The sequence below is a fragment of the Cinclus cinclus genome, chromosome 6 (genome assembly GCF_963662255.1).
Source record: "Cinclus cinclus chromosome 6, bCinCin1.1, whole genome shotgun sequence".
NCBI lineage: Eukaryota > Metazoa > Chordata > Aves > Passeriformes > Cinclidae > Cinclus > Cinclus cinclus.
The window spans coordinates 36,322,650-36,611,007 of record NC_085051.1 but is presented as its reverse complement, the minus strand read 5'-3'; the positions used below and the strand labels follow the sequence as shown (position 1 = coordinate 36,611,007).

Below are 288,358 nucleotides of genomic sequence, written 5' to 3'. Positions count from 1 at the left end.
ACCATAACTAAATTTTGGTGCTTCCGCCTCCCCAAAAACTCCATTCATGCCACACAGCCTGATGAGAAGCCTTATTTGAAAGCGTGGAAAAAGAAGTCAAGTAGGTGTTTTTTATCTCCAGGCCTTCTATCAAATGCCATCATATTATCCTGTGTTCTCACCGCATTCAGATTTTTTGTCCAGTTCATCCATAAGATAAGTGAAACTTTAAAAAACACAGGGCAGGTCAACACTTTTTTCTTTCATTTATATATTTACATTTATTTGTAGCCTCTGTCAGTGGTCCCAAACAAAATAACTTGCAGAAGCACCTGTGTGTCCTGGAAAGGCAGGATCAAAAGACAGCTCAAGTTTTTTTTACTGGTCTTAGAGGAGGATTCTTACTCTTTCCCTTACTAAGTGGTCAGTCCCTTCTTATTTAGAAGGAATGGAAACTAAACGTGCTCTCTTACTCCTAATTATTTTCTGATGAACAAATCCATGCTAATGATACAGCACAAGGAGGATTGAGCTTTTTCTCAGAGCTCTTTCAGGCAAGCCTAGTACAGCCCAATGTAGCCTTTCTTCTTTGGTCGTGACTGTGCTCTGCTGTGTCATGCAGCAATGAACACTGAACAAAAATATTCCCATGCCTGTGTCTTATCTCCTGCTGTCCAAATTGCATCCAGTGCATTTTAAAGCTGTGCTAGGTCCTCAAAGACATGCTTCTCCATAGCTGGTGTGGTGGGGCTTTTTCTGTGTTATTACAGCATTATTTTTCCATTCATTGAAGGCAGCACATTTTGTTCCTGTGTAGCAGTCCCAGGTGGGCAACCATGTTCATCTGTGGCTCCGGTAACAGTTTCTAAAACTTCAAGCATACATAAGAATCATAAAAAATACTTTGGTCTTAGTGTTTTAACAAAAATAATTAAAACTTAAAAGGATGTATATATGTGTCAAAAACTTGAATGCAGGCTAGCCTGTCTGAAAATGCATCTTTGTCCAGGCATAGGAATCTATAACAGAGTCCTGTTCTTATTTATAACTGTTTATTATTCTGCAGTTTCAATTAATCCTGTGAAGATGATTGTCCACATTTTTTCATTCCTTTTTTCCTTAATTAAAGCATCAAGCATACTCACACGTGGTCTTCAAAATTTAAGCACGTATCAAATCCTACTCTTTCTATTTCAAATTTCTGTAGGGTAAAATCCAACTAAATCTTCCTAGTATTTTTATATGGTCTACCACAAACCTTAAAACAGGAAGCTTTATTCCCTTCAAAGATAGATCTCCATCCACATTACTTGCATTTCTATTGTTGATATCCATACTATAGTAACTACTGAAAATAACTACCAATGTTACATGCAGCACCGGACAAGGGTCCTTACGTTTCACACTTCAGAATTCTTTGCTTGGGGACTTTAATTTTGACAAAACTGGAAATCAGTTGGTCAGAAAACACCTTCTTAGTCCACTGCTGGACTTTTATTTCAATTTTCTTTTTCAAAGATAGGGTAGCCCACCAACCGGCCATAAATAGTATTAAATTTGGAATGTGTTAGTTTCTTTTTTTCTTCTTTGGCTGTAAGTATTCTCACCACCTCAGAGTGTATTCTCATTATCAGAAAGTGGTCTATACTGTTTTTTGTATCCAAATAAAGTTGAATAGCCCATTTTTTGAAATTTCTCAGAAAGGATGCCTAACATTCTTGACTGTTCACTCCCAGTGTATCATACTATCTCATTTTCATATTAATGAGTGGACAACATAGAAAACATCTTTGTGACTTTTGAGACTCAAACAAAATTAGGTATTGGCAATATATTGGATGGAGAGCTTCTGGACTCTCTGAAGGAAACAGATAGTGCAATTTTCTCATTGTCAATATATGTTTTAGGTATTACAGAATTAAGCCACTATTTTCTTCATTACATGTTTGGGGCAGTATATATTTGGCTATAGAGTATCTATAATTTGGGTATATATAGATGCCTACTTGAAGAAAATTATACTTTCTCTTAGTTCAAAATTCATTTAAGAGGCTTTATTTTACCTTTTTTATTTTTGCCCCAATATGGGGCAAAATGCATTTTACTAGTACCTCGATAGGACAGGTTGGTGAAAATTATTACTTGTTGATTACTTGTTATGGTCTATTTCTTCTCCATACATATGATAGAAGGAAAAGCAACAGCAATTCCTTCAGCAAACTATTTTTTTTTAAATGTAATGTTCTTTATTCCAGCAAAAAACCTCCTACAGATTTTCAAGAGTATTTAATTTAATGTATGTTTGGCCTTTTTAGTACGGAACAAGAAGAAATATCAGAGTGTCCAAACAAGTAGGTATTATAACAACAGCAACATCTGCACAATGTCAGAGTTTATTTATAGTTGCTACATATAATAATCACTATTTATTTCTTCCTTTGGCTGAACTAAATCAACATTTTTTTCTTAAAGTAATTAAACCATATGGAGATGAAAACTATCATACAGGTAGAAGTAAAATTTAAATATTTTGGTCATATAGCAGTAATTCTTCTAAGATTCAAATGCAGTCACTTATTCATTAAAATGTTACAGTTTGTGTTGAATAATGTTACTAGCAGTCCGTGCTATTTTCTGTGCTGTCAATTCAATAATAACTTGTCTGTATGCCAATCAAGCACAGTGACTAGTTTTATCTAGACTATACTCTAATCTGTTACTCTTTCTTAGGCTGAACTTTTGATTCTAATCAGTTTTAGTCAACCGCTTTCAACTTATAAATAAATACAGAGGGTGAAAATCTGCATAATAAAGAAGATATTATATGCAAAGAAGTCTTGAATTAATAAAATGACTAAAGCTGATATATCAAACACCTGAAGAAGAAAAAAAAAGGTTAAGATTTTTCTTGAACTCATTGTACACCTTACACTTTTTATGGTATGCATTAATAATACTTCAAAGTTTGCATATTGGAAGATAAGAAGAATGTTTTGGTTTAAATAGTAACAGTATTCTTAGCTTTCACAATATTCTTACGAATCCTTGCTACTCCACTAACACTGCTCTTTTACATTTGCTGTTTAGGTGAAGAAGAGTCTGTGACTGGGAGTAATGCAAAATAATTTTACTTTTGAGACACTCTAAACTCTTCAAACCATTGTTATAACAGATGATGCTTGACAGTGCCAATCATTCTGTCTTCCTTTTACTTATAAGTCCTGATATCAGTTGGAGGCTGTGTACATGCATTCTTACAGTGCTGTTTGGTTTGTGGATCACACATGTCTGGAGTTAAGTCATTTAAGGTATAGACTTTAAAATATGTGCTGTCTTCACTGTTAGAGAGATCTTTAAAACCTGAAAGAATATCCCTTAATACAGCTATCAAGGAAAACAAGCATTTGGGGGAAAACAAGAAAAGAAAAATAAAACATACTTTATACATGTTATGTACATGCTAACTTGAATATACTTTTATAAGTACCAAACAATATTTCAAGTAGGAACTTTATTTTGATATTGTTCATTTTATCATACACACATTATTCCATAATTTAAAAAAATAGCATCGTTTTGCAAGCAGATGCCTGGTGATTTGTTATTAGGTCCAGTTAAGATGCTGCAAGGTGATAAATTACTATTAACCTTTCAAAAGAATTCTGGGGTTGAATCCTCACTATCATACCTAGGCACTAGAATTTGACTTTCCTGTTACCTTGGAATGTTAGGCCACTGGTTTTCATGTACAAGTGTTCAGAAGTCTAGTCAACCCAAAATGGAGACCATTGTCTGAGGTACAGTCCTTGTTTGGAGAGTAAAACTGAGGATTTCCTTAGGCTTCATGCTGTGAGAAGAGGAACTGGGGAGCCTAAGATGAGCCATTTCCCACCACCAAGTTCTGAAGTTAATGCGTGTTTGAATCTCTATTTCTTTGTTCAGAATGACTGTAAATGTTCTCTTGTGGAGAAATTGCTCAATCTAAAGATGATTGTAGTTACACAGTCATTCAAGTGAATTAATGCAGGGAAACAAAGAAGACTCACTTAATCACTACTGGACACAAGCCGTGTGCAGTGGCTGACTAACCACTGGCTGCTCTGGTGTCCTAGCCTGGCTACCAGCAACAGTATCTGCTTTGGATAGCAGCAGTGTACGCCTTCCTAACAGCTAATTATTTCTGCAGAGTGACAGGATGATGTTGATTAAAAATATATATTAATATATATGGTATATTATACCTATAAATATATCTTGCCTGATTTATTTGGTCTGAGCTAATCTATAAATTGTCTGGCTTCTGAAGGAAAATGGCAAAATTGTCTTGCATGTAGAGGGATAGATTTCAAGTTAAATCAGGGGTTAGAACAAAAAAATCCAAATGAATAACAAACTCCCAAGAGCTCAAACAAAGCAAATTTTAATACAAGAATATCAGAAGGTATGTGTATGTCTTGAGCAGAGAACCTGAGACCTGGATAGATGGGAAAAAAAGATTGGGTAATGCTTTTCCTCTGAAAACACAAGAATAAGAAGAGCATTTTAGTACAGCATAGTGGTTAGATCTTCAATAAGCCTGATTGAGTTGTGAATTTGAATAATGGAGATGTCTGTTTCAAGCAAGGAAGCAAAAGCAAACATACTCCTCTTCCATCAATTGTCTCCATTGTCAGTTTAATTTCAAGGAAGAAATTAAAGAAATTCTGCATTTTCAGAGAAAAATCAACAAGCAAACAAAAAAATCAAACCCAAAGTGCAAAATGAAACAAAAGCAAAGCCAAAAACAACTCCACACAAAACTAAGCATCATCAAAAAAAGGAAAGAATGAAAGGAGCATTTGCAAAATATATACTTATATAGCATTGAACCGTTCATATGACTTTCATGAAAGTTAAGGAGCAATGCTAATCAATTTGATTTTAATATGACATTCGGGGTTTTTCACCTTTTCCCTACACCCCCCAAAAAAGTTCATAGGGGAGTACTAGAAGAAAGTCTGGAAGATACTTCTTTTTTTCCCATGAGGACATATTCAGCACTGCTTATCAGTAAGTCAACAAGTTTTTACTGAAGTGTATTCATGTTTGCTTTTGTCTTTATAAGGTGTTTGAACATTCAGTCTTGAAAGTATGATAGTGGAAATGAGTGGCCTGATGTTGTCAAAAATTACTATTAAAGTGAATTGAGAGTAATTTTTAATAGTGTTTCATTGGATTCAATGGGCCAGTATTATCAGAAGTGACTCTCACTGGAGAGAGAATTGGAGATTCATTTTTTTTATGTGAAGTCACTGAAGTCAAAGCTAACAGGCTACAGAAAGTTAACCTCACCCAGTGCAATTGCATACAATGTAGCCTCATCTTGTGGTGAAAAAACACTTTATTAAGTGCAAGATTGGTGGACCACTTTCACACAATATATTAAAAAAACCCACGAGGGTAATGTCAGAGAGGATGGTGAGGTAACTGGTGCAGCTAGGCTTTTAGGATAATTGCACAGTACCACTTAACGGCACAGATCGCGTACTACTAAAGCATGATTTCAACAGAGAAATCTTAGGCAAAATAACCCATATCCTATAGTCTTTGAACAGTGACTCAGGCTCTTGCTTTTGCAAGATAGTCATGAGAATCAGGCTAAAGGACTCTGATGTCTCATCCAGAAGGTGGCAATTGTAAAAAGACACCTCTCTCTCTGAAAACAAAAGAAATGAGAACAAAACTATCTTTGCTTTAGTGAATATTTAGAGGGTTTGCAACATTTGATTAATGGAGAATACATTTAACTGCTTATCAGGAAAAGCAATCTCTAACATTTTTTCAACTTAAACTTAATCGCTATTAACTTCTAAAGCATTCAGAGGAACTTATGTAAAACCAGCAGATGCACAACTAGATCCTGTTATGTTTTGTATGAGTCCAAAGTGAGAGACATCCTTTACCATTCCATGGATTTTGACATTCCACAAACACCACTGTATAATCACATTACAGTAGAAAACTGAGTAATGGAAAAATATTATACAAAAGCATGAATTAGATATGTGAAGGTAAGTATATATTTCAAAGTGATTACATATTGTATAAATGATGTGCAGTTTTAGGTTTTGGGGTTTTTTCCTCCACAATTCTAAAATATTCTCTGTGGTCTAGATCTATTTCCCATCAATTAAATATAATATAAACCCTTATACTATAAATACAGAAATTCCAAGTTTCACTAAATGCTTAAGTCTTTATATTCATTAATCTCTTTGTAGCTCAAAATAATTGTGTAATTGTGGAACCCCTGGAGTGAGAGCAATACTTAATGTCCCATCAACACTGGGAGAAAGGACATAAGCCAAGTTCAATGTGTATAGGGTAACAAAAGATAAACGAAGTATGTGCAATATAGGACTTAAAAAGTCTAAATCAGATTGTAGATTAAGTCTCACTTCTATCCTCCCAAACTCCAGGTGGGCAGTGATGAGAATGAAGCAGAAAAATGCTAAATATTCTGTCTCCTTCAAGTTTAATAGGTGATTTTGTTCATTCTGCCGTAGCTGCTGGAAGCAAATCAGATATTTCAGTACTGAAGACATTTTTGTAAGTTGAAAGTCACACCAGCATATAGCATGCTTTTCAGGTCCACTTGGAAGTGTTGGCTCCTGTCCAACTACACTGGTACAATACTCTGCTACACTGCTCACACTGATGCCAGCTCTCTTTTAATGCCAGCTCTCTGCAAAGGTTGTGAAGAATTTTTGTCTGCTCTTGCTTGGCCTTGTGATGCAGATTCATAGAAACAGGTAGTTGCAAAGAAATATGATTATTTTTACTTTTTTTATCTTAAACATTCCCTTAGATTGTTTTCATTATAAAATTTAAAATGTTTTCAAGCACCTAAAGAAACCCCTAACCTATATTGTATATCAAGAGATATTCATAAAAAAACTGTCTTAATGAAGTAACACGGAATTACTGAAATGTGTGGTAATCAAAAACGATTTTGAGAAAGCATCACAGTCAGCCCTGGGCAGGTCACTGAAAACTGGCTTACTGGTTTTGGCCAAGGCAAGTTCTGTGCCTTAGCATCCATGCTTGCCTTCTTCCTTGGAGAACATAAAGGGAGGACAAGTCACAGTCCCAACAGTTTCTGAAGGATTAATATTACTGAAAAAAGAATGAAAAATATGTTTTGACAGTTTTGTACCTTTTGAAAAAATAATTGAAGGTAGAAAGTTAGATGCCAGGATTAGTCAAATCAATGTGACTTGAAACGGCAGAGACTATAAACCCTAAAAAGAAAACTCTTTTATGGTAACTTTATCACAGCGTTCATCGTAGAAGGGCATATGTATAATTATGTATGCATGGTAGAACCCCTGTAAAGTAATAACTTTTAATGAATAGCCCTGTTAAAATAATACATTTCTGGGCACCAAACCAAATATGTACAGGAATACAGTGCAAACCTTCTGAATGATAAAGCAGGAAACTGAAAAAAGAAAATAAAGAAAACTAACAAAAAGAACATTTAGTAGGAAATTGGACTGATATGTCTGCTTAAATTAATAGCTGTACATTTTTTCATGAAATTAAAATAAATTTGATAAAAGAGACTTTTGAAATTACTATATGCTGTACAAATATTATTTATTAAAAATAAAAGATTTTTCCCTAAGAAGGTTGATTCTAATTTAATCTCTTTTGCTGATTTCAGAGGAATTATACCAGGAATGCACCTGTTCCTTTTAGAGTATTTGTTTCATGGTAGTTATATGTTTTGCTTTATTAGGACAGCACTGGATCCTGTTTGATAGAAAACCAGTCTCTGACCAACAAACCTTATTCTACATAAAAAGGTTTACCTCATGGAGTGCTTAGATCCAGGTTCTTAGTTTTATGGACCAAATTCTTTTCAAAAATAAAAAGTGATACTAACAAAGTTTTAGATCTTCAGAGACACTTGATTTTCTGAACTTCAGTGAGTGCCAAGGTCATCGAATCTCAGTAGGCAGCCAGCATTTTGATGCTTCGGATATATGCTGTCATTCTCATATGACTTTCAACCTTTCCCCCCAAATTTGGGAGCCAAAGCTGGTGACTGTATACAGTCTGAGAATGATGGGAGCAGAGCACATGAATGTTTGTTTAGTTTTGCATAAGAAATTGACTCATGTGGAGGATCTGAACTTTGAAGGACCATGTCAAACATTCATTTTTGCTTCCCTGAACAACAGGTTACCCATGTACAAGATCCTCAGGAATGTGATTAGCTTATTTAGACTTTCATTAAGATTCTATCTTCCAGGTCTCCTGTTCTGAGATCAGATCAATTTGTTGCTGAAATTCATTCTCATTTTAATAGGGAAGGAGGAAATGCCTCTAGAAGAGGGGCAACTAACCCACTTAGTGAGCAACTGTCTTCTAAATGACAAAAAAATCTTAAAACTGAAAATTTCTCAAAAAACATGGGAAAACAAATTTGGAAAATGGACAGCAAGGTGCAAGAAAGAAAAAGTAGTATCAAATACTACAGAATATGAAAAAATCATAGAGAATTCATTTTATAAATTATATTTTGGAGGTTAAGTATTTCTTGACTTGATAAGACTGCAGTACTGAATGAATTATATTTATTTCATTAATTTATTATACTTTTCACACAGTTATTTAAAAAAATAATGCTGGGAGATTATTGAAAACCTTCCCAGAAAGTTCTAAGAGATTATTCAAGAAGAGTTAAAGCTACTGTTATGAGAGAGTGATGTTCCATATCAAGTACATTTATTTATTTTACATCTCTTTATGCTTCAATCCAAACCCAGGACTACCTCAGCCTCCCTGTGATGGCTGTGAGACAACCTTCTGCCACGGTGACTTGCTCTGAAGTTGCTTGAATTAGGAGGCTGTGCTTTGGATCTGCATTTCTATGGATGAAATACAGCAGATTAAGTGATTCTGAGCTGCTAACCTCAGCCTCTATCCTATCTGTTTTAGAGCTCTTGTGATTCATTGCCATTCTCCTGAATTCACAGAGAAAGGACAGACGGTTTTAATTACGATCACCAAAAAAAAAAAAAAAAAAATCTATCAGGCATATGGAGATAACAGCCCAGAATTTTTACGAGACCTTGGAGAAGTCAGCTTGCCAGAATTTGAAACCCTGGAAGTTCACTTATTTTAGCTTCAGAGAAAATTTCCTGAGCTTTGATTTTGTTTTTCCAGGAGAATCTGATAATAAAATTACTAATATATGACCTTTGCTTAGAAATGAATGAGAGAGAAGTACAAACAACACTACTTGAGAAACAGTACATATTTATAAGAAGTAATTACAATTTTTTTCCAACTGTATTTTAAAGCCCGTCCTCATGAGACTTGTTTGAAGTTGTATTGTTTTAGGTTGAAGTCACTGAAATTCTATTGTAGCAGAAAGGATTGGGTCATGGATAACAACTTTATAATGGCTATAAAGGATTTCCACAGTAACATATTATTAAATTGCTGAAAGGTTTTTTAAAAGCTTAATATTAGGCACAAGGTGGGTTGGTGAGAGGGCAAATGTTTCCTCGTGTCCTGTTGCGTGATTGAGACTTTTTTAAAAATTGTGTTTGATGAAAATATTGTTATTTTTCTCCAAATGGAAATGTTAATAATCAAAACATCACTATTCCCAAAAGAAGCATAGGATTATTAATATTTTGCTGCTGAATGTCTTAGTCCTTGATGTCCACTGGAACCAGCACCTCATGACAAGATTTCATAAATACAATTAATTTGAAAAACATTAAAATAACTCAGTTTATAGCTACAATTATCTTTTAAGAATAAACTTTATGAAGAACACCAGATAGGCAAAAATGTTAACACTTCGGTCTCCTGATTTAAACCTTCCTAAAACTTTATTTTTCTTTTGATCGATAGGTGCTACTTTAAAGGTATTTGAACAATATACTTTAATTATTTATAATTCTAAAAACATAATGAAGGCAGAAGCAGCCTGTACTAAAGTGATACCAGAAGCAGAGAGTTCAGTACATAAAACTTCTTTCATTCATTAATTTTCATCTAGAGTAAATATGAGGTGTAGTTCACAAAAGGCATAACACTGAAAAAGTGTGAAACAGTTTAAAGACATCATTACTCTCCCAGGCAACATGCATCATCTCCCTACCTGTTGCCTTTTATGAATGAATGCTGGTGCTTGTTGGGAGTTTATTGGGGCTCCATTTGGCTTCAGGGAGAGCTGGCTTAGGTTCTGACATAACTGATTTCCCGCCATCATCTTGCATGAACTTTTCTTTTAAGGACCAGAGTGCAGGGGTTTTTTTTCTGTGCAGAGAGAAGTAACCTAGCAGCAGTGAGTTATGAGCAATCATTGACCATTTGGAGTAATAACCAGTTTATTAAGGAAGCCATTTACAAAGGTACTGCAATTACAGCTAACTTCTAAATAAATATACACAGGCTGATTTCTTAGTGCCTCCAAATTATTTTCCAACCTTTTTTTTTCCCCAACTTTTTCTATTTCTTTTACAGACCTGCAGGATAAATCCTCAGCAAACATAACAGCATGTGGCTTTTACCCAAGTCCATTTTCCCTCACTCTAAAGAGCTTCAAGAAGAAAAAAAGGAAATAAATTACCAAAGAATGAAAATAGCTACAGTAATACCGCTTCTTGGATAAAAATCTAGGAAACCCAGATTTAAGAATTCTGCCAAATGCAGAAGATATAATTCAGGGCCAAAGTCTTTCATTTACAATAGCTGGTATCTTAGAATACTGGCTCAGCTTGTTGAAAACAGGGAATGCTGGCCACCTTCTTCCCAACAGCTGAAGTAGCACTGTGAAGCTGCAGAGGCAAATTTCAGGTGAAACACATGATTGCATAGCCCTTTTAACACCCATGTAGGGCTTGGGAATCAGCCAATCAGATGGGTTTGCAGTTTGATTTTGCTTCTCACATAGAAAGCTGTTATCCTGTTCATAAAGCTTGAGTTGGATTGTACTCACCTTATACAACTCTCTCTGTAACTCTGTAAATTCAAAACTTGTCATTACATTTTTCCCCATAAATGGGATCATTTAAGTATTTTCCCACAATTTAAATCAATCGTTTAAATCAATCATCCTAAATGGTCAAAATTTCACCAGTGAATACCAGCAGTGTTGACTGAAATCAAACCATAGCAAATAGGGTTCAACTCTGACAAATTAAACTTACCCATCCAGGGCAAAACTGGTATTACTTTGAAACCAAATCAGTTCACTATTCTTGCCTAAAGCCAAGAATCACTTCTGTAAGTGAAAGTTAAGGACCTCTCAGTGCAATTTTTTACATCCATCATGCATATCATGCCTCTAAACAAGCAGTATAGTGTCTTCTGAGGACAAGAGACCAGCAACCAAATTGCTATTGAATCAGTTGAACTGTGAGTACAATGAAGCCTGGAGCTGTAGCCATTTGGCAAAGAGCCTTATGATCTGTTGTGCTATGCCATGGGTTTCCTGAGGAGATTTGGCTTCATCATGAATGCTGGTGGCCACTGCCATCACTGTGTGATTGAGGTGCAGATAGAGTAACAATTTGGGAGTGGCACTGGGAAATTCAGATTTTTTTCTCTCTTTTTTTTCAACTTATTTTTCCACTTCCATGTGTTTTTATTCTGATTTTGAGGACAGAAATAATCACACACTTACCCTGTAATAATGCAGTAATCTGTCATATAAATACCCTGCCATTATATGGTAATTATGGTTTCATTAAATGATCAACAGCTACCATGTTGGCCAAGAATAATTACACATTTGTGTCCTGTATCTTAAAGTGTTCTCAGCTCCTGTTTTTTTATTGAAAAGGGGAAAAATGTTCCCTTGTGAGTAAGATCACAATTTGGCCCAATGTATGCATTTATTCAGTATGACTCGGAATGCCACAATCTCCTATTTTGACTTTATTCCACAGCATACCAAGGCCTCATTTAAGGGAACTTCACCACAGATATTATGGCTGCACATTTTCAAAGTTTACAGAATAAGGGGCCATTCCACATTACTGTTTTTTTTTTCCTTTACACTTCTGTGCTAGTTTATTACTTCCCAGAAATTTATTAACACATTATTTTCTGCATTACAGCTCTCTGTCTGTACAACCTAGTTTAATATTTGACATTGATCCAAACAACCTGGTACCTTGAAGGTTTAAGTGATTGTTCTCAGCTCTAAGTATCTTCTTGTAATTAGTAAAGAGACACTTTCCACTTGCAATTTTTTTCCCTCTAAGTTGAAATTTGAGATATTGGACATTAGAACCATGTATAATATTCACTGAAGCAGCCTTAAATTACACTACATAGACCAGTGTACTTAGATCTGCTATATGTTACTATGTGGACATGGTAAAAAAAAATGTTACCATTTCAGCTGTACTTTTCCCACCTTTTAGCACAGACACATAATTATTCATTATTTACCTTTTGACTATTCACTGAAACTGGTTGTCAGTAGCACAGATATTCTGGATAAAATAATGATGAGTGAATTTAGAATATACTTTGGGTGCCTTATCATGGCTTTTTAGGCCCCTGAGTCATCCTGGGGTCCCTAAGCCAGTGACACGGGGATGGCAGATCCTGAAGGAGAACAATGAGGCCCAAGGGTTGGTAAGTACAGCCCAGGTGGCATATCCTCAGGTAGCAAAAGTGACAGCAGGACAGCAGCCCTTCTCTATTTGGGCACTGAGTTGTGCCCTAAATTTCTGATCATGGTCAACACATCTTCCTCCTGGACAGGCAAGCAGTGTGTTGAAATCAAGAAACTTCATTTGAAATTGGTACCATAGCTCTATTTCAATTTACAGGATCAATATTTGTAAATATTGATACATAGATATTTGTAAACCCTGGATGGGGAAGAGGCGAGGAAGGACAGAAAGTGGAGAACAGGAGGGAAAGGAAGTGCAGTTTGGCAGTTTCATCGGCAAGTCTCTACCATAATATGCATAGCTTTGGTCCATTAATTTCTGTGTTTCTCTTCTGCCACCAACTATTTTTGTTCTGCCAACAGCATACTTTTGCAGGAATTTTATAGGTTTTGGATACACTGTTCCTCATCAACTTTCCCTTTTCCTGCTCTTACTGAATAGCCTCTGTTGGAATTGTTTTGACTTATTTGTCAGCATTTTTCCTTTCCTTTTCCTGTGTAATTGAAATTGTCAGTTCCAGAATTTCAGGGAACCTTCTATTTACAACATTCATAGGCTCTGATTCATCGTGCTAACTTGAGCCACATAAGTTGACACATTCATTAAAATTACACATAAACTGAAATAATTGAACATGTGCTTCACAGAAGATTTTTCAAAGCATTTCACCTCACTAAAATATAAAAAGGGCAAGGTTATTGCAACACATACTCAGGACTATTTCCTTGTGTTTGGAGTGGCTCTAGAAGAACCCATTTTCCTTTTAGACAAACATATATAAAGTTTACATTGAATTAAATGAAAGCAAAATTTCAAATTCAATACACAACCAGTGGTTGAAGGCTGTCATCCTGAAATGCAGACTTTCATCTAGGAGAAAATTATTTCTTTCCACTATAACCCTATGTTAAACATTTATTGATATCTATTTTAACGAGACAAAAATCTTCCTTTCTGTGATACAAGTAATTAATCCCAAATTAATAGGATAGATTGGATTCTTTAAATTTCAAGACAGAATCTGGATGGGATTGAGTACTGAAGTCTAATCATAGTATGTTAGATTCAGTGACAGTGCTTGTCCTGTGAGTACATGCCCCAAATCACCACAGTAATGTATTCTTAGAGGATAACACAGACTGCTGTGTGCTTTTTTTTATTGATTTGTATTTGTACCATGTCACCATTTCAAGTGAGGTGCAATATATTCAGTAAGAAACAGGTATCCTAACATGATCTTTCAGGCTGTATGAGTCCAACAATCTGTTCTTACTATAAGTGCCTGTGAGGTAGTTGCTTCTTGAAAATAAATTAATAGAAACACAAAGAAAAAGGTGTACAACACACGAGAATGGCGAGTATGCAGATGTAATCCTTAACTTTTTAAATCATCACAGGTGCAATAGGTTATGAGAGACAATTAAGTCCTGTGCATATTGCTGAATAAATAAGGAGGATCAGAAAATCCAAAAGAATTTCTAGACACCACAGAGATGTTCTTCTTCTGCTCTTATAGTCCACTCAATCCTAAGCCTTATCTTTAGATACTTTCTGGGTATCTAAAAAGTATTTTTCAAGTAGAATTTATTCCAAGTCTCTGTTGTGACTGTACAAGTATAAAGAAAAGAAAAACTTCAGCAACATATACGAAAAAGCAATCAAGAAATTCAAAGCAAGATTTGTACTCCCTCTCCCCACTTAGGACTCAAGAGAGAAAACCTGACTGTTCAGAGGGGAAAAGCAGCTCTATCATGTTTTATTTATATATTTATTTATTTTTAAAAAACTTTACTAAGAAAGGGAATAATTTAATACCAGAAAACATACAAAAGAAAGATGACCACTGATACTATATGCAAGTAGAGCATACTCAGGTAACTTGACCTATATTTTAAAATATATATATTCTTTCTGCCACTGACTGCCAGTACAAAGGCTCTGGTCTTGCAGCTGGAGATTTGTCATTGAAGCTTCAGGTCCGTGTGGAACCTTCCTGGCAACAGGATCTGCAGACATGCTCTGGAGTAAGAGACAAAGTTACAAACTGAGCAATAATATCTCTATGGGTGGGTTAACTGAATTTTCTGGATCCATCAATACATTGCTAATACATTGACTGCTTTAAAACAGCTGAATATAGCAGCTGTATAAAGCTTGCATCTTTTATCTTTATGTATAAGCCTTTATATTTTTGCTTTTTTTTTTTTCATTTATGGCTTGCACATTTTAAAAGTGAGCAAGTATTCAGGGTTTTATTGATGCAAGGGAAACATCTAGAGATATAAAAGAAGTGAGAGTAAAAACATAAGAATGAGGTGAGCAATGATACAAGCTTTGAACTTGAAAACGTTTTGTGTGGTAGCTGAATGCCTTGGCAACAAGCCTTGTGATATGTGCACGACCCACATGGACAGCTGAAAATGCAAATAGTAAGGATGCAAGGACACTTTCAAACCCATTTTGTTTGTCATGTAATTTGTTGTGAAAGTATATATTACAGAAAAAAAAGGTTTTAAGCAATACTGAAGTGAAAAATCATGTAAAGTAAGAAAACTGCTCAATAAAGCTGAAAGTTAAACTCTTTGTACTTAACATTGCCTTCTAGGGCTGTGCCAAACTGGTTTTGTTTTCAGCTGTATTTATTTTGTTCATTTTTTGCTGTGTTTTTGAGACATTTTGTCATATTTGAGAGAGTCCTCCCTTCAAAAGTGGGAAATCCTGTTAGTGAAGAATATCTCAAAAGAAAAAGGATTTAAAGTGCACATGAAAGGCACTCAAAGTGTGACTGCTTTACAGGCTTACAGACCATGTCAGGTGAAACCAGACAATGTTTAACAAGGTAAGCAGCCAAACCCTTGTGGGTGGCCCCCCATTGTTCCTGCCAGCTCTGAGAAATGAAATATTTTCTCAAGCCTAGGATTTCAGGATATCTAATTTGTTGTGCTTTTTTTTTTTTTTTTTGAGGATCCTTGGGTGATTGTTTATTAGAAACAATGGTCACTGTCATTCTGATTTCCACCTCAGACAAATATCTTATTTTTTATTTTTTTTCCCTCCAGCTAGACAAAGAGAAATCAAAGAGAATTCAAGTTAGAATGTCAATGACATTTTAGGTACCCTCCTTTATTTACACTACAATTACTTTCTTGTAAGACTCTCAGACTTATGGGAGTTAACTCTGCAATGTTCCTTACAGGACAACAGGAGAAACATCAGCCCTCTAGCAGTTTCAGTAATGGCATCTCACACACAAGACTTTCTTGGTACTTAAAGTCCAAAAAACAGTCAACAATATAGTGTAAAAACTGGTTTTAGTTAACGAAGCATTTTTCTCCTAAAGACTGAGCAGTCTGGGGTATTACTTCTGGTAGTACTACTGCTGGTACTACCACCTTTATCATTTAAGAGTTAGACTTGCTGTTCTGAGACAGTTGGGTGCCATTCAGTTGGGTAGTCAAAAATGGATCCTGAGGAAACAGTATCAAAAGCATCAAGTAGGGTAGTACTTTTCCTGGTATACAATCCCAGCAGCCAAAGTTGTTCTCTAAATTCTGATGCCTTACCAAAGCTGGTTATCCTGACACTCAGGACTTGTTTCCTGAAAGGTGCTGAAGATCCCTATTCTACATATAAGTCAGTTTGAGTTTAATGCAGCATAACAATGTAGTCAGTAGTTAGAACTAATAATTTTTATAATGAACTGTCATTTGACCGTGAAGGGAATAAGTAAAATATTTTCTAAATCTTAAAACCTAGAGCTAAACCAGTTTGAAAACAGCTGTTCCTTGCCCTGCATGATGGTTCCTATGAAGCCTTTTCCCCAAAAACCCTGGTAAATATGGAGGGATGCCCACCATCCCTCCCCAACCCTCAAATAACCAAAACCCAACCAAAACCAACAAACCTAAAAAATCTTAACTTTCTTTTCTAACATCTCTAAAACCCTGGATGTAGCAAAGAAACCAAATCCAGATCTGATCCTTATGACTATCCTAGGATTTGGTATAAAATACTTGGTATATTATTAGACTTACTGTTGAGTTCTTCCTGGTGTAGCATTTGATTAGGAACTCTGTCAAAGTGGAGATATTGCTGGATTAGGTAATGAATTTTGGACTTTTTTTAACGCGAGCATGACATCTAAGCAAAGCCATTATTTTTCCTTTAGCAAGCAACCAAAAGGCTTTTTAGTTGCAACTCAGTCTTTCTTCGTCTTGTATAGAGCAGATTTTTTTCTAGGTCACTGGGGACTTAGGCTCTTGAGTCTTGTTTTCCAAAGTGGCTTCAGCTTAAAAAAGCCACTGAAGAAAAATCAGTGAGATTGAAACATCCTTTCTGAGCATGAGACCAACACCTCTATTATTTAAAAATATTGCAGTGGATTTAATGTTAAACCCTTACTTTTACCTGTAGAAGTCCAGATAAAACTGCCAGATGATTTCTTTTTTCTTCCAATTCTTTGAATGGTAATGTCTAGATGTTTAGATACATTAAGGTGGTGCTTGAGATGAAGATAATGTTTTTTTCCACAGAACCTTTGAGTAATCCTGAAGGAGCTGTTTTTTCCATCCTTCTTCACTGTAGAAATTTGTCCTTCTTGTAACGGGACCAGTGATGTTAAATTTTACCTTCTCACAGCAATGAATCTATATGGGGCAGTCATATAGTGTGGGGAGTCGTACTACCGAAAACACTGCAAATGCATTTTACTTGAATTACATTCCTGACTGCAAGTGTAGCCTTCTCTGTCTTGTGCGCTCATAACATCTTTGCCATGAACAGAAGAAGTGGATCAAGAATTAATTTCATGAAGGATTTAGAACAGGTAGCTGGATCCCTAACTATCTTGAATAGTAAACAGTAAATGGCCTAATGCAGTGCAACAAAATTAAATTAATTCCTTTCCTGTGTATTATCTGCACCTATCCTTTCTTTTCTCATTTAAAAGAAAATGGATCCAATACCTCCAATGTAAAACAAAACCATATATCATAGTTAATTAAGTAATTGCTTTAAATTGCCATAACGGATGCCTGCCTAGGTAAGTTCACATTGTTAGTCCACAGGAAAGGACATAAGGAATTAAGAAGATTCAAATGGAAGAGAGATCACCAGATTAATTACTTTATCAAAACTATTGTAATAGGCCTCTCTTACAAGAATGGTTGCTTTAAAATTCCAGAGATGACAAACGAAAAACTTCATTAATTTAGGTCTTTACCCTTGAAGGAAATGCCTTTTTATATACACATACAATTTTTTTCCCTTCCTTCCCTCATCTTTTTGGCTGTAGACACACAAAGCAGTATCATTGTGATCCAGGATTTATTTGAAGAGATTTCATCTGGAATGGAGTCAAGCAGAGCAGTGGCAGGGGAGCTTTTACAGATTATGACCTGTAATCTCATTAATACTCTGAAACACAAAGATTCAAATGTTGAGTAATTTTGGGAAAGACTACAGCCTATGTGGCTACATGCCCTTCTGACAAGACATCCTGGAGGCCAAGATGAAACTAGCTTCTCAAAAGTCCAAAATTAGATAAAATGCTGCATATATAAAAAGTGACACTTAATACTTTCAACAGGAGCAACATAAACATTAAATCCCAAGACCACCTCTTTATTCTCTGTCACCTTGCACGTTTGTCCTCGCAATAAAGGGATGCCCAAGATTTACTGAAATATAATTTCATCCAATACTGCTAAAGACAGTAGGTCAGTGGCCATTAAAAGCAAAAGCTTTTAATCTCCCTTTTGGAGTTCATCAGACAGTAAACTCGTTCACTGAGGTTGGCTCAGGTTCTTAGCTCCTGAGTAAATTTCACTCTCCCATGAAAAGCCAATTATAGACATAAAAGATACATTTAACATCTTGAGCTTGAAGAGCCAGAACAATGTCTAAAAAAACGTGCTGCGGCTAGATCAGAAGTTTGTCATTATTGTCAAATGAAATACCAGCAAGATTGTTATGGTTTTTAAGTAGCTCCTTATGCAGACCAACCTGAAGAAACCTTTTGTGGGGTGGATGTATATTTTTAAATGGTGCAGGAGCTCACTTTGAAAGGCCTTCATGACTACTTGAGAACAGCTGGCAGAGCAGCAGTAACTGTAAGGTAGTCTATCCTTACATTAGTTCTTTGGTGCTCTCCTTCATCACAGAATCATGGAATCATTGAATACACTGGGTTGGAAGGCACTCAGCAAGATCACAGAGTCCAACTCCTGGCCCTGCACAGGACATTCCAAGAACCACACCATGTGCATGTGAGCAAATCTTCTTGAATAGAGTCAGGCTTAGTGCTGTGACAACTTCTTTGTGCAACCTGTTCCACTGCTCAGTTACCCTTTGGGTGAAAAACCTTTTCCTGGTATCCAACCTAAACCTCCCCTCACTCAGCTTCATGCACCTTCCTCAAGTCTTGTCCCTGCTCACAAGAGTGAAGAGAACAGTACCTGCCCCTCTGCTTCCCCTCAAGACCAAGATGAGGTCTCCCCTCAATCTCCTCTTCTCCAGGCTGAACAGACCAAATTACCTCAGCCACTCCTCATAAGGCTTCCCCTCAAGGCCCTTCAACATCCTTGTGATCCTCAAGGAAAGTGCATAAAGCTGAGTCAGGGAAGGTTTAGGTGGGATATTAGGGAAAGGTTCTTCACCCAGAGGGTGACTGGGCACTGGAATGGGCTCCCCAGGGCAGTGGTCACAGCACCAGCCTGGCAGAGCTCAAGAAGTGTTTGGACAGTGCTCTCAGGCACAGGGTGTGACTCTTGGGGTGTCCTGTTCAGGGCCAGTACTGGGACTCAGAGATCCTTGTGGGCTCCTTTCAACACAGCATATTCTATAATTCTCTCTGAGGAAAACCTCTTAAAACCTCAAGTTTTTCTAACTGAAGGTAATTTATAATTTTAAAATGCAGTATTTGTCCATTGTGGAAGTTCAAAAGACAGACAGAAAGCCTTTTTGAGCTTGCTGAAAGCCAGTAGCCATGTACCTAAAGCCACAGTTTGTTGGTAAGCTAAACCACCTTCTGGTGGCAACCTTGTACATAGATTCAGAGAAAATATTTCCTTAGTTTCCATTTTTTTAACAGGTTCAGTTCATTATATACTTCTTTCAAAACTGTAAAACTGATTGAAATCTTTAAAAAGAAGGAAAATATTTTTTCTTCTTCTAGTCTATGAATAATAGCTAGGGGAAATGGATTATTTTTAAAATCTTGTCATAGTAACTAGAAAGAATCACTTCCTTCTTTCTTTCCTTAGTAAAACTGGATATAAATTAAAACCATATTTATAAAATATACTTGATTGTTGTCAATTAAACAGTAAAAAAATTTGAGGGATCTAAAAACATTATTTATCAAGATGTTTTACTGCTCATTTACTGGGAAGAATAAACTTTTCCTCAAGGAAAATAAAGTACAAATGCAGAACAAGACAATACTCAATGGTACAAATCCAAGCTTCCTGTGTGCTCATTTAAATCATTGCACCCTGAATTCAGTCTTTCCAGTCTCTGTGCTTGTGGTAGTAGAGTTTTCTGGCCTTCCTTTAGTTTCTCAGCGTCTTTGTGGTAATGGTTGTGCCTAAAAAGGGAATGAAATGTTCCAAGTGACTTCACACAGACATGCCTAGGGCCTGATCCAAGCCTATTGACGAGGCTGGAGCCCTTCCATTTGCTTCAGTGAGCTTTGAATTGGATATTTTATAAGGATGTTGCCTCCTGGCTTCCTGATGCGATAGACATGCACAAAGAGGCCATATTTGCAGTGCTCCTTCTTTTGTACTCTATCAAACAGCATCTTCACATCTAGTTTGCTCTCACCATAACTTACTGTCTTACTGAAAGAACCATTTTAGGTCTTTTGCTTCAATTAGGTAATTTAGGAATATTGTACTAACTGTGTTATTTTTATTGTTTTTAATTAAAAATCTGATTTGATTACTTTCTATTTACATATCTATTTTTTCTAGATTTGCTCTGCTATTATTTCTCTGCTGTTAACAAGAAATGTCTGCTCCCCCTAATTCAACATAATTTATGAAAATTCTTAGCTTTATTTATTGTGTTTCTGGGGTTCTGAATGAAGTAAAACAAGTAATACAGATTCCTGTGGTAATGTAGGTTTCTCTTTGTCATTGACTGTGATGTTTTTATCAAAACCCTGTGTATAAAGTCATCCAGGTTGTTATATCAAGTGATAACTATCTTCCAAATCAAAATAATCTGAATTTTATAAAACCTAGTAGTAAATAGTGCTTAGTGCTATGTCAGAATCCAAATGTAGTACAGCCAGCACTATAAACTTCATGTTCCTCCAGACAGTTTCTTACAGACTTCCTTAGCTTATCAAATAAGGGCATCACTCAGAAAAAAAAAAATTGTTCAACCATTAAATTTTACTAGTTTTACACTCACAGTATTTTGTATGACTATTTAGTCATCTGAATGTTTAGTGGCCCTGTTCCTCCTCTCCATGGCATAAAAAGTAGTCACTCAGAACACTTCTGAAAGCTGAAATCCTTTCCTTTCCTTTCCTTTCCTTTCCTTTCCTTTCCTTTCCTTTCCTTTCCTTTCCTTTCCTTTCCTTTCCTTTCCTTTCCTTTCCTTTCCTTTCCTTTCCTTTCCTTTCCTTTCCTTTCCTTTCCTTTCCTTTCCTTTCCTTTCCTTTCCTTTCCTTTCCTTTCCTTTCCTTTCCTTTCCTTTCCTTTCCTTTCCTTTTCCTTTCCCTTTCCCTTTCCCTTTCCCTTTCCCTTTCCCTTTCCCTTTCCCTTTCCCTTTCCCTTTCCCTTTCCCTTTCCCTTTCCCTTTCCCTTTCCCTTTCCCTTTCCCTTTCCCTTTCCCTTTCCCTTCCCACAGTCCTGTATGTCTTACTTTATCAGGAATTAAAATATATAAATACGGAAATGGTGCAATTTCACAGCTTAAATCTTTTGGTACTACTAGAGGGTCAGTCACCTTAAAAAAGCAGCTTGGACATGCTCACATATTTCAAGTATTCTCTTTTTCTATTTTTCAGTCTATCCCAATATAAATTTCACTTTTCCTGTCTGCCTTTATTTTTATGTCATTTTGCTCTACTTCCTTTGAAGAAATTATTTTAAAATTGCTTTTACTGTACCTTACACAGTCTTAAGGCATCATTTTAATTGCCCTTATCATTTATGACAAGCACTTAGCTCAACCTTGCTCATTCTAAAGTAAACAGGAGTGCAAATGGTGTATCCAGAAGGCTCAGGAGTGCCACTATGCTCACATTTCTCAATGTATATGTAGCTCACCTCTGTGCCAGAGATCGAACCAGGAACTGGTCCACCATGCAACATGGTTTCCATGTGAAGACACATCAGGAAAGGAGATGTAACATATCTGAAAATATTCTTGATCAGCACGTGGGGTAAATACCTTCCCTGTTAGAGATTTGCTTTATCTTTGGTATTACAGAAAACTTTTTTCTGCTAATTCATTTGTTATCATTACATTACTTGGTTGAAATGCTTTCTGTCTTCTCCGAGTTTTGGGTTTGGGTTTTTTCTCCCCTTTATGTTCTTTCCATTTTCAATTTCCACAGCAACATGCTGATTCTTGTTAAAGTCTTATTCCATCATTCATCATGAACTCACAAGTCTGCCTCCTGTACCTCATGCTCTATTTTTTTTTTTTATTTTAAGTAGCAAGTGAACTAATATGTTTTGATAAAAGTGGCATTTTGGCATCATAGGCTTCTTCTCAACTTGTGAACTTTAAGTCTTCATTTTGGTCTTATTCATTAGATCCTAAAATCATTCCTCAGCTAAAATTTTCATAGGATTCTAAGAAAACTTTCTCTGAATTAAGACTGTAGTTTCAGGTTTCTCTGGTGGCTTTTCATTGCAAAAACTTACTTGAGTGATGAAGAAGGTGGGACATTTTTCCACCATGTATTTTTATATTAAAAAAAAAGAAAATAAGCTGCTTTCCAGCTTAGTTTCTTTTTTCCAAGTAAAATAATTTAATCTCTTATTTCGTACACAGAGCTACTACTAATATCATAAGGAAATACACATCCATTGAAGGAGTAGTAGATTCTTCTTTGTTGTTAAAAAAATAAAGAAATAAGACACTTGGTACATTAGATGAAAGAATAACTGATATAAACTCAAAAAATCTTGGTGAATAACTTTCAGTCAAAAAAGCCCTGAAGTGGCAAAAACGACTGCAGATCTTCGGAACAAACAAACAAAACAAATCAAAAACAAAAAGCAAAGCCACAGAAGATTGAAAGTAGTCTGTTTCTAATAGGCTTTCTAAGCATTAAAGCTCTCTTTAAAACATCAATCACTACTGCATGGGCAGCCTCAGGAGTGACTGAACTTAAGCTCTGGAATCACAGAGCACAAACCAGTGTCTAAACTTAACACATGTTGGGAGGGGATATTGCACCTTCTTGTAAATGGTAGACTAGTCCTCCTGGGGTGGTCCATTTCTTTCATTCTTTGAAGGTAGAAAATGTAAAAGTATATAGGATGCATTAAAATAATAAGCCTTTAGGAAAGCAACATTAATCAACAAATTATTATAGAACATGGTTCCTCTAGATGTGAGTAGAGTTCTCTTTACAAGAAATTTAACTATCAGACTGTGAGAAAAAATAACTGATTTTCTGACAAGTCAGTTTGGCAGACTCCCCGACCATCAGCAGATGCTCTTGCTCAGGACACAAGTCCCAGCTTTTTTTCTCATGCTCACACTGTGGAATAGCAGGACTCTACCCCTCTGGGCAGAGCTCCAACTCTAAGCTCACCTCATGTGTCTTATGTGTGGCTGCCAGGCAGGTAAAGACAACTGCCCTTTTTGAAATTACAAAGCAGATTTAGCAGCCTGTGAATACCTTGTTACTGAGACTAATACAGCCTCCTAATTTTTGGCACTGCTCCTTTGAGGAAAAAAAGTAATCATGAAATACAGTAGGGATAATTACCAAATTGAGAAGAGAAGGCTTTCAGATGAGCAACAGGCATATTTTGGAGGAGGGAGAGGAGAGTGTTTGCTATTTTTAATTACAGCTCATTAGACACAGAGAATCAGCTCTCAAATCAGTGGGGAGACTGGCATTACTTCAGTAAAAGTCAAATGAGACACCAAAATATCATATCAATTGGAAGTTTCTTTGCTCTGTTTTGAATTGTTTTCTTCTACAGATCTGCATCACTTGGCTGCACTACTTCATCATATAAACACATCCTAAGTCAGATCTCTAGAGGGAAATATCTGATGCTGAAAATCCACCAACCATACACAAATTTTCTAACATATATTCACCAAAAAGGATGGGAAAATTATTATTTCAAACCTGCTTTATTCTAGTGCTGTACACCAGAGCTGTGTGATAGAGCTCCTATACAATAGGGTATTGGGCCATATGTTTAAAAATGTTCAACCTGAGAGCAGTGCAGCCTGTGTACTTTCACATCACCTGCAATGCGAAGCAAAGTCTGGAAAGTGGAAATCATTGTGATCTACTGCTCAGAAACATGCTTAGAATCCAATGAAAATGGTAGTATAAGTATAAATAACCTTAAATATGAATGGTCTCCAGCAAATTAAGGCTATAAAAGTTGTAGGTGAACTTCTGCAAAAAAATGATCAGCAGCTGGGAGAGATATGACAGGTAATTTTGGACCAGCAAGTGGGTAAATGGGAGCATAGGAATCTGAGGTACAAATCCAACATTCAAGTCCATGAAGATAAACTCCTTAAGTGATGCAACCATGATATCACATCCCTGACCTATTTCTCATTGCAATATAGGCACTACTGACTGCAGATTTGGTGTCTTTTGATGCCATTAAGAGTCTGTCATAGGGCAGTGATTATAGAAAATTATTTATGCTTTTGCATCCTCATATTTTATGTTCCCTATGTTAGCATTCCTTGGGTCCTTTCTTTTTTTCTTTGTCATATATTTCTCCTTTTTTTGGAAATGTAGAAGTTGATGGATTTGGTGTAAAATTGGCTTGAGATTCCACTTAGACTCTATAGTATGATGAAGTTCCAACTAGTCTAGCACTGTAATTAATTAGAAACCTGTTTAAGACATAGAATGGTATGTCTCAATTTCTAAATTGCCTATCAAGATTATTGCATAAAATTTTGATGTTTTCATGCAGAAGTAGTGCTGATGTCTATAAAAAAAAATCTTTGGATCTGAGTACAGAGGGTAATTCTGAGACTGAAAGGAAATGAGTCCAAGGGATACGTAAAATGTAAATCCTAACATGTGCATTAATTCTGACCAGTTGTAACCTCTGTGTATCTCCTTCACACCTTTTCCTCATGTCTTTCTTTTGTCACATTCTCATTTATGTGAAAGGCTCTGCTACACACGGATGACACAAGATTTATCTCTGAGATATGAGAGAAACAGGCAAAGAAAGAACTTCCTTTACATGATTTTTTCAGAATTGCCCCTCAACCCTGTAGACAAGACATGTTGGCTCAGATTTCAGAAAGATGGGAAGTAGCAGAAAGGCTAACATAAAGCTGTATGTCTACACAGAGCACTGGTCCAGTAATTTTTAGGGACATAACTGCCATAATACCCATCTATAAGAATTAATTTCAGGAAAGAATATGCTGTGCAGATGCTATTAATCCACTGCCATCAAGAGTGCAATATTCTTGCCGCAACCAGAAGGGGATCAATAAATATTTGAAAACAGACTCAGTGTCTAGCTACAGTTTGCTTTCCTCACAAAACTCCAAAGCAAATAGCATTTTCTAGGCTATGTAAAAATAGGCATCCCACACAAGTTATTCTGACTTTTTGTTCAAAACATTTGAAACTGAATTTAAGTTAATGTTAACGCAAAGAAATGCTTTCAATAATTGTTGCTCATGTTTACACTCCTTCTCTTGAAATTCCAACAGAAATATAAAGTGCCTAGCACCCGAAGAACAATATTTGCATGATATAATTATTTTTCCACATGAAAGAAAAAAATGTTCTGTAGAATTAATGGTATTACAGAGTGAGCAGACAATATGATGAAATTGAATAAAGCTTATGGGGAAAATATAGGCATTGATTGCATGTGTTGCAGCAAGATGATGCAAAGTTCAGGTATTCTTTTTTGGACCTCCCCACACAGTACAAAGTAATAATTTTATTCCACTGAAACCAGAGGTCCTCCAACTAAGATTTTCAGGAAGGTTTGAAAGGAAACAGACATCTGTTGTAGGCAATTTTGGCAGTGGTAAGAAACTTCTTAATGAAGGAGGGAATTTTTCTCTCTTACTATGTATTTTATGTAGTAAGATAAGCATTGGTGTTTGGTGCACTTATTTAAGTTTTCTGATAGTTTTTCCTTTTATAATTCATTCTTTAAATATGTCTACAGACATATGTCATGATGTAAAGGAGCCAGTGCACACTTAAGACACTAAAAACCTTTTACTAACTTCTACAACTTTCCCATTACTTACTCTTCTCAAAGCATGTTATGAATCAAATACCCTGTTTTCATGGCAAAGTAGTACTTTTGAAAGGTAATTTAGTGGCTGAAATCTTCCACTGAGCTACATAGCAGAATTAGTAATAATTGTCCAATTTTGCCCTGTACTACTTGTTCAATTCACTGACTGGATTGACAGTTTTCAGAGCAAAACTTGGAGATTGGAGATTGGAGACCTCTGCAATGGTTACTCTGCTCTTCCTACCCTTGAATAAAATACATGATACTTGTCTATTTATGAAATAAGGATTATTGCTGGAGTTCAAATCTCTTCTTTCCTATGGAATCAGTTCACTCAACTAAGTCTCTACCTACATGAGTCTCTCTAATATAGTAGCTGTTAACCTGCATTGTCAGATATTTTCTATCATACCTTTAATTTTCTGTCTAGGAAAGGTCTTTGTTGGCTTAGACTGACAGGGAAGATACCAGTTCTTTTCATTTGTTTCATTGACTTTGATAAGGCATCAGCCAGGAAGTGGAGCTACATCTGTCATTTATAGATACACTGGATCTACACATTCTGTGTAGATTCCCACTAAATGAATTTAAAGTATCATCAGCATGCAGTTCTCAGAAGAAGCTGTGTCACAGCTGTTCTAGTGTGGGTAATTCTCATTAATGATAAACTAATAGCATGATAAAAATATCTGGGAAATAATATCAAGAGAGATCAGAAGCCATTTCTGTGCTCTATGACATAGATTTAAAGGGGAAAAAAAGATTCTTAAGTCAGTGGGCTTCAGATATGTAGAATAACACAAAGAGTTTAGAAGCATGTGAAAATGCCAAAAAGGAGAAAAATATTTTGAACAAATAATGATAAATCCAGGAAAAAACTACATCATATATCATTCCAGTAATAATTTCTCTGAGAAAATAACTGAGTGGCTAATCCTGTTCTCTATGTTACGAAACTCCCTTCAAGTCAGCAAGAGTTTTGCTGGTGTTAGAACTGCCTGATTGGTATCCAGATTTATTCATATTTACAGTTTGAAGTGACTCCTAATCTTTCCAGCAAAAATACAACACTTAGTGGTCCCGAATTCAGTGAAGACATCCACATAGACAGGTTCTTATTTACAGCCAGAGTGATTTACAGGGGCAGAGACTAAATCTGCCATTAAGACTGTTGACATAGCCTTCCTCAAAAGCAGGCCAAGAAACATTAACTTAAAACTCTCTTCTTATTACTGAGTGTTGTTTATAGCTGTTCTGTTGGTTCCTCACCTCATATAGATTCAGTACAACTGCTCATGAATTTATTCCCCAGTGCCAATTTTTGTGCTTTATTTCCCTTTCTGTTAAAGAGGACTAACTGCAGCAAAGTAAATATTCTACTGGTACTGGGAATATAGAATTTATATACAAATTCTATGAGAAGCTTTTATATATAGGCAGGACTTCAACTTCATAAGATTATAAAATTATAAGCTCTGCTTGTTTCTTTAAGCTGCAAGAGCATTCAATTTGCCATGGCTTTTTTGGATGCTGTGACAGTGTACTATTGCACATGGACTTGTGTTCTGAATAAGAACTTCGAAGCAATTTTAAAATCTTTTACAAAATCTCCTTGAATATTCCAGATAGATTCTGTTATCTTGGCATTGTCAGAAAAAGTGGTTAATTAAAATAAACAAGCAACATTTCAAAAAAGACAAACCAAAATGAAACTTCCCACCACACTACTAGAAAAAGAAATTGTAACTTGTTTCACCTGTCCACCAAAAATAATTGATCTCATCTGGATAAAATATGCAACTTTGTTAAAGAAATAGAAAGAAAAATCATTAAACCAAATGAATTTGTAGTTTTGAGGAAAGTGTGGCAGTATTTTCATCTAATAGCCTGGCTAAAAAACTGAAAAAATACCTTTTGAATGAAGTCTTTCCAAAACTAGGGAGAGTTTTATACACCATCCTTCTAAACTGAAAAAAAAAAAACCAAAAAAAACACTTTATAATATATTAGGAAAACATTTTTCCCCCCTTAAGACTTGAGAACCATTGGGATGACTGGTCTTCTTTCAAAAGAAAATACTGTCGTATCTACAATATCTTTGTGATAAGAACAGTCCTGAAATATGGGAGAAATTATAAATTACTCTGTCTCAGAAGACTTGAATCTTCATTTTCAACTGTTTTGGCTAGTGTTGCAACCACAGCACTGCAAGGATTTTGGAAAGGAAATCCTTGTTAGTCCTGCCTGTTGAATTGTTAAATATTCACATGGACAAAGACTGTGAACATAGCCCTGCACCAGTTAAGACACTTATTGGACAGGATGTAGACCTGGTTTAAAAAAGACCTGGGTTTAAATCCTCAGTCTTTTGCATTAAGAGTTCAATGAAAGCAGATATTTTCCCCTGGATTTTAAAGCTTTCAGCCCCCAGGTAATTTGAAACAAAACCACTTTGAACACTCAAGTTAGTTCCAAGCATATTCTAAATACAGCATCAACATCATCCAGTACCAAGTCATGACTTAGAAATTTGAATGGCACTGGTCCCTGCGAGGACAATGCACATTCTTTTTATTTTCTGAGTTCTTCCTGTAAATATAGACCATATGTAAATGGTTATTATCAATGACTTTGTTTATATTCAGTTAGGATATTATCTGTGGTATCATATACCATTATTATATCTCAGAAGAAGCTGGCCTTATAGTTGCACTCCTGGTAACATATTATGCTTTTACTTTTGTTGGAGTATGTTATAATAAATACCAATCATATCATTGATTCTTTGCATGAAGTCTATATTTCTTGGGCAACATATTTACTTTTACCCCACTGCAAGACATTGATTCCAACAAAACTAATGCTTCTGGGTGCAGAGTAACCAATTACATTGAATTTTGTGAAAATAATTACTTCTTAGAGAGTAATGTATAATTAGAAATATAATGTAAGATATAACCTCTCTATTTAAAAAAAAAACTACTGTTGCACCTAAAAACCCAAACCAACTTGAGAATTTCCTTTCTCCAAAGCAAATAATTAAATGTTAAATCAGAGAAGTGTGGTAAGTTATGCAATTAATCATTGGAAGAGCATCTGGATCTTGAAAGACTTAGCAAGCACAAGGAAACAAGCACAAGGAAATAATTTCAGTAGGTTCTTCATTAGGTTTGATACATTTTGCATAACTTTTTTTACTGTTAAATTAATCATTACTATTTGTCACTCAGCTATTTCTGAAGTAATTAAACTACAACATATCCTGGCTCGTTCCATGATATACATCCATAATGCCATTTGAGAGGTCAAACTGTGATAGTCTTGTTTATTCTTGATTTATGTCAAGGCAGAAGCATGGGTCTTGTATGTGCTCTCCACATTTCTGCTGAGCTTGTAAAACATGATGAGCACAATAAGCTAGGTCATGTCTGCTCTTTAAAATGTGCTTTGCAGAAGATTTAAGAGAAGACAAAAAAATGGACTAAGTATAGCATTTTGTATTCATTGCTGGGAGCATGGTCCATATCTCAACAGTCAGTTTGTATCACAGTAGTAGTGAGCTATATGTTGAATTTGGCTTAAAACTCCATTGCTATAACAAAGGATGATCTTTAATTTCAAAAGCATAGAGAGAGAGAGTGAAAGAGAACTGAGGAGGTAGAGCCACAGGCCATATTATCTGTGGAAGTTATATTTAATATAGGCCTTGATAATTAAAAGTTTTCTGAGAACTCTGCAAAGCATTCAGATCATCAGATTTAATGACTTTGGGGCACCTAAATTAGGTGTTTCAAGTTTGGGAGCCTAAATGCAAATGACATGACCTAATTTGAAATCTGTCATTTTAATAGGGGCAATCAGAATTTCTGAAAAACAACGCTCATATTTCAAGACTCAAATATGGATTGAGATCGCCAGTTTTGAGACCTACATTCAGTTATTTTGCACTAGATCATGGTGTTTTTTCTTTTAGAGCTGCAGAGAAAGTGGAGAGAGCCAACAGTGTCTACAGCAGCATTGCAGGGCCATTTGTCTATTTAGATCTTTTTTTGTAAGAATGGATTTGTTTCTGTTATTTTCCCCCGATTTTTCTGTTCTTTTTAAAGGCGTTTTATGACATTAGAGGTGTACTGCAAAATTCTAAAACTTCTTAGAAGATACTTATCTAAGAAAAGGGGGGAAAGGCTCTTTTGTCAGTCTTTATAACAAAAGCTATATCATCAGAGCTTTTAATGGGAATTGTAAACAGCGAGACGAAGAGTTGCTGTTGATAGGAAGAAGTCGGGCACAATTTTTAAACAAGGCAAGGATTAATAGAATCAAGGAAATGTGGCAATTACAAGACTGAGGACATTTAACACCCAATTAATATATTTTAATAAACAAGATAGAAAGATATTGTGTCTTAGCTATAAAATATTTTATACATCATGACCATCGTTAGTATCTTGTTGATAGAGATTCTTCTTCATAGAAAATAAATCAGAGGAAGGTGTCTAACTATCAGGAAAACTATGTTTTGAATCAGACCAGAAGCTGGAATAAAATAGTGACAGTGTTTTACTCTCTTCAGAAGAAAGTTATCTGATGTGAAGAAAGTCAAGAACAGGATGCAATACCTGTAAAGATCTTCTCAATTCCTAGGTTATCCCTGTAACCCGGAAGTTGCCTGCCTGAGTTTTAGTTATGAGAAGCACCCTTGAAAGGCTGCTCAGTGGGCTCACAGGGACAACCAGCCTATCCTTCTCACATTTAGTGACTCTTAAGGGCTCCTCCAAAACTTGAGAGGCAGCTTGAACCTGTTAACTTTATAAGACAAGCAGAGTTTTCCATTGAATAAAATTTTGGCTTAAAGCTTATTCTAACTGCAAAATTCTGTGTGAGCCATGGGAATAAGCACAATGTATTAGCCTGCTTAGATTTCAATAATTTATCCTCTGAGGCATCCAACGGATAGCAAGTTTAGCCAAGTAGTTTGAGGGAATGTTTAAACAGAACTTTTCCACATGTTAAACAAACATTGATGACTGACAGTAAAATGTAAGTTAAAGTCATAAGAAAAATAATCACAGAATCCATTCCTATGATAGAGAGCTTTCCAGAGGTACATGAAATCCCATTTGAAGCTAAACAGTGTAGCCCATTACTGTCAGAATTTCTTCTCTTTCCTTAGCCTTAGATACTATTTGACTTGGTGCATTTAAAAAACAATATTTTTGCATAGCTGTGAAGTGCTTGGCCATAGCCTGAGCTTCCCACTATGGGGAAGTTTATCAAGTGACATCTCGATTGTTAACTACTCAAGATGGGAGTATTTGAAAATGTAATTAATAGCTGGTTTTTGTGGTAACTTTGGGAGTTTTATCCTGTATTTCCAGTCAATTGCTTTGAAATACATTTCTTAGTCACCTCGGCTTAGAACTTCTCTTTCCCCTCTCCTTGATCTTCAAAATTGAGGTCAAACTCGAATTTTAGGTCACAGTGGAGAAGTACAAAAATCAGTAACTACTTCACACTGTGCCTTATAATAATTCTTTCATTTATCCACTTTATTGATATTTTATCAAAGAGCTGAGAAGCAATGAGTTTCATAATCACTAATTATTAAAAAGGCATATCATTTTGACTGACAAATAATTCATCTTATCAGTATATGATAACCTGAAGACTTCAGTGTTAAGCCAAAACTTTATTATTTTAAGTTCAAGACCTTAACATTCTAGAGCTAGAATAGTTTTTTTTTTATATGTTTTGACTGGTTCTAATATGAATCAAAGTAGTTTAAACTCATCTAAGATACTTCTACAAATTGCTTTACTACCACAGCAGTGTCTTCAGAGCTCTGAACAACTATTAAGGTTCTCTCTTCATGGAACATTTTGTATTTGTACCCTGGTAGAGTGGGCCCTGCCAAGCAAGGCAGGAATACGCATGGCTTTGCAACCTGCCAGTCCCCTGCAATGTTACAGCACCCAGAATAAAGCTGTTTATGGGAACCAGAAATTAAACTGGGTTAGTTAATTTCAAGCAATAGTAAAATAAAACCAGAGGGAAGCTCAAAATTAGAAACATAAACAACTTGCTCCTTTCTAGAATCACACACCCATGGGTAAAACTCCTGAGTATGACAGCCATACTGGCACTAAAGACAGAAACTGGGGAGGTAGTAAAAGAAGCAAACAAAGACTCCAAACCCTACCCCAAATTCAGATCCAGGCTCTAAAAAGGGCTTCAAAATGTAAAATTATAGGCACTTGACATTTTCCTTTTAATTTCTGCATTCAATTATTATGCTTTCACTGGCTCTTATGAAAGAGAGAGAAGCATAACTGAGGCTGGAAGACTAGCAGAGAAGAGATGAGGAAAGCACAGTCCCCTTCTCTTTGTTGCACTTCTTTGCTATAGAAAACACTCACTGCTTCTTTTGCAAACTTGAGAGAGGTCAAAAAAGAAGAACAAATGTGACCCCTAGAAAATAATCTCTTTCATCCCTCTTGCTCTGTTAAGGATACACTTCTTGTCTTGCAAATGGAGCCGTTTGACAATCATTGCTCTCAGTGTCTGGTTAAGCTTCATCTTTGGTTTTAACAACTAGTGCACTTTTGACCTCCCTGTGCTGTTGTAGACATACAGTGGCAAAAAAGGTCAAGGAAGAACTTTTCCACAAAGATTATAGTCTGGCAAACCTTTTCCTCTGGGCAGCCTTAGAACCTGGATATTGGCCTTATTGGACTGATTTTAAGGATATTCAAGGTTGCTGCATTGTAAGCAAAGACTGTGTCTCTTCTACTATTGCTGTGGAGCTCCATACAAGTCCCCTTTCTGAGACACACTTTTCTTTACACTTTCTTCTGCGTATTTATGGTCTGCTTTCTGTGCTTTTCAAAAGGGAGGGGAATAACAGTTTTTTGTTCTCTGCAAAAGTATAGGCTTGCCTAGCCATGGTGAGAGCAAAGAGGCAAGTAATGATTGGGACAGGAAAAGTAAGTGCACTTTTTGGAATAACTAAATTATTCCGCTGTTTATATACAAGCACTAGAAATACACTGAGTATTAAATATATATAAACATTAAAGCTTCTGGTTTTATACTTATAAAAACTAAGCCTTTCAGAATTGTCTTATATAAATACTCTTAACTCTTAGGTTGTAAAACAATGTAACAGTGTAATAACTATTTCATTTTTGTCTTAAAAAATATTAAAAGCTTAGTCTTGCACAAGTGGCCAGAAATTGAAATCCAGGCACTAGTCTATCATCTAATCTAGGAGAACTATTTGAAAGATCTATTTAAAATGTTTTCCTGTAATTGTTTATTTTTTCATGTTTATATTCTAATACACATGGTATGCTACAAATAAACTTGGTCTCTGTCATTAGCAAGTACTAAAGGGCAATTTGTCATATGCATTTAGCACAGTGAATTGTGAATTGTGAAAAGGATCTAAATTCTACAAAATCTAGTGTTGACAGCAATGATCATTAATTGCAATGGAAATTAAAATATATAGCAAGTTAATGCATTATTTAATTGATAAATTTCTTTAGAACACAGGCATTTATATTTCCTTTCTGCAAAATATTTACAACAGTAGAAAGTAAAGATTTAATTATGAAATAAATTGTTTTAAACCTTCTATTTCTAACTGAAACTCGAAACAGATTTCTATGTGTAGAATGAGATAATGAAAAATAGTAACTGATATGCAAAACCGTAGCAAACTTACCATGTTTAAATGCTAGAATGCTTCTTAGCCAAAAGTATTGACAGATGATGAAGTGTATTTTAGATGAATCTGTTACAGTATGAGGAAATTACTATGCCTTTTTAAAGTGGACAGTATGCAAAGGTGCTCAAAGATTTGTACTAAGCAAAGGTACTGCAATATTTCTTTCAGTCATTTGCCACACTTCAAACAGGTGCTGACCATCTGATTTTTTAGGCAGATTCATCCCACTTCATTAACACTTTTATAAGTTCATATTAATTGTTTCTGGTTTCCACCTATGCAATGAAAAAAATATCATGCATAAAGACTGGATATTTATGGGGTCACTGTGGCATTGTTTTACATCATAACAATACTGCCTTTTTTTAAGCAAATGTATCTTAGTCTCATCCAGTTTCTCATATTGTATCTTCTGTTACCACTTATTTATTTATATGCTGCTTTGCCCTAGTGTATATAAGACCTCACTATCCAGCTTCCACTTTCCAACACTGCAGAGGAAGAAATACTCAAGGATCTTTTCCCCCCTTCATTCTAACCATGTTTTCTGTGTTGAGAACAGAGTTTCCTGATATGCAAAACAAACCATTAGAGTCTGTAGCCTGATTTATGGTGTAGGCATTACTAGTAGATGAAAACAGCAAGAGCTCCTTTTTCAGAACCACTATTTATGGATCCTTGTGTAGGAACAGATTGGCTTCTGTTCCCCAAGGTTGTCACAATGAAATTACACTTACAGACTTCAGACCTATCTTTAAAAGTGGATGGACATAAATAGAAGAACTTTATACTATGTAGGTTTGCTTCTTTTTAAAATTTGGCTGATGAGAAACATAGAATATGTTTATTTGAGAGAAGGAGCACAGAGGAAGTTTTGGGAAGTTGTTTGTTTTGACCTTTTAATAACAAACAGATATTCTCCCAAAAACTACTCTATTGTTACCTCTTCTGCAAGGCAAAAATAACAATATAGTCACAAAAGAAGGACTGGGGAAAATTACTCAAATGAGATGTCCATTTGAATGTTTTGGTGTGTTGTCTCATTGGTAATGAAACATAAGGACATTTTTATCCAAACCGATGTTTCAGCAAATAATATTGTAAAGATTATATATTTACTGGGTAGTTTTTAGATTCCAATATATAACTGTAGACATTGCAATAGTCCTTTTAGTAGCCCACGCCTAACTTGAGCAATGTCTTCTTTTGTTGTGAAAAAGCCACACCAAATCACTTGCTCCATGTGCTGGCTCATATACACCATTTATCAAATTGTACTTTCCAAGGATCTGATCTGTGATTTCATTCTTTCCTATTAAAGACTGTCAGCTGCCATTCACCAGCATGTCAGGGAAGTTTCTCTCACATTTTTAAGCCTTTGTTTTCTAGCTCAACACACATATTCAGTACTCAAAGTCAAGATTTTCCCCAGAGGCCCATGTTTCCACAGCACAAGATCTCTATGTGTTTGTTGAAGATACTAAATAACTGCAGTTCTAATACCTCTAAAAATGTCATGTCAAACTTCTTTTTAGAAGAGCTGGATGAAATCTGAGCTCCTGTTCACAGAAGCCAGGGTTCAGCTGCAGATCTGTTTTGATGAAATCTCAGCCTCTGTTCACAGGTGCCGGTTGCAGAGGGTGAGACAGGGCGAACCAAGAACATAGTTCTGGCAGTGGCAAGAGTGACAGGAAGTATGTTCCTTTAATTTTTTTGTCTTTGCATACACTTCATGAATATACAACAAAAAATAAGTATTAGAGTGTAGATTTCTAAAATTAACATGAACTTTCATCATATCATCATTTTAATTTTATGAAGCTGAAGACATACTTTGAAATATATTTCATTAGTGTGTTTACTGTCACAATAAAGATCAGTAAAGATAAATATTGTTGATCACCACTGAAAAAAACCAAAAATATAATTTTAATATATATAATATTCTAAAAGAACCACCTGAATCTTTGTGAGGATATATAAGTTGGTTTGCAGTTGAAACTATATAGGTTTTTTTTCTAAGAAAATTTTTAAATTAAGAATTCAATTTGCATGCAAAACATGGTTTCTCTCTGGGCTTGTTTTAAAGAATTGTGAAGTAAAAGTCCTGGTACAGAATTGTCTTGAATGATAAAAAAGTGCATATTATTGCATAAAATTTTCAAAGTATCACGAAAGTCTAGACAAATACAATTATTAGTATCAGTTTATCACCTCAAATATATTGTTGTAAATGTCATCATATCAGATGAGTTTGAAAACAGTTTTCCATTTTGCACTATTTGACAAAGTGATTCATCATGTAGAGCAGTTTAAGATGTCAATCCTCATGGAAAAAATTGACTTGTAATGACATGCTCATGAGCATTCCTTCATCAAGGTATGTGATTAAAGAAGGGGTATTCTGAAATATTGTTACCCAATTGGCCTGAAATATGAGTATTTTCTTTATTGAAATATAATTTATCACACTCAACTCTGTCTAACTAAACATGTATATGTCAAATGTTTAACATATGAAAAGCTGGTTATAATTATCCACAAAATCATATTTATGAAAATTTTTTATGCTGCAACACAATGACTTGTCAAGTAATTAAAATAATTTGTTTCTGACATCGCATCTTCATTTTCAACAGTGCAATGATGAGTAAGGATAAGATGCCCAGACATTTTCTATGCATCTTGTATGTGTCTTGAGTCTGTCATTGGTTCATTTTTGCTTGCTTCAGAGAAAGACAGAGTTTTTTCATCTTGCTTTAGCCATTTTTGCATTGACTTTGGGCAATTTCCCCTGTCCTTTCAGCAGACAACAGATTTCATCATGGAGAATTAAGTTTGCTCTCCACTATCATTCATTTTGACTAACCTCTTCTCTTGGCACAGCTGCCTATTCTATATTTACACTCCTTTACAATCCCACTAAGATATTTGACTCAATAATTTACTGAAAAAATGAAATTCCATATATTAATTCTATACCATATGAAGGAGTATAGTATCTCCTATAGTATCATGTCTGAATTTGATAGCAGTCCATTTCCACAACTGACTTCTTATTGTGTGGCTAGGAGAAGAGGAAAGACAGATTTGTCTTGACCAAATCATTCATTATTTTGAATGCTACCAAATCTAGGTTACAAAATGCTATCAATAGTTACAGATATATATTATAGGCATAATTCAACTTACTTTCTAATTCTCCCTCCCTTCTCTACTCCTTTCCTTTCCTTTCCTTTCCTTTCCTTTCCTTTCCTTTCCTTTCCTTTCCTTTCCTTTCCTTTCCTTTCCTTTCCTTTCCTTTCCTTTCCTTTCCTTTCCTTTCCTTTCCTTTCCTTCATATTTTACTTCTACACAGCAACATTTACATTTCCAGATGTATATGGTATGGCTGAAGACGAAGCTGCTAATACACTTGTTGCCTTTGTCTTCCTGTCTTAGTGTGGCCATAGAGAGTGGTGAGTGGCACAGAAACGTGTGCTAAGAAGTTACAATCTGACTTTTCTCACAGCTGACAATAATTACTAAGAACACATCCCTCCCCCTCCAAAGAAATCACACAGACACCCCTCCTCCTCCGAGAAGAAACCTCCTCTTTAACAGCCTGTGTTTAATGCAATCAAATGTTAATTAACTGACAATGGTACACCTGATTGATATGCTTGGCATAACTGAACAGCAGATTCAGAAAAATGAGTATTCATGAATAGTATCGCTTTACACTTTCCAATAATAAGTCTAGCAATAGAGATAAATCTCTTTCAAAACAGTGTATGCTCCTATTATTCTACAAATTCTTTAACTAAAGCTAGCTCCCATCAACCATCCTTGAATCTCCACCTCCTCCTCTGTTTCTCTTTTCTTTTTCTTTTATCAACCAGCATGACATTTGCCGATCTGAATCCTCCCTCCAGCCTAGTTGGCAGAGCTTCAGCATCATGTATCTCTGGTAATATTTGTACTCTAAAATTACTGAGTTATACAATTCTAACTTCACTTTTAACTTAGCTTATTCACCCACTTTCCAAAAATAAAATAATGATTATTGCTGTTGCAAAGAAAATTCCATTTTTAAAGCAGTAAAGCACTTAGAATTCCTCCTGCCAGCCACTTTCTTTCCAAGCCACTACGGCTCTGGTGCCACTTGCCCACCTTTCAAAGCATTACCATTAAAGTGTCCATTGCAAACATAAGTAGCAAACTTTTTATTTAGTTCTCAAGTTGTGCAAGAAGAAAATGTAGGAGTGGAGAAATATTCATCTAGGAAGACCTGGGGATAAGACACAGGAATATATACAATGAGCAGCAGCAGGTATGAGAGACATTTATGTTGTCATTTAAAGCAAAATCCTTACAGAGGAAGCTTTCTTTAGAAGTCATATTAATAGTGGGAAACAGAGATCTATGTGCATGAAAAGCTTTTTAAAGGCTTTGCCTCCACAAAATATGGCCAAAAGCAGCACTGATCAGTTCAGCTGGCACAGATAGGAACACAGCAGAACTGTGACAACTAGGTTTTTTTCTGATTCGTGTGACCGTTTCAACCATTGAGAAGACATTTCCCTAACCTTTTCAGCACTTTGAAAAGCCCTACTTTGAGGTAAAGCAAAATCTGTAGAGATTTGTCTAACAGCAGTGTGTCAGGATAAATAATGATCAGTTAATAGAAGTATAATAATGCTACTCAACTTGAAATATTCTAGATTAAACTACTGGCAGGGACTACTAGGATTTACAGAATGATTGCTATTTTTTCTTTTTCCTTTTTCTTTAATAATTTTTTTCCAACATTGTGTATTGCTTAAAATCTGCTTGCTAAAATTTCTTTTTCAAGCTTGTTAGAGGCAGATGTTTCTCAGCCCAAATTTGGTCCATTCCTTGTGAAGAAACAACAAAACCCATGGCCTCCAAAGTGAATTCTCTGTTCAGTTTTTTTATTTAAGAGCTACAGAGCATAAATTCAGATATATGTGCCATATCCTGTATAAGAAACTGACATACCACCTTGCCTAAGGGCATGTTATTTTCAGTACTACTTATCTCCCCATAAAAAAAGGAAAATATTTTGAATGTATGATTGATGTTCACTAGCAATTCTTCCAAAGTCTGATTTATGTTTTTCATTCTGTAAATGAAGTGCATCAAAAATGGTTTCTCTTTTTCCACAGTTTCTTGAAATCTCGAGAAATATGTTTTCTTTTCCCTGTCACTCTCATAATGTTTAGAAAATGCTACAACTAGATCCTTACTGCATTCAAAATATCCTTACACCAAATGCAAGAAAGAAAAAATGTTTAAAATATTTCATGTGTTTAAAATCCCTTCCACTTCCAGAATGTCATAGAGACATAGGCTAAACATAAGGCAGAGGTGAAAATATTTACTTATCTAACTGCTCTTTTCATACCATATTTATTTAATTTTAATCATTGTACAATACTGTAATTCTTGTAAATTTTAATAACTAGTTTGACAATAACTATGATATCACAGTAATATTTGTAATCTAAAATTACTGATTTACACAATTTTAACTTCAGTTTTAACTTAGCTTATTTCTCCACTCACCAGAAATAAAGTAATACTACTTGTTAGTGCAAAGGAGATTCCATTTTTAAAGCACTTGGAATTCCTCCAGTGTATAGACCTAAGTGATGCCAAACTCACTTATGACATAGTCCTTAACAATATTTGTAATATCAGAGATGACCATGTATTTACTGAGCAAACAGTGGTCACATGAAAAGTGTAAGCTTTTCAGGTTGGTAGAAAAAGCAGAAAAGATCCAGCAACTCTGAAAAATCAGACACACCGCACTGAAGGCAATAGATCAGATGTCATTTATTGGCCAAAACCCCTCTCAATGTGATGCTATTATTAGGAATAAGTTTGTTATAACTTGTCAGTGAAGGAGATTGACTTGGCTCAGAACTTGACATCCCTGTTAATCCTCTTGAGCCAAGTGTGGTCTGGCCTAAACATTAAAAACCCTTTTTCTGTGCACAACAGCACAGAAAAATTTACAACGTTGTTCCTGATATCTTCTGGCCAAATAAAAAAAAAAGACAAAAAAAATAAATAAAAAAGCAGGCCTCTTAGCAGATACAAATTATTCAAAATATGGTGCTTTCATCAACACAAGGGAATTGGAATAAAATGCTAAAATATGTGGTATGGAAGGCTATGTCCTCTGTGCTTCCTGTTACCAAGGAGGAAGGTCGAGATGTTGTCTAAATGACAGCAACTCTTTATTTGAGTTTATTGTAAACCAAACAGGAAAAATTTCAGAATATTTTCATGTGTTTGCATGCTGATGTGTACACATGTACACAGTGAACAGCACAAACAACTGTAAGAACATTGAGACACCACCTGGCTTTCTTACCAGTACAGTGGTATACATGCAGCGTTCCACTAAAAATCCTTTATTTACCTTGAGAAAAAATCAAACTATTAGGTGAGAAAGACTGCTGACATGACTTAGAAGGCTATCGATATTTAGAACTAATGTGACGGAAAAAACATTTTAAATTGTAGTCCCAGGCATGTATTTAGAACTAGTGTTAGTGTGCACTTCCTTTGCTTTGAGCTGGAGAGCTTTGGCTCTCTGTGGGAGGAATGTGAAGTAGGCAGGAAAAGGAGATCCATGTGTCAGGGCCGTTGCTGTCAAATGGCCTCCTCACACATTGCAGATGTTGTTCAAGCATGAGCCAGGGAGTGTGTGGAATAAAAAGCAGCCTATGGAACCTTAGTAGGGAATAAATTCTGCTGAAAGCTTGCAGCATTCTTCTATGTCACAAAAGAATTTCACCAGCAGAAATGAGTTCTATACAGGATGAGGTACTCTTGGTGTAACAACATTAGTTTTACACCATACCAATATTTCCTTTTAGGAAACTGCACGAAGTTCCAGCACAATATGGCCATAAGCATGACTTACATTAAGAGATAAAACAGTCCTGTGGAATATATATATATCAATATAAATCAATTAGAAATCATTTTTTATTGACAACAAAGTCAATTCTGACCAAAAAAAAATATTAAAGGGTAAATTTTTGAGCCAAAAAAGGAGTAGCTGATAATGATGAGTCTTGCATCACAGTCATAAAAATGATGACTTTATCTCATGAGACCAAATAATATAGATCTGGGATTACTAGTCAAATTAAAATGTTCCAACCTCTCAGACAGGAACCACAGAAATTTGAGCTGTGACTGTATAATATTCCAGATATTGTATGATGAATATGTGGCTTATTGATTTGACAAGTAATACTGTTTTCCCCAAGGAAAAAAAGTGAATTTGTGGCAAAGGGCCTAATAGAATGGTACCAGTAATTGATGGAGTTCTGCACACTCTGTTGGGTGAGATGACAGATCTGAAAAGCCTCTGAATGATTAGTTTGCCTGTTGTCACAGTGCAAGGTGTGACTATAGTCAAAGTAAGTTTAAAAAATATATAGTATAAACTAGATAACTCTAGGGAGAAAAGAAGAATAATTATTAAATCAACTCCTCTGTCAAGAACATGTAAAAATCATGGTTAACTCATAAGTAAACATAATTGTCACTGCAAAAATTTTACTAAAATTAGAAGTAGCATTTTAAATTTATATATATATATATATATATATATAAATATTTAAATATAATAAAGTGGTCTTTAGCTATATAGTTATAAATTTTATATAATGATAGGTTAACTTGTTAGACTTGTACATGATAAAAAGATAGGCAAGTGCAGAAATCTCTGCAGATTCAAAAGATTTACATAACAAATACTTTTCCTTTTTATACTTAAAGATAAGCAGTTACTTACTGTTGGCGTGCCCAACACACTTCTTAGCTTGCCTAAGGCTACACTGTAGAAATTTAAATTGAGAGACAAATAATTTGCCTGATGCAGTAATAGGAATCAGTTAATAATTTGGAAAACATGAGATTGTTCTTAAATACCTGTTCCATCAGTGTTGCATGACTATATCTTCTGGTCAGTTTAGTTTCTCTCTGCTTGTAGCTAAGCTTGTCAAATTGATGTACATTTTTAAAAGGAGGAATGTTGAAGATTTTGTAAGGACATTTCTATAGTTGGAAATACAATGATTAAAGGTGGCATCAGAGGGCATTGCTTGTCCTTTAAATTTCCTGACATTTCTTCTCAGTAGTGTTTTTAGGAGATGAATGCCATGTTTGCAGAATTAACTTATAAAGCTTAAGTTAACTTATAAACTTAAGGTTGGCTTTTTTTGGCCACTCGATATAGTTTTGGCACCAGATAAAATCACTTGAAATGTACAATCTAAGTCATCAAAACAGCCAGCTGCTAGAGTGTCTAGATATAGATTATTCAATATGATAATATAAATGAATGAAATTTTAAGAACTGGACAACAAACTGTTGCTGATAAACAATGAAAAGATCTGCTGTAAAATACTATATAAGATACTAAATATTTGTGTGTCCTTGTTTGGCCCAAAAGACCTACAGAATTTTTAATGACCAAGTTCTTTACATCCGGGTTAGATAATACAAGTCTTCACCAGTTAACTCCTTTGCTCCTTAACTCCAGTTAAGGAGTCGCATATCTCTAGGGAATATTTGCAAAGAAAACCATATTCTTTGGAATTTTGATAAAGTATTCTGAGCTTGGAACGCAGGTAAAACAGATCACCAATTCTGCTTTTTTTTTTTCCCCAATAAACTATGTTTATTATGCCAGTTCTAATTACCATGCAATCTAATGGTTTTAAGGCTTATAATTTCCACATCACTGGACATCACAAACATGAAAGCATTTTATACTGTCATTATACATCAATGTTTGCAGTTGGTTATACATATATACAGAAATTATTCACACATCTTAACCTTGCTATTTTCTCCTTTCAAACCAACATAATTTTACTGTGAAAGCAGCTTTTTAATAAATGGTATAAGAAATACAGCAAGGCACACATTTTTTAAAAACTTTTTTTCTCATTACCACCTCAAGAAGCATAAAAACCCAAAATGTTATACTTAATTCAGTAGAATGTCAATAGTTTCTAATATACAACACTATGTAGTTGTTTCTTGAAGTGTTGCATAGATTAATTTTTTAAATTAAATAAATAAAACGCCATTTATTTAAACTGCTTAATTTTAGATGTATTGAATCAGGAGGACCAATGACTTCTTTTTGCTGCAATCCAACAAAATAGTCACTTTAAAAGCAAAATAGTTTCAATAAACTTATGCATTATACAGATAAATATTAAATTTGATACATAAAATAGAAGAGTACTGACAGGTACAATTCTGAAAAGATAGACCAGATGGATCGTGAATTCTATAGAACTTTAAAAAACAGAACCAATGTAAGTAGTACAGGAGCATCTAATTTAGGAAGGGGAAGTCATCAGAGGTAGCTTGGGAGAGGAATCCATATGAAAGCAAATAGCCTTGCTACAAAACAAAATGATCACTGACATAGGACTAGCATATGCAGCCTGACCACAAAGCCAACATGGACAAACCACATTTGGAAAAAAAAAATATCTTGGGAGTCAAGTTTAATGAAGGGCAGTGATACAATGGAATTGGAGGTCATCCCAGGGTTTACAGGATGAACCTGCACCTGAATTGCAGCCAAGTTTCTAAAAGGAAACAGAAAAGTAATAGTAGGTTACAGAAAATGAAGTTTTATTTGCAAAACATAGGTCTTCCAGAACAATAATAGATAGTCATTAAATGGTCACATGCCAGAGCCTTTAATGCAGAAGCATACAGTAGGCAAAAAAAATTTACTTTTAACAGCCTGAGGTACAAATTAGTGTAAAAATATGAATTGATGTAGAGAAGTCACTGATTTTCACAAAGACTTTGCTTCTAAAGAAAAAAGGGTGTTCATCACATTGGGCTTTTTCCCTGGATCTTGTCCTTGTCTTTACCTGTGAACTTACCTTCACCACACAGTAATGCACTAACTAATGAAAAGATGGAAATTTTCAAAAGTCAAGCAACAAAAAGATCTATCCAACAATTATTTTAATATTTGTGCAAACATATATAGTGAAACTTCAATGGAGAAGAGGAAAAGATTGTCACAGAAGTGCTCTGTGAATAGAATTGTCAGCATTATCACTGCATTTTAAAATTGTAAATAACTATTTAGACAATTCTAGTACCAGCGAGTTAAATTTGCCTACTATAGAATTATCCAGCTCAGAGTTTAGGGTTAAACTAATCAGCAAAGAGCATGGGCTGATGATAAGAATTATGAAGAAATAACTGTCAGAATACAGCTCAAAGATTAGTGCAAAGTACATCTCGTAGGCATTTCCTAGGAGGCACTCCAGACATGCATTATGTGCCTTCCAAGTTAAGCAGGAATATCTGCATCTATCCAGTAACCATCTCCTTTGATCTTCTTTGCTGTAACTGACCACATCCCTCGAAATTTATACAAGAAGTACTCTTACTTGAAAATAGTGAGAAGCTCAACTGTCTGTTTAGATATTAATGGAGAACTGATCTGAATAAAGTGGAAGATTGTATCAAAAGGTTTCTACAATTCTGGCATGAGTAAGAAAATTCTCACTGATGGATTATGTCAAGTTTTTCAAAAATTATGTAATTCATAGATTTCATTACAAGATTCTTTGTTTACTTAAGTCAGGTACTGTGAGGAGCTAAAAGTCAGACTGCTTTAAACCCCATAAAGAAATTTTATAATATTTACTTCCCTATAAAAATCTCAAGGAAAAAAAAGTAAGCAAAGATTTAAATTATTATTGTAGTTCCAGTCTCTAAAAGCAAATTACTATATACTAGTATGTAAACTTGGATTTTTTCTCCTGTAGTAAATAAATAACAGTCTTTTGCATTTATGTACCATCTTTTATCTGTGGATCTCAAAATACTTTCACGTAAATAAACTATTATCCATAGGTCCCATTGATCTTATTCTCACTATTTTGTTGCTAAAAAAAAAAAAACTGAGACAAGGAAGGAAAAAGTCATACAAAATATATATTGCTGAACAGGAAATAACCGTCAGGTGCTTTGAGCACCGGTGCTGGGTTTCTCCTGGTAATAGCAAGTTGCAGAATATTCTATCTAATATTGCTGCACACTGTCAGATAAAATCAATTTACTTTCCTTAAGTGTAAGTAAATTATTTTTCCCCTAAATTAAGTTAAAACTTAAATTTAAAATAAAGAAGTAAGGAAATAGCTTTTTGATTTACTTGTAAGAACTAACAGATTGCACAAAGAATTATAAGGCATACTCTAGAAAAGACTTTGGATAGAAGGCATAAATGTCCTGAATGTATTGATCTCTATGCATATTGAATTTGTAACTATAAGTTCCCATCCCATTGGTGAGTCATGGGTCACAGTGACAGCAGAAGATCACATGATCTCATGTACAGATAGACTTTCAAAGTGACCCCTAACTGAGAAATAAAATCAGCACATCTTTATGAGCACCTCTGTTGAAGAACTCCACGCTGGCTCATGTGAAACACAAGGCAGTGCTGTCAGAGATATTTTTGAGCCTGCCCACAAAATTGTTATAATTTTCCCATAATGTTTTTTTTTTTTCTAGCACACTGTTAAAAAACAGGAGTGCAACATTTGAAAAAATATTTATTCACTATTAGTTTTAGTCTCCTGTACAGCCAAGGTAAATACTAAAACAGTACAAAATCAACCTACATTTGAAACCATGCCTTTGTCAGCTTTGAATTCTCAGTATGCTTTTAAGGTACACATATAGTATAGATTTTTTTCTAAGTATCGCAGCTACACATGGAATTACACATTTAAATGAGCTTACAGCACAGGTGTTTCAGGAAAAATAATGGTGTTTGCCATTTATCTTTCAAATTAAATAATGTGTTTTTAAATAGTAACTTTTTTCATAATACACTTATGGGAACAACATTTATCTGTCACATTTTAAAAGATGTATTAGTAATAAATGTAAATTACCTTTGGAAAATCAGTAATTAGCCTCATCAAAAAATAAACAATCTGCCACCAAAAAGATAATCTTTAGCATAGTTAAGTATAATAACTGTTATTTGAATAAGTTAACAAATTAGGATAGATTGCTTCTGTAATTCATTCCCTATAGCATGAGAGATGAAGTTAAAGCATCAAGCTTGTGAATGGGGGAAGGGAGCTCAGACTTAAGTGAAACCAAACCCAGCAGCTCATATTTTCATTTTTGGTGTGTCAGAGATAAACTATATGTATTGTAGAACTCTACTACTGGGAATAATACAGTACATAGTTTCCATGGAAGTAATGCTATATGTACAAGTTAAGAACCAGTGTATCTTCCTACATATAAAAAGTGGGAATGTAGCATGAAGGGCTTTGTTCTCTTAAAATAATTTTTCAGCCCCTGGGCAAAATTGGAAGCTATAACATAACCCTATTAAGTTGTTATATCCAGATTCTGCATTATATTTTATTGCATTGTGGGTCATTTATTATTAAATATATCCTCTATGTCCAATCTTAGACCTCACACAAACTGCACATTTTCATTTCCAGTCTTATGGAAAAAAAAATTCTGGCTACCATGCAAGTAACTGTTAAGTTCTGAAGAGTGAGGTAAGTTTATGCAGTATTTTGAGATCCTCAGAGCAGAAGTACTAATAAATTGAAAAAAACATGTCATTATCTTCATTAGTGAAAGAATGAGAACAAGGATAAAATCACACTCACTACAGCAAGTATTCTTCCTCAAAATAATATTATAAAAATGAGTGAAGAAATAAGAAAACTAGTAAAACAATAACTTGTAAAGCTTATGTTTACATCAGTTTCAGTTAACAATCTCAGACTTTTGTCTTCATCTCAATTTCCAAACAGAGAATTCTATATACACATAATCCATTTAATTTAATTCTAGAATACATAGAATCATGTACGAGTTTTGTAATTCATAGCTGATTTCCATTGCTTCTCCAGTTGTTTGGACGTGTGCAAGTATTAACCTAATTGGCAATCAGCAGGTCATGATAGCCTATTTCAAAGCCATTCCAGAAATATCCTCTTTGCTATGATGATTCCAAGATAATGCATTAGTCAGAGTTGTGTTGAGATAACAGCAAGCTGTAGACTATTGCGGTCATAACCTAAAGTCTTTGCTAGATTCATATATGTGAATGTGGGAATGCTGGGTATACCACCAGCAAATGGAAAGCCCAAAGCTTAGAAATACAACATAACAAAAACAAAAAAATGAGGACTTAAGATCTCTAAGGGCAGAAAAGAAATCTATTTTGTATGAATCAGATGAGATCCTCTGCTACAGCTGCATTGTTTGCCATAGGAGAGTACTAATGTTTTCCGTGGGCAGTGATGAATAACAGCCTTCTCTCCTGGCAATATCATGAAATCATAACATAACTTAGGTTGGAAGGAAACTGGAACATCAACTGGTCCAAGCTCCTGCTAAAAGGAAGGCTGTTTCCAAAGGTAGAAAAGATTACTCTGGGCCACATCCACTTGAATTTTTAAACTCTCCACAGGTGGAGATTCAAGATCTCCTCAAGGAAACCTGCCCCATGCTTAGCCTTGCGTTTTATGAGAAATTCCCTTGCTACAGTTTCTGGCAAGAAGCGACATTTGGAACTGGATTGGCATTTGGAGTTGCTGTTCTGTCCGTGGTCTGCTGGAGGAGTGTTTCTAATGGCATTTGCTAAAGCTGTGCTAGCATTTTTTGGGTCACAAAACTAGTGAGACTCAAAACAGCAGTGCTGAAAGCTAGTAACTGATCCAAAAGTTGCTTTGTAGATCCTCTTCTCTTATTAAATGTGCAGTTATTGTTCAACATTTATGTGAGGTCAGAAATTCCAGATCTGAACCACTTTCAAACATTGGTAGAGATCAGGACCACCTTTTCGCCTTAGGTTCCACCAACTTATTCATGTTTCAAAATGCTTACCACGAAATAGAACTGAAGGTTGCAGTACTGCTGAATGACTATCAACTTCCATTTCCATTACCCTCACATTATATATTTGCATGATGATGTAAAGATTTGTTCTTTTGGAAACCTCAGCTTTTGGCCTAATGCTATGTTGTAATAGTTGTGTTCTTAATAATGGCTTACTGAATTAAAATCATGGTAAAATTACATCAGGAGAAGAATTATTATCTCTCTATTCTCCAATCTGCTTCGCCATTCTTCATGGTTTGTCTAGAAATATAGAACTCCAACTCACTAGTCAAACAAACTAGTTCTTGTAGAACTGGAAGTTCAGCTTTATCAAGTGTTTTTTAACCCCTCCTAAGACCAATAGGCTGCAGAGAAAAGCGCCAATGAGCAGAGATGGTTTCTGATTCCCTCAGCTGAGGAGGGAAAAGAGGCTGATATATTATGTTTGAAGAATTCCCAGGTTCTGCAAGATAGCAGACTTGTTCCAGAAGGGAGCAGCTCCAGCCAGTGCAAAGCCGAAGGGCAAAAAAAGCAATTAGTATTCATTGTATTTGTTGACTAGTGGCATGTAAACTGGGATTATAGTGTAATCAAAACAAATTATATGGCACTATCATGAAACAGAAGCCCGGGCCAACAATTCCTTTCATTGTACCAAAAAAAAAAAAAAAAATTAAAAAAAAAAAATTAAAACAAAGGTTAAAAAAAAGTGCAACTTGCAGAGTACATACCTGTTTTTAGAATAATCTATGTGCCTGGAGAAGGTTACATTCTATCTGTGCATATTTATATGTCTTTCCTTATGAAGTTTCAGGAGATTTTCTTCACAAGTAAGAGTTTTTCTGTTCTGATGCAAACTATCCTTTTTCTGTGAATGGCCAGGCTTTATCTGCAACTCTGTAGCTGAAGCCTCTTCAGAAGCAGCAACACTTCCTTTTTTCTCTTCTGTTTCAGGTGGTTTTCCTGCACTACTCTTTTCAGTGCTAACCTCTGAAGAATTCTTTCCCAAACTTTCATTTTGTCCATCTGAAAACAGCAAATCATGATCAGCATTTTTCGAATTACTTGATGCACATTTTTTGTTATTATTTGGAATATTTATATCATTGTCATCCCCACATAAGAAAGATAAATCCCTACCTTCAGAAGTTTTAACTTCTAATGACTCTGGAGACACTTCACCTAGTGACTCTGCAGATGTTTCAGAAACAGAGCTAGAAATAGGCTGTTGCTCAACTTGTGTTTCAGAAGAACCATTAGAAATAGACTGCTGCTGCTGCTCAACCCGTTCTTCCTCAGGGCAGGCTTCAAAGAAGCATTCAATATCTTCTCTCTCATCTGTGAAATCCAGTGGCACAGGAGTGCTGCTCTTTTCCTCTATGTATTTGATTACTTCTCCACAGTCACTATCATGAGAAGAAAGTGAAAGATAAGAATAGAAGTCCCCTTTTCTCAGCTGGATGGGTCTGTGAGAGTGTTCTAACACCTTTTCCTTGATCTGTGCTAATGAAGTTGGAGCAGATGACTCACATTCAGGTTGTGACTTACTTTTCAAAGCTGTTGATGTCATGTCTATAATCTCCCTCACAAAATTGTGTACTGAGCCATCTTCCATGTTTTTTCTATCAAAATCAGCAGACTCACAGTTACAGCACAAATCAAGACCATTGGCTGATGAGTTGCATTCTGCTTCACTGGATTTCAAGCCTGCACAGCAATCAGGAAATTTTTCAGTAATACTTGTTCTATACTGTTGACCACTAGATAAGGATAATTGTAAAGCTGTATCTTGTATGCCTACAGAATTAATTTCTGAGGAAGATTCAAGGCAAGGCTTTTTTGCAGGAGAGGAAGCAACAGCGTGATGATCAGACTGAAGATGATTTTGACATTCTCTTGGAGAGTTCCTGGATCCAGCTGAGGACAGAACAGTTTCCTTGCCATCCATATGTGAATCATCTGAACTGTCGGTAAATGCTTCACAGACACCACACTCATTTTCAGCTTCTCTGACATCAAGTGATGCATGAGTTTTGGGGGTTGCTGCTACTCTAAGATCTTCCTTTTGACTGCCAAGAGTATTTTCAACATTGCCATTCTCCATATCATCCACCAGCTGATCCTTCACAACCTGAAAGGTGTCTTTCACTGGGTGACTCTTTGTCCCTTTTTCACGATCACATGATATATTCTTACTATTGCCATTATTTTCTGATATTTTCTGTACTGAACCATTCAATAGTGTTTCAATGCTTAATGTATCTGTGGCTTTTGATGTCTCATTACTAACTTCTTTACTGCGCTGAATTTCATCACTGAGATTACTTTTTCTTTTCTCCCTTGTCAAGGAAAATTTTGGTCTAATCCAGGTTTGGAGCTCATTTTTTATGTAATCAAGTCCTGAAATTAAATTGCATTCTTCATAAATATCCTCATCAGTTGCTATACTGGAGTCATCATCTTCATCTTTGATACCTAGCTCTTCCTCAGTTAAGGTAAGGGTGGAACTTGAAAGCAAATCACTGTCATCTTCATCATCAGTGCAAGCAGAAGTGCAGGAGACATTAACAATCATGCTGACATTGACATCGCTCTCATCAGCTACAGATCTATTAAGATGTTTTCTAAATGATGCATTTGAATCTGGTATTTTATTTCTGTGCAGTACAATGTCTTCAGAGCAGAGAGAAAGATCCTCACTGCTGCTGAGTTCAGTGAGAGAAGCTGCTGAATCTTCATTGATTGAAGATGCGATATCTAGAGACAGCTGTCCAGTAAAAGACATTTTTTGAGAGCTACTTTGGAGTGTTATATCAGAGATGCTGCGCTTTATTTTTTGATCTGACGGACTCTGGATATTCTCTAAGCGATTCAAAAGATCCAATGTCCTTTTACTGAGCTCTCCAACAGAATCACTGCTTGCACTTATGTCTCCAGAGCCATGATGACTAAAAAGATCTTCGTTGCTTTTGTAGGAAGTCAGCCAGCTCTCCAAAGAGGCACTTCGCTGAAGACCATCTCCACTTTTAAAAATACCTGAGCTGAATAAATCACCTACTACAGATAGAGATTCTAAAGAAGAACTGTGAGAAAAAGCTGAAACCTGTCTTGTACTCTCTGTAACAGGTAATTTTCTTATAGTTTCTGCAGATTTACAAGAATTGGGATCTGATTCTGCACAGATACTTGCCAGAGTATGATCACGTATAAACCCATCTGGTTGTGACTCTCCAGACTTATGTTCAGATTTACCAGGTATTTTGTCAAGACAAAAATCATGAAACAAACTACCCTCTGTATGTGTTTTATCAATTTGAGATTGTTTCATTATCACTGGTAATTTGAATTTGGAGCCTTGAAGATATGAATAATCATAAAATGTAAACACATCATGTTTTTCTTGCAATTCTTCTAGACAGCCAGGGTTAGACATAGTAATGCTGTCCAAATCCTCATCATTTTCACTTCCACAACATGCAGAAGGAGCCAATTGGAAATCATCTGAAAGACTAGTATGATCTTCTTCATCTTGTTTGAGTTTTGGTTTTATTACATTATCCACTTGGCTTTCCACATGCCCAATTTCAGGATTACTCTGACTGCTTTCAATATCATTTAGCAAAAAAATTTCTGAATTATTTGTAGTTTCTGTATCACATTCACTCACTATCCCACTCTCACTCTCAGAATGCCTGCTTATGTTTCCACTCTGATACATGCAGTTATATGGTTTTCCCAGTGTGGTACCTCCTATTAGATCTGGCAGGGATTTGGTAGAGGAAAATGATGAGTCTTTACTGAGACTTTTGTTTAAAATATTAGACTGCATTACACTGGAGAGTCTGGATGTTTTTTTCAAAAAAGGCATATGTTTTTTTTCTGATAATTCAATATTATGAAGACTATAGACCTGATAGATGTGAGGATTTGGAGGGGAAGTAATGTTGGGACAATAAAGAGGAATTCCATGACTACTGATACTTTCATCTTCATTCAGATCATTATCACCACATTCTTCTGAAGCAGGTTTCTGGCTTAGATCATCCTTGCTGAGCTCCTGATCAGGATCACTTAAGTCTTCATGAATACTGATGAGCTTATTACTTATGTCAGTTTCATCCCATTCTAGTGCATCTTCACTTGGACCATTTAGATCCATCAAACTGGGATCAATAACATTTAGAGGCTCCTGTAAAAGAAAAAGTAAAAGATTAAAAATATTTACAGCTGTACTTTAAATGTTCTTCCACTAAAATCATGGAATTTTAAGTTAATAAGTTAATGGAAGTAAAGTGCATTTTTGGAACAATGATCACTAATAGGCTTTTAATTTTGTTATATCTTGTGTGCTATTAAAATGATCAATTAAAATGAAACCTATTACATTTTGAAAGATTTCTTGGACTTCTTACTTTTTTACTTCTTATTTGCTGTCAAAATATAATAAAGAAATTTGAATAGATATTAATTGTGATTAGTTTCTTTATATATAATAAATTTTGACTTGGAATCACACATTAGTGTGTTAGTAAAAACCATGCAATTATGTTAGATATGAAAATTTTTCTCAGCCTGCTTAATATAGTAAAGATGTAAAGGATTTATGAAAGGATTTTTTAAATGCTTATAACAAATTTCTGTGTAGTCAGCCTTAAAACAAGAGATCACAAGTACTGATGAATTTTTATTAGAATTTGTATTTATTCTTCACTTGATAATAAAGGCAATACAAAAGACCAGTAAATGAGACTAATGAATGTATGTTCAGCTGAAAGATCAAGTACTACATGAGTTTCAAATAATGTCTGCCCTGGCACCTTTGTCTGGAAAAGGGCTGATAAATACGTGAGAGAAACTTAATTTTCTTTTTTAAGATTTGTAACTTTCCACTAACATTCATTATTATGACTCAGAACACATGATAACAAGAATTGTTCCTTCTAGACACGTGCAGAAGAGGAAGAACACATTGACAACTTTTCTCACTTAGATGTGATCTGTCAAGTGGCCAACAGTACCAAACCACTGTAAGTCCTCAAAAATAAGAGTGAAATGGTCCCTGATTTGGGGGCTGAGCACAAATTAATTTTTCTTTATTTTTCTATTTCCTGAGAGACCTTTGTATAAGGCTTTGCTTTTACAAGGATTCCTGTAATAGAACTGTTGACAAATGTGGAATAGTTTAGTTTAAATCATCTGAACAGCTGAACAGTGATCACTCTATCCAGAAACACAAACACTTCTTCCAAGAAATCTTTCAACTCTGATGTCTTGCTTTCTCTAATTTTCTTTGAGCAGGTGATGTTTTTCAAATACAACATTGACATAATGCCAAACAGCAACAGCCAATCCCAGCAAGTATAAAGCAGATAAAACGAAGCTGTAATCCAACGAAGTGCAGTTCTGCACAACATAGTTACTGACTTAGATCCATCAAGACCCAGCCAAGGTTGATTGTGCAGGGAAAGGCACATATTTCTGACTTCAATTCTCAGCTGGAAACTCTCTTTGAAGTAGGAACTAAAGCTTCACTGCCCTTTTGTGAGCACAATAGTTAGGACACTAACTTCTGGGCTGGGACACTTTGCCAGACTGGGCATAAGAGATATGAACCAAGCTATTCTCTCAGGAGAAGCCCTACCCACATGCTGCTCTTAAAAGAAGTTTGTTTGTCCTGTGTCATCTTGCATGAAACAAATATTAATTTGGTTATAGATAGATGAAGAGAATTTTGTCTTGCAGTGCTGTGATTGGCTTGTTTGATGAGCAACAGACAAAGACAGTGCCAAACATCTGCTCCAGTGCTTACAGTGCTTATTTAATTATGGATATAGGTGGCACTTTTTCTGTGCAACGCAAAAGGCTATATCATCCCAGTATGCCCAGTGAACAAAAGGCTAAAACAATAAAAGAAAATCAGGAGGAATTATTTCTTCCAGACTGGGCAGCTATCCACCATTTAACAGGGTGATGCAATTATTAACTTACTTGATAAATCAACTCTCTCCATCCAAGATAAATCTGTGTCCTCACGCTTTATTTGGCTTAGCTGTAATGTAGACCCCTGAGTACTGCAGCTGTCTTAAGATATTGCACATAATAATGGGCAGGACTGCAGGTGTGAAAGAATTTTTTCATTTTTGGCTGGTTAGGAGGCCTTCAGTATTTTGTGAATCTGTCTTGACTAATGTTGAAGCTTTGAGTCTCTTTGTGGATCTACCTACCCCAAAGCTTTTATAGAGTACCTTTGCTAGAGTTCTTTTTTTTTTTTCCCCCAGGAGACATTGGCTAAAGTTAAATTCCTGCATAAACACCCATTTGCTAGAGAGTTAAGGCTGTCAGAGCAGCTCTGTACATTGTGAAGTCCAGAAATTTTTATTTTGATTTGCCAGTTTGTCATGTTTTAATAAAAGATCCTGGCTTGTACTTAATTGGGCTCAGTCTCTCACCTGTAGATGACCCTTCACTAACATTTAAGTAAAATGCAATTATTTGAAATTCTGTTAGATTACAAAAGAAATCAGAGTCAATGGCTCCTTTTCTCTGTGCCATGTTTTACAACTCTGTCGTACTCAGCATTAGGAAGATATTTCTGTGGGAAATTTCCTAAACTGCTTGATTTTACTGTTTTCAGCTTCTGCCAGCTGCAAGAAGAAATTCCTGAAGGCAGGAAATCAGCAGCAGGTTCCACGGATTTTATGTTCCACAGAATCTGATTCTGTTTCTCAAAACAAAACATTTGGTCCTTATTGGTCAGGAAGATAACCTTCCCTCTGTAAATCAGCACTTGGCTGCCTTGTTTGTTCAGCAAGTCAGATGGACTAAAACAATAAAACATGTAGAGTTGTGACCTCAGCCCATTCATCTTCACTGAGTGCTCCCCACTTCAAAGCCTATTTTTTTTATTCTTAAAATGCACATGCTTTTCCAAGGCCTGGAATAAACTCGGAGATTTTGCAGGCTTAGCTTGATGGCAGTGGATTTTATTTTATTTTATTTTATTTTATTTTATTTTATTTTATGTTATTTTATTTTATTTTATTTTCCTTCTGCTTGTTGTTTATACTTGAAAAGACTCTTATGTAGATATGGTCATTTTACTAATATAGCTTTCTCTGCCCAAGGAACTGACTAAATTGATATTAGTGAATTACTACTGTAGTTATAAAGATCATATTCCTTGAAGTTCAAATTTAATGGTTATCAGCTACACTAGCAGACCTTCTAAAGTACAGGAAAAGTTTAAACTTGGAAACAAACTACTCAGCTTAAGTTACACACATTTTGTATTTGTCATTTTTAATACAGCTATATATTTCCCCTATATTTTTTTTGCAAAATTTAGTGAGGTGATCAAACAAGGCAGAGATTGAGGTAGTTTTTGGAAGACCCACACCGTAGCCTCTGGAATAAATCTCTGGAGCAAAGAATGGAAGATGGTGTCACTCCAGACTACATTTGCACTGACAGCAGTAAAAACACAGGAATTTTTAGGAATTATTTTTATCATATTTGATGTCTCTTTCTCAGGCTGCTCAGTGCAGAGGCAGGATGCTAGATGATTAGAGTTAGATTTTTAGGTCCTGCTAACAGAATGTTTCAAACTTGCCAACATTATCCTTTACTTGGTGTTATACAGAACAAATGATAAATGTTAGATAGTGCCAGAGGTAAATTCTGTTTGCTCACTTTACAGGGAAAAATTGTGTTCTTTCTTCTTTTATGTTTTTAATTTGAAAGAATTGTATAGCATATTGTAGAATGCATCTTTTACACAAAGTAGATAAATCTACTGCCATTTCCAATTGGGAAAGCTTTACTTGTAAAGTACAGTAAGAGCTGCAAAGTAAAGTAAAGTAGGAGCTGCACCATGTTTTTAATTTTGTTTCAGTTAATTAAGAATATGTCTTTCCTAGAGAGTTTGTTCTTACAGATTCCAAAGGAAGTTCTACCTAGCCTGGATCAAGGAGTCTGAGTGACTTGGTCTTGTGAGTCTGTGTCCATGGCAGGGAGATTGGAACTAGATGATCTTTGAGTTCCCTTCTAATCCAAACTACTCTCTGACTGTATGATTCTCTGATTCTATGATCCCTTCTTGAAATGCAAATACCCAAAAGGGAAGGTGTCTATCACAGACAGACATTCTGATCTCCACATGTAAGACAGACTATATTTCAAGAGAATCTTGGAGTGTGCTGCAGAACTTCACATTTCAATGGAGCGAGCCCTGTACACTGACTTAAGCCCTGGCTTTGCTGAAGTCTGTGGCAAAACATCACAAAGGTACCATCCTACCTGGCAAAAACTTTTTGGATATTGATTTGTGTAATTGGTGGCACTAAATTTCCTGGAATTCAGAAACTTGTTTTTTTTATATGTGCAGGAATGTGTGAGTAAAAACAGATATTTAATTTTTCTAAAAATGGGCAGTTTTAAAGTAGGTCTGAGTGGCCTTTATCATTATAAAGTCACTAAATACCACTGCATTTAGAGACGATGTCTGAGACCAGTAAGAGAAGGCAAATAGTTTTGACCAAGAAAGTAAGAAAAATTGCAAAGTAATAAGAATCAAAATATGCACAATATTATGCATATTCCTATTTTTTACATATTATCACTAGATAAACAACACTTAGGAAGCATTTACTCTTGCATGAAAAGTTTTAAATATGATTAAGTGAATAGTCTATTAAATTATAGACTCAGAAGAGTGAAAGGTTAAATTAATTCTAATGTATTTGAAACTGCAACTTTAAGGACTTTAGCTCTTCCTAGTTTGAATTCAGAACTATTTTGCTCAGAATAGCATTCCCATTTCGGTGGGATAACTCTTGTGAGAACAATTTAGTGTGTGCTTAAATCCTCGCAGAGTTGGTGTTTAATGGCCAACCAGTTAATCTGCAGAAAATGTTAATGGGAAGAAATAAGGTTATTAAGCCAAATAAAGACATTTCCTCAACCCCAATGCTTTTTAAGGGAAAGTGTCAAAATGCAATTTTTCATTTGATTCCTTTACTAAATTAAGAATAATTTAACTTCTTTCTCAAGCAAATTATATTAAACAATGATTCTCTGTTTTGGCTTCATTTGCATGCGTTACTCCAGTACAGATACTTTGTGTTGGTGAAAAAGGCCTGTAATGTAACCCCTACGTACTATTATACTTTTTAAAGGAATTAACATGAAAAAAAGAGCTTTTCACTTTTTTTATTATTATTATAAATACAAACTCTGTTCTTTCTCCCACCCTGCAACATATCCTTCAGTTGCTGTGGCCAAATGATCCAAACTCAACTGCACTTAGGGGCCAGGGGATAAAAGAAAAAGGACAGAAAACCATCCCCCACCTCTAGGAATGCATGCACATTCAAGGAAGACAAACATGATTTTGTCTTTTGTAAAATGCAAGCATGCTAAGTACTTCTGCTGAGGGAAATAGTCAAGTGTACAGTGCCATTTCACCTCTGTGTCACTTAAATTCATTTTCTAAATGGTGTTGCCTATATCATAGTCATCAAAAAGACTATCCCCATTTCCCAACATGAATTTTTAATATGCATAAACATGTGCATAATATTCCCCGTGCATAACACCAAAGTGGCCTAGAGATTATAATATATTCTCAGAATATATGGAAGCAGTATTCTTTATCACATATCATGAAAGAAATATACATGAACATACATATTTGTTATAATTGCAATCAAAAGCAGGTACACATTTATTTCCTGAGAAAATAAGATCTAAATATATGGTAATCTCTTACTGAATTTTACAGTTATTATTGTCCCTCTCAATGATATTACATGTTCAATCCTCCACATGCACGTCTCCTTCTTCTCTTTCAGGGGTCATGTATACTTACAGGTAGTGCCAGGGTCATACACAGGTGGATGCACCTACATATGCACCAATTCCTATTCCACTGGAAGGACATTGACTTTGCCCTCTGCAGTCACAGATGTCACCTGCAAGGGTCTCAGTATGAGCTGGGAACAACAGAGGCTCGACCATTGCTCAGGTCTACATGATGATGTTTGAAGTTCTATGATAATGCCCAGAAATAACAGTCTAAAGGACTACTATTGTCATATCTACGTTTTAAAACTGCTAATTTTCTTTATCATGGCAGCAGCTTTGTGGGCACATCTTCAAAGCAACATAACAGTAAACAGTAAAATAAAAGTAAAATAACAGCAGTGACATTTTAAGAGGATGCCCAGCTGAAAACTATTAATTCCTACTAGTAGGAGAAGTGTTTTAGAAGTCAGGGAAATTGTCCATTCTCTAAGTAGTCTTCTGCTATTTTCTATGTCACTTGATGCTACGTGAAGTTCTGGGGTCAGTTGTGCCTGCATATGAGTCCTATGAGGGTCTTCTAATTCCCTTGGTGAGCTCCCTGCTTATCAGATGGACAAAAGAGTGGAAGGCTCCAGCCTCTCCATCCCACTCCACTCACACATCACACTGGAATGCACAAGCCAGGCTGAAACAGGTGAGCCATGTCAGCAGAAGGCCTGCAGAATCTGACTTTGATCACAGATCAAGACAAAAGCAGGGACTTAACAAGTTCAGTCCCTGCTCTGTGTCCAAAATATCATTGCTAATGACCTACCCATATCTGTTTTCCATCTTCTACAGAAGCATTTGCCTCTTTTTTTTTTTTTTTTTGCCACCATATCCTTTCTAACATCTATGTTTCTTATTTGCTAAAGAATGTTACTAGAAAGAACATCTATAGCATTTTTAGATTGAATAATATTGTCATCCAAATAGGTTTACAATCCCAGACCTGTATCCCAAGTTGTGTATTTGGGCTTTTTTTTTGTGATGAGAAAACCTGTCTACATGACATATTTTACCAACTGTTGTTTCTACTGTTTTGTAGCTTTCTTTTCATCTGTCAAGAGGTTACATGACAGGATTTTTTGCCCTTGAATGACATTTCATATCTCACCTTTACTTCAGAGAAATATATGATTTTCTTTGTTCAAGAATCTATCACAAGGCCTTTATGAAACTCTTAGAAAAATATTCTTGGCTTTATCTAAACCCAGATTGTTTCATGCACATATAGTTAAGAAGCAAACCCTGGCACTACACCTCAGATCCATGTCCACTCATGTTGGTGGGAGTTTATTCATGCAAAGTCTCAGAACTTGACCCAAATGGTGTCTTTATAGTTAAGACTATAAAATATCCAGAAAAAACAGGGAATCTGTAGAACATCATATTAATGCCAAATCAATTGCATTCTGCATTTAGATGCTCATAAATAAATTTATACCAGCAAAGCAAAGTGGCACAATAAAATCACTCGATTCTTTCTCTTTGTGATTGTTAAGAGGTCTGCATACTATTATCAATACTTTCAATTTCATACTGTTTGCACTGTAACTGGTAGTCCTTTAACACTGTACTCTCAGTTAAACCAGAAATCTATGAATGGACTCTGTAGATGCAATAGCCATCTCCAATCTACAGCAGGCACACCGGAACACCAAAATCACAGCTTTTAAAAGATCTTTTTCACCAGAAATGAGGGTTGGTGAAAAACTTAGAAGAGTGAGAATCACCATAGAAACACAGATGATATAAGGTACAAAAGAGCAGGACATAAGCCCTTGGGAGCTTGACCTTAGAAGAATCCTAGAAAGAAACTTTTCTCACGAAGAACTGGAATAGAGAGACTTGAATTTCTGAATAAAAAATTCTTTCAGTATACTGGAAAGGGATACTATCTATTATTTATGAACAACAGGACTGCATGAAAAATACCTGTCCCTATCATCAGTTTCTTCTTCTGAATCAGTTGAGAGACCACCAAATTCACATTATCAATGAGAAGGGACTCCTTGTCCTACTTATTTAAATTTTCAATGCAATTTCTTTGCAATTTCAGTTCTGGCATTTCCTGAAGTGATTGATTCACCATCTAGAAATTTGAGATATTGACTTGAGGGGAGTCAATAAGCAAGTATTGTTAAGTCAAAGGCTAGAAGAATACTGCATATTGTAAGTACTTGCACAGTCTGCCCACCTATGGATTTCCAAATGCTAAGTTAAACACCACAGTTGTCAGTAAGTGGCAGGCAGTTCTGGCAATGAATCAAAATTACAATAGTAAGCACTTTGAGGCTACAACAGCACAATTGCTCCTTGCCATTACAGAGCCTATATCTAAGAAAAACTGCTCTTCAAACGTTGCAATATGGAAGCACTGGCCTAATCTCCAAATATAAGCAATCCCTAGGTAGGCAGAGCTCTTTCACCGAGATCATCTCATCTTTGAACTTCCAGATTATTTTCTTTTCTCCTTCTCTGGTAAGTGATGTTTATACCTCTCTCTACATGTAATAGTTGTCAACACAGCTCTGGAGGTGGCTGGAAAAAAAGGAATTTCCAATCTAAGCTAGTACATTGAATAGGTCCTGTGCAGTGTCTCAAGTACCAGTATTATGTGCACAGCTTGGTTTGGTCACTTGCAAAATGATTTGATATAAGCATACCTTGTAGAAATTCACTTGAAATAAGGCAAAGTAGTGGACAACAATATCTTGCTCTTGTGAGACGTTTATATGTGGCTGTCTTAGTTTGACAGAGTAAAAAATTACAATGGGGAGTAACTCACTGTTAAAAAATCATTATATTGCCATTATTCAGTTTTCTTCTCTTACAGGTGAGTTTATTTTAAATGTTGCACAGCTTAAACTTGGGCTCAAATCAAAACATAAGTTGAAGATTTCATTGTATCCACAATGATTATTTTCAGTGCTGGTAAGGCACTGAAAGTCCAATGAATACTAAGAGTTTACAAAGTAATAATTGGGGGGCACAGGGCTATTAGTATTAATGTTATCAGTAGAAGTGTTGTTAATATGTGATATAGAGTTCCAAGTCTTTCATGCAGTGCTCAGGTTTTTACTGAAACTGTATGTTTGACATGTACTTTTTGTGTAGTGTTTAGAAATTTTGGAACACTTTATGGTATTTTGTTTCATACTGAAACAATATTCCTCCCCGTTTAAAAGTCAAAATGGATTTTTAGACTAAAGTGATTGTCTGAATTGTTCAGGAAACCAGTAAACCTGCTGAATGAGCTGTGACTCCATAAAGTTTAGGAACTCATCTATTATGTTTGTAGATCAGACACTGCATTTATTCACGAAGTGAATCTCTAAAACTTAGCTTTCATTAGAGCTGTGGGGAGGCCCAGTCTTTCTCCCTTCACTGGAGAAGGTGAAGCTCAAGAAGATAATTAACCATGAAACAATGAGGAGGCTTGCTGGGTAAGGACTAGTGTGAAAACAGTTACTCCTCACAAAGGAAGGGAAATTAGCTGGCTGGATAAAAAAGGAAGTGTCAGACTGGAAGGCTGAAAGGAGTGCAAGTGTAAGTAGATAGCTCTCGCATCATTAATACAATTTTTTAACATTTAAACATCACTGATTTCTAAATTTAAATGTACTTAGCTGCTATGTGTTAGGGGATATTAATATGTCATTTAAAAATAATTTTTCTTAAACTTTCCATTTTCACATTTCACTACTCCATTCATCTTTCCCACACACGGAAAAAAAGGCGCTGCCTCTTAGTATTGTATTCTTGTTTACAAAGCCAATGTAAACAGTGTTCTAAAAAGATTCTGTTTGCTCATTGTATTTCACAAACTCATTCTTTTACGTTAATACAGGTCTTTTTTATGAACACAGTGTCTTTTGATTAAACTGTTTCACAGAGTAAAGACTTATGATATATCTTTCCTTTCAAAACTTCCTTCAACTCAAACAGTGTTCCCTGAAGCAGCCACATTTTTGGCAGAAATTCAGTTGCATGCTATGCCAAAAGAAATAGAATAAACAAACACTGCTTAACGCAGCTGGCTAGGTAATTTACATATTACTGCATACACCAAACACGAAGACTTGGATGTGGATTAGAGCTACAACAATGACACAAACATCTTATATGTAAGGACAAATGAAACTCAGATCATCATTGCTCCTAATTTACATTTTATTTTTTAATGTATATTATAGTACCTCTGACATAAATGTATGTGCATATTTAAATATTAAATACATCTATTTATTATAATCTCTGTATGTTTTACAGAAAAACTATGCTCGAAATATCTTGAAAACTTGTTAAGTAGGTACATTTTTTGAAAGGTTTCTTCTGGTGAAAGCACACTACCTAAATTGCCACATTACAGCTTTTGTAAATAGGAAATAGCCCTCCAAACACAATGAAAGCTCGCTAGGCACATTGCAAATTTTCTTCACAGTACATATAGCACAGGTAGGCCTCCACATCTGCAAATTCATGTGCTTTCAAACAGCAACAGTCATTTTGGGTGAGATCAACAGTCCATTCAGCTGAGTCCATCTCCTGCAGTGGTTAGTAGTGAATGTTTATGGAAAAGTTAGAAAACTCTCAAATGCACAGAAGGGTATAGAAGCTGCCCTCCCAAATTTGAGAAGTTAGCCAGTAGGGACTTTCACAGCCGGAATTTAATAAGCATTAACTGATGTCACCTCCATTAATTTTTCTGATTGCCTACTGAAGTAATTTGTATTTTTGCTATCCTCCATATCCTGTCGGAACAAATTTCATTTTTATTATGCACACCATGAAAATAGTATTCCCTTTTGATTGCTTTAAATCTCCTGCCTGATAATTTATTGGGTGCCTTTTCCTTTTGTGTTAAGAAAAAAGAGTAAATAATTGTACCTTAGTTATTTTCCTTTATTTTTAAAATAGTTTTTAATTGTATTCCTGTCTGATGCAGCTCCTAGAATACTGTATATTAGTGAACAATGAGATACTGACTATCATATACTTCCTGGAGATCCTGCAAATATATTTCCATAGTGGCATGAGTATTGTGGCCTTATCATCCAATATGGAAGGTCCTTGTAAGATAGAAAAACTGCAGTGCAATCTGTCACAAAATAAGGTTTCTTCCTCCTTTTCTAAAAACTATTTTGTTTGGGAACTCCTGGAAAAAAGAGATCTGAAGATTAGCTTCAATTACACTCATATACTGTTCCTTCCAGAACTGGATAACTTAGACATGCAGAGGAACAAGTCATTAAATTAATTTAAAAATCACAAGTTTGTGACTTTCATATTTCTCTTAACTGTAATTTTTAAAACAATCCTGGTGTGAGTCACGAACTTATGATTAGTGGATATTAGGTGTCTAAATAAAACACTGACTTCATCCTGTAATTTGAGCACAGTGCATTGCAATGAGAGTTTGTGTCTGCTGAGCACTATTAAATATCTGACCCCATATTTAAGTGCCTAAATAGGAAGTGAGTTCTTTTGAAGACATCTGTCCTTAAAAGTTCAAACTTAGCCATTTTAGCTTTTATTTTTTAATGAGGTATTTCTGCTGTTTAAATGGTGCTTGACAGTTCTCTCAGCATCGTCATGCTTTGGAAACACCATATTTCCAATTTCTGAGTACTACTTATTTTCCCACTAAAACTGATTATTCCTAAGAATTTTTCTGGTTTGGCTGGGGTTATGAGTTTTAACTTCCCATTATCTTACAAAGCCATGGCTAAACATGATATCTGCCAATGTGAGGGAAACAGTGGAATAATACAGCAGATTGTTGAAGTGCTGGGAGTATTTCACTGTTGGATTGTTACCTTATATTTTAGTTGTGACAGAAATATTTGCAGTCTCTGAGGATGGAGTAGAGCCCTCTGTTGAAAGACTTGAATATATTTCTTTTTTTTTCTTTCTATTCACTCTAAAAACCTACCGTTGCAGGTGACCACTCAGGAGACTTTCTCAAGAATATAACATATTTATCTGAATTCTGACTAAAGTTGACGGGGTCTGCAATTTTTTTTACTAAGATCTGCTCAACAAGAAGGGTTTTATGAGCTTTGTTTTATGAAAATATCCAGACTGTGCACTGCCATGACAGCTGTCCTCATAATTATGACCAGTCCTCAAGGAAATTACGAGAAACACAGAATTTCTAGCAATAATGTGGGATGTATTACCTATCTTCAATTAAGTCCAAGAAAAATCTAGATTTAGGTTCAGCGTCTGTGTAACTACGTTTTAGATCCTATGGATAATTGTTCCATGTCCACATTGTTCCACAAACAAGACATGCAACACAACCCAGAAGCTCAAAAATGTACCTCAAGTATGAGGATGGTGCATCATATTGCAAATTCTAAAATCAAATATCCATTTGCTTAAAAATTAAATATTTTAAGGAAGCACCAAAGTGAGCAAATGCAAGCCAATAAGACAGTACTACTAAGATAGTAGAGTATATGGAAGAGGTCCAATATTAAAACAAAAATTGTGATAGTAAAAAATAAATCTGAAAAGGTCCAAACATAAGTCATTAAATAATTTGTAATGGTAGATAATTTTGTTGTAGATCATGTAATGTGTGTTCAGCACTTTACAATATGTAATTTGCCCTTCTCATCCAATTAAGTTAATAATATCTCAGTCGTTTGCTGTGCTAGACACTCCTGATGAACTTCTAAATTTTATGTAGGATTTTTAGCTTACCAAATGACGGCTTGTGATGAAATAAGAAACTTTTAGAAGCCAAGTTTTGTTCAGTGATGCTATCTAGCAAATAACTGAACAATGACAGATTCATTTTTTTATCCCTGAAACAATGGGGTTTGTGTGTATTTTTAAAGCGTAGAAGAAATGTGATTCTATGGGTTGAAAAAATATTGCATCATTGAAGTAAATATAGAGAAGTGGAGACACCATGACTAACATGAAAACTGTTTTCTTTCGCACAAAGCATCACAGAAACAGACAAATAGAGTAAAAGAAGAAACACACCAAATCAGAAACAATATACTGCACTTTAACAATTTGCTTTTCCAAATGTATTATAAAGAAGGAAACCAGGAGGTTTTCGGGGAAAAATCCTGAACAGCCATTTAAGCAGGTTCCTTAACTCCCAAGAAACAAGCTTGTGGAAAGAAGTGGTTTTTTTATTCTTTTTCTTTTTTTTTCAAGCGAGCTGTCTCACCATTGCAGATTTTCCCAAGTCCTTACAACTCTAATTAAAATGTGGTAATTGGTTATGTTACCTCAATTACCATGATGCATGGACATTGATACAAAGCGACACCAATTGAATCCCTTGGGTGTTATACCCCAAGGCTATCCCATTTATTGTGGCCTTCTTATTTTCAATTATGTGGCTAGATGTACAGCATACTTTCAAGCCAATACAGATGAGGGCTCTGTCAGACTTTCAGTGTAATGTACACATAAGATGACTCAGAGGAAGAAGAGAAATAATTTTTTTTTCATGAGGTATAGTATTGAACTTGCTGCTCAGACAAATGAATATTTCAGACATTTTCAGGACAATGTGAGAATTAGGGCACCTTAACCCAAATTGCCTTAGCTCAAAATCTCCATTTTAAATGCATGAGTAATACTGTCCCTACCATAATTAGCACTCTCTGTTGAATAAGAAAAGAAATTGTCTGCTCCATAAAACAGGTATGTTTCTCATTCAATGAATAACCATTCTGGAGAAAAAGCAGCTTCTCTACTCACCAAAAAGGCAGGAATATTGAATTACAGCTAAAGTAAAGTCCATTAGAAACCACACATTTTTCTCTCTCTCCCCATCCCAAAAAAGTGAATTTCCATGGTCACCTCATTGTGACCTTTCCATGGTCACTCATTGTGAGCTTTCTATACAGAGACATACCTGATCTGGGCAAGGCATACACAAATTGGAATCCTCTGTAGCATCCAGAATAATCCATTGAGGTTAAATACAAAATTTGCATTGGGTATACCACTGGCTGAGCAAAAACATTTATAAAAAATGGTAGAAAACAACTTATATATTTACACTTTGACTTAATTCTTGGGCAATGCTATGACTGTGTCTGTCCCAAAACCATTTTTTAACTTTTCAGTCTTTCAAGTAGACTTGTACCTTCTAAAAGAAACTGCATAGTGAGTTAAAGCTTCTCCAGCTGTTGAGCAGGAATTTTAGATGGCAATTTTGAGTTTAGTTAAATGAAGATTGTTGCTATTGCAATTGCAATTGCCAGGCAGTCTCCTCTTCCCTTTAAGATGATTGCTAGCAGGGTCTTGTTAGAGAAGCAATAAGGCATCTGTGTAATCCTGAAGTTAAAATTAAGGTGATATATAACATTATATCAGCAAAATATGGAATGATAAATCTGGATTTAAGGAATTTATGATTTAAAAAACAAACAAAAACAAACAAACAAAAACCTAACAAAAACACCAAAACAAACAGATGGGGGAGATAAAACCTATTTTGCTAAAACAAATTAGGATTGCTTCTAGTTTTCTGAGGTTTTTCATTTTATGAATACCTCATTCTAAATAGCTGGATTAACCTACTAAATCTAGTCTTTCTGGAGTGATTCTTATTGATAATTTCACATTCTAGACTGAACTTTTTGCTTATGAGAAGGACAGCACCCGACTGTAGGTGCATGAGGTAGGTGTTAATAACTTGTCATTTGTAAACTTATGGTGGCCACTATTACAAAAGCAAGCAAAATTAATAAGTGCTGAAGATCATAAGACAATTCAAAAGAAATGCAGAAGTTTTCTGTGGTTAATTCCAGTGTACCTTTGTAATGTTTTAAGTGGCCCAGATAAGTGACTGAATGCAAAAAGGGGCAGAAAGAGGACAAAGGAAGATCCCAGTAAACAATTAGGAAACAGTAGAAGAAGAAAGTGACTCTTGCACTGAGGCTATACAATCATCTAGGGTGTCTTATTTACTGTCAGCAAGTCAGATGCCATGAATGAGTCAGATGCCATCAGGCTATAAAAACAACTCATTTGTTTTCATAAATTACAGTATTTTGTGGGCAACCACAAAGACAGACTTGTTACCAAGGGATACAGTTTGTATGCCAAGACTGGCACACTATCAAATACAGAGAGATATGGTAGCAGAAGAAATGGTTCTGGTACCCACCCAAGAAATGACTGCACAGGAACTGAGTGAAAAGGAAGGTTAGAACATGCCAGCTCGGGCAAGGAAAGTCAAAGAAACATGAATCCTGCAGTGGCTGGAGCATATTTAAATGTTAAGAATATGGATAGTTTTATCAGCAAGAGAAACTTGTAGATACTGACATACATAAATGAAGCATTATTATAAAGCAGCCTAAGATGAGAGGTTCCAAAAAACAGACCACAGTGAAAATTAGATGAGCATGATGATATCTCTAAATGGCTGCTTTCTCAGCAGAAAGAATCATAAACTCCTCAGCCAGTGAAAGTAAGCTCAGGCCAGCAAATAACTCCAGACTAACTCAGGCAAAGTGGGAACAAAGCAGCAGGTACCTTGGGAAGTTCCAAGCCTCTAGATATCAAGTGAGATTCTGTACTCCTATCCTCACCATGCCTCAGCTCCTGATCGACTTCAATCCCAAACAGAACCACAAGACTTTGCTACTGTTGCAAGAGCAGAACCAAGCTCTAATTAAATCATAACAGTTTATTTAGAGCAACTGCTTCAATACAACAACTGCCCACTCACTAAAGAGAATAATATACATTCATTACAGTAACTTGGACCTATGTCAGCACTCTAAAATATCTCACAAATGCAACTACTTTATGTTCCAAGTCATATAGGAGATATGCATTTACTAAAAAAATACCCCAAAATTAATGGTGATTTGTGGTACTTTACCTTTAAGATAACACAGTTGAAATCGAGTTCACTCCCTCTTGGGATGTTATAGACCAAACAATACTCAGCCTCTAACAAAAAAATAATCAGGATTCTGAAAGCTGTTTTTTGGTCTGACTGTTGCCTAAATACTTATTTCTAAAGCTCCAAAGTTCAACAGTTCTTTCTACTGCTGGTCAGATCATCAAACATTTTGTGCAGCACTTACCTATTGCTGTAACTTATTAGTAATATGGCTAAAAATATTCCTAAGATGGAGCTATCACAAAAACATAGCCAGCATTTCTTAAGAGAATTAAAAATATCTGCTACTGTATTTTCTTTCTTTATCAGTCTTTTCTATTCCTCAGACTCATATTTATCTTCTCACCCATTCACTTGCCCAGCCTATCTAATTGATAAATTCTTTTACTTCTGTCGTCATTTCTTGATCCCTCAGACTCATTGCCATCAAAACTCTCTGCAACTGTTGAGATGGCACTTGTCTTCTTTCATTTCTTGACTTTCCTCTCAATTCAATCATGATGTATTGTTTAAAACTCCTACCTACAATTTCCATAAACAATTTTTCTGGATCCTCACTAATTCTGGGTTTTTTTTTTCCTTTAATTCCACTGATATTTCTGTAACATTTTCTCACAATCTCAATTATCTTCACTTTTTACGTTGCCAGATGACTAATCCCATTCTTATAAAACCAATGCTGACACTACATCTGCTTTTCAGAGATGAGTTCTTTCCATGCTGCCTCATACAGAGCCCTTTTTGACATGTCCTAACTGTCTGTTTAGATCTCTTCCTTCATCGAGTCACATTTCTATGTCAATACCTAAAGCAAAAGAGCCAATAACCAAACAGGCAGAGGAGCACTCCTAGGTCATAAATTTTGAAAAAGGCAGGCAAACAACATTATTATTACCTTCACCAATTCACTCGTCCATAGCATCCTTCTCACTAGCTCACCATTTCTTGGGCTGTTCAGACTAATAGTATTTTCACTCAGGAACTGCTAGTGTGTCTAAACAATGCTTTATGCACCATCATACTGTAGGACCCTAACTGAATCAGAGAATTATAGCTTCTGTTATTTTTGTAAAGGAACTTCAAAACAAATAATTCAAAAGTAGTATTTCACTGTCAGTCAGATAATTGCTAAGAAGGATTGTCAAGATTTTTTTCCTTTGCTTTGCTTGATAAGAACCTAAAAAATTATATCACTTGTTCCCAAATCTCATCAAGACTCTTCAGTATATGAACTACATAGGATAATCATTGCTGTCAATGTAGCTGCAGTATACAGACTTCAGCAGTGTGATAGTTGCACAAAACATGCTGAGCCAATTCATCCGTTACAGTCAATGGTGTTACAGTAGGGATTATTTTATTCCCCCTGCTTTGTAATATAGTTTTATGCTGTAGAAAACCAATATAATTCATGGCACTTAATGGATGGTTTAAGCAGAGTGCTATTTTGCCTCTTAGGAATCATTTCCCTGAGATAAAAGCAAATTATTACATTTTACTCATATTCAAATAACAGAGGATTGTATATTAATCACATATCCACGGCAATCTACGCAAAATACACATCTACTGCTGGGATGCTAATTAAAACCAGTCTTAGTTACACAGGAAATTATTTTTCTAAAATATATTTGCAACCAGTGAAATATGTCTCTGGGTCCAGTTCTGTTAGATATCGAGCAACTTAGCACCAGGAAAAGATTGGGTTTTTTACTGGGTGGGATCAGATATGATGAGATTAAATATTCTGCAAATACAGTATGTATATGTGAGTTTATATTATTAAACAATTATGTCCATACAATTGTGTGTGAAAAACTGAAGATTAACTTGTAGGCAGTGAAGACTAGGAACAGTATCTCAGTCAGAAGAAAACACTCAGAGATGGACACGTTTTTCTTGTGCTGAAAAAGCTTTTCTTGTGAAGAATGAAATCCCACGAGACCTTTTTAAAGCAAGCATCACTCACCGAGTCTTTTTCCGATCGCTTCTGCAGTCTGGTTTGCCAGTGGACAGCTTGCATGACAATGGCTTCCCACCTTCTCTCAAGGTTTACAATTATCAACTGCATGGACTGGTGATCTGCATTTAGGTTGCAGGTTTCCTGGTCATCCAGGAGGTGCTGGCATAATCGCAGCACAGAGGCTACCCCACGGCGCCTCTGCTTGATCTCAGAGCACAGAGACTGAAGGAAAGACAAACAGCAGATGTCAGTATGGAATACTTCACAAACGGAAGCATTAATTATTGTCTGATATTTAGTGGTGCCCAATCTCTTTCTTGCAGTTTTTTATTTTCAGGTCTTCCATAAATTCACGTACTTGTGTCAAAGCTTAGTGTGTCATTTTCAGATATAGACAGTCTTTACCTTAATAGCACAGACAGACTAACACTATTTTCAGTCTTCTTCAAACAAATGCCATACATAGCTAACTGTCTCAATAATGCTGAAAGTTTTATGGTGTAGACTCGTTTATTCTTCCTTTCTTTTTCATTCAACTGGGACACATCTGAAATTAGTTACCCTGACAGTAATCAGCTTCAGAAATTCTACAGAAAAATAAGAGGGAAGAATTGTGGTCATGCAATAAGAATATGTATAGTTTTAGAAAAAAACAATAGAAATTATGGGTCACGTGTACCCTGTCATAGGAGGAACATTACAGAAGGAGAAAATTCAGTATAAAATTGTTTATATATGTTTTTTGTTATCATAAAATATTTTCAGGTTAGTTCCGTATTCAAGTAAATGTAGGAAAACAGTGAGAATTGTATCATCCCTGAAAAGGAGTAATTCACTGCATTTATTTCATATACTGATTCCAGTGCTACTGAGAATGCAGTCTGACATAAACTGGACGATGAGAGACAATTGCTAAGCCCTAATATTGAAACTTGATGGGAGCCAGGATATGTTAGTACTCAACCAAAACCCTAAGAAACTGTACTGAGAATCTTGTTGAACAACAGAATGAATAATACATCCCACATGCCAGAACTAGAGCGAGGTCTACCACCTGGAAACAGTTAATGGCATGGGGTGCTCCCAAGCATGGTTTTATCCATAATTATACTCTACTGTCACTGAATATCAAACCAGGATTTTTTTACCTCATAACAAATTTCAATAATAATATCTATGAAGCTGGAGTACAGAAGGCAGAAATGCATGTGAGGATGACTTCTTCAGCCCAGGTTCTGAGATCCTTTATTTTTATAACATTGCATGGCTCAAGTATTCAATAATTATCATAGAGCTGTGCTACTCCTGAATTTAACTGTGCTTTACACATGGGAGCTTTCCAGATAATTTAAATTTAACTTGCCAACATCTGTTTCCCTCTGTGGGACACCACAGATGAAAGTGCATGACCCCATGAGAAAATTTGGGCTATCATCTTTTTGAAGACATGGTGTTTGCCTCTAAACTTCCAGATAATAAGAAGAAGCAAACAAAAAAGCCACTGCATCTCTCAAAGCTGTTCAGAAGCGTTAACTATAAAAAACCAGGATCACCTTTCTTAATTATATTAGCAAAACAAAAACATTCTATAGCAAGTGAATTCCAGTTCCAGATTTTTGTGTCACTGTTTCTTTAAAAATTGAAATTTGTAATTAGAAATGTCATAACTCAAAGCAGTATTTTGCTGCTGTTCTTGTTCAATAATATTAAGCTGCAAGTGTGCACTAAAAGATTGGTATATACCCCTAAAAACATGTATCTTTCTTTGCATCGGGACAGTATGCAGTAGACAGGGATTTCCTTTAAAGCCTTCAAGAAAAATGATTATTAAACGCATAAACATAGGTGAATTACTGATCTACTTTCACTAGCACAATTGGGCCATCCTAACAAACTGCTTATTAATCAACAAGTGTAAACAAGGCAAAGCAATCTCATTTAAAGCAGAAGTTTTAATGCCTAAAAGTATTTGTCTTCAAAATGTTATTCCCAATAAGCCTTCATTAGAAGACATCTTAAAATTATTAAGTACATTTGATTGGAAAGTACACTGAATAGTATAGTAGCAGGTGGACATTTCATACAGAAGTTCCACTTATTGATACAATGCATTCTATAGCTATTTAAATTACCCTAACTCTATAATAGCTAGAATTCTATTACTTCTGTAATGAGGGAACCCTGTACTTTTAATATTTCTGAATTTTAAATAAGGTGAATGACAAATTCCCAAACCACTATTTATGGCAAAATACAACCATGAATTTCATTATTCAATTTACACCAGAGCTGCATTTTCACTTACGTTTCCTGAACTTGCCCTTATTTATTTTCCTAGAGTTCATTAATAGTTTCCTTCATAGCTCTTGGTAACCACGATGTCTGGCACATTTCCTTTATGATGCTGTTCATTAGCTTAATGTCAGATCAGGAAAAATACCACCCGACCAAACCAGACCAAAAAGCCTAAAGTCAGGGTTCTTATTTTACATTTTATAACAGCTAGGCAACTCAGTTTTTTTGGAAGTGATGGTGAATTACATACTGATCACAGCCAAATTTATGTAGGTCTGCATTAACTTCATAGAAGTCAATATAGCTCAGAATCTGTCCCCATAACATTAATTTACCTTGATCTATCTGATTAAGTTATCCTTTATAAATATTGGTCTCTTCTGATACAATGCCTTTTAATATGATGAGGTAAGGAGAATTGCATTCATAAGCCATTATAGGAGACTTTAAGTGAAGCCTTTACATTGTGTTATATGAAAGCAGAGCTACAGCATCCAAGTCATTTCTAATTTATATCAATTTTACACCAGCATAATAACAGTAGCTTTACTGAAGCTATTTCTGATTTACATGGCTGTGACAGTACAATTAGGCCTATGGCACTTTTGTTTCAATTTTATTACATGATATTATGGTTAATATTAAACGGGAGAAGAATGAAGTGCTTGTATCTAACAGTGCATTGAAATAGCTGGCTACAGAAACAATACTTTAAAACCCAGAGAACTTAATCATGTAAAGACATCTTTAAGCTCTATATAATAGCACTAGAAATAATGAATTTAAGCAGTATTAGGGTCTTGTATTCAGTGTCCTAAAGGGACACAATATATCCCATGACTTGATATATACACAGTGGTGGTGTATATCCATGCAGGTTTTGCTATTGTTGAAATGGTATTCTTGTATAAAAAACTGTCAATACAGTAATTTCACATGCAAAGTATGCAACCAGGATGACAGTTACTTTAATTTTTTGCAAGGTACATTTTACATTGTGAATATAGAAGCTATAATTCATGTTTGATAAAAGTAAATTAATTTAAAAGAGGAAATATTATGAGTATCTCTATTGAGCCTTGAGACTTATGGTTTACAGCTGCTAAGTCACTAGGCACTCAAAGGTTCAGAAAATTAGGATGTGATCTAACTGTACGCTGAGATGCATCACTTAGGCTTACTTAGTCTTCTGTGTGTGCTGAAGATTTGCTGAAGTGTAGATTAAGAGATCAAACTTTCAGTTTTGTCCCCTCATACTATCATGTCTCCATTGAGCTGTGGCAAACATAAACACAATCCAAATCTTTGCAAATGTGGGAGAAACATATCCATTTAAGCCATTTGCAGTGAGACTTAAATAAATGTATTTGATTTTTTTTGCTGCAGGCTGAGTATACACAGTAACTGCAGATGCTGGGTATGAACTTGACTTTGTCTCTGAGTAATTTGCTTCACAACAGATACCCTGATAACATTGAGGTGTTAGTCATTAGAATGTTTTTATGGTCATGGCTTCCCATACTGAGGATTCCTGTCCATGCTGCTAGAATCTTGGAAGGTTTTACTTTCCCCTGCCTACTCTTATTTTCAGTGCTTTGAAGTTATCACCTGCATAGCTTAAAAGGGCTAGCTGAAACTACTTTCACAGCTTGTTAATACCATGACTTAAATCATCTGGAAAAGCCCCTGCTGAGTCAAATGACATCAAACACTCCTTCCAAGCCAAGGGCTAATGGCACTATCTATGGGGATGGAAGTGGCCATGATCTGAACCGAAGGTACTTGGCTTAGCTGTGTGACTCCCAAGTGAATGGCATATGTCCAGAAACATGTCAGCAGCTTTAGGCAGTGCCAGAGCATATGAGAGGCACAGAAAGGTGGGAAGTTGAGGAATGTTATAGCTCCTCAAGTTCCAGTCAGTCTCCATCCCTCAGCTTTCCTGCAGCATATTAGCACCCGAACTGTGCTGCACTGCCTGCTCTGCATGACTGAAAGACCTTTATGGGAAGTTAGCTCTCTCACACATGTAAGATAAGCCCCTGAAACATGTTGCATCAAGAATCTTGTCCAGGTTTTTAGATTAACTATTTAAGATTTTTTATTAACTCAGTGTGACTAATTGTGCTTAAAAGTAGTTTAAAAGTCATTGTAAAATCAGTTGAGTTGCCTTACATCCACATAATCCACACATTCACCACATAGATTATTGAGATGTTTTGATAGCCTGATAGATTTATTACATATGGTTTGGAGAATTTATTTTTATGGGATCTGAAGTTTCTTGTTTTCACCCTACAACTGGACTAAATATTCACATAGAGTTTTGAAAATAGTTGGACAAGGACAAACAGTAACTTAAACAGATGGATTTTCTTTGTGCTTTTAGGTCCAGAAGAAAAGCCAAGGTATACCAAGGTAAGTGCTATTTCTGGGCTTGTGTGTATGCATGGGCAATATAGGATGGTTTTAGGAACACAAAAGAAGCTCAGCTACAGATAAATGACCAGATCTTAGAGGAAGTGTCTGTCTAACCTTGGTCTGTTAAAGGTTTACTCTTCCTCCTTGTTACAAGATGTGGGAATGTGAGGGAGGGAATGATACACTTCCGATTACATCTTTATTTGCTTTTTTATGCCTGATTTTTGGCTAGAGCAGAATTTCAGTTTTTAAAAGTGATAATGTAAAACTTTTAAGTATCACAACAAACAGAAATAATACATCAATAAGAAGAAAAAAGAAACAGGAAAACAGGAAAAAAAAAGAGGAAATGCTTGCAAAGTTTGGGCAAAATCTAGTTTTCAGTGTTGTCTGTGAAATGGCAATGCCTGTTGGAGCTTTTCAGGGTAATGCGTTCATGTACAACAGAGGGTGAAAAGAAGAATTTTTGGTTCTGAATGAAAAATAAAATCAACAATTTCTAAAAAAAAAATATTAATAGGAGTGTAATTCCTTAAAATAAAAAAGCTAAATTACAAAGATAGAAAAATGAATGATTACTTGTCATTGTTCAGAAAAATACTGCCAAACCGGTGTGCTTTTGCTGATTTCAAGGTTAAAAGAATATGTCAACTAATATGGGAAATCTACTCAGTTGCATACTATGTGAGTTAATCTATATTGCAGCTAAATATTCTATAAGTATGCAGTGAAGTGCAAAAAACAGCAATTGAAAAATGACATGATTAAATGGCACAACATGCAATCATTTGCTCTCAATTATATCAATGTATCTTCTTCATTTCAAGGATGCAGGCAGAAATATTGTTTTTTAAATGCCTCTATTAAATTGGGCACCAATAATAAAATAGATGAGAGCCCTAATAAGCTCATTTGCGTAACATATATCACACACCACAAAACTATTCTCTCCAAACGGGTTTGTTCATAGATCTGTCTCCTGGTTGTCACCAGTCTTGACTATATTGAAAGATTTTAAAGGCACAAAGTTTGCAGACCATTCAGTGAAAAACCTTTGTACTTAACCCTTGAGAGAAATTTAATTCTAATTATGGAAAAAGTATTGATATAATATCTGTCCTGTCACATTTTATTATGATGACAGTCACAACAGAATCTGGGAATGACATTTTAGAAATACCATCTAATTGCAAGTCAGAAATACAGAATGACAGTTTAAAGTAGAATATCACTTCTTTCAAAATAGTGAACTGGTTCTCTTCATTTAAAAGCCCTACTTTTGATAGTATTACAACCACTAAATTGCTACACTGATCATATCTCTATAACTCACAGCTTAGCAAAGTGTTACGACATTTCTCTTAAAAGAGAACTGTGTCTCATTCTAGACATATTAAAAATGACAATGAACCAGTAGAAAAAAAGACTTCATTTTTGCACTAGTTTTAAGAATGTACTTAGGGGTTTGCATTCTACATATAAGCGAGTATTTAATGAACAATTTTCATTAGCTTTAAAAAGTTACATGGGTATCTATACTTACTTGCAATAACAATTGAATTAATTATTATGTATTATTAACATAATAAATTATGTAGAAGTTATTTTATTATTTGTATTATTATTATTAAATTCATTAACTAGGTAAGTATATTTATATTAAGTAAAATATTTACTTTTAAATAACATTTCCATTTTTCTCTAGAAGTAAAAGATATGCATAATAAACAGTTACAATTCAGATTAGATGGTTCTGGACCCATTCCATAAAAGTTACTATTATATCTGTATGGCATTCTTTAACTTCTTTGTTATATTCCTTATACCTGTTTAAGTACTCCAAAATATTTGTTTGTAAGAATACCATTCAATGGTCTGTTATTTAGCTCATACTCCCATGTACCTAGTAATATGTAATATACTCCTCTTCATAAATTAAAAACACTATTAAAATTCCAGACGTATAAAACAATATGAAGATTAAGTTACTATAAAAGAAACTGTAATAGCTTACAGATTGCTTGTATCATTACGAAAGTGCTGGTATCTATTACAGTGTCTCCCTGGAATAAAGAATGCACTTTTGGCAATAATCTGTTAAAAAAAGTGCCCATTATTGTTAAGATGCTCCTATCTTAACTCTAAACTAGTGTGCAATTACAGGAAGATAACTTTTAAAAATAAAACAGTGTTGGATGAAAATGAATCTTGCTTACTGAAATACAACATATCTTTTCCAAGCCTTATTTTTCTTGTGTTTCATATAGGGAAATAGATTCATTTTCAAACTGAAGTATTTTAGAGCCATATACTACACACTTTGAAGTTGGGGTTAACTTGGTTCCAGGAAATAAGCCAAGTCACTCAGTTAGAGGAGCCAGAGGGGATGGCAGGAAGATCCATTTTTCTAGTCTAGCATGCTGTTTATAAAGGTGTTTGGTTCATGTCACCTTCTCATTTAATTTGAGAAATTATTTTTCCAGTGAAAAAGATTAAAAGGAGAAATATTGCAGGAAGTGCCACAATTTTCCAGGGTTTCTTTTTGCTCTCGGAAAATGCTAAGATAAAAGTAGGCTAAGCATCAGACAGATAGGATAAAAATCAGTGTTGTGTTTTGCATTTGTAGTGAATCCTGAACCACACTGATCAAAAATATGTTTGCCTATACTGGACATTGTAAATTTGAAATTTTTTTAGGACACCACATTGAACAGAGATTCAAATGAAACGTGTAGAAATTCAAGAGAGTAAACAAACTAAGATACCGACAGAAACTTCTTAAAAAAATCATGTAAGGTATCATTTAGGTCCAACTTGACTTCCAGTCTTTGAAATTCATTTAGAATTAAATCTTAAAAGATATCAAGATGTTTCTCCACACAGATTACATATTAGATGCCAAGAAACCCTCTCCAATAGCCTATAAAACTTAGGTATTTCAGGAATTTTTAGTGAAGAGTTAAAACTGTTAAAACTTTGTATTCTTTCTTAATCAAGTTCTCTCATGGGTGATAGACATGTGTTTTTACTGTCCTTGAGCAATGGGTCTGGTATATTCCAAAATGTAGTGAGAGCTTACCATATTCTGAATTACAGGAAAACATGTCTGCAGTGTATTGGTATTGCATTTTTTGTGGGAAAGCAGCAAAACATAAAATAGATTAGACTATTCTTTCAGAACAGGAAAGGGAAAATAAACACACGTAACAAGTAACAAAAAAGATATTTCCTTTGGCTTTTTTCTTATGTCAATGAAGTAAACTTTGCCTGGATACAAAAACACACAGGTTGAGTTGTACCAGAGTAAACTGACAAAAATAAATTGTGATGTTTTCAGGTCTATCTGCCTACACACAGGGACAACAAACAGTTTTTCCCAGAAATTGTGTTCTTCATCTTATTTCCAAAAAGCAGTGCATCCTCAGACTGGATATATATTCTTTTGGCTTACCTTAAGCATAAATATACAAACAGACCCACAGCTTTTGGTTTTAGTTCAAGACGAAACCAGAAGCCCCCAACAAGAGAAGCTACTTAGAGCAGAATCAACCAGAGCCAGGCAGCACTGTGAGGTAGGTTTACCCCTCTCAGATGTAGGGTAGCTACCTCAGTACCTAACTTGGTAAATAAGATGAAGACGAGTGATCACATTGACTAAGGAAGTAGTTGTCCCTCTCTACTTGACACTGGTGAGACTGCATCTCAAGTCCTGTGTCCAGTTCTGGTCCCCTCCCTTCAAGAAAGACATTAGGGTGCTGGAGCATGTCCAAAGAAGGGCAACAGAGCTGGTGAAAGGTCTGGAAGGCAAATCATATGAGGAGTGGCTGAAGGAGCTGGAATTGTTCAGGCTGAAGGAAAGGAGGCTCAGGGTATCACTCTCTGGAGCTACCTGCAAGGAACTTAGTGCCATGATTTAGTTGACATGGTGGTATTCAGTCAAAGGCTGGACTCTGTGGTCTTGGAGGTCTTTTCCAAAATTTATGATTCTATGATTCTACAAATATGTTAAGTTTTAAATTAATACTAACTTGCCTCTTGTACAAGTCAGATGGACATAACTGATATATGCAGTTTAGTCCCAGGACTATGAGAAGGCTTGAATCAGAGGGAAGGACAGAAGCAGGTGATTTGGTTAAGATGAACTGTGAATGCCAACTTTAAAGCTAAGGATTATCAAAATCCAAATGTCTGGTTACGTTGATTGTTAATCCGTGATGGTCTTAGAGACTCAGAGGTACTCATACTATTGCACCTTCAAATGCCATTCTTCCACTGCCTGGACAATAGGATTGGGGTGAGAAGACTAGACAGGATGAAGGCAAAGGGGCCATGAAAGAGGCCTTCACTTCTTCCTTCACTAATGCTTAGAACATAATGAGGTTCTTCTTATTGTGACCAAAACGTGAAAACAAGCATCAATGTGATAAAGGGAAAGATTGCTCCATAAGAATGACATTGCACCATCACCCATCGACAAATGCACATGAAATCCATCAGATTAGGGGCCAGTATTAAACCAAAATTAGGCAACAGTCTGCTAGGTCAATGATCCACCAATTAAAGAAAAACCTCATTAGTAGGATTCAATGGCTCCAGAGGCACTATTCAATCAATAATCCACTAATATTGGATAGATTTGTACCTGAAAATGAAATGCTATGACTCCAAAGGGGGAGTTACAGACAATCAAATAAATAGTCTAATCACATGCAGTAGAACAAAGTGAACCTTGACGGAGCCAGTGCTGTGAAATTTTGTTAACTGTCTTATATTCCCAGTACACTCTATACTTATTTTTCTACATGTTATCAGTAAGAAAGGTAATGCTTTGAGACCAGTCAAAGTACCAACCCTCTCTGTAAATTAGTGCAAGTCAGTTCTGCCTTATATTTAGAGGAAATATTTCTTTCTCCTTCTTTTTTGTCATCTTCATCTTTCTTCTCATTTTCCTTTTCCAAGTTGATAGTAACAGAAGAGAATGATTCTGGTTTTGCAGTAAATAGGTCTTCAAGGCAATAGTAGAACAATAAGCAGTCTCATTTTTCAAGGAGTCATTTGGATGGATCAAAAGAAAAATATCAATTATATCTTCAACTATAATGAAAATAATAAATGATAGAACTGAGAATGTTTTCTCAAAAGAACCCATTTTATACTTCAACACATATGAATCTTCAGGAGACCATGACTGAGAGGAGGAAATATAGCTCAAAGTCTAGAGGTGTCGCTGATATGAAGATCTTGGGAAAGGAACTGTAAGCCCTTTGTCACTATGAAATTACAAGCTTTACTTTTTAATGGCCAGTTTGGAACAGCCTTCTCTGTAATCCAGTGCCTTCTGTGTTGCTCAAATTGAGTGAGACCTCAAACCTTTCAAGCTTACCCATGACAAGAGAATTAAAAATAGATCCTCCCAGTACAGTAAAAAATGATAAGGACAAGGGCTCAATTGCCTCCTCACCAGTTTCAGTTAACAAGATGGTACAAACCCTACTGCACATCCAGGACGACTGAAAGGGAAATTTGGGCTTAACCTTTCTGGAAAAGAAATAAACTTGTAATTAGTGTAGAAGAACCTCATAGATATCAGTAAATCATTCTAAGTTGGAATTGTCTCATCCTCAAGTCCCTCTGTTTTAATGATACTCCTCATGATTTCTTGACTGAGAATCATCTGAACTAATGGAGAATGCAAGCCTGAGCTTGTAATTTAGAAGCAGGTATTCTGAGGTACAGTACTTCTCTTAGATTTGTTGGTTTTGGATGCCTAAACCAGAATGGATTAATTGCATCCCAAAAGTACTTTTCTCCCTTCCAATTACTAGAAAAGAAACTCAGAGAAGACCTCTGCCCTGTCGCTAGACTGTTTTAATATTCCTCTACCTATGCTGTTTGTGGGGCAATTATCTTGTTGTATAAGAAATAAGGGGATAGTACATAAAATAGACCTAAGAAGTAAGCAAAATATAAATTTGTAAAAATAACCACTAGGTATTCTAGTCCACCAAAGCATTCAGTATATTGCTGTATCTGAACTCTGCTGAGCTCAATTCTTCCTATTACTAGAGAAACCTCCATCCCACACCCCAATCTTTGTCCAAAGCTCTTCTGTCTCTTTATTTCTCCCAGCAAAAGAAGCAATTGTGGAGAAAAAGGGGTTTAGACAACTAGATATTCTTAAAGATTAATTTTGATGTTTTGATTAATCAGAAAGTAACAATGTAAAAAAACAGAGAATTTATGCTTCAGGATTCACAGGCAAAATGAGCTGATGGAATAACAGCTACTATCTCAACATAGTATATATTCTTAGATAGGAATTCTATGTCATATCAGTGTTCTCTTTAATAGGGAGAGCTTATTGAAACACAAAGTGAACTTTTTGCAGTGAATAATAAGTATATGAAATCATAATCTGACGTAAATTAAATATCTAAGTGTTCTGTGTTTATGTGCATTTGCATATATATAGAGTATTGCGCATTGATTTTTTAGCATATTGAATCAACTTAGAGGTATAACCATGTATTGTATGAGGGCCAAAAAATATGTATGTACAGCTGTTTTACTATAAAGATGTGGCTTCCCATTTCAGTGGTCCGCAGAAGTGCTACTTTGGGATGGTGGGCCATGGAAATTCAGTCTGAATTCGCTTCAAGCATCACTCTACATTCAACTATGGAATCCTACCTGGTTTTGTATGATTTAGTACTGTACGTTTTTCTGTTTGCTAAAATTGAATCCAAACAAAATTTGGGTAAACTATTCTTCATCTGTGAAAGGTTTTAGGTCTCTGAAGTTACACTTCTTTTGAGAAATGTATTAAAACTATCATAGCCTTTTTTTTTTTTTTCATCATAGAGGTGTGAAAAGGATTAAATCCAGCTTGATTTCTTTTGGGCTTTCTGTGGAAGACTGTTTTGGGTACTTTTGTTACATGCATATTGAAATTCTGTAACTCTTTGCAGCTCTGCCAGAAATACCATTCTAAAAGCTGTAAATGGATCCAAAATGCAGTGGTGAAAGCAATACCTGCCACCTGTAGGAGCAGCCAGCATTTTCTTTAATTTCTGAGTCTCCAAACCTTTATTCAACATTAATAGTTTTAGTTCTTTTTGGCCATAATCTTACATGCTCCCAAATTCACTTGTGTTTTATTTGACTATAGTACATTTAACTGTTTTGTTTTTGTTTTTTTTTCTTTTTTTATATGACATACAGTGCTGACTCCTATAGACTTTTCAGGAAATATATAAAGTATCATAAGACATATTGACTATTAATTACTACTGCAACCTATATTGTTTAATCAGAAAGCTCAGTTGCCTTAGGCGTTGGAGAAATAAGAGATGCTCCCAATAAATACTTTTTTTTAATGACACCACATCATCTGGTATGCTCAAGTCACAAATGTAGTGGAAGATGAAAACTTACAGTTCTGAGTCAGTGGGTCTAGTCATAAGAAATAGTTGCAAGCATCACATAATTTACACTGTTTACAAGACAAGCAGAAATGGCAACAAATAATACTAGCTATGGAATTCAATAAAATGTTGACTTTTAGAAATTTCAAATGAGAAGAAATTTTCAACATGTTTTGTATGATTAAGTAGTAGGATTTCTTTAATGGATATATTGACTAAAGTCAATGAAAACCACAAGCTTTCAGTACTGCTAAAAACTGGGACTATTTTTGTTAAAGACACAAAAGATTTAAGAGACAAGTATGACTCCATATAGCATGTTGCTTATTGCTTCAAATAAAACCAGATCAGAAAATGACATGAAATGCAACAGTATTTTTGCCAAACACAATTTAGCAGAAAATCCCTGCTAAAATTCTGTTCTGAAGAGAAAAATCTTGTTCCCCATCCAAGTTGGGAGGAGAAAGAGAACAGGTTCCTTTATAAATCTTGCTACTGAAAACACTAGAGGCTTTCCCAGTTGTACATGATTGAAAAGGGGCTCTGAGACAGACAGGTACTCACAAGTCTAAGCTTATTCTTTAGTAGCTGGTTTGTGAGCCAAAGCCAAAACAACTTTTTGAGGCTGATCATTACATAAATCACTTAAAGTCTTAAGTTTTGTTTCAAATGACAGAAATATATGACTAGTCATTTACGCTCCCTTTCTGGTTTTGGAGGGGACTTTACAGGGAAAAAAGCACATTTTTTGAAGTCCCAGACACATGAAAGAAATGTGGCAGACCACTTCTACTGACAAGCTAACAGGCACATAAATTTCTGGCTAGACCTTAAATGAAACTTAGTAACATTTTCATGAAAGAACACTCTTTTTATTACAGCTTTTCATTCTTTACAGCTCCAAATCTCTCCTGACCCACAAAATAGCTGTACATTGTTAGTTTAGAAAATCAGTTGTGCAAATTATTAGTCTCATTATATCTGGTATTCCAGGGCCTAGAACTATGTGTGTGTTTACCGAAGAATCTTGTCTTTAAAAAGTAAAATTTAAAAAGTTAAAAAAATGCAAGATTCCGGTTCTTGCCGTCATTGTTTTCTATGGAAAGATAAAAAAGATGAACTCAAGGGACTTAAAGAGGAATAAAAAGCATGAATAAATAAAATTAATATACGTTTGTAGCTATGATAAGCTCAAGAATTTGAAGGTGTTTTTTTCAATTTTCTTAGTCTACATTTTGTGATGCAACAGAAGAAATAACAGGAGTCAGACACCTGGGCTTCCCCCTTTACAGCTCAGCAACTTGTGTTCATTCTTTCTCCCTTCTTGAACAGAAGCAGTGGTTAGGCTACACTTGACTTTATGTGAAAACCTTGAAAAGTGATTTAATCTCCAGGTATTTCCCTCATTTCTAAAAAGGGGATGACGATAATAACAGCTACCTTAAATGTTGAGTGGGGTTTAGTTCAGTAATAATGTTTGTGCAGGATGTAGAGCTCTTTGACTGGACAGTACTATAGAAATTCCAAGTATTATTATTACATAGCTGTATTTCAAAGAACATTCAAATTTATATGGCATGATTTTCTATAAAAAAGACAAATTCAAAATAGTTTCCTACTAGTGAATTTAACAACTACTCCCCCCAACACATCAGTCTCAGCTTGGGTCCCAACTGCATGTGAACTACCCATTCGATTCATCCTCCAAATGTAAAATGGAAGGAAAACACCTCAGAAATGGAATAACTGTTTTTTCCTAAGGCATAAGTATAATTTAAAGCATAACATTATGGAATGAAAATCAATGACACTGTTGAGTTGATTTTATTAAAAATGTTTCCCTGTGTACAGTGGCTGTGTGTATTGGGATGGTGGATCACAGCAAATTTCCATTAGGAAACAATGATTCATTTACCTCCGTGAAAGTAGTAATAAGGTTAAACTCTTAAGTTAAGTGGAAAGTAAGTCAAAATAAACCCCAGCAGGTTTTCTACTAGTGGCATAAGTAATGTTTTTAAAAATGTTCTAAATGTTCTTTCTCAAATATATGTATTATACATTGCAGTATTGTTAATTATATCCATTTTCTTTTTTATACACTTCCCCAGGAGATCAGTGAAGAATGGAAAACTTACTTATAGTGGATTTCAGATTTAATGAGACAAAGATGGTTCAATATATATGACAAAATGATGTGCTCTTACCATATTTGATAGGTAATTATTTTTTATACTCTAATGGCTACCATTTTGAAAATAATTAATGCATTATTTATGTAATTAATAGATAATCAACTGAGTAAGGAAATACTCTGGCTACATCATGGTGGGTGATACGATACTGTTTAACATCTCTAGAGCTTTTGCCATGACATCATGTCATATATGCATAAAATATTTGATTTGAGAGATTTATGAATAAAATATGTAAGATTTGTATGAATATGAATATGAACATGAAAAAAATAGATTTAAAAAAAGTTTGCCTGAAATTAGATTTTTAAATACACAGTTCTGCACTTAAATAAATGCCTTAATTTTCTACAGAAATAAAAGTGTCTAGCATTTCCTATGGAAAATATGTGTCTATTGCTGTGAAGGTCTGCAGGTCTATCAACAGTCCTTCCTAATCGCTTGCTTTGAAGTTTGCTGATAGATCAAACAGAATTATCATTACGTTTTCCCCCATTAGCAGAAGACTGCAAATCATTAAAAAAAACAGTATTGATGCCATAAGAAACTTAAAATTGCTTTCAAACAGACAAGTTTAGGAACCTGAAAACCACTGATTTTACATTGACACATCCTTCTCACTAATCATCATGATTGGAAAATGAAGAGTTAAGGAATGACTAAATGGGAAGAAAATTATATTTCTTCTGTTGTTTTCTTGAACACTTGTATGAAAAAAAGTATGTTGGACACATATTCTTTGAGGTGCATATTTAAGAAATTGTCCATCACCTTGAGAGTGCCGTTGCCCTAGACACCCTGGCATACTAGTGGAAGAGAATAAAACTCTTCACCTCAAAAGCTCAGCAATGACTTGTGATTCCTTTCTTATTCTTTGGTCAAAGATCACTTGCAGAGTAAACTGACCTGTAATGATGACTCAGGTGAGGGTTTATTTAGAAACTATGAACAGAAGAAAATTGCGCAGTTCTACCGGGTGTGTTTGCTAGATTAGCCCTCTTTCCTGAATGTTACCGCTACTCATGGGGAATGGAACAAAACATGCAATCTCCACTAAGTCAGTTGCAAAGCTGAACACTGGCCTTCGGTTGAAAGAGCTTATCATCTGATTAAAGCATTGTGACTACAATCTTTTCCCTCCTTTCTATAAATCTTCAGGCTTAGGCTTAGGCTTAGGATGTGGCCTAGATTAATGCAAATCTCATAGTGTATGTGTCTTTTGCACATGCCGAGTCACCACAACCTTTAATGTTTTCTCGTGTATGCTATATTTAGCTCACTGTAATTGTTACCTCTGATCTGCTGTTCTTGACTCATATGTGCAGAAATAGGTTATTAAACTGATGATCACACAAGACCTTAATTACCTTATGCAGAGTGAAATTCGGTGAAGCTTTTTGCGACAAAATCCATCTGCGTTTATTTTGCCCCTCCCCATGTCAGAGGGGATGGAAATAGATCATCTTTAAGGTCTCCTCCAACCCAAACCATTCTATGATTCTATGTTTTATAGTGAGGTAGAAGGAAAGAATGCCATTGCTTTTACAATCATGGTGCAATTAGCCCTCTAAAACCCTCTATTTACAAAAAATATTTATAAAATAGATGTTACTGTAAGGATTCAATAAAATAAATATGAGTGAACACATAAATGAAGATGAAAATATATAAATAAATATTTATGAAGATGAAAATATTTAAATGAAGATGAAAATACATAAATATATACATGCATTGGATTATGTTATGTATAAGATAAATATTTTATCCCACCATGAAGAAAAGTTTCACTACTAAAGCTATGATCGTTTTTTTATTACCTTAAAATATTGCAGTTGTTTCTCAGCATTCATTGTTCCGTCATTTTCTTGTCTCAGACAGGAATTGAAGATGAAAAGCTCTGTATCTCTCAGCCACCCTTTCAGTTCTTTGATCCTGACCTCCAGCTGCCTTACCAGGCTGCCGCTTTCAGGCGAGAGCAGGTCACGTGGACCGAACCCACTGTGCCCTACCATTGTGTCTTGGATCTTCTCTCCTAGGGTTTTCTAATGCATCAGATGAAAAAAACACAGATTAGTCTTATGTACCAAAACATATATAGGTTAATGTGCAACAAGAAGAACCTGTTAAATTACTAAAAATGTGTTTTTTAACTAAAACTAAAATTTTACTAATATCAATCAATTTCATTCCTTTTTCCCTTGTTTCAATACATTTCAATTTTCCTAACCTTGTTTCTCACTTATGCTGTTCTCTCTGGGTCACTGATGTTGCTAGAAGGATTATAAATCAGTGTTTACTAAGAGTAATTAAGGACAGAGGAGACAAAATGCTTCATAACTTTGTAAACTAGCTACTCTACAGAATTTGTCAGTGGCTTTAGACACTTATGGTCAAAAGACTTACTGGTTTCTAGGCAGCAACAGAAAATATGACAATCACTGAGTTCACCAAACTCCTATCCAAGGTACCTTTTAAATTTTTGGAGAAACACTGAGATTTTTTTGAGGTATGAACTGTTAGGTTATAATTTCCATTCATGTAGCCCTGAAGCTGTATAGAGGAGCTGTCAGGTAACAAAACAGCTAGTTTGTTTTTAAAAGTGGATGAACTAATTCAGACACCAAAAATCCTCACTGTTCCTGAACATAAGCCCAATTTTTTAGGCAGCCAAATTTGAATTTCAGTTCTCCGTGTTAAGCACCCACTTTGAGATAATGGACCAGAATAAACGTTCATCTCTTATTGCTAATGAAACTAATTTATTGCAGCTTTTCAGAGTAGTATTTCTAATAACAGAATCACTGAATAACATTTTGATAGTGGACGCTGGGTACTTGATGAATATTCTGAAGAGGCCAGGGATAGAAAGTTACCTTTCTTTTCAGTATTTTGAAAGGCAATCCTTTAAAATCACAAGAGAGATGTTGCCTGCTTCTTCTATGCAAAGCAGTATTTTATCTGACCTATAAGAGGCTGTCAGGCTGACACTTATTATAAGCACTAGATCTGTGTTACTGATTGTAGAATATTGAATATACACTGACACTCACATCCAATAACCTTTTAAACTGATAATTAGTGGTGGTTAATTGTTGTAACATGAAGATACAGTTTTAGGTGACCCGGTATGTCTGTCTGTTGAAAGCACATGCTGTAGAAAGTTACTGAAATGTAAGTTATAACAATGAAATTAGCTTCCAAAATAAGCTTTAAAACACAAATAAAATTAGAGCAACAGATATTAATCTATATGTGGCATTCTGTAAATCACTTCTTTAGGAGATCATAACTTAAAAACATGCTTTCTTGGCAACACCCTTCTATTTTCATGGTGCAAATATTGATAATTTGAAGACCCTCAGTGGAATCTAGCACTAGCTATTGTTTTTATGCTGCAACAAAAGTAGCAGCAGGAGGTGAAATCAATGCCCTTGGAGGGTAGGGTCACAAAAAAGAATTTATTGCCACTTTTTTGTTCTGGAACAGTTTGCAATCATAAATTCTTCATAAACAGAATACTTCAGAGAATGGTCCGTCTTCATAAATATACGACAGAGGACATCAATTTCATTTAATTCACAATTTGTGTCAGCACAGCAGATGCCAATGCCTGCCTTGATAGGGTTGTTTAATATGCAATTGAGACAGAGTAATATTCAGCACAGGGGACAAAATTTCACAGATTAAACTGTACGCACCACTGACATTTCATTCTAATGTATTTCCATTCCACAGTGTTCACCTTAGATGAAAGTAATATTAAAAACCATATCCCTCTATTTTGCCATTGTTAGAAGTTAAAATCCTTGTCTTTAATTTTTTTTCATGCCAATTAAAATGTAATCATGCCAATTAAAACAGTATGTCTACTGCTGTTAGTTTCTGCAGAGGTTTTTATTAAATTAAACAAAACTCTATCAAACTCTGCTTATTATTCATGAAACTGCATTTAGCAGAAATACTGTAATAGTTATATTTTATTTTTCTGTAAATGCTGAAATTAATGGTAAAACTTAATCTGGAGGTATATTTTGATTTTAACATACTGAGAAGCAGAGGGATTCAAATTTTTTAAAGACAGTTTTCTTAGATTTTAAAAATAATGATCTTATATCATAGTTTTATATCCTTCTAGCTTTAGTCAGTGCCACTGAACTAAGCTGATTATATACACTGAAATTCATAAATGTGAGGCTTACATCTGAAATTGTTTTAAAACTAAAAGTTGTCACGATCAGATTGGGTAAAAAAATTGGGTTAGTAAGTTCTTTTTTTAATCAGTATATTTATTAATGACCAAACAAGTTCAAAATGCTTATGGTGATGCTGCAGATTAAAATTAAAAGTAATAAGATCAGTGGTCATAAGGAAAATTTTAACATTTTCTGACAATTTGCACATTTAGAGAATCAAGTGATTAGAAGCAACTCTGCTTAATTAAAGAAGCCCCACCCTCTGGTAATTGCATTACCACATAACCTAAAGTGATACAAGTCAGTATTTAAAATGTTGTTGGCAGGTTTCATGTATAGCTTACTCATAATATATTAGAAATATTTTTAAACTAAGATAATAGCATGCAAAATTATGCAATGTAACTGTATTGCTAATATCACACATCTATAATTAATCATTTAAAGTAATTTATAAATTTATCTTACCCTTGATTTGAAGTGAAGGCAATTAAGGAGAGAAGTGGATGGAAAAATATAGTTTGACCTCTCTCTCTCAGCTGTTTTACAACAATAGGACAATAGTGTCTCCTGCACAGTGCCATCACCGGTCTCTGGGTAACAGAATCCCTATATTGCTTTTTTTGCCAGATTCTTGTATCTCACTCTTTGGCTGAGACCCAGCCCATCATAGCGTGAAATGAATTACATGAAACTTTTTTGGCTTTTGTCAAAAGTGAGATGAATACAGCAGCATGAAACATATCCTGCCTGTATTCTCAGCTTCAGGTATGCAGATTTGTACTGAATCTGTATATTTGTTTTTGAGCCATCAGTGTGACCTGAAATATGCAGTGACAACCTCACTTTTCATCTTAAAGGTATAGTAAATAGTTAAACAGTAGATGTCTCTAACATGTACCTTCAGAATAAATTCTATTAACATTCACTCAAGCATGACAGTCAGTGTATATCAGATATACTGCATTATAGTTGACTTGGTGCATACCCATAATACATGGCATATTTTACTTACATTTTTTATGTATTAAAGAACTAAAATTATTAAAGTCAGACAGGAGACAAGCGTGGAATAAAAAAAAAAGTCAGAAGAGGAAAAGGCTATGGAGTTTTTATAATAGAATGAGTAGCTTGTTTGGAATTTACGCAGTGGATTGAAAGAGAGAGATATTTGTGCTCCAAATTAGAAATCAGACAGTCAGTATACTTCAACACACAAAAATGTACACATAACCCACAAACAGTAATAAAAATGTAAATACCCCAAGCAGTTCCCATTTTTCATTAATTGAATCCACTTTTTCAAGAAGATCATTTGGTAGTAAAACACCACTTTTCTTCAGAGCTTCAACCTTACTAAGCAGTTCCATCTTTTTTGGGTTCCTGATTGACATTTCTACATTGTATCTCTAAAATGAAAAGAAAAATATAGTATTAGCTGCTGTAGAGAGTTTTCTCTTTAAAAAAAAAACCACAGCCTTGATTGTATTTGCCCAGTAATGGTCATGCTCCATCTGACATTTTCTAATTTTATTTTTTAAGCACTCACCCTTCGTATAACCTATAATAAGAGATTTGGGTACCAAGAACGTAGACCTCTGGGTGGCACATGTATGCTGGTAGCTAGCAATTGATTACACATAATAATATTCAGTCTCTCAAAATATTCACTTGTACAATAATATCCACTTACATTCTACCATCTGAATCTTGATCTGCCTTCGTCTCATTCAGGTTAGTGGTATCTTACTTTTAAAATATGCTACTTCAGCAAGTAACACTAGGGTGCTTCATGAAAAACAAACCCAAAAGAAATAATTTCATAATTATGTTTCCTCTAGAGTTTATTTATTCTCTCTCCCATTGTGGTTTCTGTGCCACTTATGGGCCTGAAAATGTGAGAGTTTGATCTTCAAAAAAAATTAGAAATAGCTTCCCTAAAACACAATACCAATTACTTGATTTTTATTGCATCAACCAACAGGAAGAGCAAACTGGCCCACAAATGAGAACAGCGACAATGTTAATACAGTCCAATCATTTCTTCAACTTGAAAATACCTTCTATTTGTGCGCTGTTATTTATTGTTTTTTTTTTTTAAAAAAGGGAAAAGAAAAAGAACAGAGAAAATGAGTATAAAACTGGAAGCTTCTTTCCAAAAATTCATTCATAGGATGTTCTAAATATCTAGGTCTATACCATATAAATAATATAATATACAGACAAACTGGAAAATAAATAGTTTTCTTAAAACCATATTCTCCAAAAACCTCACTTAACTATTATGTGTAATAGTTACTATAGTGGTTAATTATGTTTTCATAGTTAGTACACTATTAAAAAAAACCAAAACACACAGGCATCCACATATACATACCCTCCATATGGTTAAGCTAATTATGTGTGAAAAGTCTCATTGAAATGGAGCTTCTAATACGGCCAAAAATGTGACTTTTACTGAAAGAAGAGAGTTCCGCACATATACTTGCAAAGGTGTTTACATGACATACATAAATTATGCAAAGGTATTAGAAAATTGCTTCCTACACATTAAGTTTTCTTTGCTTCAAATTCAGTCGCGAAAACTGCTATTGCAGCTCACACTGAAAATGTTAATAACTAGGCTAAATATAAAAAAATCAAATCGGAATTAGAAATATTTGGAACATGGGTGCCTTTGCCAGATCCAAGAGCATGCTCTGTAGGAAAACAAAGCAAAAATACAATTTCAGACAGCTTAAAGAAAATAATAAAGGTGTGAAATCACTGTTTCAGCTAACAGGTTCTCAGCATTTTCATGCATATGTTTGCATATTGTTAGTTTCATATTTTAATCTCTCATTTACACAACACATGCACATCATTTGTATTATGTAAACTTCAGCAAATATTAGTCATTTGTGGATCATAGAGCAAATGTTTTAAATGAGGTGATTTAAACCATTTCTCATTATTAATGAACACTGATCAGGTGTCTGCGTATCCAAAATTGCATGAATATGCATGGTAAAACCCAAGGAATTGTTTATAAAGAACTTGCCTTTTGATACTCGGTGTGCTGTGGCTGTTTGAGATGTGTACAGCTGTAGGCAACACCTACCAGGCTGCACACTAGGGCTGAACCTGCCAAGAGGCAACACCATTTTATTCGACTGATGTGTTCAACAAGTATGATTCCTGGTCCTGTTTTATTGCCTTCTCGGCTAGATTGGCTGCTGGAGGAGATTACAATCTTCTTTATGTAATCTGATTTCTATTTAAAGATGATATAGCCGAAAAGGATTTGCATAATTATTTCCATAAGTACATGTAATATCAAAGGGAATCCAGAGTCCAATTTGCTAGGCACTGAAATCCAGTATGCACGACTCCCTCCTTTTGTCAAGTGAATTAATAGACTGAGGGAGTCCTCTAGCTGTGTGTCACTGGTGCAGGCACAGCCAGTTACTGCTCATCACCTGCTCTAGGCTGGCACTTGCTGCTGCCTGGACTGGGGCTGGGGATGCTCCTGGGCAGTGCAGGAGTGATGGTGAAATAAAACACACTGCATGTTTCATAACTACAAGGCTCCTGTTAACTTAGAAACAGAAGACATTTCATTTCATTTTGGACTAGATAAAATGATTCAGTGCTGCATAATCCAAATAGTGTGACAGATGTTATAAAAGGTTATTACATTAAAAACTAAATAAGATAGGTTTTATGTACATGCTGTCTTTGTCACCATGTAACTTGATGTATAAACAAGCATGACAAAAGTGCTGATTGATAGAAAATGCATTATACAGTAACAGTAAAAGATGAGATATTTCAGTTGATTATCAGATGTATTGGTATATGACTGAGAGTCAGTGTTTTTTCACTCCTGGATATTTAACATGCAGTGTGTATTAAAAGTTAAAGGGAGAGCTAAACTGTACAGGAGGTACAGTTTGAGAACTGATAGCATGAGATGCTATTGCTAATGCTATTTCTTAATCCATTAAACACCTACACTCTGAGTAGTTGCATGGAAAAATTAGCTACCAGCTCTATCAGTGCTGCACAACCCTAGTCTGGTAGGACTACTTAATCCTGTGATAAGAAGATAATTTAATCTTCAGATTCATTCTTTCCTCAGCTTTAAGTGAGCAAAGACTGTTCTATTGTGACAGTCTGTGGATGTTATGATATAGATTGCTATTTAATAGTAAAAAATGAGACTAAGGAAGTTATGGTCACAGGTTTCTCACAATAGCCACAATAATAAATAAATGGGTAATATTTAATTTCCCACAATACCTGTTATATAAAATGGGGGAAAAAACCCCAAACAACAACGTACTGGAAAAACTGCAAAATATTTACACCATGATTAGCTGTGTTCATGTGTGCCTGGGTTTGTGTTCCCGAGGACACTCAAAAGAAATCCAAATCACTGTTACGTAAGTTAAAGAATTTGGCCTTTTATTTCTTCTCTCTCAATACAATCAATACTTCTCAAAGGACAAATAAAGGAATTAAAATAAATGCAGTACCATTTATCCATGAAGAAGTTTGGCAAAAGTATTTAAGCCAAAAGAAATTGAATTTCAAAACAAAGCAAGTAAAAACCTTACTTCCCCTAATGAAAACATTCTAAGAAATCTAGTCAGGCTGATAGAGACACATTTTTTCAGCACTTCATGCTAAACGGTGTCTTTTTTTCTCTTTTATTTTTTTCTTAAAAAATTATATAAAACATTTTTTGTGTGAAAAATCACACCCAAAAATTCTGTCCAAATGGAGACTGGAACAATGCCTTGTAACAGTGTTAATTGTCACCATGGAAACCAGAAGAATAAGCCATTTTGAAACTGGTATAGAAGGCACACATTGAGCAACTCAAGCATTTTTCAGCCTCCCTCAGTGTTAAGGAACAAGATGCCTAGTCACTGAGAGGTCAGAGAAAGAAATCATCATGAAAGGTTCATAGATGTGCACTGTCTGGTAAACAATAAAAAAATCTGTACACAGTTAACAACTCTGTAAGACTGAGCACTGCATCTTTCAGAAAGAGAAACACAACAAAAAGATGATCAGGAGATCAGTAGATTCCACCCCTTGAGCAAAACTTTAGGGCAATATTATGCGAACCTTGCCCCTAAAGCTCCCTGGGAATTCTGTTGTAATAAAACTTCTGAAGAGAAAAGGGGGGGAAAAAAAAAAGAAAAAAAAAAGGCGCCTGCATGATGGAATTCAAAATAATGCTCTAAAAGCACACAGAGAGATTAAGACATCCATTGTAAGACTTTTGTATGGTGCTTCTGTTGGTTATAGTGAAAAGAGACCAGACATACTGAACACACAGTGGAGCTACGGCTACGAAGTACAGAAGAATTAGGCCAATGAACTTTCTCCACTACTGGAATAAGGGTGTGCTATTTGTAGGTATTCTGCATTCCATCATTCACTTGCTAACAAAGTATCTTCAGTCAGATGGCACTGTAGGATATACAACTGAGATTGGAACTGAGTGACCCGCAACCTTAGTTCTACCTGCATTGAAATTCTAAATTTTAAAAATTTGCCTTTTTGGAGTCTTTTGGCTGTGGTAGACAGCAATAAATTCAGACCTTGGTGTCTGAATGTGCATGCACAGTCAGCAATGGCTCATATTTGTAAAATATACTGCATACATAAAATTGACTAAATAATAATCTGCAAGCAAATTCACCAAATATGTAACATAAATATAAACGTATATATAGACATATATACACATATACACATATATAGCCTGCATATATATATATATATATATATATATATATATGCATACATAGCAATATTTGTCCATCATCTCTTCACACACATTCCCACTTTGCTTTCTGGATAATGTTTGCACTCTTCATGCTAGGCTTCATGGTGGCCCCTTAGGAAGCCCATGCCTAATGCCATTCAGTGGTGAACAAAGAGTCTTTTTATTCCAAAGTCCAGGGTCCAAAGCTCAGCTGTATACAAGCAAAGTGAAGGAATCTGCTAGAGGCCAACCTACCCTTCACAATAGCTCTTAATGCTTCTACCTTTTTGGTACTGTCAGTGTGAAACATTTTAGACACTGTCCAGAAGCTTAGTTATATTTCTTATGTTGTCAATAGAACTAGAACCTCTGGGCAACATTCAAGATCTGGGCAGTGTGATCTGTCTAGATGAAAAGCAGTTTCTGTTTCTTGCAAACTTCATGCATTTCTGTATTAGCAATTTGTGGCAAATAATTGCACAGAGAAATTATAAAGACTCCTACAATTGTCCTTGTAAATTAATAATAGGCTTTCTTGATTGGGATAAATTTGCTGCTGAGCCTTTGGAAAAATTAAAAAGTGCAATGTCATTTAAAATTGCCAGAACTCACAGAGCAAATTACATCTGAGGTTAAGAATCAGTTTTTCCTCTTCTAGTTTATTCCATTTGCATGATCTGGAAATCATATTACATTGGCTATGTATTGTTAATTGGACATAGATTGCATTATCTTTGATATAAATCAAACTACAAATATTAAAATGAATTGCAAATTCTGTAATAGAAGATCATAAAACAATCTTTTTTAAGTATCTCCCATTAATAATTTAATTCCAATTATATCACTCGGAAAACTCAAGAAGGAGAGTGCTAACTTATTTCCATTTGCCTTTTTCCCCTACAAATAAGCACAACAGCACACTATGTATTTGTGTGAGTGTGCATGTGCATATGGGTGCATGCCTATAAAACAAAACAAATCTTAGCACTTTTGTCTTAAACCTCTATAGATACCTTAGGGTTTTTTTGTTTCAGAAACTAGCAAATGCAGATTACAGTCTGCTATGCATTTCCTTCTGTGGCAGCTTGAGAAATAAACACATTGAAAGAAATATTAAGCAACTTCATGAACTGAATTTTTCCTACATTAAAAAATTATGCAGTTGGTATTCATTGTTCTGCCGGTTTTTTTGGTGGTTTTTTTTAAGAAAAGTGACCCCAACACTTTAAATTTTACTATATATGTAATATCTTTTTGAAGACTTTGTGTGCCCTTTAATGAATTTATATTAAATATTTAATACTGTTTAGGGCATATCCACTACTACCAAAAACAGTTATATTCCCAGCAGTCCCACTGTTCCAGGCAGAGGGCTTGATTGATCCTCCTAGCCTGAATTGAGTAGAATGAAAAGAAGCAGTTGGAAAATAGCTGCAATCATTTAATGCAGATGACCTCTGACAGGCTCACAGCTCTTCTATCTGAACAGAAATTTGCATGGGGTCTCTGTGCAGAGGAACAATGTAACCTAAATGGTAGACAATCTTTATTCTAATGAAGTGGGTGTCAAGGTCAATGTAAAACTGCAATGATAAATGGTGCACCACTAGGCAAGAGAAGTTGCATAGGCATTGTAGTGCTTTCACATTAATTGAAGGCTGAAATGCACCGAGTGAAAGCACAAGACTCTCTTTTCACCATAATGTGTTAATGCACAAATGTTTAAATGTTTTATTCAAGCCCCTAGCCTGTTGGCACAAATCTTATTGCAAACAAAAATACAATAGTTGGCCAATAACCAGAAAAATAGAACTTTTTATTAGCTTGCCTTATTTCTTGAATCCCTAACAACTTCCACAATCTACTCAGAGTACCAAAAGAATAACAAGTCTTCAGACACCTAATGTAATTCCCATGATCCTTTTTCTATTTAGGATATCTGTCTTTAATTAGTTCCAAACAAGAAAGCCTTTAGACAACTCTTCATTAGATACCATTCCCAATGAACTAACTGCAAGAAGAAAAGTCATGCTTCAATATTATTATTTCCTAGATTCCAAGTTTTCTTTTAGTATATAGTTAACATCTCCAGGTGCCTTTTGTTCTCTCAAAGAATTAGACCAGTAAAACTGGGTTTTGTAATGCAAAGAGTTGTGTGCCTAGAGTGGGGACTAAACTACAATCTGTTATTGTGGCTTTGTCAAAACTGCAATACAACTATAATTATAGTACTTCATCAGTCGATCAAGCAATTTGTGGAAGGCAGTACATTTTGTCTTATAAAAATGAGGAGGACAGTAAGCTGCTTTTTAAAATCCTGAGCTGCTTAAGCTTGTTAAGGGTATATTGTTTGCTAATACACTCATTAGCAGCCAGGCATTTTAACTTCATCAATTAAACAGGAAATGGTGTTGCACCATTTGTTTAACAAAATGCTAAAAAACAGATAGCAGTCTACAGTTAAGAATTTTAGAAATTGTATTTTTACCTGCAAACTGCATTATACATTTCAAACCATTTTTAATGTGGCGACATATACATGGGGAGCGTGTGGGTCTGTCTGTGCACAAATGTAGGTGGTGAAAGCCCTGCAGATAGTTGTGAAGCTAATTATATATATACACACACATACACCCACTTCAAATTTCCCAAGTCTCCTAAGGATTGCTGCTGAAGCACAACTTCATTTCTTGACACCGATGAACATTTACTCATCTGAGTAAACCCAAGGATGACAGAAGTTTATTCCTGTGAACAGCTAACAGCTCTCCTGTATAACTAACAGGTTCACAGTATGGGTGAAAATTTTTGAGTATTTATCAGCCTCTGTAGTTTTAGGCTCTTCTGTGTAAATAGGTATTAACAATATGATTAGAGATATTAGACAAGGAGTTGGTTATTAAAGAGGATCTGCAGTGCTTTCATTTTCTGGGGATCTGTGAGTGGCACGTACTATACAACTCCATTTCTATTTTACAACTCGCCTGAGCAAGGGAATTTTCCATATGGAAATCAGTCGTCAGGATACTGCAATTCACAGAATAAACTCCAGTGGCGGGTGTGTGTGTGGGGGGGGGGGGGGGGGGGGGCGGGTTGGTTGTGGGGGATGGGAGAATGGTAGCGTAAAGCAAAAAACCCAACCCCAAAAAAACCCCACGTTAGTGATGAAACTGTTTAAAAAACTGTACAGCTTCATCTGAGTGTGATTTGTCAGGTCTGAAGCTTTGACGTGCCCAAGGGGCAGACCCCAGCGGGGCGCAGGCTGCAGAGCTAAATAGCTGTGAAAGAAGTCTTAATGTAGGATGGAATTCAAACTAACCTTGACATGACCTCGGGAAAAATATGCAAAAAGTAAAATGAATGCACTCTGCAAGATACATCCTAATTTTGTGGCCGAGCTGGTTAGTTTCACAAACATAACTGGGACTTTTAAAAGCAAAATAAAACGCGATGAAAAAGGGGAAACTTCAGAATTCAGAGTAAAAACTCAAACAGGCATGGGGTGTTGCTGTGGAGGCATATGAATGATTTGGAAACAATCCAAATAAAAACCAACACCGAACAATATTGTTGTCAGCCTGTCTATTCAGGAAAATTGTTTTTTTAGGTTGAATCTAAATGACACAAAGCCAAGATTACATCATTGCATTACAAAGTCTGTTGTGGCTTTTAGCCGAACAAGCCCCATGGATCTACTGGCTGATGGCAGTAATTCAGTAGGAAGTTTTAAAGGCTTGGTTGTTTTGGGGTTTTTTTCTTTTTTTTTTTTTTTTTCCTTAAAGCTGCATTGCTCTAAATAGAGTGGAATTTTGTTCAAATATTGATTATTTAATTTTTTTAAAACCACCTCCCTGAGTTTGTTCTGCAAGCTTACTGCTTTATACAAACAACAAAAAATTGAGTGGGTATATTAAGCCTTGATTTTGCTTTATTATGCATTTGGCCTGTCTTGCACAGTGTTCAGTTAAGCAGGAAGACATCCACCTTAACACAGCAGCCAAGAACTGGCTTATTCACTAGATATATGGAAATTGTAATTGAGTGTCAACTTGCGTTGAAATTCAATCCCATTACCTTCGGAATGCAATTTTGTAGCAATACCAGTTATTTACTATGCTATTAACCAGTTTTTAAACATAATTAAATTCTGAGAACACATAGCCAAAATACAGTTGTTTCAATTCATATGGCGAGGGTAATCCAGTACCAGGTGCATAAGAGCCCACTAGATCTGAGATGGCCACCCATTAGGCAAACATGGCAGATGATGTTAGAACATGGAGCCACTGCACAGGCTCTAGTGCAGTTCAGGTAAGGCAACAGAGTTGGTGCACTTCATGTTTAACAACCTATCAATCTTGTGAACCATGGGTTTTACTGGGATCTTTGGCTGATTTACAAAGGAATTTCTGAGCTTGGTCTTGCGCTGCTTGCAACAATGCTCTTGGGTTTGAGTTTGTTTTCATTCTTTGCACCACAGATGTGGCTTCTGGTACAGACATATACAATTGCAACCAACAGACATGCTTAACATATTAGCCATTGATTTAGCTAAATTTACATGTATGTAGTTGCCTGGAGAATTGATATTAAATTTTAGAAAATGGTGCTCTTCAGAAATTTGAGCTACTATACTGTTGGGTTAATGCTCAGGTATATATATCTATATATATTATTTTTTTGAGGGGAAAAACATCCCCACAGAGTAAGGGAGATCACAAAATACTGGTGTATTACTATAGTCAGTCCACTATTGAGCAGAAAATGCATTTAAAGGTGCAGAAAAGTTCAGCCTGGAAAAAAAAGGTATAGTTGCAGCTCCATCCTTAACTGAATATTCTTGAAATCTCATACTGATACACTTCTACATTTACATTTTTACAAAATAAAATACAACATTGTAAGATTATGGAGATTTTTTGGAGATATTCAAAGAAAATCATTTATAACCTGTTATCCTCTCATCTGCTAAGCTGTGCCTGCTGTTGCAGTATGCATGAAACATAAAATTGGAACTCCTCTACATAAAGATTTAATTCCAAATGCACCTACTATTGTCAGGCTGTACGTTACAGGCATCATTCTGTTTTGAAATGGATGTTCTTGAGCATTTATCTTTCACAGACTGGCTCTTCTGAAGTCCTTATTCCATTGTTACCCAGCGAGAATGTTAATGGTGATCAGTAATAGCCTTCCAGGAGAGAAGCTTGACTGAAAATTTACAAATAAATTATTCACTCTTCCAGCAACACTACTGGGATGTGTTTGGGGTAGAATACCTCTGGATCCTCATCTTCTTGCCTATTTGCTATACTTTTCATGGGAGAAGAGGTTCCTGGTGTAAAAACATCCAAATGGAAAATTGAAGCTCCTCAGATCAACTGAGGCAGAACTCTGTCTCCACCAAGTCTCAGGTAATTCCACAAAGATCAGTACACACACCACTTAAGGCACAGTGGCTTTAGTAATGCAAATAACTAGACCTTGTCAACTGTGAGAAAAGAAAGTCATCCTTGGCCTGTGACAATAGACTTTCAGTCTTCACAGGCTGGTGAGCAGCCTCAGGTCAAGGTCAGAAAAATTCTGCATCTAGCTTGCTCAGTCTCCAGCCTCAGAACATGTGGATCTCAGTTCCCACCACCTGTAGTATCTAGAGTAACAACATGATTTTTAAAGTAATTGAACTTTTTCCTACACAATAGAACTTACACCTGTTTGACTGCCCATCCAAGTGCTGACTGGAAAGGGTGTTGACTGCAGATTTCTCAATTAGCCCTACACTTATAATGAAAAATGTTATTTTTATTTTAAATTTATATTCTGTACTGCATTAAATAAATAAAGCGAAAGCTATAATTTCTACAATGCGTTATTTGTTTCCTTATAACGTCTCTTGTGTTATGTCAAAGTTGGCACATGCAGCAGCTCCATGAGGAGTGCTAAAAGATCTCCACTATCTAAAACACTGTCACGTGCTGCAATTCCTGTTACAGCGATACCATTGCAATGGTATCAAAACTATTGCAAAACACATTTAAAAGTAAGTCTTACAGTTAACTCTTTATGATCATCTGCTGAGAGCCATACTCGGAATGTTTCAAGAGACACAGCAAATAATAGTGATTCTCTTTTCCAGTACAAATTAATGTTATTAAAACAAAAGGAGACATTTGGCACCGCCCGACATTATCATAGTTACAATGGAATAATCTCATTTTAGAAGAATTTTAAAAGTTGATAAGAACTCATTATTTAATTTCTAATATTACTCTAGGAAAAAACATAGTACTTTTATACAAAAGGAAAAATGGCCTCAATTTGGAATGTTATTTTTATGATCAAACTGTTCTCAAGAGCATATTTATAACAGAACTGCTGACACAGCCTAAAGTATGGCTGTGTAAATGCTGCAGAAAAAGCTATTTCAGAAAACATTTTTAGCAATAGGAGAAGTCCAACTTTGTTTAAACCTGAACATCTTCTTTTTACAATATCAAGTAATGTTAACAGCATGCTGAAAATGTTAAGGCTAAGTGTACAGTGTCAAAATACATTGAATCTCTCTGAAAACTGTAAATTCAAGCTTTTTCAACATAATCCAGATGTTTGGCTTTTAACCATATTTCAAGAAAGAGGAAACTTATGCAATATAAAATTCATACATGCATATTCCATTTGTGTCTTTCCTATCACTGAATTAAAAATTTCTAACATATGTTTCCCTCAAACAGATAATGTTTTAAATTAGAAGAGTTGGCAGGCTGTACACCTCACAAATGCCACTGGAGTATTTTAAATTAGAAGAAAATATTTCAATTTTTATGTTATTAACAGCTTTGATAGCAAACACTATAGCAATGATCATTTTTTGCCTTATCAATAGGAAGTTCAATAGTCCCTGAAACAAACTAAGCATATAAAGATGACTGAACAGTAAGAACTAAGGACTAGACTTCTTCAGAATACCTGAGACTGATAATGTTCTGACAGACCTGTGAGTATTTAACACAGATGCTTCCCATCTTCCTCATTGGTGATTAAAACAGGATAATGCTATGTTTCTTCAGCAAAAAACAGACAATCCTGAAGGTGAAAGAACTTTTTCAAATATATATTTCAATTCTAGAACATTAACAACACCACCACATTTGCTGAGTAATATTTAAAGGACTATAGCACAGTGGCCATTGTTTCAAAAAGCTAATATAAATGATGAACTGTATGATTTTTTTAACCTCCAGAGTCTTAGAAAATTAGACTCTGAGTTCATTTGTAAAAATGGAAGTTCTGAGCGTAATAATATTTTAATATTTTAAATAATTTAAGACAGAGAAAACTGAAGCAATAAATAGGAGAGGAACTATAACACATATAATGGGAAAAGGGGAAAAGGCAAAAAAAAATCCTGCTTCTGGCTACCTGAATGAGGCACTGGGCTTGCTCTTTAAGAAGCTTGTATCTTCCAAGGAGCGTATAAAGTGTGCTTGTACACCACAACAAACAGAAATATGACCCTGTTATAATGTAATGTGATGGAATGAGATGTGACTATGGACTTCAAGACTGTGTAGGAATATGTTGGAAACTAAACAATGCAGGACATGCTGAAAGGGAGTCTCTCTCTATCTCCAACAGTTGCTGTGCCTAGGAGAGACACTTTGCCTCTTTTGAATGGCCACCACAAGGGTATGCATAATGCAGCCTTTTACAGGCTCAAGCTTGCTATGTTCCAGTGAACTCATTCCACAAGTTCCACACTTGCAACAGTCATGTGAGATAGAGAAATATTATTTTTGATTTAAAATGGGAAACTGAGGTACAGATGGACACCTTGTATGGTCCCAGGATGATCTGCGATGTGCGAACACAAGTCTTCCAATAGTCACTTCGCTATTCTGTCCAAGAGAATATGTTCTCTGAGCTCAGAACTACTTAACACTCTGTTTCACACAAGGCTGAAAAAATAATTAGTTATAACACTTACAGTATATTTTAGTCACTGCAGAAAATACCTCAGCTCTACACATTCTTACATTCTCAACAATATTTAGGAACACTAATATTTACCTTCAAGAGATTATGAGAATGCAGTGACACTGAACTCCTTTTGCGACTGAACAACTATTGAGACAGAAACAAAAGAAACTTACCCCTGTTTCTATTTCCCTCATTTCAGGTGTCTGTTCTCAAGGATTTATGGTGCTGTTATATAAGAACTCTGCTATTTGCTGGCATGATGAAAGCTGAAAGCATCTTCTCATCTCTAATGGCATTCTGCCAAAATATTCTCTGACAAAACTTGGGTTGATTCACAGATCTGAAGTTCAAGAAATTGTCATAATCTAACCTCCCTACTTGTATAAAATGCACCCTAATCTTATCATCTCTGCCGATGTTAAGATCTCAAATTTCTGGCTTGGAGAAAATCTTTTGTTGTTGCATCTGTCCCTGACTTAAAGACAGAAATAATAGTAAATTCATAGAATTCCTTGGGAAAATTATAAACAGCTAGCTTATTTCACTGTTAGAAAATATATGCCTCATCCCTAGGTTGAATTTATTTACTTTTAACTTCCAGATGTTTTATCTTCTTATACATTTCCCAATTATCTTGAACGTCTGTAAAAGCATGAAGTTACTACCAGTATCAAACATGAAAACAGATTACTTGCACTGATCTTGAATTATCGCTAGTATTTCTAGGATTACAGTTTATAGAACCAAAACATAGAGAACTATTTTTGCAGAGGCAATTAAACTCAAATACATGCATTTTGGAGACTCTTAAAGTGCTTGGTTTTTCCTAGGGCTGTCAGCAAGCAAATTTTTGAAACTTGGCCCTAATATAAATAAAAAAGAGATGGGTGTGGATTTAATTTGTGCTTATGGACAGCCAGTACTCCCATTTTGGCTTATGCTTGTTGGATTCTCCTGGTTCACTTAAAGATTGTTTCCTGATGCTATTCATGACAGAAAGGAGAATAGGAGCAAGAGGAAAAAGAACATAGTAGCAGGTGAAGCTGATGACAAAAAAGACCACATTCAGAGTAGAAATGCCCTCATGGATTAACACCACTGAACATCAGAAATCCTAACAATCAGAGTTTTACCCACAACATGAGTATTTTCTGCTACTTATTATTAACTGCTCTAGATTCACTCTGGAAATTGTAAAGTTGAACATGAAATGATCTTGACAGACCAGGGAATCTGCCCCTTTGTGTTTAGCATTTTGTAACAAGCTTCTCTGAAATCAGCACACAGCATAACACCTGCATATTAACAGACTCTGTCTTAAGGCAATTAAAAAAAATTAATTCTGCAAAGATACGGCAACAAAACTGTAGAAATTGATTTCAGCAAAAAACCACGACAAGTTCATGATGACTTCTGTTGTCTCACTGAAATGCTAATCTCTGTGCTCTAAACAAATGATAAACTAGTGGCTATGGCATCGATATTCAAATCTATGTAACACTTTCAATATCAGTGCATATAGAGACTCATAAGTTATTGCTATTTTAATGCCTGAATTCTACTAAATATTAAACAGGACATGACTTGAAAATGGCAAAAGATATGCATATATCTGTGAGGGGAAAAAATGCTTCAAAGGACTGCAGTGACAGGAAATACCAGGACACAAAGCAAATTTAGGATATTTTGAATGTACTTCAGCTACAGTGAACACTAGGCAAGACATGAACTTTTGTCTTTCTGGCATCCTCTCAAGAGATTCTGGTCCAAGAAATTTCTGGAAAGCCTGTTCTGGTAACCATGCATGCCACAATAGCTGCCTGACTGTTCAAACACAAATTGAAAAGATCTGTGGCCATTAAAAAAAAGATATATGCTTACAGTAATGTGTATTGATTTCTTCAACTTTAACTGCTGTCTGTTTAATAGATATTTATTATGGAAATATGTGTGGGGAACTTAGTAGTCCCCAACACAGAAGGAAAGATGTAAGAAATCAAATCAGAAAGGACAACAGATAAAGAGCAAGATTCCATTGCCTATTCTCTGTTTTTCAAAAATTTTAAGGAATATGCTCTATTCAGAACATCAGCAAAATGTGTGACTCATTTTTATGGTGACAGAGCCTTTATCAACGTTATCTGCACTTCAGTGACATGAACAAAGTGGTCTCATTTCTAGGTTTAAGTGGCTTTATTTCCTGTCTTAACAATCATTTTAAAATTGGTAACGATTATAAAAATAAAAAAATATATTTTGTTGGATATTCCACATTCTTAACACTATTGGGTTACTTTTTTTCAAATCTATGTCTAAGTCAATTATTTTAGGCCATTTTGTTTTCTATTTTGATAGAGGTATAATATGCTGCTGTAGAACTGAAAGAAGTCTAAAGAAATGAAAGCAATGAATACATATTTTAGAACAGGCCATAGAGCTTTTGTACATTAAATTACTACAGTAGCACTACATTAACCCTATTAAAGTTAATTTTTACAGCTCATTGGTGATTGGCATTTAGTACTGATGTTTGAATAATTGCCATTGCATTGGTTTTATTCTTTGCTTCTTTAACAATAAAGTGTGAAAGAAATGGAAGAAGTAGTATTCAACTGTCCTTTTGTAAAGTTCTTATGAAAAAGGTTCAAATATTTAAGCCATGCCAAAGTCTTTAGGGACATTATATTTATTTTAATTTTCCAACATTTCAGAGGCCTGAAAAAGTCCCAATACTATCAATACATTTATACTTGATTGGTACCACAAAAAAGAACACAAATGCCACACTTGCTCTCACGGAATAAAACCACTGAACATCAGAAATCCTAACAAGCACCACTGCAGACCCTTCTCAGGACCTGACTGCACGTGCTGACAACACAGTGTAGTAGGCCACCTGCTGGCCAAATCAGCCAATTAGCAATTTTAATTTCATTATTAGAGGATCATAAAACTAAGTGATAAACATAAAAGAAGTGCATAAACCCCATCAACTAAATACTATTGTAACTAAATGTAAATGTATATAAAAAAGGGAGTGATTCTTCACCCTATTTTAGGTTTTCCAAAAGTGGTCACCACTTGAGTCTGGATAACAATTGATGAAGTAATGTTCTCTTGAGTTAAAAACACACAGGAGCTATGTTCTTAGGCTTTTCCACATCACTTTAAAAAGCAAGGACCCATATTCCAGTCAGCTCCTCAGGAATGACTAAAAGAGACTCTGAATATGAAAATACAAAACTTCAAGTAGCTTCTCTGAGAATCTTGAACACAGGCTACACAAAAATATGTTGACTGGCATCACTCCTTAGAAGGATGCAGGAATTAAGACTAGTGTGCCCACAGGTCTGGATGCAAATATAGCCATACAAAGTAGGGACAACAGGCAAGCCACTGACCACACTGTACATTCAGACACATAAAAGAAGGACATATGAACTATAAGTACTGACAAGTTGCAGAAATGCCTGAAGAGATGAGTTCTTGTCCGAATTTCAGAAAGATCCTCAACTGTTGGATGACCTGACAACTAGAGATCAAAACATGGGAAAGTGCCTGGTTTTGAGATTTACTCAATGAGAATCTGCTGGCATTAAAACCAGCAGCACTAGGATAGCAAATTCTGGGCATGGGAGGTTAAGTCAACAAGTCAAGATACATGGCTAGAAAAAGAATTCAAAGGTGCAGCAGCTGCTGAAGAACCTGTGAAATTGACCATATGCTCCTAAAGGGAAGAATTTAGAAAGCACAAGAGTGCAATGCAGAATGCAGGTGACTGAAAATAGTGTGTGTTTTGTGCTATTTTTAGCCTTATAAAACCATAAATATCAGTAGAAAAGCCCTTTCTCACAGGACCTCTACATCAAATTCACAAAAATATTGTATGCATGATCCAAATAGTCTATGTTGATTTTAATAAAACCAAAAGCCTGAACCATCAGATCTCCCATCACTCTGGGTCTCCCTCTTTGAACAGCAGAGAGTTGTTCATGATGCATATATGCACCAATAAACATAACAAATTTTGAATGTTGTGCAAGTTAATAGTATGTTTCTAGTGACTGACTTGAAGGGAAGAAAACAGCAGAAAATGGTAGGAGATTACTTTTCTGGCATGAACTCATTTGGGTAAAATAGAGGAAATATTCTTCCTCACTATTTAAACATTCAGGGGCAAATCAGAATATTTTAGCTACTGTTAGAGCATACTTCAGCACTAAAGTCAAGACTTCCTACCATGGGAGTAAAAAATGATGTCTATGAAAATGGTTAGTTCACGGAGAGAATATTGTGTTCTTCAGTCAAGATACAGCTTGTGGGACACACGGTTTTTAGAAGAGATGTAAAAAATCTCCTCCCATATACCCCCTAAAACAGGCAATGCTTTCTTTTGCTTGTTGCAATTGGACAGCAATATTCAACATCTCTTTTAATCTGTCTTGAATTTAATTAAATACCATTAAATGAACCAAACAGAAATGTTTCCATGAAATGCACATTTTATTGCTCAATATTTAATACTCTGAATAACTTTGAAATGTGCCAGGAGTAGCAAAGCTCACTTATTTAGCATTTGTGCTGTTAGACAAAATACATATATGTATATATATCTATATATATCTTTATCTTTCTATATATATGCACTGAACTAAATAGCTATATCTAGTATATAAATCTTCTTTAAATAGCTATATTCTCATCTCTTTGTATCTGTGCTAAATTCCTGACTATGTTAATGTGATTCTGTGGAGGACTAACTATTGATCATTGATTTGTAGAGTAAATTCAGCACTTGAATTGAGGGGGGAAAAAACAGCAGGTGGGATGTGGGTCCACCTGCAGCTGAAAGCAGAAGGCAGCTGGTGGTGTCTTAAAGGTGAGCGAGCTATTGATCCCCCAGGTAACTCATGGGGAACTACTCCTAGAAGACAAGTGCAATATGCATGGGAAGGGAGAAGTTGTGCAGTTGCTTCCAGGCAAGACGGAAATTTCAAGTTTTACTGATTTTAGAAATCAGAGCTCTCTGAGGGTCTCAGTTGGAAGGAGCCCACTTTAATTCCAATTTATCTTACACTCGTTCCCTACTTCTGCTATGCTGCCAGGAAAAATTGTAGAGGAAGTGCTGCTACAGGAGCTCTGTATCATCAGGAGATTCTCCTAAAGTCCAGTCCCTTCAAATAATTCTACTATTAAATGACCGGTATCTTAGTGCACTGCCTGCCCCTCTTCTCCTATCCCCTCTTCCTCCTTTTTATTTTCTCTTGGTTATTAACCATTTTTATTCATCGCTTTGTATTGACCATGGAAAAAATCCATAGGCTTTTGCCAAGTGTGCAAAAATATTTGTAAAGTTTAGTTAGTTAGTTCATGTCTGTGAATGACAGAAATGTCTGTCAGCTATTCTGTTTTCCCGGGGTACTCCTAGTTTCTCATGGCCAGCAGCAAAGTCCTTCAAAAATCAACATATGCCCCCACAAAAAAGACACATATTCTTCCATGTTTTCTGCATTTACATTAATATTCCTGTCCAGGTTTCCATGTAAGGGCTGCTTATGGATTTCCTCCTCTTTGACGTTTCTGTTTCCTATGGTTAGACTGACATCAGCTACTCACCATGTTAAGGGTGGCTGCCAGGTCCATGTTACATCAGGAATACCCCTAGAAGCTCAGAATTATGAGCATAAAAGCCTACAGATACCTGAAAAAATAAACAACAGAACAATGGCTCTGCTGTTCTTTCAGTCCACTGTTCCAAAGCATGTTTTTGACACCACGGTGAGCACTGTTGCCTGAAAAAAATTTGTAAAATATCCCAGGTTTTTGGCATTTCGTGCAAGTATTTTGGAATCAGTTTACACCAGGATTTTCTGACCATTAGCAAATTTTTTATCCATTACTTTCTGTGGAGTCAGGGTTTTTGCTGTGCCACATTGCATTTTCCAGCAGTTTTACTAGACTAACAGAATTCCCTTTTGATTCTCTATAGGGTGATTTGGGGGGGATTTTCAATTTTACATGTAAGTACTCATCTTCTTCAAATATGTTATATTCAGCTAGAATGCCAGGGAGCAATCACAGTGACTTTCCTGTTTCTTTCAGGTACTGCTTTGATTATTGTCTTTCAATTGAAACCAGAGCTTGGGTGAGTAGAATTCTTCTAAAACAACTATAGTAAACTTAAAGAGATGGAATCTCTTATTTCAGGAATTGTTTGTTGATTGACTGCACTTACTCACTGGTTTCATCATGATTTCATTGCCCATCTGCAGTGCTTGGTTGCATCTTTCCAGTCTAATTTTGCTCCTTATCAGTGTTGCACTGCAGCTGACTCCATAATCCAGCTGGTATTAAATTACTCATTGATCTAATAGCATAGTTGCAAATATAGCTATTGAATGCCTGGCAGCCTTCTGCACTGCTAGAACACTGCGCATCTTTAGATTTGCTTAAGCCACATTACAGATATCTACTTCTTCATTAAAACCTTAAATTCTCAATGGTTTCAGACACTATATTTTAATTTCAAAGGTAACTGTGATATTCAATCTGGCTGCCTGCCTCTTTTTGTCAAGAACATTTTTATTTCTACTTTTTCTGTTGCCTGTTACACTACATATGTTGCACTGAAATGCCAACGTTTTCAGCCAGTCTGCATCTGCCCTGTTTCATGGATTCTTTCAGCTTACATCAATGTGTGTGTTCTGCTGTTTTCTGTTCTGGCACTTCTCCGGATAGTTCTCCCACTGTTTGGAGACACATATTAGATTGGTTTTACCCTAATGTCTTTCCTCTGAATGGGAACTGTGTATTTCACAAGTGATCCTGGCAAAGAGATACAATTAAGAAATGTTTCATGTCTACAGTCACACATGGTTGCTCTAGTTCCTGGCACCTTACCATATCCCCTTTTTTTGTTTCTGGTTTTGGTTAAGAAAACTTTTTCTAGCTTTTAACTTACTTTTCTTTTTTTTTTTTAATCCTTCTGACCAGTTCCCCTTAGAGACTGAAAATTAGATACTCTTGCTGAAAAACCAAAATAATAACAATGAATTTTTTTAGGCAACAATATGGGATCATATGACTATCCACTTCTCACCTCTGATGGTGTTTATTTGATCTTTTAACACATGGCAACAAGCTAAGACATCTCAGGAATTATTGTTCTTCTACCTAAATAGTAGACACAGTAGAATGTGTCTGGATGAAGGGCATCACAAAATAAGCATGTAAGTCTCAATACGCATTCAGCTTTAGAAAGTTACCACCTGAAAAATTCTGTATCCTTAGTAGCCTATTTCTGAGAAAAATCAATGCGTAAAGCAGAGATAAACTCCAGTGCAATGTCTGTCAAAATCTGGATGTATCATAAATGAGTTTCATACTGAAGTATTGCATAAACATTACACAGTGGTACAAAATATACCTTCTTTTTATGATACCAGAATGATTGAGTGGTAAGTAGAGAGTCTGATGTTCAGAACCTCTTTAACCAATAAGTGGAGAAAGAGGTAGGAGGGAAAAGGGTTTTCCTGAAGATATTTCAGAGTACTTAAGAAGCTTCTGCTCTGAATTACCCCTTAGAGGAGCCTACTCATGATAGGGGCTGGTCTACTTTGCTCCCATAGTAGTTAAACTATGATTCCTTGTCCCAGTGTATTACTGGGGAAATTACAACCTCTCCATAGGTTTCCCTGCAGCTTGTGACACAGCTGGCACATGTACTTCACGTCTGTAATAGCACCTGTTGTTCCAGAACAACAGGATGTGAAGGGTACTACAGCTCTTTTCCCACAAAAGCATCTCTTCATAGAGCCAACTTTAACATTTTGTGAACACTGGAATTCTACAGCAACCGTGTTTTCTGCAATACAACAGCACCCACAAGAAGTTAAGAACCACAAATATTTCACACTGGCCGCAGGAGCTGGCTGCAGCCTGCCCTAAGACTACACTGGACCTGATGCAGCCACAACTGCAAAAATGATGAATTAAATTACAGTGATTTCTTATTTTACCTTGTTAGATGGATAAATTCACACAAAGTGCTACAGCTATTTTTAGTACAATATATTAAATTGTATACACACAAAGTAAAAATACCACCCTACCTTAAGTATGTAAAAAGATCACAAATATATACATATAAATAATTTATTTTGATATTTTACATATTTTCAATATATAAATACAGTGTATAATATATACTTATAAAAATAAAAATACAATACATATACAAATAAAAATTCAGGAGATTATAAACTGGTACACTTCACTGAAACTTATTTTTTATCATTTAGACATAAATTCATTGAATATATTGCCACTGAAAGTTTATGGAGATTTAGTGAATTTGGGTTTCATATAGAAAACCTGCCAAAAAGCTATTCTGTGGTAATTTGCTTTTTGTTTATTTCTCTGAAAGAAATATTACAGTATTGATTATTTTTGAGGTATACTGATGAGGAGTAATTTGGAAAGAAAATAGTAGTTCCTGTATTATGTTTATGAAGCAAAATATCATGGATAAACCATGTAGCTCCTATGAGTTTTAAAAAAAATAATACTTCCTCCTGGACTATGAGGTGGAAAAATAGGGAAGTGCATTAAAAATTGGCAACTAGGTATAGAGTAATAATACTATTGCCACCTATAATTTTTGCTAGTGACTTTTTTATCTTCATTGCTTTAAAACAGATGGATACACCGAGCTGCTAAAAAAACCAAACAGTACCATGTCCACACACAGCTTCAAAAATCATACTGTCATTGTATTATTAATAACTCCTCATTTTATCTCTATTTCAGTATATTAACTGGAAAGACAAGTGGAAGGCAGCTTTAAGGTCTCACTTCTTAGGACCTCATCTTGCTCATTTATAGCAGCAAGGGCACAAGCCTGTGCATGTGGAGTTGACTAAGATGCTTGACGTGATGACTGTAAATTGTCCACGTTTTGCAGCTGTAGTAAGGAATGGTGATGACAGCTATGTGGTACACATTTACTTTTGTTTGAAGTTGAATGCCTCTTTCATTCTAGACACACTGCTTTAATCTCCAAAAAGCTGTGCTGGTTTTTGCTACAAGCTCAGTAAACACTGCATTGCTACAATGTGAAGTTCATTGTCAACATCATGCTGGGAAGAAGGAGAAACCCACTTACTCTTGGGAAATGAAACCACCTCTTGCAGAAATACAGGGAGTCTGTTCTGTAAAAATTACAATACTGTCTCTAAAAATGTATGTTTACATTTGAATTATATTGTGAAAGCAACCAAGAAACTGTAAAAATTTTTTCACATTCTTTTTGTATTCAGTTTCCATATGTTTTAATTCTATAGATATGGCAATCAATATTTGCCTATTGTAATTATGTAAGCCATTAAAACTTAACATTTCTTTGTTTTAAATAAGAATTTTTCCAACAGCATTTATATTTTCTGTTCTGTGAAACACAAAATTTGCAAGAATTAGCAAGGAATTTAAGCCTAACAAATGAACATATGAACTACTGAAGAATGAACTAGTTGTTATAGGATGGGTGACAAAGGAATTTTTACTCTGTTCCTCAGTGCAACTGAAGTGAAAATACTTTAGCAGAAAAATGTAACCAATTTCATCAGCCCTTGTAGTAAGAGAGTGGGAAACTTTGCTGTGACAAGTCCTGAACTCATTTAGTTCACATTGTAATAGCAGTCAGACTTTTACTCCTATTTGGTGTATCATGCATTTTTGAGACCTCTCATACAAAACATGATTTTCTCACCTAGTGGAGAAAGTCATAGAGGTTCTTAATCTGTTGAGAAAAAAAATCCAGCCTGGCACATGAAAATTACTGAACTTTGTGAAGAACAGTAACTAAAGCCAATTTTGTGCAAAGTCATTTTACAATTCATGACAGTTAAAAACATACTACAGTGTAAAGAGCAAAGATTAACTTCCACTGAGACATGTATGTAGACATAAGTACAGACATACTATTATCTAAATAATAGACATGCTATTGCTAATGAGTTCTATGGAAATTATTTAGCAGAATAATCTTTCTCACTTTTTTAACATATTTTTTTTTAGATAAAATAAAAGCTTTCACTTTGGGATGTAATTTACTAATAGGATTAGAGTAATATTTCGCAAAGGTGGTGATTTTTGCAAGGTAGCCTAAAAGTTGATTAACAAACTATAATAACTATTCTGATTGCAATTAAAAAGCCCTTCCAAATGGGTCAACACACGTAAGTGCTATCTGCAGTCATTTAGATTTTAACATCATGGTTATTACTTATTATCAGGCTGCACAATGAGATATTGATTACTTTTAACCTTTAGAGCTCAGAATTCAGGAAAAGTCGAGGTACTAGCACAGCCTACCTTTCCTGTCTAGTAAACTTATGCCCTTTAGTGGAATTATAATGATGCCTATTGGCAAGGCAAAACTGAAATTAGTTTATTCTTTTGGCTCATGCAGAAATGATGACATGCCTAAAAATACTGCATGCATAGCAGATTTGTAGTTACTCCCTACAAGGGGCTCAATCCTGAAGTGTGCTGAGAGCTTCCTCTAAACTGAGAACCATCATTTTCGTCTGACTAAAACTGACTGTTTTAGTGACTCCATCTCCAGACAGGCAGAAAGCATCCTGGACTGCACAGAATATGCAGTTTAGGAGCAAAAATCTTCACATTTTCTAGTTTATAACCAATCCCCTAAGCATATTGTCCAAATATATCACTCTGCAGGCTGCTAATCTTTTCATAAGTTTTCTTTATATGGAAAACCTACTTGAACTAAAGACTGAACTACAATGCAGCTTCAGTAGGTACACGGAACTTGCTTTAAATGGAACAAAGTAATCCAATTAAACTAATCTGGTTTACAAGTTAAAATGATACGAAGAATATTAATTGATCCTTATAGGCTACTGGTATTTGAGCCAACTCTCTGTTTGCACTGCATTTGGAACCGGTTTGCACATTTGTATCCTCTAATACAGAGAACTCAGGCCTCCAGTTCAGGAGAGTTATGGGCAAGAGAAACATATAACTGTTATGTGTTAGATTAATTTGCAGAACACTTGGCATTTTATTGCCAAGTAGTCAAATTGTTCCAAGTTGTTCCGGAAGGCTGTTATTAATAGTATGTTTTCTGAGGAAAGTTCTGTCTACTTTTGGAACTGCATTTCTGTTGCCAAGGAAACTCCTTGAAGCACAGCATTCTAGGAGCACACTGCTGCTTTTGTTTGCCAGTATCCTATTCATATCATCTAAGTAAGCACTTTACATACTTTAGCCTCCAGTTTCAAATGTTGAAGTCTTCATGTATTTGTATTACCACGTTAAATATAGTTTGTGCTTCTTTTTAAACTCACGGACTCTTGCAAGACTATTTTAACAGTTGCATTAAAAAGACAGTTTTATGTGCTGGTTTTTTTTTCACAAGTTTGCAATAAATTAGTTTTAATTTGAATAATAGCTCCATAGGTTATAGCACTAGTCCTTAAGTGTTAATTATCTTTTCACTCTGAAATTAATGTAGTCATTTCCTACTGACTCCTCTACACCATTATTGAAGTGCTGAGGAAAACATGTCATTGAGTTCTGAGCCAGAACTGTTGTTGTGATTAATCCTGGTCACATGGCCAATCTCTGCCAAAAGGAGATCACTGAAAAAAGGTGACAAAGACAGTGATTTCCTGTCAGCAAAGAGTACGACAGGGCTGTCTAGAAGTGATGCAAATGAGGGAAACTTTCACCACGGTTTGTTTGATCCACTCCGGGCCACAGCACACTGAGCCAGCAAGAAAGGCACAATGGAGCAGCAGCACACCCAGAGGAGGAAATTAACTGCACCTTCCAAGCAGGGATAGAGCTTCCAGCAGGGAAACAAAAACTGCTGGGAGATTTTTTCCCACTCAACGTTTTTTGAAATATATCCTTAGGTTTTTATGTGCATTTTTGTGTTATTTAATACAGTGGACCACTTCTCCTTGATGAAAGAGTTCATCAGTTAACCTGTTCAAAAGCTGTACCAACTAAATGCTTTCAAAAATCTTTGCACTACTACATGTGGACCTTTCTCCATCTATCATAATCCTTGCTGAAGAACTACTAGTAAAAGACTTATGGCTTATGCAGTTTGTATTAAAACTACCACATATTGTTTGTAATCAGAAAAAAACAATTCTTTAATTTGATATTTTCAAATGCTTGGTTAATTTTGTTCTGAAGGTACTAACAATTTTAACAATTGTACTGTACTTATTTAAATAGGGTTTTAATTTAACAAAATTAAGTTTTGCAATTAATCTTCAGAGGAAAATGGAAAGAATTATCATTAACTTTTCTGCTAGTATACTCACTTCTAATCTCGACAGTTCCTATAAATACTGATTTGCTTCATTTTTGAACATTCAAGGTACAGAATTACTCAAGTTCCTACTAAAGGGCTAATTAGCAGAGTTTAAATTCTTTGGGTTTGATCCTCCAGTAACAGCATATGAATACAGCTGAAGTCAATGCAAGTTCTGTGTACTCAGAGCTTATGAGATCAGGCTCACATGCAGTAGATTAAAATGAAATAAACATGATACATTTGGGATCAAACTGAGCTTTTATAGAAGTACAAAGAAGTAAGAATCCAAAACATGGAAATGTTCCTTTTAGTTTTTTTCTTAATTATTAGATAAAGCATTAGAGGACAAATAAGCCATCATAAATTCATTCTGTTACTGCCAGTTTATCAAACACTAGCTAATTTTCAAAATCATTAGCTAGTTTAGGGCTACAAAGCAGATATTACCAATCCAGGAAGTCTAGAGAAAGTAATCATATTCAGTGTTACAAAAAATATGGCTGTGCTGTTCCTATTACAAGGGCAAAATAAAAGCTAGTTAAAGAGAGATAATAGGGATCCTAGTAAAAACTATGAAGTTCCTAGAATATTAGAAAAAAAAAATTAAGCTGAGAGGTGACTTGAGTGTATATTTCCTCTGAAAACAGAGTAATGTGAAAATATTCTAGCCATGAAAATATATTTCATTTTCCTATATACAATTTTAGCATTCATATATTGTGTTATGCTGCTTTAATATATGCTTGCCCCTCCTGAATTACCTGTTTCATCACTGCTCCTTCCCATTCATACACTCCTTAGGGGCAATGATTACTGTTGGTAATAGTGATACCACAGCAGGTTCCCTGGCAGGGGTGGCTTGCTGAGCTGGCTCTGAGCTGCAATTACTTGTCAGCTCAGCAACTGAGAAAAGAGATCTGTGGTTTTAGGAGAATCCACGATGATGCAGAGAGTGCAATTAGCAGGTTCGCTTTTGAAGCTGCAATTGATAAAGGGAAACTAGAGCAAGACCTGTGTTTTCAAAACACGCCACACCATTGAGGAACTCTGATAATAATAGCTGCCCGGGCTTCTTTCCCCGCAGACCAGAGCGGCTGTGCTCTCTGGGAAGCGCAGGCAGTGCTCACGTGCACTCGACCATTCATGGCTAAAAAAGCCTCCGAGTAAAACGAGTGTCACCATTGCTTAGAAGAGAGGTTTACTAGGCTAGTTTTGTAAAACTATTAACGCTCTTTCTGAGGACATGATTCGTTATCACACAAATCTCTAAAATTAGGGATGGTAAAGACCTAGTGATTTTTCTGATATTTCCTTTGCCGGTGCAGAATCGTTCCCTCTGTTACATCAGCTAATGTTATCGTTTGTCTACTTTTAAATGTCTGAAATTATCGGGCTTTCAACACTTTGAGAGGATGTTCACTGTGGTGTTCAGGGGTTTATTGCTGCTGTGTTTTGCTTTGTTTTTTTGGGAAAGATCTAAATGCATTGCACTTAAGATTTTTACATTACCTGCAAACATTCCTCCTGCTTTGTGGATGCTCCTTAGTGACCTGCTATGCAAACTCCACATCTCTAGTTAAGGCTTTTGCTCAGTCCTTAAAAATTTCCTTGCTGCTCTTACTAGAAAGGTAAATGTGGTGAATATTCACTGCAGGAGAGCAAGGAATCTACTTCTACTCTTCTTCAAGTGGTTTTGTAGTGACCAAGTGCCAGATAGGCACTGCCAGGCAGTTTTGAGATAGAGCCTGTGACCTCCTGGCAGAAATTGCAGGACAAATAAGCTGCCTGTTCTTTGGAATCAGTGCTGCTTGGTCTCCGCTGCACACTCAGCTACTCTGTCATACAAACTTTCTGCTTTCAGAAGTGCCATACCTTTCATGGTTCAGAATTTCATAATATTAAGAAACAATTCCCCTTTTATATATATATTATTATCCATTTTCCCACCATATTATACTGCACATATTATTAAATTAGTGCCCTTTTTGACTCTTCTCATCATGCATTATTATCCCAGCCTTACCATCTATAATTAATATTAGGGGTTTCATTTGGAAATCAGAAAGGAAAGTATACTAAATAGGATCTAAAATACTTGAACTGGCTGCTTAATCTTTGCTCCTTTTCATATTGATGGATGGGTTGTTACCTTAAACTTCATGTTTATTGATTTATTTTTTTAGTATAGGACTAAAACTAGAGGTTAATTAGTCATGGTACAAGCTGGCCTTATATGGACAGGCACTAACTACCAAAATACCTTATTTTAGACTCACAAGAAACCCTTCACTCATTTCTGCCATTGTTTATTTCTACGTCTGGCCAAGGCCAGGTCTGTTGATGTATGATTAAGTCTGATGAAGTACTTACAAAGTTAGGATAAAAGACAACAGCAAAAATAAAAAATAATTGCCATAGCAAGGAATGGAGTCCAGGGAATGAAACTCACTCACAGCCTAAAATAGTATGGATCTGGCTTATATTTGCATTTATAAACATATGTTAAATCACCTTGATAACCCCTTCTTACTGGGTATTTTAAATAAAATAACTAAAATAAGAAAGAATAAAATTCAAGAAGATCATCAAGAAAATAGGATGCCAAAGCAAGAAAAAAAATATTATCTTTAAGAAATTATCAAATCATGCAAACATAGAGGAAAGAGAACAACTTCTATTTGACCTTGAATGTACCATTTATTTGATAAGAAATAAAAAAAAAAGCTAGAGGGTAGTTGTTTCTTGTCATTATAGTGTTGCTGATTCTGTGGTTAGTTATTAATTTTATTTTTTATGATTCACAATCTGCTCTTTGAAATATGCCATATGCTCAAAGCAATTCAAGGATGACAACTGTCAGAATTACTCCAATAAAAATTGCCTAAATGAGGAAGATTTACTGCAGCCTGATATTTCTGTTGAAAGCCCCTCCTTTCTTTCCCCCACCACCCCTCAGACCCGTAACTCCTGAGACACACAGTGAAGTCTGAATCAATTTTAGGATCAAGTCACACATTTTGAGAAAGTTCTTACAAGTACTATCTATTTAAAAGAAATTATAAATCTTCTAGGTTAAGGCTGCTATGGCAAATAAAAGAAACCATGTGTGTCTGTATCCATGTATGGACATACACATATAGATACGCATACATATATACATACATATACACACACATGTGCATATATGTGTGTGTGTGTGTATATATATATATATATATATGTGTATATATATATATATATGCTAGAATTGGACCCTCTAGCTTCATCCTACAAGTTCAAAATCATGTTGTTCAAATCACAACCAAGCATGATGACTTAACATGACAATGTCTACTTTATGTATAACTAATAAAAAATTAAATTGAAAGAGTCCTGTATCCTGGCAGCAGCAAACCAAAATCAAGGCAAATGTCTTTCTTTCCCGATGAGATCTAAAAGGTGGATAAAAATCCAGCTGAAAGCTCCAATCAAAACACATTTTGTTAAAAGTTCCCAATTCATTTTTTTCTTTCATTTTGTTTCAGTCTATTTATTAATGCAGTTTCATTTATTTCTATTCATCTTGAAGACAAATCTTTGTCCTTCTATAGAATTACACCAAATAGAATGTGATAAAGGGAACTTTCTTGCAATTATGATGTCGGTGCAGGCTGTCAGTGCACGGGGGATGGAAATGAGGTTGGGGACAGGGAAGGGAATTCTAATAGACACCATGATACATACAGTGAACGCAGCGATATCCTGTGAGAGAAAGACTTGTCAAGTTAATCAGATCTTCTATAGATAGGTAAAGGCAGTAACGGTAGTGCTAACCTTGTAAAGGTGCTGCTGCTGCTCCTCTGACATCATCAGGTCATGGCTGTCCATCACAATGGATTCCATGTCAATCAGCCAATCCCAGAGCTCCTGGTATTCTGAATCAAAGTCCAAAAGGCTATAGATAAGGAACAAAATGTATTATGCATAAATACTGTGTAGTTGTTAAAATCTTGCATTAGAATAATATATTCTTGAAAACTCATGATGTTCCAAGTTATATTTCTAAAGAGACATTCTGTATTTATACAGTGTGGATGAAAATGAAAACTGAAATCCAATTTAAGCCAGTGCCATGACCTAAATTCAAGCAGCTGATGCCAAATCCTGACAACTGTTGGCATACCGCATTTGCTTCAAAATTTTTGAAATAAAAAATCCCCTATAGGTGTTGTTTAATGTTGGTTTTTTGTTTTGTTTTGGTTTTTTTTCCACAGTGCTGGCTTTGGATTAAGCAAATTTGCAACAATCACATTGGTATAATTCATATGAAAATATTATTTACATCAAAAAATTACTCAATCAATTCAGCCATCCCTCTGCTGTCTATGTGCCTATCTTTGTAAATATCCTACATTTATTTTCATGGATGAGTAGCTACCATTTCAAGTTAACGCCTTAAGATAGGCTTGAGTGAATATGGTAAGCCAGTGAGAACTAAGGCCAGATACAGTATTAGACAGGTGTTCCCTACAGACATGTAAGAAACAAAGGTAAGGACAGGAAGTCAAAACAATGAATCCTTGAATAGCCAGCAATCATTAAAATTCAAAGGAGGATCACTACGGTTTTCAACAAAATAAATCATTAGAATAAGGAGCTTAAAAGGATTAATGTGATTCTCTATTGAAAGCCTAGTGAATAAGTAAAGCATAGATTCTTCTAAAACACTGTGATACAAGACAGAAAGTACATGCTGAAAAACTGCACATTTGTCAAATAGATACCTCTTGAAAAGGGATCTTCAAAATTGCAAAATTGGAACTAACAAAAGCCTTGCCAGTAGTATCAAAAAAGTCCCATAGTGATCAAAGAACAGTGCATGTTCCACTAAAGCTAATTTCTCCAATTATTAAGAACTTTTTTAGCAACCCCATTAAAAAATTCAACAGAGTGTTTCAACAGAGTGTTTCAACAGAGAAACAATAAACTAAATACACTTCTAATGTCATTAGTACTACTGCAGTTTTATTTGTTATTAACTAGAGTACCATGTGCGGGGTTATTTTGAAAGCTTATAGATAAAGTTGTAACAAGTAGAACTGTCTTTCCTCAAGAAAGCTGGCAAGAGAGAAGAAAGCATTTGCCTTCCGTAGTATTATTTTCAATGAATCGACAACAAAGAAAGTATTGTATAATGCACAAGCACTGATTCCTGCTTCTGAAGTAACCCCTTCAGTTTAATCCACTGTATTTGGTATATTTTTACTCAATAATTTATGAGGTACACTTACTTAAAACTGCTTTTTGCCCTGAGAAGGTAAGCAGTGTAACCCTACAGAAAGAAGAGCAAGCACAAAAATCAAGTTACTTTTATTGGAATATAAGTTTCACTTGGAGCTTTGGGTTTTTTTCCTGTTTCAGGAAGTATTCAGCTCAGATATAATTTGGAAACTGAAAGAAAACTAAACTGCATTTTGATTTGTATATTCGGCAGTGTTACTGAATCTTCATCTCTTCCTCAGAAAGCAGTATAACCATTCTGCATCTTCAGTATCTACTGCTCATTTTCTTCTCTTCCAACTTATCCAAATATATTATTTAAAGACATAAAGCTGACAGGCAGTTATTAAAACATATGTTTTATGACACAAGATGTTAGATTTCATTACCTGCAAATTGGTACAGATTCAGATGGACTTGGTGGTTTCTGCCAGTGAAAATCCTTAACTAAGATATGAAGATGACATGAAACATGTCATGGCATAGAGAATGGCATGGGATGTCTTTGGAAAATGCACTAGGAAACGGAATTGAATTCTTCTATAATAGACAGAAGATGTGCTGGATCCAAACATCTGCTTTGTGTTTAAAGATTCACATCTTTCTTACAGTCCAAATTGGTCAATTTATTTGTGCATTGCAATGAACCAATCTTTTAAAGAAACAGAAAAGCACTTTTCTTTGACCTTTATAAAACACTGATAAGCACTAGAAAACAGCTGAACATTTTAACTTCAAACTAATATTCTGAACAGGAACTCAACCCAAAGCCAAGAGTGAGAGATAGGATTCACTGGGAAAAGCCCAGGAAGGGATACAAGACAAAAGAGATTTGGGTTTTTTTCCCATAGCTTACATATTGTACTAATTATCTTTTTCCTTTATTTGTTTGGGTTTTTGGTTGATTTTTGTTTTGTTTTAATTTGGGGGGTTTTTTGTTTGGTTTTTGTTGGGTTTTTTGTTTGTTTTGTTTAATTTTTTGGTTTTGGGGTGGGTTTTTTTTGTTTTCTGAAGTAAAGTCAAGTCATCTGGGAGCATTTTTAAGCAACTGTCTATGTAAGTTATTTCCCTGAGCCTGAAGATATTCAAGTCAGCCTATAGAATACTATCAATATTTTAAAAATATGATTGCAATACTTTTAATGGTTTTATAATATCTCAGATACATATATTTTAAAAACAGTTCTTTTTTGTTGTAATTAATGTCTTGCATCTGAATGAATGAGTTTAGTACTCATTATTAAATTACTGTTTGTAAGAGGATGCAAGTTACTAAGCTGCTAAAATAATATTCAGAAAAATCAAGAAATTGTAGGACTAGAGAGAGGTTAAGATTAAAATGTATCTGACAATACTTCTATAGTATATTTAATATTTATATTTTGCTCAGAATCTACTTTTCCTGAGCTTAGCAGATCTTTCTTTCATATTGCCACAGGCAGAACCAGGGAAAGCATGACTTCTGAAATACTTATGTCTGCTAAAGATGCAATAATCATGGAAAAGATCTGATTTTGGTTGATTATATTAACTTACCAAACACTAAAAAAGGAATAAATTAGTTCATCTGTTTATTGAAAAAGAAAAGAATCCTCCATTAAAAGTACCCAAACACTGTGAACAAAAATGCTATAATATTAGTTAAAGGGCAGGTAAAATCGGCTTCCTTGATGAAGTTTGTTCATCAATAAGCTAAAACCATTAGCTATATAATAACTAAAACTACATTAAGAAGTATATTTTGGTCCTGGTAAACCAGGAATCAGATATGTAGAGTTGCATGTCTAATCCCTAGATCCTTAAACGTATTTCTTAAAATGTGGACACCAATTTATTATTTTGAATGAAAATTCATGAGCACCTTTCTCATGAGAAAACCAGTTTCGTCTATGGCATTAATAAATAAAAAGGAATGTGAAGTTATTTCCATCAGCCTTTTCCCCCACGTTTAACACATACTTCCGGTTTGTAGTGTTTCTTTGATGACCTAACTCACACGGCATTTAGAAGTACTGTAAACACACAGGTACACATACCAAACAATTCAGCCAGACAAAATGTTCAAGTTTCTGGGTCATAATTTTATGGAACTCTTTTCATATGTTTTTATTAGGAATATATAGGAGAATTCAGAGTTATTACCATAACAATTTAAAAACTTCTCTATGTTCTGCACACACTTGAAGCCCCCTCTAATGCATTTCTCTCATCCATGAAGGCACAATACCCACTGATGACAGATCTTAGGATCTGACTTTCATGTTGTTCAGTGGTGCTGTCCATGTCTCCCAATAGGACCTGTATGGTTTTGAGGGGATACAGTACTTCCAGTCAGATTTGCCATAACATTTTGCACCTGCCCTTAACTACTCTTGGGTACCACTTACTTCCTGGCTAGCTGGTGTTCTCCTGCAGTGGATACTCATTCTCTTCTCTTCCTTTGTCACTTTGGTCATTTTCATGTTAATACACAAAATCGTTCCCTATTGCTGTTTTAACAAGATTATTGTTTTTCAAGAAGTCTGTGGTTCTTTACACACCCATTTACACACCACAGAATCATTTACACACCCATAGAATCACACTATTCTGCAAATACTACCCTACCTATCTCAGCTTAGCTATTTCCTGCACAAAGTCTTCTCCCAAATCTCCTACACACACCAAGACACACACACACAGACACACACGTCATATAAATTTTTTTTCATTTACAATAGCTCTTGTTCTTGCTGTGGACATTCTTCTTTTTCCTAGGTCAAAATTCCACAACAGCCAATGGATAAATAACCTATTTTATGCAAATGGCCTCTTCTCTGTAGAGATCTCAGTCCCTACCTAGGTCATGCCTAAATTCCTAGTGGAATTTCCGTACACAGTTTTTATACTGTAAGGAAATGTTGTATCAACTCTACTTTTAAATAGCTGAAAGGAATTTCCATTTTTTTCAACACAGCAACTGAAAGTGTTCAACTGAACGTTTCCCAGCTGAATTTAGTCCCTGTTAGTTTCTACAATGGCTGAATAAGTGGGATTGTACTAGTCTGATTCCAGCCCTTTGGCTCCTGCAGTCACTGAGCCTCTAAGGCCTGAGATGGCCTTACAGGCCCAGATAGGTGGCCACAGCACTAAAAAGGTTTGAAATACTAGCAGATGACCATTTCTTATTTAAAGTATATAATTACAAGTGAAAACAAGTGCATTAAAGAAAGCATTTGCTAATTGCATATGGTATTTAGAGTTACAAACCGGATTTCTCTGTGAAGCATAAAGCTTTACATGCCCTCCCCTCAGGAAAATGTCTATTGATGTGTCTTACATCCTCCTCAATATTCTAACCTTAAACCTTGCTCACATGCAGTGATGGCGGCAAAATTAGAAGCTGATTTTGAACATGTAGCCCTCGGTGTACATTTGTATACATTTACACACCAATTCTGAACAAATTATTTTTATGGTTAGCACTAGCTGCACTGGTATGCTTGAGAATCTGACAGATTTCTGCATATGTAATCAAGATCTCAGTAATCTTACATAATTAGGCCGCATCAACTTTTCTAAAACAGCCATCTTTCTGTATAATAAGAGGGGATGTTTACAAGGCTCATTTATCTTTACAGTCGGTAATTTAATAAAACTGTGTTTCCAAGACCTCAACATTGAGTTAACAATTGGAAAAGGGAGTTCTGGAGATAAAAAACTCATTAACACCTTTGTCTATGGGTTTTCTTGCATGGAAAACTGCAAGCAAAATTCTACTTTATTTGTCAGTTACAAGGAAACTTCTATCAGGACAAGGGCATCCCCAAACAATGAGCATTAGTTGGGTCCTTTGACCTGCTTTTGGCCCACACTATTATGATCCCACAGGTAGGTTTTTTCAGTTAATTTTGGGGTGCTAGTAGTTGGGAGATATTGTTTTCAAAAGTTCTTAAAGAAAACATTTCCTTCCATAACTACAGGTTGCCTTGATTGTGAAAATAAGAAGGCAGCAATAACTCATTTTAGTATATTCCCGTGATTATTTTGTTCACATTGATTTTAAAAAAAAATTGAGGAAAAACAGCCTTAAAAAAAGGAAAAACAGTTAAAATCAATGCTTTCTTGAAGTGCAAAAACCTGGATGTTTGGACTAAAATTTAAGGGGTTCATATTCACATCTCCTAGTCACAAGGAGAACAATGATTATAGCGGTCTTGCAGAGATACTATTACACTATCAAGATTCTTTCTTGGAAGATGTTGAGAAATCAAACTATATGAAGCCACTGGAGGAGAAAAGTCTAAAGAAAAAGGAGACATATCGCATTTTTTAAAATACAGATAACAGTTTACTATTAGATAATATTAGGTGTTCCGATGAACAAACCATCATTTGAATAAATTATGCCAAACCCATGATGTTTGCATTCATATACTAAAAGAAAAAAAAAAAAAAAGAGAGAGCAATAGAAACAATTTTTCCATGTCTCTTGGCCTAGGAAGAAAAATCCTGGTTAACTAGTAGTAAGAAAAAGTATATTGTGGTAAAAAAAACCAAAAAAACAAAACAAAACAAAAAAATAAATAAAACCAAACAAAAAAAAAAAAAACCAGATCAGTGAGAATAAAACAACAAAAAGAATAGTTCCCTACCCATTACTTCCCACTGTGTGAACTTTTGACATATCAGCAAACTCTTCCTTTCGCTTGCTACTACTGTTGTACTGCTCACTGTACAGTTTTAAGGACATCTGTTCAACAGCATCTCTTTGTGCTTCCAGATAGCATAGCTGAACCTCAGCCTAGAAAAAGAAAACAAGGAGGGGAAAAAAACAAAAAAGAGCATTAAAAAAATAATTCAGAAAGAATACATTTAAAACAAATATTTTTGGATTGCAACAGTTTTAACCAAATTATTCACACTATTAATTTTCTCATGCTATGTGACAGCGAAAAAGGCTGAACCATTAAGTCAGAGAACTACAGCATAATCCCAAATGCTAGAAATGAACTGTTAGGTTCCATTCAAAGGATGTGTTATATATTCCATGAGATGTATATCCAATCAAAGGCTGCATAAAAATGTCTCGAATAAGAAAGATATTAGAAACCAAGGACTGTGAGAGAACAGAGATATACATAAAATTATATTTCTTACAGGCTTCAAGATTGATATTGTTAACACACTGTCTGTGCTGCATAATTAATGAAAGCCATATTGCTATAGGTATTTTTCCTTTAAATAGTGATTGTATACAAACCCAAGCAGATTGGCATTATTCACATTCTCCTTTTCTGTATCTGGCACAGACTGATTACTCAGCAACTTTAATTGCAAGGAAAAAGACAATAAGTGAGATGTGCTGTTTTCCATCAGACTGTGCCTGTCCAGAAGAATGTGGAATAATATTTGGCATCATAACTTATTGAACAGACACTTTATTTATTGCAGCTGTGGTGATCAGTATGCTTCTGAGGCTCAGAGAACCAGATGACACAAAGATAAAATCTCCTGTTTGCCACACTTGCCCCTAGGAACAGTAGAAAGAACAGAGTGTAGAGTAAGTTCAAAAGAACTTTGGGGCCGATATGCCATTGTTTTCTTTTAATATACTTCATTGAAAGAAAAATGCATTATAAATACTGATAAGTATTTATAAATCACTACTATAAAATATAATTTTTTTAAATAGCGATTTATAAATTGTTATTATAAATCGTTACTGCTGTGTAACTATATACTTTTATTTCAATTAGGTGTGGAATGTCTGCTTAACTATTTAGTGCTATGGCAAGTAAATTCAAATAGCATAGAAGAAATTTTGTATTAGTACTCTCCTGTATTTTCTGCTGTGGGAGCAGGGAAGTGAAGAGTTTATTTGTTTGCTGACAGCACATCAGAGTTACCAATCTGTGGAACAACAGAAGTCATAAAGAGAAAGTAGTAAAGAAGAAGGGTGGAGAAAGGTAGTCTGTAAAATGTAAGAAAAATGCAAGTGAAAGGAAACAGGCACTGAAGAATGTCAGTCAGGAAAGTCTGAAAGAAGGTTGGAATGTCTTTATAAGCTAGTGGTAATAAGTTTCTATATTTGCTTAGACCTTGCCTTCATGTAATTTTTACTGAAAAATAATATAAGTGATTTGGAAATTCCATTTCCTTTTAAAATTTCTCATTAAAACTTTCATAGCTTTCTCTCTCAGCTGTTTCTTACAGTGAAATGAGTTATGTTTTTCAGCAAATATCAGTATGTTTTTGAGAAATTTAAAAACAAACCAACAAGCAAAACAAAAGCCTAGAAAATAGAGAGAATGTTAGCATTTTCCAAGAAGATAGAAGATAAAAATTCTGGCTAGTCCATGCAGGTCCTTCACTGTATATTTAAACATAATTCAGGGCTTTCCCAGCTTTTTTAAAATAGTGAAAAATTAAACCACAAAATTACCAATGAAGAAACATTATGTAAACTAGCTGGGAGTGTCCAGTTAGAGTAAAATGTTATGGTTTGAGAGAGCTATAAAGTTATTCTGCTTTCTCAGAAACATAATTAAAATTGCCATTTCTATAACTCAGAAACAACTGAGGCAGCAAATAAACTACATCACCTTCCTGTTCTCCTTCCACCCCCAAGTACATTTTCCTCTGAACTTATAAACAGTCCACTTCCACAATATACAGAGGTTCTGGAACAGATTTCTTTTCTTTGAAAGATTGTTCACCAATAAGGACAGTCTTTCAGCAGCATGTTTTGTATTGCCCACATAAGGTTATGAATGTGTTCTTTTAATTTATTCTTACCGCAAAGCAGTAATCCACTGTATCATTTTAATGTCTGTTATAGTTGACATGACACATTCAGTCTAAAGCCCTGGTGTTAGTGACCAGTAAATTTCTAAAATAATTAGATCTATTAGTTAAAATCTATGAATGTTTTAAGCCTAGAGGGGAAATCTTGTGGAAAACTTGAAGCAAAAGTTTATTTTCAGGACAGGTTTGTAAATCAAGATAAAGCAATTCCTACTTCTTTATCTATGGGTTTTGACTGGAGTTTAGGTAGAGGTTTTGAGATCTTCCTGGCTGTTGTTGAAATTGCATATACAACCTTCCTTCTCCCTTCCCATCCCAAAACTCCAAAAAGAGGGAGTTCACTTGTAGCCTAAGCTCTGGAACATCACATATCGTAATTAAAATTGAGCCCTGAATTATATGAACACAGGGTATTTCTCAAATAGCACAACTATTGCAATAATTTGATAGTTTTTTTCCACTTGTATTTTCTAATACCTCATGCTACAATTTCTTCTATATTTTAAAACAAAAAATGTTAAAAATAAAAGCAGCAGCTTTTCACAGGTTGGTCATGCCCTGCTCACTTGCAAAAATATTTGTAGGCAAGCCAACAATGAATATGGAAAATGAGAGAAGAAAAAGAAGAATTAAAAAGAATAGTGGGGAAAAGGAAAAGCAGGATGTAAAGGGGAGGTAAATATGTGAAGAGGGATGAATAAGAATCCACTATTTCTTTCTTGCAGCTATAAACCCCTCTTGTACTAAAGATTATGAACTCCATCAACATCATACTCTACAAAGCCTGAATACAACCGAGTTCTTTCACTTCAGAAATATGATGTCTCTATAAATCAAATATTTTTATTTTTAAACCCAATTTCTATCTTCAACGTTTGTGAACAATTACAGCAACTCAAACTCAGACAGCATAGAGTTTCAGATGGATCTCTCCGATTTCTTCTCTCTATGTATTCATCTATCTCTCTGTTGTATTTAACCATTTTTTTGTCTCTGTTATACTGTTATCAGCTGCAAATCCAAAGAGGCTTTGAAGACCTTGAGTAGGTATTGATCAGTTTAAGTCTCAAAAAACTACATTCTACAGAATCTGAGCTAACAGGTACGAGGCACAACATAGAAAAAAGTATGGAGCACAGATATGCAATAAATCTACTGCAGCTTATTTTCAACTTAAAATCTTCAGTGGTAATGAAATACTAGTTTTGCAATGTTCCAGAAGAATAAAGCAACAACTTTATAAATTCCTAATCAAATATAGAAAAGCTACTTGACTTACATTTAAACTTACATATGCATTTTCAGATTGCCCTACATATACTTTTCATTACATAACACAGACTTCAAGAACAATCTCTGTAACAAACAGACCTGTATGGACACAGATACCTATCTATCAAAAAGTCTTCTGGGATATGCATAGTCCCAGATGTAGCTAATAGAAATTGGGTGGGAGGTAATCATTCATTTACTCCAAGTTCCATATCTAAGAATTGAAATTCAGCTCCTTGGGGTTTTTTTTGAGGATGTGGAACATCTCAGTGTGTGAAAAATTAAACGTGGAGTAAACAAATGCCAAGGAATTATACTCAGCAGTAGTATTTCACTTCATGGTCCTATTTTAAGTGACCACTTTTGCAATAAAAAGACAATGAAGATGCTGATGATGTCTTGTTACACACTTGTAAAGATTCTCTACCTACTAAGATGGGCTGAGTTTAAAATATTCTGTTGTACATTAAATTGAAATATTTTCAATAATCAAAGGAAAAAATTCTTTCATTTTTCTGAGCCTGCAGGAACCAGTCTCTGAACAAGACTACGAAAAAACTGTAGTCTGGGGAAAAACAATGAAAAAAAATCTAGACTAGCATCAAATACTCAGTTCTAGTGATTGATTAATAATGGTAAATAATTTCAAGGCTATTTTCTAAAGCTCATTTTCTAAGAACCAAGAATTTATAATAAATTAGGAGAGCCTGGGGTACTAATCTGTTCCTTTACACTGGCTTTGCATGATAACGTAAAATGTCCTTTACTATACAGATCACTATATAACATGAAGGAGTAATCAGTAACAATTCAAATCAATGAAAATACATTGTATTTCTTGTTAGACCTACATGTTGGAATGACCTTATTCTGAAGTGGAGAAAGACAAGGGATAATGACTCTTACTGTAAGAGGAAGGAGATTGAAAGCTTATATTGTATACAGTGTCAAACAAGAGACTCAAAAATTTACACCAATGTAAATTGGACATATGAACTCAGAGCTAGTGTTTTTCTGATGCAGTTTTTTTTTATTTATTTTGGAATGTACTAGAATAAATATCACTGATTTGGTGTTGAAAGTATTTTCAGACAGTGTCACCCAGGTAGCACAAGACATTTGTCACAAACTGTGTTACTGTAGGCAAACCATTCTGTGTTTTAGATATACAAATTATATATAATACATTCAATTGAATTCAAATTATGAGAGTATCTTATCTTGCATTGCCATTTCTTTACAGTTCTGTAGAGAAACTTTACTTCTGCCACACAACAGTGTACTTAGTGTGAATTGTATAAGAAATACAGACAGTTCCATTCCTCTGCTATTATTTGAACTTAAGCTAGATAATAACAGCCTCAGAAACTAAAGCAAAAAATTTCGTTTCTGCTGACAAGGAGGAGTTCAGATGTCCCCAAGTAGCATGTAGACTTAGAATACCCACCCAAACGTATATTTTAAAGAAGTGCAAACTCAAATGTCCCTTTTCAAAAAGATGTGCATGCCAGCTTGTCACTGTATATCTGCAATTGGTGAAATTTCTTGAGATTTAAAATGGAGAATAATTTCTTTCCAGAATTAAGCTGATAAGAATAGCATTTATGTGCTTAAATACACACACATATTTTTGTTGTTTTCTGTCACCATACTCTGAATACTTATCCACATTATGAAGTTGTGGACAAGGCTTCATTATGGAACACAAAAAAGACCCTGGCTCTTCACAGTACAGCTACTGAATAAAATTATGTTGAGAAGTATATGGCTCAAAATATCTTTCATGAAGATGTAGATCACAGAAAGCGTTCTTTGGCAGGCACGAGTTTGTCCAAAAACTTGCTGTATTGACATACTTGATCATCCAATCACGCCATCCCTACACCCAGCCAACACAACTTTTATTGATAAAAACACCTAAGGTAGAAGGAATGCTTTCAAGAAGTCACACACACCAGTGTTTTAAAAGGCACTGTATAACAGAATAATTGGATAATTTAGATTGGAAATGCCTTTAAGATCACTGGGCCATCATTTGGCAGCATTAGGCTTCTTGGACTTCAAGTGACTGCTTCTACCCTAAATGTCAGCGTTTGTTTTTTCCCCCCTTACTCTGCATAATTAAAACACAGACCTTGCTGCTATTGAATACTCTCTTCCTCTGTTACCCTTCCTGCTTTTGGCTTCCTTGACTCTTTGTCTTGCACATTCTTGTCAGGATTGAATCAATTTATTTTTTTTTTAAATCCTATATCATGAAATATGTTTACCTTGAGTTGAATATTTGAGAGTCCTATTACAAAGGATTTGCTGTGTTTTGATCATGCAAGAAATTAATTCTGTGAATCAGGGCATGCTTGTTACCAGTTAAAATCTTAGCTAAATTTTTCTACTGTCATAAATCTCAGAAATGTTTTTAAATCAAGAATAATGTTATTGCTTTGTTTTTCAGCGTGCTAAAACCATCACAACAATGTGAAACCTCCACACAGAATGAGCAAAATTACAAGAGAACAACGTTCGTACATATCAAGGTATTTAAACTCAAAGTTTAAGTAACAGAACAGTGAATTAGGTCCATCCACAGAAGCCATAAAATGAAATTTTAGATGGGTACAGCTGTTTTATAGCAAGCAGAACTTCAGGAAATTCTCAGAGCCATCAGAAGCAATAGGGCAGGGGTGGGGGGAAGCCTATAAATTAAGAGTAATAACTTTTTGCTAGGTTTCCTTGGCTTTCAGAAATCCATGACCTGTAACTTTGGGACAGGGGAGTGCAAATGCAATCAGTAGAGTGGCCTCAACAGCATTATCTATATCATGAAGATGCCATGATGATTCTGTTAATTTAAAATCTGCACCCCTTGTGTCTTTATTCTTGACTATTCACCTGCCTTTCATTGTATTCAGTGTAACATTAAACACAACACAAGAATATGGCATGTCCAGTGCATTATACAGATCTCAGTAAACCCTGAGAAGTTCCCTACATCATAAATATCAAAGAACATTGAAGAAAAGTATGAAAGAATTAGCCTCTAAGAGGTTAATTAAGACTGAATAGTTTCTAACAATAGCATCCCAAAATTGTCAGGTGAAAAAAGTTCTTGTAAGAGTGGAAATTGAACAAAAGCTGGGATCCTTTTCTACTTTTCTTGTCTTGCAGGTCTGTATCTCCAGCCTGCAGATAGAGAGTGACAGAGGTCTAATTATTGGGGGCCAGGTGGGGAACAGACTTGTTCTGACAGTGGAAAGGGCTGGGATGACAGAACAGTGCTTGCTAAAACCATGTGGAAGACACAAATTAACAAGGATGCAGATCCAGCAAAACCCATCAACATAATAGAGTGCATTTCTTTGCTGCTGCCACATGACTTCCATCTCCATCAGTGACACCTCTTCACATGCCACAATAACTGTAAACCCAAACAGTCAAATTATTACAAACCCAGAATCTGTCCTATTTAATTAGCAATTAATCAACACAACCTTAGTTTCTTCCCTGTCAGGAAGATAAAAAAATTGTTATAGGAGGCCCAAATACAAATATGTTGCACATAAAGGAGGTTGAAAACCTTTCTGGGTCAGCCTCAGAACACTCAAACAGTCAAGAAGAAGAAAGACTAGTCATGCAGAGAAAGTGTTAAAATTATAAACTTAATCTTAATTCAAACCTCCATTATTTGCACTGTTCTTATTGTTCCTACCATTTTCTGTGCTTGCACTTCTAGAGCAATGAAGTGCCCTAAGTAGAGATGGGTAAAGATAAGCACAGATACTTCTAAAAGTCACACTTTTCTATAAGGCTTCTGTACAAAAAGGACCAGCAACGCACCTAGCTCAGTTCATAGGGCTGGGCATTCAAAATGGCCATGCTCTTAAGGCTAAAGTTGCACACGTTCAGAATTTAGGACAGCACACTTGTGCAAGAGACATTCTAGAGTGCTGGTGCACATTCCATCTCACCCTGCTCCCACAGCAGATTGACACATACATGTCTGCTTAAAAAGAGTGAGGAAAGGTAAGTCTCTCAAAAACAATACTTCCTATAAAAAACTATGCAAAAAAATCCCAGGAAGGCATGGCAGAGCTAATATAAAATGTTACAGCCTATTCCTTGGCAATTTTACCATGCTGTACTAGTACATAAACAGTCTTTTTTATCCCCCTAGGAGGTCCATTTTAAACTTCTATATACTCGAGAAAGGCTTCATTTTTATTTACCTAATCATTATGAATATCTGTGTGCTTAATAATTAGTTCCAAAATTTCCTAAACATATCAACTCAAAATGTTGAAGAAGTTTTGACCTAAAACCTTTTGATTCAATGTTTTGAGTCAAATATTTTGAGAGGTTCAATACGTCAAATATTTTGAAGTCAAAACTCCTACACTGTGCTCCTCAAACACATTCATTGAATGCTTATTTAACTTGTTCTGAAATTGAAGGAGATTCTCTCCATGTCTTGATAGTCTATTTGATGTTATGTTACCCCTAGAGATGTGAATGCTTTCTTACTACACACTTTTTTTCCTCCTACAGGGAGAAATTACTGGGTATTTTTATCAGCTTTCTGGATATTGAATTATTAATAACATAAAATTGTGCAATAGGAACAGTGCTCTGTCTCCACTGCACAATTAAGTAAGAATAGTCAGACTCTGAAGGAGGATATGTCAATTAATGCCAATTAATTTATTTCAAAACAGCAGAGAAATGTGGGCTTTTCCCCTTTACATTGCTTCCCCTATCCATATATATAAATGGGTTTTAGCAAAAATATTATTAATTATTCTAGCAACTGCAAAACATATAGCTTAATATGTTGATTTGTACAACTGCCTTGCCATGTATAGAAAGCAGGCACAGGCTGCTGCTCCTTTGGGTTTATTTATGCTCCTCTCATGAGGAGCCTCTTGATGCACCTGACACTTACTGAGGTAGGGGAAACTGTAAAAAGATAACTATTTTAAACATAAAATATTTGTATTGCTAAGAGGTCAGCTTTGCCACTGAAGATTTCATTGCAATTTGCATACTATTAAAGCATTACCCATAATGTTTGTAAAATTTAATTTTAAAGCTATGCTGTTAAAGATGTTTACTGAATTGTAAGCACCTAGGACATTTGGGAAATTTGTTAATACTGTGATAGTTATAGTATTTATGCCTTATTTTGCTTCTTATTTAACCCCCTCACAAAAGCACACTATTTTCTCTCATTTTATGACAATGAATCTCATTTTAGTGCAAGCTGAGGAACATTAAAAAAAGTATCCTGCAACAGTACAGTAATTGAGATAACTTCCCCTCTTATTCTCAATATATTTAAGTTTGGTAAAAACATCACTAACTTACTTATTAACTTTTGCTGGGGGCTGAGATCCAATTATACTCCTATAGACTAGAGGTGATGGTTATGATTTTTTACTTCACTCTAATACAGTCTTTCTCATTAAATCTCACAGCTCGGTAATCACAGTCATCGCATTTGTGTTTTAGTGCTGCATTCACACTCACATTCTCCTTCCCTGGATTTCCATCCTCCTTCCTTCATCCCCTCCCCCAGATCTTTATTTACTCCCTGGCAGAAACTGCAAAATTAAAGATGTATAATGTGCAGATACAATCTTTGCTTTTCTCTGCCAGACTAGCACTCTAAAATGCACTTCTTTTGGAAGCACTGATATTAACTCAGTTACTATAGTACATGAAGTATCATTTCCCTTTGAAGTACTATAAAAAAGTTGTCCTTATATGATAATGGAAAGGATGGAGCAAAACAGGAACAACAAGAATCACTTTACATACTAATAACAACAATTTAGTTATCAAAACAGTTCAGAACAAGCATGCTTTTATACTGTTCTTTTAAAAATTTAGCTTCCCAGGGTTCTAATAGTCTTTTCCTATGGTTCAGGAATGCACAGTAGCACTCAGCCCAGTGCCTGTATCCTTATTTCAAAGAGAATCATTCAAACCGACATCCACCCTGTCAAGAATCTTGACTTTGAGCTGCTAATGCAGAATAAAAATCAATATAAATTTTGATCATTTGATGAATATTTACTTCTTTCTTTTGAGCCTGGGGATTTAGAATTGAAAACTGCTGAATCAAGTCATTTTATTTTTTTTGTGTTCGTGCCAACACCAATTTACTACCCTCCTGAAAGTTCCTGAACAAGATGTCTCATGTGGCATACATGTTGGTTTTTCCTGTCAATCATAACTGTGTGCCAGTAGGGAACCATAAACATTTTCCTTTCATATTCTTAGTTCTCCAAAAAGGAATATTTTGATTACTTTCCTGGAAAAAGGTAAACGTGTCTTATTTAGACATACTTTAAAATGCCTATGTCTATTTTTCTAGGACAGCTGCTGTGCCTATATTGATACTAACTATTAAATATTTTCTTTTCAGTATGAGTAAAAAGGAAAGTTCATACAAAGGAAAAGTTCACAATCACTGCAAATTAAGCTTAGTAGCACAAAAACGACAGAGATTTATATTGACATTATCACTTCCCCTATGTATTTTCTAAAAAACTGCATGAAAATTCTAACCAGTATAATGCACACCAAATGTTTGTGAAAATGAAGATAGCAGGAGATAAATAGATCACACAAGTGGGCAATTAAGATATGACTCTAGTTTGCATTTCATCTTTAAAATAAATGGGCCTTCAATCTCAAAAAAATGTGCTTATAAAAAAAAGTATACGTAAAGCTCCTATGTTTCCATAGTGACTGGGGTGGGGATAAGAGAACAGGGAAAAGGAAAAATGATGCTGCTAAATTTGTAAAAGACCTAGATTAGTTTAACAAGAACTGTAAATGCAAGCAATTTTCATCTTGCAAATTTTTTTTATATATGACTCAGTGGCAGACGGGCTTTATCTTGAGCAATTTTGTTGGTCTCCTGTAAATGAAATAAAAGTGGCAGCAGCTGTCTTTAAGAGGGCTGATATAGGTTTGTATAGTTATGATATTATGTAGACAGATGTTTTAAATAAAATAAAATATTTAGATTGCTAGATACCTTGCTAGATATAAAGGCAATTATAGGATGTCTTTGTTAAATTAAATTTCTCATTCTTTTGAGAAGAAAAAAAGGGAATTGTCCTGGAAACTGCAGCAACAGGAAATGATTCTATATCTAAAACAGCTGGAGACTGTAACTAATATAAATTTACTTGAAAATAAAAATTCTCTATGACTCTAGAGACATGCAGCAACATGCAGTAAAACCAGATGTGATAAAATTATTTTTAAAAGCGTGTTTATATAGACCTAAAACATTAAGATAAGATCCACTCATGTAGAGAGACTGGTCAAGGCTAAAACAAAGTAGCAAAGCAATTAAAACCCAAAATTGTAAAAAAAGAGCCATCTTTTTCTAACAATAAAATAAGCCCTTTCTTGATTAATGTTGCCTTATCAGAAATATGTCAGACACCTTAATTTGACAACAATCCTAATGTGATAATACTTTATAGCTTTACCAAGACAAAATGCAGTGGAAACATTTTCTCAATTTCCTTAGCTGCTTTATTTAGGTAAGCTTCCCACAGTGTACAAGGGAATTTTTCCAGAGTTAAGACTGTACAACTGAGTCTTACTTGGACCCTTAAAAAAAAATACTGCACGTTTTAGCCCATGATTACCTAATGTGACTCAACCAACATGCTCTTTCCATTTTTCTTGAAAAGGCTACAGTATAACAGACTGCATTCTGTATACTTGTAGCTTTATTCTTTGCCTCTGTTACAAGCCTGTCATGGATCCAGACCCGAATCTGCACAACTGATTTGATTAAAACACCCAAGCTCTTAACTTATAAAGAAAACATTCCAGGAGGAGTATGAATGCCAAAATGTACAAATAAGAGTTTTACATAGCTGTCTTTCAAATCACCATTAATAAAAATCCATCCAAATTTGCACAGACACCTTCTTCCTTGTTCCCTAATGAAATGATGCTGTAGCATTGCTTGTTCAGTATTATTGCATGCTTTTAAAGTAGTATTATTGTGTAATTTAAACAATGAATTAAACTTCTTTTTACTCTCATACTTAGAAAAAACACTCCAGCTACGAACGACCAACAACCAACAACAACCAAAAGAGCCCAAGATATTTAAGTGCTGTATTATAGTCCCTATACAGGAGAAGTAAATGGTGTTAAAAATTCCTTTTAGAAAGCTTCACGTTGGATTGCCTTCATTTTTTTCCAATAGCCTTAATTGGCTAAGTGCCTTTGGGCCAGCTAATACCCAAAGAGACCTAATCTCAGTAATCTTGTAAATACAATGATTTCAATAGATTTTCATCAAACACATGAACATTACATGAGATTCTGCCTGTTTGGTGCTATATTATTACTCATTTAGAATGTAGTTTAAATTGCCATATTAATACAAGATTTATTATTACAGAGTTCTGTGTTACTGAGTGTCCAACAAAAATGAAATATTTAGAGATTTTTATTAAATTTTAGACAGTTGTTTAAATGGGTATATGATAAAAGTACTTCAGTTTCAAAATTAAAAGGAAACTGGTTGAAAAATAACAAAATCAACCTTCTCAAGTTATAGATGTCCAAAGATGACATGAGTGTGTAACAAATGTTCATGTGACTATACATTTACAGACCTTTTTTCCTTCAAACACTATAACCAAGATAACAATAATATAGCACAGTATAATAATCATATCTGCTGCATCTTTTAACATCTGACCCATGAAAATGTGACTTTTCTGCAGCTAAAATAAGATGCAGAGTCACTCAAGGAAACTGAAGTTCAATTACTACAAAAAATATGTCAAGGCAAAGCTTTAAAGAAAAGATGCACATTTCCAGTAACCATAAACAAAGCAATAATTACATTTTTATATTATATTGTTAAAGAATTTGAATATTACTGCATGGGAATTCTGGGAACTCAGATTACAATAGACTCAAATCTGTTTTCAGAGACAAAAACAAGCATGAATTCTAAACCATCTAACGACTCCACAAATTGATGTGGGACACAGGCTCCTTAGAAGTGAAAATATCAGCAAGAATCATTACACACTGATTAATCTAGACCAAGGAGATGTCACAAAACTAAGTCAAGGGCTATTAACATATTTTAAAATAAATATTTTAAATGTGGTTTGGTTAAAAGGTTTTATTATAATCTCAAATTTCTTAAACAGATTGACTGATACTGTGAAGACTTTTTTGGTTTTGTCATACCGTTAATTAAAATGGAGGCATTAAGCCTGAGTGTTATAATGCAAGGTTACATTCGAGGTTTATTAATAGGCACAGGCAATCTGTTACACAGGGAAGTCAGGATCCATGTAGTGGAATGGTCTAAAGCCTAAGGGTATTTTTAGCAGGAAAATAGATAGGCACAGGTGAGAGACTATAGCCACACAAGTAATCTTGTGCTCTAGGTCATCTTTGCTGAGCATGGTTGAAATCTCACTTTGTTGTAATCTGTTTCCACAGATGCCACATAGGAATTATGCTTAGAGCTACTTTTGCATTATATGTACATACAAAATTTGGATCCGTCCACAAAACCCTACACTTATTCTTCAACTGTGTGTCCAAACCAGATAAAGCTAGCATGCTTTTTTGAGGATCTTGATTACTTTGTAACTGAATCATCAATATTTCAATGGAGTAGGTTCAGATTAAAAGTTGAAATCTTGGAGCTATCAGAAATAATTATCCTAGAAAGTTGTATGGTAGCAGGACATTATGGTCTTATTTATGGAGCTTAGGTAGAATTTCCAATCAGCATGATTGCATCTATTTCTAGTGCTTTGTTAATCGCTTCCTGAAGCTGCTCATTAAAAGCTCCTATGTCAACACGTAATGCTGTGGTGGCTGAAACAGAGATTGGGAATACAATCACATCTCATGGTTTGGCTGAGAAGTACCCTGTAACATTGTGCACTTTATCACAAATGCTGTTTTCCCATTTGATAAAATGCCTTACCATGTCATGGAACAGTGGTCATTTATTTCAAAGGAACAAGCTGAATCTTCACCATTAAATGCTGGATGTGAGAAAACATCATTCTATTTCTGTCTCCCTCAACAATGGAATTGCAGTGAGACCCAAGTACAGCAATTTAACATCTCTCTCACAACAGCCACAGAAGTGATGACAGCCCTAGACAATAATCACTTGCCAATACCATAGTACTTACCTACCGACTGTGAAAGCTCTCACAGCCGTAGTCAATAATTGAACCGACCAATTCCACTGTGCTGCATGTGACTGGTGATATTATCCCTTTAAGTGTGTTATTTAAGTTTGCAATGCAGTTAATTGAAACCCTACTAGATGCAAATCAAAAGTTTCAGTCTTAATTGAGATATTTTGAAAATTGAACCCATTGCTTCAGGCAGGTGCTACATGAGATTCCATTAATATAGGTAATTAACATTAGCCTCTGCTTTAATTAACATGCACACTTTAATTAGTAAAGCATTAACCAACATTAAAAAATCTGATCTTCATGCATCACAAAAACTGCAGAGTTATGACTATGTTATTTTTCCCAAGACTGTAAATCATACAACATATAAGTTCTTTTTTTCTTTAAATACATCAAGATATTTTGAAAAGGAAAATAGACATATAAAATGCACATCTGTGTTTTAACTGAACATTTAAAATGGTGGAAAATATTTCTTGATAATATCTAAAATATGAAGGAAGCTCACATAATACTTCAAAACTTTTGCCTGAAATTTATAAAACATGTATATTGCATATGTGTGTGTATCTAGTTATTTATCAATTATAAAAATTCAGTTCTAAATAGACTCACTGGTTACTAGTAATTCTATGGTGAAATCCAAGACAGTATTTTCCAGAGCTGGCATTTTGAAAACAAATGTCCTTTCAACAGTACCAGCTTTGTTTCCAATAATGCTTGTTTTATCATGCTATGACTACAAATATGTGTGAATATGAACTGAACATGAGTTTGCTCAAAGCACAAATAACTTCTTCAACTAGCCTGTTGCTTCAGGCCGTGTCATAAAGCCCACTGCTGAGTGCCATCATCTCTGGGACATCAAGTAACTGGAGAGCCAAAGTGATACCACTGAGCTGGTTCAGATCAGCCTTTCTGCACAGTAGCTCCCATTTACAGCTGTACAAGCTTGGTAATCAAGGAGCTTCACAAAGAAGGAAACAAGTGCACTTACACTCATGCTTTCAGACCAAATACAGAAATTTTTCTTTGATACAGACAAGCTCTTTTTGAGTCTGGATTAAACTTAAAAATTGTTTAGAACCATAATATGTTTCCAGACATATATAACATAAGGAATTCTATCCAAGTCCATGAAATTAAATGGTGTAGAGCTCCAGCTTAAAAACCTTTCTTTAAATAAAATTTAATGTCACCATCTTTCAAAATACATTTCTAAACAAAGAAAGGATTGCATTCAACTTCCTTATCCTTTCCTTCTGCTAGGTATTTACCCATTTGATCCTGAAAGCTTTGCTTTAAATATGGCAAGTTCCATTTCTGCAGACTCATTATTATCACAAAGAGCATTTCTGATCCAATCCACTCACTTTATTTCCAGTGTTTTCTTTCTCAATATGTACAGGTGAGACATGGATTAATTACTGTTATATAATTCTCAGAATGCTGGATGTGTTGGTACAAATAATAGCTTAAACCTAGGTCTGTTTCTGCAATTTCTGCACATTCTGAACATCCACTGCATTTGGCAGTGGAAGGAATGGCTGATGTTAAAGAACTGTATACTCCATTCATATTGCATCCAAATATCTGAAGATCTCAAAGACAGCATGTACATGGGCAGAAAAAAGAGTATGTCCTTTCTGAAGCCCCTTACAAGTTCCACATCAATGTCACATCATAGCTCTGTTTCTTTTTGTCAAACAGGAAAGAACTTTAATAAAAGAAACATAATGATAAAAAAACTATTTAAAACTGGAAAGATTCACTTAATCAATTTTAAGTAATTTTTCTCCATGGGAGTAAATCCTACATTGTGTTTCATATTCAAAGCACACATGCACACACATCTCAAATGTAAGGCTTTCCAGATACTGAATGTAAAATGCTTCCAGCTAAAAAAAGCTAGGTCTGTTTGGTGCAATTTGCCAGATTTTGTGGGAGTCTGCAGGACATATTGTGGAATTTTGACAGCTCTCCCTGAAAGTAAAAGAGTATTAGAGCTAAAACAGTACTTTGCGGAGTCCTTTTCATGGCATCCTGTTGAATTCACCGTATTTTATAACCTGAAAAACCACAGCTAAATCAAAACCCACATAAATTGCCAAAAATCTGTCCTGACTTATAGCTGAGTAACTCAGTGACCAGAAAACTATTATTTCTTGTAAATTAATGTGACGACATATTCAAAACAGTGGTTTTCACAATACAAAGTTCTTCTAGGTGTATGCACACTCAGAGTTACATGAAATTCTGAATTAATCCATACATAATTTTTTATTTACTTGACTGAATTTGCCTATATATTTTTCCCCATGGTAAGTAACAGAGAAACAAGAATAAAATATTTAAAAACTGTCCTAAAAAATCTATGCAGAACCTTGAGAGTCGAGGTGGACTTATCCTGAGGTAGAGAACCCACAGTGTATTGACCACACAGTGATCAAGGAGCTACAGAAGCTTCTGTTCCTCTGTAGAATAATTTAACTCTGCAAAATGCCAGGGCCTCTACAGCCCCAACAGAAAATCATTCTCAGGTCATCATTACAACCTAATGAAATAGCTGGTTCTATCTATATAGCTCTTTCACTGTTTCAGAGGAATCCTCCCTATTGTTGGGCAATGGGGATAACAGAAGAATACAATGAAAATCTTCAATCTTGATTGCAGTAATCTGCAAGTGTTGTTGGAGTTGGGTGAAAGAGAGTCACAGTTTGCTTTTACAGCATACTGCTACTTACATGACCATGAAGTTTGGGGGATGGATTTCACAAACAATATACTCTTCATTCTATTACCACAGAGTTAAAATAGCCATACTTCCCCTTTAAATACCAAAATAAAAGTTTGGAATAATTGACCCAGAAATTCTATCATATATATATCAAATCTTCATTCATTCATCTGTTCTCCCATTTCTGAGTTTCCTTATGCAAATTTGTTCAGACTCTTTTTAAAAAAAATAACTGTTTGAAACAATCCTAACAGTAAAAACACATACTGGTCATACAGTACTATAAATAATGCTACTTCAAAATGTGCTAAAGCTATCACATTTAAAACACAGAAATTAATCTCTCAGACTGGTCAGCATCATAGGTACGATGCCCTTCTTCAGTACAGTTATCTCTTTAGTAAACAGTTATGTCAAAGAAGTTTTCAGTAACAAGAAGTATAAATATAAACGCAATGAAGTGCATTGTATTAATGACATCTTGAAATGTTTCTCCTGGTTTTTTGTCCCCACAATGAGGTCTTTAATGTGCTAAGCATCAAAATCTTCTAACACCCCTAACAAAATAGGGTAAAGCATACAAAATGAAGGATGTGTTGCATTCTGTCAAAGTCAATGGAATTTTTCTTATTATTTCAAGCAAGCAGAACATGCTCTTACAAATAATGTGACAAAAATTAATATATATATAAATTCATAATTTCAAAGACAAGGATTCTGGACACTAATATTCTACACAATTTTAAGATAGGGAATTCATATCATTGCATAACTGATAGGGTTAGTTATGATATGATAGCAAGCAAAGAAAAGTTTGAAAGCAAATTCAGAGAAGCCAATGAATTTCACTTCTCTAAGAATAATATAGACCGCATTTATTATGAGGTAAACAGGAAAATATCATGTTTGGTTACTACCTTGGGCTGGAACTTGAAATATCCGTCTTGCTTCTCCAATACAGCTTCAGAAAGGAAGGGCTGGGGATATAAAAACTCTTTAGTTCTCTGTGGGAAGTGGATTTTGCCCTCCTGTACTAGCTGCCACTCCTTCTAACAAAAAATAGTCCTTTGTAGCCACAGGTTAACCACAACACAGACAGGTGCAAACAAGCAGGGTCATGTCTACCACAACTAACCACCCACCTTGGGTTGGCTTGAGAGCCATCCCTTAAACTTTCTTGTCTTTTTCTAACTCTAGAAGGTGGTCTGATAAAAGATACTAAACTTTGCCTCCCTTATCTATGGTTCATACTTCTTACACATTAAGAGTAATCTTGTACCCTCTAGGGTTTGACATGTTCTGAAGCACAACTTTAAACACACCTGGAATGCTTTTGTAATTACTAAAAATTGTGTGCTATGCAGAAACCTGTGTCTTTTTGCTGAGAACTGCTACTTTTCTTAGGTTATGAAAATACATAGCTAACATCTTCAATATAGTAGAATGATAACTGTTTGGTTTTTTTTTCTTGGAGTTTTATAGCTAATTTAGCAAATGTGATTGCACTCACAAAAGTGACAGTGAGTAAGAGAATTCACCTTGGAAGTTAGATTACTAAACCAGTTTTTAAATCCCACATTTTATTTTTCTTTGTTTAAAATGTCATAGTATAGACACTGGAACATAAATACAGTCACACTGATAGACACTTTTAAAGATAGCAAAGAAATGTGATCTTCTAATTCCAGTTCATACACGAGTTGGACATAACCCTTTTTAATTACATAAACTCAACCCTGAACTTAAAAATTGTACCACAAAGTAGAAGTAGTCCACTTACATGTTGACTTTTCCCCCATCCCTGGTGTTTGCATGGTTGTCCCAGGATCCTGGAAAGGGTATTCTTTCTGTGCTGGTCCTGCTGCTAGTCAATATTGGCATTCATTATTTGTGCCTCTGGCAAAACTTTTGTTCCCCGCTTGATTTACTGTCCTATTGAAACATTATCGGGGGCATGGGAAGTTTGCTGCTGTAGCAAAAGAGAACACTTTCTGTGTCCATTTTCCTTCTTACCCATCTAATGAGAACATCAGTCTTAAAAAGCCTCTTTAGCAAACTTACGTATTTTTCTTCACCATGTAAGGTAAGAAAAAGATGTAGAGCACAATATTTCTTGTTAATAAATATAAACACTACATTTGTGCTTATTTTGTTTAATTGGTAATAATTTCCTGATAATCTTTGGGCACAGTATGCTAATTTAATTCAAGGGTAAGACCTGCAATAACTCAAAATACCCCAGGATTCATAGGCATTTTGCATCTCTCTAGACAAAAAAAATGGAAAAAGACATCTAGAAACTTAGCAGAAACTGGAGAAAAATTAAATATAGGCAAGTTTTGATCATGTATTTCTTCTTGCCAATTGACATACATAATAGAAAATGGTAGAGAATAGGTTAAATGGTCTAAAAGGATTTTAACCTTAAATTTGACAGAAGCTAAATGGCTGTGACATTGGGTTCTTCTACTTTATTCCAGCTAGTAATCCACCTTCAAAGTTCCTGTCAGGTAAATGACCTTGTATTTCATTAACTGATAATTAAATGGATTTATTCCACTAACGGTTTTAATTAAAATGCTAGAAATATTGATTACCCCTCTCATCCTTATTCCCCCAGATGAAAAAAAGGTTTTAGGAATGTTTATTTAGAGAAGACAGAGAATTAAATTAGATTGAATCTCTATGAGACCTGAAGACTGGTTCTTTCATTTCTGCTGCTCAAGCAGAAAAAGGTTTCAATTTTTTGATGTTTGATTAATTATTTTGAAATCCATTTATGCTTACCTTGGTGTTTAATTAAAAATGTCATTTTTAGCATAATTTAATTGGCTATCTGTGGAAGACTAACTTCAAACTTATATTTAAAAAATGTTGTGCTTTTTTTAATTTGGGGTAAAAGAAACTTTTTACTTATTTGCTTTTGCTGTAAAGGTATCATCTCATGAATGAAGAACTAAGAAGGGATGAAGCTTAACTGGATTTACAACATTTGAATATGAGGATGCATATGCTTATGAGTAATGCAGCTTCATTTGGCTGTACACTTGAATCCATTACCAGCAATTTATAAACCCTAATCTAACAAAGATGGAGTGAGTCCCTACAAATATTTTGGATTAATTGTTACTAATATTAACCAAACTCTCTGCAGTGTGTCCATAAATACTTTTAGTACAGACTAGAGTCCTTTTGCAAATGATTTATTTTCTGTATATGTTACTGGAAAAAAAAACATTCAGTTCAATTTATTAGAAGCAAAAAAATATTGGAAATTCTAATTAGAAAAAAATAAATATTATCTACTATGTGTGAGTATTTCACTGTTTTTCTATCCAATAGTCTTACTGATGTAAGTTTTGGTTTCTACATGGACCACTTTCCGCTGAAGAACCCATTTCTTTTCTTAAGTGAGAAAGTGATTAAAATCAAACTGGTTTGTATCATTTCAACACCATATGAGGATATGGCAAGAATATGGTCTTATAATGTGGTCTTATAAAGAGCATATTTTGTTACCACCTGCTAGCTCTAAAATTTATTATCTAGAATATTGTTTATGAAAAGTGACAGTACTTTCCTAATAAAAACACAAATGAAATAGCTAAAGCCCTAATTCTGTAAAACACATGCTTACCTTCAAGTATACATCTGTCCCATTGAAGGGCAAGATTACTATTGCCACAGTTACCACTTCAAGACAACTTGCTTAAAGGTTTTGGTGACTCAAGGCTTTCACATCTACTTATTTTTCTTTTTGTATTATTTACTTGTGAATTGAATGCTCCTTAAATATGTGTCCAAAATCTAAGAAAAAAATCACTGTTATTGAAAGACTAATTGCAGTAGGTTATTCTATTTGAAGTCTGGAAAAGAGGAAAGCTCTCCTCCACAGATATGACACTGGACTCTCAGTCTTGTGAGAATCATGTCAATGATCTATTTCACATAGTCAGTGTGGTTTATATTTCTCCCCTCTTTTCTCAAGTGTTTAACAAAGAAAAATTTCATAGCCTGATTCCAGAACTCCATTTCTTTACAGTTATTCTAAAATAACATCCAAGCGTGAAATACAGTTAGGTGACAGTGGCTTTTGTACGGTCATGAGTCATTTAAGAATGGGATGGCCAGAGATCTTTTCAGTGATTTACTGTCTAAAAGTCATCCTTACTTTTTAGCAAATAATGGTGGAAAGCACATGGCAAAATCTCCAAACCAGCTTGTGCATTTGTGAGCTGCAGAAGACTTAAACTGAGGAGCTGAAGATGAATAGTGTAGCATGATAATGCCTGTCTGAAGTCACTGGATGTCCTACTCCACTGCTGTGCTCACTGTTACATTTTCGAAGCACTGCACATGTGCAGTATTACTCGTGCAGTATTCCATGACATCAGTGCAAGTTCAGTAGGCAGCACACCAAGTCAGACTCCACAAAGGGACTAATGCAGAAACTTCCTATCCCCCTCTTTCCAAATTCATGGCAGCTACTCCAGTGATCCCTTGTTTCCACACATACAAGTTTGGCAGATGAAGCTATTAGTGCTTTTTGCTCTGGCTGTGAAATGGAATGGTGAAGTTGGACCTGTCAACTTTCACAGTCTGTTCCAGTGAAGGCAGCAAGGCCTGTCAAATCTTTTGGTCAAGATTCTGCTTCTTTGACATTCCAAGTGCCGAAACACATTTCTGTCCTCTTTCAGAGAAGGATGAAAGAACTTGGTCATAGCATTTAATTTGTGAATTACTCTTTTATTGTTTCCTTCATTTTCATTACTATGAATGTAGGGAAACAGAGTATTATGTTATTTTAATTTAACTTTCTGCTATTGATGTGCTCAAGTTTTAACAGGACTATTTTGCATTATTTGGTTAAATTTTCTACTTTATTGTGCAAATTTATTAAGTTACAGGAGAACTTTTGGCCATGTGGTGCCTAGAAATTAAAATTCTGACAACAATGATCTACTGATTGCTTTCCATGTCTACTTTCAATTATGATTTCCAAGAAAAATGTAAATAAAAAATGTCACTTAATATTAGTAACTAATATCCATGGAAAAAAAAAAGACTGAAAATATGGACATGCTGAAGCTTTTCAATAAAGAGCAATCATTATTCAAAACTACAGAAATTACACAAGGAAATCCATGTAAGAATGCAGCCTTTACTATTGTTACCATTGTGAGCAACTGGATTTGTTTGTTTTCAGAGATATGTGAGAACTTTGAAAAAATAGCTACGATGAATAACTTTATTTTTAACACTGATATATGACACATTTTAACCTGTCTACACACAAAAGTAGTGCTGTTAACAACTGCAACTTTCTTCAAGTATGCTATGAATCACTGTATTCCTTTTCCCTTTTTTCATGCACCATTGCCACTATCTTACCTTCAGCGGTTTTGCTAGATTTCAATGAAGATGGAACCAGAGGGCACACATTAGAATTTTATATCAGTTCAAGAAGGGGAGAGAAGAAAGACATATGAAGCTAGAATGACATTCATTGAAGGTTCCCTAGGGAAGATAACACATGTTTTTGTCTTTCACCTGCTAGGCATGCTAAATCAGTGCAATGATAAGCTAATTTATGAAATATATTTCATTGAAACCTGGACATCTTTACTGTTGCTAGTTTGGATATTAGCTTTTCAGAAATAAAAGGCAACTAATTTAAAAGATGTTAAAAGACTGGTTTTCTTAGGTATTGTTTACCATATATGTTCACTGGGACTCTGGATTGCAATGCATAAACATTTTGAAAGCAGTTAGGATTAGGTGAAAGCTAAAATTTACACTTACAGCTCTTGCAAGAAAGGAATAACTTCCTTTCAAAACCAAAAGAGGTTTCTACCCTACTTTTTTTTTTTTTTAATCTACTGGAACAGCACAGTAGCTGCAAGAAAAGTGCCAGTGTTTTACCCAAACAGTGTCTCAGCCACCTTCTACAGTAGATGTGTAGCAATTCAACACTGAGTAATTTGTTTATTATCAAGGCAGTATAGGCTGACTTTTGTTCCTATCAGGGTCCAGTGCATAAAAGCTGGCTCTTCAGAAGACACCTTTAGGCAACCTGTGCTCAGGAATTGCATAATAGAAGATTTTAAGACCTTTTCATTTAAACTGTGGGAAAATGTATTTTATGGCCATTAATGGAGCAGGATGCTAAGATAAAACTTTACAATTTATTTCACCATCTAAAGGAACGCTGGAAAATATGATACTTCTGTTTTGGTTGAGGGCTTCTTTGAGAACAAGAGCACCACAACACTATTTACTGTTTTTGCTGAATACACACTCACAAGGAATTTAGACATTCCATAATGCAGATGTACTAGTAGGGTTAAATTCAAAGTGCATGTACTAGTAGGGTTAAATTTTATAAAGTATCCAACCTGTCTTACAGATAATTGTGTTTAATTTTAACAGTTTCATGATCAGACACAGATGTGAGCTTAATATCAAAGAGGATATAATGCTTACAACAGTTATATATCATAATTTATTCTATTTATAAATTTGGTACTGCATTAACAATTTTTTTTTTCTTGAATAATTCAAGACAAGATTTTAAAGAAAAAATTGACTTTGAAATACTGGACACATCTTCTGGCTGCACTATGGAGACTTAAAAATTTATTATTCTGAAAAAAAATAAGCTTGTAGATATTGGAACACCCAGGAGCTTAACTATCACTGGTAAATATAACTAACTTCACTATACCCAGAACTGAAGGCTGCACTAAAACCTTTGTCTTTAATCAGTCCTTCAACTGCAGTGTTTGCTGGCCCCAGTGGAGTGAGGAACTTTAGACTCATGGGCAGCTTCAGCAAGGTCAATGAGGCAACATACATGCTTTAAGGTTTACTGCATGTTTTCACTGAATTCATGCCACAGTCTTTTTCTGAGCGTTTATACAAGAGTTAAGGGAAAATGTGTCAGTTAAAGTTACCTGTTCATTTGGGGTGATTAATAAAATCTCTTGGTCAGTCAAGTTTCTCTGGCTGTTTCCAAGTCTTTATTGATGTGTTCCTGACACTGCAACATTTTCTTTATACTGATAATTCATTTTCAATCATTTAAGAGATGGTTATGCCCACACCAACTTTCACACACCAAGAAAGAGCATAATTATCCATTTTTATTTATTATTCTTCCGTATTGACTTACACCTTTAAAATGGTTGATCTAAATCAGCCCAAATTTTTACCACCTCAGTTCAATTTCTTTTGTGAGAACTTCCCAGAGACTGAATGTCTCTAAATGTTAACTTCAATTCCTGAAGTCTGCTGCAAATTGACAGACCAACCCTTATGGACCCTAGTGCAGAAAGTTCCACTGCAATCAGTAGCTATCTGCTCCAGCATAAGTAGTTACAAGATGAAGACTTTAACATTGAGAAGCTCACAACTATGCATACATGTGTCCAAATTCCCATTATTTTCTGGGTGACATGAATGCCCAATTTGTACAGGTACTTCTTTAAAAAACACCTACAAGTTTGTAGACCTTTGGGATGTTTGGGCACCAAAATACCTCAGCAACTGTCTCTTTAAGTGATTGCAGCACCATAGTATGTTTGAAGCCTGAAAAGCACACGTTCTTTGACTATCTGAATTCCTCTTTTATGCTTGCTGTCAACCACAATATATCCCTGTATACTCCTCTTTTATGGAAACTTCAAGCTTTATTTGTTATACCTCATTGTTTTATTACAATTAATTTTCCCAAAAAGTAATATAAAATGCACAGGATTATGATACTGCAGCATACTTTGGGGGTCATGAGATAGTAACTAGAAATAAATATAATTTTAAATATATATATAAACGTGAGAGAAAAAATAGTGATTGTTGAATACTGAAATCTCTTGTAGCCTTTCATAGAAATGTGGCAAGACTTAACTGCAAAAAAGGACTCATTTCAGAAAATAGGATTGTCTGGATTCAGACTGGCAGTTTGGCATTTATGCTGTTGCAAAGGGAGAAATAAACAAAATTCTTGATTATTCTGGTCATTTTAATGAAAGGTGCTTTTTCAGCATTAGCATGATGTGGCACCTGATAAAAATAAGCTTTAGCCACCACTGCTTTTCAAAATGTCCACAGATTTATGCATAGGAATTAATAATAGCTTTTTCTGCTCTATTTTTTGGTAGAGAGTGTTAGAATAGTAGTGACTTCTTTTGACCTTAAGAAAGGACAATCTTTTGAGAAAGCAGATATTCTTCTTTTATAGGGGACTGTGTAAACATAAGTAATGTGCTTGTGAACATTTTACGATCAAGATAATAATAAAGGATTTAGCTTCAGTATTCGCCACACAAAATAAATCTTTAACAGAGCTGACTGTTTTGTGACTTCTTCAGCTGAATACAGTGGTGCTTATGCTAACTATATCTTCAGTGCTGGCAGCCCTATGAGAACTCCCAGAAAACCATTTCTTTCATTAGACATTCTCAGCTGGTCTCCAAGTGAAGGAGTATCCAGCCCCTTGTCAAAGAAAATGTCATCAGAAGATTATGAGAAAGAGAGGAGTGAAAGTAAAATTAAGTAAATCAGGGAAAATGGAATTCTGAGGAGGATGTGTAAAGTATATTAAAAAAGTAGTGAAGATCAGCATCTTGCTTAGTACACATTTGAATATTCCTACACGAAAAGAGAATATAAAATTGAACTACTGATCTCCTGAGGACCAGACCATTGTAGGGAGGATATTCTCTTTTTCTAAATGGACAGATTCTGTGTAGCTAAAAACAGAAAGTAATTCCTGCTTCCTATCAGGAAAAGGAATGGATATGAAATGAACATTATCTTGGAAGCAGACACTGTGATTTATATGCACCAAATATTTCAACTTGGAGAGGCAACGAGAATAAAATTTAACATTATAAGCTATAAATTTGGATATGGAAGGCTAAGTCCAGGAGTATTTTCCTATGGTAAACCCCTGGACTATCTACAGGAAAATGGATAGATTTTGATGGTGTGTTACTCTGAACTGGGTTTTTCTGGTATTATCTGGTAACTCTGGGTTATTCATACAGTGGCTGACTGGAAAAGCCACTGCTAATAATAGTTAAGAAGATTATAAACAATATACACATACATAGATGATATATAGCTGTCTCTGTGTATTGTTTGAATACTTATGATTCATATTCTCTAACCTCTTTTCCTCTTGAATGCAGTAAAAGGAAACTTCAGTAAAGAGATCTAAAGGAGCTCAGAAGGAAAACCGTTTTTCCAGGAGACAATCTGATACCAGGTAATAAGATAAAAACATTTGGACATACAATTATATGGCTAAACTATCACCTGGATGCTACAATAAGTAGTCTACGTGTCAGAACTGGTCCCTCTTAGCCCTAGCTCTTGCCAAAAAACCCAGGCATTAAAGTGTTGATTTAAGTATGCTGTCTTAAATACTTAGGTTTAAGCATTTTTACTTAAGTGACCTTTCCAAGGTCAGGAAAAATTTTATGCATAACACTGTTGACTTACACCTACTCATTTTAGCACTTTAGTATTAGACTCTGTGCTGTTTAATCTGTCTTTTTTTCAGCCCAAAGTTGTAACTAAAATTCTGATTTCGGCATGACTTACACACAAGTTGAATAGCATGTACCTAAAAGCTGTGTAAAATTAGAGAGACATATCAAACCCAGACTAAGAAACACACATGGGAGGGCATTTAGAAATAGAGTTCAAAGTGCAGGCAAGTTAGCCAACTTCTTGCAAAAGCATGGAGATAGCTGGGTAGCAAAAATGGGACTTCTGACATTCAGTGTACTGAACATGACATTAAAAATGGAATCAGTAGGAAATGATGAAGAAAGGCCAAATTTCCTGCTGTCATCTATAAGCCTCAGATGGATGTCACAGAGGTCTGGAATTCAGACCGTAAAATGCCTCCTGAACATACCAAATGTATATATCTCTCTAGGTTGCTCTACAGGAAAAACAGACCACTGTTTTCTTACAAAAAAAAAAACCAAAACTGGGATTGGAGCTGCTACAATTACTCTGTTTCTTGATAGCTTGTTAATTACAGCATTCTCTTGGGAAGCTGAAAATAGAGATTTGATTTCTTGATAGGTAGACTGCATGAGAGGTATTGTCTGCTCTTTCTGCCAAAGATGGGCAGTAAGAATCACAAATGTGAGATTCATTATGCGAGAGAAGAGAGTTGCCTACCTATCATCCTGTAAAAGACAACTTTCTGAGTAAAGAAAAAGAAGGAAAAGAGAGCCTGTTTTCCCAGCTGTAACCCTGGCCCTAGCTTAGAGATCGATAGTGATTTTTCAGCAAATAACATTTGGATAAAAATATGTTTTAAACTGAAAGAAAAGTTTAAAATACCTCCTTTTCAAGAATGAAATGGTATTTTCTCTATCATTTGTCCTTCCTTTCTTTAGATATTGTTATGCATATTATATATATTATACACACATTCTTTAACTGTATTGGCAGTTTTGTACATGTACTAATTCTATGTCAAGCTGTGGTTGTTTTAACATAAAACAATGAAACAATGAAGACCAAAAATATAATTGTAGTTTTCTGTGGAGATGACCATTTTCCAATGTATACTACTAGCATCATGCATTTACCCTGGGAAGTGTACTCACAGTGCTATTATTACTTTACATTTACACAAGCAATAGCATTTCTTCTAAAATATATCAGACTCCTCTAGGATAGTAAAGAAAAAAAATATTTATGAATCAATATAAGAATATATTCCTATGTTACTTAATTTATCAGGGCTTATACAACAATTTTTTGAACAGTCCACTTTTACATGTAGTCAGGACACAGCTTTTCACATAGCATAAAAGTAACTTCCACAGTTTTATGCATGGGCATAGTTCCAATTTTCTGCTTTTGGTACCATCCATTTAAAAGATGGATCTCTAATTTCAAGGATTTCCTTTTTGCATTTTATTTGAATTAAATCCACAATTAAAATCTATGAGAAAACCAGCTATAGACAGGAAGTTTCAGTGAAAAAAACCAAAACAAACACCTTCTTTTGCTTGAAAGAGGGAGGCAAGAAGTTATATTAAAATTTTAAACAGAAACAGAATTTTTATACCAATGACAGTTTTGGCAAAACTGTGCAAATACAATATTCTGACTGCAAACCTCTTATTGAATGCAAGTGCAGAATAAGGGTAAGGCTCCAAAAGGGTAATGCTAAAGTTACAAAATATAAACCCAGCCACTGCATTATAATCTTTCATGTTAATTTCATTCTCTTATCATCAATATATAGCAAAGTATAACAAGAACAAAATAGTAGCAAAAGTAGCTTGAAAACATGAATCAAACCCAAAGTAAAATAATACTGATACCTACTTAATTATCTGAACATCTTTTTATGCTATGGAATAGCTTTCCCCAAACAAAAAGACTCTCTTAATGATCTCCTTCTCTACAAATGATAGTACATTTACACAAATCTACTCTTAACCAATTCTTTTCTTAATGATAGAGCTGGATTCCTCAAAGGTCAAAGAGCTGGTAACACATTTTTCAGCATAAATATCCTAACATGACTTCTGTGCCTCTTTACATAAACAGATGCAATTTCTAAGCTCAAGACAAGATTCCTTAGAATGATACCACAGGGTCTGCCCCTTTCATCTTAAGATATGTGCATCTGGTCTGCAACTTTAATACATAAAAATATAGAATTACTGTGTTTTACTGCTTTATTCCTATGAGTTCACAATACAACAGTCACATATACAGAATTATAGTTGCTAGCAAGATAAATAAGCAGTGATAAAACCTGCAGTACCATTTGTTTTCCCAGAGTTCCTTAAATTCTTGGGAATTCCTGAAGTGTATTTTTAGCCCTTAAAACAAGACACAGCTAACAGTTACTTGAACATGAAGAGATGAAATACAGATGTAACATTTTCTTGAACCTGTCTGATAATGTTCAAGCATTCTCCACTATTCTCCAACTCCTGCTTTACTGCCATCCCATGTATCTAGGATATATCCTGGGATCAACCAGTATGCTACATTTTCCTGTGGATTCTCCAATAAGGACTCTGCAGACTTCTAATCTGCTTGGGACTCATTATTTCTAAAATATTTTGAACCTTTTTTTTTAGCTCATTCTTTTATATTACACGCTGCTCTGGCAAACATCCCTTAAGAGATACATGTCTCTAATATTTACAGCATGGGTGAATGGTACTGCCTATTTTCACAATTTCATACACAGACTATTTGAATTCAGGTGAAGGCATGCTTTAATCCTTTTATAAATAATAAAATATGCAAGACACTGAACAGACAAAAAAGGTGTATTATAAAAGTATTATAATTGTATGAATCTCTCATTTTCAGAGAATGCAGAATTCTGTGAATAAGTAACCTTCTCTAAGGATTGATTAGAACAGATGTTTATGTTTGTACTCATGTAGCTGTTTATATGTCACAAATGAAAATGGAGATATTAAGTTTCTTTCCAGGCGTACAACAGGCTGGACAAAAATGATGACAAGTATCTGGAGCAAGCCTTTAGGTCTTTGGATAAGGAGGGACTTTTTTTCCCAAGGCCCGATAATCATTTAAAATGATGAGGGTTTTTTTAATGATTTAATATAGTGAGTTGAGCTACATTCCATTAGATATAATTAGACCTAGACAGGAAAGGTAGATCTGAAAAGCTAATGAAATATTATTCAGATTGAATCTAAGATTGTTGATTAGGATAAAGCTAACCCTGATTAGTATAAACAAGATAGGTGTTAGAGATCATATTTTTTTTAATTTCATTTTTATGTTAGTCAGAGGCGACTCATAACTTGCCATTTACTTTAAGAAGGTACATCTGGAAATATTTTCTTTATACTTCCTAATATATTTTCCTTTCATCCTGTTATACTTTCAAAGTCTTCATCATTTGACCTCTTCTATACCTGTACTCTCATTTCAATATATATATGTATATATATATATATTCCATATGACTCCTAAGGCTCACCACAATCCTCCTCCATATGGTAAGTGCTCATTTTGCTGTGAGTTGGCACAAGATCAGTGCTCTGCATGAGTCCCACTTAAGCTCCATCATAATTTCTTCAAACAGTTCATAGCTATATAAACCCCTGCGTTGAGGGATTAACAAAGATCTAAGTGATGTATAGATTTTGTGCTGGCCTTTCCCATAGCAGTGAATTTCATCTTCTATCAAGTCCCACTCCCAGCTTTATGCTTTCTTCGTACTACTTCTTAACGCTTTCATCAGCTTCCCAAATCCTATGTGTCAAGCAGCAGTTGAATCTTCATACAAATCTCCCTTTAAACCTATCTCTTTCAAAAAATCGCCCTTGCTTCCAATGCCTAAATACATAATGCTCTTGGGACTTGAAAAGTGCTCAGTCTAAAACAGCCTTCCATGGAAACAAGTGTTGCTAAACTTTGTATGTGTCCCAAAGTAAACTTTGGTTTTGGTGTTCAAACAGTGAATTAATGATACAAGATGCTTTTAGCTACTAGTTTCACTATGGTCTTTCAAAACAGACCTGGAAAGCTTGCAAATGAATTTTAGAAATCCAATCAACTTTAATTTGTGAAAGATCTTTTGGAAACTTGATATGCGCAATCTGAATACTTTTATTTGTCGTCTTTGTATGTACAGAAATGTTGTTTCTTAATTTAGAAGTATTTCTGGAATTAGCAGTTAGAGGTTTATATTGTATTTTCTTAGATTTATTACATTCCTAAAAAGTGTTTATCAAATTATTATATCATTAATTATTCTCACATGGAAACTAATCTGGAAAATATCCTGCAGGTAACAGCCTACACTAGTAAAGTTTAAGAGGAACACCTCATGTGCCTCTAGACAGATCTAAAACCTGACAAAATTGAGCTCTTTTTTAAAAATTACTTGGAATTTTCTGACCAGATAAGTAGCAATAAATAGCCATAGTAATGAATTAAATTATAACAACCCCTTAGACATTGATAAACACTATATTATAAATAGAAAATGCATACAGACATGTAACATTAGCTTAATTTGTGCCTTGGTATAAATACACAAGCAGAGGGCATTAAGTGCATAGAATCCAAAGATAGACTCACCTAATCAATAAGTGGGCATTGTCTGTGCTTGTGATTATTCTTGCTGATGAATTTTTTGTAAGTGAACAGCCTAGACCACAGTTACTTTTTGCAGTATATGTGGCTGTAGGAGCACACAATGGCATATTGGCATTCTATTTCCAACCAAGGATAGAAGTTACCTTGGATTTATCAGACATAATTTCTATCAATGCTATTTCAGATTACATTTTAATTCATTCCTTTAATCCATCTACAAAAGAATATTAGTCACAACTAATTTACTAATACAGCTCTATTATAGGAAGTGCTTTCCAAAGTAACTGTGATTTTAATTAATCTCTATTGTGTGTTCAGTCCAGATTTTGGAGTGACAGATACATAAATAGAAAAAGACAATGAAATACACAAGTACAAATCCTCTTTCTTTCATGCTCATATTTTAATATGACAAAACAAAGAATTTTGTTTCTTACATACTAACACCTCTGTAATTCTTTTTCCTTCATGGTTTCATACCTTTTCAAGAAATATTTAATTTCTTCCTACCTTAAATTAGTTTTTCACAGCAGAGATTTGTGGCAAGGGCTATGGAATTTAACATAAAGTTGTAATATAAGGACAAAATTCATCTTTGTGCTAAAGCTGTAATTGTGGTACAGCTGGAAATCAAGAACATCATGGGCCTGGCACTTAGTCATTAATTCCTGGATGGCCCAGGAACACCTTGCCCAGTCGCTGAACAGAGATAATGGGCTGATTGGAGAAAACAGACCAACTTAAGAGGTCTCTCTGGTGCTGCCTGACTGCCTTCCCACCTTCACAAAAAAAGTGCTACACTAATTGTTTCATGAGCTCTCCAGGTGGGACTCTCAGCCCTGGAAATTCCTGCAGGCAGCTCCTGCTGTGCTAGACCAACTGATAGACACTACTTGTACACTTCAAAGTGCTGATTTGCATCCAGGGTGGATAACCTGGCAGGACCAGAGACCGCCCAGCAGTTCCTGATGCAGAACTGACCAAACTAGACATAAATAATATAGTAGAAACTGTCTCTACAGATGAAGAAATGCTTATGCAGAAACATTCCTTTGTACATAATTAAGACAATAAACAGATGTTTTATACCTAATTGTTAATAATGTGTGGCAATGGCTACTTCACAAGTATTGGTCACATAGGACCACAGGCCAGCAAACTATAAAAATTCAGCAGCACATTTAGGAGCCTCACATGAACCAGCTGAATCCCCCATTCCAGACCCCTTGTGCATTGCCGCTTGGAATGGGACTGTTCATATTGAGGGATTTGATTCTTCATGGAAATCTATCTCTGTGTGTGTGTGTCTCCATGTACATATGTGTCTACACGTGTGTGTGATGAATGATCTGCACTCAGTAAAGCTTTGTCATACTCAGAAGACAAACAAATTAGTCCAAAACTGAACAAATTTCTTCATTCACTCCTATTTTTGCTTTTAAATAATTTTAGAGCACTTAAACTCTGCAACATGCAACAGATTATTTTTTGGGGGGAAACCAGAACACCTAAAACACAGGAAAAAAGATAGAGATTACTTGTTAAACAATTCAAAGTGCATTTAACTTAGCTGTCTTTCCTGATTTATCACAAGCTGAATCATAATACAAAGTATATAAATGGCAGCTTGAAAAACTAAGATTTCCCCTCAACTCTTCTTCCCGAATTCTCTGAGTTCATAAATTCATTAGAAAGATTTTTTTAATGAAACTTCAGGTACAGAAGCTTAGCACAAAAGGTGGCAAAATCTGCTACCAGTGTTAAGTACAAATCTGTCAATAGCAGTTATTGCCAAACCCATTCAGATCTACTTCTTAAAATTAATTGAATGCAAATTTTTTCATGCTGAGGAAAACATATAGATAATTTCCCAGCTCATCATTTTTTCAATGTGTTGTTAAACAATATATTTTGGAAAACATACAGAGTCAAATATAATACATTAATCATTGAGATTAAATCCTAAAGGTGAAAAGATTAATTTTTTTCCACATGTCAAACTGTGGTGACCAGCAGTAATTTATTTAGCTTTGCACAAAGTAGTTTTAGGACTGGAAAAAATAGTTAGGACACAAAAGTATATGGAGGACCAACCTGCAAAGCAAGAAGTCACACTATGTATTCATTTTCCTGACAGTTGTTTGTATTGTTTAACAATATATTTTGGTTTTTTGTAAAAACTAATTCACAACAACTTTTTATAACCATTTTTTTGGTATAAATTGTAACCTACAACATTTCAGTTTTCATCTTGAAAAACCATGCTTTATTTTTTTTCAGTGAAAATACTTCATGGAGATAAAAAAGGTGTGATGTTTTCCAACTAGCAGCAGTTGTGAGACATTAAGATCCCTCCAGATTTTTCTTCTCTTTTATGATAACGAGAATATAAAAAACCAAAAACTTAATTAAATTAAGTTTTTAATTATAGGTATACTTTAATGAAGAGACAAGTCTGCATGCATGATGAATAAAGTGTTATCTTTTCCCCTTTCAGACTTTATCTTGGCTTTGTTTTGGGGCTTTGTTCTGCTCATTTTTTGGGTTTTCTTCTGCATGGTCCACAATCCGAGCAACAAAGTATACAGGGGGATAAATTAGTATCTGCTTAACAACATAAATGGCTTTGTAAAGTAATGTTCTGGGCCTGGGATGGGAGAAAACAAGCCTAATTTTTCAGGCAGTTTTATCTGAGGCCTACTTTTATCAATTACACAGTATTACGTTAGGCAACACGGAAAAAAAACATACCAGAGAATTTGCCAAGTTCACTTTTTATATCTAGACAGCTTCCTATTCAAACAGTTGCACTAGAGATGAACATTTAAGAAAATAATCACAGATAAATGAAGTCCGACCAGAGTGTCATCAGAACAATTTGTCGTTTTTTCATTCTTACAGTGCCTCCATTCAAATTTATGTTCATTTGGCTACTTTTCAACATCCAGCTTCCAAACACTGTTAGAGGAATTATTTTTATTATGGGTAATAACAATGCTACCTACAAGTATTCATTCCTTGTTTGCAATGTGTGTTTTCTGTTCCAAATACAGGTATGCCTGGTGTAGATCTGTTGAAAAGTCTCTTTCAGAAATAAATAGAAATTATTTGGAAAGTAAATATTTTAATTAAATTTGACTACAATTTCAGAGGAAAGTATCAAATTTTAGGGATATTTCCACAAACTACTTTGCTTTTCATTGGTATAGACTAACTTGGCAAATACAATTTTAATAGCTTTTATGCTTATATGAAATAATAGTATTTTGTGGAAGATGTATATCTAACCCTGTTTATTTGTATGTGACCTTTCCCTCTTTAAAGATGAATTTCCATTTACTGAATTACACTGAATTCTACTCTGACACCATTATGATGTCAACACACATCATCTGAGATTAAGCTCTTGAAGTTTAAATAAGCAAAAAAATAAAACTGCACATTTAGAAATTGTGTGTTTAAATACTGAACTTGAAATATTTAAGAATATGTGTCTTCAGAAAATGTCATATTAGGAGAGACGAAAAAAAAGTTAACTCACTAGTGCTTTGGGAATCAACATCTCAGGAAGCTCTCTGTGCTCTTCCTAGGACAGGGCAAAAGACTTGGAAGATTAATTAACTAATGCTTCAAAACTAATGTGTGTGAGTTAAAGTGCATTAACACTTGTGGACATTCATTCAGGACTAAAGTGGCTTTAATCTGCTGTAGCTTAATCCTTCTCAAAGGAGTTAGAACAAACCATGGTGACTTCATAACATCCATATAGGAATTTAATGCTCTTTAACTTTTGCACAATAACGTCATAAATTTAGTAAGATTTCCTATGTGCTCACTTTAGTAAACAAGCTTTTAGATGAAAAAGAAACCGTATCACTGCTGACCGCTTCTTCTAGGAGGTCTTGCAGTGCTCTTTGCTAATTGAAGATAAATTGTACTGTATTCTACCATGTTTAGGTAGCAATCATTGGGCTAGAAACTGAAGCAGACTGGACTTGCAGAGGCATAGAGAACAAAAGAGAGTCAAGACATGTATATGATTTTGCTTTGTTTCTGAACTGCAATGTGAACTTCTTGATCATACTGCCATCTCTTTTGCCTCTGATTCCCTAGCTATAAAATAGAACCACGTCTTACTTCCTATTCACTTGTTTCTGGTACAAATAATACTAATACAGACTTCCCACACAATAAATTTTCTCGTAGCTCATACATGTGCCCTGAATAGGGACTAGAAAAGATGAAATCCAGGCACAGGTGCAAGTCTGCAGTGCAGCTGTGATTTTCTACATATGTCTGATCAGCACAATTTAAAACTTTGGTTTACAAATGTAACATGTGATGGCAAGATTAGTTCACAATCCCTACAAATCAAAGCCACAAATTGGAACCAGATACCATGTGACACTAAGCTATTTCAATTACAGTTAAAAATCAATACATGTGGTCCTTTGACTTTTCTGACAATATTGCTCACATAGCACACATGAGCCTAACAGTGCAATTCATATGAGAGTTTCAAAAGATGACTCATTTATTCATATAGTCAATGATTTTTAAAGATGTTTTTTTTTCCCAGTCTTCTGGGGATGGTATTAGCGCTTTTATAAGGAAGGAATTCTACTCAAGCTGATCTTCCATAAAATTCTCAAAATAAACTAGAGAGCATGAAAATTTGCCTTATTTTATTTTCCTTGCACACTTTAAACCCAGAAAACATGAAATGCACCATATGCCCTGGTACTACCACAGGACGGGCATTATTACTCATTCCAGACTGCTCATACAGTCCTTATCTCTACCACTCCTCTGGGAAAAGTTTCTGAGAGCAGCTTAGCTATTTCAGGAGAACTCTGATCACAACATCAACTTGCACCAGAGAAATAAGTTTTAGGTCTGCTTAGCCAGTTCACCCCTGCTGTGTTTTCATAACTGTAACTTCTCCAGATACATCTTCAGTATTATTCATAACTGCATCATTTGGTGGTGTCATGCATGTTCCCCATTGTTTTACCACCTCTGAAAAATAAGAATACCCATTCATGACAGGTAATGCAGAGCAGCTCTGATTCCAGCAAGCTTAGAGCCCTCTTCTTTGCTTAGGTTGATCATTAAACAAGAAAAGATAACAAACTTATTCTTTGACCTATTATTTTGCTTCATATTGCTTCAATTCCTTAATTTTTTATTATTGCTTTTTCAATTTTTTATCAGATTCAGCCTGCTTCAGACACCTTCCTTCTCCACAAATTCTTTACTCCAGACTACAAAGTTCCAACAGCAAATGAGAAAGGACTGTAAATATTCAAATAAACATGAGTCTGACACCTAATTTTTAGTTACCATGATGCACACATGGAGTGTCTACACCTATTGTTGTTTTCCCATGTTTCTCCAAACTTCTACCATCAACAACTTTTTTAATCATTAATCATGAAACATTTATACAGACATCACAATTCTGGCAGCCTTGAGAACTTTCTTAACCCTACTTATGTTAATCTTTATCTTTAATAAGACCATAACATAAATAAATGCATGTGCTAATACTTCAGTGATGAATACTATAAACTACTTTTGCTTTTATCCGGCCAGTGCTCTAACTCCTCAGCTACTCATCTATCTGTCTGCTATTAAGGTCTCCTTCAAAGGAGATCCCTGTGGATGAAACATCCCAAAGACAGTAACTGCTACTGATATTTGGGTTAGTCAAGACACAGTTAAAACTAAAAACAACTGACTAAAAACTGTAGTTTTTAAACATACATATTACTATGGGACATAAGGTCCAGACAAAGGTACATCACACACTGAGGAGAATTTAAAGCATTGACAAAAGGAGAAGAGAAAGTGTACAGCTCCTTGAGTAAACAGTTGTTTATTAGCAAGTTAAATGTAAGAGTTCATTCCTTGTACAACCAAGGAAGATTTCCACATAATCACCAAAGGAAAAGAAACTTTGTCCCAATAAAGAGGTGGGCCAGAAAGTCTTGTCTACTAAAGGAAATAGGAGCTTTGAACAGCAAAGTATTAAAAAACTCTAGACCTTAAATGATAACACTTCTTTTTTGTGTGTTTACCATGGAAGTAATTTATCTTGACCCTAATTTATTATTACTTTTATACTCTGATTACAGTTTGACAGAGCAAGCCCATACAATGTGAAATACAATTTGAAGTTGATGGGGATCTTCACATACATCAGAGCTTGCCACACAGGATAAAGTAATGATTCTCTCTGTCTTCTGGGGATAGGACAAGAACAGCTGTGTATAAAGTGCTGTAAAGTAAATTTAGCCAAGAGAGTAGGAAAAAGCATTCAAGTTTGCTAAGCACTGGAAGAAATTGTTTTGGTTGACACAGAATACCAACCACTGGCTGACTGTAAGAAAATAAACAGCAGAAACTGTTCAGATGCTTTTTAATATTTTGTGCATTGAGCAGGACAGAGGACTAAATGACCTTACGGAATGTCTATTAACACTTTCTTCTATGATTTTTTTTTAAATGTGGTGCACCTATGAATTAGAACCACAAAGACTTGCACATCACTTTCTAGAACCTATCTTTTCCCAATTACAAGGGTAATACATTAGACCACTCCACCAGGCAGCCCCAGGAAAATGCTCTATAATACTGAAGTAGTTCTTTGCATGGAAATATGCACATACCACTTTACAATATTTCAAGAGGAGTCAGCAGCTCAGTAGATCACATTGTTATATTGTGTTATGATGAATGATGTTTTCATAACGATGTGACATGTCTAAATGACACAAAACTGGCTTCCTACCAAAAATGCAAAATCCTTTAGTTTTTTTAAAAATGGAAAACAGCCATTATCAGTTCTTATGGTAAATTTCTCTGCAAGAAAATGGCAGTAGACCAATTTAATACAAAGTATCCCCCAAGTCTGTAATTATTATAAAACAAGATCAAAGGATTTTAGAAGCAGAAAATGTTTCATAGAATAGTACGTAACTCCACATGTTGAAACTACCAAAATAGAATCAACACCATAACTGAAAATTGAATATCATCATGGAAGTTTTGGAAACACACAGAACATTTCCAAAACCCAGAACTTTTTCCCTCTATTAAGGTCAACTGGCACTCTTCCTCACTGCAAAAAAAAAAAAAAACAAAAAAAACCCAAAAAAACCCACAACAACTTTCAGGTAATTATACAATAAATAACTACTGTCTGACATAATTTGCTTTATCTAATGCATTAACATAAAAACGGCCAAAAATATTTTGGATAGCATGTTCTCCTTTCTTACAAATGCCTTACCCTGAGATTCTTTCCTCCTTGCAACTTTATAAGACTGCTAGATCTCTCTCAATGTCATGGGTTTTCATAAATACAATATAGCTTTTGGCTCTGAAACTGTACCTTGAAAAGTTGCCATGACAGCATGGAGGATTCTGTTCAGCTTGCAATCCTCAACAGACTATGCTGTTCCTTTCTTACCCAAGTCTCTTAGCACCTGCCCAGACATGCATTTGGCAATTTGATTAACTCCTATCATACATCAGCCATGTTTTCACGCATCATTCCTCCACGTGAATGAAACACTGTTTAGTATTTTGTTCTGGTAGCATGGTGGGGGTTTTTTTGTTTGTTTTGTTTTACAGCATATTACTGTATCCTCAGGTTTGAAAGGTGACAACAAAAAAATCTGTTGCAAAAGTAGAAGGTGGTATGACAAGTGATACTCCTCTGGATCCCTAAGAGTTAATTTTCCAGTCTCATATCTCTTCTCCAGTGCTTTGGCCCTTTACACTGACTTAGTAGCCTATTCCTAAAATGTCTTGGAGGAAAAAAGATAACAAAAGAAGTTGCACCAGGAGAGCTACTCAGTACTAGCTCATCTGTCCATGCAGTAGCTCATGTTTCAGGTTCCTGGGAGCCCCTGCCAAATCTTGACTCTGCTTCTTGTAGCATCTTGAAGAACAACAATAGAAGTGTCCCTATGTACTTTCAGCATGAGATTCTCTGTACATCAAGCAGTGAACTTAGTCTGGAGCTATAAATTCAACTCAGAATGAAATCAGCTCTGCTGCCACCATACATCAGGTTTATAAGCCAGACCATTTTAGGCACCAGAGGACTGCTTTAATTTAGCAAGTGTTTTTGAGATTGCATGCAACAATATTTATGAAAATAAGTTATTTTTGATTCAGAAAATATACTGTCTAGATTTCCTATGGGTCAAGATGGGATTTTTTCCTGAATCAGTCACCCAGCCCTAATTCTAATAGAATATCTCTGAATAGTTTTATACTAATAACTGCTCTGTAGAGACTCCTGAAATTATAATATATTAAAGACCCATCAGCCTATCAGAAGAACATGTAATTTTATGTTCATTACTTCTTGGTTCCTGACTACAGAATTTGGATGGTTGCACCTCAATTAAAAGTTGAATCAAAGTTAATATAATTTAAATAAAAACTTCAATAAAAAGTTAAAGTTCTGTTCTTAATAACATTAGTACCCTTTAATGACCGCTACGGTCATTACCACTAGATAACTGACCTTCTTGAACCTCTCTTCACATATAAACCTTTCTCCCAACACAGGCAATTATTTAGCAGTAATGAGTGCTCTGTAAGAGATTATTGTTTAACCAAGTACCTTGACACACTGCTTTTACCCCGTTATCTCTATTCTTCAACAAATGGTACATTTTTTCTATTGTAGGTTTTTCAGTTGTGAGTATAGAAGGCTGTGGTCTTACTCTTTCCAATGCAGAACTTCACCATATAATTGGCAACATTTCAGATATAATTAAAACCTTGAAAATTAGGGTGCTATGAAATAATGTTTGGGAGCTGCAACTATGGATCCGTAAAACAGAGCAGTTCTGAAGGCAGGTTTGAGATACTGAGGGATAATGAGGAACAAAGACAATAAATATTGTTGGGGATAAAAAGACACAATTCTTTAATGGCATGTGGAAAAAGGAGGTAATTAATTATAAGGAGCCTGAAATATTTGGGAGCATAATGGAAGCCAAAGGAAAAAGTGAATGGAAGAACAAATAAAGAGCAAGGAAAACAGGCACGACAAATTAAATTGGAGGGGGGACAGAATTTAATTTCATAAATTCAATTTTTGGCAGAGTCCTGGAAGCATTAAATGTTAAAGGATGCTACTGTAGAAGTGTGAATTACTGTTTCAATGAGCTCAAAAAGAACATGGAAGAGGGAACTGCTGATTTCTAACTCCAGCTGGCCTAACAATTCACACTGTAGCTGTGGGGAAGATTTCTTCCCCTCTTTGCCTTGGTTCCTTTCTCAGCAAAAATTACCTTTTCTCAAAAGGCATTATGATGTTTACATGTGCTGTGCTTCAAAAATACTGGGCATTAATAGTTACTAATGCCATTAAGCATGTCCTCTTCCTCAGTTTTTAATATAAGATTCATAAAACACCTTCCAATTTAAATTCTCAGGCTGAATTCTCAAGAATTTTGCACAAAGTCACTTAGAAACATCTTATTTATTTTTCCTAAAACAAGCCTTGCCTAAACAATTTAAGAGAGTGAGCATCTTCCAATCACTTTATTTTGAGTATTCTGACCACTCTTGTACCTCCCCACATGAATAATGTTATGGGCAGATTGTAAGCCTGAAGAATCTAGTAAAAATACCAGGGTGCTATACTTAGAGATAAGATAAAAAATGTCAGTTGTTTAAAGACTGCACTGCACAATCATACATTGCTTCCTCTATTTTGGCCCAAAACACAAGAAAAAAAGTAATTCCATATAATGCCTTAATCCAATATGCAGAAAAGAATAGCCTAAGTGAGACCTTTGCTCATTTAAAAGCAGTAAATATCTTTTAATGTCCTGGATGAATTCCCATCTGCTCTCCTTCCTTATAAAAAGGTGGGGGTACCATTTTCCTATTGCCAACACTGCTGCTATTTAGAAAAAAAGAGAGGAGAAATTTCTTCAAATTATTTTTTCACATTAATACTCCGTCTCCTCAAGCCTCAGCTTTTTTCATTGTGTAAGTGTTACATTGGTTGAGGATCCTCTATATTTTCTGAAAAAGAGGACAACAGAGAGAGAACAGGGAGAGGGCTTTCAAAGCAAACTTCTTATGACTTACCTTCTATCTTAAAAGACTTAAACTAGGTTCTTTTATTAATAAGAATACCACAGGATAGTATAATATTCTATTCAGTTCTGAAAAATACTACAGGTAGGACTGCAGTGTATAGTGCATTGTCAGCGAGACAGTTTACTACAATGGAAGAAAGTAGAGCAAGAAGGATTTTTTTATTTGTATAAAATATATTGTTCTTCCAGGCTGTAGTGAAATAGTTTCTATTTAATTGCAGAGAAATCCTAAGAAGGTTACAGCAGTGAAACATTAAAATTCTAAGGGCAACTAATAACATTAAAACTTTATAGCCCCAGATAGAATAATTTAGACAAAAACAACATGAACATATGTTTTGTGTAATAATAACAAACATTTATAGCTGTCAAGAGAGAAAAACACAGGTTTATGCACACCTTAATGGCGTGCATGGGTGAGCATGAGTATATTTAAAACATAATATATTACAAAATTGACAGCAGGCATGACTCTTCTGGGTACTATGTTAAATCAATGAATAAATTACCAAAAGTGTGTTGTGGCTGTTTGGATGTGTAATTGAGCTTAACGTATGTAGTGTTATTTCAAAAGAAACTGTTCAAGGAGTTTCTAGACCAATCCACTATGCATCTTTACTAAGCTGTTTACAAATAACAATAAATGAAACTGTCTCACAGTAGGAAGGAAGTTTAGTTATATACATTACGTAAATGGGAGAAAAGTTAATTTTAATATGTTTTTCGGGAATTAAAACCAAACTTATTATAATATTGCTAGCATTCACTGAATTTGAAATCAACATTATTCATGTTTAATTTTAGACTTATTTTAATTAGCTGATATTTTACAAATAAAAGCCTTTGTAGCAATACAGGTCAGGAATAAGTCTACTGAGCTAAATATGGATGCTTCATACAGTAACTGTCCTGAAGAATCAATGCCCAAATAAATGAACTAGCAAAAATATGAACTTAAATTTATTCTGTTTATTTTCATAATACATTTCCTGTCCAGTGTCTAAAAGCATTTTATTGCTTTAGAAAAGTATAAACTTTTTAACTCTATTGTTCTTGACTAATTAATATCAAAAAACCACAGATCTGCAAACTAACCCATTAATTGTCATATTGAGAAAAAAAATTCAGCACATACAACTGTTCCTTGTTTCAGGGCTGTTTCATCTTACTACACACAGAATTTTTAAAAAACAAATTGACCCTATTTTTTGCATCTTTCTTTATATTTTGCAGTTCTAGTATTACTTGGTTGTTATGCAGTGTTCTAACTCCTTGCATCTCAAATCTAACATAGAAATGGCTGCCTATACAAAGTAATTCAAATACTCAATAACCTTGTAGTCTCCAGGAAAATCTGCCATATCAACAGCAAGGACAGAAAGGACAAGCTGGCCCCAGTCACCTTCTTCTTGTCCCATTCCTCCAAACTGAAATGATGATCCTTGAACGTAAGCAATCATAAATACACCATTTTAACTTCTCTTGTGCATCATAGCTTTAAGTCAAAGTATTTCAGAACACGTGGTGCTGAGCTCTTAATCAGATCTGAACTTTTTCCTTTGCAATTTTCTTTGTCTTTTGCCAACATTTTTCTTAATTTTGTAAGGGATTATGTAGATTGACAGCATCAAACCTACTTGTGATTTTCTTAGGGCTCATAAACTCAAGGATTAAGGCATTCTGTGCTCAATGCCTGTGTCCTTTCTATAACATGACTGTAAATAGGAAAAATAGGATGAAGGAATGAAGTGTACATGCCCAGATGAGCTACCCTTTCTCTCTGGTGCGATGATGGTTCATAAAACATGCTGTGGGGCAATTATAAAAGAATATGGCATACCACCTGTCTTCTGGTCAGAAAACCCATTTTGTACCTAAAGCTGTCTTAGGTTAACTGTAATTAACATTTACAGCTGCCCATGAGATCCAGCAAAGTACACTACTACCACACATATTTTTGTTGCGCTTACTTTCAGGTGTTTAAGGAACAAATTTAAATTTCTAAATGTGATGCAGTCCCCACTGTATCTCCCACATTAGTTATACTACTTTGGGTAAGTATAATTATCAATAAATGAGCATCTTAAAGCATCTGAGATACTTCATTAAAAATCCAGGCAAAATACTAAAACAAAACAAAACAAACAAAAGAGCAAAAGAAGGTATTTCCTAAAAGTTACTAGACCTAACATATAAATGTACATGTGCTTTTAACATAAGCATCTTGCAGGCCTTTAATGTTAGTCTACATTTCAACAAAATTCTTGACTGAAAAATTTGTTGATTTTGTTTTTTACAAGGCAGATACACATAAAGAAGTCAGGTCACACAACACTCAAAGCCATATCCTGTTGCCTTCTAATAGGTTGGCTTAAAAAAACTGGCAAAATCGGTAACATCACTATGCATTTAAAGTTTAAGTGTAGTCAAGTATACTATGCCACAAAACATTTAAGAATGAGTCAGTTTGAAAATGCAGGATGTCCAAGTAGATTTTTCCTTCAAACATTGTTTTACCTGATTTCTCTTTTGCAACCACCCCCATGAAGAATAGAGGTTTAAAGTACACAGCTGAGACTAGAACTGAAAGATACTAAAAGTTAAATCATTGCTGGAAGATGTTCTGAAAGACTAAAACAAGAAGTGAATTGGAAAAAATACAAAGTGAAATGCCACCAAATCATGCTGAGTATAGAAGTAATTAAAATAATTTTAAAAGAATAAAAGCATGAAGAAGATAAAATTTACCTTTATCTCATAGTATCTTTGTTCACATCAATGTTTCTTTTGTTCTCTATTACACACTTAATCACTCTTGGACATCAACCATAACAGAAAAAACTCAAATACCTAACTGATAATTAAGCACAGTAATATTTATAAGAAGTTAGTTTATTCTGTAGATAGGAGCATTAAATTAATGCAAAAATACAATGAAAGTAAAATTTCTTTTCAAAGATCAGAGGAGTGCCATGCCAGTCAGTCTTTAATGGAATAAAGCAGTAATTTCTGTTTTCAGACCAGTAATATAAGTTTAATAAAATGACAAAGTTAGAATGTTATTAACAGAAGCAACAATCTTTAGAGATGACAATTGACAGCAGTGTCCCTATTGAGCTGTCCTATTTAAAGTACAAGATTTCTACAAGACTACATCAAAAGGGAAAAATTAGATTTTCAAACATGATTTTTTTCAAAAGCAAAACATGGTGGAACAGTCTGGCACAAAAAGAAAAAAAAGCATCTCAGTACAGAAGGCAATCTTAGTTTACTCCTCTAAATCCTGCATGACCAGAGGTAATTAGGATGGGACATGTGAGATTATACTGCATTGCTATTACCAGAGCTGGGAAAAAAATAGACTAGTGGAGTTAGAAGATGATAAACTTGTAAGCCCAACACCTAGATCTTATGCCTCATCATCTTATCAAGCCAAAATATTTATCATTGTGATGACTGGTAAACAACACATGGGTAGAAGACACATTCAGGCTTTACCATTCAATCTAACCAGCACCACGTTTGTCACAAGTCAGGTATGATGCCTGTGGAGCACCAGACTTTCTGTCCCCCTGCCCTGCCAGCGGGGGCTGACACAGCAGTGAACTTTGAGAGTCTCCCCATGCACTCCTGTACTATATTCCACTTGTGATCCTGCTGAATTCCTCAACTGTTCTGAGGAGCAACAGATGACATGGAGGGAGAGGGAGTGGGAATAAGAGATGAGAAAGGAAACTAAACTGAAAAGATCTGAATTTCAACTAATTTGTTTCATTGGTCAAATTCAACCACAAACTTCTTTTACCAAGGCATTTTTAGACAGCTAGGATTTCTTCTTTTCACTTGCTTATTTATTAATTTATTTTAGTGTGTTCCATCAACTTCTGAACTCAAACTCACAAATATATTTTTAAAAAGCTGTGTTCTAAAACCCTGAATGAGCTCACGGAATTCTGACCCTTACACAGAAGTAGAAAAGTAACAGCTCTGACAGGCTACCCTAAAAATTTCTGCTTTAGACTGGGAGATGGTAACTTTTCAGTAAAATAAATGAGTATTTGTCTGTGCATGTTACTAAAAATTATTAAATGTGGATTTTTCTAGAAATCTGAGAAGCACATGAAGCAACAGGGAGATATGAATAGGTGAAAGCCCCAACAATATTCACTCCTGAAAATATGTTCTATTAAAAATAAAATAAAAAAAATGCACTAATATCACTGTGTAGAGAAAGTAGAAAGGACGGATACTGGCAAAATAGGAAACCACAGTCCTTGAGTGTTTAATACTTTGTTTATGTCACTTAAGGTAGATGTATTCATACGAATATATACTCAATGCCCTTGTGTTTTTATATTTTCAAATACAGGCCAAACCCAAATGGGTTTTTGCCTAAGTAAAACTTGTCAGAGTTGGTCCACTTGCACAGGGGAAGTAACAACAGCCTAACATATTTTCAGAATTTCAGGCAATAATGTTCAAATTCAAATAGCATTATGATAAAATTAGCCCCTTGGGCGTATGCTGGTTTAAATATCTGTTCTCATCAAGTTCTCAGTCTGCACTTGTTCTCAGAGGAGAGATTTAGATTTAAAATATCTTTCAAACTGAACTTGATCTATGTTCTAATAGAAAGTAGCCCTTCTCATTCCTGAAGCAAAAAGTCATAATTTCTTTGCTAACTATGTAAGCACAACTGCTTCTACTAACAGAGATGGATGTTAAAAAGGCAATAGTTGCCAAAAGTAATCAATATAAAAATATTTAAAATTTCCAACGTGTAAAAATTGTAGAAGCATATTATAAGTACCACAGATACCTCAGAGTACTTTTCACACCTTCAAATCAAATATGACTTTTGATATTTATGCAGTAAATTTTATAATATGCTGGTTTAAAAAGCACCTATGTTTCACAACAGGATTGAATATTATGCTTAACAGTAGATACAATTTAGCTGCAAAAAATATAATGTTTAAAGTGTGGCTCTCTTGTTTTTAAACTTAGCAGCAAGCTAAATAAAACATGGATAAGGTTACTGTCAGATTCAAGGAAAAAAAATTAAGATCTCTGTTACTTTTCAGAAAATTGGCTTTTTAAAATTTATTAAAATTATTTTAGATGCTATGAAAACAATACTGTTATGTAGAATTTGCTGGAGATTGATGGATATATAAGAAAAAAATCTCTCTGAGGTAAAATGGGACCAAAATTTGCTCGACCAAGTCTTTAGGGACGTCATTACTTGAAAAACTAGAAAAATATTTAGTTAACTTATGATATAGAGAAGTTTCCTCCAGCCCATATAAAGCATACAATTAAGAACTCAAGAGAAACAGCTTCCAGTAAACAATGGTGAATCTACCAGGTGGAACCTGACAAGTCTAGCAGCTCTTTGCCTTTTTCTGTTGTTGTTTTGTTTGTTTGTTTTGTTTTGTTTTTGTGCACCTTTGATGTTTTGATTCGATCATTCCAGAAAAGAACTATGACTATTTGAACAAAAGAAACATTTTCAAAATAGAGTTCTTGTAGATATGTAACTATTAAAATCTTCTATCAGCTAAAAATTACTTCCAAAAGAGTGGTCTAGTGTTACAAGCCCACCTGCATAATCCTGCACCTTAGTCAGACAGTATCATGCAACAAAAATTTAGTTATTATTGCAACATTTTACCCTCAAAACACTGAGTTAGATTCATCCCACAAGCCTCAGTAATACAGACTGTGAATTTCCAGCCAGTCAAGAGAAAGGCGTTTGGGAAGAACCTGCATCTTCTCTCCCTTTGAAGCAGCCAACCACCACCACAACCCACAATGGGCTCCCAGAGGCAAATGAGGACGCTACCTATGACATTCACAGCCTTTCTTGGAAGTTGCCAGCTGTGTAAATCCCTATGAACAGCCAGATGACATGCAACATTCTCCCTCTGGAAAAGGAACAATAGTTCTGACCCCTGCTTCTCTCAGGGTATGTTGAGGAGTAAGCGAGAGTAAGCCCTTGTAAAAGAGCTGAGCAAGCTTCAGTTTGCTTATGCCTATGTTTGGTAAAAAGCCATGGTCTATTAACACAAAAAATCATATTTTATCATCTTGGAAATGGAAAATCACCCAAAAATTACTAGCTCAGTTCAAGTATTTTAACAAAGCAAGAACTTGTTCAGCTACATAATTCCTTTACTCAAGGACAGTTATAAAATAAAAGACAGAAGAATCTTGGCAGTTTTATGAATATTATTCTGTATGAAACATCAACTTATGATTATATACATTTAGAAGCTTAGAGGAAACATTCTGTGCATGAGATACTACCTGATTACTTTGGCTTTGCCGGGGTTTTTGAAAGCTTCTGCCTTAGCTGAAGATAATTTTGCTTCAAAGTATGATGAGTCACAAATTCTTGTCAACTGGTTTTGCCAATAAAAACCCCTGTATCAGAAACAGTACTAAAACTCTGTTTTCTTTCTATCTATACTAAAATTATCACACAAAATATTTCAGATAATTCTGAGTCTGATACAGTACTACAGTCAACAAAGTTTTTCTGCTCAGTTGCCAGAGTCACATCTTTTATGTCCTTCAGTAGATCCCTTTCTTGTTTCCTCAACAAAGACTTACTGTAAGTCAGTCTCATTCAATAATCCATATTTAGATTCTCCTTTTAACAATGCTAGTTTCTGCTTCTAAACTTATTTTAAACCACCCTTCCTTTTACTCCTTCACTCTAAAATGGTGTGTAGAATTATGATGTCATCTCTCAAATCCTTCCTGAAAATACTTTTGGTTACAATGGTTGCTAGGTCTGTGCATAGTCTAGATGATGTCTGTAACACTAAAATTACACAACCTATAAACCAAGGTATTAAAAACCAGAAAACTGAGGAACTTGAAGTGTCTAACTGTGCTAAAAGACACAAACTTTCCTTCCTCTTGCTTTCTATTTATGTTCTTTTCATAGTTACATCAACATAGCTTGTTTTGATTTGCTTGGAAATTCTTAATTAATGTTTTCAATCCTATATTTGGATAACAATTAATATCAAAAGAACTCATGTTCCACATTCTTCAGGAAAAGCATTAAAAGACAGGCTTATTCCACACAAAACCAAAATTATGTCTATTAATTTACAGAAGGATTTTGTTAATATGACTCTCCTTTATATCTCATTGGCCAACTCATACATGGTTCAAATCTCCACCACAGAAGCTGACATATCAAGACTACTGTAATGCCATATACTGACATACCTAAAGCCAAGCAAAATAATAATTGTAATTAATTTTTCCTTGTACAGAAGAATTAACAGCATCATTTGTACTTAAGACTGAGATGACAGTATCTTTAGTCTAGATTTCAAAGTTTCCAAAAATTCAGAATTGAAATATCACATTAATGCTTTTAAACTGTTCAGTATTATAATGACAGTATTTATATACAGATAGCATTTTAAGTATTAAACAATACAAGACTATGCCTCAATGGCAACATATCAGAGCCTTCTGTTCTAATTACAGGAAAGCACTTCCCTATTACCATCTTTGAAACAGTGAATGGTGAACTGTGGACTTGCTGTAATACTTTTCAGCACAGAAATACATTGCGGGATATTATAAAGTGTTGTTTTCACTAGTAAAAGGTAACAACTATTTAACTGTGCCCAAGACTATCCAATTGTTCTGAACAGAAGAGACTAACACATGCAGCTGAAACTGCAAAGAATTAAGGTGGCAGATGGTAATTACTGATACTGGAAGTAAGCCTGGGTTAAGGTGGTTAGAACTTCAGTTTAATGTCTCATCTATGAGGTGCTGCACTCATGAGATAAAACTCTCTCATATTTAGATGGGAATGTGGCTCATTATGGACACATTAGAGGGAAAAATTACTTCTTCTAAAGCACAAACATCAACTTTTCTTGTACACTTCTTTCCCCAAAAAAAGACTTCATTAAGCCATAAGACAACAATAGGCCAGAATGGCATGTGTATCACTAGATGAAAAACCCTTTCCATATGTCTGTGCATCAGAGATGAAAGTCTTATTTCCATTTCATTATTTTTTCAAATTGTTAGTGAATAAGTAATGACTATTTATTTGATACTTTATTCTACAGTATTATGAACATGAGACACAGGATTTAATTCACAAGTCTGATCCTGAGATTTTGCATGTGGAAAAACACAGCAAGAGAGACGGTAAGTCAAATAAACAAATTCAATTTGAGATGAAAAGTTTCAAAATTCTGCTGCAATTTAAGTACCTCCAGCAAGCTAAGTAAAATGATCCTTCTAGCATATGTTATTCCTGCCCTTCCACTCACTAGAAGCAAGTGAAGGAGAAGAGAATGAAGGCCAGTTACATATGCCATTTGACAACATCAAAGCACTACCCACTACAATAATACATGCAATACCCCAATTGCATATATTGGACACCAGAAACACAGTTTTCAAAGTGGTTATGTAAGTAAAAATACTGTATTCTGAAATCATGGAATCTGTTATCTGTTGATAATACTTAAATCTGTCTCAGCAATAAACTTTCCCTGTTTTAAAACAATTAAAGACATCAGAAAAAAATACTGATATGTTGCTTTTAATAGTACAGCCTATGCACCATATTCATGAAATACAGAGTGGATAAAAGACACTGAGGAAAAGAAAATTATCTACTCACACTAATCACAAAGACGCCAAAACACTTCATTTGTATATTCCTTTTACATCAAAGTATTAATCTAAATGTGGTAGTCATAGCAGCCTGATTAGATGGCCAGAACAAGTTACAGGTCTGAAGTAAAAAAGACTGCTAACATTCTCTAAACTTTGTCCTGCCTTGTTGCCCATTTCACAAACTTATCTTCGTATGAAAACACTGAGCAGGAAATAATTGTTCTGACCTGTGGTGTTTAGTTCTAGCCACAGGTCTGAGGCCAGTGTTACTATAAAGCTGTCTGTGAAGCAGCATTCCCAGAATCCCAAATAATGATCGATACTGAACAGCTTCACCAAGTTTTCAATTTTTAAATGAAAATTACTTTTCTGTGTACTGAAGATTGTTTGTTTGGAATGATTGCAAAAGCTGTAAAATTATATGCAACTGAGTGGGAAATGATCCTGGAAGTGTGCGATGTTTAATTACATATCAAGAGGAAATTACACAGGTTTTCTTTTTCCCTTTATACAAAGGTTCGTTTAACCACTTCAGATTCTGTTCCTGAACCACCTACTATTTCTGATACTTTCAGTTTACTTTGTTAAATGTCATTTTTTACCTCCTCCTCCAATACTCTTCAAATCCTGACTGTTTCTAACCTTAACCCACTGACAAGTCAATTTTAAAGTTAACACATTCTTCCCAGGACTGTTTTTACCTAGAACAACTAAGTCAGATTTCAATGGTCTACATATGAAGTCCAGTGTCTTAACCAGTTACATGCTTAGTTTTCTGAAGCTGTAATGGGAAAAAAGAAATGCTTTCCAGTAATAAAGGAATTATTATTATGGAAAAAAACATGTCCAGAAGTACAAACTATATATATATATATATTTGCAGATTATACCATTATTATTTTGACCTACCAGCCTTTAAGTTCTGATGCTATATTCTGAACAGGTAGCAAAACAGCCCATGAAATTTAATTCAAACATTTACTTGCAGAACAAAAATATCCAGATCTCAAAAATTATAGTAATGAACTAACTGTACAAATGCATGCTGGGAGCACAACTTGCAACTGACACCAAGAATAATATTCTGTACAATGTTCAGTGAAGGAGAATGTGTATAATGGGCAAATGCTTTTAAGATTTGTATGCTTTTAAAGGACATCAGTTACAAGACTAATTTGCAGGTTCTTCAGAAAGCAATGAAATTTTCCACCAAACTATGAGCTAAATAGATCAGGGTAATATTCAGGTATTTACACTCATGGCCACTGGATATGAAAGTAAATCATATTGTTTTTCAATACCACTCTTTATTGTTTATTTAAAGCAATACTCTTCCAGTACTCTTTTTGTGATGGAAAAGTCACCCAATTTAAGAAATCACTTACAAAACAAGTGGTCTCAGACACCTTCAGAAGGTGAAAAAATAAAAAATACATACATATATGAAACTATTCCTCTTATTTTCCAGATATCTTAGAATATTACAATTTCTATCGAAAGCTAACATATACTGTTGCTAAATGTCTCAAGAGTCAGAAAAACAGTCAGGTGTATTGCACGTCTCACGTACTACTCATACTGTTAGATCAGTATATGTTGGAATATGTAATTTTTAAAGGCACTTCTCAATGAAGTAAGAAGGAAAAAACTTCATATCCTTCAATTTAAACTGAATACAGTCATCAATTCTTCATTTATAAAAATTACAGAATAATAGTTTCAGTAAATACTTAGAGAACTCACTGTTTTCCTAAGATTTTACAGAGGATGCAATATATTAGAAGAGCTTAGGTATCAGGAATGTTTAAAATCAATCCTAAATCTTCTGTGGCAATCACTATAAGCCACTATGAAACTTAGATACAATAAAATGAAAATTTTCCTAAGCAAAATCTGAATTCTTGGCTACAAATGTTGACAATATATTTCTAGAGTTCAGAACATCCCTTTCCCCCTCCCATTCTTCACTTCTCTCATTAAAGATGCCACAGTGCTATGAAAACATGTTTTAAAAAGTCCTAAGGGAAAAGTTTCCTAGGGTCTTTGAAATTCCTCCTTTTCCTATTTCTTTACAGATTTCTAACACCAACACTGTTCCTGTAGTTTCTCAAAAAAGGCAAAAATAAAAATAACCTCTAGGTATAATCTTTCGATTTTCTATTACACTTCTCAGGTTCTTTTTGGTTTTTGAAATAAGTGCAAACCAAAATGGACAGCTATATTATTAGCTGCATTTTAGTTTTAGTTAATCTTTTAGTGTGAAGAAGTACATGGTATTCGACTGCGCTGCTGCACGTACTTACAAAAATCACTGAAATAACCTGAAAATACTTTTAGTTTGTTTTTTTGTATGTTCTTTCTCTAAATTTAGGGGCACAAACAAAACCCCAAAACCACAAACAAGCATTGCTTCAGTTTCCTATCTCTATGATAAAAAGAACAGGGCAAGGAGCTATCACCTATTTATATAAGAGATTTACTGCAATATAAACCTTGGCTCCATTTCTCCCTTTTCAAGCAAATATTTGAATATAATCACTCCAAGCTATGGATTCCACAATTTTCACCTCAAAATCCAGCTGGACTTCAGAATACTTGTTACATGGTAATTTTGATTAAGCAGGTAAATGTTTGGCCACAGATAAGCCAAAAAGTTCAGAGATAAGGGATCATATTACTGGCAAGCTAAAACCTTAGCTTTGAGCTAGTCTGTTTAGTTAACAGACCCCATTATGAAATCAAGTGTTTTTCCACCACCTATTTCCTAAAGCAGGAGCTATATGGCCCATAAGCACTTTCCATCCTGCAAGTGATGAGGGATATCAGTTAAAATTCTGTCTCCTACATATATGTGTTTCCCTGTTTTTTGTTTTATTTTTTTCCTTGACTCTTCCTCCATCTCTAAGACAACTCTTGCTATGTAGAATTATGGTAAGAAATCACCAGAACTTTTCATGCAATCACAGCCAACAGTCACCCTACAAACTACTCTCTTGGAAGCACTGAATACCAGTGCTAAGAATTGTCTTGCATCAGAACCAGAAAACCCACTCAGCACAACCATGTCTGTTGTTTCCAGAAACAGAAACCATGAATTTTTCTAAACATTTCAGCAAATGCATGCCAAGACATTGAGTTACTGGATTTTCTCCTCAATATTCTTTGCTTAAGAAACAACTGCTTACAACTGATGGTGATGAAAGATCATGAACCTAAACCAGAAGTTTCTATTGTGTGTAATATCACTACACTGCTTGCACCAAGTTGAATAAACACAGCCTGTATTTAAAATGATCTTACAAATACTAAGTTTGGCAACAGATAACTACTATATCCCTCTTTAATAATTAATATCCACAGAATTATGACAGGTGTCAATAACTTACTCTTAAAGTACTTGTATTCAACACAACCACTATTATGAACAACTTAAACTTGGAGCTAAAAGATTTGTGGAAAGGCATATGACCTTCTTCCTACTGCAATGGCCATCCCCTAATTAAGCAATGCATCTGATAGTCATTAACAGGAATGAGATAATGAATCACTTTCTCTCTTCTTTGTTAATTTGCTGTAACCAAGCGGCTAATGGATGTCAGAGCTGAGTGATTGCACTGATTATAGTGATTTATAGTTGCAACAAAACAATTTAAAAGCATTCTGATTATTCATGTTAAAGATGCTTTATGTTTTGTTTACTAAATGTTTTATGTTCCCCCTCATGCCCCTCTACACACAATAAGACAGGTCTTGCTGGAAACCTTGAAAGTTCTAAGATTTTTTTTTATTGTTTCAGAGTAAGGCATTTCATTTTGTTTATAAAAAAAAGTTTACCCAGTAGAAATGAAAAGCCTTAGGGTGGAAAGAAAACTTCAGTGGTGCCTAGTTCAAAAGAAGACGGAAATAAGAGGAAATAAGGCAAACTTCAAGCCACTTACCTTAGGGCTCCCAGTCCCTTCCTCATTCTCTGCAGACACATCAGTAGCCAGTATCTCTGCTTTGATGATATCCAGAGCCCTAAGAATCCAGCTGTGTTGCCGTTTGATTTGCCTCTGTAGTTCCTTCCATTGACTTGCAATCATCTGCAGCATGTCCTTTAGTCCTTCTCCAAAATGAAGGGGGAAAAATAAAAGCTGTAAACTCAACAGCATCTTTAAATATCATCCTTTATTCAAATAATTAGCAGGATATTTTAAATAATAAATGCAACAAGAGTTTTAATGTGCAAATGCAAAACAATGCTATAGAGACAAACACTTCTTTTAGCCGTCATGTTAAATTCATGTTAAATTTTGATTGACTTTCAGCTGACAATTTCAAGAGAAAAATTCCACATAAACTGTCATTTCTCTGCAGTAGGGAACACTGGTAATCTCTTCCTCTAATATACAGTCTTTGTCTTGAAGCATTTTGTAATCCTCCAAAGACATTTTCCTTACCTCCAATTCCTTTAAATACTTCCTGTAATTTACACATTACTGTTTCCTACATCTATGATGACATGCAGTACCCTCCTTAGCTATGGCTTCTCTGTCTTTTTGGAACTATACATAGAAGTCAGTAATTTCCTATAGCTTTCATGTTACACAGATACGTCTGATGCTGCAAAACAACAGAGGCACACATATAACATGATGCGAAAAGAGTACAGCAAAGAATAACTTTGACTTGGATGAAAATCATGTTAAGTAGGCCAAAATTAAGGTGGCATTCCATAGCAGTATATGCTGATTAAAACCCTATTAGCAGACAAGTCACGCAAACATCTAAAAATATAGGTGGTAGGAATAAAGGAAAATCAGTATATCTCTTTCTCCCTCCTCTCAATTTAAGGCCTCTGAAGAAAAAGACAAGCCTAACCAAAGGAAAGAGGTATTTTTAATTTTAATCTAGTCCTCATAAATATATTTAAATCAACATAAGAATTAATTTAAGTGGTAAAATAAAGCTTTACCATTGCAATTACTCATGCAGAGTATGTAAATACATATATATATATGTATATATATATATATATATTTGAAATCCTAGTTCATTATCTTAATGTTATTTCCATAGCACCTACATCAAAGAATATGTCAGTGTGAAGTTTTCAGTGATGTGATTTCAATTGAAACTCAGTCGAACAGCAAGACCAAAATAAAATGACAGACTATTTGCAGGCAGTATTTCATTTTATAAGTATCACTGCATTGTATGCAGTATATGAAACATTTATAAATCTTGAAGGTCAATCTGATAATGTAAATATTAATAATACATAAGGAAGTGAATATATGCAGTAATTTACAGCAATGCTTCTTCATTCTTTAATAGTCTGGAGACATAAAGACTTGAAATATTTCAGAAGAATTTACCTGATTTGTGAGATACAATAAGCTCAAGAAGTTGGCGTCCTTCCTCTACCACTGCTTCTTTTAAAGCACAGTGGCTATCTACATTCAACTTAAAACTCTGCAAAAATAAAAGGAGAAAAAAAAAAGAGAGAGAAGGAGAAAAACCTCAGTATCAAACACTAGAGAGGCAGTTATAAAACACACATACAAAATTACTTGCTGTTTTTTATCAAGAACCACATCCCAATTCGCCCAATAGCCAAACTAATTTGTGACACTAAAAGCTATTGATATTTTGTATCTGGGCTTAAAATGTTTCCATTAGATCAGCAAAGTGCACCTCTGTTGAAACAGCTGACAAATCTAGACATTCATTAGGTTTTATGAAAAGTCACAACCCGTAGGCTATATCTGGAGTAACAGTGTTCTATAAAATACACTAAATTTATGCCACCACATATGAGCTCTGTTTTTTTCAGAGTTCATTGAAATGTTGGTGATAGAACTATTTATGAAACCATAAAAAAATTACAGCATTGAATATATTGGCCTTATGTGCACTTATACAAATCTATTAATACTGTGCTCTGAGTTAACTCATATCCATTTTCAAAGAACAAATCAGTCTGCTTTAGATCTCTGCATTCCTAATTTGTAAAGCAACTATTTTTCAACCTTTTTTTCCCTAATATTTTTAGCAGTCTGCAAAGGATCTCTGTTTTAACAGTCAATGAAATATTTTATTTCTTTTTTTATTAGTATCTATTTTTACAAATCGCATTAAGATCTAGTAATAAAGGAACTGGAAACATGATCTACTATATGTTATACCATTTAATACACCAATGATAACTCTGATAAATTTTTTAATCATTTTCCAGACCTTCTCACTTTCTTGCCTGTAAGAAAAAGAAATACAATACAATAGGGAAAAGGATACTTGCTGCATTTAATCATAAATTGTGTGCAGACCTAAGTGCATACAGGCAACACATTTTCTCTTTGAAATGTCTATGGAATAAATGGAAACAATATTTGACCACTTGGAGAAAAAGAGCTTTTCCTTCTCTTGGGAATAAGTTAACTGGCAGAGATGAAAGCAGACTTTGCAAGTGCACATTCATAGCTTCTGTTTTTTATAAAACTTTATACTTCTTCAAGTGGTAGTGACCATGCTAGAAATGGAGTGATAGGTACCACAGAATACTCAAAAGCTCTCAATTCTTAAGGAAGCAACCATTTTCTTTCTTTCCTAACCCTTGCAGTCAGGTTGATTGGCATAGCGAAAAAAGATATTGCCAGAACAGTAATAAAATACAGTACTTCTACTGTACTGTTTCATGGTTGAAAAAGGCATGTTGCTCAGACAGAGTCTTAACAGTCTTTCAGGCAGCATTGTACCTGAAAGTGACAGAATTTTTTTGAGCAATAATAAACAAATAAAAAGCAATAAACAGAAATTTTGCTACATTTAGCATTTTGGTGACCTCCATAATCCTTATGGGGACATCTGAATACACTATTTTGTACCAGCTCTCAAACAACTGGGCCAGTCAAGAGAAGTTAAAAAGGAAAAAAGATGCCTAGTTTATGTCTGTCCCTTTCTTAAATCCAGAATTTTATGAACCCAAATCTAGAAGTTCTTTTTCTTTCATAAGAGCGTGTCTGAAAAAGCACTGACAATATTTAATTTACTGTTTACTTAAAACAGGCTTGCACTGAATAGTTTGTAATCATGCACTTCACAGGAAATGCACTATGCGTGTGCCTCACACAGCAAAAGAGAACCTAAAGGACCTGAGAGTAGGTTGTGTAATTTCATATAATTGAAGTTGAGTGTAGATGCAGCTGGATGTGGCAGTGTCTCAAGATGATGTGGATGTGTTTGATAGGAAAAAAGGAAAAGATGAGGTATTCTCCTTCATTAGGAAAAAAGAAGAGACTTGCAGTCCTAGAAAAGATTCATTTAACATAACGCACCACATACTACAATACAGCTTGATTTTCAGGTGCACCTATTAACCAGTAATAATGTTAAACTGAAGAAGCAAAGTAAGATGAATAAAGATGGGGCCAAACTTTTGGTTTCTGACTAGCAATATTCTCCTTGTGCAAAATTTGTATTTTATGGATAAATTACGAATGGCACAAATGCCATGAACACACATGAAATTTAGCAGAAATAAAATTTTCCCAGCAGAGAAGCAGCATGTCATGGTTTAACCCAGAAATAAAATTTTCCCAGCAAAGAAGCAGCATGTCATGGTTTAACCCAAGCCAGCAACTAAGCAACACACACAGCCTCTCACTTACTCCCCACTCAGTGGGATGGGGAAAAGAATCAGAAGGGTAAAAGCAAGAAAATTTGTGGGCTAAGCTAAAGACACTTTTATAGGAAAAGCAAACTGTGCACACACACAAAGCAAAATGAGAAATTCATTCACCACTTCCCATGGGCAGGAAGGTGTTCAGCCATCACCAGGAAAGGAGGGCTTTATCACACATAATGGTATCTTGGGAAGACAAATTCTGTAACTCCAAACATCCTCCACTTCCACTTTCTTCACCCATATTTAGGTACTGAGCATAATGTCACAAAGTATGGAACACCCCTTTAGTCACTCAAGGTCAGTTGTCACAGCTGTATCCAACTCCTTGTGCAGCCCCAGCCTACTTGCTGGTGCAGTGGTACAAGCAGAAAAAGCCCTGGTTCTGTGCAAGCACTGTACAGCAGTAACTGAAACATCTCTGTATTATCAACACAAATCTGTAATATAGCCCCATACTACCTACTATGAAGAAAATTAACTATATCCGAGACAAAATCAGCACACATTGAAAGGAGAGAACCGTTCACATAAGTATAAATAAACAGAAGAAAATGTTGATGTAGTGTAGTATGAGTTTTGAATTTAGAATTATGTATGTATATATAATTTCTAGTACTTTCCTAAGGAAAAAGAACTGGACAAGGAAGAGTGGAAGGAATAGCCCTCAGCCAAAGTTCAACATTTCTCATATCTGACGGGCTGAAAATGTGACACATGAAAAAGACAAGAGTTAAAGATGTAACAAGTATTATATGTATATACAATGGAGAAATGCAAATTTGCACAGCTAAAGATAAAATCAGACCAAATATTTGGAATGAAGGAAGACTTTCAAACACAGAAGTCCTCTCCCATCCTGGATATTTCCTGTTCCCTACTGTTTACTTATGGCATTTGGAAAATTGTAACTCTAACAGCGTGTGACTCAGGTACTCTGTTCCCCTCCTCCTTTGATCTTTCCTGATAATGAATGGAGCCTTTGCATGTGAAGAGAGGAAAGAAGAGGAGGGAAGTCAATTAATCAAAGCCATTTTTCCGGGCACATTTGCAGCTATAGAGCAGTCTAAATATCACACATGAACACGTATACATTATGGAAAATGCATGTGCATTGGCCTGACAGCAGCTTTTTAAACAACACATTAATGTCATCCCTAGAACTAGAGTGTATAAAATGTAGTTTACAAGCTGCAACAAGAAAAATTTCCTTACAAAGTTCTCTTCACTTTTTGCCATCACCATGTACCTATATATAACTATCAGCTGCTCTTATTTACTAAGAAATGAAAAGTGAGACAGGAAGTCACACAGTTTTGGAAAAGCCACAGAACTATAAAAATGGAATTAAAACTCCAACGGTGTATATACAAGGTGCCAGGAGTGCTATCTTCTGCTGATGGCATGAGGCAAAGGAGCCCAATCCTCACAAAATTAAGGTGTCCCTGACTTTCAGGAAACTTACTGATCCAGAAGATTACAACAGTGCAGAACATCCATGGGTTAAAAAAGCAGCATCTCCTGATCTATGCTGGACTCTGAACACACTAAAAATAAAAGAGTGCTTTCCCAGAATATAATAATCTCTCCCTCATATATTACTTTTCTTTACAAGTGGGGATAAGAAAACTTGTGCGCTTGTGTGAAAAAAAAAAATAAGATCCCCACAGGATTTATTATAAGGTTGTAGCTACTTAAATTTAGGAAGCTTCTACTGGGTAAGTATCCTACACTGTGTACACACATTAAACTCTGATATGCAACATTTCACCCTCCATTCTTAGAAAACCTGCAAAATTTGGTAAAACACCTGGATCTCGACCTATTCATATCTGCAGTAAGGACACACAACTAGAATCTTTTTTTTTCAAAGGCACAGACACTTACTATAAGCATGATTTTTTTTTAGGTCATAGTGCCTCAGTTGATTGTTTCTAGCATACTGTCTCTGAAACACAAATCAGCAACTGGGTATTGTGTGAATATATACAATGTGTACATAAATATAGGTTAGTTTGGATGACACAGCAGTTTACAACTTTTGTCTGATTAAGACAATGTATTAAAAGAAATATCCTAATTTTCTCAGCTCAGCATACTATCAGAATGTGTGGTGCATGGTGGTACCTACCCCTGAGAATTTTCTTGAGGTTCATTTTTTATATTTCTAAATACCTTTAAGAATAATATTACTGTTTCTAGAGTGTTAATTTTTTTAGAGCAATTGTACAGTCAATTAAAAATTATCTAATTGTTCTGGATTCTATAGTTTCAGAATTTGAAAAAGGAACATTAATTTTTTCAGATTCCTGAATACTACCTACCAATGACATTCAGTAAATAAAAAAAAAAATAAAAAACAAACGACTATGTAAGAGCTACTGTGTTCTTATATTAACAGGGAAACACTTATACATTTAACTTCTAGCAAAGCCTCGCTTTTTAAAATTAAGCTTACTTAGGATTAAATAAGCACCACTAGGAACTAGGATATGTTTTCCTGGGAAATAATATTACATGTGAAATGGTTTCAGTCAATGTCTCCTTTGTTCATGTTTTCCATAGAATCAAGGTGTCTACAAAGAATGTTTTCTTTTCTTATTTTCTTTTAAGCTGTATTTTCAACTGACTGACACTCCACCTGCTAAACAGAACACAGGCACTATGAAAATGCTTTATGCAGCTCCATAGCCAAGGCTGAGTTTTACAAAAGCAGGGATTCTACCTTTGCTTTTTAAGAAGAGTATGATGAATCCTCCTCGGAAGCAGCAGCACTCACTATGTGGTTTTTTTTCTCATTCTGAAACTAACAACATGTCCTCCATATAGCAGTGATGAGCAAGGGACCAATTACTGCCAAATGCTAAGCAAAACCTTAATTCCTAACACAATATGACCATCATTTGCCTTTGATGAAACACATTTTCTTCTGTAACCAGTGGAAATTGTTAGATACTTTTTAAGAAAATATCTAGTGGAAAGCAGATTTGGTTTTCTACCCTCTGCAATGAGAAGACTTTAAAAGACAACATTTTTTTGAGTTTCTCTGGAGGCATTTCCTTCCACTGGCCTCTGCAGGCAGACAAAAATGGGCAAAAAACTATATCACTTTTTATGTTGGTTCACAATACCAGATAAGAATCTAAAATGCCTTAAAAATTGACTTAAAACTGGGAACCTCACTACTGAAATCCCACAATTGTCATGTCATAGAGTCATTGTGCTACTGTAGATGTAGATCAGATGTAAGATGGTTTGACTGCTCAGATAATTTCTCTGTGTAAGTTTATCATTCATCTAAACATATTAACTGAACATTCTGGGATCAAAATGCTCAGTAATGAGCTAACTACAGCAACCCTAGGAATGATTTTACCTTCTGATGACTCATATGCTTTCCCCATCTTTCACTTGATCTGAATGTACTTTTTGTCTGGGAGGAATCTACTGCATTTATGAAGAGACAAAGTGTTGGGAGTTTAGGGAAAAGCAAGCAAAATTTGTTTAGGAGTGGAAACGGTAGAACAAATTAATCTGACAAACAAGTCTAAGTGTTGATTGAAATAAAGGTCCTGTCTTGTTTTCTCTGTTCTTTATTTCATGAATCTGAACACCAAGCAGAAAGAAGACTTCGTACAGTATCAGAGGGTATAGTAGATGGAACTGAGTTAAATTAAGAAGGAGAAAATTTAAGACAAATATGAAATTTCCCATGAAAGTCAGATTTTTAGATTGCATAATAACCTCCTAAGGGAAACGGTGAAAGCCCGGATCCCTTGAGACCATTAAATCTAGACTGGATAAAAATGTGGGAGTCAGGGCCACAAATGCACTGACAGAGCAGTAACCTAGCTCTGCCACACGGCCACAGAATTTGTGTTGGGAGGGCAAAACTACATACAAAGAGGCAGGCTCTACTCCAGCAGCCCCATAGTAATTCATACCTCGGTAAAATCACTTCACCCCTTTCCTTCCTGTCACAGCTTCTGCCACCCCAGTATTAAACAACCAATGTTTTCTTTTTTTTCCCCTTTGTTACAACTTAAACATGAATAACCTGATCTGCCACACATTAAATTCTTTAGGTCCCTCAGTTTCTGTTTCTCACTCCTGATTGTGTTTGTCATCTTTTAGGTAATTTAGCCAAGTTCTGGATGCATAATTTTCAATGTGGAGGAAAAGGACAGTTAGTCCTACTCTCCAGGATGCCTATTTTGCAGATTCAGAAGACATAGAGGCTATCTTTGCAGATATTTTTTATTTCAAACTGACATAAATTCTTCTGCTGCCAGCTCTAATTTATCTTGTGTTTCACTACGTAAATTTCTCTTTGATTGTGTCTGTCCAAACATTTTTCATTGTGAAAAAAAGTTCACATGAGGCTTCTTAGATTGAATCTCCATTTGCCTATTATCAAGAGACAACGAGGGAAGAACACAGGCAGGAAATGGCATGGGTAAAATTGCGATACAGTGAAACAATTGCTAAGTTGCCATAATCATGGTGAATTGCACATGCAGCCCACTGTATACAATTGCCCTTAATCATTTCTTGCCTTCTTGAGATACTCAGAGAATAATCTGCAGAAGCCACAGTTTTCTGACTCGTTGTTCTGTCTTATCTCACACATTTCTAGGTACATCTCTTTCAATCAGAGACACACCATGCCCGAAAACCATTTAATCAAAATATGTCCAAATTGTATTGTCCTACCACATGCAGGGAAAAAAAAGCCAGCCAAGAGATAACAGCTTTCCAAACCAAAGATGAATTCATGGGGCACAGCAGCTTTGGTAGATATGGAGTTACCAAGGGAAAAATAACTTATACATGTATATTATTTAAATCTTATTTAAAGTTACTTATTATTAGACAAAAATGAACTTCCTGGTATTAAACAGTGCTACGTAGTTTTAAATCAATTCTTGAAAGATTTTAGTTTCAGGGGAATATGAAGGAGATATAATTTGTTTTATATATGTATAGACAAAAGGTTTAATGAAATTTAAAGGTGAACTAAAATTCCTTCTTAGCAAAATAAAACTAGTAAATTAATATCCCAGATTATTAACCCAATTCATTTATAGAATTGAGAAAGTTAAAAAGCAAGTATCATAGAAGATACAAATAAAAATCTTTACCATTCAAAACCTCCATTCATTTCCTGGATTTTCTATATTTCTCTGAATGCTTTGGCATTGCAAACACCAAAACACAGACAGCAGTTGTGTTACTTTGAGTACCTCAAATGTGAATGACATTATGCCTATCAGTAACATGGCACAAAACCATGGGAGTGGTCTATAGCTCTTGGCAGATTAGTAAAAGCAAATTTAAATGTTGCTGAAACTGTGCTTGTTTGTTCTTTGAGATGCTGGCGTTGTATTCTTAAATGATTTACAATCTCCAAATTGCATAAAAATAAATTTCATTTCATTTCCAAAAAACAAATTATTGACTACATCTACATTGATAATACCAGCTTAACAATACTAAAATTTAGGCGGTAGCATGCATTTTAATAGACAAAAATATTACAATTAAGAGATTTCCTACATAAGCACGATGGAGTTCATTTATAAAATAAACATTAATTTCAAATAATTTTTAAGGGTGATTCAAAAGTTGTGACAATGCTACATTTGTGTAAAGTGCATGACCAGGTTGTCACATATAAAGCTACAAAGCTTCTAAGTCACAAATTATGTGAAATACTTTTCACTGAAATTTTCTTATTAGAAAATTATTAGGTTAGTGCATAGCATTTTATAATGGCGATTTGATTTCATTATACTATTATAATCACTGAATCCCCTGTATGAAAATAATGTCTTCTGCAGACCATACACACCACAGGCCCAGTGGAATCCCTTTCACCACTCAGACTTACAGTATCTCCATTTTGGGATACCTCAGGAGCTAAAAGTTTTACAGTTTTGGGTAGTGAGAACTGAGAGGGAGTGAACATTTGCAACACTGCCAAATCAAGTTAGCCTGCCTTTTTCAGCTTTACCAACAAGTGCAAATAAATTTTAAAATTCCCCAAAGTCTGAATTCTAACGTTTTAGACCTCAAACACAATGCATTAAAAAAATCAAAACAACAGAGGAATAAATTTGCTCTTGAGGCACAGATCATACACTATACTTTCATACACATAGAATAAAAGACTTCAAAAACCTCGTGAGAGAGTTCAGATTTTTAACATTATAATTTCCCTTTACCTTCAGTAGAAGAAGCAAAGGTATTTTAGGATGACACCCTAATATGCTCTGCCTCTGGTTTAATATCTCTTCTGTCCAGAGATGACAGTGGCTCTCAGAACTAGAAAAGCTGGGACAGTTCTCCATGAAGTTGGTTAACAACCAACATGTTACAGACAGGCCCAGCAGAGCTGCATTTTATTATAGGGTCCTATCCCCTTCCTACGCAAACCTGTAAATCTGGGGGATAGCAAAGACTGTCCTGGGAAGGTTTGAACCAATCAAAAAGCAAAGCAAATGCAATTCTTTTTTTTTTGTTTTTAATTTGCAGCTGTACAAAGTTCCTACACAAGGGTAGGTACTTAAAAAATTTGAAAGAGAGGATAGAAAAAAAAGTAATACTCTTAAGAGTATTAAGTCTCAAGCAAAATTACAAAGAAAATATTTCTTACACTACAAGCTTGCATGAAACAAACCTCAGGAGTGGGACTATTTGTACAGGAAGACAGTAAATGGACATTCCCTTCCTTCATTAAAAATACATATAGCAGTAACAGATCCAAATCATAATAGATTTACTTCTGTGCTACTAGGACCATAACCATGGGCCACTCTCTCCTTATAAAGAAAATATTTGTGTCAGCTTTTCTTCACTGCATGACCTTAAGGGAAACATCGTTAGATAAAGTGCAGTATTTTTGTATTGGTCAGGACAGCAGTGATGTTATTAGAAGGGTAATATACCTGGATTTTCTTTCTTATATACCTGCTTTTACTCTTCCTTAGTCACTAAAAATAATGTTCTTTAAATATGAAGAACAGTCTAAACAGTCTAGAAAGCTCTATTTTTCCCATAGCCAGCAACCTACATTCTCTGGATTCAAACTATAATACAGATAGAGCCAAATCTATTAAAATGACAGCAACATTTCCTACACTTTAACTGAAGGAACAGAAAAGTTTACATAGGGGCTATTTGGTATACAGATTTTAAAAGCTGCATAATAGTCAAAACTGGCAATATACATGTATTCTATTTCAGTTTGCTGTCTTACTTCCTATTAAATAGTTTGATTTGCCTGTGAAATCTGAGTTTAGGCTACATCTCTGAATACTGTGTTCTGCAGACTTCTTCCTATGGGAAAGTACGTACATTCAGAAACCCATGCATACCCAAAATGCCTTTCAAGATTAAAAAAAAAATAAAATTTAAAAATTCAAACTAACAATAGACTAAACAAATTCAAATCAAAATCCTTAGAGAAACAAAATATTAGGCCACTCATGGTGTTCACTCTTTAGCGCCATCATCCTGCAGAAGGTATTCTATATTTTGAGGACATTATCTACATTAGCTGCCACGCACATTGGAAATTCCCATATAGCAAAAGTAAAATACATAGCTTAGCCATTTCAGAGGCTTTAATACTTTTAATAAAATTACCATTACCACTGCTACTACAAAGACAGTCAGTAGATTAGCCCAAGGCATGTATATTTAACCTTATTTTCAATAAGAATAGATATTTAATACTTCTCTAAACTGACATTTTTCAGAAAATGAAATTTTCCAGGGAGATGAGAATGATCTTTTTTTTCAGACATAGCAGCCTTGTTACAAACAGACAATCAAGTATCATGAAATATCACTGAGGCATCATTACTTCTCCAACACAATTTCTTAAAAGTGAAAATACAATCTATTTTCTGTTTGAAGGCATTTGCTGTTTACAGCTTAGAAAGTGCTGAGCCATGATGTGGCCAGAAACATTTATAACAAAGACAGAAAAATTCTTATTTCATTTCTCTTTGGATAATAAAACTCAAGCCCCTCCCCGTATCGTAAGAAGAATTTGGTTCTGGAGACGACATCTAAACTTTATGTACAGAAGGAAATGCTAGTGTGAATCAACTTATCTAATTTGTTTTGAAATACTAATGATGCTTGCTCTATGATATTTTTAAGACTCTAACAAGTAAGGTAAATATGGTGACTGAGAAGGGTAATATAATGAACTGATTCTTGGTTAAAAAGGATTTTAATATGGCACAAAGCTTATGAGTAAATTGGTGTAAATACTACTGATAGGGATTTGAAAAGAAAACTAAGAAATTACTATTAATGGAAATTATCAGTTAACATATCCAAACCATACTTGGAACTGTAATAACTACATGCAATCCTCACCACTTGGTGGTTTTTACAAAACAATATTTGCTATTCTAGTTACAACTAAACAGAACATATATTTTGGCCTAAAAAAACCCAAAAAGCAAGGACAGTCTTACAGGACAAAAAGGGACAAAATTGCTTGACTACTAATTCCAAATTTCCAAGAAGACTTTACCTTAATTAGTTTTATCTCTACTGAAAAAATATATTGTTTGCCAGCATCTGCTAATAATGCAAGAAGTATTTAAAAAGTTGCACCTAAATAAGTGTATAAAATATTATATTTTCCATTTGCAGGATCCCATTTAAAATTCTTGTGTTCCTGAGCCCTAAGTATGACTCCAGACACAGAAATGGCTTAGTACAATGACCTAAGAGCACATCACACTACAGTGCACAAGTAGGAGTTGTACAGCAACAAGACAACAAAGTACTGTGTTAACAACAAAGGAAAAGGTTAAGACTACAGAATTAAAAGTTCAGGCCTCAGCAAATACATATAGTGCCTTTTGTAGAAACCTTTCCCTCAGTGGTTCTTCAGAGCAGCTAGCTTATTTCTCTACTGTGCTAAAACAATGTATCTTATCAGGCCATGGATAAAGTTAAATGTCTTTTTTAGCAAACTAAAATGGTCAAGAGATACATGGTGAATTCTTATTTGTCAAGATTAGATTAGAAAGTCTGCTTTCACAAGCACAGCAGTACCACCTAGACAGATGCTTTTAGCACATAAACTGCCTTCAGGATACTGTTTCTGATGAAAACTGATTTGCATACCACCAAGTCTATGCTTAGACTCTGCTAGTAGCTGATTTTGATCAGGGTGCCAGTGGGCAAGAATCAGCATAACAGAAAAGGAGAGATACAAAAGATAAAGTGAATCAGAAACCATTTTCAGAAGTTCCTTTTCAGTAAGGTAAATGAAGCTCTCTTTTCATTTGGAACTGATTTTAACCTAATTGTTCACAAAAATACAAAACTGGCTTCATTTTTTCTCTAGTAGGACTGAGTGAGATCTTTGTGGAAAAGTAGATTTCTGCTAAAAAACACGCCTATTTTATGAAAACATATTAGTGTTTTCGACATCTGCTGGCTTGGGTGGCTGCCTGCAGAGTGCCAGATGTTCAAGGGTGGCTGCTCCATGTCAGCTCTTCCATATGAATGGGAAGCACATAGCTCCCAAATCAGTTTAACCAACATTACTGGCTTGTGAAGACCTGTAAAATTGAAAGAATAATTTCAGTCGCTATTCCAGGCATCTCTGAGAGCATTTTCATTTATAGATTTGTACTTTGGTGTTATCTAAAATGAAGCATATAGCGACTTTTGTTCTGCAGAACATCAGGGAACTGGGTTTTAAAAATTTGTAAGAAAACTGTTCTCTAAGCTAAAGATCATCTATTACAGCACATATTCAAGATGTAGACTACTTTGCAACTCGTAGAAAAAATCATACTCTTTAGCAAAATGCATGGTTTCTCATTGTGGCAAAATCTAGGGAGTTTAAGCTGTAACTGTGTTTTAAGAATGAAATTCCAATAGGTCTTACAGTTAAAAATTACAGTTCTGGTGTATTTGAGTATCAGGCCTGTGCCTGTGTGCACACAGTGCATTTAGTTGTGAATTCCCTTGGTGGCCCAGGAAACTCCCCAGCTAGTCTCTGTGCAGATGAGATAACTGGAAAAAACAGACCAAATAGAGGAGAAACTGCCTTCCACCTTCATCACAGTGTGCTTCACTGTTTCAGGAGCTGTCCAGGCAGGACCTTCAGATGCTTACAGAGATGCCTTTGCAGGCAGCTCTTGCTGAGCCAAGAGCAATAGACAAACACTATTTGTGTGCTTCAAAGCATTAACATCCTTGTGGGCAGTATTGCCAGGTCAGGTATAAAAATCAACAAGAACAATTGTCTGGGGAATTGTACCAATTTAACCTGATGTCATGCTATGACACCTGTAATAGAGACTTGCATTGCCATCCTGTTGAAGAGATTTGTCTCCTCACATGAGCATTATTTTATGCAAAGATTTTCATAGGTTGATGCTGCAGGTTTCTTGTCATGTCTCTTTTTTTTTTTTTTTTAAACACACTATTTATGTGTCTGTCCTACACCACTTCTTGAACCATCAAAGATGAAGAAAAGCAAGGCTGAGTGGGGAGAGATTTTAAAATTCAAACCTTTATCAACAGTTTACATTGGGATCCTAAAGTGATAGCCTACAATTTTACATACTGAAAAATTTGGAAGATGTTCACAACCTTCTCCTTGTCACCTCTGCAGGGCTTTTCCCAACCAATGAAAAAGGGAACAAGTGCATTTTTTGTGTTTTGTTCCTCCTGTATTAAATTTTGACAAAAGATATTTCATTCATAAATGCAAAATATTCTCTCTTTATAGCACTAATTTTGTCATCATAACAAATGTATTTCAAAGAAAACAGTATCACAGTTCATGGAATTGATAACTTGTGCCAAAGGCTAAGCATATGTCTCTACTAATAAAAATACTTATCTACACTGAGTTTTCACTTTTACTATGATGAGAAAACCTGCATGAGCAAGGAAACAGTTATGAGATATATTGGTGTGGATGCAATACACAGGAAAGAACAAGGAGATTTTCTTTGTTTTCCCAACTAGTTTACCACCAGGCTCTGTACTATAAACCTATAAGTCTGGAACCTAATTTTGTAAAGTCCTTTACTTCAGCATATTTTATGTGAATCTGATGTGTATAACCTGATGGGCAAAAGAGGAAAATGAGAAGGCCTTCACACCAACCATGATCACCATGGCCTTACAACTGAGGGAAATTTCAACAGTGAGCTTAACAGGAATTGAAGTTCATATACTTCTGTTTAAACACAGCTTAGGATGTCTGACAGATAAAAGCCACTGAAAAGCTGACAATCTAGTTAATACAAATAACTATCTTCCACAGTGCAAAATGCTCTGTATTTTCTGCTGTGTAGAAACTAGTATGATAGCATACATTTTCTGAAATGCAAGAAACAAAACTCAGTTATGTTTTTTTTCAGGTTATTCAGTGGGTTTTTCACTGGATATAGATGCCATAAAATAATATTATCAAATAGAAACTGAACTATTCTTTAGATATTTTACTTCTGCAGTGAAGTAAAAAAATTCCCCAACTTGTTTCGTAACATAAGTATAGCATATAGCATATGAGGATTTTCTTACCCCAGATACACAGAGGGAAGCAGGCAGCCTAACGACTGACAGGGGAAAATGAGGTTGTATAGGTGCCCACATATTCATTTACTCAGACTACATCTAGCAATGACCGAGTTGCTTCTCAGCTACTATTCTAGTCTGATATAGATAGGTTTGGCCTCACTTCACCAAGAACCACATGGCAAAGTTGGAAGTAATTTGTCTACAAATGAGCTACTGTGCTCCTCCCCATGGAAGAAAGGGGAAAGGAAACTGACTGTGAGAGTTACTCAGCCTGGTGTTTGCCCTGTTACCTGGAATATGTTTCTTTTTACCCAATCAAGAGTGAAAACTGTGATTCTACTCATAAATGCTTCTTATTAAAAGCTACATGTTGCAGAGTACAAAGAAAAAAAATTGAAGTGACCAATGCCTTTTCTGAGGTCTGATTTCACAATGTGCCCTGTGCCTTCAGAGCACCTGTAAACACAATGGGAATCATGGGATTGAGTGTGTGCAGAAGGCAAGGCAAAAAGCTGAACTGTGCTACGAACCACAAAATCTGCAACATAAGGAAGAAGGAAGTGTCTTCATACTGCAGTAGACAGACTACCACAACGGGCACTTAATCCAGTGACTGCCCATAGGCACTACTACAACAAAAACATTTAAGAGCAAAAGACACGAGAGCTTTCTTGTGTATAGCTGAAATCCCAAAGACAGTTTTCAGTTTGGTTTTAACTGTATATGTAGTTATGTATACTTAATTAATTTAATAATGGTCACTCCAGTATTACAGTAGGAATTAAGATGACATTTTTCCTGCAATGCATCACATGACTTCCTGGGACTGTCAAATAATTTTCTGCCATAAGATTATCTGAGACTGGAAATGAGGCTGAGCTTTGGGGGTTGATGATCTGATGCGGGCTCAGCTAAAGTACTGTTTCATACAGCTGGGGTGTCTAGGTCATTGGCTCAGAGTAGTGCTATCATCATGCTTTCTTCCATTTCATACTGGTAAGAACTGAAGATATTCGGCAGAGAGGAAATTTTTTAGCTTCATTTTCTATACTTTTTAAAATTTTGTTTTTACCAGCTAGAGTAGTTTACCTATTAAGATACCTGCCTATTGAACAGCATGCATTGAGCTCTATTTTCCACCTAGAGCGTAAAATCTGTATCAATTAAATTACAGAAATGCACATCAAGTAAAATATTTGAAATAACTATTTCAAATAGTTTCTTTAAATGGCACTGTGCTGTGCCAAAACTGTGGGAGAGAGAATGAGAATTCCTCACTAATAACACTTTCATTAATGTTACAACGTAGTAAAAATCCCAGAATGATCAGCAGAATAAAAATACCTTTTCTCCTCTTGTCTTTTCTTTCAGTTTGGACATAAATTCTGAATTGTAATGCAATTCTGTTTTTTAATTTAATTTTTACAAAGTTATCAGTGCATATTTCAAGTACAGGAAAGAATTTATTGGTATTTTCATTAAAATAAACTGCAATGCTGCAAATCTTACATTAAAATATAGACACACACTAGTAACTTAAAAATAATAATCAAATAAAAAGCACAGCAGAACACTGCAATTACAGATAGTAACCATAGTATAATCTTGTCCTACCAAGTGTGTCTCCAGGTACAGTTTAAGGCTGTCTGTCTCTGCTTTAGGAGGAGTCCAGTTCTCTGTTGTTTCCATGGCTTCATTTAACCAGTGAATTAATTCATCCAGCTTGCTTACAAACCCCTTACCATGTAAGAAAAAAGAAAGAACAATTAAAGCACATTTGTTAGCAAAATGCAATGTGAAAAACATATGTTCAATTTTAATTTTTTTTAGTGGAAAGAGTAACATTTTATCTCTTACAACCTAAAACAAACAAATAAACAAATTAGAGAGTGGTCTTCTGGTAACTGAGTAGCAGAAGAGTGTTTCTGGGAATAATCCAATTGTGGGACAAGACAATGTGGGGTCCATATGACTGTGATGAAAAAGAGAAAACAGCAAAGTTTTAGAGAATATAAGGGAGATATACAAAACCTTCATAGAATTTATAATGAAAATTGAGCTTAAGACCTTGCACTGAGCAGACTGGGTGTGCTATGAACACTGAATGTTGACAAAAGAACTGAACAAAGCTGCATTAACAAGGTATACATAGCAGACTGAGGGAAGAAATTACTTGTCAGAACTTGGGTGCTGTGATTCCTGTTTTGGTTCATAGAATGAGTCTCAGAGAGAGGAAATCAAACAGTAGATGAAGCAGAATATATAGCATTTAATATAAATATTGCTGATTGCATATGAGCCACACAGATGGTGCTCCAGAGAAGACAGGAGTTCCTGCTTCTCAGGAGCACCATTTATTTCAAGATTAGTACCAATTACACTGTCTGATTAAAAATAGTGCCCCTGAATTTACATGATTGGATGATTCTATAGGCATATACTGAGTACAGATAATTTTATCGAAGTTTTATCTACCACAAAGCAAGAAAATAAATGGAACAAACTGACCATGGTGTTTATAAGCACCCTGAAAATTAACTCTGAAGAGGAACGTGCATCTATTACAAGTGTTACAAGACTAAATTAAGTTAGATCTAATACTGGTTATATTATTAGTCATTAGCTATGAATTTCCAGCATAGTGAGAATTTTAATTTCCAGTTGGGTAACAACTCAGTACATACACTCAGTACCTCAGTCTCATCACTATATTTATCAAATGATTTCTGCTAACTATTGGTCCATTTGGATAGCTAAAAGCAAACTAAGCACAGAACTTCTAAACATTCCTGAGTGTCTCAGGAGCCCAAATCCTCTTCTACAAAGTTGCACATGAAACGAGAATTCTGAACAAGACCGAAAAAGAAGTCCGAGCAGTAGGTGCACAGCTGTTATTTAAAGTACAATGGTAATAACCCAGAACAAGCAGAACCACACTTCCTTCAAAATTGAAGGTAGAAGAGTAATTTTGGTCCAGCACAGCCAAGAATCAGGGTGCAGCAACCAACTCTTGGCTCCCATGTGAAGCAGCAGTGCTTCTAAACCAAAGCTAGAGTCTGGCAGGAAGCTGCAGTGCATACTGCAGGCATGACAGTACCCACTTTAGCACTCTGAGGATTTTAATATTTTTATGTGAGTCCCCACAATACCTCAGGATAAGGAGACTATTGCTATATCTATTCATGGAATCCACTGTATATCAAACCATTATAAAGAAGAAAACTGGTATTGTGTAGGTTTCTTTGTAGGCTATTTTCCAGGACATTCCAGAAAGGGGGAAGAAAGACAGGGAAAGCAACCCAGTGGCTATGATGACTGAGACAATGTGCCTTTATTCTGGGGCAAGTAACGAGCAGGAGGAGTAAAGTCCTTCTTGTCCCTCCAATAAATCTCTGCCTGCATTTTAGCAATGTGCTGTCCTTGAGAGACAAGGTGATATGGTAAGCAAAAAAAAAAAAAAAAAAAAAAGAAAAAAAGGCTCTCTCTTGTATATGCGTCATGTCTTTTACAGAGACAGACACGTATAACATCTGCCTGAAATACTCAACGTCTCTTTGCCTTCAAAAGGGTGCTTGGAAACACTGAAGGCTGCAGCAGTACAAAAAGCAACTATTAGCCATGGAGTCACTCCTGCCCTCTCACAAAACCTGCCTGTGTTGCAATGTCTGCTACTTCGTGCTAGTGCTCAGACGCTCAAAAGCATCCTGCTCCAGCAGACCTGAGTGTCCTCTCACCGCCCAGGCCAGGTGGGCTGCGGGGAGCCTGGTACCGTGCGGAGCGGGGAATGCCTGGGGGCTCCTCTGGAGGCCTGCACAAAAAAACACAGTCTCCCACAGAATCACGGTGAGACACGGTTCTGACAAGAAAGAAAAAGAGAAAGAAAAAGAAAAAGAAAAAGAAAAAGAAAAAGAAAAAGAAAAAGAAAAAGAAAAAGAAAAAGAAAAAGAAAAAGAAAAAGAAAAAGAAGGCTGGAAGCGCCAGTGCCACCTGGCACGTTGGGACCGCGATGGGGGACGCGATGCCCGAGGGGAACCCGCGGCAGGGGGAGCAGCGGCCGCGGCCAGCCCCGGCGGGTTCTCTTCTGCCAGGCTGCACAAATCACAATAATCCTACCATTTTTCAAACGACGGCTATAAAATTTTATTGAAGCCATTCACAAGCGCACATCTGTAGCAGCCGAGCGCGGCGGAGCGCGGGCCGCGGGAAGGGCAGGGCGGGACGGGCCGCGCGAGCCGCCGGCTGAGGGAGCGCCGCGCGCCCGCCCGCTCGCCGTGCCTGGGCCCACAGCGCCACCTCCCGGAGCCGGGACAGCACCGAGGGGACAGCGACGAGGGGACAGCGACGAGGGGACAGCGCCGAGGGGACAGCGCCGAGGGGACAGCGCCGAGGGGACAGAGCCGAGGGGACAGCGACGAGGGGACAGCGCCGAGGGGACAACGCCGAGGGGACAGCGCCGAGGGGACAGCGCCGAGGGGACAACACCGCACACACAGCACCGAGGGGACAGCGCCGAGGGGACAGCACCGAGGGGACAGCGCCGAGGGGACAGCGACGAGGGGACAGCGCCGAGGGGACAGCGCCGAGGGGACAGCACCGCGGGGACAGCGCCGAGGGGACAGCACCGCACACACAGCACCGAGGGGACAGCACCGAGGGGACAGCGCCGAGGGGACAACACAGCACACACAGCGCCGAGGGGACAGCGCCGAGGGGACAGCGCCGAGGGGACAGCGCCGAGGGGAACAGCACGGCGGGGACAGCACCACCACGACAGCCCTCTGCGCACACCGCAGCACAAATTACAGACGGTCCTGTTTTAGCTGCTAGAGAGCGTGAGAAACAGAAAATTATTTGTATCTCAAATTGTACGTGAGATTAAATCTCAGCAATGTGGTCCCACTTCATTCGCCTTGAATTAGTGATCGAAACAATGCCCCCGGTTTTCTTTTGCACAGCGGTGCCCAGGATTCCGTCCTGTTGATTTGAATAGCCTGATGCCATTGGGAAAAGAAGGCTTTACCAGCCAGCCCCCCTGCCCGGCAGGGAGCAGCTCCGGGTCGGGGATGGAGCCCCGCTCGAGGATCCCCGAGCGGTTCTCGCTCCCCCGACTCCCTGCCAAGGCGCAGTTCCCTGCCGGCTCTGAGCCCAGCGCTCGCCGCCGGCGGTAGCCGAGCTCTGGCACGAGCGACCCTGCCCGGCAGGCCCGGCTGGGCTGGGCGGCCAAAGGCAGGAACAAACGCCGCCTGCCCAACCACGCTTAGAGAAGGAGCGGTACCGGCGGTCCGTGTAGCCCAGTTACAGCTATAGATGCGGTTTTTTAATCCCCTTAAGGCTCATAACAGAGTGGAAGCCCAAAACGTAACTTATCCCTGACTGAAGGGCCACTGCCCCTCCGCAGACTGACCACACGGAGCCACTGCTGTGTAATCAACGTGGCCTGGTTAACTAGAGTACAATTAATGATGTGCACAAACACCATTAGAACAGTTCCTCTTCTTACCATCTGAAATGCTTCCCAGGATATACATTTTAAATAAAAGGCGAAGACAAAACCAGATCTAAAAAAATAATGCGGAAAGCACTGTCTTACAATACAGAAAATCTATTGTGACACTCTCACAGAAGTGCTTTTAAAAACAGATTACAAGATAAATTATATCAAAACAAAGGATAGGCAATCCTAAATCCCAATCCAGGAATATTCAGTGAAAGAAATAAATTCATAGGATGACAAACTTTAACCAATAAAGGAGAAATTTTTTATCCTCATTTAATAAGATATTCATGAAAACACTTTACATCCCTTTCTAGACACTTCTCACCTTTCGGCCTTTTTAAATTAAGATTATGCTTTTCTTTCTCTAGATATTTTTCTTCATCTTTTTAAGATGGAAAAAAGTTTCACCAAGTAAAAGCTTCAGTTGAGGTATGCTGATTTCTTCTGTTTAAGGGTCTGATCCACACATATCACACTACAATGAAAATACTGTCAAATCTACCCAGTTTGTACTTTGGTAGAAAATAACAGGAAATTAAAACATTGTATTTTCCATCAAAACTTATTGGAAGTTGAAAACTCATAGCTGGCTACATTGAACCTAAAAATTACTGAACAATTCCTCAGAGAGAATAAAAAGTAACAGAAAAAGGATGCACCAACATAATCTAGTGTCTGCCTTTAGACCAGCTGGTTCAGTTTTGCAAATATAATAGTTTTGCGCTATGCTAGCAAGATAGACATAAAAACTTGAGCTCCTACAGCATAAAGTTACTCTTAGCCAACACACCTTTGTAGAGAAACAAATGTTTCTGGTTGTTATTGGATGATTTGTAGCTGCTTCTGCAGTAAAGTTTGCAGATAATGATAAAACCATTCCCCACATGGGAAATTTTTAAACGTTGACCTTTAAAACCTTCAGCTTTCCATTTTGTTTCAAGACAATTTTACAGATTCTCCAAAGGGGAAGAAGAAAGTCCTGATCACACACTCCTGAAAAAAAGCTAGGGCAAAAATGGCTTCATTTGAAATTTGACACATGCAAAGTTGGGGATTTTTGTGGTCTATTTTCTCTGGATGGATAAGAATGAAAAAGACAATTCTAAGTACTGGGGGGAGAGGATTAATTCAGTGTATCTGCTTAATTATCTTACAGAATGAAAATATACTTAATTCAATTGTTCTGCACAATTAAGGAATTAATTAATTAACTGAAGTATTAAATATAAATTTGATGGGATTTGACAAAATATCTTGAGACTTCCTTATTAATGACCAGAGCACTCATATTTTTTGAATCACAAGAATGAGAATTCACTTGCTGAGTCATGCAAAGGCATGCACGGATATTGGGCTGAGGAAGGATGTGCCTGGAAATGCGCCTCCTTCCCCTGTTCTGTTAGCATAAGGGCATACGGAAGATACAGATGCCCCGCCTGCTGCTCAGGGCTGCAGGGCTCTGTACACCCAGTACAGCTGCACAAAGGATCTTTGTTAAGGCAGCCTGGTTTCACCTGGTGCGTGGGATAACAGAGTAGGAGAGCAGCTGTGGTGCTGTGCCGCCAGTGCAAGAAACCCTGGGACCATGGGGGTGAGGCTTACAGAGGTGGACAGATGAATAAGTATCACATGCAATTCGTTATGTTTAATAGGACTGTGTGTCTGTTCTATCCCAAATGTTTGTCATAAAAATGAATACTTTTAATGGACACAGAAATAGGTAGTCTTTGGCAACCAAGCAGTTTGTGCCTGACTCCATCCCTTCCTCCTGTTTGATGGATTCTGTTTAGACATTCCTCCCTAATCAGGATGACTGTTCAGCACACCTCACTGCTCACTACCTGCACCTCACTACTGCCCCTTGGCATAGACCAGGATTTCCTCACTCCCTTTGTTTCTCCAACTTCCACAGTCCCCTCCTATTCTTTGCCATTGAATTTCAGAAGCTCACCCCATCTCTGGGCAAAGACCAATCATCCTCTTTTAGAAATACATCTCCATTAAATTTCCACTTCCTAGCTTGCAGTAACAGACCCAGCAATGATGCTAATGCCATTAAATGAGTCAGTCGAATAAGTCTTGGTATCTGCTGGTCATAGCTGTGCTCCTGGAGTTGGTGGCACAGCCAATGCTCATAGTTTAAAAGGACAAAGTAGAGCCCAGGAGAAATATTATGGGCTGTCAGCAAAATAACAAGGAGTTGACCTAACTGAAAAACTTCTGATAAATAGAAAGCTAGTGATAACTACCTAAGTGCTTGTGAGACTATAGAAAGGCTCTAGCCCCTGGCAATATCTTTGCATATTCTCATGCTTGTCAGAGGTGTTGCTCAGACATCTTCTCATTGGGTTGCAGTTTTCTGAGCAGCACACAACTAAGACCTTCCAGAAAAGCTTTACTATCACAATCATGAAAAAATGAGTTGGCTATTAAGTGAGTCACTTAAAACTATGCCCAAATGCCTCTCATCTAGGTTAAGACCACTTCTTGCACTTTTAAAGTTTCCTAACTTCATTTCAGTGGTTTAATTTTACTTTTACATTAAAAGCTCTCTCTTTTTTTGGTCAGATAGGAAAGTAAACAGTTCTGGCGTTCAATAATTTTAGCACTTCAAATGATCTCATTTAGACTTTGAAGTTCAACTTTCACTAACTGAATGGAATGGGAAAGGAGAAAGTTTCTATCTCAGCTGCAGCTATCACTTTATAAGTCCAACTTTTATTAGACCACATTTAGAATAGAATGAAAGTAAACCACAGCCCAGTTCTGTAGTTTCGAATTTTGGTCCAAAAAGTGCATTTAGGATTACCAAAAAATAGAATGTAGAAACATGCAACTTTTTTGTTGTTATTACACTAAAAGCAGCAGCATTTTACACGGCTTTAGAAGATTTTTGACATGGGATCCTTTAAAGGTGGAATGTGGATATATGCACTTAAGGAAGTGCATATACCAAAATTAATATTGCCAAAAATATGCCATAAAACAGAGGAAGCAACTGCATCCAACTAGCAACATTAAGAAAATTTTACGGTACTCATTCTACATCAAATTTTGGCTTTCCATTTTAAGGAAAAAAAATCTCAGTTTATTGTGCTTACATGGCATGGGTAACATTTATTTTATTACTTCTTGGCTTGTAATTTCAAGATATGCAATTTTACCACTCAATTTATTAGTCTTACATTTTCATTTTGTGTGTATGCTGGCTTATACTTAATACACTTTTGGTCATTGCATTTCTAAAAGTACAAAGCCCTCCTAATGACCTAAAATAAGATTAAAATCAGAATAAAAGCAGCACTCCAAACCATTGAACATACTGAAATTATATGCCACTATAGCTAGTCTGACAGTGGAAGGTCTACTCTGGACCACAAGCCTCAGTGTGGTAGCATCTGACAACAGTGCTTGTTAAATCACTACCCCAGACCTTTTTTCTTTCTACCTTCCCTTTTATTACACAAAGGGAGTTCTCTTCTTAAAAGAATTGGTTATGAGGCTGTGTGCTTAAAAATGAATGCCCAATTTTGTTGCAAGCAGACAGCGTTGTAAAGTTTGTTCCCAATTTACAAAAAGACTGAGCTCACAGAGGTGTCTGTGTACAAGGATGGGCTGGCTCTTAGGGCACTTCTATCACAGAATACATTAAGAAAACCCTTTGTCTAACCACAAAAGGACTTGCATATTAGTCTCAGGGGAAACACATTCCTGCCCACGGACTTTATTTTCAAAAGGATAAAAGTGCGCTTTCTTCATAGGCAAAGGTAAGTCAAAGAAATCCAGGTACTCCAGAGGATGAGGCTGCAACAAACTGCCACAGTCAATTTAACTGGAGGTAGAGCCAGAGGCAACAATAAAACCATTAGCAATACAGATGTTAGGGATCCCCAAGGAACCCTAGATGCCACAATGGAAAATATTCTTTGTGTAATATCATCAAGATTCTCTGACAGGTAGTGACCTCACAGAAACATAAAACTGACCAAACACATCAGTAGGATGGAAATACTTAACGTTCGATTCAGGATATAGTCACAAACAATTCAGAAATAGAACTTGGAGGCCTTCTCCTAAGGAAGTTCCACATTTACTTAATAACCCCAGTTTATGAGAATGTGTGCCTTAAATGCTCCCTCCAAACTGTGCAAAAATAAAGATCAAATATTCTTAGTGGATGTCCATGCAAAGGCATAACAACTTCTACTATGTACTGTCTAGTTAAGCATTTCAAAGACTGTCAAATTACACAAATCTTTTATGAGTGCTCTAGGCTTTGCGCCTAACTACCACACACAGAAATTGTTATTAAATGCATTTTCTGTAATAGGCATCTATTAAATAGGCCATGAATTATATGGTTATGGAACTTTCTGTTCCATAACTGCAGGATGGTCATTGGCTCATTACTTTTCCTGGGTTTAGAGTCCAAGCTATTTTTCCATGCTGTATTCTGACTAGAGCAGGAATAGCAAAAAAGATTTATAATTTCTCAGTTTCCTAAAGCCTTCTAGGTAAAAGAGACAGAACCATAAAGGTAGGATTTACTTTAAAGCAAAGAGAAACATGTGAAGTGTTACTTCTTAATCTGCTATAAACAGCTATTTGACGACAGTGCATCCAATTGTGCAACAGGAAGTTCACCATCCCAAGGGGATGGTTGACTTTGTTCACGCTCTTAGACAAAAAGCAGGTTATGGGAACCTGAATATTAAAATCATTCTTACTGTATCTCTGTAGATACATTACTTTTCCAAACTTTTCCATGATATTACAAACTTAATTCTTTCTTTACCCTATGTCTTGTCTTACTTTTGGCTCAAGATGATGATCTACTTTCTCTTTAAAAGTACCATCACAAGGCTTTCACTGCTGCTTGAAACTTGCAAGATCTAAAAAAGGGATAGTCTCAGTACCATCAGATTCACTGTGGAGCAAAGACAGATATGGGAAAACTAAGCCAGGGCTTCCTGAGAACCCTGTTCTAATTCTTAGATTAGCAGAGAAGTTTCCAACACCACTGGTAACATTTCCCCCAGCCTTTTGAATGATCAGTGAACACCCAGAACCACGGAAACAAAATTCATGGGCTGGAAGGACAGTGCTGAGGAGAAGCATGTAGCCATGAGGCCAAGAGAGTTGTGCACAGGAATGCAATACAGCAGTATAGGAAAAGCCAGTGTCATTGTGACTTTGCATGGGTTGAAGATCAGAGGGGAACTGGCAGAGAGAAGGATGCAGAAAGACAAGAACATGTGATTCTTCTATGGTTTAAAGAATTCTCTGGTATGAACAGAACAGCAGTATGGGCTGGTTGTAAACCTCCAGAGATGCCACCCACTCTGATGGCAATGGCTGCTGGTCTCTCCACATGCTGAGATGGCCATGTGCCCCACCTGAGATGTAATGTTAATGGAAACAGAGCCAGACAAAGTTTTAAGCCTCCTGCATTCATTCAGGTAAAGATTGAGGTCACACTGAGAAAATATCAGTGCTGTACCTCAAAAGAAGTGTGAGATTCAAAGCACTCCCAGGGATTGGGATAAATGAGCATATCATTCTTGTTATGGAAAAACTTTACATATGCATTCATATTCTGGATGACAGACAGTAATTTTGCTTATCTGCCTCCTAAGTTACCATGTCCACTACTTTGAATTCCAGTTATTTTCATGGCTGGGCAGTGGGCATGAGCCCTCTATTGGAGGCAGGGTGTGCTGCCTGCCAGCAATGCTGAGCCAGCAGGAAGAGCAGGAGGGACACTGACCAAAACACATTCCTGTACACAGACCAGCTTCACCCCCACTGGCTTATGCAGGCACAAGTATCAGCTAAAGAAGCAAATACCTTCCATTGTTCTAATCAGCACTGGCTTTTATCAGAAAACCTCTACAACGTAGATCTGCATTAAAATGTTCCTAGCATTCAACTCATTCAGCATTTTCAATCTGGGTGAAATGGTTGGGGTTGACTGGAAAAAGGCTGCTGAGGAAACAACTTTGAAACTACGGAGTGAATAGTATATGCAGCAGAAAGAAGAAACCCATGAGTTGAAGGATACCAAGAGTCCTGAAAATGAGGCAGAAGCCAAATGAACAAACTGCAAGGAAATGGGGCATATGCAGAGAGGAAGGAGGAGGAGAAGGAGAAAGTAGAAGGGAAGGAAAAGGTAGCTATTTATAATTAGTTTTTAAAAAAAAAAAAGAAGTGTGATGTTCTTTGGGCCTTTGGCAATTAAACAGGCAGGCAGAAGCTCTGAAAGTTAAAAGTGGAACAGTCAGAAGTTATGATATTGAGTGATCTGAGCAATGTACAAACTTCTGAAGGTTCATACAAGTCTGGTCTTCAAAGTTCATCATACTACAAGGATTGACATATAGTTTCTGAAAACATATTTATTTGCAAAGGGCAATGTCTTTAATTGGTCATGTCTCCCAGAAACTTTCACTGCTCTTAAAAAAACATTTTTCTGAGTCATTTATTTTCTATATAAAATTCAGGAGGTTTAAGCAGCAGCTAGAAAACAAAGAAAGATGCCCAAAGCATCTAATACAGGATAAGTTTTGTCTTATGTATGACAACATCAAATATACTAAACTAAGCCTTTTTAGCTGACACTTTTTATGTGACCCTAAGTCAAAGACTTACCATATCTACAGATTACCTAAGACACCTGAACATTTTTAGGTCACATTATTGTTTCATTCAGTAAAACCAGAGAGCAAGAATGTCTCCAGAAATTTGTAGCCAAGGATGTATCAAGAAAAGGACAAGAACAGTAATTAAATCTGCCTGAGCCGCAAAAGATGATGTCAGTAATTCCCAGAAAGGGGGACTTCAGCTCTGTGACAGCTGGAAGGAGTGTCTGGATTCTGAAGGGACCATGAGCACAGCACAGGAGAGGGGCCTGTCTTTGATAAAAATGCCAGACACCAAAATGAGCTGTTATGTACAGTATAAAGGATAGTAGCACAAAGCTGTTGGAAATTCAAATCTACTTCACAGTCCCAAATTCCTTTTTTTTTTTTTTTTGTGCACTCTAAACTAGAATAATAAATGTAGAAGTTAGTTCAGGACCTCTTGTTCAAAAGTACAAAATTTTTATTTATTCTACAGGTAAACCTAAAATAAAGTCTCCTGCTAATAAAGCACTGTTCCCTGTATTTTAATTTGAAATGTTTGTTATTCCGCAACCTTAATCCAAACTCTAAGGATAATGTAAGTCTCTAAATAAGATCATAATTTTCATCAAACTTAGGATTTAGTGTGACATGCTTTGTGTAAAAGTGCTGCCAATATAACTAGGGATGTTGAAGCAACTTACAGTGATGTAAGGGTACTTGGAAATACTGCATTTCCTCTTCATGTAATTATTTTAAATGTTGTGTTGATAAAATTTATTTTCAGATTTTTTTATAGCTAATGTTTTTATTGATTATGAGATGAATTACATCCACAAGACAAACTAATCTCCATTTACAACCTTTTTCATATTATGTCCTTTATGTAACAGATTAATATAAAGCTTTATTGTGCTCTGAAAAATAGGCAGCTATGGATGATGATCATTCCTTGGTTTTCATACCCTGAGTATTTGGGCTTCAGAGAGTGGACTGGAGGTGGAACGCCCTTGTGCAGCTGCTGCTTCCAGCTGATGGCCAGCTGCTGTCCTGCACGTGCATTGGGCACTGGAGGACACTCAATTTGCACCATGCTGGCACCTCCCCTAACTGTTCTCAGCATTTCTTTCCTCTTTGATCTCATAGTTGCTAGAAATGAACCTCGTTCCCCAAGCATTTAATTCCTTGAAAGGTACACATAGTATACACACACCATGTTGCACCTGTAGCATGAAGTGTGAGTGGAATGATGTCAATTAAGCAATGCTTTGTGAAGTGCCAAAAATGTTATGTTCCCCCCCCCCAAAAAAAATAATAAATCACATTAAAAGAATGAAATGAACCCGATTTTATACCCTTAAACCATAGCACAAAATTAATTCCATGGGATTTACAGTGCCTTTTGAACAAAAGTTATATTCGTTATTTTTGCATAAAATTTTTAGTAAGCTAGCCAGTAAGTTACAGATAAAGAAGGAAACCCACTACATTCTTGACCTGATGATCACAAAGCCAGGGCAAACACTTTTTATTTAGATAATATTACTCTAGTTTTCTATTTCAACATTAAATTTGTTGGGATAAAACACATAGCAAAAAAAAAATCTTGTTAAGAATACACTAGAGCAAAAATTATATTAACAAGGAGGACATGTTCTAGCTTATGATTTATTTGTTCTGCGAATTTCTAGCAGCCACGTTTGTAAAGTTGTGCGGCGCTCATTCATTTGAGAAGGAAATTGAAGCTGTAGAATAAATGCAGTAGCCAGTGGTGGCCTCAAGAGGGCAATACATCACCACGTCTGAAAAGTTTTCCAAAAGTGAAGCTTAAAAATCTTTTTACTAAAATAGAACAGATGCTGTTTGCTTGTGGGCAAGTGCTAAATATATTGACCTCTGCTGTATCACTGACATGACTTAACATATAATGACCACCATTCCTTCTCAGAATCAGAACGTTTAATTCAGCATTTCCTATTTTTCGAGGCTAATTGGTTAGAAGAGGTTAAATCTGTCACCTCACAAGAGATATTGTAATTCTTTGACCCATGAACTTGTTTTTCAGTTAAGATTTCTGAATTTTTAAAAAGGGAAATGGTGATTGCCACTCTTTGCTAAATATGGCAACAGTAAGGAGAGATTAAGATTCACCACCTCTTCTCTTTACTCCATTATTATTCATCTAGTTTCCTCATTTAGCCCCCTGTTATGCACTCGGTTCCTGTTCAACTGCAGTCTCCAAAGAAATCCTGTCACTATTAGTTCCTCCATTAACTGCTTTTCATTTACTTCCTAATTCATCAACTTTTCATTTTAGATAGCTTCCTTTTTTAGTGGTCTCTAGGGCGCCTTCCTCTACACCCTCTTTAGACCCTAATTCTGACCAATTTTTAACCCCAGATTTGGACACGTTTAAAGAACAAAATTAAAAAACAATCTTGTGACTTGTTTCCTTTTGTCTTCTTTATTTTTAATTGCAGAATTTTTTTCTGGTTTTAACTTCTTTTTCTCTTGGTTTTCTCTACCTCAACAAAGCTGCAAGATATTTGCACTGCAATACATGGCCCTAGTTTGGACTTACCTGAGACATTTTTAGGTTAGCTGCTATAGTTCCATTGCAGCTAATGGTGCAACAGATGATTTTAAATTACCTTGCGTGTCTTTAGTCATATATAGCTCAGTGAGGAAACAGTCATGTAGTCACATGCTGGCATCAGTAGAGAAAAGGCACTTAGTAATATTAAGTTACTGTGACTTGAACATCTACACTGTCTACTACCAAAAATATATCTGCTTGGTGGTTCTCGCGTTGTTAGCCTGTAGAGACACCAAACACTGGCCAAAGGAAACCAGAAGCAAATCTAGCTCTCGCTTGGGAAAACCTTACTTGACCTGAGTCTGTGATCAAAATAAGTATTTATTAATGATTTGGGAAAATTCAGATACAAGTCCAGTTTAATACATGAAGAATACCTCAGCTGCTTGTGAGATTTATCACCTCTGCTCCAAAATCTGAAGCAAAGACAAGAAAATAATTTTTTGTCCTTTTGGTTACTTTCAGAATAAATAAAGAAAAACTGCATAAGCAGACAGCCTGAAATAAGCCTTGGAGAGACAGTTTCCTGACCATATTTACCACAAATTATATTCACTCTGATGCATAATAATGACAACTATGATTTGAGAGTCAACATGATTTAATGGTTCATTCCTTATCATAAGATACTGGAAAGGATGAAGGAAAGAAAACTAGTAGCTGTCAAAATTTATAGACACACAAGAAGAAAAAGATATGAAGAGATTTTGAGAAGTTATGCAATAATCTTATATAAGTGGATTTGATCTTTCCTTTCAGGTTAATCCTCTCAAGACCCTTGCTCATTTGTCTTGCTCTGACTCACCTCCAGCATGCACACATTTTAAGGCAATGATGTGTTAACAGTAGACAGACTAGAATTTGATTTAGGTGAAAATTAGTAGCAATGTATTATTTAAAAAAATTAAATATTTAGAATAGAGTATGGTGATTTTTGTATACTGTATCTTTCTGGAATATCCTGTGCTTCCTCAGAGAAGATACATAAAATATGAGTAGTCCACAGACTAAGTATATTATGTAACAGAACAGCTAGACCTTAAAACATTGTGAAAGGCATATCCCTATGAATGTAAAAGGCAGTGAGTGTTCTCTCACACCCCTTTGTATTTACCATTTTTAAGGGAATATTAGAGACCATTATTTCAAGTGTAACACTTTTCTGCTTAATAATGGAGGCACTCCAAGGAGCCATAAACTCAATGCAGTACTTAACAGGACAGATCTGAAGTTATCTCAAACTCTTCACACTGAAGCAAATTCCAAATAGCAATTTGAGTCTGTTTTGAAAGCTTCCAAATCTGCTTCAGTGGTTTCTGATTGTATTTCTCTGCCTTCATGAGAAAACTGAATGCACCAAATAATCACATACAATAGAGCCTCTCTGCACTGAAACAAGTATATCATAATAGCACCTTGAAGTCACCAGTGATCCATTGTCCAAATTACAGCTGTGTCCCTGTTGAATCTGGAGCTTCTGTTGGCTATCCAGGTAAATCACCTGGCACCCACTGCTCACCTTCCTGCCTGTCCTTAGTTACAGTGAGAGCAAGAAGCCCACCTCTTGCGGTCTTACTCTTCTGTCTCTCCACCTTCAACTCTTTTATACCCTTTAGCCTAATAGCAGAGATCCAGAGATCTTCAACAAATATCAAGAAAGTTTCCAGTTCACAAATAAATAATGTGGGTGGCTCTGATTCTAGCTTGTGTCCACACTGTGGTACAGATGATTAAGACATGACTCTAGGTCATAAAGCCTATGCTCACATAAAGCTGATCTGAGTGACTGCGTAAGAATGGAAAGGGAGGGCTAACAAACATTGATGTAAAAGCAGCTAGTCCTTGGTCCATCTAAGGTGTTCATAGTCATCCCTGTGGTATCTAACTACATACACAAAAGGACAGAATTACAAGGCTTTTTGTAGCCAAAGGTTCTCACATCAGTTGTGAGCCAAACATTGAATGCAGGCATATCCACTACCACAAGTTCTCAGTGCCAGTGAAGACATACCCACAAAACAATGCCACTAAAATTATTTGGGAGAAGATTTCTTTCCATTTCTTTCTCTCTCTCTTCCCCTCCCTTCCCTTCCCCCCACCACAAATGATTTGGAATGACTTGCCAAATCCTGAATGTAAAAAATCTCTGATCTAAAACTACTTACTGCCAAAGCATTCTGAGGTCTTTACATTGGAAATTCAAACCATTTTGAATAAGCATATACTTCACAATAGATGTGTTTCATTAGGGAAGCATAATAATTTCTGCAGCCAGTTGTAGATTTAAATATTAAGAATTCACATGGCTTAGATAGAAGCAGCCATTTTTTTTTTTTTTTTTTTGAAAAACGGGTTGTTCCAAACTTGCTCATACTATTTCTGGTAAAGCAAATGCCAAAGGAAAGTGAATGTACTTGGAGAAGCTGTTTAAAATTCAACCAAACTGTTAGGAACTAAGTGTTTTGGAGGAACAGAGGGCTCACTGTATTTCAGTATCTTCTAGTAAAGCTCTATTTGTCTGCCTAAAAGTGAGAGCTCCATATGTATACTGCATTATTGCTTAATAATGGTTTAACCCACTTGAAAGCTGAGGGACGGGCTTTTGAAGCAGGGGAGCATCATCAGACTCAAAACAGCAAAGCACAAATTTGTCTCACAGTACAAAATGTGAAGTGACATTTTCAATTATGCTGCACCAAGCAGCAAGACTGCTGAGAAAACTGCAGAGCTGCCAAGGAATTTCTGCATCTGATACCTCTTTCACTTACTGTTTTTATAAACTGGCCCTCAACCAAAAGCAGTATTTCACTCTAAATTGTATGAAACAGTGTAAGTAAGATTCAGAAATGAACAGATTTTGGCAAGCACACTATCTGTCTGGAAAACTATGAAATCCATTTATTTTAAAAAGAGCAAATATTAGAGGCACTAAATTATTGAAAGCAAGAGATAGAAGGGGAGCACTAAAACACTTCAAAAATCCTTCACCTGGCAATTCAAAAAAGCCAGGTCTGTCCCATATTGATTGTATTGGCTTTTTGCCTCCTGTTCTGATATTACTTCTTTCAGTTCCATGTTTTTCTGTGTTACCAAGCTTCATCAGGGTTATAGTTATCAGTTCCTATTAGTTTTTCACTACCTTAGCCCCACAGCTCAAACTGCATTTGAATTCTGTGCAAGCTTTTTCTTCTAATGATGAAAATCATCTCCAAACACAAGTAAACTTCCCCTAAAGCAATCCAGCCTCTACCTTAGCTATACTGGTGTGTTTTCAGTCCACTCTCTATCCAGAAGCAACTCTGTCCCCTTTCAATCTAAACAAATTATTTCCCCTTTGTGTCAGCTCTCCCACCATTCTCTAACAAACTGGCTCTCCATCACTCAAATGGACTTCCAGCATCTCCAACACAAACTTCCTCTACCAAGTCTGTTAAGCACTTGCAGAAGTCTACCATTTAGTTACTTTTTGTGACTGTAGTCTTTAAAAATGCAAATCTTTTTCACCCCAACAGACCAGCTATTTTCACAGTAACAAGCTTATCTCCTCTGTAGACTCCACTGATCCTTAGTTCCTCCTTAACAGGAAAGTTATTCTCATTACTCCAATTTAAAACAGGGGTCTTAGATCTCTGCTCTCCTGGGGCATCCTGAGTTCATCTGGGATAAATGGTTACAGAAGGGTGAGGGGTTCCCTGCCTGGGTCCTGGAAGGCAGTAAAATTTTTATCCATCTCTTTGCTGTAGAGTCCCTGGGGCACGCTGTAACTGACAGCTGAAAGCCTCATAGAGCAGCATTATTTTATCTCCTTAACACACCAAGAAGGTGGATAGCCAAGACTGGCTGGGGTATGCAGACAAAATATAGAGCCAAAGGAGTCCCAGACAAGTTTATGAAATGTGATGAACTGAAAATATGGGATCAATAGCTATCAAATTGTTTCTTGCAAAGAAAATTCAGCTACCTCTTACAGAAATGGAGCCTGTGATAAAACAAGCTATAAATCTATACAACAAAATAAGAAAACAATCAGCAATTTGCATCATATGATAAACTCTGAGGCCTACAAAGCAAACACATCTTCACTTAAATGAACTGTCTTGCAAATGGTTACATTTCTAACCTTTTTAATAGTGTCCTAAAATAAAAAAAGCAGATGGAAATATCAATGACCACATATTACAGCATAAGGATTGTATTCACATAAAATAATTGAAAATATATTGCAATTAGATCAGTCCAAAATGATTTTTTGCTCCAAATTTTTCAGTCTGCACATGAAAACTGGGGAAGGGGGGCGGGGGGGGGTTGGGCAGGGACACGACACCCTAGTTATTAATATAATTTTAAGCAAAACTTAGCTTTCTCACAGAAAGCAAACCTTGAAGCATTCTGAAACTGTTACTCTGAAGTCCTAGTGTTACATGAGAAGTGGCAATCAGCCAAATTCTTATAGCAAAGAATTTATACTCTTATGTATAAATACTCTTATGCTCATATATGCTTTATACTCTTTCTTATACTCTATTGGCATTATCTGTTACAATACTGCTGTTATATCTGTTCCCCTTTTAGCTAGTGTGACAGAAACTATAGAGCTTAATCTGCATTCTAAAAATTCATTTGTGGCAGCTCCTAAAAGCTGAACTAAAACAATGAGAGGAGCTTTCAGAATTTGTTCACTCATTTTCAAATTTAACTCCAAAAATTAATTTCTGAAACTTAAAAGAAACGGCCACATAATTTGTTTTGCACCCCAGAATGAAGGTGCCCATTACTAAGGGTACAAGAAATATGTGAAATGCACAACAAAATATGATAAGATTATGCAATATTTATTGCAAAGCAAGAAAGTGGCCCTATTTAACTAGCAAATGGGGCAGTCGAGCAGAGTTCTATCTGTAGACAGACATGCATATTTAACAGCATGATAATGCCCTTGCGAGGGCATCAAAATAATTTGCAAGTATGAAAAATAACAATTTATCAGTTCCTGCCCATGACTGTCATTTCTCTAACTAACAAATTATTCAAATGGCCAATAAATGCTTTAGTATATTTTCAACAAATTGCTTTCTAGGAAGATATTATCAGGTTTATACTTATTCAAAATTATTCCCATAATAATAATAATAATAAAATATCAAAAATTCCTTGTTTTGCCTATTGCCTAGCTAAAATATTACTTTAAATTATTTTGAGGCTGCCAGTTGTTTCTAAGTTGTCATAATCCCAAAATAAAGACTAAGTTACTTTAGTTTTGTTAACAATCTTAATAAATAAAATACATCATGCTAGACATTTGCAGCAGTGCAACTGGATTACTAATGGGAATCAGAATGCTTCTTCTGCCCTTAAAATGAATTTCACCTTTCAGATCTGTCTTCTTCAGCACAAAACTGCCACTAACAAAAGCGATATTGAATTATTGCAAAGAGGTATATTTGTAAAATTAGGCAGCTCATTTTTGAGTGGGATACATCTTCTGAGACAACAGAATTAACACAAGAGCCAATTGACAATAATTGAAAAAAAAGCAATGACATATTTTTGATCCTTGTCTTAGGGAATTATGAAGCAGGAGATCTAGTAAAGTAAGAACTTAATTGTGATACAGGTATGGTATTTTTACTTAGATTCCTTTTTGTTCATAATATTTCATAGCATCACATAAGGGAGGAATTTTTTATTTTCTTATTACTTATGTCAAACTGAAGTTTCTCAGCAAGGCATTATATTATCACTGATGCAGGATTTACCTTGGTTAGAGCTTTTCAAAAAGTGAAAAACTGGTTTTTAACAAGTCTTACAATCAGAAGATTTAATAACTATCAACAACAGAAAAACTTGGGTAAATAAGCAGCTCGAGGAAAATTGTATTTCTTTAAAATAGTATAATTCTCCTTAAGTATTTCAAAAATATTTACCTGATTATTTTTATTCACTATTCAGGAAGCACATTTAGTGAAATATGAAACTTAGCTATGTGCTGCTTTTTAGTTGATGGAATACTGAGTTCTCTCTTTCTCTTTGCATCTGTCTTCTGTCTGTTTAAAGCCCTTCTTTTACTATAAGCCAAACATACTTCATAAGATTATTTTCAAACTCCACATCAACATTTTCTAAACATCTGTCACAGCCAGAAACACAGAAATTGCAGAAAGTGCAGCATCAGCAGCAGACAAGTTCCTCAAGGACAAGAGCAGCAGCTGGAGTCACTAGCTAGAAGGGTTTACTCTGGCCGCAGAACAGCTAACTACTTTTAATTGCTGTCACAAGCTCAATCCGCTCTCCAGAGGAGTTGAGGAAGGATGGAGAGGAAGAGGGTGTTTACAGCTGCAGCAAGTTGTTACAGCTGATTCTTACTCCTCCAATGCAGTAGGATTGAACTGCAGCTGCAAGGAATCACACAAAGACAGATGGGCCCTCAAAAGAGAATTACCTTTTCAAAAGATTTGATAAAAATAAGTATGATGATTTGAGAATATGATACAAGAAGTTTCTCTGCCACCTGTTTCTTGCCTAAAGGAACTCAGCATCTAGTGGAAAGCACTGGTCCCTAGACACTCAACAATTCCATTCTTAAACAGGCTCTCGCAGTGTCATTTGAAAGCATATTCACATGCAGCTTTGATGGGCTTTGCTGCTTTCACAAAATGAAGAGCTCTCTCTGTCAGCTTCAGCTAGACTAATTTTCAACACTACAAACGCGCAAGGACAGAAACAATTTTCACTTACTAAGACATCAAAGTCTGGAAGATGAGCCCCACCCAAGAAGACAGAGGGAAGAGTTTGCATCATTAAGCACTGCCCATTAGAGCTGAAAGGTGCTGCACCCTCATTTGTTTAAGACAAAATTTCTTTCTGTATTTTCTACCCCGAAGTTGTATTCAAATATCTCTCAACTATTTCCCTACTAGTCATAATATGTCCCATGCCTCCAAAAGTTACAGAAATTGTACTTGGCAAGAAGGACTTTCTGGCCATGTAAAAGTAGTCCGTTTTTCTCAGCTCATACACAACTTGATAGCACAGAAGTTATTGCAGATATCAGATTTACCATTCAGATGCCAGCATGACCCTTTAATGCATGCATTATGAATTTTAAAATATTATGAGATCTAATAGAGATGGAGCTTTCTTTTCTGAAAACTTAAATGCCATTGAGGATGGATATGAATCGTTCTAAACTAAAGAGTTCTCTGCAATGGTTAGGAAGACAAATGCATCAGAAACCTGAAATAAACATTTACTGTCACTGTAATTTAAGAATTATATTAGTGAGATGGTACGGTCTTTATTTGATTATTCATTCAAATTCACCTCCCTTTCCAAATTTTACCTTTTTTTCTCTAAAAGACTTCTCAGTAAAGTCCCATTTAATCTGAAGTTTAATGGAATAGTATATAATTATTGCTCTAGCATATTGCACTATTTATAGCATTGCTATTATTTAAGAAGGATTATTTAAGTTAATAAAAAAAAGGGATGCTTAGTTCCACCAACACAGGAGGGAAAATAATCACTGCAAGAGAAGAGAGCTAATTAAAAAGAAATGTTGCTATTACACTTAATTTGACAGGAATCAAGATTCCTATTCTTGGACTAAAGCAACAAAACAGGCATATCAAGTATAAATTCATCCAAATACAGCAAAGATACCTGATTCACTAATGTTCATTTTATCCTTCCTACAAAAATAACTTGTCATGTACCCAGTTCTGGCGGAAGAGAAGGGCTGTTGGTAAAAAAATGTTTTACCAAGTTTAAAGGCATTGATGTAAGTAAAATAATATAGGTAAATTCTGTATAGTTAGTTAAAGTTAACTTAATTCCATTATAATTGCAATAATTGTTGCTCTTCTCTACTTCCAGCAGTCACTAGTTTATATGATTTTCAACATTAGAAGAAAATAGAAAAGCAACTCTATCTTATCTAAAAAAGCCAGCAGCTCCATCTCCATATACAAGCTCCTCAAGAACACAGCAAAAAAATAGAGGATTATTGCCTTACTTCAATTTTTTCCCATATGGTTTCATAGTTTTCTTGATGTTGTATATCTTGCATCAGTTGATGAATTAAAGCTGATTTATTTGAAGGAGAAGTCTCATTCCCAGTGGGCTGCATGGCAGCAGTCCTTTCTGGCTTTTCTTCAATGTATTTTTTAATGCAAGACACAGGCATACAAAGATCTTCATCAGAGAGGATATCACTGAGAGGCCCAGATTCAATACTGTCACCTAAGGAGGATACTATATCACTTGAAGAACTTGGTGAAATTCTACCCCTTTTTTTGTGCTTTTTTGTCTGGTATGTCGGATAGGTTTCTGGATCTGAGTTCATTTCTGACAGCTCCCAGTCATCAATATTTTGAATAGTTTCTCTTTGGGGTTTTTGGGGCAGCAACTTTGTCAAATTTTCTAGTTTTAAAGCTAATACTTCAGTCTGTTTGAGATGCGAAGGAAGTGCTAAATATTCATCAGATCCATACCATACCTCATTGTCCTTACTATTTTTTTGAGTATAGTGTGATGTTGAGGATAAACTTTTATTTTTCTTTCTTCTCAGTAGAAGAGGGGATGAGTTGGAAAGCTCAGAACCAGCTGAAGAAGCACTGTTTTGGCTATGTGTTGGTGAACTGAAGGGCTCAGTTTTACCTTGTGATTGCCCACTTGGATCTCTCTGGTTACAAGAATCTGATGATGCAGAAGAATCTGTTTCTGTCTCCTCCAGAGGCTTAGAGCTATGAGAAGTAATTCCATTCTGTAGAGAAGAACATCCTCCTTTTTTTACTTGGGTTGATGGAGCTGTTTTACACATATTTCCAGGTGTTTTGTCAGTTTTCACTTTCTCTGAAGAAACATGAGACTTCTTGTGCTTTGATTTTTCTTTACAGGTGTAGAAAGTAGACTTTCCTAGAATTATGGGACTGTCTTTAAAGCGATCATTTATTGTGTACTCAAGATTTTTATCACTGATTGTATTTATGCAATCGTATGACTGACTAACTACAGATGGAGTGTTAGTATAGGGTGTCTGTAAAGCCAGGCAAAGCTTGGACCTGTCTGGTGGATCTAACAATGAGGGTGTACTTCTACTCATTTCATTTTTAACTATTTGAGAGATTTGCCTTTTTAAATCGTTGGCTTCCATATAATCTTTAAACACATCATCTTTCAGAAATAGACCTCGTTTTGGCAAGGTAGGCTGTGTAGGAGAGTCTTCATTATAGTTAAAGCAGTCTCTTATGGACCTCTTAGGTGTTGAATTTTCACAGTGAGAGTGTTTGATATTTTCACCAGTATGCTGTGGAAGACTGCACTCTGGATTCTTTGATATGGCAACTACTTTGCTGTCAGTAGGTAAAACACCATTTTCAGAGAAAGATCCTTTAGAATGAGAGGAATTTCCAGGAGACGCTAGTGAGAGGTCATGTGATGCTTTCTTGTCTTTGCTTTCTTCTCTATCTTCTGCTGAAAGGGGTACATGATTTTCTTTCTCCTTCAGTGCTTCATTACACTGGGAAGCAATGGAATCTGTTGCTACTGCAAGTAAACCCACACTTCTGATAAGTCCTGGAAATTCCTTATCCATCTCACTGTAGTTCCAGGACTCAAATGATTTTGCTTTCCCTTGACTGGAGGTCATATCATCCAGAGCACCAAGCAAATCCTCACTAGGACTGTAGTCAGATAGTTCAAATGCAGTAATACCACAATCCAGAGACAAGTAATTTTGAGAACATTTGATGGTTAACTGTCCAGAATCATCAACTTCAGTTAAAGAGTCAAGACGATCCTGAAATACACAAAGAAATGGTACTTTTTTAAAATATTATTTTTTTCATTTACAGAACACAGAAGGCAATGAAACAAAAAGCAATTCCTGTGTTACACTGCCTAACATTTAGAGAAGGGTTCATCACTGACCTGTCTCTTTTTTCAGTACCCTGTAGACAAGCTAACCACTCTGAAGTATTTGGGAATTAAAAATGGCATTAAAAATGCTTCATTTCAGTCTGGTACAGCAAATTACCTAAAAACAGCAACTCACTTTTGCATTGGTATTTTCCTCATTTAATTCTGCTTTCAGTTTTATTTACTGTGTAGGTGGGGACTCAGAAATTCTATACAGCAGGCGTGAAGTATTTCCTGCATTAACTACATCAAACAGGAGATTGCTGAGTCTAATGGTCTCCCTGTTAATCTTGTTTTCTCAAAAATCCATGCTGTTCTACTGTCTTTCAGATGATTGGCAGAATGTTTTTTCCAAGCATCATGTAGCAACGATGGACATTTGTTCCCATAATTATAAGATAGCGATTACTAATTGCATTTCACTTTTTTGCAGTATTATCACCTGAAAAATTATTTGCCAGATATTTAGAGCACAAATGAATAATGGTACAAGGAAAAGAAACTATAACGTTAAGCCTCCTGCCTGACATGCTCCCTTGTCAATATTTTCTCAATGGAAGTCCTTCAGTCTCAGAAACATGGACATAGCCAGAGGAGACCACCTCAGGTGGCAGATGATATTTTTAAGATCAGAGTCAAATTAATACTTATAAATATTTTTGTCTTGTTTGAAAGAGAGCAAAAAAATCTTATGAGGTTAAGATCCAAAACTGCATGATAAATAACATTCACAGCAAAATTATATTTAGTATACAGTGTAAGCATATTCTCAGTAGATCTTCTAATACATATACATGACTTTTGCTTATAGACACTACTTTTTAAAAATATTGGGAGAGAGGAGAAATTCATGTTCTAGGGTTCTAATTTTACAAGCCTAAATCAGTATACTGGTCTTTCTTTCCAGGTATGTTCTTGTAATATTTTTTTGAAGTAATCTCCTGAGTATCCGCAATAGGTTTATGTGTGAATTATTCTCTGGAACAACTTGTCTCACTATGTTGCCCAAATCCATAAAGACCCTTAGCATCATGCTTGAAGAAGTTGCAGTAACCACATAATCTCTCCATCTCACAATAAAGGGCATGAATTTGGTCTGAACAGGAATTATCTCGATAAAGAAGGCTACTGTTTGCCAACACCCATAAAGACAAAACCAACCAGTATCTGAGCACTGTACTCCATCCATTCCCCCCTCCTTTACTTAAAGGAAAAATAAAATACAATCCTCCAGCTAAAAAATATTTTGAGAAAAAATTTACTAGAAGGGTATTTATCAGCCATAGTCTTGGATACTTGAATGTATCATTTCTTCAGCAAATTCTACCCAGATGTAGATTCCATGCCACAAATTTGGCATTGTCAACAGTTCAGAATTAAAAGGGCAATTTTCTATATGTCAAATTTATATATTGGAGCTGCATTTGTTAAGGAAAATAGTGACTAAACAAGCTGCATTGTCCTTCTAATCTCAGGAAATTATTAGAAACTGTAAAACCATATATAAATCAAAACCTTTCCACAGCACTAAAGGCCTTTAATTTTTCTGAAAAATGAGCTCCATTCCTTGTTCTCAAAAATGTGTTCATTAACATTAATAAAATTTACAGTCATATGCATTCAACCATTTTACTTGCTCATTTTCCAAGCAGCCTCTGAAATTCGTGCTTCAAATGCATTTTATTTAAGGCCAGAATTACCATGTTATTATTGTTTTTATATCAGAAAAACAATAGGTTTAATTATGTGTATGGCTACCAACAGGAAAGCCCTAGTTAATGTTTTTTGTTTTGTTTTTTTTTTTACTTTTCATGTAGTAATGCTTCCTTTAATGTTCCAAAGACTAAAGTAACTATGGATAAGAGTATATACAATTGTATCAACGTTATCTATCCCTACATTATTTTTTTTTTTAATGTTCATCAACAAAAGCCGGTATCATTATACCACATAAAAGGCTTGAATATCTGCACGTTAGAAAATGCAGAGCAGTTTCTGTGGACCTATTCAAGCAACAGGGCAGAAACTTGATATCAACTTTATGTCCCTGCTATTGCTAGCCATTAATTTTATCAAATATTATTTGTGTTTTAATAGTGGTGGATAAAAAAAAAAGTCATTTTATTTGGTCCTTCATAATACCAGGTAAACCTATCTGGAAACATGTGTTTTCCCTACTGAAAAATAATCTTTCCTTCCCCAGTCTGTCCTCCTTTCTGTAGCAGGGATGATTTTTATAGCAGCTGTAATCAGATGCAGATGGAACATTTCCTGTCTCTTAGCATCTGAAAATACACCTTCTTTATGCCTTGAAATTACCTTGTCCTTGTCATAAAATAATGATTTCCCACTAATTCTCAAACCTGGGTATAAAGACAAGAGTAGATTTCCTTCAGACCTGCCAGCAGTTTACCATGAAGAGCAAAGCAGAAACTGAATCTGAAAGAGCCAGGTATGCACACATCAGGAAGAGGAGGTGTGGAAGGTGGGCCTGGGCACCTCTGAGCATTCATTTCTGGACCACCCCCCTTGTTGTGCCAAAGAAAATATAAAACCCAACATGGAGCAGAGAAATATTCACATTCTCCTTGAACTTGAGTGATATGAAATTCAGGACACATCATGGGGACTTCTGACTTCCTCTGTAACACAGGCCACAGAATTCACTTCACTGATCTAGAGGTCTCTTTCTCCAAATGTGTCTTATCATTACATAAGCATTTCAATTTAATTATAGCACCATCAAATGAAAAAATCTTCAACATGCTATCTATCAACCATTAATTACCCTAACTATCAAAAATGTCTTCTTTAAGTTTAAAAAAGTAGGCCCATAGTGTCCTTCTAAGTAACTTAATTTAGTAATGATAAATTCAAAGGAAAAGGCATTTTAGTTAAACAAACCCAGGTTTATAAACCATTTACATGTGTGGGAATCTGGCCTACAGTCAGATAAACAGTGTGTGATTCTTGCATCATTGTTTCTCAGGAAAAATGCATGACTGTTTAAAGGCAGAATTGCTACTCGAGTTAAAGACCATCCTCTGGCAATAAAGGAACGCCAACCTAGGCTGGAAAGCTTTGGAAACATTTTGTAAGCTTCACGTTTGTGTATGCAGGAATTAAATGTCTAAACTTTCACCGAAAAAATCACTGCACACTGAAATTTACTTTTGAATTGGCTGTAAACCTTAAATACCTGAGTGACCAGATGAACAGCTTTGGAACAGATGCAACTTTGCAAGCCTTTCTGATCATTTCTGAAAATATTTCAATCAAGAGAAAACATTTCTAGACACCAGTATGACATTTCTGAAAGTTGATCTTAATTTTCGCTAATTTGGTTTGAAAGAACAGGTATCAGCTGAAAATTTAAAAAAAATAAAATTAAAACCAATTTAGCAAAGTATCTAGTCAGAAGTTATCCTTAAAACTGTCATCCTAGTGATCTGAAATGTGCAAGAGGGATGAGCTGCTTCAAACACAGATTAAATCCTTCAAATTGGATTTAGTTACTGTACCTCCTTAGTCTCTTCAGAAAATGCTTGCAGAATATCAGTCTGCCTGGTGTAGTTTCCATTGGCGTCTTGTAGTCCCTGGAGAATACGTTCCCTCAGAACCAGGACAGAAACACGTAGCTGGTGCCAGAGTAGCTGCACTGTATGGATATCAACTATCACATTGACAGAGTAAGACAGAAGCTTCAGGGAAAACTCAGTGTCTAGTAGAGCATGGATTTGTTCAACATGATCAGATATATCTTCACAAATATCCTGTAATGGAAAAATAAAGTAGATATTTAGCTACAGGCATGGTCCTTTCATGGATCAGATCTACTTTTCATGTACTTTTAATTAAATGCAGAATAGATTTTTTTCACAGAGGAAATATACTGTAATTAATACATTCAGACTTTCTTTTTTTTTTTTTTTTTTTTTTTTAATTCATGGCAATGCTACAGCAACTGAACCAGCAGCTGTCCTGTTTGGCAGTACTGCTCAGTAAGTGCAGAGGCAGCTTACAATAAAGAAGGATGGCACAACAAGATCACATGAATCACAAGCAGAAAACTAACACCATAAAGTGACATCCTAGAAGAAAGTAATAGTAATGAAAGTGATAAGACTGCCAGGAGCTGTCTCCCTCTCTGCTACACACAGAGACATAGTCACTAGTTAAAACGCAAAGAATCTGGTCTGTACCATCATCAAAAAAATTCCATTTGGACATATTTTAAATCTGACCTCCGTGATCAAGCAGGACAAAAGTCTGTGATAGACTCAATGGGAATAAGCTATTTCTGCTACCTATTGCTGCCTGTGGTGGTGACAGGGCACTGAATTTTGCACAGTCTTGCTCTGGGCACAGAACTAAACAGAAGACTGGTGGAAAAGGAGAAAAAAGGGAAAACAGAGAAGCTGAAAACAGCTGTGTTGAGAAAGGAGAAAAAAATATGCGTTACCAGGTTATAAAGCTAAACCCTTGATGTGATGGTATCCTCCAAATTTGACATTAATGTTACAGATTACTAGGGTTGTGCTGCATACAGAGTAAAATAATTTCAATCTACATTGTCTTTATGAAAGGACTAACCACAATACTAAGGAACATTTAGACATATGCTATTGAGAAAACAACACTCTATAACACTTCTGTTTGAAAACTATGTGTAAAAAGCATGTTATATACAAGTAAGGAAATGTGACTAAAACAGTGAAAAAAAAATTGGCACTGGACCCTAGAAGTTTTTCTCCAGAGTCTCTGGCAGTGACTTAAGGTGACTAAGGTTTCGGTGACTTAATAGCATATTTAAATCCAAGACCTGTAAATTAAAAAAATTAATTCAAATCTTCTGAAATCTTCTTTATATATAAATAAAAGTGAAAATATTCATAAAATTTGCTATTGAAATAATTCTATCAGAGAATTACAATGAAATCTTACATTTCTGATGATACTCTTGGGATTTTGTACAGCAGTAGCATAACAGGAAAATCAGTAAACCTGATTATTTCTAAATTAATAATACAATACAGTAATTATTTTAAGTTCAGATTTGGCATCGTCAGCATGAAAGTAAAGGCAAAGTATTTAATATGTAATTGCATGCATGTAACAAATTAAACAAAAATCAGATCTCTAGATAATATTAAATAATTTTGCACAACAGATAGTACAGTTTTAGCTGTAATCAAATGCCATTGGTCAGTACTCATCTTAATTAAACACTGACAGTAACGTTCTGCAGGAGTAGCTCTCAGAAATGCCAGAAGAGCACAAAACTTTGGAGTTTCAATGAGCAGATCATTGCAGATGCATTGAGAGAAAGGCAGCATCTCTTCCCCTGCACCCTCAGTCCCCTTGCTGTAACAGGCAGCATCTCTGTTTGCAAGTACAGCCTCACCTGCCAACATGCAGTGCTGCAAGAGCTCAGGGCTTCCAATATCCACACACTTCCAGGTGAGCAAATGGACACTCTAGTTATCAGATTAGTGTGCTCATCTTATGCTACAGACACAGAGCTAAAACCCACTGAGTTTTGGAAAGAGATCTCATTACCTATTTAGCCTACTATTACTGATAGATGGCTAAAAGCACAGCTCTACTTGGTTTCAAATGTTTTAAAGAATATTTCTAATTAATTAGTTTAACTGAATTTGCATTTACTTCTCCAAGATAGTTCATGTTTTTTTTCCTCTTGGCCATAATGCAGTTTCATTTTCATTTCAGTGATCAAAAAACAGATTGTGTCCAGTAAATGTAATTTTTAAAATTAGACACAGTCTACAGAAAAGTACTTAATAAACTCCATTTAGACTATTATGCGAAAGAGCTGAAGAATGTTGCAGACTCCAAAACAAGTTTTTAATATTTTCAAGCTTCACACATACAGCTACATGCTGAATTCAACTACTATATGAATTCTCAAAGTGGTTGAAAACAGAAAGCCGTAAGAAGAAGGAACAGACAATGAACAAGTGTCTTCTAATGGTTGTTAAATAATGTACTGAAAATATTGGCTAATGTATCTAGATAATACTCTAAATCAAGAATTCAGACCCGCACTTCAAACAAGTTCTCACTTGATGTCCCATAATGCTAGCTATAAAAGCATCTCAAATTGCTGAAGTAGACAAACTTTGCACAACAAACCAAGTTTGTACTGAAATGCAAATCCCAGCATACCTAGGGGTTTAAAAGAAGAAGATATTCAAGAACACATGCTGTTAATTTTTGCATGACTTGCTACAAGTTGCTCGTTTTCCCTCAAAAAGCAAAGTCTGCTTACCTACAGACTACCGTGGTTACAGCAACAGCCACGTGCTTTATTTACTAACAAGGTGATTAACAGCTCCTTACAGCTTCAGGAACAGAGAGAACCTAAACCTCAGCTTGGTCACATCCAAAACCACATTATCTGGTCTTCGCATATAAAACTACCGAGTCAGTAAAAGACAAAGTACCAGCTCTTAAAGGATTTATGTTATAGGCAGAATGGGCAGCTTACATAAAGCTTGTAAAAAAAGAATTTAGGGCCCTACTGATACCCCCTTTCCTTGATTTTAACAGACATATGATGGTGTGAAGGTGAAGGCTGTGCCAATGACAGAATAACTGTTTAAAGAAAGGTTAATGCTAGCTTCAGGAGAAAATAATTACAAAGAAATGCTAACTTTTGCCATGTAAGTTAATGCTGATTAGTGCTCAGCAGAATAGCATAAATAAAGCTGCCTCCTATTTACTTGCATCTTTTCTTTACATTTTCCTGGCACAAACAAAGCATTGAGAGGAAATAATGTAATGTCAAATCCAGTTGACATTTTCTGGTAAAACTTTTTCTTTTTATTGTACCTGATGTCTAGATTTACATATAATTCAGTAAAATTAAATAATTACACCTAGCACCTTAACTTAATTTTCTGCAATAATTCACAGAGTTCAAATACTGCACAGAAAGTCATGTTATGTAAGTTCATGATTTTACTGAGGCTCATTATCAAGACCAGGTACAACATGGTTTCATTCTCCTCATTCTTCCTAACTCCTTGTAGGTGGCAGCATTAGATAGAGCAAAACCAGCAGAACACTGTTTTGTGCCTTTTTGCACTTTGCATTTCTAAATAAAGAACAGCAGTGTCATAAGATAGTAGCTAAATGTTGTCATGAGTTGCCACCAGAAATGGCAGGTAGATAAAATAAATCATATACTTTTAAGTAATAATCTATTGGCATTTGTTTGTAAATAAACATAGCTCCAGATCAATGGTAATAATATAAATCCCATACATATATGTGAACAAAATCTTCCCCATTTTAATAGTAAATAGTTTCATATCATAGATAGACATAGAAGATATTATAATCTGATTTTTGAAAGCACCATAGCGAAAACAATTTTTATAATCAATCTCACTTGTCAGCTAGGCATTTTTATTTTTACACAGTTTCATAGCAATATTAAGGTAAAGATTTTGTAATGCCCTCATGGACTTTCCTGTAGCACTGCCTGTGGAATTTCCCAGGCTACAGGGTTGGTGCCCCATTTGGCTGCCAACTGCCCACTTCAGTCAGTCTTCCAGACAGCTGATCCTGTAATTCACAGCTGCTGAATCCATCAGCCTGCTCATAGCCCTCCATGTCGACTAAAATAGCCTGAATTGCAAACATTGCAGTAGATGAAGAAAAAGCGCATAAACGAGAGTAAAGAGTCAACGAAAACAGCTTTGATGTTGATTTTTAAAAGTATTTTTTCTCTGGTCCCTAAGAAACTGCTTTAAGGTGTACATGAAACTACAGAAAGATAAAAGGTTGGAATATGTTGCTTTAGAGTTAGTACCAGTGACAGAGAAACTATACTGGAGATATTGTTCTTTGATCTTGCAGGAAAACCTCAGCAGGCAAAACAGATTGTTACTGACTCTTACAATTGCTGTACATGCAAATACAATCTAAGATTTTAGAAACTGTCTATTTAGTCTTCCCTTTTAAGTGATTTTTAATTCCTCCGAACACAGATATTCCAATCAGAATGTACAAATTCTTCTCTTCAGAAAAATAATTTAAAATATATGCCACAGAATTTTTAGATTTGTTAGTTTAATGGAACTTGAAAATTATAAATTAAACTAACTCTCTGCACTGCCATTTATGCTTACATATATACAAAAAGGAAAAGAGATATTTTTATTTCAAACATGTTTTAGAATGGTATTTTTCCTTTAAAATCCATTCTAACCTCTCAAAGAAATAGTATCTCATTTTTTTCATTCCTACCTGTTGTACAATAAAGTGTTACAATAAAGATTAAATTGTTCTCTTCTATTATCGGTGAAACCCTCAGAGCAAATGCTATACATAATTTTTTGCAGTTATTTTTAATTAAACAATTAAGTCAAACAAAATAACTATACTATGAAAAATCCAGACTTTGACTAAGCAAAATCAACTTCCAGGGAAAGGCCTGGACTGATTTCAAGTCACCAGCCTGTCAAAAAGTGACTGAAATACTATAGTGTACCTTGAACGGCTGTGGCATTCAGTGACTAAGGGAAATTCATGCATTGTACTGGGTGAAGAATGCCAAGGAAAGCAGGTACCAGGAGGGTTCTGAGATCACTGGTCCACCCTTGCCTTCTGCTGACACTGACAGCTTGGGAATACCTTGGTCTTCAAAGCTTCTCTGCTCTTCCCTCATGGTACCATACATGTGACTGATAATTTCTTTTCCTGGTCCACCATCATTTTCTGCATACTATTCTTTTTTCCTGCTTGGCTTTTATTTTGATTGATTTACTCTCATTATTTTAAGTGGGGAACATTTTAATTATTGCAAAATTCCTGTAAGTGGATCTAACATGATCCACTTCCTATTATACAAATATTACTATAGAAAAATTCTCAAAAAGGTTTTAAAAATAAATATTTGGTTTGGCCAACTCTAAGTAGGCATGTTTCTACTGTGTTTTGTTATCTCAGGAACTGTGAATTACATTTTTATATCCCTGTACTTGGAAAAAATGTGAAAAAGATGCCAAATCACCAGTTCTTTGACAGATAGTAATGCATTCTATGGAACTGCAACAAACACAGAGTTGCTCTGTGATAATTTATTAGTTACGTGTTTTATTAGTTTGTTTGTTGTGGAAGTATATTGGTTGACTATTTATCTGCAAAGAAAATGAGCAAGAAGAAAGGAAGAAGTAAGAGATGATATCACAGGTCAAGCACTTCAGGCTGAGGAAAAATGCCTGAAATGTTAATGGTGAAGCTCCTGTCTTGGGATTCCAGAAATTTGCATTTGTTTTGCCATATGGACCATTGCTGGGGCCAAAGGATCAAACATACTTGGAACATGCAAAAGGATCCTTTTGTCCAGAAACAGGGCAGTTGCTGTTGGAAGTTATTCCAGCTCACTTGCCAGGACCAGCTGCAGTGTCTTACAAACCTAAGCTAGTCTGTAGTTTTTCTGCAGGAGGGAATGGCTGCAGGGAAGAGAGGCTGATATCAAATGTTTATTTACCCTACTAAATTTAATCAGTGATTTAATGGAAAAAGACTTTCTGAACACAGCACTCTTGACAGACCAAATTCATAATTACAAGGAGGCATTTGGTTCACCCAGGAATCTTCAAGTATCTGATGCATAAAATCACTCTAAGGCCTGCGGTGGAACTGGAGATTCACAGGAGAAGTTATGGCAGTAAAATGAGGCACATCAGAGCTGTATTGAAAGAGCATTGTGTAGACAAGTCTGGGCTAGCCACTTGTGAGATATTCCTGACAACAGTAACATTGACATGTGAATTACATTCATGTAAGAAACTGTAAATCCAAGGTGAATGTAGAGTATAAGCTGCTGTGGAAAGTGATGCAAGCTCTGCAACTAAATATTGTTTTCACATTCCTGAACTTCCACTGGTTCTACTGTGGAATGTGCCTACAGCTAAAACCTAAAAACTCTTTGAAAGCTTCAAAATAAAAGATATGTTCTCGTATTCCCAAGCCCACAAAGTTTAGAGAATTTTCCTGATAAAGTTATCACTGTACAACTTTCCTTCTATGCATAACTCTACAAATTTTCATTTATCATAATTTAGTCATGTTAAAGCAAACAGATTTTTATCAAGGCCTAACTGAAAATTCTAAAATAATTAAAACTTAATATAAAATGTCACATTTGTGCTGACTGAAGTCTGGTTTTGTACTACCTTCTGGAAGACATCATTGCAGAGGTACTCTAGAATAGTTCTTCACACAAGAAGATATATAGTACTGAACTGGGCAATAGAGTATCAAGTTTTGTTTCTAGTTCTGACAAAAAAGGAAAAACACCAAACTCTTATGAAAACCTACTAGGTTTTCATAAAACCTCTAGGTTTCCATAAAACCTAGTAGTAGAGGTAAATTTAGGGGGAAAATGCATTCTGTACATTCCTGTTCATTGGATAATGGCAATTATATATATATTTCTAAATTACACTGATTATTTAACATCACAAAGGAATTAGAAAAAATTATGAGAGAGCTTTATACTAAACACACCCATGTGTTATATATTCATATCTCTAAGTGGAATATCAATATTTATAGAAAGGGAAAGAGAAGACTTATTAAAACATCCTTCAAATACACTTCACATAAGTCTACTTTTTCTACCATAATAGAAGAATATCGGATACCTTTCCCAACTCTCTTGATAACTAACTTTGATTCTTACCTTTTTTACTCTCTTCATTAGCACTTTCTTGCTTTCTGTATACCAGGTATGCTAAGAATAATTTTAAAGCATTTCTAACTATTTTAAAGTACCAGACACAAATAAAAATTGAGGATGCAAATGGGAGTACATTTGACTCACAGTGAAGATTTACACTCTGCACTAGATAAGCCAAGCAGTTCTTGGTAGCCTGGCCAGGACTAGGAATATGCCAACCTCAGTATAGCGAGTAGCACACTGGATGTGAGGAAACCCCCACTACGATTTCATGTAAGACATACAAAAACTCAATCTTATAAAAAAATCATGTCAGCTGTGTGAAGAATCAGAAAGAAGACCACTCCTATTATTTTATCGTAACTTTTGTAATTTTATCTTTAATATGAAGCAGCTAGCAGAATTCAATGATATTGCACGAATTGTTCAATATTTTTCCAGCAAAACTGGTTATCCTTTTGAAAACAGTGAGTTTCAAATGTCTGTGCTGGCAAACTATTCAACCCTGAAACTTCAGCTTTGAATGCGTCCCACTTTTGTTCTCTTCTAATTTTTAGTTTGTAGAAGATTTGGAATTACCCTTGGCATAGAATAAGAAAATTTCAATAATTGTTTAAGTTTTCTGTAGGGTCATAGGATCTTCATAGTTGAGACCTATTTTCTGGTTAGAAAATCTTTTTTTTTTTTCTGTTTCTACAAGAAAATAGGTGTATCTATCTTATTTTTTCAGTTTATATATTTCTTTAGAAATACTCTTTTTTATTAAATTCAATAGATTTAATTAGGGTCTTTGAGAACAGCTGCTCTCAAGAGAAGAGTTTAGGTAAAAGAGAAAAAAATTATCGGAAAAAAAGTATTGTTCTTGAAATAATAATGTTTTACAATTACAAACAAAATGTATTCCTACATAAATAGCACGAAGTATTTTGGGCAGCACTGAACTACTGAATATAAGGAACTTCAAGTTCACACAGGAGAAAAATTCAGGCCTTCTCCATAGGCATGCAGAACACAACAGAAAAATTTTAATCAAAATATTTTGACTTGCTTAAGCCAAAGAATACTAACCCCATTCACTCTCTTTGACTAAAGCTTAGTGACTATAACAGAATTTAATAAAGGATGGTAAGACTCTACTCTCATCTCAAATGAGATATGAAGAGGCAGAAGTGAAGAACTACCATCTGTGCCAGGTCTTCTATAATGAAAATTGATAGCATGATAGGAAGTTTTCAAGATAAGTGGCTGTTCATATCAGTGCAGCTAAGCCTCCAAGAGCTTGTGTGACATGCTTTCGAAGTTATTTTCCTTCAGTCATTATTTAGGAAAGTGAAAGGGACAGAATCTGTTGGTCTTTATTAGCAGACTTCACTTTACTGGCACTGTATTTCCCTTTTATGTTGTTCAATGAATCATAGAATCATTTTGGTTGGAAAAGACTAAAAGCTAACATTTAATCAATGCAATATTATGGGAATTACTGAGATTTTTTTTTGCTTGGTTTAGAAACATGGAAAAGAAGCCTTAAAGTCTACCCTTCGTGCTGCTTGATGTCTGTGACCTTCCTGCCCTCTCTCCTGAAGGACAAACAAGTCAGTTGGAAAGCCCTTGCAGAGCTCCCAATGAGTCAGTAACAACTACAAATCACTCAGAGCATCTGGAGGCACTTCCTGTAGTCTGAAACAGCTACCACCTACCCAGCATACCAGGAGCTTCTTCCATTCTGGGTATCACTTACTGTATTGTAAGAGTCAAGGTTAGAATGCATAAAGCTGTGCTAAAAGAATAATTTAAATGAATAAATAAATCTCTACATAAAAAACAAACACCCTCCCCCCCCCAAAAAAAAAAGCAAACAAAAAGCCACCTAAATTTGCTATATTGAGGAAGAAAAATTTGAAAGACTGGAAGAAGAACTATTTTACACACTTAACATCTTAAGTGAATGAAGAAAGGAAACAAATCTTAGGGGAAAAAATATATGTCTAAAGAAATCTAAAATGTACAAGATTATTATTCTAATTTCAATTCTGTAATCTAACACAAAATTTTTTTATTTAATTATGGAAAGAATTCTTTGAGCAGACTAATCAAGTCCCTTATCACAGAATCAGAGAATGGCTTGGGTTGAAAAGGACCTTAAAGATCATCTCATTCCAGCCTTGCTGCCATGGGCAGGGACAGTAGACCAGATTGCTCAGAGCCCCATCCAAGCTGGCCTTGAACACTTCCAGGGATGGGGCAGCCACAGCTTCTCTGGGAAGCCTGTACCAGAGCCTCACCACCTCCCCAATAAATATTTTTTTCCTAATGTCTAACCTAAACCTATTCTCTTTCAATTTGAAGCCACTTCCCCTTGTTGTGTTGCAACAGTTCCTGATGATTATGATTTTTATGATTCCTGATTAGACGCTATATTAAAAATTGTTTAATGTTCCTGTGGTTCCTTTTTTTTATGTTCCTATGTTTTTTGACCTGAAATGCATTAAAGATAAAACTAAACAACCCCCCCGCCTCTCCCCAGGTTTACATCCATAAAAAGAAAAATAGAGTAGGGGTTTTTGCAAGCTTTTTTAGATGGAATATAATGGAGATTAAATTGGATACCTGTACTTATAGGACTGGCATGACATTCAAAGCTATCTGAACCATTCAAACCACATGCTTACATGGGACTTTAAATACAAAAGCAATTAACATATATTAACTAGTATCTCATGCTATCTGATTATTTCCAAATCTTACTGTCGTCCTGCATGTCTATAATGTCAATACAGATGTATAACTAAAAGTTTGTGTATAGTGCCTTCTTTTAAAAAAAAAATCAGGTATCCTTGAATTCTTGATTTAGATATAAAAAGTGTGCTGTATAAGTAGCAAGTGATCAAAAACTCAGATTTGGCACCATATTTGCAGAAAATTGATCAGAAATACTTCTAAGATAAGCTAGTAAAGATTGCCATAGCTACATCTTAAGACATTCTTTGCAATCAAATTTTCTCTAAGGAGACTAAAAACCTCTATCAACAATAGCTGCTTCTCCTGGCTGCTTATAAATATAAGCATGACAGACATTAGCATTTTAATACTAGAATTGGGTCTCAATATTTAAATTAGGCATAATATTTTAGTTACAACTATTCAAACACATTGTACTTGTTATTTAGAAATATGTTACAACACTGTAGAGCACGTTCCAACAACATATTCCTACAAGTCATATTTCAGTGTGACAGATCTGAGAAGACAGCTTGTGCTCTATAAGGATAATTCTAATGGTTCTGATTTTTGGCTTTACAGAAGAATTTTGTGGTGTAAAGCACTGACAAACACTTAATGGCTGTTAAGATGTTGCTGCTTAAGAAAATACTTGTTCACTACACAGTAGGACAGAAGTGCCTTGAAAGAAGGAGGAAATGAGCAGTGTTTGCCTAAATATTTATTCATTTTTATGTATACATATGTGTAGGAAAATATATTTATTACAGGTTGCTAACTGGAATAAGATCCTTGATTTATAAAGCACTTCACAGTCAGTGTCATTTCCATCTTTAGGAAAGCAAGCCTGTGACATAAACTGTTTCTTATGCTGACAGCAAACAGTTTATCTCTGAACCGGCTTCTTTTTGTGCCTTTTTTATTTTTTCAAGCTAAAGAGATAAGTTATAAATTATCTTTGTCTAGACTGTAGCTTTCAGTGATGAGTGTAACTCTTGCCACTGTGCAGGCTCAATGAGAAAGGTTGTTTCCACGCCCGGGCTTGTAAAGCAGCCCTTTGAAATTCGATAGCCAAACTTGTCTGTGCAGAAGTTAATGAACCTAAGGGGCTTCAAGCTTCTAACGCGTGTTTGCGCGTTTAAGTCGCATGTAAAAACTTAGATTTCTTGCAAAAATAGTCATCATCAATTTAGCCTTGGACTGGATCCTAAATTTCAACGAAGTCAAATCTTCTCCCTCTGACAATAAGATTCACAGTAAACGGCACTGGGTCCCCGAGTTGCGGTATTCTGCAGCATAGACAGGGAGCAGGAAAGGTAAGTGGCACATAAATTGAGGTGTTCATATTTCCATATTCTTGGAACAACAGGGCTGGCTCTGCAGAGCCCTGTCTGGGTCACAAGCTTTCCTCTGAGCTGAAGTGGCCGTGCTAGGCTGGGCTGGACGTGAGCCTGGGAATACAGTAAGCCCCACTCAGGTATCACAGCCCAGCTCCCAGTCCTGCCAGAGCCTGGCTCTCCCTGCCCCTCTGCACAGCTAACAGGAAATGCCCTTGGACACCGAGGGACCGTCTGTCCTGGTAGCTGTTACTGTACAGCAATCTTTACAGTTTTACTGTACAACAATCTTGGAAAGAACATTTTGTATTTTCAACACTTTTCTAAAACACAATATATTTCTGTGCAGGTCATCTTCTACCAAAACATGAAATCCATAAGGCTGTAGAAAAACAAAAAATATTTTCATTTTCTTCACAAGCCATAGTCAGATCAGCCAATCTTGGCAAGTCTGAGTAAAATGGAAGGAGCGCTGGTATTTTAAAACAATCGTTTTTATTTCTCTAACAGCTCCTGAACATTGAGGCCTTTTCACAGACACATTTTCACCACTTCATCAAGAATTTTGTGAGACAGTGAGTCACTCTGAGCCAATGGGAAACTTGGTCAGCTGAGAAATTCTTGAAATAGTATTGATAACAGCAAGTCTGTCAAACCTAATATATCTATATATTCCCTCTACATCCATTCTCTTAAAATTCTACCAGTGACTATAATTCAATATCCTGCCCAACATTAATCAAATATGACCTATGCTAATCAAATATTAATATGCTATGTAGAACATTGTGATTCCACTCAGCCATTACTATAAATTAACTTCCAGCAAGAAGACACACTAAAACCCATACCAACTGTTTAGCTCTTTTAATAAGGGGTCAAGGGAGGCCATAGTTCTTAATAGAGGTATATCACACTCCAAGACTGAAGCTTGAAGGATGGCAGAACATTACAATTGCCCATTGTAATGACCCTTTCCCAAAATATTAATCCTATGCAAAGAATTTCTAAAATTTACCATTACTGTTTATATTCCATTATGTCTTTAGCAATTTCAGATGGGATCAGGATCATCACAATAATTCATACATTTCAGCCAAAGATGCTTATAATTTATAAAAAAAACATTTTGCAGACTTAAAATTAAATTCAGGTAATAATCAGAATTAAACTTGACTCTACACTTCCTGATTTTGTGTCTGAGGTAAGCACAGTGCAAAAACAAAGTTAACCACAAAAAGTATTAATGCCTGAGAAAGTTTTTTCACTTATCAGTACAGACAACAGATATAGAAGAGACAATTACCATACCAACTATGTATCTCATTCAAGGCAATCACGTCAACATTAAATGCAAAACATGTTTGCACAAAATGTTATCAAGTCAGAAGAAAGGCAAAAGAAAATGCCACTACAAATGTGACAATAAATGAAACATAAGCAGAGACAAAGGAATTAAGTAAGTAAATTTTAAAAATCAACCTCTACGTGGCAAAGTCTGTGAGCAATACCAAACAGGATGCGCATGGAGGGACTGCTCTCCAGCATGAACCCAAGAGAGCTGAAGAGGGATAAACAGCAGATCCACTTCAAAATCACATTCCCAGTCCAAAACAAAATGTTAATATAGACATACCCACAGAAGAGCAAAAACACCTCTCCAGTTTTTTCTTATATGGAATATATAATGAATTCAGGCTCTTACTTTTCTGATACATCTCAATGTATGAAGCAGCAATCAGAAAAGGATACAAAAAGGAGCAATAATATGCACCTACTACACTTAGTGTAGTATGAAGCACATAAATCTGTAGAGAGCACATAAATCTTCTCCAGTCCTTCTTTCTGAGCTTTAAATGAAACTTTCACAAATAGCACTTTGGAGAAGAGTATGACAACTGCCATTACAGAGATGAAAGTAATAAGTTGTTTATCCAGCAAAGTCTAAACAAGAGCAATTGGCCATTGATGCATGGGCAGCTGAAGAGCAAAAATAAAAACCTTTTAGAAGTCAATGAAAAATTCCTATCCAAATAACAGATGCAACTGCTGCCATAATCTATGGGCTGATTTCCCATTCGTCTGGCACCTTGTAGAATCTACACGTCAATTCTCTATCCAGTGCCAACTTTTGCTTCAGAGAAGTCAAAAAGCTTTATCATCTTCATCCAATGCAAATCTTTGAAGAAAACAACCTTGGCTAACCAAAAAAATTCCTAAACTTTTCCTGCAGATACAATTTCAAAAGAATTAATAATTTTGCAGAGAGAACAGATGCTTTTGAGCAGTCTGAGCACATTCCTCAGGATATACACCCAGAATTTTGTGAGCTGAGAACAAAACTAAAACAAAGGGCCTTTGGAAAGCATACAGCTCTCAGAATACTTTTTAAATGGTCTGCTAAAATAGTGCAACTGTGATAAGCAACAGATTGTTCAGGACATTTGGTTTCCTTATGAAAAACTTCAGAATTTATTAAGGTGCTATTAGAATTAATAAAATCTGCATATAATTATGAACTTCCTTGTTTTGTATTACTTACATTATTTTCAGTCTGATGGTTTCCTAAGCCTTTACTAAACACTTCTTTTCACAATATAGGTCAAAATTGTAGCCGAAGTAATGCAATTAGAATCTTAAAGTGCCTATTTCTAATTATATTGTGACCTATAAAAAGTTAGCTGAGTAATGTCTAAGAGAATAGAGAAGATTGAGCATTAGGTTTCACCTCAACACCCAGTAAAAACCTAAAATCTCCACATGGAAACAGAAGACCAAGAATTTTACACATGACAAATGTATTTTGAGAGAGAGAAGAATTTTGAGACTGAAGAATTCAGAAATCTACATCTACAGAGAAAAAAAAAATCTGTCAATTTTGCAAGTTAGATTCACAGTGCACAGGAAATGCAATGTATTGTTTCAAACCCACTTTTAGGTAATGCAATACTTCTAAAGAACTTGAAAACCAATTGATTTAATAAAAATGTTTTTATTTATAAAAAAATCAAACTGAAATTTATTGCTTTACACATTTTTAGCATTTTGTAAAATATTTCAGCTTAACAACATCTTACCTCATTTATAGCAGTAGGAGAATTTTCTTTTATCAGCTTTGCAAAGAAAAGGACTGTCCCATTTCCTTTCCTCAGCTAAAGGAGTTACATGCAACCAGCAAATCAAAAAATATATGTCTGTTGAAAAGACAGACAAGTAAGCCATAGATGATCTGTAACCCAATCCATCTTCAGTGCAGACTCAAGAGCTTTTGTTTTACATTAAATATAGAGAATTGTCTGCTGCCTCTACCTGTGTTACTGTGCAGGTCAAGTTTAGGCCTGTCTGATCTTCCCCTGCACGTTCCGAGCTACAGTAGTGATTTCTCAACATCCAGATCGGCTGCGTGGCAGCTCACTGAAATTTCAGCCGACACTTGGAGACTTGCAATTAGCAAGGTTATTTTAAGCACTGACCTAAGTTCCAGCAGAATGTTTATGGCATTATGACAGGAAGGAATCCAGTAGCATATCAGTCACTTGGTAACTCTGTAAAGCTGATCTTTGAGAGGAGACCCTCTAATTCACAGCACAAAATTGGATATCTGACCCTGAATTTACTTCAGCTTTTGTTTTTAAGCTTTGAAAAGAGTGGAAATATCTACTTTGTTAATATTAGGAAGCTCAGAACTTATTTTTAGGACCTGGTAGATCATATGCTTGGAACAAATGTATTAATAGGAAGTTATTACTTCCCTAATGGAGAGATTCATTGCTTGCATAAGAGACTGTTACTTTTGCAATGTCCACATTTGTAATATTTAACTATTACATTCTAAATGGGCAAAGAAAATAACTTAGAGTTGTTGAACTTATTACAGCTGGACTCTATATAACACCTTTTAGTTTCCTCTTAGTTTTTGAAAAGAGCTCCCTCTTCTGTACAGGCCTTTGGTAACCCTGGATTCCTTTGAAATTCTCTGGCTGTGTAACTATTTCTAAGTCATGTTTAAAGGCTCAGTCATACCTCCACACCCTCATTTGCTGTTCATTCTCATTCCTCCCCCTTTCTGCTCTTCCCCCCCCCCCCTTATCTTTTTTTAATTCATACATCAGCTTTCTTGTTCCCACTCATCCTCATACTACCAGTAGTGGCAGACCTAACCTCACACAGGGAACCACAGGACAAACTGCTTATCTGACTGTAAGGCTTAGAGCTATCCTGGCCAGCCAGTTCATCTGTGTGCACACACACCCAAGAGAAGCTTTTCTGAAAGCACTACAATCAGAAACACTATTACATGACAGAGTTTCGTTTAAAAGAGGGTAAATGAAGGGGAGAGAAAACAAACCAACAAACCAACCAGGCAAACAAAATTCAAGAAAAGTTGCTGCTTTTGCAAATTCTTTTGTAACTTCTACACATCACTTATCACAATGAAACTGCTCCTTTGATATTGGAGCAAAATTTACCAGGTGTTTCCAGGTTTGGCCACAGTTGCATGCTCTGCGCTCAAAGATTATACCCCATATTGCATTCCCTGTTTCACTCAAGTCATTTAAACAGTATTATATGAAGAGTTCTGGCTAAACTTTAAAAAAAAAATCATTGCTCAAAATTTTTTCAAATCATTTCAGTTAAATTTTTCTTCAGTTTCAGCTCCAAATAATTCTGGCTTTGAAAATACTGTATCTTTCCTAGGAAAAATGTCCATTTCATCCGCTGCTAGTATTTAAACAGACAGCTGCATAGGCTACAGTAGTTGGCATCCTTTTTGGAATATGAAATAGATTTTCCTAAGCTAATCAAAATTATAATTTTATTTATAGGCAACAATAGCATGACACATTGAGATGCTGAGAATCTACAAGGGTTTCCTCTGGTTTGGGGTTTAAATTGTAAAATACTGAGAAAGAATAACTGAAGGTGAGTGGCTCAGTTCCTTCTTTGAAACTTGATTTATACCTGCCTAACAGCAGGAAATCCATTTTCTTTGAGTAAGGTAACTCCAAGAAACACATCTCAGAACATTGTTTGCATTACTAGGTAGTTTTTTCTTGTTGATTGCAATCCCTGTTCCAGGAGGGAGCAGTAGATGAGTCGAGTTGGGTGAGAAAGGAACCAAGTCTACAAAGTCTACTGATGAGTTGGAAATGGACTACCATCTTAATTATGAAAACTATAAAGATCATAAAATCAAACCATGCTGAAAGAAATATAAGCAGAATAATTTACATGAGATGACTTTAATAATGAAAGACTGTCTAGTGCAAGGACAATACCGCAGAGCTGGAAGGTTTCATGTTAGAGTGTTCTGAAAGACCTTTACTGCTAACTCTGCAAAATGGGACATATTTTCGGCAAGTTATTCTGGAGATGTAAAAGAGAGAAGGCCAGAATAAAAACAACTGAGGTTAGAATTAATGAATGAGTCATGTGTTTCCCCTGAAATACAAATGCTTTTGGAAGGGTTAGGTAAAATGCTCAATGAAATGACACCCACAATCAATTTAATCACTTGTGTTGACGTCTACAGTCTAAATAGAATTGCTAAGGGTGTGTGTATTTTTTAATATATTATTTATATATTTATTTATTTGTTAATAATGAGGGGTTTGGCACTTATTTTAGGGGAAAAAAATTCAGAGCTTATATGAAAGGCTTCTAATTTCAAACTTGCAACATCATTGTAACTTTTTTCAACTACAATTATATACTTTTGATTGAGGTTTAATTTCTATGGCTTTTCCCCTTAAGCTAACCTTTACCAACCAGACAGCCCACATAATTTGTATTATGAACTCAACATTTTTTATATAAAAGACTAAAAATGCAGTCTTTGTGTACAACCCATTTGATCTTTTATGAGTATAGCAAATTGACCTGGATAAGAAGAGTTAAGCTAGTTTCACATTTTCCAGTTAAAGAAAGCTTCACTGGAAAAAAATATCTATTAACTTAAATCAAAATTTTGTAATGACATTTTGACTGGAAAAGCTTAGAAGCAGAATAAGCTTTCTCTCCATGATATCCACTTTCTATAGGTGCCTCAAATGTGTACGGTTAAAAAAAACTGTTTTACAGCCTATTACGTTTCTGTGATTCTCAAAGGAAATAAAAGAGACCAAAATTCAGATCTCTTTCCTACATGGTATTTACTGATTCACACAAGTGTAGCTATGCTTGGAGTACATCAAAGACCTATGCACAATAATTCAGGGTGAGTATTAAGAAAAGTGTTGGATGGATGATCTTTTCCTCTTATAAAGTTTTTAAGATAAAATTCAATTTGTGGATTTGAAAATACCAGAATAGGATGGTTTTATTCTCTTGCAGGTAATATAACTGAGTCTAAATACAGAAGTGGGAATGTTCAAACTGAATGAAGATTCAATTAATGGACAGCTTTATTATTTCCCTTAAAATTTTCCCTAAGCACCCCACCAAGTCGTCATAATCATAAATGGAAAATAGTTACAAACAACAAACAGATTGAAAGCAAAGCAGATGAATTTTTAAAATACAGTTTTTGCAGTCTACCTCCATAATTAAAAATCAAAGTTTAACAAAAACATCTCTCCCAAGTGCTTGTCCATTTGCCGGTTATTTGCATTTATTGAATATCTTCAGAACAACTACATGAAGAAATGCATCTGTGTGAGGCAAAGAGAGGTAGCAGATATCAACCTCTCCTTTCGATGAAGGAAACATCAGTAAATACCACCTTTGGCATTTTCTTTACTGTAATTTAAACTGAGTATCAGAGAGAATCACTTTTTTCACTGCATACCTATTAGGGACCCCTTTGTTGCAGCCTATCTTCCATCAGCACCCGGCAGAGACTGAAGGTTTAGCCTGTTCCTCCCTACACTTTCAATTTCTTTCAGGAAACAAGGAATTAAATGGACCTGCTTGGAGTGCACACACTGACTCCCCTGTTATTCTAGCAAACAGCTGAACTGATAACATCTGGAGCTGCAGACTTCCCTCACACCATGTAAGTTTAGTATCCTATTAAAAAATCCTCAGTGCATTATCATTGCAAAGTATGATGTGACATATTTAAAGACATATACTGCAATTCAAAGACTAAGTGGAGTCAGACGTCTCTAACATTTCATCCTCCTCCTGACAAACCAAAAGATAAGTAAGGTTATACTGCAGAGGAACACTTTCTCTAAATTGCATTTCTAAAATTTCACAGAAAATAAATAGAATAAACAGGTTCAACAAGGACTGCATTTTTAGTCTTTTATATAAAAAAATGTTGAGCTCATAATACAAAAACAGTTTTAGACTTTGCTCTGAAGAACATAATAATGAAAAACTGTATACATGGTCTTTGCCAGGAAATGAAAGGCTGGCAAAAACCAGTTTTCCTTCTCCTATTCCAAATAATTGACTGTCACATTCTAGAGATTTCTAAGCAATGGGATTACATCATCCAATTTTTTTAAAGAAAACAGCTGTTACATCCAATATTCATGACCTATAGGTTTTCCATACCAAGTTATTCAGCTGTTCTTTCAGTCCATGTGAGTTGCAGTGAAATGAAACTGTGCAAAAAGACCAAATATTTTTATTCCATAGTTAAATGAATGCACATATTGTTCCAAAACTACAGAAAGAAAACAATACCAACAAAAATCTTGGTCTTATAATTGCTTCAATGGACTGGAACCCCTTATTCATCCCACAAAATCAGTACAGTATTTTGTTGCATATTTCACATTGCTTCTTATTAGCATTTGATGTGCTCAGATACATGTGCTATGTGTGAATAATTCTTACAGAACTCTACACACAGAAAGAAAGACGGGAAAACATGCACCGATTTTTAAGACAGAGCACAGATACTTTTGAAGATTCATGGCAGCTCTAATAATCAGCTACTTCAAATTCAGCCTATCTTACTTATTTTTGACTGGTTTTGTTTTGGATTGTTTTGTTTTTTTCTGTGAAGGATAAGTACTTTTGGATAAAAGGAGTTTCTCGTGTTGTTATTGAGAAACATATTTAGATATTAGATATTTAGATTGTCCTAAACTTATCTAAAGATATTAAACAAAATCCATTAGTCTCCTTAATGCATAAGGACATTTCTCATGCTAAAATTTTATCATGCTGGGTACATTATGTTTCCAAGATGTTGTTAAATTGATGTCTGCCCCTCTTCCAGAAAACTGATTTTGTAATAAGACTTACCACAAAGCATAAGTGCTCATTTTGATTTAAATAAATTGTGAACCGTAAGCAAAACAATAAGAAAACCATGCTGTCAGAGAGAGAGCTTGCTTTAGGGGCTGCCTGGGAGGGTGAGGGGGTGATAACAGCAGTGGTGTCATGGATGGGCAGAACTGCAATAACTTGCTCTTACTGCTGATTTTGCTGCCAGTTTATTTTGGACATCATACAAGCCACGTCGTGTCTGTAAGGTGCACACTTATGTCAAGTATACAGTGGGTGTGCCGTGCAAACAGCTTCAAAACAGTAGGGAAATCCAAACAAAATACTAAGTTACCCAGTGACTCATGCAAACCTGAAGAAGCCTTAATTTTGTATCCAAGCACCAAGGTCTGGGGTTGTAGGTGTCTCCACCTTCAGGGACACCCTTAATTTAAGCACTGTCTCCTGCTAGCACTATTACCAAGCTGGTATTTTTCTGATCTAGAGAAATAGCAGAAATTCACTGTAGATATTGACTGTTTCAAGGTAGAGCAATATAGAGTAAAGAGTGTATATATATATATATGTATGTGTGTGTGTGTGTACACAAGCACACACATCTTTCTCTGAGGGCTCTATGTCAGCTTTACCACTACAAGATCAAGCATTTTATTTTACAAGTATGCTAAACTTGACACACTAGTAAAGATTTTTTTTTTCCAGATAAATATTAAGAACAACTTTCAGATTACTACTGGTAATGTTCCAGAGTTCTGTGCATGTGATAGCAAACTTTTCCCTTCCCTCCCTATTTCTTTTTTCCATCCTCAGCAGCTGGGCAGCTCCTGCAGCACTAGATGGTGCTGCAGCACAGCCGCAGCAGAACCTGAAATGCCTCACTGCTCTTTTTAATACTGAAGTTACTAAAAGTTTTACTAAAGACTATTGCCCAGGGCCTCAGGGTTGTCATGTTGTTTCGTTGGTTGTTTTTATTTTTTTTAAATTTGTTTTAACCTAAGTTCTAGTTTTCCAGGACACTATGCTCTGTATGGTTTTCTTGCCCAGGCAGTAAGAATAGAAATAAGGAACAAGAAGAAAACTGAAATACATAATAACTGCAATTAATTACACACAAAGTAAATTTTTAATCTTATCATTTACCTACTCAATCATAGACAGTGATCTAAGAAGACAAATAGCAAAGATCTTCCTACAATACTACGACACAAAACTTGCACCCTGTGAAAGTAATGTTTCTAATAGAAATAAAATTAGTTACAGAAGTAAATAAACAAAGAACAATATTATAAATATGCTATTTAAACGCTAAAAAGTAATTCAAATGTGTTATTAAACTCCTCATTTCTGTACTTCCATACAGTTCAACAGCTTCCCAGGAGTACAAAGTTGCCTGTGTGTGCATTTGCATAATTATATCTTAAATGTCCATTAGTTATCTGGCTTTCTTTATATTACTAAATGCAAAGATTTTGACTTTTTGTATTTCTTTTTTAGCTTATTACTACCGTTGTTGTTGTTTCTCTTATTATTATTATTGTTATTATTATTTCTGTTCAGTTGGCCTTGATAAATAGACTTCCACGTGCTGGGTGCAATGTGCCAATTGCAACTGGTTCTGCAAGAGAGCAAAGCCAGGAATAATTCAATGAAGTGAGGCCTTCAAAGAAGCATTTAATAATTGCTGTTTAATGGATAATTCTTAGAAATTCTTGTAGCTGTCAGAATTAAATCACCTCTTTTCCATAAATGCTAAAAGCTGTATTTCTTATTCAAGGACAAATTATTCAATCATCAAGGCAACAAAGTCATTATTCATTCAATTATAACAACTGAATCTTCATCTTTCATAGGGGAGCTAACAAAACTAAGCATAAAACCCCCAATAAAATCAGCAAGTTCAGATTCTAGTAATGCAGGACTGTGGCAACACAAAGCTGGGTGCTGACTACCTGGATTGCTGCAGGAACATGGCTACACGACTACACTCAAAACTGTTTGAAGTAAAAGAAAGTCTTGCACCCTAATACATATGCATTCACTGATTTGAGCATACTAGAAAACATACTAAACACTTTAAACTGATTTTTTTTTACTCATTTATGGTCGTAGACATTATACAAGACCAGATTAAAAAATAAATGCTGTACACAGAAGTAAGGCCCATGTGTAGTACTGTCATCTACTTCCCCCCTTCGTTTTTAATGCAGTAAGTATTCTTAAACCTGTGCTCTGTCAGACCCCTGCTCTCTCCACAGAACATGACATTGGTGCAGGTTCAGAAAGGAATCAGGGCTTTTTGAAGCAGCAATTCAGTGTGGCAGCAGATGACTCAGCATTGTACTTTAGCAAAGGACAAATGGGAAGAAAATTAAAAAGGACAGGAATCAGATGGGAGTTTTGGAGGACAAAAACTTAGAGAGAGGGAACCTGAAAATAGCTGAAAGGATAATTAAACAGGGAGGAGAGGCTGGAAAAATAAGGCTAGCAACCAACATCTAGAATAGGATTTGCAACCAAACAAATAAAAATCCCAAGCCAATCTGCATCAACATGTACTTTTGTGAATAAAGGAAAATGTCTTTATCAGAAGTAAGATACCTATATAACATGGGTTTTTCCTTGGTAATCTCATTAATAACTTACAGGTATAGGTCTTCCATTCTGATTTGCTCTCTGCTATATCAGACAAAGTAGCAAAGAAAATCCATCTACTGAGACTTGATCAAAAATCACAAACCACACCCAACTACTGTATTGTAACTACAAATCTGAGCATAGTAATTTAAATTGCAGTGGAAATCACCACAAAGTCTTTGCTGCTCAAATGTTTAGTTTGTTGATTTAGCTATTCATCAGCTTAAAATAAATAAATAAATAAATAAATAAATAATAAAACCAACACAGAGATATTATAAATATTTCATTCATAATTAGAATCAAAACAGAATTTTGAACAGATTTGAGACAGGGAGGTTATTCTTGCAGATCTCAGCTAAAAATCAAAAGCATATAACTTAAATTGTAATGTAGTAAAAAATACATCTTCATCACTCCTTATTCTACGTTTGAATGTAGTACAGCATTTGGTGTAATTGCAAGGTTTTTCAAAGCAAACAATAGTATTGTAACTGGAAATGCAATGTTCCTTTGGAGAAAAGAGAGTGGCTCCCTTCCCATGTATTCTTCTATTTACCTCTGTTTTAATTCCTCATACTAAACTGCTGGTCTAGATTCATCAGCAAGGTGGATACTCAGAGTAGTCTTTGAAGAGAAGGTTATATTTGTAATAATGCATAAGAGGTTACACTTTTTACTGTGTGAAATTTGGTATTTTAACCCAAGGTATCAAAATTATCTATTTCAAGTTAAGATCCTAGTCCTGAGAGAAAAAGGGATCTTGTACCTGATAACAGATAAACAAATGTGTAAGTAAACCATTTTGTCTTCAGTTAAACAGTTAAACCAGACATCTGAACTTTCAGGAAGTCCCCATAAATACTGCATGAAGGAAGTGCAGATGACTTTAGCAAAGAAAATACAGACTAGCTACAGTGGTATCATGTCTGTACAAATCCTATGGTATTGCCCTTGGAAATACTCCTCCTCCCTTTGTTTTATCATGAGTCTTACAGTATCTGATAATATTCTTAAATGTCCAGATTGTGAAATTCATTTATTGCCTAAAAATCCTGGATTTAATTAAAAGTATTTTAGCCTTGCTTTCTTCCTCAAAATACCTGTGGAAGAGCAAGTAAGAATGTTCAGTTTAGTATCTCAGTTCTATGATGTTATTAGTTGGCTAATGATTTTGCAGACTTCCATTTGATGATTTTGTCTGCTTGGATGCTGGACTGTTCTGGGATGGAGAAAGAGATGTCAGCCATATCTTTCATACAAGCTGATTAGATGTTGTATCAACCACTTTGCTCATCCCACACATCTTAATGGTCTTAAAATATGATTCTATTTCTTTATTTTGTAGGGTCTTTCAGATACTTTACTGTACCCAAAAGTACAGATATTTGGGACTATTAAAAATATAATATTTCTCCTTGACTATAATTTCTTTTTCCCAAAGAGTACTAACTGTACTCTGTCACATCAAGAGATTTTATTCTGCCAGTGTATGAACAGCCATAGAGACACAGAGTAACCCTTTTGTATCTATGGTCACAAGGTCAACTGCAAACAAAGGTCTTGCACACATCAGTGGTGCACTACAGTGAACTGTAGTATAGTTTCTCTAATATTATAGGCCAGGTAATTCAGAAGAATTTTTGAGAAAAACCAGAAATGCATGAGGAATAAGCGCATATGCAAATGCTGAGGTAGTAGTGGCACTGTATTTCTGTTATGGTACTACAAACTTACTCATACTTATGCATATATATGCCTATATAATCTATGTCAGTTATAAAAATAACATATTTCATAATACCAGATCACAATCACACTGGAAATGCACTTATAAAATTATCTTTTCCCTATACATTAGCAGATAAACTATGATTAAATCTACAGAACTTATTCTGAAGAAACTTGCTTTCTTTCCTGTGGAATATCTGCATGGTTTTTTATCAGAAGCAAATGTACTCATCTCAGCATAAAGAGATGAAAGACCACAGCAAAAAAGAATACTGTATCTTGAAGCTTGCTTCGAGTCCCTTTTGAAGTATGGAACCACAGCCAAGGGCACGTATGGCTCCAGAGCCAGCAGAGGAGAATAAAAGAATATAGCTCAGATCTTTGTGTGATGCCTTTTCTCAGCTAACACAGATTATGAAAAGGAAGTACACTGCTCAGTGGGAAAGGAAAATTGCAATGTACCACTAGTAGATTTTATATTTTGTGAAGGCTTATAAAAGATGTTCTGTCAGAACTTTGGAGTGCTGTGATTGCTGTAGTAGTAGTGCTGTAATGCAGTGCTGCTTTATGCCTTTTGAATTACATACGTTTTCCAAAAAGAAATGGAAACACTTCCAAAAAAGTAAATGCTCCATCTTTTGAAATGCTCTATCAAGGGTTAGAATCATAACTATCTACATGAAAACTGCTGTCTTTCTCCAGGGAATCGTTTGCAGGGAGAAACTGGCAGGTATTAGTTCTCCTTTTGCCTTCTTCACAACAAAATACATGGAATCTGTTTGTTTTGCTGATTTACAAAGGAATCACATCACAGCAGGGTTTCTAAGAGTTAACTACAGAGAAAGAACTTTCATTCTGAGGAATAATTAACATAATGCAAGAGGCAAACATCCAAGGATATTTAAAAATCACCAACTTTCAGAACCTCTTCTTACTAAAACACAAGTTTGTCATATTATTGAGATATTCATGTTGCATTTTTGGCATTCAGACAGCAATAATCCTATAACCTGAAATGTCTTCTGTCAATTCTCCTATAATAAAAGCCCATAAGGGAATTTTAAACATAATGCAACAAACTAAAAAATTTCTTGCATTTTCTGTGCCCTACTGTGACTGTTCCCTTATGCCATATTAGAGTTTTTTGATATCTATAAGTGACATGTAATTATAAATTGAAAAGCTAACAAACCCAACCCCTATAATGGCTAATAAGAAATACAGCCACAAAGACTACTGAAATGTGTAAAGCAAGAAAACACCTATGAACATCATAGTTCACAATGCAGATCAGAAATAGGTGACTTTTATAATACATACTTGTGACATATAGACTCACACAAATTGTCAAGAAAAAAATCACCACTAGCATTTATGTGGAACTGTTTTTTTGTGCCTTCTTTTGCTTACACACACATCTACATTTGCATAGATATTAATTAAAAAAACCTTGCAACAAAGTCACAGCTATCATAAAAAATTCCCGTTAGTTACTTTTGAATAAAGATAATTATATACTGTCAATGACCTCTCATTTTAAAATTTGACAGTACTAAATCTTACACCATTGAAATAGTATTAATTTACAGTTTTCCAGGAAATCTGACAGTGTGTGTTACTATCATCACATACACAAATACTAAACAACACAATACATTCTCTCAGCAAATGTTTTTGTTAATGAATTTGCCCAATGACTTGACATACAAATTTTTTTCATTATAATGAAATTTATATCATTACAGCATTGTATCCAGTCACAATTTATATTTTAATCAGACTAAGATATAGGTTAGAGGAAAATGTAATAGGCAACATCTGTACTGGAATTTGATAATAATTTTAATATTTCTCCAGAGACCATTTGTAGAGCATATTAGCTCATTTTCTACAGCCTGTATTAACATATTTTAATGTGGGAGCAATATGGAGAGAGGAGAGGAAGGAATGATAATTGTATTAGTTCAAAGTGCATTTACATGCATTCATGTCAGATATCTAAAACAGAAACTTTGGAGTAAGTATATGTTTCAAATGTGTAAATAATGAAAATGATATTTTGAAGAGTTTTTATTTTATAACTAGAAGAACGTGCAAGTGGTAGAAGACTCACTCTCTTTTTTCCCCATCACAGGCAAATGTTCACCTTTTTCTTCCGAGTCTCCTGACTGCTGAACAATCTGAATGTCTATTTTAGGACAACCTTAAGACCTTCACGGCATTGCAGATGCTACTGTACTCATATCTACAAACTCCCTGAATTACACATCACCTTTCTATGTCCAAATATGTCACTGAGAACTAACGAATGCATTCCCATCCTTGGAAGAAATATCACAGGTTGCAGAATTTTTTCTCAGTGTTTCTTTAAGCGTTTGCTTTGTAGAAACTCAGGCTGATTAAAGGAGCTGTTCATACTGTCCCTTGCTTTAAGGGGAGAGCTTACATACTCCACACATGGCTCAAAATTCCTTTCCAAAAGCCACTATAAGGCCCCACCTAAGTGTTACATGATACATTCACCTCACGTGAATCTATCATGTAACATATACCTTTTCTTTATTCTTAAATCTGTTTTGCCCAAACCCAGGTGGAATATCCAGTGCTGATGTTCTACCACTCAAAGGAATATTCAAAAATTCCTTTGTTACAAGAACACTAATTCCAACAATTTTTATTAGTCACCTTTCCTGCCTTTTCAGAAAGAGAGTCCAAGCTTTAAAGGGTCCAGAATGCTATCTGCAACATTTATTAATTATTCATTTTTCCTGATAAATTATGCAAGCCAAGTCTTCCATTATCACTGGGGCTACCAGTTAAGGCTTCTCCAGCTTTTAGCTATTTTTATTCCCTTGATACATACATAACAGCAGACTAACCAAGTAGTTAGTGCTCACTTCCCTACTCAGAAACAGATAGGAACCTCTTATTGTTTCTCAATTTTTTTCTACTTTTCATTAACTCCCAATTCTCTGAGCCTCCTATTTTATTCAGCAGCCTTCTACCTTAATTTGATCCAGCTTTCTTTAGGAGGCAACTGAATTTCCAGTAAAATACATATGCTCTTTCTGCGTTCATACAAAGCACAGTCCTACATCATCTGGCTCAGTTGCCATTTAATTTGTAGATGTCGGAGTACCACAAGAACACCTCTGTTGCTCATTTCAGTGAAAGTATTCTACTGCCTAAAATTTTGCATTTCTGAGCTCAGAGTGCCAGAAATCCTAACTTTGCATCTAATTTCTAAACTTAATTGGTACCTAGAAAATTGGCTTGACCATTGCTTTCACTCTTGGAGGCAGTGATCTGGTAGATAAGTGAACAGCAGGTCCAATGCCTCCAGGATTGCCCTCTGCACAGAATAGAGCATTAGCTTCTGTTTATGTTTGATAAAACATAGCAAGGGATTAGGAAAATCACTTGGGAAGAGGGAATTTTCTTCTCTTAGGCAGAAGAGAAGTTAGTCTAAGAGATACAAAATCAAGATGACTATTACAGGTGTGCTTTTACTGTAATAAATCACATTAAGATATGGTAAACAAGTCACATCTTTTTCCATAAGAAATTCCGTCTGTGCAAGATTGCAGAATTACCAGACAAGTTGGAAGCAATCTGATTGTTTGACCAGATAACATCTGAGAAACACACATCTATTTTGGCTATTCCTTGACATTTTTCCAAATCAAGGAGTATGCTCAGGCCACAGGGAAAAACCGAAAATTTAAAAAAATGTAGGCTTACTAAACTATTCAGAAAATTTTATAAAGCTAATTAAAGAGAAGGGGATAAGAAAGATATATATTGTACCCTGTTTGTTTTTTTTTTTTTTCAAAATTCTCGTAAAGTAATGGAGAAAGTAATAACCTGTATCTAACTGCAGATACATTGCACTCTAACATGCTTTAGTGTCTTTAATATCTTGTTTCGATAATGTCTCACACTGTCCTCTTAGCCAGGATTTAAATTCAAGGAAAAAGAGCAACTAAAAAGCCTTTGTCCCTCAAAAAAAGTAGAAACAGTGGAAAGGTAGTGAAAGGATAATGGCCGCATGATATTTGATCTCTACCCAAAGTTCAAGAAAATTTTGTGGTAGGAATCAAGAGGAAAGATGAGAAATCCAGTCAAAAGATGTTTGCAACTGACCCAGGTATCCAGGAACCAGGATGACTGAAGTGTCTCCACTTGGAAAGAGTGACATCATCAGTGTCTGCAAAGAGACACTATCAGAGCATAAACTGTGCTTGTTTCTATGTCAATATATATGGTTCAGATACCGAAGTCACAAAGCGGGGGTGGAGTGCTTTACTCCAAAATAAGTTAGAAATTAAGTCATCTAAGGTACAGAAGATTACACTAGATCATCCTAAATTACTTTTTTTCCCCAAAAAAGGTAGAAAGCAGTTATCAATAGTTTAAAACAGTAGACCCTTCCTTGTGAGAGTTAAGGGATATAAAGTAAAGCAGAACAGGAGCTGAATCCAATTTATACCTCAGAAGGATTCCAAGAAAGATTTTGCTGGAAAAGCAAATATATTTTATTAAAAATATTAAAAAATAAATAGATCATGAAAGCATCTCAGCATTTTAAGACAATAAAAGGACACAGAGAGAACTGAATTTGCTTGTAGCAAAACCATCATTTTTTAAAAATGTCTTTTACAATATTTGCAATTGGGAACAGCTACAGTGAATGTGTTAGAGCATGTAAAAGTAGCATAGAACAGCTTAAGAGTGATGCCAGATGAAAGACTAAAATTGGGCATTCTGGAATCTGAAGAGTTACAGTTCATCCAGCTATCTTCCTGAAACACTCATGTGAAGCTGAGCTTTCTAGGAAATTTCTCAAGGGACAATATAAGCAAAACCTCCCACTCATGCTATGTGGCCAGTTCTGAGAAAGGGCATTGCCACAGTGAGACAAGTATTTTCAAAGGATCAGTGGAGGTTGTAAAGCCCTAAGTCATGCAGCATGAAAAGAGACTAGCTGCAAACACCAAAATCCCTAGGGAACAAGCCACAATAAAGAAGCAGTGCTCTTATTTACAGAAGCAGCAAAGCACAGACAGATCTGCAACTGAGATACTGAGAAAATTTTCACAAGAGATGATCTGTGTGCTGAGCAATTTTTCCAAGGAGTAACATAAAGAGTCTGCTATGGCCTAGATCCCCAAACCAGTCTTATCACCACAAGCCAACTGACTGCCAGAGGAAAGAAATCCACTCTAAGAATCCAAAACAAATAGAAAGCTTCATTAAAATGGAATCTGACATCTCCTGGCTGAGGAAAACAAATAATGAGAAAAAGAAAAATTGTTTGTTTTACTGCTACATTTGCATTTTGAAAATTATATTCAGAAACCATTATATTATAGACCTTTATCCAGAGTCTGCATAATTAATTTTTCTCATTATGACTTGGACAAAGCAGCAGAAAGAAGACTTCTTAAATTTACAGATGAAAACAATGAGTGTTCTTGGAGGAGATAATTGTGGAATGAAATAAAAGCAAAAAAGTTCCATGATGGACAAAGGTAAAATCCCACATGTAAGATTTCATAGGGAAGGGAGAGATGAAAAAAAGCTATATTGTGGGAAAGGAGATTGGGAGTTACAGTGAATTGCAAACTCAACTTGAATCAACCATCTCCCACTGCTTGGGAAAACATGAAAATACTAAATTGGTATGAAAGATATGTGGAACAATTTTTCCAGTCTACTCAGCAATAGTCAAGCTTCACACCGAGCCCAATGTCAAGCCTGTGCACAACAGTTCCAGAAGGATACACATCATTGGGAAGTAGTCCCTCAGGAGTATTATCAGAGGACAGAAGAAAAAAATAAATCTGTGTGAAATTGTAGTTGGGTTTTTTGTTTGGATTTGTCTTTTGCTTAGTTTTAGTTAATTTCATAGTAGATAAACTATTCAGAATTAATCTAAAGTCTATATTATATTATACTACGTAAAATAATTTCACAGCTCTTGTTTCTACAGTCATATTTCTTTTTGTCTGTATACAGATTTAAAGATCAGCAGATTACAGAAGTTCTGTACTTCCAATGCGTTTGTTAAAACTTTGCTCCATTAGTTTACATAGATAAAACCCTTAGGAAAGCATTTTATGAACTCCAATTGACTCTTGTGACTTCACAACTAAACTCTATAAAGAAGAAAAACCATGAGGAATGCTATTCCTTCACTGACTTCCATTTACAAATAAAATGTATTAGTGGACGTATGAGGGTGAGCTGTATGCACAGAATATTCTCGTTTCATAAGCAGGCACAAATCAGTTCTGCCTGTGCTCTGAACCAGCCCAAAGCTGTGTGCAAACACCACCCACAAGCTCCACAGACATCCAGTTTCAGCTCAGCACTGCGCTAACAAAGCCACAAGCAATTCCAGATCACAACCAGCAGCAAACCCAGCAAGATTTCTCATGTCTGCCTTCAGAAATACCTTTTCACTGTATCTGCTAAAAACTTACTGCACAGTGTGGATTTAGTCCTTTCTTGTCAAAACCTGTCAATGTCTACCCTAAAATTTTTAGAAAAATGTTGGGACCTTTAAAAAAAATCAGATCAGCTCTCTATTTGGTTAGGACTGGTTACAGTACAATCACTCTGGTTAGTGTTAGTATACAGTGCTGTATTTTAAGACAGCTTACAGCTACAGTCCTAAAATAAACACAAATAAAATACCATTGCACTGAGTATGAAGGAAGATTATGTTCACATAAACAGGCCACAGAATGCAACTCTGAAGACAGCTCAGCCTGAAGAGATAACATTTGTGCTATTTTTGGAAATTGCCACCTTCAAAAGCATGCTTCATCTGCTGCAGCAAACCAGGCCATGCAAATGAACACACACTTATGGTCCCGGGCACTAATTATTTGAATTGTGCCTTGAATTTCAAATGAGTGGCCCAGTTGCTGGAACATTAGGAATTTTATATGGGAGTTTCAGGTACAGAAGCCCATTAAAATCAGTGGGAATATTTCTGGGCACTGGTGAGATGTCCAGTCAGGTTACCGATAATGTTTTATTGTTTGCTTTTAGAGTGTGAACATGTCCATAAATATGGCTATGACTGTTGAATTAAGTGATGAGCAAATAACGTTGTAGAAAATCTAATAATTAAGTAGCTTCTCTTACCTCCCTTAATTTGTTCACTTTTTAGCATAGGCTGTCAGACATGCTTCAGCAGTTAGGAAAAGCCCTTTTGTTTATTTTACTAACAGCAGAGTTGAATGAGACACCTTCACTGACAAGTCTGTGATATAAAATTTGTCATACCTTCAGCTGTACCAGATGCACATCCACGTGCTTGCTATCCGAGTCCTGCTGGACAGAGTAGGTCAGATCCCGGACTCTTTCAGACGTCATCCGAAGCCAGGTCTCAATTTCTGGCAAGTGGAGAACAATCTTCCAGTCAGCCCCAGTATGTAGAGGAGGGGGTTTTTCATACTGCTGGCCAGAGTCAAGGTCCTTCATGACATCCCCTTCCCCATCGTGTTCCACTGTAGGAGTCATGTTTATGAGCATGGGAGAGGCATCAGATGGCATCGGATCCAGTTCCTGTGTTCTCATGGGAGAAAGTGCTACATCCATGGCTAACGTGCAAATGCCTAAACCATACTTCTTTCAAAAATAGCTGCAAAGATAAAAAGAAAACATACTGCTGTTTTAAGACCAAATTTAGCAACAAAATGCTCAAAGACAAGGAGTAGATTACGTATGTATTACACAACTAAGTAAATTCTTCACCCTAAAAATCGATACCGTAAATTCAAGACTAAATATATTTTTTTCAAAATAACTTTGCTGATTTGAACACGATCATTGTATGGGAAAAGTAAAATACTGTCTTTCTCTCATTTTAATTTCCAATTGTAATTTCTCATCTAATTTCTAATCACCTTGGAAATTATAGTTTTCATTAATAAATAACATGTTCTCATGTTTTAAAATTGCAACGTAAATAAATGAGCACTGACAAAAGTCAGCAGTACTTTACTGAACTCCAGAAGTCAATAGAAGACTTGTATTCATAAACTAGTACATATTGGAACACGTTCCTTGGCCTGAAATTTATGACTAAACACCGGATACTTCAAGATTTATTTAAATTTCACAACTGACCACTCAACTATTGATCATGTATAAAAATTTGCAGGTGAACTTGAAGGAATTATTGAGGATATTTGGTTGATTCATTAATTTTCATTTTGAACTTTAAATTCTAGTAATTTGTTAGATTAAGAACTGTTGCAATAAGCAACAACTCTAGCAAAACATGGATACAATAATTCCCTAGGTCAAAACATGTACCTAAAATTAAAACATCATTTTACAAAGTGGCTTTAAGAAAGCCCAAATGCTGTGCCATCAATATACACTTATGAGATAGATCCACTGGAAAAAGTAAATAAGTAAAATATTTTGCTTTGTACCTTTTAGCCTGTATTTACATGTAGTAAATAAAATATTTTCCCCGTAGCTACATGCGTACTACGCATGAAGAAGGCTGCCATAAACCCTATCCATTAAAAAACCACAAAAAACCCATAAAAACCCCACAAAAAACAAACAAACCAAGAAATAACCCCAAGCAACTTTACTTACTTAACATAAAATCTATAAGATTGTAGAAAAAAACAGACCTTTCACTGTCAAAGCAACATTGTGACTACTAAGTTATAGTCCTAAATATTTCATGTGGAGTCTCAGCATCCAGAGACTATTCCTGCAGGCAGTCAGAGTACTGAAGAAGTATCCAGTCACAATCTCACTTGTCATAGCCAGGAAGGACCAAAAATGTATATTTTATGTTAATTTGATTTTATTTTCTACCCTGCCACTACTTAGTAAATCAGTGTTTGCACATGTATCACACTCACAAAACAATACACTGACGTTATACTAAATATTAACATTAAATATAAATTTGGCCCTTCAGAACAAAATTTTCTATCAGTGCAATCAAGCAAAGGAAATGAAAGAAGAATCCGAATATTCTCAGTGCCTGCTGTATAATTTCCAAATCTTTTAGCTCAAATTTTGAAAAATTACAAATTAAATGGTGTTAAATAAAAAGTTCTGCAGCAAAGCTGGATGAAATTAACATTTCAGGATGCTGGGCATTTTTTAAGTTCATCTCTTTATGTTGCCTACTTTCCAGCTTAATCTCTGTTGCCATAAGTACTCAGTAAATTGTTAGAAAAACCAGTGCATTAACATTTTAGTCTGAGACATTGCTGATCACAGCCCCAGTTCTAAAGCATATAATTCACCTCTTCCAACAGCCAAAACTCTCTCAATATCTTACACATATTCCATTATTTCTTCCTGAAAGTGAAATTTTGGTGAAACACATGTGGTCCATATTTCTGCATGTTTATTGTTAAACATGCCTATCAGAGAAAAGTTGGTTGTGAATCACTAAATGATACCAAAGCACAGGAAGAGCAGCGCTTTCTTCGTGGTTTCCTCCCTAAAAAATAACCCCTGGCACTCTTACAGAGTTTTTCAGTATGACTCAGCTCTAGTAAGGACATTGAAGCAATTAGCAAACAGAAATGAAAACATGCTCGTGCAGCAGCAAACAAAAGCTGGCCCATGCTGCATGCAGAACGCACTTCCAGCTCTCATGCACTGAGTGTGCAATTAGCAGCCATCAGGAGCCTGCTGACCTGTTTGTTGTTAAAAGTGCTTGACTCTCTCCGAGTGGCTCTCCAGCATTACAGCTAATGCCCCCTTAATCCTAGTAACTATTACAGTCAAGTCCTTTACGGTCTTCCTGCCAGATCACAAGAAGTTGCAACACTCGAATTAAGAATATGTGGATAAACTTGGGAAAAAAATATTATTTTCTTATTAAAAAAAAAAAATCTACAGAATTACTAAAATATACTGTGGGTAGTAATTAGCAAGGAGAAAATTGCATCTAGAAATGACTTAATCCAAACACTAGGACACAGATTTCTTTAAACTGATCCTTGGCAGAATAAAAAGGCATCATCACCCCAACTATGCTGCGAGAAAGGACAACCGGGAGGTTTTCCTGCGCTCTCCAGGGACACCGGCACCGAAGGAGTGCGGGCACACTTGAGCTTCCCAAGCCCCGGGAGCAGGGGAGAGCCGCGCTGCGCTCCCGCCCCGGCCACCGACAGAAAACTGGAAAATCCCCCGTGCAGAGGTGCTCGCACGAAATTCTAACGCTGAAGAACCAAACAGCAAACAACAAGGCCCAGCAGCAACAGCCAGCCTCACAGACATACCTATTTTATGCAATTTAGGAGGTATAAAACTTGCCGAAACGCTCTCGATCAGAAGTAGGTTCTGCTTAAAAAAAAAAAAAAGGGATGATCAAGTTAAAGAATACTTTGGGGTCATATTTTAAGTGACTGATTTAAATCCTGGCCTTATAGTCTGTTATATTTCTGGAGTATTTTGTTTTTCCAGATGTACAAAAAGTGAATTATAAACCACTACAATAAGTGTTAGAACACACATCAAAACTGAATAATTCTTTTTAGAAGTAGTCACTATACCTTGCAAAAATAATTTTTGAAAGGAGGTGAACAAAGGATTTTTTTCCTTCTAAGCAGAACCTTATCACTGCCAAAACTTTAAAATCAAACTTAAAAGCTATGCTCTGTCTCATTTTCTGCATCACAAATTCCTGATAGTACCAATGATAGTTTCAGGTGGGCAAACCATACTAAATCACATTGCAGCCTTTTCCAAGCCAAACCTCTTCCGTACCCAGAAGAGTTCTACAAACCAGCTTATTTTAAATTTGCAGGTGAACAGATTAAAATGCAATGCCAAATGTCCTGACCAACAAATAGTTCATCTTTCAACATTTGCAGGGCATCATCACAATCAGACTGAGAGCTATGATACCATTAATTCTGAAAAATACTCCTCCAATTTATTTTTCCCACTTCAAAAGCTACTGTTTCAGTCTGCTGAAGGGCTCATTTAAGAACTACACAACACAGCTACCAGCTTGCATTCCTTCTGGTGGGAGAAAAAAAAATATTAATCCAGCATATTTTTTGGCTTGTGTTAATCTTTGTATACAGTCTTATATTGTCATGGATACTTGTATAAAAGGTGAGAGATCCTCTGTAAGCACATGCACACATATGCTTTCTCTCTTCGTCTTTAGTAAGTGCATTATGCCTAACAGATGGCTGATTACCTTCCACTAATCACACAATCTCACTTTCCCCTGCTTTTCCACTCAGTCAGATGCTAACACTCTTATGCAAAACATAGAAAGTCTGTGTCAACCATAATATAGTTTATCAATCACCACAAGCTTCTCGCACTCATTGTGCTCCCCACTTATCCCCATTTCCCTTGTTTATCAAGTGCACATTCGCTCTGCCAGCAATCAGATCATCCACATTTTCCTCCGATAGCAGTTAGCTCCTGTCGAACAAAGAATCATTAAGCATTTTAAGCCACAGAGTAGTCCAGTCATTGATCAGTGGTGCAGACACTAGGTCCAGTGAATGTTAATGAGCTCTAATTTCCCTTACTGTCACATATTGTTAAAATCAGCTGTAATCACTATACAGCCACCTGTCTGTCAAGTAAATAATTTAGTTCCATCTCAAAAATGCCACAAAAAACCCCAGAGAAACTCAAGCACTAAATACTGTCTGCTTGCTACTTTGAAATCTAATGACGTACATTTTAGCATCAGATTTAACGAGCTCATTGATGCTGAATGTTCTTGAATAAATACAGTGAAAATGAATGTCTCACTCAAATAAGTTATATTATAATGTCTTTTCCACTTCAGTAGTCTCAGGAATTCTCTGCCAAGTTATAAGGCTCATTATACTTTTCCTTGAAAATGTAATTAACTGTATCAACTACAAGGATAAACTATGCCAGTGTGCAAAAAATCCCTGAAATATATCATGTCAGTTACATATAGAGCAAATTGAATTTAATATCACAGTAAGCCTATCCATGCTACACTTATCCTGTTGCTGATTTCCTATATGATTTAAGAAATAAAACTATTTCAAAAAGATTTGAAAGAACTGAATTCTAATGGACCCAATTTAGGTTTTTCTCTTCATATCGTTCTTTGTGAATCTGTTTCAAAAATGCCTCCTTTGCAATTATCTTATTATTATATTTGAAATTCTGAAGAAATTGGACAATTTTTCATTTAGGACTGCTCAACCTCCTATTTCATATCTGAGACTCTTAGAAAGTGTATCTGATAGGGAACAGGATGATGCCTCTATTCATTCAGGATAAGCACCAAAGAGCCTTGCACAGTAACTCCAATATTAAACATGAACAGTAATGTGAATCATGATTACAATTTTTAATGTGACTGATTTAAAGTCCATTAAAAAGTCTGCCCTCAAGGCTTTCATAGCAGCAAATCCAAACCAATTTTTAACTGTGGAAAACAAACCATGGATGTCCAGGTTCCTGACTACGTGGATAAATCAGAATTTAAGACACCACAATGACAATCTTTGTTATCTATGGTTTCTTTTTCTAATACAAGGCAAAGGAAAATGTGGAACTTAAAAGGCAAGTGTTCAGCCAGAAACTGGAAATTATTCTGGCAAATCAGGGAAAGTGGAAATTCTACTGGAGGATTTAGCAAAGGATCTGCCTAAAACTGATGGCCTAACAGGAGAAACTATGAAACAACCATCAGCCCGTAAGGTCTAGGCATTATATACCCAGACAATCTTCAAGAAGCCACGGGTGAAACAGAGGAAATGCTGGTTGTGATGTTCCATTTGGAACTTCTTTGGTTCTCAAGATATCAGGTTGTAAGGAAAGGTTCTGCAGATCCTTTCACATGATGTTTATGTCATGAAAACTAGTAAAAACTGTAGCAGAATGAGGCAATAGCATTCTTTTAGAGGAAAACCTTTCAGCTGCTTCTGAAAAGCATACTACTGGTGTTTTGCAACAAAATGCTTTTGACAAGATCCAATGCCAAAGGCTAAATGAGTCTAAATGGCCATGGTATAAGAAGGAAGGTCCTTGAATGAACCGAAAATGGAAACAGTAAACAGTGGAATGAAGAACAGAAGCAGATAACAAGCAGGGTTTCACAGAAACCTAGGGTAAGCACTATACTTCTCAATAAACTGATCAACGACCTGAAAAATGGGTGAAAAATCAAGTGGAAAAGGTTTGTAGAAGGTATTCAAGTACTTGGGACAAATGTAAACTCTGAGTAAATGAAAGATGCCACAAGGCAAAAAATTGGGCAATAACATATAAAACTTAATATAGACAAATATTAAGTTATGTATATATAAAAAAAGCAATCCAACCACAGAAAAGTAAAGTCTTGCCTGAAACAGTGCATTAAATTTATAGCTCATGTAATTTTATGTTCTCACTTACAAAAAAAAGCAGGGAGAGTAGCTGGAAATTATCCCATTAGACATTGCCACAAGGTACGTCAGAAAAAAATTCTACACTACAACATATACAGACACTGAAAACAATTGCATAGTGCCAGAATCGTACAGACAGAGGAATGTATTCAGAGAGTCAAACATATTGAGATGAGCAGTTGTGTTTCCTGGCCCTTTGTAACTCAGTGCAGGTTTGCCCTGCAGTAACAGTGTCAGGGAGATGGTGCGGTACAAAGAGATTAGCATTAAAATGGACGGAGACAAATTAGCTGCTTCATATTAACTCATCATTACCTCATCATCCTTTATCAGCTAACTGCTCTACATCATCATAGGTTTTTGTTGTCCTAATTTTCATTCCAGAAAGCCAACAATATATAGTGGCAACTTTTATACACTGATTTTTCAGCACACAGTGGGGTTTTTTTGTTAGTTTTTTGATTTTGTGGGGTTTTTTTGTTAGTTTTTTGATTTTGTGGGGTTTTTGTTGTTGTTGTTGTTTATGCTTTTGGGCAGGTTATTTTAGCTTTCCTGGATAAAGCCATTTTTGCCTTTCTAGTGGCTAAAAAGGAGCAAGACATTTGCAATAAAATAATTTTTCCCTTCAGCTACAGAAGTCATGGTGAAGGATGCATAATAACAATTCTAGCAAGAAGATGGTGTCTTGTTCCAAAATTTTTCTCAAAAGAGATAGTATGAACCATCTTTTAAATTGGAAGACAGCAAAATCAAGATTAGGCTTGCCTGAATACCAATCTGGATTTAAAATGTTCTTTCAGTATAGACAAGAGGCAGTGAGAGGTGAGAACATTCTGAGCTGTTTCTCCTATCATAGCAGAACGAAAGAAACTGATGCAACTCTTAGCTCAAAGTTAGGGCAAATAAAAATAATGTTCCCCTTCAATTTCACACTCTAGTTTCATTGCAAATAAATGCTAATCACTTAGGAGAAACCTTAACATTTTTCTGTGAAAATTTTCCAGGGGCTAAATGAGCTTATTCCTTTTAATTATGGAAGCTGATTATAAGAAATTAATTACATGGATCCAGGAGCAATATGACCTCATAATAGATCAGATAAGAAGAATTTTCTCACATGTATTGTGCAAAGTATGTCAGTCAATGGAAATGTCTCACTGCCTTGCAAGTCTTACCTCTTTCTCTAGCAGAAAGACTGTAATTTCAACTTCTTCCTTAAATGTGTTACAGATACTGCAATATTCACTATTCTATCAATCAGTAGAAATATTAATAAAGGCAGACTTTTGAAGAAACTGTTGCTTTTTGGAATGATGCGCAATGCAGCTGCTGAGACCAGAGCCCTTATGGAAATCAGTATTCTGTGTTATGAGACACAACACTCTATGACTAGCTGTCCCTGTAAAAATATCACTATCATGGAAAGTTTAACTATAAATAATTTAGCTGTTGAGTATAATATATTTTAATTACAATTAAATTTAATTATTTAAATTATATTAAATTTAATTATAATTAATAATATATTTTCTCAGGTCTTCTTTAGCAGAACACTAAAGCAATTGCTTTTTTTTTTCTCAATTTGGAGATTCACAGAAGTAGAGACTAAGTTTTTTGGACCACAAGCTGGTTTTTTGTACTGAGTCATGCTCATGAAAGGTTCTGCTATACTGTTTTGGTTTGTGGTTGTGTCTTGTGTCAGAAATACACTATCAAATGAGTGCATGCCATTGTTTCAGACATTCAGCTATCACAGTAATAGAGCACTGTAAAATGGTTTCTTTATTTTGGGGATTAATTTTTAATATGCATTAAAATAAGATACTTGGTGCACTATGAGGATGAACCATAGCTTCAGTATCTATTCTGCAAATTCTTTCCTCCTCAGTCATGATGTGGATAAAATCCTGCCACTTCATGTGGATTTATTGGTCACCTAAAAATAGATATCCAGTCCTGTTGTGTAATCAGTCGATTGACACTGACATATAAAATTAAGGCACAAATGTTTTAACCCTTTTAAGTAACTGTCATATATTGCACTGCTTTCTTTTGCCATGAACTTGATCAGGTACATAAAAATTAAGTTAGAAGAGGAATAAAAATTTAGATGGTTTTGAAAATTCATGGTACAAATTATTTCTTCAAAACCTTAACTAGTTAAAAGATTTTAACATAATATTTATAATATTAGTAGTTGAGAAATAACACTGATGCTTGTGGTAGCTCTGTACAAATCTTAGATATTGTACATGCTCCAGAGACAAACTGCATTTCTGACACACATTGTTTAAAGCCCAGTCCCCGAGGAAAGAAAACCAGGAAGCATCTTTGTTCACTTAAGTCACTATTTTATAATGGAAGGGGAAGGGGAACTCTTTCTGTAGGTAGATATCAATATTTAATCAATTTATATAGTTAAGAGCTAGCCCAAACCCTTGTAGTCTGACTGCACGCATGAAAAACAAAATACTAAAGTACTTCTGCTAAGTTTTTTTCCAATCTGGATAGGTATTGCCTTGAAGATGCTATAGAAGTAACTGCAATGTTTCAGAGGAAAACTATAGATTCTTTCACAAGATTTTTCTAAGGAAGTTCAGTCATGGAAGAACACACGTATCTTTGAAGGACTGGGGATAAAGGAACACAACCTGTTTTTGATGTGCCTTTTTTATTCTGTGAGCTAAGCATTTCACCAGTTCTGTGACAAGAAGCAGATGAAACAAAAGTCCAAGGACTACAGACTGGAGGAAAAAGAAATGGAAGATCAGCAGGAGCTACAAGAAAACAAGAAGCTTAAATATGGGTGCAAGACAGATGCTAGGAAACAGATTGAAAAAGCTGGTAATCAGAGTAATAGGAAATTGAATTTTAAATACATCTTACTTGTTGGGGGTGGGGAAGGAGAATATGTATGCAGGAATAAGATGGGATTTATTATTATTCTGTCAGTTCTAGAAAGAAAAAGTTTCTGCAGGTTCAGAGCTAAGACCATTGCTGATCAGCATGAACTAGTGAATCACTGCCTGCACTTACCCCCCAAGTTCATCTGTATCAACATTACAGTTTGCACCACCCTAAGCACATTTAGGCATGGCACTCTAATGGTGTGCCAAGGTGTAGTGGAATATTATTGGAGGCACTTTGCCCCACTTTGCCCCCAGCCTCTTTGAAGAGGCTGAGTGTATCTGGAGCTGGAGACAACAGCAATGGAATGACTGAAGGAAGACACTGGAAAAGAACAATACTGCTGGAAAAAATCAGCAAGAGGGCAACATTGGAATGAAGGCTTAGGAAAATACAAACATTCAGTGTCGTGCCTGACAGTACTCTCTTATTCAGCATCCGAATGACAAAATATCCAGACTTCAGAGCAAACCACTAAGAACAGAATATAATCAAACAAGAAATGAATAGGCAGGTGTTTCCATACATAGGCCTTCAGTGTTCTATTGACATATTTCCTACCATGAGCAATTCACCCTTACTATAGCAAAGGAAAACTCTCAGCCATTTGCCATTGCTCATGAAAAGCAACATGTTCATGCTTTCTGCCAATCAGAGCTTCTATGGGAGAAAAATATTTCTCTTTTAATCTTGCAAGATATACTTCTCAAAGTCCCATGTGACCAAGTAGTAAGGTACTTATGCAATTCCCCAAACTGCAAACTGATATGAGTAAAAATGTTGGTTTAAAGATGAACTGTACCTGCAAATACAAAATTTTAAGGATAGAACTCTTTACTTCCTGAAGGCAAGCACAGGAGGGAAAAGTCAATACTATTCAGCATATTCTATAAAATCATAAGGTGGCTTTCATTGTTCACACAGAGTGTCCTGTTATCACGGGAGGAACCTCCCTCTATTCTAAGGCTTTATATGGTGGACTAGACAATATTATGACTGTACCTAGGAAATAACACAAGAACTCTAGAAAATATGGCTTGAAGCATCAATTCTGTCTGCATGAGGAAAAGGGAATTAAAGCTCAGAGTTTCACTACAGGGAACAAGAACTCTGAATAGGAATTCTACTTACTCTGGCTAAGTTTTTTCTTTCTTCCTGCCTTCCTCAATGATTTTGACTCTTATTCTATAATAAAGGGACAAAGAGACACCCAAATACATAAACTTCTTTGTAAGACCAAACAGATAAGATGGTGAAGAGATCACCTTCCAATACTAAAAACCATCTCAAAGATGACCTTGCACAATGGGTCCTGACCAAACTATAAGAACAGATATCACAGAACCTGACCACCTGCACAGTAGGTTGCAACTTGATTTTCATAGTCATCTGTGGGCTAGAACAGAAGAGAAAGATGTTGGTCTACAGCTACAGGAGCTACTTGTATATGAGAATAAGCAGGTTTGGATATTTCTGATTCAGATCCTTGAATCCCTGTAACTCAGAAAGCAACGTCTTTGTTTTCTGCCTCATTATGACTGGGCTTCTCAATGTCCTTCTGCAGAATGAGAATGTACAGACAGCTATGGCAGTTCTTTTTGGTTTATTAATTTTTTTTCTCCTGATATAAAAGTATGCGTAACATCATGTTCTGAGACTTCTCTGAATGCTTTCAAGCACAGAAGATTCTCCTAGAAATGTGACTGGGGATATACATTAGATTTTTAAGGACCAGAAATCATTATACTAGGCAAAGAAGATCTTAAGATACCACTTTCTTCGTCAGAGTAGCTTGAGGACGACAGATTTTACCCCGACTGCTGCCACCAGCAGGTGATGTTTGCACCAGCACATTTTATGAGTAAAAGAGCTGCAAACTCCCCCTTCTCCACATATATGTGGTGAACATTTTTAATCAATACGTAAAACTCACATAATCTTATTATTTTCAGAATTGTTCTGAAAAGATTAATAATATTAATCAATTAACAGAGATACCGTGAAACAGTCCGTAGGAGATCCATAAATTTGCTGTGCAAATTACATTTTAGATCAAGCACCTAAAAAAAAACAGCAGGATCTAAACACATTCTGAAAAACTGAAATAATTGTATGAACTGGCATTTTTGTTTGGTTAAATTTCAAGTGTGTGTATATATAAATATATTTTTAAATTATTTCCAGTTCAGCAATTCCTCCATCCTACTACCAAGTACATGCAAAGTGCAGGAAAAGAGGAGAATATAAATGGGCAGAATGGAGAAATAGCCACTTATTCAGAAGTAAGAGCAATTGCTTTCCACATTATTCACAGTTTTATTCTATATTTTCTTGTTCTGTTTGACCTTCAAATTTTGAACATAATTGCCCATTATGATGGAATAACACCTAGTTCAAAAGCAAATTTCTATCACTTTTTTGAACATGCTACTACAAATCAATCATACGTCTTCAATTTATGGGATTTTTTTTTAATTATTATTTTTGCTCTGGAAAAGCAAATTAAATAGGCAAAATTTGTTCAGACACCTGTGCAAACATACAGCTCTGAACTGTATGCATGCATGATATTTTATTCTTCCAGAAAAAACGTTATTATGGAAAAAAATGCTAAAAAGTACAAAAAATAATGCACAGTCATTTTAGAACTGCATGTAGGGTACATGCAGACATATGGTAATGATTGCAATATCAGATGCAATTTCAATGATCCTTTTTTAAACATTAAATGATTGAATTTATAAAAAATCATGCAGTTCTCTATGTGCTTTCCAACAATGAAATAGCAAATTCTTTATTGAAAATACTAAACATCTGTTTATGTTCTATGTAGTCTGGAAATTGGTATTGAAGTTCCATGAGACTTCCTCTCACCAGATGTCACTGCTTTTTAGTTCAAAATGTTCAAGAAATAGAATTTCTTCCATGACACTTATTTGTTCCTGAACTAAACCAAGGAATTTGGAGGTACATAAAAGACTCAAAACCCCACTAAAATGTTCAAAATATATTAAACTGTTTTCTCAAGGCTATTCTGAAGCAGGTCTTGGAGAGCTTCAATTTAGTTACTTGCTGCTTTCAACCTATGCTGCACTAAACCATGCAGCTGTGATGACTACAGTAGGAAACACGGGGTTTCCAGCATAAGTTAAAACACTGATTTTTTGCCTGCAACAAGTTTTTGTTCAGAGAGCTGGAAAGGACCCCATGATTTTATGGAACCTACAGCTACCTGAAATTTCAGGATAATCACCTGGGAATGCTCAGACCTCAATTCCAACAATTGCATTAACAGAAGTTTACAAAAAGTAGAATTTAACTGGAACAACTGAGCAAGCTTCACTCAATACACCTCATAAAGTTCTTTTTAAGGTGCTTTCTTTTACAGCAGATGCCAGTTCCTAAAAGCAGCAGGAACTAGAGCTCTTGGTTTAAGATACCTGCAACCATTTGTGAATGGATGAGAAATAACTCCACCACTTTTTCTTTCCAAATACAAAAAAGTGGTTTTATCCAGGAATGAGGCTTCACATTTAGCAAATGAGATTTATTTTTGTGTGGCAAGTAGTCAAGTATTCAGTATATTGGTCAGTTGCACCGAAAATAGAGGAAAAACAGTATCCTGCTTGCTCATTCATCACGTGAAACATGGGACAGGAATAAAACCATCACAGAATTCTGAATTGCACAGCACGTGTGGCTATTCTTGTTAGGACAAGATAAAAGACACATTTCTATTCTTCCAGCTTTGTAAACCCCAGTCAGGGATAAGTCTCAGGAACCCAATTTCGCAGGTAGAAAATGGAATATATGTCCACATTTAATTCTGAAAAATGTGTTTTATCAAAAAAAAATAATTGCATACTCTCTGCTCTGTTTAACAGTCAGTTAAATTCTAATTCACATGTGTTATTCTAATTTCATGATATACACACGATTAATAATTTGAAATTAGTTCTGAGCAGACGTAGAGATATGAAATGGCAAAAAGTCTCAGAATTAACAGCCTTATGCTATCCTTTCTTCTGCTGAAATATCCACTTTCTGCAAAAGTAACAGCACAGAAGTGCACTTTCACTTATTCAAAGACATATAGTTCATAAATTATTACACCAGTACCTATTTCTAAACCTCTTTCATGCCAGTGGGTCACATAAGTGCATTGTAGGTATAGTAAAAGTCTCTAGAAACAGACTTAGATGAAACCAAAGAAGTTAAGAAAATTATGTTAATGAACACTATCGGATTTGTACATTTCAGTCATCCCATCATTTAACCAGTCCATGGAGAGTGGTATTTCTTTGGATCTACTTTTTTCTTTCTTTTCTCCTGGACATTTACACTTCTGAGAAATAGAGACAAAAATTCAAGGAAATAGTAATATGACTCATAACCACACCAAAACTACATTTCAACTAGTTCAAGATCCCACCTAAATATAAATGATACAATGTATATATATGTATGTATTGACACTATGATATGACATGAAAATGTAATGGTCAGAATTAGTGATTGAAGTACACCCAACAGTGATTGGAACATATTTTTTGCACTAAAATATGTCTCCTACATTGTACAAAAATACCCTGACAGATTTAACAAGGAAAGAGGCAATCTATGAAAAAATATTTGTGTCTATTCTGCTCCTCTGTTCTGTAAGACCCCACCTGCAGTGCTGCCCCCAGCTCTGGGGTGCCAGCACAAGGAAGGACATGGACCTGCTGCAGTGACTCCAGAGGAGGAACACTGACATGAGCAGAGGGATGGGGCACACATCCCGTGAGGAAAGGCTGAGAGAATTTGAGTTGCTCAGCTGGGAGAAGAGAAGGCATCTGTGTGACCTAATTGCAGCCTTCCAGTACCTGAAGGGAGCTACAAAACGGAGAGGGACTTTTTCTAAGAACATGCAGGGATACTAAAGGGAATGGCTTCAAGCTGAAAGAGAACAGGTTAAACTAGATATCAGGAAGAAATTCTTTGCTGTGAGAGGGGTGAGGCACTGGAACAGGTCGCCCAGAGAAGCTATGGATGCCCCAGCCCTGGAAGTGCTCAAGGCCAGGTTGGTGGGGCTCTGAGCAACCTGATCTAGTGGAAGGTCCCTGTCTATAGGCTGGAACAACATGACCTGTAGATGTCCCTTCTATCTTGGGCTATTCTATGATTCTATTATTCTTTATTCTGTTTCGATAAAAATGGCTTCTAGTTGGTAATTTCAGGTTTAGGACTGTGATCCCTTTGAGAAAAAAACCAAAACATCAAACATTGGTTAGCTGCTTCAGCAAAGTAGTAGTAAGGAAACAAACTGCAAAAATAAGTTTGGGGGGGGGCGGGGAAATGTGTTCTAACTCATAAAAGATTGTGATGAGCTTTAGTTATTCTAGAGCATAGTGACTGAACTGATGGACTGGGACATTCCAGCTGTCAAATTTACCAGGAGAAAATGGAAAATTTACCAGTGGAAAATGCTGGAAATATCTGTGTTCCCAGCAGCTGTGAAATTAAATGCTATTTTTACAGAGCCAGCTATAAATTATAACAATTTTTTCTAGAAAAAAAAAAAATCTTCAAATCTGTGGAAAGCTAAGAGCAAGAGAAGGAGAGATCAACAGTTTGCTGGGAAGATAATTTCCTCTGCAGTTGCCCCCACAGTTAAGATGATGTGGATATTTTCTGCATCACTCTTCTAATTGGTACCTACACCCCTTGAATGTTTTAAACAGAAATAGGTACTTCTATCTTAAAGTTATTTTGCAAAGCAAAAGGGAAACAGAACCATGGACAAGTGGATCTGTTGGTCTTTTATGCTGAGAAGAATTGATTTTGCAAGGATTGCAAATACTTCTTTGTGGAATGAAAACTATGATAGCTTAAAAATTCCCTCTGAGCTTAGAGCAGTAATTTATATGGGATAATGTTATCAGATAATTGTCCTTCCCACACTTGTTCTTCCATTAACTGATAAACACTTTTAGGAGGAACAAAATGAGAGAGAACATATCATAGGAAGACAATTACATGGAAAATATTTTCCTGCTCTAGTGTTGTCATTCATGCTGTCTATCATATAGATGAAGAACAAGCCATGTCAGACACCATCCCTCTACTGCTCATTCTGCATTTGTTGAATAAGTAAATCACCTCCCCATACCTCTGTTTCCATTCTTTGATGAGCAAATTCCTCAAGCCAATAACCCTTTTCATTATACACCAGAGGTAACAAGGTGCAGCCAAATTTGTATCTGGGAATTTTAGGCATTAAAGGTTGTAAACAATACCTTGCAATGAAGGGAAGGGAACAGCAAAGTGACACACACTCTGGATATACAAACACAGTAAACAGCACAAAGGCCTTTTTCAAGTTTCTTGCAAGGAAATTTAGGTATTTCCTTTTCTGTAGACTGAAGAAAGTACTAGAACTGCAAAATCATTTCTAGATTTTCTTGATACTGTAATTCACTCATGTTCACTGCTCTGTCATTTTCAGCCATTCCATGATCCTGCATGTTTATCTTCCTTTTTTTCCTTTGAAGAGCACATGTAATAGTATTATCATCTCCACCTTGAGAGAAGATCATACCTGATACTGTAATGCAGGTAAATAATTATATCTCAAGCTTGTTTGTTTAGCATCCCTTTATACAGGCCATGAAAATGTGCACAATTAGAAAATCATTATAGCCTGCTATTCAGTAACTCTGCAATGCAAAATTATTCTAAGTAGAATTGCTAAGCAAAGGGAAGGTCTGTAAGAGTAAGACAATAAATAACTGGGAAAAAAATTTCAGTCATGGCAGCATGAAAGAAAAGTAAAAACATGAGTGCATTTTAGAAGCAGCCCTAATATTCACTCCAAAAAGAGGTTTTTGTTTGATAGACTTTTCACAGCCATATACATATTTTAAATCTTGTTTATTTGTAGTTATTTTGAAAATTCTCCATGTGATTTCATGCAAGCTTGGGCAACAGAGACATCCACAATTTGATTAGACTGCAGTGTCATTAAACATCTATGACTAAACAGCTTTCCACCCCTTCTCTTGTCAGAATCCTTTATAATTGAATTAACTTCTCATTCTTAAAATTAGGTTAGGTTCTTTTTAAACTCATCTACAAAACAATCTCCTACCCAGTAATTCTTAAGTGGCAACCATTTTCCCTACCAGTATCTACCCACTTGATAAGGGAGAACTCAACTCATTTGTACAAACACCATCACGCAGGCCATACCTTTTCAATATCTTGGATATTAGCTAAGATGTAGGAGCTACAGAAAAACTGTTCTTCAAGCCATAGGCCAGGCATAACACTCCAGGATGGTGCAAATCTAGTCTTGGTGACAGTCCCACTCCACCAGACCTTTACAATCTGTGTGATAGAAATATATTTCCCTTCTCACACCGAGTATGAATAGCCCATACACCAGCATCAAGCCTTGCACGACTCACCAGAAGTGTTCTACCTGTTCATTCATGAACTAACACTAAATGCAGTTGAATAGTTGCCCTACAACTTACTACTTCATCAGTAAGAAACTGTCATCCCACACATCAAAAAGTAGTTCTAAATGCCCAGACATGCAACTCTTTTTGAGTGAATATTCTCTCTGAATATTCAGAAATCTGGAAAAATTTACTTGGATAGTTTATGCACCACTATGTAACAGAAACATACAGATGAAATAGAAATATGTAATGAATGAGTAAAAGGTCTTTTGTGCGTAAAAGTATCTGCATGAACAGTAATTGCATTATGAACTTCACCTAAATTTCATTTTTTAAATATAAATAGATATTCACAGTGAGGACAATACCAAAGTGGTAAAGCAAGAGGTGAACTCTGGCATTTGCTATTGCTCTTTGTGGGAGTTTAAATGCATGTTTTGTTTCAAACATCTTTGTTTTTGAAAGCATCCCTTTAGATTAACACAGCATGCTAGTAACTGGCATTGTCGTCTGTAACACTACTGACCCTGTTTTATCTTGTTACCACTCTTAGTCAGAATCAGAACCAGCTTCTTGCCTACCAGAGAACAGAGAAAGAGGACAGTATTGAACATTAATTTTCAAAGTTAATTGAAAGAGTAACTCTTTAGTATGCAGTGACAGTCTTTCCCATCCCTCTGCTGCCCTGAACCTCTTTCTGGTTGAAAAAAAACTACTCATCTTTAACAGACACAACTGAAATGGGCCTGGAGGCAGGAGATGCACTTCTCCAGTGAGGAAAGAAGAAACAAGTTAAAATACTGCAAGTTTTCCCACAACAGCCTATCGACTTTCTGAGCTGATGGCTTCTATTCAGGCACATAGGTAGGGTTTCCTGTGGCAAGAGTGAGGGTCTGTTAACCCCTAACTCAGTGAGAAGAGGTAAACACTAAGAAATCATGGTGTGTTTTTTCAATAGATACAAAGCACACACCAAAAGGAACAAAGATGTGTCTTTCTAGCTAAGGGATCGTGGGAAGAAGTATTTGGTGGGGAATCAAACCAGGCTACTTTGAGTGAGATCCCACAGGGATTAGCAAGGCCCAATGCTATTTGACATTTACACCAGTGATCTGGAGGCAAATATTAAAACACTACTCATAATTCTTGCAGATTGACAGACTGGTGGAAAGCTAAAGAATGACCAGTTTGGCTATAGCAAGAAGCTCCCCTGCTTTTCAGAGGAGTCCCACTGGTGGCTATGGGCATGCTTTTTGAAAAGTAGAACAATAAATAAAATGCATTTTAATCTAAAAAAAATTTACAGTTGGACACCAACGATCAAGGAATGCAATCAATACCTAACATATGGGAGAATCCTGGGAACAGTAGGAAAAAACTAGAGCTGCTTCTGAATATAAGCAATAGTGAGAACGGAATGTTGTGTGGAGGTGTGGGATACACATTCTAAAAAAACAGTGTTGAAAAACTGGAATGTGTGTGACAAAAGACACTGAAATAAAAAGAGACATGTTTAAAAGCAGAGAAAAACTCATGTATGAAAGTTGAAGCCAGACAAGTTTAAATTATGAAAACATCTCCAGCAATAAGGGCAATAAATCACAATAATCAAATTACTGAGGAAAAAAAAAGAGTGAATTTTCTGCCTGTTGTTCATAAAGAGAGAAAGATAACAGCCAAATGAAAGTTACTTGGCCTAAACTTATACAAAAATGCAACAATTTTAAAAGCCAGAGACTGTTCAGGAAATTAAAATGTCAGAAAGGTTGCTGGAACATAAATGCAGATCTCTGCAGTGAGAATTCAGACCCTTGGGCCATACTACATTTCACAACACTACAGCAAAGAATGCAGAATGACCAGGAAAACAAGGGTCTGACTCTTAATATCATGCTGTAAAGAATTCTTGGTTTATTGTCATTACTGTTGTGATTTTTACTGTTGTACACTATTTTACTGCTATAACCTCTCTTCTACCACCAAATGAAGAGATTCATCAGCAAAAACATGCTGTTTTGTCAATAATGAATTTTACCATCTGTTACAATTTAGAATAAATTTGCTGGTGTGGCAAAAAGAAAATTTTATTTCCAAGCTCACTTTTAAAGGAAAAAAGAGACTGAAGTTAAAGAAGCTTTACATTAAGAACACTTTTTAATATTTATGCAGGTTATTTTTTCTTAGTCTGTATCTTCCTATATTTCTACAGAAAATATATTTCTATAGAAAATTCAGTGTGTCTAATTAAAAAAAAAATTGGGTTAAGGATTTTTCTTTAACCCATTAAATAAATAATTCCAATAAAGTTTCAGCCACTAACCTGTTTCCAGATTTTCAGAAAATGGACAATAGACATCTTCAGGACAGTCTCTAAATAAAAAAGTTTCCTGAAGTAGAGCTGAAGTAGCATGACTGGTAAAGCAGCAAGCCTATTCTGGGTACCTTCCTTTAGGTTATATTACTCAATGCATCATGCTGGTTTGATTCAGTCTACTGGCAATAGAAGTTTCTGACCCTGAAAATAAGTTTCAAAAATAGGTGTTTATTGTAACTGACAAAGAATGGATCTGGTTCCAAGAGTGCATAGTCAGAGAGTCAGGAATAGTTAGTCTGTCTCTTGCAATCCTTGAAAAGAGAACCTGACAGAAGGAGGAAAATAGACCTCTTCTTTCATTACCTTTCACTTATTTCATGGAAAGATTCTGTTTAATTCATAATGCACCCAAGCAGAATCTGAACATTCTGTACTTACATGCATAGCAGTTCCCAAAACATTGCAATATATTCTGTAATTACTGAAATCCTGTATATAGCTTCAGTCTCTATTACTCGTGGTTACATTCTAATGGATATTTTTTTCATTTGACATATAAGCAATTGAAAATTCACTGACTCACAGAACTGCTCGATCTTGGAAGAGCTGAAGAATTGTTTATGTAAATATAGTTCTATGAACAGAAAGTCTGTCTGCAATTCCTGTAAAACTGCTGTGACATGCCATGTGATTGTTGTCAAACCACAACCGTCACATATATTATAGACTCAGTCTAACCCTTTCCAGAATGAGGGATTTATAACCTCACTTATACACTCAACAAACTGCATCAGATCTTTTATGTTAAGCTTCAGAATAAAAGAATAGCAAAGCATGACTCACAGCCTTGAAAAAAACATGATCCTCTCCTGGGGAAAAAGTACACGCAATCTCTACAGGATCTGAGCTGACGCCATGCAAGAGAAGGCTGGCATGACTAAACAGTAAGAATTTATATCAGCTGCCATTACCACAGCTTTAGTTTGTATAATATGAAATACAGAGCTGTCAATAGCTAACTGTTCACAGGAGGTATAAATAGTCCTGTTAGATTTTGCATTCCAACCTCATAAGTTTTGCATCTCATATTGTCAGCAGCTATGCACAGAAGAGCTGCTCACCCTGCAGAGGGAAGTGAGCCACAGCCTCCCCCAGGCACCCCTGCCACATACCTGGGTGTGCAGGCGTGTGTGCTACCACAAAACTCAACTTTTGCCAGTGACACAGATGGCTGCACACACATTCCTCACAATCTTCAGAGCTGATCTTCATGCCTGACAGACTCTTGACGACCATGCTGACAGTTGCTTGTGCAAGTGACACAATCTGTGCACCCCGTGTGTAAGGTCCTTTTAAGAGGGAAGGAGACAGAGGACAGTTTGCAGGGCCAGGGGACAGCTGACCACAGCTGCTCACCTGCTGGAAAACCTGCTCCAGCATTTCCTATTGGACACAGAAACAACAAGAGGGGAAATTTCTCTTCTGTTCTAGACAGACCAATCTAGTAGTGTTAACACTGCACTAAACTCTCCCCCACTCCAAACATGGAAAAATTAATCATTTGTGGTCGTGATGTGCCATACAAACACGGCCTGAGGAGAGCACTGTGAGTGGTTTGTGGTCTGGTGTTACTGTGCATAAAGTGAAACACAAGCTACAATATTACAGGCTATGTGACCCTACCACTGCCCTATACCCTACTTCCCTAACTCCTTCATGACCCTAGTACTGCCCTATACTCTGCTCTCCTAACTCCTTCCCAACCCTAGTACTTCCCTAAACCCTGCTGCCCTAACTCCTTCCCAGCCCTAGTACTGCCCTATATCCTGCTGCCCTAACTTCACACTTCCAGCTGTGCAGGCCCCTGTAGCTCAGACTGCAAACCTACTGCAGAATCCGCTAACAAAATTCTACGTTTGTCATTTTACCACACTACTTTGAAGAGTCATAACAGATTTGCTCAGTTTTTCTACAGCATTAGTATCATTCTCTTCAGAGGTCCTTTATAACCACAGGTGTCAGGTGTTCAGTTATCACTTTTATTAGATTGTTGTGTTATGGGCCATTAACATCAGTTCTCTTTATCACCTCCTTTGCCCATTTTAAAGTTCATGATGCATTATACAGCTTTATCACAATACAACCATTTTTACTATGTTTAACTAAAAATTGCCCTTAAGTCCTCAAACATATAAGTCACTGCTTTCTCTCCCCCACATTGTTTTGTTTCAAAAAGTGTACATAGACATACTACAGTCTGAGTAAACCAAGCTAGGGTAGTAATGAAAAATAATTAAACTTTCATTCAAAAGTTCACTGTCATTCTGCACCATAAACAGGAATGGAAAAAAAATCTTTAGCAGTTACTTTACAACAAATTTTACATGTTATATCAGAAGAAGCCAGATTAAACTCATATTCACAAGTGAATTATGTCAGCTACCAATTCCATCACTCATACATCGTTCTTGTGACTTATCTCAGCACCCATGTCAACTTGAAGATTTAAAATTTACATTGCAGTATAAAGAAAACTCACAAGCAAAGGGATGGTGGAAAGGACAGTTGATATTTATTTATTTATTAAAGACAGACTAAGGTTTGTTTTGTGCTCTTACCTGCAAAACACTGCTTATGCAGTTATTTCAGGAACTTCTATATCTAAATGTTTACATAGTATTGTCTTTTTCCTGTTTTTGTTTTAACCTCCTGCTGTTTTGACAGGTTTTTTTCAACTTTTAATTATTAGGTCACCTAGCTCTACATTAAAATGCTCAGGATCAATATGCCACTGCACATTTAAATGTTCACTCATGAATAAATTGGATGTAAAGTGCAGAAGCAGAACCAAAACACAGAGTCATCAGTAAGTTTAGGGAAGTTAATACATTTTAAGATGCCATGCTGTAGTGTTAGATGAAATACCAGCACAATCTTACTTTAATACTGATAGCACATTATGAATACTATGTTGTTACAAAAGGTTTCATACCCAGACAGAAATTAGCAGTGGTTAGCTATCATCTAAATAGACAAGAAAGTGTACATCAATAGACCAATATGAAATCATCATTACTTCTGGCTGTAATAGCATTTTGATGAGTAGTTTGTAGATTGCCTGGACTGCAAATTATAGGAAGGCCATATAATCATTAAAAACATCCAAAACTATTTCAAATCCCTAGGAAGCTCATGAGATTTAGAGCAAAGTACTTTACTTATACGAGTTTAGAGTCAAATGTTTATTCAGGTGTCCAGTTCTAACACCTAGCTGCTAATTTGCATCATCAAAATTATCTCAGACAAGTGTGAAATCCCTAGCATCTAGCAACATCTCTGAAGAGCTACAGTCCATTCTGGAGGACGTCTTCAGCTACTTAATAATTATATTCAGTTCAATAATTACTGGTCCTCTCATACTAAGACCCCGACAGGATGCATGAACTCCCCAACATCCTCCATAAGAAACTGCTCCAGTGGATGTGGTCAAAATATTTCACTTCCACAGACTGAACAGAGGGCTCTTTCAATCAAAGCTTGAGTTTGGAAAACATGATCAAAGTTGCTTTCTTGGAAAGTGAGACAGATATAAATTCCCATAGTGGATAAGGGATTTGAAGGCAAATCTCTAATTTTCCAAGAGGCTGTTTATCCTCTAAGTTACTGAGTTTGTGGTCTGAACTGCTCTTTTAAGCTGTTTCACCTGGCTGCAGCAATTTAATACACACTGAACCATATGATGCACAAGAACTGCTCCCTAGCTAAACCAGCTAAAGGTTTGAATGACTCATATACGAGACTGAAGATTTGTATCTCATTCCCAAGGTAAAATTAATATCTTAAACAAAATGTACTAGATTGCAGCATGAAATTTTGAGTCCACTTCATGCTTAGTACATTTTTCTGCAAGATGACTCCAATTATTTCTCCACTAGGACTGTCTGTATATGGTGTGAAGTGATCAACTCTTATTCCAAGGCAGAAAAAATAATTGGCCAAATGCAAAGCCACAAGTGTCTGAGGAGAGAGGTGTTTGAGATAGGGGAAACGTAAGGTTATGTTTTAATTATAGCTTTATGTCATGCTGGTTTTGTTTTGGAGGTTTGGGTGGGTTTTCAGTTTAAAAATATTCTTGTTTATTATGTTGATCTACGTCAAATACATGTTATTCCTCCATGTAGCCGGAGTCTAATTTGATGTTATTGATTCTAGGGGGTTGAAAGTCCTTAGAAGCTACATATTGAACTCAAGCAATACCACCCTGCTCCTTTTCTGGTTCTTGATAATACTGTTACATGCTGGATGCAATTAACCTTTTCAAAATAGGAAATAAATTTTATTCTATTTCAAAACCCCCTTAATGTTATGCTCAACTGTGCTTGTACCTGCCACAACTCTGCATGATTTGTGAATAAGCATTACCAAGCCTTGCATCAAACAGGAAAAGAGGAGGATGAAAAATACATGTTTAAAACATCTTTTTAAGGCCAGAGTCAGCCATTATTATTTAATCAAATTCTCCAAAGCTAGAATCTGATACTAAGAAACTTTTATTTATACTTTCATGTTGTAAGTGCAGACTAACCCAGTAATTTCTCTATTTATACTACTTACCATGGGAACAAAAAAAAAAAAAAAAAAAAAAGCTCGTGATTTTCTGTGAACCAGAAAAAATAAAGAAGACTTTTAAAATGCAGGTGGAGAAGGACACAAGTCAGAAGCATCTTTTAGTAACTCATGACAAGTGTGAATGTGACTGAGAAACTTCATTATGATCAGATGACAAGCCTAATTAGGAGCATGCTGCTAAGGCAAGAACTGCACATTTCACAAGACCTTAAGGAAAGAATATTTATTGGTCCACAGCAAGGAAAAATAAAAATCCTGACACAACACTTTTCCCAAAGCTGCAACTGTAGCCTATCCCTCCATCCATGTGCCTTCCAAACAATCTCTGGCTCCTTTAAAAGATTTCACTGACACTTGTCAGGTTGTTTGCAAGCAGTTAGGCCTAGATTTTTTTTTTCCAGGTTGCTCACAGAAACAAAATCCATACCATGACAGAGACAGGGTCTGGTGAGAAGCTGTTTGGAGTTAGTGATTTTTTACTTCTGCTCTTCATATTTATCATACATCTACATAAATGACTTACGCAGGATTTATGCAAGTGCAGGGTGAAGGGTGATTGCTTTTTCAAAAGAAAAGATTGACAATCAACAGAAGCACAATGTGAGATAAGCTAATGCTCCAATGATAGCACTTTAGGTACATCTGAACAACCAAAATAATACCACCCAGAACCATTCTGCCATCATAGAGCTGTATGGTGATCAGCTATCTGTCCTCAAGACAAACAAAGGAACTCATAGCTCAGGAGGCCCAAAAAATTAAGTTTAGAGTATCTTCGCATTTTTCCAAGTCCTTATACTGGAAGGCATCTTCAGTGCCCAGAAAATGTAACTCTAACAGGTGACCTGTTCAAGTCACAGTGGTCTTCCTGAAACATCGAGCTGTTCTTTGACACAGTAAAAGGGTCCTTGACTCTTGCTTAACTTCTTGTTAATCCTGCATAAGTACCATGTATCTGACTGGGGAATGGCTTGCTTTAAAATCACTGACTCTGTTCACAAGAGGAATATCCACCAGTATAGATTATCTGCTAATACCTTTGCTACATCTCTAGGTTGCTGTGTAGCCTCATCTGTAGCCTACAGCAGGTAACACATGATGTAAGGTAAATTGCTGCCCCATGATAGTAAGTATATTCAACATGCTCTTATGGGCTAGAGCACAATGGAAGCAGAGGTGATGTTACTCGCAGAAAATCTGTAGGCACCCTGGAAACAGGGCATGAGACAGCAAACTCCTTTACTCTAAGGATAAAACCCAGCTGTCCATGATCTCAAGTTACAGATAGAGAACTATAGGAGCTGCTGTTTGGGAGAGGTGATTTCACATGGGGAAAGGAAAGAGATCCCAATCACACAGAGACCCTTCCATGACCCTCACTAACTCAGGGACAGTCTGCCTCTAGGCAGGGTCTGCAGGGAGGAAACGGCTGGAAGTTGTTTCCTGCAAGTGCAAATCTCTGAATAACATGTGGTGTTGGTCCTCAGTCTTATGACCCAGCTGTGAAGACCAGTTAAAAGCTTTTGTGCTCCTCATATTTCTTCATTTAAGGATGTTCTCTTAAAAATATACATATTTACATGCATATCCTTTTTTTTACTAAATTAATGGAAGAAACTGAAACAGGCTGAGCATGAGACCACAGTGCATCAGAATGGAGCACCCTCTGCAGTGTTACACAGTGCTGATGAACAACAGAATTACACAAGTGATGAGAACAATGGGATATATTGCAAAGGAAAGAAAGGGGAGCCATCTATGCAAATATTTTGCATGCATTAACTTAATGCTTGTTCATATAGAACACATTAAAAGACGCCAAATTTGTTTGCTCCAAGTAAATAGACAAATCTGTTTGTTTAGATTAGCGGCAGACTGATTAACATAGTTTTGACAAAATTTCTGGTAAGTGCATTGGAATGCACAGGAAACCACCACACACACTGGTTTGTTTGCAGTAAATCTTTAGGAGAAAACATACAAGAATTTGCATAACTGGTAACTTCTGGGGATACCATGCTCTCAAAAACATAGGATCTCTCACAAGTCCCAGCTGTCTTCCTCTGAACTGCACTCCTATCAAATGAGAGAGGATGACACGCCACAAATAGCACATGGTAAACACACAAAAGAAAAAACAGCCCCCCAAACGAGCAATGTTTCACTTCACTCAAGCATGAATAAGGCATGCTTTGATGCAATTGCATCTTATCTTTATAATTTGTGTTCAAATAGCTTGCAGCAACCAGAAGCAAATGAAACCAAAGACCTGAACACATGTAACTTACACTTAAGGTGATAATAAGGATGGCTCTTTTTATGAGTATCATAAAAAGCAATAACCAAACAATCACAACTGATGAATGAACTGAACTGGGGTCTTGGGAGAAAGATTTCTGTAATAAATACTGGAACTACAACACTATATTGTAATGTTAATTAGGTACATAACAGTTGGTAGGCAAAGCTGTTCTCTGATTCACTTCAATAGTACAAAGAGGGGAACAGAGCCCCATGGCTTTTCTTAGGCACAGCATAATTTGAAAAATGGGAGCAATTTTGTGAGTATGATTAACCAAATGAACTACCATTTGTTTTGGACAAGATCATGGGCAAGGGAACTAAAGAGCTCAGGCTACACAGGAGTGCACAGAACATCTGCAGATGTATGCTTAATTAGTATTTATTAATGGATTTGATTTCTGAAATTTTGTTGGAGGTAGACAATAAAATAAAGCATGTAAAACTAAGTTGGGCTGTACTTCGTATTTAAGGTACTTTTGGGGAAATAAAGCAATCTAGTCATACAGGGGTTTTTAATCTATGATTGGTGAATAATTTTGAACCTGTTTAATAGCTGAAAAAAAATTACGTTTTTTTATAATTGAATGTTCTATCATGATGCATGCAGTCTGAAGCTAGAGCATTGTTTTGTGATATGACAAATCCTGCACTTTTTGTGAACCTTTTGGAAATCCCCTTTATATCTTCAATGCAAAAAAACTGCAAAGAAATAATTTAAAAAACAGAGGAAAATTATGTTCCTGCTCACATTTTCATGTTGAATACAAAATTTATGCTTGGATATTTCAATAAGCAATGAATGGTAAACTGCAACCAACTCTGAATCTCACCCACATGAAGAATTTTTCAAGACAAAATCTCCTCACTGGCTGTTGAAGCAAAAAAAAACCATGTAAGACATGAAGATAAGCCTCCTGTCAGTAGTAAGTTCATCTTTTAGAGTATGCTCTTAAAGCCTTTCTTTTAAAGATACTAAAACAATTCTTAAAGAAATACTCATTTAAAAAATACTTAAATAAATTCTCATGCTTTGTTTGGCTTTTTATTATTATTACTAGCAAATCTATATTTCTATTACATTTGCAAAAGTGCTGTCTCCGTCTCCTGAAAGAAATCTGAAGAAAATTCAGCCTGAGATATTTACTCATCTGGAAAACTTCATGTCAAAAGCTGCTCTTTCATTAGGGTCTTACACATCACTTTACACTGATATATAGGGGGGAAAAAAATCACCTGCATAAAAATATAAATATAAGTGCATTTGTACCTTTATGTGACCTTCCAGACACAAAGAAATAGATCTCATACAGGACAATATCTTGTCTACTAGATGGATGGCATTTTTTCCCTGAATGAGCACAGTTTACAAAGCTCCAATAGTTTCCACATCATAAGTATTTTGCTGTGACCTACTTATTCCTATTCCTCACAATCAGAAAACAGCCACCGGATGAAGGAAAGTTACATAGCTATTACATTAAATTTTGCAAATCTGCCAGGTAAATGAGGGGAGAAGGGAAGAAATACATAAGAAAAGGAAGAATCTCAAAACAAAGCACATAAGCCCCTTGAGGTTGAGTATCAGACCCAATCAGGTTAATGGAGTTGCACTGATTTGCTCCAGTTGCAAAACTAGTTCAGGTATGTGTGTTCAGAGACGCAACAGAAACAGATTTTTCCTTGTTCCTAGCTGAACCTTGGTTCCAAGTGCACCTTGTTCCTAGCTAAATATATAGTGAAGAACATGCCTCACACTCCTGTCACTAGAATGCTTCTAGATGCTTCTCCCAGTACAGCAGTGAATTGCCCTGAACAAATGTCTTACTCACAGTGTTTTTCTAAGTCTTCCAATTCTTAACGCAATATTCACATCTCTTTGATTTTCAACTCAGTCTCACAGCTCTAGCTGCAAATTAAATCCTGCACACACAATCACCTTCAGCATTTTCTCAGCACCTGGCTTCTTGGGTGAGTCAAAGGTCATTGCTCTGGGTGGAATCCAGCCTGCAATTTGAACGTTATGAAATTACAGCACATTTTCAGCACAGAAAAAGCATCCTAGATTTCCACCATGGTACATCAAACAGCATTAATAATATACATATGCTGTCAGCATTTTCACCACTTTGGTTTCTAGACTAGTGCAAGTTGTACATAAAGTATCTCAGTGATTAAAGTGCTAGTGGCTGGTCTACATCAGTGTTCCAACAAAAGCAGGGTAAATAGTAAGAGTGAAATAAAGAATGAAATAAGGACCATGTCTGGTACCCCTAAAACAAATTTTCACTCCAAGTTAATTATGGTTTTCACAAGTTGTCTCTCTAACTGATCTGCTAGCCAATAAAAACACTCAGATCTAAGCCCTAGGTAAGTCCGAGATTTGACCTCAGTCTACTTCAGTACAAGTTAAGGTGTTGGGAGTTGACAGCCCCCACAGTGCATTCACTGAGGCTTCCCTCCAGCTCATCTACATTCTCCTGTTTCCTCTTTCTGCCCTTCTTTATTAGAAATGCATTGCATTGGCTTGATTTTCACATCCTAGTCTAGTTAGGTATATTTCTACATACAGAGGATTTCAATTAAAATGCTGGACCTGGCAAGTCTGACATGCTGTCCACAAGCAAAAAGAAAAAAATATACATGAATATTCTGGACAACCTCACAAACAGCAGGGTTCTTGACTTTGGAAAGGCATCAGGATGCTGCAGTTCCACCCAAAAATTTCAAGCAACAGCAGATAATTCTAAGAGGATGCCTCTTCAAGCATATTAAAAAACCCCAAAATTTAAAATGTTTTTCAGAACGCACATGGAAAAGCTATGGCTTACCCAAAGGAATACAACAAGGACTCACCAAGAGGAATTTGACCCTTTCCCTTTATCTCTAGCTACATGTAGCTGAGAAAGCAGAGGTAGTGAAGAAATAGCAGCTCCAAGAACAAGTGAAGGCAAATACATGGTGTTGGCATCCACACCCACTCTGCTGACAGATTTATGGCTCAGTTTTTTAGGAACACAGTGACAGAATGAAAAATCAGAAGGCATTAATTATTATAGCAAGGGAAGAACCAGGTAGGATCTGAATTATGACATAAAGCAAATCTTGCTTCTGTTATAATCTGATTTTGCTGTTGAAGAAGCATGGTTTTCCACTCTTACTTCCCAGATATTCAAGAGAGATTTGGAGCAAAAGTAAACATAGAAACAGCAGATGATTCTTTTTGGCAGAACAATGTGCAGGAATTAATACAGGCTGAGCAGAATGTACAAACACAGGCATACTTGTCTAGATGTGATTTCACTCTGTGCAGTTGCTGACATCAAGACTGGTACTGAGTAATTTTAAGAAAAAGTCAACATATTAAGACCGCTATTCAAATCTTCTACTGTTGCAGGTCTGAAAATCTACCAAAGACTGACAGGACATGACAAAGAGCCACCTGCACTTTTATACTTTCGGTTCTCACAAGATTTCTTAGAGCTTAAACTCTGTATTAGCCATCAGAAAATACAGAACACTTAAAAAAAAAAAACAAACAAAAAAAACCCTAATGCCTGAAAAGCCTCTTCCCTCTTTCAGTCTGCACCTTGAAGAATATGACATTTTGGCCACATTATAGTGCAACTGATGCTTCAGTTATTGCTAGGATCCTTTATAGCTACTGCAAGGTCCCTGCCCTTATTCTGGATTACTTGTTCCTAATTTCTGTTTATCACTTCTTGTCCTGTGGCTAAACTAGTTGGAGCCACTTCTGAGCAGAGAATCTAAGCTTATACCTGTAGTAAATAAAAAGCCAGCATTTTCTCTATTCTGGGACTCAAGAAAGGGGAAAATTTTCTTTTCCACCTTGAGACAGAAAAATAAAGTATCACTACACTGCTTTTCATAAAGCTCTGTTCCAGTCAAAACACGGTATGTCCACTGTGTGTGTCAGCAAAAGGAACAAGAAACCTCGAAGAAAAGTGGTTGGAGGCAAGCTGCTGCAGGAGCTACGGAGAGAACTGCCAATGAGCAAACCAGCCTCTAGACCAGCACAGCAGCCAGGGCTGGTCTGCAGCTGAGCAGGTGCTGCAGGAAGCTGCAGCAGACTACACAGCCTATTATTTCCATAAGGAAGGGGGGGGAAGAATGCTGAGCAAACTGCAAGCCAGGCAAATGCTGAAGCAGCTGCTGGACAGCAAACAGGCAGCAGCAGAAAGCACCCATCACAATGGAATAGAAATGCATGTACAGAGCTACTGCATTGTATTCAGCTTCCAAATCGCTTTCTGCCTTAATTAGAATTAATATTTTAAGGTCCTAAGAGAAATCAACGCACACACGGCTGCTCTTGCAGCAATAAGGATTAAATCAATCCTTTCTTCCTTCAGCTCCCCACTGGGAACAAACATATGGCTTCTGAGAGGGTTTGACCCATTTCCCATCTGCCAGTGACCAAACTAGAGGTAGGGAAATGCAGCATCGGCACCCATCTATGAGAAGATGGAAAGACACTAAAATGAAGATGAACTGATTCATCAAGAAAAGACTTTGAAATCAAGGAAAGCTTTTTAGTATACCAGAACTCAATAAGTACAAGCATATATTCATATGAGTACATTACAGTTTCATATAAATTTATGAGCAATGCTGTGCTGGTTTTACTTTGAAAGCACCTGAAGGGAGGGCACACTAGTAAGTTTCTCTCCATGAGAACTTCCTCTGTGGATTGATGGAACCAACTGGAGGCTGGTTTAGTTGTTGACAGCCTGAGAAACCGATTGGAAAAGTCGGTTCGCTCCGTGAATCACATTTGAAGCAAGTAAACCCCGGGAAAGCCTCTTGCATTTCTGGCCTCTCACAAGGTAACACCGACCTGGCCCGGGTCGGGCCGGGCAGGGCTGGGCTGGGCTCTGGAGGCTGCCGGGCCCCATTTCCAACCAGGAGCCCCGATAACCAAAAGAAGCCAAGCCCATTGCTGGGATCCTGGCCCTTTTCCCGGTGTTCCCGTGGCTCGGGGGGCCCTGCCCTGCCGCCCTCACGGGCTGGGGGGAGGCAGCCGGGCCCGGTTCGGGAGAGCCCCCAGGGCTTTGTGTGCTGGGCAGGGCAGAGGGAGAACCCCCGGGCTGCGGCTGGAGCTGGGGGCGGGCAGCGCCGGGGGAAAGCCATGGACACACGGCCTTGGCACCCATTTCTCCTCTGGATGCACTTTGCAGTCCTCGTCCTGCCCCTCCAGCGTGGCCTGGGCACCCTGAGATCCTGACACAGCTCCGGCATGGCCTGGCACAGCCCCGGTAACTTCTGGGTGAGATTTTAACTTTTCCAATGCTCAGATAAGACTTACAGACTTTCATCTTTCCTTAGGTGACAGGAAGAACAGAAAGGATGCACCAAAGTCAGTGAAGCAAAAGCTAAGTTTCTAGATGGAAGAAGAATGAGGAGATGCCATGAAGGTTGGCTGAAACACCTTTTTGCAAGTTATAGGGGTGGAGTGTATTACACGAAATAATTCCTTTAAACCATGAAAAAAAAGACATTGGAGAGGTGGAGTGAAGTGTAAAGTGTTGGAAAATCCTTTGCCCCGAAGGAAAAAGGGGGAAATCTCGCTTCCTGAGAATAGTGTATGAACAGAGAGAAGGGAGCTGAAGAAAACTCTTGCCTTTAAGTAGCTCATCCTTAAAAGTAATACCCCATGACTTTTTAACATGGCCCACAACTCCGCTCTGGAAAGGCTGTAAAGTAGAAGTGTCATAATGGCAGATCCCAGGGGGCTGTTATTCATAAAAACAGTAAAGTCAGGAGAGAACTGATTATTTCCTCTCTTGAAAAAGATCCTTATAGCTAAACAAGAAGCAACTCCTCTCCCTAAACTGACCTGAAAAAGATTATTTGTCTCTGTATGTTGTTAAGCTGTGACAAAAAGGAAGGAGGAAGTAGTCTGAAAATCTATTCTGGATTTAATATTTTCCTTTGTGTTGTTAATAAAGATTTTCTTTATCCCCTGTTAAGTTTTGAACCTGCTTTGCTTTTACTCCTAATTCTATTTCACAACAAAAAGTAAATATATTAAAGTTGACAAACCCAAACTACAACAGATGCTATGTTAATGCAAATTCTTCCATAGCAAATATTCAGCTGAAGTCTGAAGACCCCTTTCATCATTATGTTAGTTGCTTGTAGACACTGCACGTGGATAATTTTGAGGTGGACACTATTGATGATCCCTACCACACAGCAGGATGCACTGGGGGGCTTCTCAAGCTTGTAAATTTGTTTACTTCAAAAGCAGCCATATTCCGCTAATAAGTCATGTTGACAAGTATATGATTATATTTCTTTTTATACAAACATATTTATTGATTACCTTTATTTAGCAGAGTAATCCACTAATGTGGTCTTTCTGTTTCATTGTTCTCTGAGCAGTGGCCAGAGTTCTCTGCATCAACTGCTGTATAGGGCAAAGCTATCAAGTTCATTTATTGTTGTCTCAGGATTTCTACAGTGTACTTCATTATAGAATTTCTGCCAGCAGACTTGCTCCAGGATAAATGAGATTTAATGTGCACTACAGTTCCTTGGAGCTGTGAAGCATTATTCTTCATATCCTTACAGTCACTCACGTCCATCTTTTAAAAATATTCTAAGCCACAAACCATATTTTTATTTCAGTATAGATCTCAAGCAACCACCAGCCAAAACTTGAGTATAGGCCTTTGCAGGTCTGCCATCATGTAAGCTTTGAAGGAATCCAACTCAGTATTTGTACAGTTCAGGAACAAATTCTTAAAAGTCCCTTCTTGCTGATCCATTTCTCCAAATTCTCTAAAGAACTTCACCCTTCATAAAACTTCACTAAAAAGCAATGCACCTAAATTTGTATTAGCTCCACTAACAGTAACAAAAGTTATCAAGTGCTAGATGACTTGCTGATTTAGACTGCTAACTCAGTTATCCAGTCCTTTTCATTCTAGATAAGTTTATTTTGTTCCTATCTTCATTCATTCGTATCCATCACTTCTTAATTTAAGGAATTAAACAAAGAGCACTTTTAAATGAAAGGTAAGAGCTGTGAAAATAAAAATAAAGTTTTTAGGTTTTAGCTTTAATTTAACTTCCAATCGTTCAGAAATTACGTCTGCTACTTTGATTTTAGGAGAACTGAAGTTCAGTGAACACCAGTGTCTGATCAAAACCTCAAGGGTTTACAAATTTACAAACACATTCATAGGCTCAGTAACCAGCACAATGGTAATTAGTGTTACTGATTTAAGAAAGTTACGGTGTTACAGTTACACATGCTGTAGATAGACACCAAAAGTGTTTTCTAGTGTTTAGTTTTTTTCATTTGGGTCATGTCAGAAAAACCACAAAAATGTGTTCCCAGAGTACTTCACAATTCCAAACTGCAGAGCAAAGTAGGACAAAACATCCCAAAAATTCACATCACAAATTATTTTGAGGCCCAAGCAAGCACTAAGGCTAATCCACATATTAGCCACAGGAATGGAGTTTTTTTTTGCCATCTGAGAAGCCTGAATAGCTTGAGAAGACCAAATAAATCCAAAAGAGCAATATCTTTACCTATACATTAAAGCTGCAGTCTTCAAACCTACCTATTTTTAGCTGCTTTTCAATTTGTCACTTGGAGTTTAACTCTGTTGTTATATATAACACATTTTTCTTAAGGAAACTGTCAATGAAAGACCGGAATTGAGGTCAGATTTAATACTGCCTTTATTCTTACTATTAAAATGTCATTTATTTTGAGATCTGAATTTTATATTCTGAAAACTTCATAATTTTAGAACTGCCTACAATTTTGAATAAATGTGATTAGGGAGATTTTTTTCTGAAACATTAGAAAACTTGAAAGGTTTTAAATACATGACCAGTATTACAGCTTTTGCTGCGTTTTTGTTGTTAATATCCCTTAATCCATTAATTTCAAATGTCATAATTTTTAATCATTTCAATATTGATAAGAACTTTCTCTCATCAACATCAAACTGTCCCTCTAATTGCAAATTCTGTTTCCTTCTTTAAAATTTATCTGTAAATTTTAACTAATATCAGCTTACTGGGAAACAATACTTCAAAAAAACATTAAAGTGTTATATTGGCTTTATACCTACATTTCTCAGAATAAAGTTTTAGAATGTTTCTAAAAGGTTTTTAATTATGAAAATGTTTTAGAATGTTTCTAAAAGGTTTTTAATTTTGAAAAATGGAAAAGCTTTATAATAAATTACTCTTTCATTTTCCTATTATTTTGATCAAGAATTTTATAATGCTTTGCAATGCAATAGTTTTTCACAATTTTCCATACATATGTATATGAATGTAGATATATTTCTAAAAATAAACACTAAACTCATTACAGCAAAAAAATTGAAATACCTGTTTTCCTCAACTTCATATAAAATGAAAGAAAAAATTCACTCCCATCTCTTATATTTAAAAGAAAAAAAATGAAGTCCTGAATAATGCTAAGATAATTTAGTTATGCTAAATATCTCTTAATGAACAAGCTGTGATAATCACACCACAGAAAAATCTAAATGATGGTAACCCAAGTGGCTTTTTTAGTCTTGTTCCAGGATTTTCTTCCTTTTTTTTAATGAAGAATTTTAAATTCTGGTCCATTACATTGTACTGAAAAAAATACCTGGGTCTCACTCCAGCCTGTGGAGAGTTCAGCTTGTCAGAACCTGGTCAGTACATGTCCTTCTGAAGACCTTTAAAATCATGAACAAGCTTCAAACTCGAAGCAGATGCATTATTTCCCAGAGAAAAGAAAATCACTTTGCTATTAAGGTTTTCTACCAAACTGGTCAAAAAATTAATCCCTTATCTATGTGCTCCAATGTAAAAAAAATATGAAATCATGACCCTCATTTAGTTTCACACTGAATAAATAGAACTTAGACCAGAATTTTAATTTAAGTCCTTCAGTGCAATTTCAAAGATAGTCTTTTACTACACTTAGATTTATTAAGATCATAATTCAGTATTGCGATCTAATGGTCATGGGGAAAAAAAAAGTCAAAGTCAGCATTGATTAAATTGAGCTACATACTAGAAGGATATAGCAATTATTTTCATAAAGTAGCACAACTATTCGGTATTGTTTTGCAAAGGCAAGCAGCCTATTCTTTGCAGTATCTGAAATATTAAATGTAAAGTCAGTTAAAAATACCTTGTTTACAAACAGTTATTTTTTAAAATAGCAACACAAGATTATTTTTATGTGGACTGATGATAAAGTGACTATAGGACAGACCTATTGTTTGTGACAGATGTTCTAAAGGAACATGAATTTTAATCATATTCTTCTCTTTTTAAATTATGTTTTACTCATCTGTGATCAAGTATTGATACATAGACAAAAGTAATGGTGAAGAAAACAGATTCACTAAGGCTTCATCAGTTAATTGACTGAACACACCATAATGTTCAGTGGATGATCCATCAGTCTCAAAGTGTTCATGTAACATTTCTGACCCCAAAACACCTCTCTAAATAAACAAAAGGACAGCTGCGAGTGAATTACAAATATAAGACTAGCACCTAACACAACCAAGATTTCAACACTGAGCACGTGAGCCTAATCAATTTAAACATCTTTATTATATTAAAATATAGTCAAATCTGCGCAACACTGGGCACAAGTATAAATGGGGAGAGGAGCGGCTGGAGAGCAGCCCCGCAGAAAGGGCTGCGTGGGTGCTGGTTGGCAGCTGCTTAGTGTGAGCCAGCAGCATGCACCCGGGCAGCCCAGAGGGAAACCCCATCCTCGGGAGCATCAAACACATCACCAGCCTGCCAAAAGGGGAGATCACCCCACTGTGCTCAGGGCTGAGCCTCACCTCCAGTGCTGTGTGCAAGCCTGCTTAGTTTAGGATTCCCTTTCTGCAGTTTAGGAAGGATGTGAGGGTCCCTGCGTGCATCCCAAGGGGAGCACCAAAGCTGGGAAAGGACTAGGAAGTTATTTCTTATGAGGAGCAGCTGAGGACTTTGGACTTTCCTAGTTTAGAGAAAAAGGAAGCTTAGAGGCAGCACCTCATTGATCTCCACAGCTTCCTGAAGAGGGAAAGTGGGGTGGGGAGGTGTTGAGCTCTTCTCCCTGGTATTCAGTGACTGGACAGATGGTTCAAATGAATGGTTCCAAGGATGTTCCAGGGGAGGTCCAGACTGGGCACTAAGAAGCCTTTGTTTACTGAGAGGATGGTCAAACACTTGAACAGCTCCCTTAGCTGTTGGTGTTTGATGCCCCAAGCCTGTAGATATTCAAGAGGCATTTGAACAAAATGCTGATTGGCCCTAAAGTAGTCCGACAATTGGACAAGATGATCTTTGCAGGTTCCTGACAACTGAACTGTTTTGTTCTGCGTTAATTAAACATCAAGTAAAAAGGTAAATAAATTATATTTTGTTATTCTTGATATTTAAGACAAGAGAAAGAATTGTAGTCTCTGCAAATCAATAGTGTCTTAGTTTTGGACAAAAGCTGTTAATATTTAAAAGACTACAGCTGGTAGTTCAGAAAGTTCATTCCTTATTTAGCAGGTCGTTACATTAAGCAGTTTTCTTCTTTACACCCAGAAAATAAGTTTAGTTTATGGTTTCAATGTGGTTCTCTCCTAACCCCTAAAACACAGAGGGAGACAGTATCTTTTTGGGTGGCAATGATACACAAAGCTTTTCCTAATTACAGAACAATACCAATTTATTTTGTCAATGACTGACTTCAGAGGTTCCTCAACATCATCAAGAACTAGGTGGAGCTATTTATTGCCTCTTTTGACGTATAACTGTGTGTTAAGGACTTACTCATTAACTGCAAGCTTATTGCAAAAAAGGCTAAGGATGTAG

General features: G+C 35.7%; 1 protein-coding gene across 1 annotated transcript; it reads right to left on the bottom strand.

Moving 5' to 3' along the window:
- Positions 1-48,223: 48,223 nt before the first annotated feature.
- AKAP6 (A-kinase anchoring protein 6) lies at positions 48,224-252,119 on the bottom strand. Its single transcript, XM_062494828.1, has 12 exons — positions 251,805-252,119; positions 220,712-220,963; positions 215,287-217,071; positions 194,177-194,299; positions 178,683-178,779; positions 177,264-177,430; positions 124,009-124,157; positions 117,929-118,049; positions 89,285-89,431; positions 85,647-85,871; positions 69,504-69,719; positions 48,224-51,985 (listed from the first exon to the last, which is right to left on the bottom strand). Exons 1-12 carry the CDS (start codon positions 252,117-252,119, stop codon positions 48,569-48,571), a joined length of 7,014 nt encoding a protein of 2,337 aa, XP_062350812.1. The 3' UTR covers positions 48,224-48,568.
- Between the last annotated feature and the right edge of the window lie 36,239 nt (positions 252,120-288,358).

Bases quoted from the DNA above. Each gene is read 5' to 3' on its own strand.
- AKAP6 (XM_062494828.1), bottom strand. From the start codon at position 252,119: ATGGATGTAGCACTTTCTCCCATGAGAACACAGGAACTGGATCCGATG. The intron at 178,780-194,176 runs GTAGGACAAGAT...TTATTTTTGCAG, and splicing joins TGTACCTGGAGACACACTTG to AGTTTTAAGTTGAATGTAGA. The intron at 89,432-117,928 runs GTTAGCACTACC...TTTTCATTTTAG, and splicing joins AGCAGCAGCACCTTTACAAG to AGATACAATGTAGAAATGTC.